This window comes from Amia ocellicauda, chromosome 5, assembly GCF_036373705.1.
Source record: "Amia ocellicauda isolate fAmiCal2 chromosome 5, fAmiCal2.hap1, whole genome shotgun sequence".
Classification (NCBI taxonomy): domain Eukaryota; kingdom Metazoa; phylum Chordata; class Actinopteri; order Amiiformes; family Amiidae; genus Amia; species Amia ocellicauda.
Genome location: NC_089854.1, coordinates 8,779,288 through 9,067,645, shown reverse-complemented (window position 1 = coordinate 9,067,645; position 288,358 = coordinate 8,779,288). Strand labels below are relative to the sequence as shown.

The following is a 288,358-nucleotide window of genomic DNA, read 5'->3' as shown; positions in this document are numbered from 1 at the left end:
TCCAGAAGTTTGATAGGGCTCTAACTGATTTAGGGTTCTGTAGTGAATGACAGTGATTTTACCTGTAATTTCTGTGTCCCACCCTCCTGAAATACACAGTGGACTACATAGTGATGCAGTTTGGGCGAGTGGCGGACGACGCGTTCACGCTGGACTATAACTACCCCATGTGTGCTGTGCAGGCCTTTGCCATCGCCCTGTCCAGTTTTGATGGCAAACTGGCTTGTGAATAACAGAGAGTCGCTGTGACTACACTGGGCAGCGTATGCAGAGACCCCTTTGTGGTAGGTGATCTGGAGTCCAAACACAACAAGCAGACTGGGACTAAACAAATGCCAGCTTTCCATCTCCTGCCTCACTGGAGACCAGTCATGTTAGTAAAGCTTTTGACAAATGGTATATAATTCTTCAGCTTAACTTTTTCCCACAACGAACAGGATAATGTTATTGATTAACATTCAGGAGCTTCCAGGAAAGAGAGAAAAGCAAAAGCAAAAGTTATTTTTAATTGCAGAAGTGATCGAGTCAGAGGGGAAATTTGATTCGAAGTGCATGTGTCTGACTAGTTCAACATTACTTAAATTGATGTTTCATAAGGTCCCATGTGGAGCACTCAAACTCACGGGTTGGGTTTGCGGTGAATGACTTTCTATTAATATTGTCTTCAATCCATGGTAAATTTGTGATCAATATCAATAGAATCTGTAACTGCCATTCATTAATTAATGGGATTATTGGTGTTCAATTTGGAGATTATTATATAGAGATTTATTTTATACTTCTGATCCAAATTGTACAGTGTGGTGTAAAGTCTTGCAATCATCTGTACAAAGAATATCTATAACCATGTGTATAATGCACTTGAGATAGACATGGTACTCAGATGGGTCCAGGGGAAAGTGAACGGCAATGGAGAAACGGTAGTCACTAGATGGTGATGTGTCCATCAGTGGTGTGTGCTATAAGGAATGCAATTGCGTACTGGTTGGCATGCTTACAGTCATGGCCCTGAAGGATTAAGAACTTCTGAAACCTTCACACCAAGAATTCTGGGGATAAGGGACGTATCACGTGTATCGCAGCCGTGTGACATGTATCCGTGGTCAAAGATGCCGACAGACAGTCACTCCCAGGGACAGTTTGCAAGGTCAAGATACATCCATCCAAGGACAGGACCCTTATTGAACAGTGGTGATGTAGTGTCATCTAGTGGAGGTTTTATATTAGCTATAGGGTTATAAATGATTGTCATTAGAGGAGATTGCAGGACTTTATTAGCACAATGTACATTAGTGAAAATCACAATGTTTGTGACATATTTGCTTCTCACACTTTGTGCTCCTTGGATTTCACAGCTAGCAGTAAGATTCGGTACAAAAAGGAAAGATCCTGTACTGTAACGTGTATATTTTAGAATATTGTTCTTTTTTCAAATACAAGCAAAATGCTCATCCTGATTACATCTGATTCAGAGCATTTGTATTTTGTACGTGTTTAAAAAAAATGTATATTTTGTATTTTGTAAAATAAAATAATGTATTCTATTTCTTATATTAGGGTAGGATAGTTTAATTCCACACAGAAAAAGATTAGTGCTGTGGAGTAAACATGGAGTCTTATGTTCTGTCCTCATTGGCTAATAACTTAAGTTGGTAGTGGTTTCATGTTCATTTTGATTAAAATGTGTGTGCATTTTTGCAAATTGTACAGCAAGTGTTGATGTGTGTTTTTGAAGTTCCAGGTGTGTGTGATTCTGTTTAGGAATATTCTTGGCATTAATGCAATGTGAAATCAAATGTCTGCATGTATTGCTCTAACTCAAAAACAATAACAATTTCAGTAAAAAAAAAAGACGTTAAGAGAGAAGTTACTTTGTGTTTTTACCGTGCTACTACACTAATCTTTTTCCATTTTTGTTTTATGCAACATCATGCTTTTCTGTATGTTCACATTTTCTATTCACCCCACTGTTTGCCAGTTGTTGTTTTTTTGTAATTTCAGAAGCATTAACTTGACCCTAGCTCTCATTCTAACTGTGCTATCTTTAAAGTGTCTAGACTTACAATTAAAGAAGCGAGCATAAGGTTGAAACAAGAACCAAACTTATCCACATTGCCTCAATGGACAAGGTTGTATAAATGTTTTGTCTTAGTAAAAATGCCTTGAATGTCTTTCAACTGAAGGTTGGTTTGGCTGAATGTATCCTTATGCATTCCACACTATATGCATGCACAGAAAGAATAAAAATCAATTTTCAAAAATGGACGTGTTCAGAAAATATTTTTTCTTTGTCTTAATGCCTTTCTTAGCTTCACTCAGCTTCCTAACCCAAAAGGTAGAAAGGCATCATCTGTACATTTGGAGTGGGTATGTGGGATTATTATTATTATTATTATTAAATAGAATACTGCTCTTATACTGGGCCGCATATCATTATATTTTACACAATAGGTACAGCTTAAAATACAGGTCTTGACACAGTGAAACACTATAAGGAAATGGAAAACCACAAATGCTCTTGAAGTTGTACTTAAGTGACAGAAGGAAATGAGGCAGGGAGGAGACAGCAAAACTGGTTCTACAGGCTTAATAATTAGCTTGAAATGGTCAATTAGTGGAGACCTATGAAACGTGTTAACTTACCTATAATAAACCTTTCAGAGCTCAGCACAAATGCAACCAGAAGATCCTATGGTTCTTGAGGAGTGTGACTGGAGACCCCGACATGTTGGGAGTTTTGACTGTCTTTGTTTTTGTCCTTTACACATCCCTCAGCGATTGCAGCCCTCTTCACATTACCTTCCACATGCTTTCAAAGAACTCCCAAGCCCCAACTTGCAAACCGATGTATACCCAGCAGGTCAAAGGTTAAAAACACCTACAGGCTGTGATTTCCCAGCATGCAAGTCGGCCATTGTGGTGGTCTCTTTCATGTCAAGACTGTCAAGATAAATGGCTTAAAAGACAATATTAAATAAATCTGCGTTACAAATAAAGACATTAAAATTATAATTTGTAATGTGTTTATTGTAATAGTGCATATATATTAAAATGATACTTACTAAAGAAGGATGTCATGTAACCAAAAGGAAAGCTATTTTTAAATAAAGATCTAAATGCATTTCTAGGCTTAAAATTAATATTTTATGATGATCCTGAACACCTCTACAAACAGACAACTGACTTTCAACAAACTTTCTCTTTCACCAGCCTTCCCTTTTACTTCCTATTCACATTCCAAACTATGATTTTCTTTGTAAACCTCTTTCTCTCTGACAATTTCAAACAGACGTCACATCTTTCTCTGTATTCCTCAGTCTCTCAGGTGACTTCCCATGTCTGTCTGTAATCAAATCTATATATAAGGTCGTCTCTGTGGCCTTTTTATTTAGATTAGCTACATTTTGTACTTTATAAAACCTTCAGATTGCATTTTTGTAAAGACCAAGTGAGGAATTCAGTAGATAAACATTTTTTTATGCCAGTTGGTAGATGAGTTCAGCATTATATTTTAATATTATAATATAGTATAAGATGAATGCTGCCTATTCAGTTATTATTTATTCTGCTGTACCAATATATTTTGTTCACCAAGGAAAATACATTGCCACTGCCAGAGTACCAGAGACTCTTAACTATATTTGTTGCTGACATAAAATATTAAAGTGGCAGAAGAACATGTTTTGTATTTCAGTTTAAAGGAAACATAAGGGTGTGTGTCTAATGAGTGGTAATCATCTTCCTTCAAGCAGAACTGGATTAGTCAGTTGTCTCCGCATGATGTTGTATAACTATTTGCAGCCTGCAGTTTGTCACCATGCTCTCACACACTTCTTTCATGCAAAGCGACACTTCTACATATTTTAGAAAATACTTTAAACACCATCTACCTATCTTAAAACGTTGCCAAACATAATTTTTGATTGTGCCAACCTGGCAGTACTTAACTTTGTAAACTGTTGATACAGGTATAATATAATTTCAAAGAGAATTACACAGATTAACAAAATTTGGAATACTACCAACTCACAAATGACATGAACATTAGGGACTTCGGAAATAGCCAGATTGCTTTATAGATAAGTACTTTGTGAATTTCCAAGCAAGTATATCATCTTCAAAGCACGAATGGCCATTGTCAATATTAACCTGATGTTGCAGTTTTACAGTAATACTGTTAGAATGAGTGTAAATGACTAAGATGTTGCTAGTGCTTCTTTTAATTTGATGACATGGACCTTTTTAAAAGGCATTGCGCCCTAATCAAAGAAATTTAAGGTCAGATATATTTAATTGCACTGGGTATAAACTGCTACTTCAACAAGTAAGCATTCCAACAAAAAAGCATTCCACTGTCTGGGACAACATGAAATAGACGGGCATATCAGAGGAATGGTAAACCTTGTTCATCAGAAAGGCACATTCTCAAGATGATTTATTTCCTTCCTACTCAGCGTTCCCATATGATGATGTAATGCTGGATTTGATTCAGCTGCCAGGAAGTCTAATTATTAAGATGCCTAATGAATGCACTGTGTCATAGAATGCACAGAGACATGCACAATATTCAGCTGAATCCATTCTCCAATTTTCATTCCCAGAACTTATTTCATTATTATTATTATTATTATTATTATTATTATTATTATTATGGAGATAAACTATTTGATCAGAGGCAGTGTAGAGAAGGAGAACCACATCATATTGTAATACGGATGTAACTAATACATTTTGCATTCTATTACTTCAGTGTAAAATGTGCAACTTTTTAAATCTCTCAGGATCCCAATGACATTATTCTCCACAAAGAAGCCTATCGGTCTGTATGGCTTTTACATGATCACTCGTGTGTAGGTATGTATGTAATATACACAGGTGTAACATGTGCATTTATTTTATTGAGTAGAACTCTGGGTATTCTTTCTACAAGTTGTGCTGTACACGTAGCAGCGCCAGTCTCCACGCCGTCCCCCGGTCTATGCGTCACGACGCAGTGCAAGACAATGGCCTGCAGACGGAGCTATTGCTGGAGCTAAAGGTATCTTCAAGGAAGCTGAAGGACATTTGCTAGCTTTCCAGAAGTATCGTTAACTCTTGGGCCCGTTTCCAAACGCTTACATCACCAAGCTGGAGTGTATGGGCACTGGAGTGGTGATGGAGTCTGAAAGGCTCAGTTTGAGCTGTTTGCGCTTCGGTGCGGAATGCGCAATGAAACTGAAATCACTCCAGCAGAAAGAGAATGTCTTTGACTTGACTTACAACATCCCCATCAACTGCAATAATAACAAGAGCAGTGCCAAATCAATGTGTAATGTGATGCATGTAAGCTGACATTGAAAAACTCCTGTAAAGTTACACTAAAGTGTAGTGTTTCATATACAACACTTTAAAATAAAACACCATGTCATATATATGCACCCGCATTTGAGTTAACATGGCTTGCTGTTTGATTATTTTAATTATCAACTAGCACATTTTATTTACCAAGATCATTGGAACTTAGGCAGTCTATATACATTAATACAGACGTTAAATATACCCTTTTAAACAGATGTTTTTTTTTTTAAAAAAAAAAAACAACATCCAGGGAAAGTTAATCAGCTACGTTAAGTTTCAATGTTTATCTTATATAAGCTTACATGGCCCATTCCTCTGAATCACAAATATGCACACTGGGTACATGTGTAATTATTATGGGTGTTTATGCAACTCTATATGCATTCTAAGTTATTGCATTGGTCTCCTATTCGGTTTATTTTATTTTATTCAGTGATGTTACCAAGGTACCATATATATATATAATACATAATATATATATAATTTGGTGATCACGTTGCCGTGCGCTTTTCACAGCACAACCAATTACAAAGACATTACAATTGGCTGGCACCACTTTTCATTGGGCAGTTAGGCAGTTATCATTGAAAACATGCAGGGTTGTATTGGAAACATGTCCCTGGCAGTTAACGGCGGTGCATCAGTGATCTGAGGTGTTTGCTGGCTATAGTGGCGGAAGCTGGGCTGTCCAACCTGCTTCACTGTGATGATCTCCTCTCCCATCCGCAAAGACACTACAGTCTAGACGTCGTACAAGAAGTGTCTTATGTAGTGAGTGAATGTGGTTTTGTGGGGGACTGTAAGTACTGTATATGACTTTTGCGGTAAGCTTTTGTATGACAGTCTCAGCCCTTGCCAGTGCAACCTTTCTTTAATAATAATGTATAATTAGTTGGTTTTATGCACTTTTGTAAGTACCCTACTAGCAGAAAGTAGCATGCAACCCATGTGCACTAAACGAAACTAAAGAGTGGAGTGGGGAATGGGGATTTATTTACCCACACCGATTTCGCTTACATTGGGAATATACATTTTGGGAACCTGCAGAATTGGGAAAAAGGGAACATTTTCACCGAGCGCAAGCGCGATTCCGGCCAGGACAAGGGTCGCGTTCTTACAGCGCAGATTCCCGCAGTTCCGCGCAGATCTGCACAATCCCCGCGATCCCATTGGCGGAGCGACGCAGACCCGCGGAAATCTGCGCTCCCCGAAACGAGCCCTGTGTGAAAGTTACGGGAGGCGGAGTCTTCATTAAAAGCCTCTGCCCCCAACTTTGTTGATGGACGCCGGCACTTCGCTCCTCCCTGGAAGTTTTTTTTTTTTTTTTTTCTTTTCTTTTCTTTTTTTTTCCTCCTCCGTTTTCCAGTGTCCTGCGTTGATTTCATACCAAACTCATACTTCACATTCCACCTTTACTGTCAAACCCGGAGAGATATTTCTTGCAAACAAAAAAAGCGCCTGAAAAATAAACAGTGATAATTCGTCAACTTTCCACTCACGCTGGAATATAAGACACGCAGAGTCCCTAAAAAAAGGTGAGTCTATTTCATGCGTTTTTCTTTGTCCTTAGTGGGCTTTTTTTGGTGAAGTTTTCATGCAGAGTTGGGTGCTCGCTTAGTAGGGAAGTTTTCAGATCTTTGTCATTTTTTGCATTTTTCCGTGGAAGGGAGGGAAGAAAAGAAATCAGATAGACGTTTTGTGCGCCTTTCTCTGTGCGTGTCTTTCCCAGGCTTAGGATCCTGCTAGTAAAATAAACTTAGCCTTGTATCTATTGCTCGCTTTTATATCTCTATATTTTTAATCTTCCTTTGTCGAAACCACCAAGAAAGCTGACCAAGATGTTGCTTTCTTTCTGGCCCAGCTTCCAGGACGTGCATCTTCAAACTTCCCACAACTTTAATATGACTTATTTTGTCTTTATTTTATCAGGCGATTTATTTCATTTCTTTTTTTCGCCGGGGGATTGGCTGAAAGGGGGGTTGAAAACATAAATCAATTAAGCAGAGGAATACTTAAGGAGTCATTTAGAGATTATTACATAGGTAAGTACACCCTTTTGGATCATGTTATATGTGAATGTTACAAAGTTATTTCAGCATCTTTGGCCCTTGCAAGGAGAAAAAACTGGTTTTCAAATACTTTGATATAATTTGGCTACAATGTGTTCAAAGATATTTTGTTCCCAAAGAAGCATCTGTAAACCCTCATTGTCCTGCTGCTTATGGACCTGATATCCACGGAAGACCCGGGTGTTTGTTTGTGTAAGATTGTTACAATAATATTATACAAAAAGTAACCACATTAAGTTAGTGTTACAAACTTAAACGGGTTTTAAGACACTGTTGAGATTGGGGTTGTTTATTTGTATGCATGCACTGGAATATAAAAAAAATACATAAAAAAAAAGTGTTTAATTTTGAATCAAGTTGCATAAATACGTTTCAGTTGAATTATTTCCAGATATGTTTATTTTTTGGGGGGGAGGGGGGGTACAGCTACTTGATACAATGCCCATGGATCCGCTTTCTGATCTTTGCTACTTCAGCATTGTAGTTTCTCTACTTTTGATATACAATTTTATGTATATTTTGGTATTTTCTACCAGACTTTCACCAGGCCTAGAAACTGTATGTCTGTGGAAAGCAGATGGAAAGATACGTACGGGGTTGGTGCGTGTGTCTGGCTTCAACATGCTCAGACTAGGAGAGATTTAAAAAAAAAAAGTCTCAAATGAAGAAATGGATAACCCCAGGGCCACCCGTTGGAGGCTAGAGAGTAGAGAGCTATATGCCATGATGTTTGCATATTGTACACAAATAGCCCAGATATAATTATCCCTGATGATTTGGTCATGTTGACAGAAGGGGGATCCGCTTTCCAACCATGTGGAAGTGCCCGGTTTGGATAGAAAGAGAGGGAGAAGATTTTATTGCGAACAATAGGCAGCACTATTGTGTTTTCAGCCTAGTTTTTCCATTAGACAAGCAATTGATAGCCACAAGTGAGCATCTTTACTCATCTTACTCTTCTAGTGCTTTTTTTGTCTTTTGTTTTCTGCTGTTTGTATTTTTATATTTGACATTTGGTTTTCTGTCGCTATACTTACCCACCTGAGGAATTTGTTCGTTTATAGAACACACTGATTGAAGAATTAAAATCTCTTCAAAGATGGTGAAGGAGGTAAAATATAATACAATTACTGTTGACTGAAGGGCTGTAGTTTCTGCAATCCATGACTTTGCAGTTTCTAGTTTAGTCATGTTCCCACCTACAGTGAAAGTAAAACGATGAAGGCTGATGCTAAAAAGCTTGATAAGGTCCACAATCAGCAAGAAAACATTTTTTTTTTTTCAAATTTGATACCTGTTAAGCTGAATTAATATGATTTTGTTGCAAGAAGTATAAAACTATGACTGTGAAACAGTGGTCTCTTTTGGAAAGATGGCAATCAATATGTTTTTATGAATGCGTGTAGTTTTTTTTTGTTTCATCTGGGCTTTCATTTATGACTGTGAAGTTATTGTGTAAATCAACGAGTCCTTGTCAGGTCATAGCCAAGAGGTTTCCTGTGAAGTATCATCAGAGATGTTGGGTCACTGCCTTGCATATATGACAAGAACACATGCCACTTTAAAGGGCATTTTACAAAAAAGGGAAATATCGATCGCCGGTGATTTGTCACTGTTTTTATTTTTATTTGGGGGATGAGGCAGAAGCCTAGAGAAGGTACAGTTTAATATGAGAAGTCAGACTATATTTGAGTTGTGTCCAACAGCCTTGTGTTGTCCAATATTGGCTCTGCATAGTGTAAACACAGTGAGTGATCCCTCCAAATGCAACAGTGTACTGTGCTAAACTGTGGCTGTAAATCACTGTGCACCCAAATACAGCCACTTCTTTCAGTGTGAAAACAAAATGTTGTGAGAGAGGTTGTGCCCAAAGTTGCCTTTGAGACACTTTGAGACCAGGTTTTTCCTTCAAGAATAACGATGAGGAAAAACAGTGATTAAAAGGAAGCTTTCTACAAATTCTACTTGTAGGTTAATAATCTGAAAAATATCTCAAAGACCTGATTTGTTTTTTTAAATGTGACTTAAATGAAGACACAGGCCTATTTTGACATCACAATACAAGCATTGGCAGTTTTTGTCGTTAATGGAGATCAGCGATGTCTGTTAGAAATGACTGCTGTCTTTTCAGTTGGGCATAATTTGAAAACAATGTTAGATTTATTTTTTATATTAACATATATAATGGTTTAAAGTGATGATAATATAGTATGTGTCAGGGTACAAGTATTAAAAGTTACTTTGTGCTTTGGGATAAGATAACTTTATTTGAATTGCCTGATTTGTGTTTTGAAATGACAAAGGAATGGCATATAGGCATACAAAAGTCAAATCAAATGCAGCTCATTAAAGATGCATTTACAAGTCCAAAAATGACAGCCAAGTGCATCAGAAACCAATTTTGGTTTTCATTGTGGAAACAGATCAAGCCATGCTTTTGGAATTGTTCTCTCTCATTACGGTATTTAATGACCTTTAGTCCAGCAGATAGAAAATAGCTCTCAAATTATGTTCATAGGATAAAGCTTTCCTGAATCCCAAGTTCCCTGTTTCTTTCCATTAAATATTGTACAAATTGATTTGGTGAATAACCCTGATACCGTGAAACTGTACATCTCATCACTAATAAACAAAAAGGCTACTATTGGACATTTTAAACCGTAATAAAATATTAAAATCATGGTTTGTCTGTTGCAAAAAGTACAGTCCAGTAAGTGTATTGTGGATTTTTTTCTTAAGTTTGCTATAATAAGGACAACAGTTAAAACTACTGCAACCACTGCAGTAAACCACATTACCTCTAAGTACAGGCAGAGTTATATTAAAACTTTTGACTGTGGCTTTCAAAAGTTGATACTGCTGTTTGTACATCTTTACTATGGTGTTACTACAGACAGTATTGTGTAGTAAATTCCCCATTGGTATAATAGTTTCTGCTAAAAGACTGTATATTTATAGTATATGTAGTCCCCTGACTGATCAGCTTCTCTTGTTGATAACAATCAGCCCAGTTATCATTGAAATAATTAATTTGCATCCTTATTTCCCTCCCAGGGTTCTTATTGTTGGTGGGGGGAAAAAAAAAAAAAAGTAACAGGATATTTATCCAGAAAATATGCACACAAGTCGGAGTTACTACTGGGAACTTGTATATATTCAAATCAGTCAATGCTCATTTTGAAATACCACATCTTTTGAGGTTAAAGCTCCCTCATTGGGCAAACTTGCCAGGCAGGGTTTGACAGGACTTTCCAGTTTGAAATAGTTTTCAACAATGACAAGAAATTGTTTGCCTCCTTGTAAATCATGGTACATTGAAAATCTTGAAGGCAGAGCTCGTGACAAAATAAAAAAAAAAAAAAATCGCACAAAAAAGAGGTCTGAAAACAGGTTTGACTGAAGAATAGAATTTGATCTTTCTCTAAACAGAACATGATTCAAGTTTACTTCCTTAACCAATGCCTCTTGAAGACAATGTTTATATGGTATACCGTCTTTAAAAGGCAGGCATTACACTTTTCCACTTATTGAAATCCAGTGTAAAAAAAAACAAACAAAAAAAACACACTGTACATTGATCAGTTTTGTTCTCCATCAAGAAGTTTTTGTGGGAAAAAGCAATAGTAAGTGTTAAGTTAAAAAAATAATGAGCAAGAGAAGACACAAGCAGCTGATACTATGGGCTGGACCAGACCAAGACTTTTATCTAGCCATGAACTGCAAATGAGAAATGTGGATCCTATTGTGTTTTGATATACAAGTTATTAGAAAGTGGCTTTTGTTGAATTAAACCCCGATTGGGTACAGGTTTGTATTATGCGTTTTGTGGACGGGTCGAAGTTTCGATTTGTTATCGGTCCGTGTAATGTTCAGGATGTGGATTGTGGATCATATTGGAATTGAATGCAAAAATTACCTTCCATATCTTTAAACAAAATAAGATCGTAGTTGTGGGAGTTATCGGCACCTGAGGGCAATACAAACTATGAATCTGTCACACTGAAGAGCGGGGGAAGGGTATGTGGTAGAGGATTAATACATTAAAGCTATGCAGGGTGGCACAAGTCACAGTTTTACTAAGGAGATAAACTACTAACTCTCACCTTGTGGATTTAAGTGTATATTAGACTAAACTGGAATTTAGTTGTAGTTCAGTAGAAAGCCTGGAGTGGCTTTTATGCTACACGTTGGGGTCTACTTCCCTGTTCGCTATGGTGTTTATTTATCTAGTTTCATAGGAAATCCCCACCTACTCCACATTAAATGACACACCTCCTTACCACCACGACTGTGAAGAGATACAGCCCAGTGAGTCCAAAGCCTGTAATTAAATAATATTTTTTTTTCTCTTCTGTGGTTGTGCACTTTAAACATGGTTTTTTTTAAGTGTCTGCCAGTTCTTCCATAAGGCAAACAACCTTAAAATCAAAGCAAATTATTCCTTGCGAATACTTTTGAGTGTATTTTTGGTGCTATCTAATCAGCGATTGAGGGACCGTGATGAAAGCCAGGCTGGCTTTTGTTGTAAGGCTTTGTTAATAACAATAAACAAAACTATAAAATACACCTTTCTGCTCATGTACTAATCTGAGTTTTTTTTGGTTGAGTTTTTTTTTTTTTCCTCTCTCATTTGTTCTTAAGTTCAAATAGTGATTGACACAAACTCAAGCACCCACCTTCATTAATCTTTCTCGGCTCTAGATTTGTGTAGCCTTTTTGTTGGTAAGTGTTAAATTGATTGAAATACAGATCTAATACATTTGAACCTCGTGTGCTTTTGATCTGAAGTCACCTATCTTTTCTATTTTAATCTCAAAAGATGCTAGAGCAGTACAAACGACTTTCTTGACAAATGATTATTAAACTCTGGTTTCTCTCATCTGCTAGAGGTGTTTTACATTTAAGCTACTAGCAGTAGCAATTTTGAATGAACAGTTGCCTGTGTGTCGCTTGCGTCTCCAGTTCTTTTAGCATCTTGCTGTAAGATAAGCAAAATTAACATGGCTGAAATATAGCCGCCTGTGGTTTTTTAAGGGCTCCATGTGAAGTTTCAAGCAAGGCTGTGCAACTGCGGCCTGTGCATTCTTCGACTTCATGCCTTTGTAGGCCCACGCTATTTGTGTGATGCACCTTTCTGCAGGAGAGTTAACAAATGGGATACCTTACAAACAAGAAAAACAAGAAATAAGTGAAATAACAGAATGGAGTGCTCAAATATTCAATGCATTTATTAGCCTAATTACTAATGCTGATTGTGTAATTTCTCACAAACTTTTTAACCCCTAGACTTCTCTGCTGTGATCTAGGCAAATATTACAAATTATCTACACAGGTCTTTGTTTTTGAGGCCTCTCCCCACCTCCACCTTGATGTGAGTTGCTGTTTGAATCTGGCAGTCAGTGGTTATTGACTTTAATTAAGAATTTTATATCTGGGAGAATCAAAAGCATAATTTGGTTTATCCACGTTTTTGGTCATATTTATGCAGTAATTATTAAATGTTCAGTGCGCTTTGCATTGAAGATTCCTCAATAATTAAATGTTCTCAGCTAATGTGGATGGGTGTTCCCGCCACAAGCACAAAGTGTTTATTGAAACACGAGAGAAAAAGCTATTAATTAAAAACTACCCAGATCCATAACTAAGGTCCTGCAACACATAAAACTGTCTCACCTTTTCACAGACTAATTGTGAAAATAATTTGACTTTAACCCTGATACCTAATAATAAAATATTATGTGGTTATATTTAGTTTTGATGAGTCATTTCACCATCTCTTTATTACACTAATGAAATTAAACCACATGACTATTTAAGCAGAAATATAATTGTTTTCAGGATTTCGTAATTAAGATTTATGTTTGATGTATATTTGAGTGTGTTTGTGTATTGGCTGGCATTCAGGACTGTTTTTTAATTGAAATAAATCTTCTTTACTGAGTCCTGTCACCTTACCTTTCTAATAATAATGTTCACAATGGTTTCAAATTCTTTGAACCCCTCTTGAACACATGATGATGGCGTGGCCACTGGTAGGAAGTCATGTGTGTGGGGTGGGGTGGGGTGGGGGAATGGCAGGGGATGTTTTAATCTCGCAAGGTTTCTAATATTAGACTTTCAATGTGCAAGCACTTTTGGCAAATCTGGAATTAATTAACATTCTGCTACACGGCCTTCAAATTAATGCAGTTCCCAGCGCGAGAAGATATGCCTGTGTACACAGTTTATCAGTCTGATTTCTGTTTGCTTTTGATTTTAGATATTAAGAAGTAAAAACGAATTGCTGAAATAAAAAGCAAATAACACAGGATATCCAACTTGTTTTCCATGTTTTCTCCTTTTTGTCCCAGCTCAGTTCTCAATGACGAAATTGAATTCTTGATGAACCTTATAACTAGTTTATCAGTTTTTTGTCACAATTAGGTTTTCTTATTGTTTTCAGCTTGGAAAGGTGATGTTTTACTAATAGTTCTTGCTCATTTTCATTGGTTGTGGTATTGTGTACTACCTTGTTATACCTCCTGTCAGGAATACTAGTATTTGGACATGTTGTCTACACCACCATACAGGCCTGGCTCCAAAGTTTCAATTTTTAAGCAGTTTCTTTGGAACATCTTTAGTTAATTTCCTCAAGTATAATGTTTCTTAAGAGTGATTTTTTTTTTTTTTTATATATATATATATTTCCACTTGCAACAAGGGCTTGGACAAAATGGGACATGCGATTTAAAGACTGTAGTGATAAAACATGGCAGTTCTTTAGAAAAAGTCTAATTACTGGCCAGATTTAAAATTGATCTGGTTTTATGGGCTTTACAAGGGACTGCTCAACAAATATAGCATGAACTAAAGTGATCTGAAATTATTATGCAGGACAGGTGGTCAAGATTTAATATTTATTTTGTTCAGACTTAATTTTAATCAAATCTTAGACCAGCTTATAAATAGTTTCTTCCTGTAATACCTGCATTGGATAAGACCAACAAATGAAAAGCCCTGTCAGGTTTTATTCTGCCCACGACATCGTGAGTGTAGTGTGTCTTGGAATGGATAGGACTTAATGTTGTTGTAGATGGTCCTTAATATGAATAATCTTACAGTGCCCAAACAAGTTGAAAACCACAGTTCTAATTTGAAGGGGAAACTTTTGAATTCACTGAAAGGATTTCTGGGGAGTTTAATGTAAAGCCCCTTTTAGACATTTGTCAACAGTACTCCTATACAGAATAATTTAGTTTTTCTTGTATTTCTTACCCACCCTCCCTGGTTATACTTTCCACTTAAGACATCCGTTCTGGTGGCTCCTCATGACCTCAAATAGCATCTGTGCTGAGTACAAGTTGGGCCCTTTGGTCCACACAGTACTGATTTCAATGTGAACTGTCTTTAGCTGACTGTGACCAGGATACCTGAAGATCTGCGGTATGGTTAACATACTGCTAGTGGTGATAGGGGTTTGGTTTAAAAAAAAAAGTGTTTCCTTAATCATGGTGAACACTGTATGCTTTTCAATCTGGACCATGTTGTAGCTGACTGGCTGGGATTCCCCACAGGGCGGTGAGCAATTTGCAAAGTGTAAAGTGGAGGAGTTAGATGGAATTGAGTTTGCCAAGGTTTCCTCGGCCTATTATACAACAGTAACTCCTGTAACTTCTCAGATGCCCGTGAGCTCTGCTGTTACAGAAGGGTTAGCAGTGCTAGTCCTCCCTGCTGTGCAATAACTGCTGTTTGCACAGTACAAAAACAGGCAGGTGGCTTGGGAAATGTCTGGTTTGGATGATGTGTACATGCAGTCTTAATCTCTTCAGACAGGGTTGATAGGTTTGAGTCAAGTTAAGGTACAAATTGGCAAAACAAAACTTTTCTCTTTTACATCCTCCTCATTAATATACAGATGAATGACTTTGGCTAATATGGCATCTTATCTTTCACTCAGAAATTCTTCTTTCTAATGCAAAACAAAGATGAGAGCAGCTGCTGAAGTGTATTTTGTTTAAGTTGCAAATTCCTACTGATGTTTATAATGAAAGCCATGTTTTTGCTTACAAGCCTGAGTTCAATATCTGATGATAAACCAACAAAATAATTACATGAAACCAACTTTGCTGATGGCTTTCTTTTTTTTTTTTGGTCTTGGCTGTTTTGTTTTTCAATTTTGTTTCTGAACATTGTTTTTCCACTTTAAACAAAAAAGATTATTTCGGCGCTTGAATCCCTACCAGATGTTAACACAGCTAAAAAATAGTATGCTTTCAGTTTCTTATGCTACGTTTACACTGGCCATTTGTAGACTCTCTCAGCCAGTTTAGGGCCGTGTTATTCGTTTAGGTTGGCTTTGAACGGTCTTAAAATGACCAGCACTAGATCTGGCCCTGCACCATCCTCAGAGCCATCCTATTGGCCGTGTAAACACAACAAAACCCTAGGATGGCTCACGCATGAAAGGAATGTCAACATGCAACACCCCCACGGCAATCTGACACACCCTTCTGATACGCAGGAAATTACGGGAATAGCAATGTGCCTGTCCAGAAATAACTATTTCAGTAATCCCCACTGCAAAAAAGAATGTATAGTTTTTTGTTTTTTTTCCACAGAGAGGTTATGCTTTGGAATTCCAAGGCACCTGTACATTTTTAATTAGCGTACTATTGTATATTATTATTATTAGTATTATTATTATTATTATTATTATTATTATTATTATTATTATAGTGCATGGTCTAATACAGTAGAAATTGTGTACTTTTTTGGAACGCACTTTATTTTGTTTAAATTAAGATATTTAATTAAGATAATCCTTACCTGCAATTGTAACGATTAGGCACGTCACCTGTGGGTGGTTGATGTGATGTCACCAAGCCCGTATTGTTATTTAGCGTGTTTGCATGTGCAGGTGGGACTGGGTTCGGTACAGGTCCACCTCAGTGTAAACATGACATAAAACTCTTAAGGAAGGACCTAATCTGGTTTACCTCTGCGTTTACCGTGTAAATGCAGCATTTGGTTAGCGATACATTTCCACATTATAGTGAAGAAAACTGTTTACTTTCCACATGAATTATGAATGTGCTTAAATTTGAATTGGGATATCTGAGTCGGAGACCACCCTGTTTGAAATTATACTTCAGGTGCAGCTGAAGTAGGGTTTGTATTGCTGAAGAGTACATATTAATATAGGAAAATGGTCATACTTTGATCACGATTAAATAAATATGTGCACAAGCTTGTACCTCTATCTGTTTATCTCCTATAGAGAGAGAGCTTGATTTTTCAGTTCTCGTATAAAATAAAATAAAATTGAATCTTGTGTCTTGGAAAATTATCACTGTTATTACTAAAATACAATTAAGACTTTATTTCCTGTGGTGGAGTTTCCCCCTTCCCCCCCCCCCCCCTATGTTTCAAATTTCAAACGAGGGCATTGAAATTAATGTTAGCCCACACTGCCCTTATATTGTGCCTGTATCTAGATGTCAAGATGGTAGACAAGTGTCCTTAGCAGCTCCTGTTGCTAGGCTGAGTGTTGTTTTCACACAAAAGAAGAAATAAAAACTGAAAGAAAGAGAGAACAAAAAAAAAACACGGAACAGGAATGGTTCAATCGGTTAACTGCAAATGAAAAGTTTTAAAATGCGTATCAGTTACTGCGGGAAGAGCTAGGTGGTTGCTTGAAAATACCAGAAAAAGTCTTGAGGCTTAAGAGCATCTCCAGAGCATATATTCTTTGGCTTCTGTGGAAATGTGTACAAGTTCATTACTGAGATCTGGGTGACTGGTACCTCACACCAGCTTTTGAAGTAGCACAACCCCCTCCCCAGATCCTCCTATACCTCAATCACTGATAGCACATTTCTGCATGGTAGGTTTCTAAATGATTCAACAATAAGAATGACAAACAATTAAATAAAAATGGCTGCTACAATAATATAACCTCCAGTGTGAGGGTCGTCCAGCTTTACAATGTGTGTGTATTAAATGTCTGAGAGCAGGCAGTAAGGGGTGAGGTGGGGTTGATAAGAGCTCATGGCTGAATTGCTGAAAGTAAATCTACTCATTTCTGCGCTGTGCTGGTTTCTGTCAAGCAGAACGCCTCCAGCACTTATCTGATCCTCTTATATTGCCTCCTGATAGGGGTCTCTTTCTCTCAAGGTAGCTTTTCAAAACGCACGTCTGTTCCACACTGCCTAAGTCTGTCCTTTTTTGTATTTTTCACAGCTTAAAGGTGGTGGAAGAGTTTGCTAATTAGTGCACGTTCTTGTGGACTAGTTATTAATGCATGCTTTTTTATATATAAATATTTTTTTCAATCTGGTGCACAGATTTTGCTTTGAATCATTTACTACTTATGAAAGAAGAATTGTCACTCACGTTGTACGTGATAGCCCTTATCCAAACCTGCTAAAAATACTGTAATATCTCCTATCAGCAATGTGTTGCCTTTGATCCAAACCCTTTCCTTTATAGTTTGTTTTAAGAAAGTTTTGTAAATGGCAGACATGTTTAAGAAAACAGGCTTTTGCTGTGTGTTTAATTAGCCACTGTAGGCATAATTAGGCCCTTTATGGAGGCCCTGGGGGGGTTGTTCTTGAACTGGGCTAAAGGCAATTGGAGGCTTGTCGTGTTTAGAACAAGATTATCCTACTTGTATGTGTTGTGCTGAACTGGTTAGTTGGAAGTGGCCGCTTTAGTGGGAGTCATTCTGTGCAAAGGATGGACATTTTACAACTCTCCTTTGGTAATTTTTCTTCCTCATCTTGATGTTTTTTATGGTTCAGTTTTAAACCTGCAATGTTGTGATATATGAATGTGTGTGTGTGTGTGTACATATTAAGATTGGGCAATATACTGGTGTCTTTGAAAATATGTGGGGGGATTCATCTTTATCTTTGTTTTGTTTAACGTCTGTTTTTCATTATTAAATGATTTCAGTTTTTAATTACACATAGAATACAGCACACTTATATTCAAAATTTCATCAACTAGGTCATGCTACGCTTTGTCCACTGAAGCACACTAACACTGTAAATAAAATACCACAAGAAAAGGGCTTAAAAATACCAATCTCCAGGAGTCATGAGCTCTTGTTGTCCCCCGGCAGGACGCACTCATTTGTCATTTGTTACCAGTGTTTTGTTACCAGTGTTTTTAAATCAAGCATGATGTTTGATTTTCCTGATTGCATTTTGTTTGTAACATTCCAACTGATGGAATATATTTTTTAAACATCTCCCACTCATATATATATAATATAAACCTATAAACAAACAGACATGCATACTTCTATTTCAATACAGTCTATATATGTGCAACGTAACACTCATCGTCCAGCGTTAATTCATCATCTGCCTGCTGGACTGTGTAACTGTCGGGGAGCATAGGTGTATGTGTGGCCCACATGCATCCGTGTGCACCGAGCATTGCCGTGTCTCTTCGCTCAGCCTCCGAGTGCAGCTGTCTGGCCGCGCGCTCTCTCTCAGCTTTGATTGTTTCCTGAGGCCTGTGCCAAAGCGGAAGTAGGAGGAAGTTATTGGAAGAGTTGGAGAGAATTTATTAGAGCCAAGTGCAGACTGAGGGAGGGGAGAAGCGCTTTGGGGGTGGGGGTGGGGGTGGGGGGTGTAACGCTCGGAGACTGATACAGGCTGGCTTAAGCAATCCTACCAGGATATTGCGGTACTGTGGAGCCAGAAAACTGTTCAAGAAAGTAAAGAATATATTTGCTTTTCTTGAGCCAAAGAGCTGATTTAAAGTCATTTTTGCCTTGTAAAAAGAGTATTACATCCCTTTACTATTAAAGCAGGTAGTAGTTATAAATCTTTGTTTAAACTGGGTTCACCAGTTGATTGTTAACACTTATACCTTGCTTTTTCAAGCATTTTTTCTTTCAGTGAATAAAAACCACAATAAAATAAACCTGTGTAAAACAAATGTATTGAGAGAATAAAATAATGTCTGGAATGTTTCACAAAAAGCTGAACTGCATGCCAACCTGTTGTGAATTGTTAACCTTTTTTTGTTTTAACAAATAAACACTAAGGACAAAATTGTAGCTATGTGTATCCTGTGGATTTGGAAATCCACAGTTTTTTACCATTTGTGCTTTCCTGTAATTGTGGAAGGTGCTGGCCAAACATTCAGACACCCTTATTTTTTCACATCACATGAAGAATAAGTAGAAAGAAAATAAAATAGTACATTTTGGCTCCAACCATAGACTTCACTGGCTAACTTCTGCGATCTACAGTGAGGTTGAAAGATATACCAAGGCCTCATGAACAAACAAAACATCTTTCCTGCTGAGGGCATTGTGTTTTTATTTTCTTCAGGTCCCTCTTTGTTTGTTAACACAGCACTGGTGCTGACACTAGTGCATGCATCCTGAAACTGCTTGGTAAAGTTCTGGGGTTGCAGTTCTTTCTTTCGGCTCAGAGAGGGAACACCCTGCCCTATGGTCACAGTGAGCATCTACTCTGGCCTGGCTTTAAAATGTCTTCCTTATCTGTAATCTGACCTGAGCTAGCAGCTGCCTCTCTGGCTAGAGGTCTGTTGTTCTTCTTTTATTGAGGGGGGTGGGTGTGGGTGAAAGGGGGAGTGGGGGTGGGCTGTACCTCGTGGGATTGATCAGACTTCTGCTGACAAGTGATAAATGCTAGGCCTCCAAAAAATCTAACTTGAAAACCAGGAAGAACTTTCAAACAGACCTGAAGATAAACAAACAACAAAAAACGTTTTACTAGGTGGATAGAGACGAGGGTTTTGATAACAGGCAAGATTTAATATATATAATATATAACTTGGTTCAGCCTCACTGTTTACACATAAATGACAGTACAGTAGTTACAATAGTTTACTCTGAGTTCTGTTTATTTCAAACTGCTTTTTATTTTTATTTTCCCTATTTTAAAATATATTTTACAACTGTTTAGTTTACACACATTTGTCCCTGTCTTGCCATTTCTCTGTATATTTTATAGATACTACTTGTTCCAAAACTTATTTTATTAATAATATCTTCCGAGCCTTACTGTAATATTTGTTTCTTAGCCATGCCCTTTTAAATAACCTAATGGCAAACATTACAATTATTTTGTAAGTCCAGTTATGAAATGGTAGTATGATATGTTGACACTTGAAATTGACCATGTGATAGAAATGCAAATACCATATTTGGAGAATTACCTGGGCACGGTTCAGCAAGGAAAATCATATTTTAAAATCTTGCAAAAATGTTGACACAAGGATCTTTTTAAAGGAAGTCCAAATGTTTAGCCATAACAATCATTGAGAGCGAAAACAAAACCAACAAGTTAGAATAAATAATGTGTGACATTGACTAGAAAAACAAACAAACACAAAATACTCACCAAGACTGTACAGATAAATCACAAAACTTGCAGCCTTTATAGACATTTGAAAACCTAAGTGCTCTAATGTGAAGACTTACAGAAAAAGAATGGGAGATTTCCTCCTTGCATTTCACAGTAAACAAAGACTTGTGGTTTTTAAGGCCTTGTGTGTTGGCTCTCGCTTACTCCCACTTCTCTGCATTTGTGCTTTGTGTTTTTTTTTTTTCTTTCTCTTCCTATCATTTTTTTTCACCCCCTTATAAACTGAAACTGTTGATCGAACGCTCAGACAATGGGCAGGTTTTAGAGTACCCCGTTTTCCCATTCAAAAGCAAGAACCCTTGAAGACCAGCTTTCAGAGAGCTGAACCGTACACCCACTCCGGTAGGCTGGACTGCACAGATTTGGCAATAGGTGTATTTAGTAGTATTCTTTTTGCAGGAGCTCTTCCGAAGTGTGTTTCTTGTGCTTCCCTTTAGTGGTGGTCTTTTCCTTTTCTATTTTGAAAGTTTTCCTGTCAGTAAGAGAGACAGAGTATGCGTTTTTTAACGGCAATAGGTTAGTGATTGTAATCACCTGTGTGATTGTTAAACATGCTGATGACAGTCTGTTTGGACTAAAACATGTTTGTGTCTATTGTTGTCTTTTTAAAATCTGAATAAGAATGAAATTGTGCAAGGATTCTCACTGCACCCCTCTATCAGAGATCTACAAGGGAAATTCTGTATTTCTCTCCTCCTCAGTAATGCATTAAATCAAATTAGTGTATATTCAATTTTAATAGAAATGGATCAGATTGGAGGGCAGGTTGAGCCCAATGGTTCCAGTTTGGACTGCATGACCTGGATTCCCAATGGGGGGGGGGGGGTAGATTGTGCTGACTTCTGATGGGAGTTGGTGGCCAGGCTTGAGTTAGCATTAACTTGCTGCACAACAGCACCCCCCTGTAGATTACCGGGCACCCTTGACCTCTGAGGTGTTATTAGTGAGAGCTGTGTCAGTCCATCCCATAATGCTTTGCACCGTGAGGAAAGATATAGGAGGCAGGGACTCTAATGTTCCAGTAGAGGAGTGTGTGTTCATGACATCTTGGATAGTCGGCTTGTATAGGAGAGGTAGTAGTGAGCCAAGTTGATTGATAAATCATGATTACAAATTGGGATGATGCAACATGGAAAACTCATGGAGGGAGGCTGATACTTGGATAATGTCACCGAAATGCTGTAAGACCTGATAACCAAATGTAACAATTGTTTTGTTACCAGACAGACCATAATGCAATGTATAATAATCTTATTAGTTAAAGCCGAGTGTTTATATAGTGTTTGTCTGCTTGTGTTGGAGAACAGTCTTTGTTCTGTCAGAAGGGTGGTGGGGGGCAGGTCAGTTTGTGGCTTAAGATGGCACTATGGGATCCGAAGGATAAGTCGTTGCCCCCAATTCCATAATTTAAACACATTTTCTTTGGAAGTTTAAGTCATCCCGTCAGCGTAACTTGAGCAAACAATGAAACGATATTTCACTATCTGCATTTAAAACAAAATGTAATTCTTAAAATAATTTCATAAGAAGAATACATTTTTCCACTGCAGATGTAGCCTACATTTAACAGTTTAGGTTAATCAAAAACATCATGGAGTGTTTTGTTCTACTTTTTAATCTGGCCAATGTCGCAATAGTGCTGAGAGGCAAAAACTATTGGAGGAGACTATCTCTTTGAAATGAACAATCTGGTTTTAATGAAGCTCTGAGAAGCGATGTTACCACAGTACCTATCTGTTCTGACGCTTAAATTTCTCTCAAGCCGAAACACTTGCGTTTTCCCAAGAAAACCCTTTTCATGCATAGTAGTTTAGTTTAGCACCCATGCAGAACCACCACATTATAGAGTAAGACTAGCCTACCTGTAGGTTCTTTACAATGGAGTCTAGGTGATCTCTATTGATCCTTAGTCTGCCGTTTACAACATTGTTTTTTCAGTGGAATGGAACTCGTTTCCTTTAACTTGACGTTAAAATAGGTTTAAATAGGTTTTTTGATTGATGCTCATTGCTTTTTTGTTGTGTTTTTCTACCTGAACACTTCTAGGCATTGACCATCCCCTCTGTTCATGGTCATGAGCATCCCAGCATTGTTCCTACCCACAAAGCCTAGAATTCTTGTCTGTCACAGGATGTTTAGCCCAAAGGAGCCCAATATTTAGTTATTTGTTTCCCGTTTTAATCTGGGTTTGAGTCGAATGTGCCTCTGAATGAAGGGTGTACTTTTCCCACAGTTGGATCAGCTTCTCATTCTAGCTGTCATCAGTAAGGTGGCTACCGAACACTTTCGTAACACTTTGATGGTTCCACTCTCTGCCTGCCTTGCTGCAATATAAATGCATTATTATCAGTGTCAATAGCCTTCAAGTTGCTAAATGACTCTCTGCGGCTTCAGACAAGAGGTTTAATTTCCTGCCGCCTAGGTCGTGCTTGGTGCACAGTCTTGTTGTATGAGCTCTGAAGGTAAAATTTGTACTGCAAGTGCAGATCTTGAGGGGAAAAAAACTTCCAAAAAACCAAACGGCTCACGGATGTTGAGGTATGTAGGATTTGCTCAGCTTTTCACCTGATATGCTGGCTAGTTGGTCGCATAGTAGAAAAGGCCTGCATCAATACAGTGAACACAACCTTTGGGAAATGTCAATATGTCAGTCAGAAATAAAAGCCTGGTTTGTCGTAGATGTGATGGTAAGGAGGAAGTGGGCTGTAAACGGCCACCCATGGTGTCTTATTTTGGTGTTAAACCAGGCCAGTACTGAGTTTAGCAAACTGGACTGTCAACAAGATTTGTTGCAGTCTGTAGACAACCCCAACCCCCCCCCCCCTTCCTTGATTTCCTTTGTTTGGCTTTTGTTTCACTCAAACAAAGGGGATTCTGGTCTGGTAATGGAAATGCACATATAGTCATATAGCCTAAACCTTTTCCAGTTTCCAAAAGGAAGAAAATAAAAGACACAAACTGCACCAGTGAATTCAATGCCAAAGCTGGCTCAGTCTGCAGAAAAAGAGCTTCCCATCTTCTGAGTCAAACAGGATGCACTAAAGTAATCTGTGCAAACAACAAGGAAATGGATAACTTATTACAGTAAATAATACTAGCTGTGATTGTTATGAAATAAAGGGAACCAAAGATAAACCTTCTCTACCTCAGAAATAATTGTTGATTTGCAGATCTGATAAGAGAGTTTTGACAACGGTCTTAAAAACTTTCCCTTAAGATTGAAGCTGAAAGTGTCAGACTTTCAGCTTGTTATACAAATAGTTTGCCACACCAGTGTTTTGCTATCTTTGCTTCTACACCATAGAATACCTCAGTATAGATATTCTTTGATATTCAGTGTCTGTGTTCCTTAACTACCTTTTCTTTAAAACTCATGCAGATAATTTAAAATGTAGGGCAAGCTATTAAATGCAGTATTTGTCATGCTGTGCCCCAAAAATACTTACACCTCTGCAGTCATAAGAGTCAACATGACTTAATGGTGGTTGATTATAGCTTTTAAAAGCAGGTAGACTGACACAAAACATTATCCACAGAAAATCAAGGAACTGTGTGGAAACAAAGGAACGTGGTCTAGGCCTTTGCTGTAAACTGGGGGTTTACTGTAGCTTGCAATCTCCCATCTGGCAAAGTGAAAACACGCCACCTCTGTGAACTCTTGACCAGGCTGGTTCGGGAAGGTTTTGTGAGTAATTTGTTAGCGTAACTACTGAAGTTACTGCCTCCTTCCAGTGTGTCATTCATGAGGAAAGCAGAATAAATGGCTAATTGCTTTTTCTTCACTGTAATCCATTTTTTTTAACCAGTCCCTGAACTGTTAATAGTGCTGAAAAATAAATACATTCAATGTATGTATTATTGTTTATTTAACTTTTTACCATTTGAGGTGTAGGTTTGTTTGCAGTATTGTGTGTAAACTAAAACCAAAGACATTATCGGTTTTCAAAACTGCTTGTTTGTGACAGTATAAGACCTTTATGATCCTTGTCTGTAATTGCAGTGTTTGACCCACTACATATTGATGTGAAAGGCCGCAATGTGGAGTATATAAACAAAGCGGCGAACACAGTGCAATTTCCAGAGTTGGATAAACATATTTCTAAAAGCAAAGCTTTCTAAACCAAACAAATTTTATGCAAACAAGCCTTTTAATTTGGGCCTTCTCATTCGAATCCCCTAGTTTGTAAATGTATATATTTGTAGCGTATCAGACTTATTTTGTATTTATTATTAAAACAGAAGTGTAAACATAAAATACAGTGGTATGCAGTGTCTGTAGTACCAAGAAGCAAGGCATATGGAGAATAGTCCTAGAGAGAGCATTCGTTAAAAATCAGTTTTTTTTTTTTTCCCTGTTGGTTTTTGGTTTATATTGTCCCAGATTGTCAGGGGGAAACTGTTCTAAAAGTAGATGCGTCTGTCCGGTCCTGTCAATTTGCCCCAGCAGGCCTTGTCTGGCTTGTAGATGCAGACTAGCTGCATTCCTCCAGGAACAATCCCAGTGTTTTCTGGGGCTGAAAGTGGACGCCTAAATTGGTCAAGCCACCCCCCTATCCCCCCTCCACATGACTTCCCTGGTCTCCTGTCCTTATTTGGGCAGAGACTTTCTGATCGAGGGGGAGGAGGTGGGGAGGAGGGCGGAGGGGTGGTGTGTTTCTCTGGGTGACATTATGGAGCTCCCAGAGGCTAGAGGCAGAACGGCGAACTCACCGCAGTTTCTTAATAAGGAGATGTCTGGAATTTAAGCCTTGTTCTCAGCACTTTTGATTTATGGACTGCAGTTGACAGAGGAGATATTTATTCTTTAAGAAATGTATATATCATACCAAGGCCCACCATAAAAACAAAGCAGAAGGCAATCTAATGTTTTGTTCCAGTAGTTACCATATTATAATAATTATTTCTTACTTTAAGTACAGTCTTAACCCAGTGTAGGTATCAGATTTTATGCTTTTTTTGTGGTTGTTGGGTACATTTCATATCACTAGTTTTTCATATCAAGCTGGGATGTTACATTTTTCTGTTAAATGTAAATGATCTGTTTGTGTAGAAGAAGGACTTTATGCAGTGGTACCAATAGGCATCCACACACCAATTCAAATAGGTGTAAAAAAAGAAAATGCAGGAAATCACTGCAGACAAATATTTTCTGCTACTTCTAATTATATAGTTCAATATTTGCTTGTACCATTGTATTGGCAAATTATTTAAATGAGTGCCCTAACACTAATAAATAGTCTAAATTTAACCCAGTATGTGTGAAGTGGTGTTGCATGTATGCTTTGAATGGCACTTTGGAGCCTAAGTGGACTGGTTTACAGTAGCAGTGGATACAGGTACATGGGGTGCCGGCTGTTTTTATCTTGGATGTTCAGTGGTTTGGTTTGGTGTTGCATGATGTTTCCATAGGCCTCAAAACCAGCAGAGTATCTCCTGTTGATAAGGCAAACCGCTTGTTGTCCTATATCTTCCTTGCTTTTCTCCAAGAACTGCCTTGTTAGGAGATCACTTAATTTAGCTGGAGGGTTCTGTGCAGGGCCCGTTTTTTCACATTTTACAAGTGTAGGCAAAAGCATTTGGGCAGTTTGCAAAATAAAATTAAGATTTTACTGTCAATTTATGCATACCATGAAATATAACATGCAACAAAATAAATGTATACTTTCACAAAGGTATTTGGGCAATCATGGTACGTCATGTAGCAAATTTATGTAAATCCATGCCTTTGTGGTTTTTCAAATTGTTATTTTAAACCCTTTGACTGCATATAATCATGGACTATGTAGGGCTGGAAGCTGTTTTGTTTTTTCTTAAAAGTTTAATTAAAACCTCCAAATCATTTTGTTATTCGTTTTTTTTTCTGCTGAAGACAGATGTCAAAATGTTAGCCACTGGTTTAGTGCGTAGTAGCCTTCCTCATGAATGTATCCTAGATTTGCCATGCTTTTGTATTTGTGGTAACTGCTGCAGTGAACATTGACTATTCGGATAACTCCCAAACCTCTATTTCTTTGTGCACAACGACCAAATCTATGAACGCAAAACAAAAAATACTTAAATACTTGAGGAGTAAATTGACCACAACAGGATGGAAATCGACAACCACAAGAATTCTCTGTGGTGTGGGCCTATTAGCTAGCTCTTTTAACTTTTATTTTTCATTATATTTAGGATTCATTTGCCATATGGACATTTCAGGGACTTAAAATGAACCATGGCATATGTTCTTTATTCTAATGATCAAGTTAATGAATCTTAAAGACTGCAATTAAAAATAACCTGAAATTCTATAGGAATATTACAAAGGTTACAAATGGAAATAGACCATTCTGTCCCTTTTGCTTGTTTGGTAACAAATGAAACTGCTTGAACAATAGGGTTGGGTAGCTTGTTACAGCCCTCCACCACCATCCTTTATTTGAAGAACTGAATACTATTTTCAGTCCTCAAAATCACAACCTCTTTATTTGCTCTGGTGTCCTCCGCTCCTCATTTCATTATTGGTCCACAAGCAGTCCTATGGGTTTGCCTTAACTGATGCATTTACATCGGTAAGGCTGATTTACATGTGGTACACACACATTTTGGCAATGTAGGCTACTCTATACAGTATCCTAAAGGTATAATGCTTTGTATAGTGTTAGTATAACATGCCTTGATTTCTATACTTTTCATTTTCTAATGTTTTGCTGGCCTTTTACCATGCATTTGTGTTTTTATTTTGAAGAGCTTTCAAATGAAGTTTTCTTGTTAGCACTTGGCAACCAAGACACAAGAGGAATGCAGCCGTTTTGCAGAACACAGAATTGAAATGCTTTGTCTCTTCTGGTTTTTGTATACATGATCTGAGATAACAGTTCTTATCTTTGGCAGGAGTTGCTAGTTGTCAGTCGCAAAGATAGATGAGACTGTTATCTCATTTCTGCCTGCGCGTTAATTGGATTAAATTGAAAAAGGCTGTTGGGTGGCTCAAGATGTGTGAGATAAGTATATTTGATTCAATTACATCAAAGGTAAACTGCTAATAACTGTCAGACACCCAATGATACATTTAATAGCTAGTCCTTTCTAATATGTACTTTCAAGATTTCACTATTTACACCATGTGCATCTGTGCTGTATTTTATTTATCAGTATTATTAATCAGGTAAGATCAGTGAATTGGCTACTTTTGAAAATGCCATTATGCTTTCCTGTCTGTTACATTAGGAAACCTTGGAAATTAAAATGTTATAAAATCAATTTAAAAGTGATAGGACTTTGCTTAAGAACAAACACGCTAAGAAAGTGAGCTAACAAAACAGCCTCTTAATACCCCTGAATCATGGTTATCGGGGTGTTCTATCACCAAAACCAAAGCAGTGATAAAGGTAATTGATGTGTTGGACAATTTGCTGCCTTTAGCACAACCAGACATTTATTTGCAGTTATCATTATCACTGGTGTCATTTGGAGTTGAAGAGCCTCTGTTTAAATATCAGATCACTGGCTGAGAACACATGATCGGGTATGTGGCAACTCTGTCGTGCAAATGTTTTTCTTGTGAACGAGTGATCTTTTCTAGAAAACCTTACAAAGAGAGTTTCTAGGATGCTAAACTTGTAGGCTTGTTTTAAAATTGCTTTAGGTCAATGTTTTTCTATCAACAGTAGACATGCTTTTAAGCTCAAACAAAACAAATTTCAAATTAAATAAAAACACAACTGGTACACATTCAGATTATATTTATTCTAGTTTGCAAATATAACTTAATGTATGATAAACCAATGCCTAGACATCATCTGTTTTTCTCCTTAATTGGGTAATGGACCCGGTAAATCTTGTACGACACTAATCTACCTTCACCAGTAATTTCCCAAAAGGCGCAGTAGGTGGCAGCAATAGGAAAAAGTGAAATAAGAATCAGAAATCCAAATAATACACACCTATAATGCATATATATAATGTATATATATATATATATATTTTAAATGCTAGAGAGCCATGGTGCAGTGTCAGTTTTTCAACTTTAACGTACAGATATGGCATTGTACATAAGCATCTTTTGTAGGCTGATGAAAAAATATCACGCGACGCTCGAGTGCTGTCCTGAACCGTTTTTCCTCGGCCTTGTTCCTCTACTCTCCCTGGTGTGCCATTTTCACTACGTTACCATAGGAACATGTGGACGCTATACTGTGTTTACACCGGCCGCTTTTAGGATGGCTCTCTGCCGACTTGGGGCAGTGTGTAAATGCTATAGTTGGACCAAAGCCAGCCTAAAATCCGACCTGAAAAGGGCCTGCTCGAGAGGCGGACCTATGATGGGCTCGGTCCATCCTAACTGCAGTGTAAACGCAGCTGGCCATAGGACGGTTCACGCCCAATGTGACTGTCTCCTGGCACCGCCCCCATGATTTGAGGGTCACTTCAGCCAGGATACTCCTTCAAGTGGAAGACAAAACAAATCTATGAAAAAACATGCATTTCTCAAATCATTACCTGTTGTATATTCTCTTTGCTGCTTTTCTTGGTTAATGAACATAAGAAACGAGAGGAGGCCATTCGACCCATCATGCTCGTTTGGTGCATGGTGTTTACAATAACCAGAAATTAGCAGTTACCCCATGCTGTATATTTTTACCGTTTGCTTGCAGGAAGCATATAATTGACGATTCTGTCAGAATTAGTTTGAAAGCACATGAACTCTCCTAAGAATGATGACATCTGACAAGGTGTTATATAGGTGTCTTGGCTAAGATAAATTAACCCTGGGATATAAAATAGTTTTCAAAAGGAAAAGTCTATTCAGCTGTGAAAATTCCTAAGGAAAATCGATCAGTTTTTTTTTCTTCCACTGGTTCTGGGAATGCATCACATTTCAGTTACAGCACTTACTACCACAAATTACCATATTGGAGTCTTCTAATTCAGTCAGTCACAACTTGGCTAATCTCTTTAATTAAGTTTTTCCTTAATATGGAAATATAAAGCTTGTAAAAGCATTTTCATAACATTTGTCTCACGAGGCAAATAAAGGCTTTGACGTCGAATGTAACGCACATAAAAAGTTAAACTTGAAAATGTAATTTTAATCAATGTGGATAGGTTGAGGAAACAAAAGTGCTCTGTTGAATGTCCCTCTATTAACTGCTTTGAGTGTCTTTCATGGACTGTTGATATAGGAATCCATACAACTTATCTGAACAGTAAAAGCAGATATTAGAATTCTTATAGAACATCTCAAAATCACTAAGTTGTTGTGCTATGCAATTGAGCTATTTCAGAATGGCACTTTCACTGTCATCTCTCCATCTGTGTTGTTCTCCCTGTCGCTCCCAGTCTCTGATGTGGTGACCTTGCATTACTCGACTCTTTCGTGAACTTGGTTTGATTTTTGGTGCATGGATTTGTGTTTGAGCACAGGTTGGTAAAAGTCTCTCTTTCTTTCCCTATCTTTGTAGTCCTCTATCCAGGGCTCAACGTTGGGCCCAGGGGGAGCCGCCACCATTGCGTCCAACGAGTGGAGTGCGAACGGCAGCCCAGAGGAGGGGCGGGAGGATGGGGGCGACGGGCTGGACAAAACCATGGATGGGGACGCTGAGGGGGTGTGGAGTCCCGACATCGAGCAGAGCTTTCAGGAGGCACTGGCCATATACCCCCCCTGTGGCAGACGCAAGATCATTCTCTCCGATGAGGGAAAGATGTATGGTGAGTGAAGCATTGAGTCCAATCGCCAAGAATCATGCGGTGGACTCCCGACTGGATCCACCAGTAATGACGTTGCCTCCATGCTAGGCTACATCATAACCAACTGTAATTGAGATTTGGTTAATGGGATGTCACTGTCGTGGGGTTTTTTGGGCTCGGGTATTTGAGCATTGAAAGAGATGTTGACTTCCATTCGTGATATCTGGTTCTAGTTCAAAGTACAGTAGGGAAGACATAAAGGAGGGGCAGGGAAGAAAGAAGGTTTTAACTGCATTTACAAATATTTTAAAGATAATATTTGCCTCTATTCATCGAGATTAAACCTGTTTATAATCTCCCTCAGTTTAGAAGGGAACATTTTCAAAGGGTAAAGATCACAAACAGGTGAGAGAGATTCACTTGAATGGAAGTTAATCAGTGATTTAAAAGAGTAGTAGATGGATACAATTTTAATGTATACACGAGGAGCATCTTCAAAAGCATCTGAACACCATATCTGGTTTTGACAGTCATGATAGTGTGGCTAGGTCCTGACGGTGGAATTTTGGATTGCATAAGGAATTGAACCATCAGTGTGTAATGTAGGGCAGGCAAAGGGTTATTTCATTAAACCAATGGGACATTCATTGGATTCTTGGATCTCCCACACAGACTTCACAAAAAAACTTCGTACCTTCACAGTATTTGGTCCAATCACCTCTGCTTTATGCTTGAGAATATATACTTTTTAAATGAAATGTTTTCTCTCATGAACCATCAACATTAGTGCTTCAGGGTATTTTTTTTATTTCTGTAGATGTGAGGAAGCCTTTGTTATGTTGTGATGTATTTTACTGCAGCAAGAACATAAAATTAAATCAGCTTTAGAACTTGGGTCATCAAACTGGGAAAGGGATAATGATTTTACGACTGTGGAACTTAAAGTAGTGGTTCCCTTGGTGCCGTCCGATAGATAATATATGAAAATGCTGTTCTGTGGTTATATTAGAAATGCCTCGCTCCCTTAAGTTGGAAACTGGGCCAAGCCAAACTGCTGCAATTGTTTTGAATTATATGTGATTCATACATGTGACACATCTCCCTTCTAATTCAGAAGAAAAACATGGTGAAATTCCCCCTGTTGCTATTAAATAAGGTAGGTACGCCATGGTATTGTAATTTGTCTGTCTCTCACTCTGAATTGAGTCAATGGCTGTATACACATTTTCAACATAGCCTTACCTATGTGTATTTATATCATAGAACAACATAATGGCATTAAATTGAATTTTATCCTGGGAGGTCTGTTAAAAGTATGACTAGTTTGGCAAAAAATTACTTCCATCTCAGACAGTACTGTGTACCTGTGAGTCAGTGTATTCTGCTAGCTAGAATAACTGCATTACTTTCTTTAACTCTTTATTTCCGCAGTATTAACAAAACACTTTTACATACATATTTTACATTTAAAGTTTTTTAAATTTGTAAAGCATCTGTAAGAAGGAAAGGGTAGGTAATAATAAACCTTAGCCATTTAAATATAATCTCTTCGGTATGATCTGGAGTCAAATGAAAACACTTGGTGTGTACTTCAAATTAAAAAAAGAAAAGGAAAAAGAGTGGGGATGTAGCCAGCTGTTGAAAGCTGTGTGCTGTTTGAGAGATCCCCATTGTTCAGAGGCATGACAGGAGCGAAACCTTTGTGTGCCTGGCAAGAGGGAGGATTTAGAGAATGCGATTTGCTTCTGTTGCGTGGAGAGAAGGAGGAGGGAGGGTGAGAGGGATTGTGGTGGTGGTGTGTGGGGGTGGGGGGGTCGTATGTATTTTGACCCTTGTCTCCTCCTGTAGAATAGGCCTGGAAAGAGTCCCACATTCCAATCATTTTTCCCCCGCTAGTGAGGGACAGGCATTCCTCAGCGGCTCAGGCCCAGCCTACGGCCCTGTGACAGGAAATATAATCCTGATGCGACAGAAAGGGAAGGTTTGTTTCAACGGCCAGGCATTTTGTCCTTTTGTGGAAGTGCACAGCGGCGAGCTCAGGGCGGTTCTCTGTGCGTCTCCTCGGCGGCTATCCCCTTTCACACTCGACGAGATAAACCAACCTCCCTCCGAGACACTGGCACCCTCCTCCTCTCTCAGACCCTCGACCCTGCCAATATCGGTGTCATGATATAATTCGGTCTCCATAGACAGCGTCACGATACACGAGCGCAGTGAAACGGAGGAAATTAAGCCGGTTCTGAATGAGGGTTGTTTAAAGACCTTACGTAAACTGTTTTGGAAGGCCTGTGTGCAAAGAACAATTGTTAATACTGCTTGTATACAATTGATGTATATGTTTAGCAGATGACAAATATTCTCAATTTCCTGATGATATAGAAGTAGCTGTTGATGCAGTATTAATATATACTTTAATATTTTATTTCGGGGCATTATATAATCTTAATCACGTAATCTTTTTCAAATAAGATTTGTTCAGTTTTTCACCTCACTTTAAAAGGTTGCAGTAATGCAGTTCTCAAGTCTTTAAAAAAGGGAATAGAGTGATGTTAATTTAGTCTGCATTGGCTACATTTTAGTGTCACTCAAGAAGATGAAAATCGTGTGGCTTTTTAAACTGTGACTAATGAAGCCATTCTTGCAGCAGCCATTCTTTCAACAGTCATGTGCAGCGGTCTGCAGTTAGTCAGACCAATTATATATATTTTGACTAATTGTTTTAGTTGATTTGACTTTCATTTACAATCTCATGACATTGTGCAGTTGAGGTTCACCTGATGAACTCTGATCAGAATGTACATTTGAGTGCCAAAGGAAAAACTATGCAACAGTTTGATTGACATAATGGAGACTGTGACAACAACAAAACAAAAACAGCCTACATTAACGCTGAGAATACGTGCCACTCTACGAAATGCCTCTTTGTGTGGGATGCATTGTAACTTGTATCGGTGCTGCAGTGGATATTCGGCTATCCAGAAAAGAAAGGCATTGAAAAATTCTTTGCTTTTATATATTAATCACAGAAACATGTTGTTAAGCATTTTCTCCTGCTTAACGGCCTTAATTGGTTTTAAAGCCAACTGAGGTTTAATGAAAAGCAGAGGTGGTAATAAAATAACCCTAATCGCATGGTTTTAAAAACATTCCACTGTGTTTAAAGGTATTTTATTCACATTAGATCATATATATAAACACATACAAACCCTCACACTGACGAAGGTAAAGACTTACATTGGTTTACATGATCTAACACTTCGGTGCATCTAAACAAAAGTCCACTGATTTATAGTAGAATGACACCTACAATTAATCTTTTCAGAAAGTCAAAACAGAAGGTAGGTGCAAATTTATAAAACGACTTGGTGTTGAAAGCACAGTGCTGAAAATGCTTAAAATGGAAAAGAAAAAAACACACTTGGAATGATCTCACTGTCAGCTGTTCGGACTTCCCAGAACCACTATCAAGGTCTAGCTTGGAAAAACTAATGGGCGGTCTGTGTGTCATGAAAACTAGACAGTACTGTAAGGAGTTGCGTTTCTTGTGGACAGTGGGAGGGTTGGTGGGGCTGAGGGGCTTTTTTAGAGTGCAAGGTCAAACTGGAAAGCTCTCACAGTCCTGAGACTCAGACAATAAGTCTCTCCGTTAGTTATTTATCTACTTTCATCGTGAGGGGGTGGAGATATCAGGAGAACATCAGTTAGCACAAACTGTCCAGTGCATTGACAGAAAGGCACATCTGGTCCTGGGGCAAAAGAGCACTGGGGGGAAAGGCTACGAGGTGATCATAGGCCTCAACAGTCTTGCCAGACCTCAGACAAGTGTTAGAGGCATTAAGAACCCCCACCATCCCCTGCCAGCAACAGTCAGCGTGACACAGTCGACTCAGAAACCAGCACCTGCCGCCACGGCGTCTTGTATTTTTCCATATAGTGACGGGAAGGAGGTGTGTGTTGGGGGGGGGGGGGTGAAACTTTAGCCTATTATTCTTTTGTCAGAGGAACACCATTCTCATTTATTAGTTAGCTTTTTGTGGTTTCTTTCTAAAGAGAATATCTATAATGTTAGGAACTTTTTTAACCCCTGTAAAGAATTCATTTTTCCATTTTCCATATTTCATGTTTTGTTTTAAAAAGAAAAATTAGGCTAGTATGTTATGAAGTTAATAAGAATATCACAAGTGCTCGTTAAAGCAAACCAGATACAAATGGGCTGGCCTTTCTTTCAGAAGAGAGATGTCAAAACACTCATTACACCTCAATGTATTTAGTTCCAGAATTGGAAGATTAATGTAGTGAAGACACCTGCCACGCGTACTCCTCCGTCTGTTTGATGCTCTTCAAATAGTTTCAGAAATGAAAGAGTGTTTAGAAATAAAAGCACACTTGTAAGCTTCTTACCATGTTCAAAAGCTTTATTTTCCCAGGGGTTGGCCACACTGTTTCCACTTCATTTGGCACTTTTTTTTTTTTTTTTGTAAAAACCGAAAACAAAGCTGCAATCAATGAGCATCAATTTAAATGCAAGGGTATTTAGTTACTCAATAATTGTTTAAAGATAGAAAGGTATAATTTAAAAAGAATTGATGCATCCGTGTTAATCGAAATCAAATCTTATGACTTTTTATAGAATGAACACAAGTCCAATGTAGAAAGCTGAGTGATCAAAGTATACTTAATTAGTTTTCTGAGAAATAAGTGATACACATGTATTTCCTCACTTACTGTAATGTTTACAGAGCCTAAATGGCACAGTGACCAGAGTAATCTAATATCAATTTAGTCTACTGTTTGTGTGGAAAAATTCTTGGAAGTACAGTGTTCAGGAGTCTGGGGAAAGTGAGGAAAATAACTGGCTTCTTTTCAAAAGCACAGAAAATACTTTTATTTTAGCAAGATGAAACATTTTTACATTTTTGGAGATCTAAAGCTGTCAAAGAGGTATTTTGTTTAAGTAGTTTTTTTGGCCTTGGATAGTCATACCCCTTCTTAAAAATGAAGGGTGATTACGAGGGGATTTGTTTCAAGTATATAAAATCCTAAATTGAATGGACAGGGATAACCCAATGGACCACTTCAAGGTCAAATGTGAAACAGATGGCAAAAGTGGAAATTCCAATTAGGTACGTTTAGGTCTGGAAATAAACAGCACATCTTTACACGGAGAGCTGTTAGTCAACTACGTATTTGAAGCTGACAACGGGTGCCTTCAAGAAACAGCTGGATGAAATCCTGAGTTCGATTTAACTACCAAAAACCAAACTTGCAAAATTGGCCAAATGGTCCCCTCTCATTTGTAACCCTCTGCTGTTCAGTGTTTTCACAGCTGGATTCAATTTTGACATGACTAACTTTCTATCTGATGTCTTTTTCTTACCATCAATTACTTTACCGTTCAAGTGGTGACACTGACGTGACGCATAACACTGGTGAGACCTTAATTTTCCCTGAAAATATGCACATAAACGTGTTCTCCTCACAGGACTTAACCAGTAAAAAGCAGTTTATGGTTCAATCTTTCAGACACAGATGTTGTGGATAATATCAGAAGACGGTCAATATAGGAAAATCAAATGTGGTTCAGGGAAGTTAATGAATGAATGGCTGAACCTGTTCTGTCAGACGCGTTTCTTCTATTGAGGTCGAGGTGAAGGTACACTAATACTCAAGTCAAGAATGAGTGGTTTATTAGCTGAACAGGCATTTCCACATGCAAGGCCAAAATGACTGTGAAGTAAGCCTTAATGTGGTGTTAGAATTAATTGTTTCAAGGTAGCTGAGAAACGGTATTTGTTAATTGAGATCTCAGGAATGAAACCGTTAAATCTGTATGCACTGGGAAACGTCTGGTTTTAATTAAATGGGACCCTGTTAACTAAGAAATATTGAGTAGCCGAGTAGGAAAAGTCGACTTAATGCCCGATTCTGTCCTTTCTATATTAGCGCGCGTTTTGCACTGGTCCTTAGTGACAGCTGGGCGGCATTATGAAGCAAAGGGGAAGGAGGGGGAAAGAAACAAAACCACTAAAAAAAAAAAAAAAAAAAACATCCCTCTTTCTTTCTGGGAGACTTGGCTGTTCCTGTTTTTCATGATCAGTCTCCTGACAAGTCTATGCCTGTCACAGCGATTACCGGTTTGTGCCTGAACAAGCCTAAGACAAGCTCTTCAGAAACACACACACACACACACACACACACACACACACACACACACACACATACATACACACACTTGCATACAAGCTCTCACACGTACTCTAACACACACACACACACACACAAACACTGTTAAGCCCTAACACACCACACTGACTGTAACCTAAAGCTGAAGTGAATGCCTCAGGACGTGTGCTTTTAATGTCTCTTGACTCACAGCATTACTTTGGTTTAGGTTAGCAATCATAATGATTTGCATTACAGCTCAGCTCCCCTATGTAATGATTAAAAAATCCAGTACATATGTGTGTTTGTTAATTTCAGGGAACTCCATAAAGTATTTTCAAAACAATTAGGGTTGTATGCTTTATGGCCTATATAGTTCAAGCATTTTTTTTTTTTTGCCATGTCAAATTAACTGGCTTTTGTTAAAAAGGAGGAAAAAACTAAAAAAATAAAAATAGCCCCCGGGGAACTCTTAAATTACTACTGTGAATGATTTATGTGTCACTTTGTAGCTCCCCTTTTTATTTCTATTTTTTGTAGAAAAAATGTGCATAAACTTTGTTTGGTTGTAAATGTTTCATGACTTTAGCCCCAAGTCTTTTTAACTTTTTGCTTTGCTTACTAGGTAGAATTCAATAAAATGAATTACATATTTAGCAGGCTTACACCTCACCTCTTGTCTGCCCTCCAACTACCAAACCGTATTGTGTATTAAATACGATTACAGAAAAAACATAGGGAAAGTTGAGGATCTTTAAATGTTTGAAATCGGACATATCTGTAATACTTTATTTTGTCAAATGGGAAAATATTTCACATCTTACAATTTCTATATACTACTAGTATTCTATAAATCTCTTAAGTTTCCACTTTGGATGATTTTTTGTTTTTCTGAAACCCCAGCACAGTTGCCATAACCGGTTTAAAGTCTCCTCTTATCTGCGTATCTTAATCCACCCCTTTATCTCTCTGAAGTTTATTGATCTTGTCTTCTAAAATGAATTACTCCCCCCTCCTTTTCTTGCACTCTTTCCAGAGCAGGTTGTGAAACACTTTTCTTTTTTGCTTTGCTAAATCAATAGTATGTTTTTCTTTGTGTGGTTTCCTTTGAGAAGTGCACCATACACTGGCAGCTTTGTTTTTGAAGTTTATCCCTAACCTTAGACACCTTACAAGGAAACTTTGAAAGAGCACCTCCCCCCAAGACACATCCAGCAAGGTGTTCTATTAAGATTTAGCTGTATAAAGGGCTGCAGTTTCTGTTTGTTTGTTTTTCCATGAAGTTCGCAAAATGAAGCATGCAGCTGTCTTTGTTTTACCCCATGACATCGTTTCTGCCTATCTTCACCATCATATGTTTATTTTGAACTCGTTAGCGTTTGTTAATAATTATTAAAAAAAAAAGTCCGTCTTTTAAGAGCTGGTTTAAAACAAGACCTAATCAACAACAAAAAAATCCTAAAACGAACATTTAGGGCTTTGTTTTTGACCTGCTTCTTATTAAACTTGTTGCATTGTCTCTTTCCTCAATCACTGATTTGCGTACTTTACAGTATCTCAGTCTGGTCAAATAATCTGAAACAGTTCAAGCACTGTTTTGAATTAGAACAGCAAGTTTTGTGAAGACGTAAACCGGATTCAGCTGCATAATAATAATGGAAAAAAGAGATAGACAGGAAACTAGTCAGCAATATCCTAAAAAGGTTTTCATCAGGTTATTCAATGTCCTGTTAAGACCTCAGCATTGAATTGTGTGTTCTGTTTTGGCTCACGAGTTAGCACTGAAGATTTGGGGAGAATTCATAAACGGGGTCCAGACCTGTGACCAAAACTTTCACATTAACAACCTTCCACTTGGCATTGTGACACCAGTTTTTTAACGTTGCCACTGATTTCAAGTGCAGTGAGTTATTTACACCATGCCTATGTGGTTTTAGTTTTTCAGGTGGCAACTGATTTTGTGGTATTTCTAAAAGGTTAATCAAGGTAGACCTAATTCTTTTGGCTCTGGAATAGATATTGATACAATTTGTCATGCACATACCTGAAATAACTTACACTGTGAATCTGATGGGGTCGGTGTTCCAGAGGTGTAATTAAGTACTATATAAAACAAGTTTACACAAGGAGCCCTATACTATATATCTTTGCTTATTGCTCACTAGATCATTTCCCAAAACAGTGAATTCTGGGAGGCATTTTCTAAATATTTAAATGTATACATCATTTAAGAGGCTTCCTTTACCGATTAGCATCTCAGGAAATGTCCTTATGATCTCTAGCACATATTAAAAATGCCCACCAGAAGGCACATTTTTGGAAAACAGTCTGATCATATGCTGTCATTTAGGGATCCTGACAAGTAAGCAAAGATATTTAATACTATAGCTACAGGTGTAAATGTATAAAACAAATATATGTGTATATAGGTATAGGTAACCCGGGAGCTGCTGTGACGCATTTAATGAGACTTTTTTTTTTTTTTTTTTTTTAATGGCTGAAGTGCTACAGGTCTCTGGTCACTGCATGGTCAGGGCCCTATAGTCCAGGTAAAAAATACCCTACAAACTTCAGTCAATTTTGGTGATGCATCTTCATTTGGTTAGTCATGGTAAGGGAAGGGATCTACCAAAAGAGGATATTTTGGAAGCTGAAGGCAGTTTCCATGACAGCGATCATGGTATCCTCATCCACCGTCTCATATTAGGAGATTTTTTATATATAATATATATACACTCACCTAAAGGATTATTAGGAACACCATACTAATACTGTGTTTGACCCCCTTTCGCCTTCAGAACTGCCTTAATTCTACGTGGCATTGATTCAACAAGGTGCTGAAAGCATTCTTTAGAAATGTTGGCCCATATTGATAGGATAGCATCTTGCAGTTGATGGAGATTTGTGGGATGCACATCCAGGGCACGAAGCTCCCGTTCCACCACATCCCAAAGATGCTCTATTGGGTTGAGATCTGGTGACTGTGGGGGCCAGTTTAGTACAGTGAACTCATTGTCATGTTCAAGAAACCAATTTGAAATGATTCGACCTTTGTGACATGGTGCATTATCCTGCTGGAAGTAGCCATCAGAGGATGGGTACATGGTGGTCATAAAGGGATGGACATGGTCAGAAACAATGCTCAGGTAGGCCGTGGCATTTAAACGATGCCCAATTGGCACTAAGGGGCCTAAAGTGTGCCAAGAAAACATCCCCCACACCATTACACCACCACCACCAGCCTGCACAGTGGTAACAAGGCATGATGGATCCATGTTCTCATTCTGTTTACGCCAAATTCTGACGCTACCATCTGAGTGTCTCAACAGAAATCGAGACTCATCAGACCAGGCAACATTTTTCCAGTCTTCAACTGTCCAATTTTGGTGAGCTTGTGCAAATTGTAGCCTCTTTTTCCTATTTGTAGTGGAGATGAGTGGTACCCGGTGGGGTCTTCTGCTGTTGTAGCCCATCCGCCTCAAGGTTATACGTGTTGTGGCTTCACAAATGCTTTGCTGCTTACCTCGGTTGTAACGAGTGGTTATTTCAGTCAAAGTTGCTCTTCTATCAGCTTGAATCAGTCGGCCCATTCTCCTCTGACCTCTAGCATCAACAAGGCATTTTCGCCCACAGGACTGCCGCATACTGGATGTTTTTCCCTTTTCACACCATTCTTTGTAAACCCTAGAAATGGTTGTGCGTGAAAATCCCAGTAACTGAGCAGATTGTGAAATACTCAGACCGGCCCGTCTGGCACCAACAACCATGCCACGCTCAAAATTGCTTAAATCACCTTTCTTTCCCATTCAGACATTCAGTTTGGAGTTCAGGAGATTGTCTTGACCAGGACCACACCCCTAAATGCATTGAAGCAACTGCCATGTGATTGGTTGGTTAGATAATTGCATTAATGAGAAATTGAACAGGTGTTCCTAATAATCCTTTAGGTGAGTGTATATATTTAAACTTGCCAGATCCTAAACTTGATATTTTACGTTATATCAGCTATTCCTATTCTTTTTAGTTTGTAGCCTCCAAGTAATATGTGCACATACTGTTAAGTCTTTAGTGACATCATGTTGCTCAATGTTGCTCAGTCTTACATAATGAAGTGTCTGCTGTAGGAGTCATAGTTCTGCCCTCTGTTCATTATTGCAAAGGGCTAATGAGAACTTTCTGATTCAGCACCAGTCACCCAGGATTACGGTGCCTGGGAATACTTTAAATCATTTACACACATAATCTGTCCAAGAAATACTGCTAATAATAATCCTCCTCATCGTAATCATTATCATCATACAGTGGTAATTCCACCCAATGCCGTTGGGAATTCTGAATTCAGTTTGTCTGATTAGTCACAATGCATTCACACATTTCTTGTATTTATATGTGTGAGTGTGTTTATATATATTTATGTGTATGTATGTATATACATTATGTGTGAGTGTGTATATAAATGTATATGTATGCGTGTGTGTTTATATATGCTGGGGGTAGAGGTGGGATGAAGAATATATATTTACATTATCAATGACACTGCTGCAGACAAATATTGAAGAGCTGTGTTGTTTTTTAAATTTACTGTGGTGTAAACTGAATGCAAATCTATGCATACTCAATTTGCATTTTTTTAATGTAGTTTGTTACCCATCTCTCTAATATTTCTCATTTGCTACATCACTACAGGGAAACCAGTAAAAATCTGTAATCTCCCCCCCTCTCTCTCACACACACACTGTGTGTCAGCTGCTTTTTAAATGTAGTGGCCCGTTCTTGGTGCCTAAGAGGCCTGTTGTGAACAGCTGTGCTTCAGCTGTCCCCTCTGATTTATTTTGTCTGCAGGGGTCTTGTCCTGTTCCTTGTCCTCATACGAAAGGGGAGAATGGGGCCTCAGTCAGGTCTGGGAGTCACTGCGCAGCGGCTGAAAACCAGGGATTTAGCTCGCTACAATCAGTTGTTAACTGCACCATTCAGTTCAAATCAGATGAACCGAAGTGCCCCTTTGTTTGTTTCAGCCACTGCCCCCCGGCAAGCCAAGATTGTGCATGTTACTGGACGTTGTGTTAAATCTGAGATGTTTGTTATATATCTACCTATAGAAGATCTGTAGATTTGCCTATGAAATGAGATCTCAATAAAATAAATCAACCACCCCTGACAATTTACTATGTAACTAAAAACACACTTTTTGTATTTTTTTGGTTCCAAACTCTTCCTGGTACATTCATGGTCATGCTAGTTTTTAATTTAGAAACCCTGAGTCCTTAGAAATTATTGCTCTGGTCTCTTTCTGTAAAGTTTGTTTTTAGATTCTTTGAAAACCTAATGCACAATATACTGATACAATTTTTCATGTTAAAACTACACAGGAGGTTGAATCTAAAACCGTATATATATAATTATATATATATATTTTTTTATTAATAAATGAAATCCATCTCTCATGGAGGGATTTATTGCACTTTTTAATGAACCCACATCAATTTTCCTGTACATATATAAGAATATACAGTACTCTGCAAAAGTTTTAGGCAGGTGTGAAAAAATGCAAAGTGAGTGAACAGAAGAAAAATCTAAATCAAATCCTTATTTGGTGTGACCACCCCAACAATTATACCAAACAGGTGCTAATGATCATCAATTCAATATGTAGGTTGAAACACAATCATTAACTGAAACAGAAACAGCTGTGCAGGAGGAATAAAACTGGGTGAGGAACAGTCAAACTCGGCAAACAAGGTGAGGTTGCTGAAGACAGTTTACTGTCAAAAGTCATACACCATGGCAAGACTGAGCACAGCAACAAGACACAAGGTAGTTATACTGCATCAGCAAGGTCTCTCCCAGGCAGAAATTTCAAGGCAGACAGGGGTTTCCAGATGTGCTGTCCAAGCTCTTTTGAAGAAGCACAAAGAAACGTGCAACGTTGAGGACCGTAGACACAGTGGTCGGCCAAGGAAACTTACTGCAGCAGATGAAAGACTTGTCATGCTTACTTCCCTTTGCGATCAGTAGATGTCCAGCAGTGCCATCAGCTCAGAATTGGCAGAAAACAGTGGGACCCTGGTACACCCATCTACTGTCTGGAGAAGTCTGGTCAGTGGCCTTCTTGGAAGACTTGCAGCCAAAAAGCCATACCTCTGATGTGGCATCAAGGCCAAGCAACTCAGCTATGCATGAAAACACAGGAACTGGGGTGCAGAAAAATGGCAGCAGGTGCTCTGGACTGATGAGTCCAAATTTGAAATATTTGGCTGTAGCAGTTTTTTTGCCGAAGGGCTGGAGAGCGGTACATGAATGAGTGTCTGCAGGCAACAGTGAAGCATGGTGGAGGTTCCTTGCAAGTTTGGGGCTGCATTTGTGCAAATGGAGTTGGGGATTTGGTCAGAATGAATGGTCTCCTCAATGCTGAGAAGTACAGGCAGATACTTATCCATCAAGCAATACCATCAGGGAGGCATCTGATTGGCCCCAAACTTATTAAGCAGCATGACAATGACCCCAAACATATAATGCAAGCCATTAAGAACTATCTTCAGCGTAAAGAAGAACAAGGAGTCCTGGAAGTGATCATCAACATCAACATCATCGATTCGGTCTGGGATTACATGGAGGGAGAAGCAGCTGAGGCTGCCTAAATCCACAGAAGGACTGTGGTTTGTTCTCAGAGATGTTTGGGCCAACCTACCTGTCGAGTTCCTTCAAAAACTGTGTGCAAGTGTACCTAGAAGAATTGATGCTGTTTTGAAGGCAAAGGATGGTCACACCAAATATGAATTTGATGTTGATTTTTCTTCTGTTCACTCACTTTGCATTCAGTTAATTGATAAATATAATCTATTAACATGTCTATTTTTGAAAACATTCTTACTTTACAGCATTTTTTCCGCACATGCCTAAAACTTTTGCACAGTACTGTATGTTTTATTGAATTGGCAGCAGTTCAAAATGTTGGTAATTTCCTCTAAGGCTGAGAGAGATTTTCATCTCTGTTTGTGGATTCCTTTGGTCAGGAGTAGCAAACGTTCTTAATAGGACTGATATCTGTCGTGTACAGCTTTATAAACCTAGCCCATTTCGTCATCCATCATTCATCATTCATCATTTATTGTTCATCATTTTGGCTCACTCTCAGCCCAAACCTCATCCTTTGGTATCTCTTCAAAAGAGATCTCTGGAAAAAATATAGAAACCACTGAGATTTTTGTTTCAATAACCCTGTGTCCATTTTCCATAACTACAAAATAAATCATGGCACAGCAAATACATTGAAGGAATATATATCAAGATTCTTTGTAACCACACTGTGTCATTCATTGTGCAATTGGATCAAACTCGGTAGCCTAATATAAGAGCTGGAAGAGCACCAGCAAATTGTTTGGCTAGCCACCATGTTTTTTTTTTTCCCCCTGTATTGGTGAACTTTGTTGGAAATGCATGTATAGGTTAATGTAGATGCCTGGGTTTTCCTAACCCATAAATACGCTATTTATTAACAATACAGTTCTTTGCTTTAATGATAACTCAGTTACATTTTGTTTGAAATTAAATAAATGCATGCATGCATACATACATGTATATGATAATGAGATATACAATACACTATATATATATATATATATATATATATATATATATATATATATAAAAAATATATATATATATTTATCTACACTCCCTACCCCAAAACCTCCAAGGGTTAAGGCATAGTGTGGAGGATGGCAGCCCTTAATGGTCACACTGCAGGCTCCTGGTAAGATACAGGAGTTTTTTTTGCTGGTGGCAAACTGGGCAAGTCCACACAACCCTGGCCGCAATTGGACAATTACATGCCTCCCCATGGGGAATCCCAATGGCATAGTCCCCATTCAAACCAATGCCATCTGGACTATAGGTCTCAGCCTTCTCTCTGAGGCTTGGACTAGTTAAGGACAAGTTCATAGGAATTCAAGTTGGCGTTCGTCATAAAAAATTGGTACGCCATCCAAACGGGTACTCGTGCGCAATTGTGAGATGAACAGGGACAGCCATTTTGTGTTCACAAGAAAGTATCTAATAAATGACTGAAGCTGTACTTGGATTGTCTGTGGGTGGAAAGTTTTGAAACCAAAAAAACAAGCAAACTAAAAAAATAGATCTTCATTACCCTTGAGGTCCTGAGGGCATCTTGTCGAGTTCCACCCAGCAGTACAATGAGTCACTGATGGAAGCGAAAGTAGTCTCAGAGCTTGGGAGATGTCGATTACTGTCTTGACAGAAATGTGGCCCAACTAGTTCCTTGATGGCAATGCTGAAATGTTTGTCCTTTTTGGAGATACAATCATCAGTGTGCTTGCCAGCAGGTGAGGATTGGGGGTGGGTGAGAATGGGAAATGAGGGGGCGGGGTTCACAAACATCTAACGAAACTAAAGGGAGGGATGCGATGAAAACCTAAGTGATACCTATAAATATGACTGAAACACACTAGGATCTTCGGTGTTGGTAATTTGTTTTCTTACTATGTTTGTGTGTAGTGAGAGTAAGTATTTGGAACATGCATCTGCAAATCATGCTCACATGTATAGACATGGTTATGCCAAATGTACTATGAAGGTTTCTTTAATAGGAGACTACTTATTAAAACACAGCAATAAAAACATATTGTTATGAGGAATATATGAGAAATGAAAACGGTTTCCCTGAGGTCCTTTTTTATTTTTTTCCTCTTGCGTTATGCAGTATTGTGTTACTTGTGCAGTTAAGCAGTCATGTGTTATTTAACAACACTTCAGCAGCAGCAACTAGCTGTGCTCTGTTTATGGCTTCATCTGAAGAGAGCGTTTTCAGAGGGGGGGAAAAACATATTTTCAGCCAACGTTATGGCACAGTGGCATTTTGCAATATTGTTCTTGGTACAAGGCCCACATGAATGACCATTTTGCATGATGCTCCGTCTTCACAATGCAGACACTGAAACACATGCAGCCTGGTTGTATAAATAAACAATGGATTGATTAAGCAGCACCATCTGGGAAGGGACAAGGGAAACTGATTCACCTGGCAAAGGAGTGTAGACTTCATCCCAAGACCATACAGGGTTTCAGGGATTTTTGGCCCTTCTCACCAGGTGAATGAGTTTCCTTCATTTGGTTCTGAAGTGTTGAATAGTCAACACAAACTCTTGCTCCTGTTTTTCAGTGTAAAGCATCGAGCATTTAAAACTCAGTCCGTGTTCTATAAATCTCCCACATTGCACCATCAGATTAGAGTAATTATATTTCTGTGCAGTGAGAGTTTAAGTTTTCAGTCTACCTCCACTTCATTTGAATTTATGTCCCCAGATCCTGGTGCTGTTGTTTTCAGTTTAACATTATCTTCAGTAATTAAACAAAATTATTCAAAGTAAGCCAAAGTAGCTGGGAACTTAGGCAGATTTTAAAATTCCAATAAATGTGGTGAGTTTATTTGTTTTATTGTCAATGTATCAAACCAATTTTCTGATACACACATTAATATTCATTTAGCACGGATTGTCTTGTGCAAAGCGAGGTAGACCTGTATATTGCCGTCTATCTAAAGATCATGTTGAAATGAGTAGAATTTAGAACTATTCACGTGATCATATGAGTCTTTGTTTTGTCCAACATTTAATGAATTGTGTGATAGACACGACATTATGAATACAAAAAAAATCTTGTTTCCAGCAACAGAAAAATGTCTGTTAGTTTTTATTTGGTACTGCTGGTTTTAGCTAGATCTTCCAGTGTGAGGAATATGCCTCTCTTTCTCTGTTGAGAAGTGGTTGATGTAGCCCTGAGATCTGAGAACCTAAAATCAATACATAAACCCCAATATGCAACTTCTTAACAGATTTCTAAACACTGACAACATAGTCTTACACAATCCATTTGATTGTCTTTTTCTTAGTTCTTAAACCCCCCCCCCGCAAATCAGTCCTAAATCTCTACCATAAAGGCAAATGTGAGATGCTTGAAAAGGATCACTTGCTGTTAATTCAGCATTAAGACATTTTCACTAAACTAACTTTAAAACGTTTACTCTGGTATACAGTGGTAAAGCAAGCACAGTACAGTAAAAAAGTGTAGTTAATCTGTAGCAAAACTATATGTAAACTGTTCAATTTCCATGCAAATGTAACCATTAAACCTTTGTAAGAAAAAAATAAGTTTTTAAAAGAAATCTGATTCACCAAACACTCCTTAACTCCCTTAAGTGCTAAGGCAGAGAATGGGGCATTTTTGGCGTCTGACCTCTCACCACGCAGCTCTGCTTGTGCTGGGCGTAAAGGCGGAGAGGGGTGGAAATTTCCACTGGCCACGCAAGTAAAGCGAGGAGAGACGGCTCAAGAGGCCAAAGGGTTAAGAGCGGCTGCTGAAAATCAGACTGAGCCTGCAGGCTGCCGGAAATTGAGCAATGCTCGGCTATGCACTTTCAAGGAGAGCTGAGAGACAGAGGCTGAGTCCCTTCATCTGCTAATCTCTTCACCAGCATGCACCTGTCCACCCGCTAATAAAAAGGGATGGTCTTCAGGAGTTAGTGGCTGTCAACTTGCACACACAGGCTCCAACTCCCCACATGCTGATTTATGTCTTTGTTCTTCAGCATGTACTCTGCTCTGACTGTCCAGTCTGATCTGGCTGTTCTGCAGTGAAATGAAACTATGTTCTGTGTAGTCAACCATTTTTCTCAACAACCCTATTTTGTGTTGAGCAGGACAACATTTGTACCTGAAGTTCCCTATCTACCTTAAACCCTCAAAGTTGTTTAATGTTATTCAAATGTCACACACATTTGATGCAGAAAAAATAATCCTTTCCTGATTTTGAAAACACTGTAGATATTTTATTATATAAGGCTATAAACCAGCTGTTTTTTGTTGAAACAATTGATAGCAGCCACTTTTCACAGGTCTGAAGCTTTTAGACACAGATTACCCATCTGCTGGGCCAACATTGGCACACTAACCATTAGCTAGAGGACTGCGAATAGGAACCCTTTTCAGGATTCCCCAGTGAGTTTGCATTTGGCTCCGTGAAGTTGATTTAGCATGGCAATAAAATCAGGGCTTCATATGTTGTCTGTTCTTAGAAACTTTGCATCATTTTTTTCCCCATAGAGTTAGGTTACTGTCACACAAACAAGTCTTGATTATATAACAAAAAGAGAATCTGCGGTGGTCCAAACTAAAACCACCATACAGTTTAACTAACACACAACCCACAGTGACCACGCAGTCCCCTGGTTAGCTGGGGAAAGGGGAAGAAAAAATATAAAACCTACTGAATGAAATCCTGTGGGAGGAACCTTTAACTTAATAATATGTTAAGATTTTTTTTTTCCCCCTCCAATCTTGGTTTTTGAGGCAGTTAATCAAATTCTTCCAAAGCAGCAAAATTCAAATCCATTGCAAACTGTTTTTCATAAAACAGATAAATAACCTCAACATGGTTTTAAACCTTTGTGAATAGTGACCTTGACTTAATTAATTGGTGCTCCATTTTGTGTGCTTTTTACTATTATTACACCCATCTCGGCCCAACTTGAACTCGGGGTAAATAATGTTTTTGCGGAAATAAAACCTAAATAGAGCTTTGTCATGAGGATGTCTGTATTATAGAGCCTTCTCAGTTAGAACCACGTGTCCTGCTGACGTTGAACCATAATGGTCATTGATTTTTATACAGTAACTAATACTGTCCTTCACAGAATTTGCTCTATAAAAGTCTCGCAATGACGTTAAGAGGCACAAATACGCTAAACTTAAATGTAGTCATTCGGTAACTTCTAATTTTTCCCTAGCGGAATGCTGGGAGAGTTTTGCCTAACATTGTAATATGAAAGCTGGATGAGTGGAAGATAGTGTAAATGAGCTACAGTGGTATATCAGTCTTTTTTTTGCCTGGGAGAAAGCTAGAGGGAGGAAGGGAGGGAGATCGTAAATGTATTCTTTTCTGTTTCAGAATGGACGGTAGCAGGTGTTTGCTTGCTGTTGGTAGGCTTGAGGGCAAGAACTGTCTCTCTTCTAGAATAAGGAGAGGGGGGGGAGGGAGAAAAACACTGTCCAAGAAAAAACGCAGAGGTTGTAGCAGCAGCAGCAAATGCCAGAATTCATTTGGCATGGACAGCAAGAGCTTTGTCTGCAGTGAGTTACAGTCCCAGCTGCTGTTCCTTCATGAAGGTGTGTGCGCGTGTGTGCGTGCGTGTGTGTACAGCGGTTGGCGGACCAATCGGACTGGTCTGCACATACGTGACGGGCTGCGTGGTATGTTTGGAATGTCGAGAGACCGAACCAGGCGTGTCCATCCAGAAGAGTGAAGTAGGACTAAACAAAAAAGCCATTCCATTAGTGACTCTGAGCTGTGAAATAGAGAGGGGTGGGAGGAGAGATGGGGACTGGGCTGGAAGTGGGGTTAGTGTTTGGAAGTCAAAATTTTGAAAATACAATTTGAAAAGCAACCTTACAGGAGATGTCCCACTTCCTTTTTAGTTTAGTTTTTGATGTTTTATGTTTGTGTAACCTACTTGCCCTCATTTTCTACCCCTGGTGCATTTGAAATGCTGACTTTTTAAAGTAACGTTTTGGAAAATAAGAGTGCCTAGAATAAAAGGAAATCTTGAAAGAAGTAGTGCTTAGATAATTTTAAGGCAATGAGAAGTTATATTACATGCCCCATCTGTGTAAATTAAGTAATCATAGTAAATCACACACATGGTTACAAAGATATTAATTCCCAAAGTGATTTCAGGACTTTAGAACTGCCCCTGTATATCAAATAATTTTCACTTCAATTTCTAAAGTCTAGTGGAGGCACTCTTAAGACGTGAGCTTGTATTTGTGTGGAGGCCTTGTGCCCTGGAAGCGGCAACGTGCCTATCTCTCAGCACCTTTCTCCGAATGGTTTCTCCAGCAGCTGCATACAAAAAGTAGCCTCAAGGAACCCTCCCCCCGACACACACACACACGAATGCAAGCTGACATCTTAAGAGAAATTGAAGTGGACTGATACACTTTGATGTTGAAAAACTAGCCAGGCTGTGAACGATGAAAAGAAAACTGACACACGCCACATTACTTAAACAGCTGAAGCAACATGTGGTGACATACACTGAGGACAAGCACCTTCCACAGTTGTACAGGAGGATAAATTACGCTCAGCTTATGCTTCAGCAGTGGCTAGTTCAGCTCATCTACCGCTTGTTTTTTTAAGAGGAGTCCGTTATCTGTTCGGGAAGATATTACTAATCCAGGCAGGGGAGATAGGACAACCCAATAAATGTTATGTTTTCCTCCCTGTCTGTACGGCACCATTAGCGGCCTACATTGTGGCCTTTAATGAACTTTATTCACCTCTCAAGAGTTCTGAATGGGTGTGATTTTATTTTATTTGAAACCTGCAAAGGTTATTGTTACGGAATCTGTGTATTGTCTAAGGGAGGGAAAAAAGCATTGTTGAAGGCAGCGGGGCAGATGTCAGTTCCACTCAGAAGATGGAAATGCAGCTGAGATTGGTTTTGAATAACTCCAAATACAGTACAATACCAGTAATCGGTGGCTGCTGCTGGAACTGCATTATTAGCACTGTGCCGCCGAGTGGGTTATTCCAGTTTAGGCAGTTTTTTTTTTTTCTCTCTCTCTCTCCGTTTTATTGCCAAAAGAATGACAGTTTCATTTAAAACTTGCAAGAAAGGGCCCCACCTTAAAAAAAAAAAAAGTGTAATTCCGGATGGATGGAATTCATCTGTGTGGAAACATTCCTGCTGTAGTAACCGGCATTCTTCACTAGTTTGGAAATGCTATGAAATCTGCCACCCCCATTCAGAAAACTGTTAAATATATGAAATATATGAAATATATGAATGCTATTATGATCCATAAAATTACTTTTAATTTTATTTTATGAATCACATTGTAAATCTTTTTGGAAACACATCAGCATGCTTCTGCATTACAAGAATGAGATAATAGGGTTTTTACGTTTGCCTGATTTTGCCTGATGTTAAACCATATTCCCTCCTTTCTTATTAAATTAATTGTTTTGAGTTTACATTCAGGGCAAATTGAGTAGGGTCATGTATGAAGTGTATAGATCACTGGCTCCCTCTAATGGTTGTTTTGTAGAACCTCATGTAAAAGCTGAACTTGGGATACCATCTCCTGTGTTTTAGTATTGTTACACTCTACACTACACACTACAAATCTTTTGGGGAAAAATATTTTATGGTTCTTTATGTATTTGGAAAAACTTGAAAATGTTTTATTTTTTATTGATGATTTAGAACAAAATGTGGGATTTATGTCACTGATTTCACAATCTTGTGCTGGACTGTAACTAGTGTAGAGAAATGTGATATGATTCTTGTTTTCCATCTAATAACATAACAACCCTATTGCTGATGTCTTAATTTATTAACTTCATGTAGCCATCTAATTGGTAGGATCTCATTTTCCTAAATTATTTTGAACCATAATTTGTTTCCATTGGTCTGCTCTCATTCTGGTTTCTGCGTTGGGACCAAAAGTGTTACCTAAGATACCTGCCATCTCCAAAATGTCTCATCTCAATTTTAACCAGCACAGATCATAAAATTCATTAGGTTTATGAAGCAAACATTACGTTATTTTGAAAGTACCTAACGGGATACTCTGATAATGTATCTTGGAAACTACAGCCTTTATCGATTAATTTCCATTCCAGTGTATGCAAAACTACAAATTTTCCATCAGTTTGTATTTGTTTTAAGAACATAAGATTTTCATTTTCAAGTTGTCAAAAAAGAAAAAAAAATATATAATGAGAAACTGTTAACAAAAACTCAGATCCATATTAAATATATACAGTTAAGTCCATAAATATTTGGACAGTGACACAATTGTCATCATTTTGGCTCGGTTTCCTTTCAAATCCATTGTGGTGGCGTACAATCAAGATGTTCTTTAAGTGGAGACTTTCATCTTTAATATGAGGGTAGCTACATCCAAATTGGGTGAACGGTGTAGGAATTACACCCATTTGTATATGTGGTCCCCCCAATTTTAGTTTGTCCAAATACTTTTGAGCCTCTAACATAATCATGAATTAAATTGTGAGTTTCACTACTTGGTTCCAAATCCTTTGCAGTCAATGACTGCCTGAAGTCTGAACCCATAGACATCACCAGATGCTGGGTTTCTTCCCTGGTGATGCTCTGCCAGGCCTGCACTGCAGCTGTCTTTAGTTCCTGCTTGTTCTTCACCCTCTTTAAAGAGCTCAAGAAGAAAAAATAATCTAGTGACTTTGAAGAAACTTTCTTAGTGCAAATATGCCAAATTATTTTTTTCTTCGCTGACAGACTGAACAGTGAACATCAAATTCTTACAGTTTTATTTTTCTCCTTTGTGCTGTTTAGGTCGCAATGAGTTGATAGCGAGATACATCAAATTACGAACAGGAAAAACCCGCACGAGAAAACAGGTAAATGCACACCTTTACAATGTATTATTTTTCTGCTCAATCTGTTTCTGACTCTGATCTTCTTTAGCATTTACAACTTGGTCCGGAATGCTTAAAAATATTATTGTTGATTAGCAAATAATATTTCAGTCAAATGAATGTAATGCACACATTGCACTTTTAAGTGTTACATTATCAAAATGGATTGGAAAAAACTAAAATCCAATTGAGAAGAGATGGTTTTAATTTCATGACAGCCCTATTTAGATGCACAGTGCCACCTAGTGTTGATCTAGAGCACTAAATTGAAATCGGACAAATTTCTTAACGGACATTAATTCAAACTAGAAAATGCATGTAGTTCTCAGTAGTTAGATTTCCTGCCTGGAAATCTACTCCAGATTTGTTTTTCCATTCTTTGCCATTCTTTTAGCTGAATGTGTATGTACGGTTTCAGATATTTTGGATGTTTGCTAATTTTTAAGTGGAAAGACACAAACTCCCAACACCCCATTATTCAGCCCGTTTCTCTTGCCAGAAGCAATCCAAATGACATTTTCTTTATCCAGTTCAAAACATACGCATGGCATAAAACCTTAATATAACAAAATGTTTTTGTTTTGCCTTAAAGATGTAAGTGAGAACTATCATAAAGAACTGCTTTCTCTGAGATCTGACATATCTGATAGTCTAATACAGTTTTAGCTAGTCACAATAATAAATGACAACATTTCTATTGAGAAGTGCACCTTGGATTTACACCAGAGAAGAATAGTGGATTTCTGCCAAGTTTCATATGAAAAGCATAACATCAGCAGGACCCCCACAAAACAAGTATTGAGACACACAGAGGGAAAAGGCTTGATCTTATTAATGTTAATTCAATTAACATTCATAGTATCAGTTTACATCTTACGATTGAAAAATCACATTTCATAGTAGCCCATTCCATTAAAATCATAATCTACACACCTGGGCAAATGCTTTCATCCTGTGGTATTTCAGCAGTATATATCTGTTATTTTAATGGTATGCTGTGACTGAATCTCTGCATCGGGAGGGTGAAAGTTAATAATTTGCATTTTGAATCTCTGCCTTCAATAAATTCTGGGCAATTTTGCTGCTGGGATAAACTCCAGGCCACAGCCTAAAACCAAGGCAATTAAGATTAGTAATAAAAAGACGTGAAGGATTTATATAAACTAGCACATACTAATTGAACAGAAATGACTCTGACCACAATGTATATATGCATTTATAAATATATTTAGAGATTTTTAATTTTTGCAACATCATCTGTGGCATACGTGTACACATGCTCATGTTACTGTTTTGTTGGTTTGTGGTCTAGTGAAGCAAAATGCCATTAACTTGGCTGAACTACTTTAGAACAACTGCTCTTTTATGCGTCTCCTACAGAAATAAAATTTAGTAGAATCCTCTTAATTGTTCTGAACTACATTACGCTTTTAAAATGACACCAGAGAATCGAACCAGCTCTCGTGATCATTTTTCCTACACAACACCCAGTCATCGGTACATCACAACCATAGCTTTGGGATTCAGTGTTTCCACAGGGCTAGTGGCCAAGGAATGGAAAACTGTACTTTAACGTGCTGTATGGATGTTTTTGTTTAAACTGTTTCACACCCCCCCTCCCAGGTCTCTAGTCACATACAGGTGTTAGCGAGGAAGAAAGTACGTGAATATCAAGCAGGTATCAAGGTAGGTGCCACCCCGCGGGACTGTGGGTAGGGTGTGGTTGGGCGTCTCTTTCCTCCTTGGTTACGGCTTTTCTTTTCTTTTCCTTTCTTTTTTGTTTGTTTGTTTGTTTCTTTCTTTCTTTTTTTTTTTTCTTTCCACTTTTGCTCTTCTTTCTGCAGGTCTCTAGCCATTTGCAGGTTCTCGCCCGGAGAAAGTCTCGCGAGATACAGTCAAAGCTGAAGGTATGCGCTTTTTTGCGGGCTGGGCTGGGCGGGGCTTCTAGACGGCTTGGCTTTGAGCTAACCAATCAGAGCTCCTGCAGAGTAAAGCGCCCAATGGGAGCTTGAAGTTCGTTAACTAATAGCGTTTTTTTGTTTTGTTTTGTTTTTTTAATTGAGAAAGTTGGAGAAGCGAGCAGCATAGAATCCGTTACTGGTTTTCGAAGGTTATAACACGGTTCTTAGCTCATGGCTCATTATCTCAAACTGCTCTTAACAGATACATGTCAATAACTGATAAATATTACAGATCTAACCCCAAGTGGAAGCTGAAGGAAATATTTGAACTTTTGTATGTCAAATTATATTACTTTTAGTGTTAATTCAATTGTAATCAAAGTGATTTTAGTAAATCAGCAGGCATAGCATTTGTTGTCTCAAAAGGTACATAAGTACCATGTGATGGTGGAGGGCAAGACCTATAGAAAGTTTAATGGGCAGTTTAAGTTGCAATAATAAAGAAAAGGAAATGGGTACAGTGCAAAGACTTGTTCTAAGAGAAGGATGGCTTATTGGGATTCATGATTTGTCATTGCTGAGGAAGTCTCCCCTGAGTAGATAAGAATAGGGATATGCGCTTCGTCCTGTACTAACTTTTCAGACTATACATTTGAGCTTTATAGCATTATTATTAACAGTTTATAGTGGACACAACTCTTTTTGGACATACATTTTTTTGGACATGTGGGCCAAGGACAAAAATTAAGTTGCTGAGGTTTTGTTAATGTTAAAAGATCAGTAAGCAAGTATTTAAACTTGACATCAACTAGACAATTCGTAAATACTGTTTCTGAAAGCTTTTGAGGATCTAATGTAGCGGTGTGTCTAGTTCTTCTGCACATCATATGAACGATTAGACTCATGACTAGTAACATCCATGCTTGCAAAAGCCAAGAAAAAAGGCAGCATATTAGAATAACATGATTTCTGGAAAGAGTATAAAATGACTCGGACTGAGGTGATTGACCCTTTAAATTGAAGAACAGCTGCAAGAGTTGTGATATGATTGTAAAGAGACAGGAAAATGGTTTCCAAAGGGACTCCCCTCCTCTCTCGCCAGGTGAATCAGTTTCCCTTTGTTGTTCATCATAGTAATGAATTTTTATTTATTTATTTATTTATTTATTTATTTATTTATTTATTGGCAGACGCCCTTATCCAGGGCAACTTACAAAACATAAGTGCAGTACAAAGTGCAAAAATACAGTTCAAGGCATTGAACATTACAAATTCAGATTTACATGATACAAAGCAATTCAAAGCATAATACATTACACAAGTGAATACAATAAATAAGGTCTTACATCCTGGGTAGTAAAAGCTAAGTGCGGACAAGATAAAAGGTCACAGTCAAGGGCTACGGGAAAGGGAGCAAAGGGGAAAACAAAATATTACGAGTACAAGTAACGCAAGAAGCATGTTAAAACGTAAAGTGCTATCCTACTGGAGAATAAAGGACTACAATTACAAGTATTGTCTCTTGTAGCTGCTCTTCAGGGTTGCGTTTGTTTTTGTCATTCCACACCTGTCACTCAAAATACCATCAAGAAAGCTGGATCATAGTTTTGTGCAGTACTATTTGAATCTCATTGATTTTATAACATAGGCAGGGCCTAGTCATATTAATCAACACTTCTTAAAGAAACTGAGCTTAGTATGTCTCAAAGTATTTTTCACAATAGTACCCCAATGGCATATTCAATTAATCTGTACGCAGCTGCTCTGTGCTCACTTACTCTTGTCTTATTGATCATTCTCAACATGTCAGCAACATGTCTCAACAACTGTAACAATAAAAGCATAAAGTACAGCCATATTATTTGCTTAGAGAAATGGAGGAAAGAAATATACTAGTTAGCAGAATAAGCCCTTCAACATTGAATCGTAGCTGCTATGTAAACTTTCTTGTACTACATTTTTGCAGTGCTGAAAGGAATTTGGGCAGTAGTGTTTTTTTTATTTTATTTTATTTTATTTGCAGTGCATATACTTATCTGTATGTGTTGAGTAATGGGGCTGCTTTGGGCTGGCATTGTTTGAGGATCCCCCTTCCGCTTTTTCCCATGAGACTAACCCGCTAGTGCTGCTGCCAGAAGGCTTTCCTGCGCAATGCTCTAACATCAACCTTTCCTCTTCCCCCCCCCAGTGTGTGTGTATGTGTGCGTGTGAGATTCTCACTCTGTCTGTTGAAATCGGTGACTGAAACGCACTGTGTCCATCTAGCCTGGACAATACACTGTTTAATTTGAATATAAATACAGTCTCTGCCATACAGTATACAAAGTCTGTCCCTACACAAATGAACTGTCCCCTCTACATGTTAACAGCCTTCAACATTTTTCAGCTGTTTAGTTCCTTTTTTCTGTTTTTCCTTCCACAGCCTGTTTACTTAGATACGAATTTAAAAAGTGAACCATTTGATCTGATCTCTCAGATCATCTCAACCTCAGTCCTAACTGAGGTTGAGTTTCCCGTGTACAAGATTGTGTTGATTTGTTGGTTTGCCTTTTGCTGTACGTGTGTGTGTTCAAAGACAAGATGTAGAGTGCCACCTCTTAAAGTCTTCCTGTATATATTGTGATCCATAACTTGGAATATATGTGATCAGAACTGGTGGCATTTTATAGTTTGTTTAAAACAGGCCTTACATACAATTTGACCAAGGGACAGAGTGCAGCTTAATTCCATTTAAGTACTCAGACTATTTACAGAAAATCCCTGATACTCAGAATGTATTATTCTAAATTCAAGTTCATGTTTGTAAGCAAAGTAAGCCAGAATTGTAGATAAAAATGAAATGCAATAGAAACTTGGGGTGAATATGATTTTTAAACAGAAGAAAATAAGAAAAGACAGGAAAAAGGAACGAATAACAGCCCTTCAAACTAACAATGTGCAATGTGCTGATGAAACAAAATGATGTAGTATTTATGCATTCATTGTTTATATATATATATATATATATATAGCTGTAAACTGTATAACCTTTATCTGGCCAACATTTGAGAATAAGGTCAATACAGTGTAAATTGCAGCAGTGCTGCAGAGTTTTGATGTTTTTGAATTTGAAAGTATGGAGGAAAAAACATGAAAAGTTTGCTCCCCTCCTTATACACAAAGGGCAGTTGAAATAAGGGTGATCATTAAATAAGTGAATGCAAAGATTGTGCTCTTCACATTTTGACTTAATTCAAACAAGCAAGGGGAAAGACTGCTAGATAGGCTTACTATCTGTATCAATACCCTCTTTGAAAGGAAAAGGACAGTGTTGTTTCAGTCACCAGTTTAACAGGCTGAAAATCTTCAGGGATCCTCAGGAGTTGGAGGATCTCCTCTAATGATGTCTTGATCTTCAGATGATTGTCCTCAGACATCAATGTTTATAACGTGTTGCTGTCTTCTGTGATCCCAGCCTGGTCCTTGTATGACGTTTGCAATCACTTTGGTTAAGTTCCCTGTTAATTTAGAGAAGTGTGTTCTTCCTCAAACACGGAAGTCAAACATGAACGTGGAGATTGTTTTTTCCTTTATTCTCTCAACCACTTGATTGCAAACATCATAAAATGGTAAGGTTCATCCTGAATAATCTGGAAATCTTTTAGTAATTTAAAGGATATACCTTATGTTTATATACATTTTATATGGCAAGCACTGACTTCTGCAATTTGAGGTATAGATATACAGTATATATAGCACAACTAATTTTTTAAAAGGAAATTGGACTTTCCTGTGATTGTGATATTGATTTATCTGAGGATGGCTATATTGCCTAATGAAGATTTGATCTATAATATGTGAATAATGAAGCAGAGGATTTCATAACAGGGTTAAAACGTACAAAGACAGATATTGTTATAGGATATCTATGGGCTCAAATTTGCGCCATAAGTAACGAATTCAAAATAAAAAAAAAAAAATTATAATTAAAGTTAAGATAAAATTGATGTTGAGATCAAAAATAAAACAATCGAAAAAACAATGTATAGAATTGTAATCAAAAGTATTTATATCAAAAACAAAAAAATAATAATTGAAAGGAAATAATGTTAAAGGAGACACTGGAGTCCCTGTCTGTGGGTGCGATGCTGCGAGCCTCGCTTTCGCCGCCAGTTTCTTTGCTTTCATTTTTTTTTTCCTCACGAGTTTTGGTGCGGTTTTGTTGTCAGGGCGGGGCTTAGAGGGAGGCGTAGGCCATGGCTCTCCATTGGTCCACTAGGTTTGAGTGACGGTTCTTAACCCAGTCAGTGAGCAGAGTGGGCTGGTTCTCGGGGCTAGCGCTTTTCCGCCATTGAGCCCAACATACAGCACTGAAACAAAACACAGGACTCACCCGCTGCGTGCACAGTAACATGTTTAATATCATGTTCATATTAATGTAACCTGCAGAGCACTTTAATTCAGCTGCTCAGATAACACAGCGCCAGACTGATGGAGATCACAGCATTTAGCAAGAGGCAAATGGAGGGGCATCGTATTCATTAAGAGCATGTGATGCCCCAGTTTATATTTAGGTAAGAAACACACACACACACACATACACACACATATATACATATACACAGTCACCTACAAAATTACTGGCGCCATTGATAAAGATGAGAATAAAGGCTGTATAAAATAAACGCATGTAATATGTAGAAAGCGATTGTCTATAACTTTCATTAAAAACATGCTTTGTTTATAATTAAATTCCGAAGCCATGTAGTTGCACCCCACACTGCATAGTGGTGACATTCAGACCAGCTCTCCTGCTCACTGATTGGGTTAGGAAGAACTGTCACTCAAACCTAGTGGACCAATGGAGAGCCATGACCTACGCCTCCCTCTAAGCCCCGCCCTCACGGCAAAGCAGCGCCAAAACTCGTAGCGAAAAAAAAACGAAAGTAAATAAACTGGCGGCGAAAGCGAGGCTCGCAGCACCGCAGCCGCAGACAGGGACTCCAGGGGCTCCTTAACTTTGTTTCCTTTAAGTTTTTTCTTTGCTTTTGATATAATCATTTTTGTGTACAGTTCTGTACATTTTGCTTTCGATTGTTTTATTTTTGATCACAACATACATTTTTTCATACAACTTTTTTTTGGTTACAATATTTATAATTTTTAATTTGTTGCTAATGGTGCTAATTTGAGCCCATAGATCTGCTTAAAAAAAATTGAGTAAAAAGCGGTTTGCAATGAACATTTTTTCTAAATAAGAATCTGATCTGTGATTTTCTGCATTACTTAAGTTACGATTAGAAAAAAAAACACATCTATAAAGTACAATTTGTTAGCTGTGGAGTAAGACTACAATACGAATCATTCAAATTCAAAATGCCCTGCAGATATGTACCAATGTCTGCACCTAGTGTTCTTTATTACATGAACTAATTGATCCATGAAGTTTGATTTACAGAAAATCAAACGAGCCCTTGCTGGTTCAAATGTATTTGTCTGTTTTGGTTGTTTTTTTTTAATTGGTGGCTTTTTGCAGGAAGTGGTACAAAGCACTGTGGTTGTACAAGTTATTGAATCTGAAATTGTATTTCTTGCCTTCCAAAAACACTAATGGTTTCTTTTTTCCTTGATTTAGGCCATGAACTTGGTAAGTGTTGATTTGTCTCGTTTGCACTCTTTCTTTACCTGCTCAGCTACTGGCAATAATGTAAGAGACCTCCCATGGAGCAAGTGACACGTATTACAGCATGACCAAATTCTTGTCTGTCTGCATCAGAGGCACTAATACTCTTGTAGCTGCTCACTGCTGAAATGTAGCTACACTGTGCATAAGCAATGTGCATTTTTTTGTTTTAAATCTATTTATTGTCCAGTCAGAGAGAGGCTTAACAATGGCAGCTTGCTAATCTGGTGTGGATTTATGTATAAAGTGTCTTGCTAAAAGTAATTTGCTTTTCATGTGGCCTCTGTATCTTTCCAAGGATTCACAGATCACTTTATGGTCCTGTGCTTCCCTTTTCCTCTGCAAGACAATCTCAATATTCTGAAGTATAAAACCACACTCTAGCCTTCGTTGCAATTCTGGCCTCTTGACTCCCAAAACTGCTATTTAGTTGCTTGTGCATTCCTTAATATTGTGCTCGTCGTGGTTGTTTAGTTGTTTTCTTCTAATAGGGTAAGTGTCATACATTTCTTCCTCGTTCTTAGTTCTTTCTCTGTAAATCAGAAAGTTTATTTGTCCGTTAGTTTTGTTTCCTTTTTTTGGAACTACGAAGGGTGATCTGTATCAAGCTTTAAATATTTCCATATGCTATGCTGTATTTCTGTCTGTGCCCAAGTGAATAAAATATCTAAGGAGTAAGTGCATTTATAAACACTCAACTTTATTGAATACCTGTAGCACAGTATGAACCTCATCTTCCAGTTGATGAGTAGGAGGCAGGTAATACAGGCACAGACATTAGCGTGTTTTAGTCCTTTTGGCATTCTGTGTACTGTTTTCAACTCGGCTCCAGCCTGCAACCTGCTGTTGAAATCACTGCTGAGTCTGTGACAAATGGATAGCAGTAAATCAGAGCAATCTATTAAACTCCTTCAAACAAAATACCATCAAGGAAAGAAAGATGATTTTGTATAGGCTTTGTTTCTTCGTTCATATGAGCATTATACACTTCTTACCAAATAACATACACAGAACAACTAAGAAAATTACACTTCTGGACATAGGTTTCTCTATAATGATCTGCAATAGTGAAGCTTTAAAAGAGATTAACTATTCACGGGTACTCAATATCTGGGGAGGTAAAGGCTGACGCTGTATTTGTGTTACCGCAGCACTTGCTCTCCAATCAGTCTTTCTTGCTTATTAATACTGTCATTGTGGTAGTGGTGTAGTAGTGACTTCATACACCAGGTCCCTGTCAGGTGGAAAAACGCACACATAACATAAACTTCAGTATTTAATAGCCATGTTTTGTGTTTTGTTCTTAACGTAGCATCATTTTCCATCTAATTCCAATGCACAGTATGAACTTGAAATTAGCTCAGTAGTAATGGAGTCAGCAGAGGATGTTCTGTTAAGTCTGAAGTCACGCTCCAGTAAAGCTAAGATTAGACTTAGAAATGTGAATATTTGTTGAAACTGGAAGTTGAGTTTAGAATCAGAAGAGGTGGTTGTCAGTGTGTGCTAAATAGTTTTTTTTTTTTTTTTAATCTGTTAAATGTAATTTTGTATTTTTTACATGAATTGGTGTGTGCCCAGATTTTTGGCCTAGCAGTATTGTACAAGTAACATGCCAAGGCATTCTTCAAATCTGATAGATTTGTGATGTATGTGAGTTTACTGAGATCTGTCGTGAGTATTTCAACGAAGTTTTTACTCACTTTCTGACACTTTCTGAAATTAGTCTTAAAACGGCTCGATAGTTTCTTGGAGAATTTGGAGTACAGGAATATGCATTTACCATATTAAAACCTGTTATTTTTGAAGTGATTTTTTGTGATATTCAATAAGAGCAATATTACAGTATTTTTACAAGCAGGAATGAGGTTTTGAAATTCAGGTGGTCAAAATTTGCTTTGCAAAGCCGAGGTGAGAATCCAGAGTTCTATGGATGTTTTTCAAATCTCCAAGCCTTCAGACTGTCCTTGTTTGCAGTAACTTGTTGAACCTTGTCTGTGAGTATCCTGCAAAATTGACCATCCACTTCTGCAATGCAAGTACAGCCTTGCCTCCAGATGATCAGTTATAGCCCTCCAAAATTAATGCTTTTGTAACCAAGTAGACTAATTCTGCATATGCTGGCTACAGTTAAGTTGATAGAAAAGCACATGATAAGAGAGCAGTATGTTGGAGTTGGCTACATGAATGAGACATTGTGCAGAAAAACTTAAAATATTTATTTATAATATATGTAATCTGTTGTAAAACAATTTAACACTACCAGGACATAGAACAGGCACTTATATGGACTATTGGTGGTATAAAGATTATGATCCTACACAAACCAAGCACATTCATCAAAAGTTATGTTGTGACAGCTGTGGCACTGGTTTTATATGAATTACAGCTGATGTTTAAATGAAAACACACATGTCCCTAACTGTTGGCCAAACAGCGGTGTCATAAAAGTCCTTAAATATTTAACAGCCACTGAATACCAACAGGCCTTTTCTAGCAAACTTTCTAACTATATAGAATCACTGTCAGTATAAAAAACATTTTGAAAAGCACCTGCTGCACTTTTTTTTTTTTTTTTTTCCTTTTCCTGGCTGTCTTTACCTATAGAGCTGCATTTTAAATGATTGTCTGAACTGCACAGTGAGTGAGACTTGGTGTTCAGGGTCTCAAATTTCATTCCTCTTCCTTTTTCAAAGTTCTTTGAAAGAGCACTCCAGGGTGAATGAACAACGACTTTGACTTTCACAGGACATATTTTGAGAATCATAAAACAATCTATATGAGCAGTTAGTTCACTTACTAAAAATATATCTCTGAAAAACATATTTACAAGAAATACTTGAAAGAGTTATTTTGAATTTTAAAATCTGTTTGTACTTTATTCAAATCCATAAATCATTCCCTTGGATTAAAGTAATGGTCTAAGGTGAATAATTGAAATGGAGTTAGTCATGTAATTTAGTTGAGACTAAAGTCTGCAAACTGAATGAATAACTAAAAAATAAATCCTAAAAATATTATCTTTCAAGCCACATGTATTAAATCCTTATGAAAGTGAAGAATTATGCAGAAAAATGTTCAAAAACCTGTACTGTTCTTTTTATCTCCCAAATGTCTTACTAAAATGCCTTCTGTCTTTGGTCCTCTTTCTCTTGGTATGTTTTGTGAAATCCTAATTCCTGCATGTTTAACAGGTTTTCATTTTGAATTTGAAGATGCTGACACATTGCACTCAGATGGCCTTTAGTTGTTACATATGTCATAGTATGAATGCCAATCTTGTTAAGAGAAATAAATACAATTAATACAATTAAAGAAAGGAATGAAATCCATCCCTATTTAATCATTTCCTGGAAATTAAAAGTGGCTGTTGATAATTTATTTATAATTGTGAAACTTGCAGCATTGAGCAGTGATATTTGGTATGACTACAAATTATGCCATGGGCAGAATATTTATTTCCTCTTAAAGACCTTTTGTAGTTCCATCAATGGATGCCATAATTTACAAAAAAGTTGGCCAACCTTACATACCCCTTGGTGTGCATTGTCATTATTAATTGGGATCTGTTCCCCATGATGCCATTTGTATATATACCAAATTTAATTGCCCTGCAGTGCACAATTTTCACGATACAGATGTTGGAGTGAGCCATCTCTCTTTAAATGCTATGGGTAGGGTTTCACTTAATTATTGTGGGTGGAGAATAAACAGAAAATTTAAAGAAACAAAATATTTTTGCAGTTGAGGAACTGAGCTTTGACTGTTCCCTCCTTACCCTGAACTCAGAATCCTCCTTAACAGTTGGAATGTGTTCATTTTGTATTTTTCTTTTGCTTTCCAACAAGAGGAATTGGCTAGTTTCTAGGGCTCACACTAGTTTGCAAGCGCTTTCCTCTCATGCTTTGCAACCCCCGTCTCTTGTGAACACCAAATTCACTCCATCCTTCCTCTGTCTGCAGGATCAGGCATCGAAAGACAAGGCCCTTCAGAACATGGCGGCGCTGTCGTCAGCACAGATAGTGTCCGCAAGCGTGATGAAGAGCCAGCTCCCCCCTCTCCCTCAGCCCCCATACCCTCCACCTGCCCGGGTAAGGATTCCTCGTGGATTCCCACATCATGTGTTTGCCATGTACTTTATTACACTGTGAATCCACAGTGCAAACAGAGCTTTAGCCTTTGTGTGGAGGACTAATACATTAATAACACTGTATCCATGAAGGAGTCACTGTTATGCAACAAACTGAGGAAATGCTTGCAACCTCAGACCCACCCAATCCCAGCAGAGGTTGACCATTTTGAACAATGCCATGTGGATTTATGGTCACAGTTGCCTATGACCCAGTCCAGATTAGACCAGCTCTGTCTGGACTATAAAACTCACTCAGCAAATCTGGAGAATCTTCACAGAAAAACATTTAAATCTGCCTACAATGTGTCTGAAGATTATGAAGGGTAAAACTTTGGCATACAGGGCTCTCTAATTGTTGCAAGTGCTGCCAAAAATTCCTTAAGAGATTAAACGTCCGTTACTCATTCTCAAAATCTCTTCATATTCACAAGGCATGGTGATCAAATGTGGTTCTCTCACTATATAATTTTTTTGTAACATTACTTGATTGTAGACTACTTTCTTATTTTGTATGTATACATTCCAATAAAATGCTCTCCTTGTCCTCTTAGTTCTGGCCTCCCCCTATACCAGGACAACCTGGACCTTCTCAGGAGTGAGTGGACCCTTTTTTTTCCATTTCTTAATGCATCTCTTAAGAAAATGTCAGTTGTAATTAATAAATATAATGAACTCGGTTAGGAGAGCTGTGTGACACTCTCTCATAAATGTACTCAAGTTTCCCGTCAGTTCAAATACAGTCTCACATATGTTTTTACCTGGGAGGTAAATTTTGTAGTGCCAGTCTTTATTGATACTGTTAATTTTGAGTATTTATTCCCACCTATATATTTTATTAGACCAATATATAGAATAATTTAGAACCCACTTAGTGTAATTTATTAAGCTGATCATTGAATCGGTAACACCAGCACAGGTGATCCTTTTGTGGTTAGAATTAATTACTGTACCTCCAGAGAAAAGTTGGACCAAGGGAAAAATGTATCTGCAATCAAGCTATATGCCGATAAACACACATGGTGTAAACAACCCATTAACTTTTGTGTTTCTTGTCTTTTTCTTAGCATCAAACCTTTTGCACAGCCTGGATACCCAATTCAAGGCTCAGTGCCGCCTCCTATCTCCAGTAAGTAGTTCACAATTTAGGCCACACAGTTCAGCCTTGAAATTGTCTTAAAAAAAAAAAAAAAAAGTAATCATAATCATTCTGAAAAAAATCTAATAGGTGCAGCATATTCTGTCAGTTTCTCACTTCTCAATTTTTTTTTTTTCATAATCACAAACATTCCATTACTTTTTTTTTTTAATGATTTTAAAAGTATTTTAATTTATTAGAAGAACTTCCCACCTTATCCTCTGGACAAAACCTATTTTTTTTAAACCATTTACCCAGTCAGGCATGTTTTGTAGGCTACCATTTATCATCAGTTTACAAACCTAAAACTTCAGGTCCATAAAGCATGTTTTCCTCCCCTCTAATCTGTTGTATAAGTTATATTTAAACCAGGAGATAAGTCATTTAGCAGACACCTTATTGCAAGGTGGTTTTTCAAACACTAATAATGATGTAAGCTCAGGTAATCTACAGTGAAACAAAAGCCTTGACAGGACAAGAAAATATAAAGCAGCTGTAACTGGTGAAAACGGAACAAAAGAGCATTAGAGTAAATATAACTGTAATGCCTCTCCTCCTTATTTCCAGCCTACGAGCCCCTGGCCCCTCCGCTCCCCCCTGCAGCCACAGCTGTCCCAGTATGGCAAGATCGCACAATCGCCTCCTCCAAACTGCGGATGTTGGAATACTCCGCCTTCATGGAGGTTCAGAGGGACCCGGAAACGGTAAAACCCCACCCCCTCTCACCAACTTACAACCAGAAAGGAACTGGCACTCCAGATGTCTCTGTCAATGCAGTGTCCACTACATTCACCTGAGTCCATTTGCAGACCTGCCAACCTGTACGCATTTTGCATAGCATGTACGCATTGTGACATCAAAGTACACTGGTACACATTGTAGCACCAAAATAGGCAAAAATATTGCTGAAGTTCTACACACTTGCTGTTATTAACCCGATTGATTAAAACATTGAGCAGGGTCAATCTAGGCAGATCGACAACATCACAGCTTCACTCTCCAGGCTGGGAGGTGAGATCCCGCCTCCTGCCCCTCACTCAATAGGCTGCACTGCACTGCACTGACGTCAGTCTCAGGACGCCCAGATGCACAGCTGCAGTGCTGGGTCCAGGCCTAACAGTCTTGGCTGGATTTATATTAGTTACATGTGAAATAAAGCATCTCAATGTTTATACATTATGAAGCACTTAATCACTTGCAGTAAATTTGTCAATTAAAAAAAATAGGAAGTTGTGGGTGTCGATGAGGACCGAGAATCGCATGTGTACGTGTATGTGAAGAGCGCCGTAGGCACAGTCACAGCGATGCAGAGTGGATTTCATGCACAGTCCTCCCCTGAAGTTATGTCCTAATTTGGTTCCGAGACCGAAGACATGACTCGATACCACGTAAGTCGAGACGCATGTTGAAGTAGAAGTGTTTACTCGAAACCATGTCAAAATGTGAGTAAACCGCAAACACTTATATTAACTGTAAACAAGTTATTAGAGAGCTGAGACATTTAATTACAAGCACCTGTTCAATCGACCAGAAATGACTATAGTTAAACAGTTTATTGTCTCCATGACTCGTTCTCAGCACAGTAACCGCTTTATCTCTCCCTCAAAACAACACTGCGCAAGATCCTAGGAGACCGAATATGCCGTAATTACACATACATGGAGCATTATAATACTGAACATAAAACATACCATGATGAATTGTGTAAAAGGAGTATTACAAGTGCTGAACATAAAAACACCAACTGCAGAATGAAGCTCTGGTTATAATAATAAACGGTAATAAAGGAGTTATTTGAAATATATGAATACTGTATTGTTTTCTGGTGGACAGGTTGAGGAATATTGTGCATATGCACACAACAATTTTAAGTGTCTTTAGCTTATGCCGCTGATGTGCTACTCAAAAAAAAATTACCAGTGTTGGCAGGTCTGCATTTGTGCAGTCGATTGTTGGAGAAAATGGTTCTGATAACACATATGAAACTGTTGTTGAACAGCCCATTCCCATGTTATGCAGTATCTATAGAGGCAACTGACGTGACTGTCTTTTCTTCTCCCCACTATAGTACAGCAAGCATCTGTTTGTCCACATTGGTCAGACTAACCCTTCATACAGCGACCCTCTGCTGGAAGCGGTAGATATCCGGCAGATATATGACAAGTTTCCGGAGAAGAAAGGTGGACTAAAGGAGCTTTATGAGAAAGGCCCACAAAACGCCTTCTTCCTTGTGAAGTTCTGGGTATGTAGGCATTGTAGCACTACTGGTTAAATGTACAAAAAAAAGTAATGTCCTTTGTGAAGTTTTCATTGTTTGTTGGCTCTTTTTCCCCTTGCTTGTGCATTTGATATTTGATGACTGATGTAAGATTTTGACAAAAGCTGTACACGATCATACTAAAACATACAAAGATGAAGTTAATTTTATAAAATACATTTTACTTTTGCTATTAAAAGAAAAAAGGACTGATATATTCTTTAAAATATTTAAATAAGTACATGGTACTAAGCAATTAAAAAATAATAATAAATAAGGTGCAAAATAGATCTCAAGTACATTCTTTTTACCAGCCTAAAATTTCTGTATCAAATGTAGGTCTACCACCCTATTCCATCTAGGTACACGAGAAATGGAGGAAACGCACTTCTGAGAAAATGATTGAGTTTCCCCAAACAATTTTCCAATTTCTGTAGAAGAAAAAAACTAATATAATGGTGCATCAATCAATAGACTTCGATAAATTGAAGTGTTTTAATAAATCTGCACTGTACTGCAAGGGTGCAGAAGGTACGGCACAGGCTGTTTTATGTGTGTGGTTGCATTTGTGGTATCAGTGCTCTGATGGTTGTGTGTGTGTGTCACCAGGCGGACCTGAACAGCAGTGTGCAGGACGGTCCCGGCTCTTTCTACGGTGTCAGCAGCCAATACAGCAGTGCCGAGAACATGACCATCACCGTCTCTACCAAGGTCTGCTCCTTTGGCAAACAAGTTGTGGAGAAGGTGGAGGTAAGAGCACCCATCCTTTGAACACAGCACCTGCCTTCCCCTCTCTGTTTCCCACAATGCTGTCTTCTCTCTGTGCCTTCTCCTTGAGAAGCAACCTAAATTAGTCTCAAACTTAGTAAAATCAATTTTAATCCATGGGAAGCACAGTCAGGTGTCCTGATTAATCCCTTTCCCCGTTCCTACCACCTCTTCTGGGAGGAATTTAGGATAATTGTTTGTCTGGCTCCTATTTGCAAAGCTTTGTTCTTTTGTTTGGATTTTACTGTGTTTGACTTGCTTCACTGTTGAACCCTTGAGGCTTGTGCGGTAAAGGCCTTTGTTCTATGGTGTTAGACAGTGCTGTGGGGAATCCGGCCTAAGTCATAGCTGAATTACAATTACAAGATCAGTCATTTTCCAAAGGCATGTTTCAGGTAACCCTGCTCCTTTGCAAATGGAAATAAAATAATTTTCCCTGTCCATATCAGATGCATGTCCACACAGACTAATGCAAATTCCAACAACGGTGAGCTTGTGGTCACGTTCTTGTTAAGTAGATTTCCGCACTTCTGCACAGATATTCTGAAATCTACCGATGCCATTGGTGGAGCAGCGCAGATCTGGACAGAACTGCGGGAAACTGCACTACACAAACTTGACCTATAAATGCCCAAGTCCATGTCTGTTTACCTTTTCTCTGGATGGATCACGAGTGTTTCCGCGAGAATTGTGGAGTTTCTAAGCTGTGTCGGAGATCACAATAACCAAGTATTTCAGATAATTCGTTAAGTGTCCCCCCCCTGGAACTTAAGTGATCATGTAATGTGCACTCCTTCACAAACCAAAATACATACATTCGGTGAAAAACGGTCATTAAGTGTTCCACCATTCTCAAAATCGGATCAGAATGTAGAAATTGTGTAGTGCGACCCTAGCATAAGATATATTTTTATGATTTTCCTTCATGATTTCATGTGCAGTAGTTATTTCAATATTTCATTACAAATACCCTTACCCAGGCTAACTACTATTTGGAAACTATACATATTTCACATTTTATTATTAACAGTCAAAAAGCCAGTGCTGCCGAATGGAACCTATGGAGTGTCAGGTTTGTAGTAACATCCTTGACCTCAGGAAGCACTTGTTTAGAAAAATACATAAGCAGTCCACCTTTTGTAACCCCCCACCCCTGCAGACGGAGTACGCACGCATGGAAGGAGGGAGGTATGTGTACCGGATCCATCGGTCCCCCATGTGTGAATACATGATCAACTTCATTCACAAACTCAAGCACCTGCCAGAGAAGTACATGATGAATAGTGTGCTGGAAAACTTCACTATTCTACAGGTAATTATAAATGCTGATGTAAGAACGATATATATTCTCTAGTTTTTATATTAAAAAGGTACAAGGGGCTCCAGAATGTAGCATAAAAGCCTCTTGGGCTTGTCCAGGTTGTGGTGCCAGGTGATCAGGATGAGGAGAGGCCAACAGTTTCTACACTCACCACTGACTCCCTGTGGCCTCTCAGGTGCCTGCAAATTCAGATCATGAGCCCTTCCAGCCGCAAAATCCTCTGATAGGCGTAATAGCTGGGCAGTGAGGATTGAGTTGCAGCGATGGGTTGAGTGTAGAAAACCTCACAATGGTTCACATTGTAGATATGGACCTGTTTTTATGTGAAAGAAATTGGTTATAGCGGACAAGTATAATTGATGAGTCTTGGTGTCTGCCTTTGCAAAAGAAAGGGTATTTGTCATCTTATAATCTTTCATTTACATCTGGGTTGCAGCTGTGAGGATGTGGGAGTGATGAATTGCAAACTGAACCAGAAAGGAAAAGCTTCATGATGCACCACACATTTGTGAACAAATATTTATTTATTTTGTGGCAGACGCCTATATCCAGAGTGAATTTCCTTGCACCAAATTGGATGGATGACAGGGCTGTTTGGACACTTTTATTGTTCTGTTTGTTTTTTAAATCCATTCATTATCAGTCCAGAGAGCATCCTTTATTGTAATGCACAATGCTACAGGACTGAGACCTGTTTCACAAAATAAAGTACATCGACAGTCACAAGACCCATGTTACATTTATATATTTAAAATATATCTTTATCTTTTTCCCCTCAGGTTGTAACAAACAGAGACACACAGGAGACATTGCTCTGCATAGCATTTGTGTTTGAGGTGTCAACAAGTGAACATGGGGCGCAATATCATGTCTACAGGCTTGTCAAGGACTAAGGGTCCTGCTGGGGAGGGTGGGAGGGGTGGGAAGGGGCGGGGGGGCTGTCCACATGCTGCCTGACAAAAGATTCGTAAAACCAAAAGAAAAAAAAACACACAAAAGTGAAACTGACAAAAAATATATATATTTTATAGCACAGTGGGTATTTTCTACTTCCATAACAAATTTTGTAAAATAGGAAATGTATGAAGTTTAAAAAAAAAAAAAAAAAAAAAACTAGAAAAAAAAACAAACAAAAAAAAAAACTATGCACTACTTTGTGTAAGGGCAAATTGTTTTTGTTTTTTTTTATATTTAAGTGTTTAAAAAAGCAAGTTGCATCGGTAATGTTCCTTAAAAATATATATTTTCAGGGATGATGTTAATCATTTTTTTCTGTTTTGAGGGAATAGGGAGGTATAAGATTTAAGGAATGTGTTAGTTTTCAAAGCCTTCTGGACAAAAGGAAATTGGACTGTACCACCTCAGTTAATTAGAAATGGTTAAAGGGGGGGGGTACAGAATTTGATGGGGGGTGTTTAGGACAGTCGAACAGGCCTCAAAGTATAAGTGAAGAGGGGACAGAAACGTTGTCGGCCTTCATCTTTAAAACAGAAGGATCAAAATGCAAATCTGTTAACTTAAGTGAATGGTACAGGAATAAGTGAATCGGTATAGCAGTACCCCTTGTCTAAAAATTCTGTGAATGCTCATTTTGGAGCACCTTTTATAACACTGATCACTACCTCTTGTCGAATTCAACATTTTAAATTACATTTAAAACACAACCATGGTTTGACGTGACCAGAAAAGTGATGTCATCGCATTCAGGATTTCTGAGATACTGTCTTTTGAGCGTGTTCTTGTTGAAGCAATGAGAAAGTTGGTCAGTTTTAACGATCTGGACTCTAGAATTAGTCGGAGGCTCACCAGCATAATAATCTTTTGTCAGTTGTTCAGTCGTTACTCCTGAGTAGCCTGAAACTATAGGGGATACATTTTATATTTTGTTTTAGTTTCTTTTTCAACCAGTTCAAAACCGAACTAATTTGGACATAATATGTCTACCTCCTGTTGTGTCATCATTTAAAAATAAATAAACCTATATAATAAACAAAAAGACATCTTGGAGAGCAACTTGAGAAGGTAGGACTGGGGGGTACTAGTCCTCACCTCTCGCCAAGAAAGTCCCAGCACTTATTGGATTAATAAAGATTGTGACACAATTTGGATTGCTTTTGTGTACTTTGTTGCTTTCAAACCTTTGGTGTTTAACTTTTTTTTTTTTTTTTTTTTTTTTTTTTTTTTTAGAAGGGGGTACTGTGTATTTGAACCCAGGGTAACGAAACAAAATATGTATTTTTTTTTTAATTATTATTATTTTTTTTAAAGCTGCCTTTACATGAGATGAATGATATTTTTGGCTTGGAAGCTGTGTGAGGATATGTTACATTGGAGTAGACTGGGGAGGGGCGGGGCGGGGGGGCTACTGTGTATCATTTCTGTATCAAATGCTCAGAACTGTAACCTAGACAGCACAGAGACAAACTATTTCTGCTTTGGGCTGGGGTTTATCACATCACAGCAATATTAATCCAGACAGCACTGTGATTATAAACAAAACCGTAATCATTTAAACTCATTTATATTTTGGATTTTATTTAAATGCCACAATTAGCTATGGTTTTTACGTTGATCTTGTTATTTGGGAACTACATCATCCTTGATTTTTTATTTTTTTGATTGTTCCAGATCTTTCTTTTGGGTTGATAGAAACCAGCTAGTTTTAGTTTCACGCTGTATGGGTTATTCTCAGAATCTGCAAAAAGACCTGTAAATGAGAATGAGTTTAAAGTCCAAAAAACAAATTTGCCTGCACATTTCAGCTAGTTATATTGCATCTGATATCCTCCTCAACCTTGACCAGATAAGTTAAGGTGCCCAGAAGTCACATAACAACTCCGTGCCACCCCCAGCTCCTTGTGTATTGTTGTTGTTATGTAGCAATAATAAAAACGACAACTCCAAACAGCCTGTTACAATTAGTGGCGAGCTCTGGTCTCTGTGCTGTAGTCAGACTTAACTGTTATTTATATGGGCATGGGGGGTGGGGGACGGAGGGGTGAGGGCTGGGAGAGGGAGTATTGCTGGGAGGTGGGTGGGGTGTTTGCAATGCAGTTGCCTTTTGGGGAAGAAGCGGTATGTGGAAGGAGAAATGTGAGATATCCCGAATGTGTTGTGATGAAAAATGCTGGAAGAAAGGACGAGCAGTTGGACATGAGATTTGTTGCTGGAGTAAGGACTACACTACTGTCAACCAAGCGGGCCTGGGAACACAATAGACAGTATCTGTGAAACACCGTTCATCAGACTTCACTACAGGCCCACGGATGCAGTGCCTTTCTTTGATGGGTTTTTTATTATTATTTGAATTTTGTTTTTTAAAGACTTTTTTTTTTTTTTAAGAGACTTTCAAAGGGAGCTCAATGTGTTACCTTTTGGAAATGGTGTGTGATGTTGATAATGATGAGGTATGTTTAATGTATTTTAAGCTTGGGAGGGTGGGTGGGAGAGGGTGTTTTATTTTGTTGTTTTTTTGTTTTTCTTGTTTTTTTTATTTGGTGCATTATGGCCTTCCCGATTGTGCATTGCATTCTTGTATATTCTGTTGTCTGTGATGTGAGGGGTTGTATTATATAATCATTGTATTATGTATAATCTACCAATAAAAAACGCATGGTGCCTCTGGAGCCATTTTTCTTCTGAAAACACAGTGAACATGTGTTGACTGCACCTTTTTTCTTTCTCTTCTCTATTTTTGCCGTCAGCTCCCCCTTTTGAGCAGCCGTTGAAAACATTACAGCGTCCACCTAACTTTTTAATGCATCATCCCTGTTGTTTATTAAATACAACATTTTGATTATTTGTAGTAATGATTTTAAGGTTTCAAAGTGCTTCCATGGAAATAATGCACATCCGGATGTTCTGCAATTAGTCAACGTAAATAAGGCTTTGCGATGGGTGAGTATAAGTACTGAAGTAGTCCAGTTGAATGATGGTATGTTTAACCGTACAATCGTATAACTATTTAATTTACATTTGGAATAAATTAAAATCCCTATTTTTCAAAAACAGTACAGTAGTTGAGTTTATTATTTTTATTTAGATCACCTAAATATAGAAAAGTAGGCCCATTTCCATTATCATTATTTATATTCACTTCTAACCAATCTATTTAAATAAAATAAACATGCATGTTTTAAGTTAGACCTGCAGTTTTCACTGACCATGTTATTTGGGGATTCAATTTGTGTTTATTGTTCATTGCACTGTACTTATCAATGATATCTTGATATACTTTATATTTAAATGTCAGTAAGATGTGTAGTGGACACACACTTGCACTGAAAAATAGATACCATGTTGGCATTTACCACTTGGTAAAATATTTAAAAAATGTTCAGTTTTAATCAATAATACGTTTTTATTCCTTTTTTAGATTATTGTGCATAAGTTTCCTATTTCTGACATTTTACATATTTGTTTTAGTGCTTAAAAGTTAACTTTATATTCACCATCAATATAAAAGCTGCTGTGACTGGTGAATAGTCTGTGGGGTTTGACAATTATTTGACTACATTTCCCGAAGACAGTTCCGCATACTGAGGTTTGGTTTCGTGTAGCGCAGATTTCCCCGGTTCCCCGGATCTGCGCCGCCTCGCCAATGGGTTTGCGGGAATTCTGCAGATCTGCGCAGAACTGAGGACATCTGCGCTGCAAGAACGAGACCTGATTTCGCTCCGTTCGTCTTTCGTCATTGCTGATGAAACTGCAAGTCCCGCCATGCAATGCGCCTCCCTTTTCCTGCCTAGCGTTTCTCTATGGGCAGCTGTAGCTGTCAGATGCATTAGAAAACTGCAATAAACAAAGTGCAAGAGCCATGAAATAGACCGGCCACTGGCGAGGACAGACACGGAACCAGCCGGAGTCGAGGGGACCGGAAGTGCGGCTTTGTCTGACAATCCTACGGTAACGTTACAATATATATGAGAAGTTGATCCGGCTGCGTCTTTAATGTGCAAGACGGTTTATTGTGAACATCCCGTCACTGATCCCTAGGGCGATGTTATCAATCTGCATGTCTATGCGGACTTCTGGTACTTTCACAGATGTAGCTGTTGTCGTTCTTTGGTTGTAAAAGTTACAACGATTGGTACTGAGAGTGTGTGTAGCGCTACGCATTCAAACTAGCATGTGCACATACATGTCGATACAATATCTCTCTTACTGTTTTATTGCACTTTTTCATGTATCCTGCGTGGCCACCCATAGCTGACGTCACGTCGCCGTCCTCTAAGTTTAGTCCACTAAGCTGATAATGATGCTTGAACAAGCCAATGGCTCTCCCACTGAAATAAAAACCCTTAGGGAACCAAACCTGGACTTGCAACCAAGTTATGCATTTTATACATGTCTTAACTGAAACACAATTTTTGCAGGTGCATCAAAGTTTGCATCCAAGGTTAAGGGTTACAGATATTTTCCCTAGTGTGTTACTGCAGTTATGAAGGTTTACTCACTGTTAATAACGGCTGTCCATTGGAGGAAGATGTTTATATTAATATTACATCTGTAAAATTGGGAATATTCTTGTTTTACATGTACAGAAGAATCTTGATTCAGTAGCTTGAGAATCTAAATTGACCCAGATCAAGTAAGATCTAGAGTCAGACTGTATTGCAACAACACTGTTCTCCTGTATGAGTTTCATCTACCCCCAACTCTCCCCTCTCTTCCTTTTGACCTTGAAATTAATCTTTCTCACGATTCTTAAGAGTTTTAGAGGTCATGTGCTTCTTCTTTTGTTACCCCCCTTCCCCCCTTTCAGTAAGTCAGAGTATGTCGAGCCTTCGCTGGCTCTAACGCAGAAAGTGGGATGGGAGAGCTTTTGAAACCACAAACTTTTATTAGCGGAAAGTGGCTTACTGACATATAAATAACACTGCAAGGAGCGTCATAGAAGAAGCCTTTTGCAGGCTGTTTTAAGAGCATCCTGCATCCCCATTCTGCCTCATCATTTGTCTGTAATCTGCAACTAAGGGGAAACACACCCACAGTTCAGGCTGGCCGGGATATGACAACAATCTGCATTTTATTGAGAACGGGTAAGGTCTTACTGACTTTCTTTGCATTCAGTTGCACTTTTTTGCAGCACAGTCTTGAATTACAGCAGCTTGCTGTGCCATCCTTTGGTAGACCGCTCTACTGACAGTGAAAGGATACTCATGAAACTGATACCTTTTCTAAAGACTGCAGTGTGACCTTACCTTCTACAAGAGGTGCTGCGTAGTCAAAGCTTTGTCTCATTTATCCTTTTAGGGGACTTTTTTTCAACTATCCCAGAAATAAACCTTACTTATGTTTTTTTTCTTTTTATGTTTTCTATACATAAGTTGTATTAACTCTTTTCTTTTCATCTCGGTTTGGCATTTTGTGTTCATTCATATTATTATTTTCAGTGTCTTTTGCAAACATACTTATCGGTGTCCCGGTAGTTCTTGAGTAAGCAGTTTTTAGGAATGAGGGGATTAAAATCGGCCCTCACTCTATTGTTTTTTATTGGTAGGCAGTGTGCACTTTGAGCAGTGTCAGCAGGCTGGGCGGAGAGGGGAGCAATTCCTCGCTGATACTGCTGACCACATCCTCGCAGGCTCCTGCTCAGAGACGCTCAGGTTTTAGAGGTTCGGCTCCTGTCCTATTGCCATGCTGACCAGCCCGGTCAGACTGCGCGTGTTCTCCCTCAACTGCTGGTAAGTCAAGAGCTGCTGTATGTTCAGCTATAAGATCTCCAGGAGTCGTAGCATGTGTAAGACTTTGCTGTAGGGGTAGGTGTGTGTCAAACCGACCCTAATTTACTCAATTTCTCTAAATCAGTGATTCTCATCATAGGTAGTGTGGGTCAAAACTGTTTCAAGCAGTGGCCTCTCAGCTGCCCTGATATAATCCATAGACTGTGCATTTTGTATATTTATATATGTCTTTTTACCACACATTTCACTCTTTTCTGTTGTTGGAAATTAATACATGTAAATTAAAGTGCATTGTTTTTAATGTTTGGGGATTAGGAGGCTATATGCGGCCTGTGAAATATTTTACTGAGGAATACTAATTCCTCAAAGATAAAGATAAAGACTCCCCAGCATGTTCCATAAAGTAAACAGCATATTTTAAGCCATAATAGTGTTTTCTAAAATTTTAAAATTCTAAACGGCTACTTAATTATTTTTCGGGGCATTTTTGGACTTCTTTAGTAAAATGTTGCATTCAATTTCAAGTTTTGAAGTTTTCAAATTAGGGTTACAGTTTTGTCTTGGCTAAAATTCGTGTTAGACTTCACAGTTATACTTGGATGTAAGTTAGGGTTAGGGGTATATTTCTACTGAGTTAACTGAATTGGGTGTAGATTTATATGAGCCCAGCTTCAGGTGTTGGTTAGGGATGGGGTTCAGGCTGCTGTCTGGCCTTAAATGGGTCAGGTAACCTCTAATGTAACACAGTCGGTTATAGTAAAGAACCTCTAAATTCTGAACTGGAAAGGAGTTTTCAAAATATTAATGAGGTGTTAGGATATTTAATTTATTTTTAAGGTTGGAAACATTTACTTTTTTGAAATTTGTGACTGAGTTTAATTACATTTATTTTATAATTGTATTTGTGGTAGCATTTTTTATATCAATACATTCTTCTTGGCATCAGTTTACTTCCCTGGTCATGTATTATTAAGCCTGGCCTTACCTACTGCAGTATTAGGTTCAGTTGAAGGCGAGCACTCCACTTCCAGAGCAGTATATCTGAAAGTGTCTTTTGTTTGGTATGGTTTTGTTACTGCCTTAGTGCATAGAAGCAAAAGTATCAGGTCAATCCAGAGTTCAGTAATACAGCATTTTAAAGAAAGGACTTCAAATCTGTTTGCCAATTGAGAAATAATAAAATAAAAGATTATAATTGGTTTGGTGCAATCTCTTTTTTTCTTCTGGGTAAGCATTTGTGTAATACCTGCACTCTCAGGGGATTAATGTCTGGAAACCTTTTCCGTTAATTAACCTGCCTATCAAAAATGGAAAGGAAAGGAAACCTTGTAAAAAAATACCTTTTTTTGTATGGCTTCACAGGGCAACTATTCAGGTTTGTATTACATAGCACTTAGATTAATTTGAAGTTTACAAGTGGCAAGGTCTTAATGTGTGAATTCTACCTGTGTCTTTCATATTATTTCATAGAGCAGTATCACTGTAAGACACAACTTTGCGCTGATTACAGAATCAATTTTGGGAGTTGTACTGTAGTGCATGTGTAGATCAAGGCCGGGAACCTTAAGGGAGGAGAATGTGCTCCGTTGTGGTTTTGCCTTCCGCACACAAGTCACATTGTGTCTGGGATTTCTCCCCCAGTCAGCACTATTAGGGTGGTTTGATTTCAGCATTATAGGAAATGTGTGCGTGAGAGTGACTCATCTCCCAGATTTCTCAGTTAGCAAAACTGTGTTTGGGCCGAAAAAAAGGAACTTCCCAGATTATTATTTGTTCTCGTTAATTAATTTGGAATTGCCAATACATTTTTATTTCAAGCTTCTCTGTGTGGACTGGCTAATTGATGAGCTGACTTTAGTACTAGTACTGTATCTCTGGTACTACCACAGGAGAGTTGAAGTGTGTTGTGAGGATGTTGATTTCTTTATACACTGCAGCTCCACAGCGCAGGGGTCCCGTAAGCCACACGTGTCATGTGCCAGTTGCATGAAACTTGAGGTCATGGTAATCATAGTTATTGCTCAAATAATAAAAATAGCAGCAGTTCCCTTAAGCTGATCCCTTATCGCAAGGAGGACTTGAGGAACATTTCACTTAACTTGCCATTGAACTATAGGACACACTTTGAACACACTTCTGAAAATTAAAGAAACTGCATGACTTTTAATCTTTTCAGTGTTTTATCATTCATTTCTGGCAGGGGGCGGAGTTTGCATTAACCATTATTTGATAAAAGTGTGTGTTTTTTTTGCTCATTTTTTCTTTCCTGTCCTAAGTTGTTGTTTCTGAAGAGTATTCTCACATAAGCTTGGATATTCAAACCCTTTCCAAAAATAACAGGAACAGTGTTGTCGGATTGCCAACAGCCAAGCCTTTCTATTCCCAATACGCTAGATGTCTACTTGTTCTCCAAACACTTAAAAATCCGTCGGATGGAATTATTTTGTGAGTTCATATGAAGTTCAGATCCAGCTTAATGAGGAGGTCTTCTGTCTTTGTCTGTGTCCCAGGGGTATCCGATACCTCAGCCAGCACTGCAGGGAGCGCTATGAGATGATCGGCGAGTTACTGCAGAGAGAGGGGTATGACGTTGCAATGCTGCAGGAGGTAGGTATAGACGGGGGGGTGGGGGGCTCCCTGAGTTGTTTGCATGTTTTGAATTTGTCAAAATAGCCGTGTCTGATCTCTAAAATTTCACACCATCCACCCCCCCGATCGAGCTGTCAGCGCTGGCTAATGCCCCACGGCTACACTCAGTAAACTGGATTACTCGTGCAGCTTTTTGTTAGCCTTGGTACAATTACAATGTTCTTTCTTCTGTCCCTCCCTATCTATAAGATTTCTGTTTTTTCAGTTCATTCACAGAAATCTGATGACGACTCATGCATGCACTCAAGGTCATTACTGTGAAAGGTGCTGTCTTCTGTATCACCTGATGGCAGTTTGAAGAGTGTCATTTTTATGCAAAATAAATATTCATAAATGTGTGATATGTCATCAGATCCCTGTGTTTTAATTAAAAAAAATTATGTAGATCACCACTTCTGATTACAGCTTGAAAGGCAGGTAGGGAGAGCAGAAAGAAATATGGAAAGCCTAATCATTTGTCATGTGCATGCTGCAGTATATTACTAAGTGCATACTTTTGATAGAACAAAGAAGCTCAAAACAACAGAAGTCTGTAGAGAGAAAGTCACAGTTGTTTTTGAGAGAGAACCAAACTCTATATTCATTAATATAATGTCTTGTTACAGCTCAAAGCCGTTGGCTGTTCAAATATTTAACTGCCTGGCTAGCAATATCTTTGCATGGTTTATTGTCCTTTTATGACAGTATCCTTAGGATAAGACCTTTAGTCATACTTTGAGGTCTGTTTACTCTGTATGTATTGGGTAAATATTTAACACATCCATGTTTGTGGAGAATGGTTATCCTTTATTTTGTCTTTCTTCTTGATGTGTTTTGACAGAATATGTGGCAATGCTGTAAAAACATCTCGGCTAGTGGAAAAGTGGGTAATTAACAGCCATATGCCCACTATAGTAACAGTAGTGTGTTGTATTGCTACTTTTACTTAAACATAAGTTGTGCTGAGGTTATTGCTGATATAAATCATCTAACTGGAATCATTTAGGACATTCACTATCAGACTTTTCAGAAGAGCCAAATATCCTGTGTGTTTTATAGGAAATGAAAAATTCCTGCACTTAGAAATGGAAGGTATTCAGCCAATGTTATTAAATTAATTAAGTCAAATTGTACAGTTAAATCAAGTTTAATTAAATCCTCAAGTGGAATGAAATTCAGGAGTGAAAATCACTGATTTGGAAGGTGCATCTGACAGATGGTTTAAAATGGTTCATTATAACGAAATGTGGGGATTAAAAATGACCAGTTTAAATTCTGGTTGATTTGAAATCTGTGATGTCCGTACGGCCTGCTGAGGAAGTGTGATTATCACAACTTTGCCAAGTGAAAGTAAAGCCATGGGCAGTGAGCTATAGTTTGTGTTTTTCAGGCAGGCGTAGCATTGTTTTGCTTGTGTGTTCTCAGGTGTGGAGCGAGAAGGATTATACATTCCTGAAGAAAAGACTGACGTCCAGCCATCCCCATTCTCATTACTTCAAGAGGTAAATGGAAACTTCCCCTTACTATGCACAGTGCCATTGTTTGCTCTCGTTTTCACTGTTTGTTCTCCTTCCCCCATCTATTGTAGTCTTCAAAATGATTTCCATATGTAGAAGGCACACATGTAATACTGCTTCTCAGTCTCTTCAATCACAAACCTCTTTAACCCTGCATGTCATACTGTTGTATTTATGTCCTCAGTCTTTCATATATAATGAATGAATGAATGAATGAAGAGGCTATAAAAAAAGCATGATACTAGTACAGTAACTCCTTCCTACTGAATTAGCAGAGAATTAATAACTTATTTTACATTTTAAGGATTGGGTTGGAATAGAATGGTATTATAATGCTATGTAAGTACTGACCCAGTAATTTCAGACTCCATCCACTAGATGGCAAAAGGTACACGTGTTTGTGAATTAGTCTTTAATTTGTATTTTGTTTTTCTTTTTGCAGTAAGACATGTTTTTTAGTTTTGTGCAGGCAAAACAGCTATTGTGCCTATTGCACATAAGTGTGCATACTATTTCCCCTATGGCCTTCATAGCTTTTGGCTGATTGTTGCTTGCTGTGTTTGTAATTTATCATGTAGAACAAAAATCTAAACAAATCCCAGCGAACCTACTTTAATGAATCCCAACTAGTTTTAAAATTAGGCAGATGTTATTGACGATTTTAAACTTCATAGAAATGCTATACATTTTATCCCTAGTCTAGAGGAAGGACGCAGATTCCATGTTACTAAACTGATGTTTAACTTCATTACAGTAGAGCAATTTTAAATACCCAGTCAAATACCCATGCTGTTGTTTTTTTACAGTTCCAAAGAATGATTTTGCCACTGCCAAAGTTACATCGAGGAAACATCATCAGTAGTGTGGTTTAATAAAACCCAAACACACACTGCAATAAGTTGCATGAAGAAAAAAATAAAAACACTTATATACAAAATATAACCACTATAGCAAATGACGTGCTGGATTACTATATGTTTGATAGTGACACAGAGAGCTAAACATTTAAACAGGTGCTTATGATGTGATCGTCCACATCGGTCAGTGTGAAACAGTGCTGTACTGATTAAAACAGTTTATAGGCGAGGGGGCGAATAATCTGCCAAGGGATGGTATTGAATTGAATTTAATACACAAGTATATGACTATGAAAATGATAGTCTCCTCTCATTCTTTTATGTTCTTTTACTTAGGAACTTCTTCAGTCAGACTAGGGGCACACTCTTCAGTAGAGTACAGTATGCCCAGATTGCCGCAAAGTGTTGGCGAGGAAAAATCTAAACAATTCGGGTTTAAGTCATCTTAAGATGTGGATTCAGACTTGTTGTTTTTTGAGCTTTTGGCATGTTAGTAATGAGATCTGTTCCATACAATGTGTTGAGTTCATTAGGCTGCCGAGGGACTGCGGTGACTGGTCAGGGTTCGGGATGCTTGTCATAGCAGGGTGTACCTTAGTTATTTTGAGGGGCTGGAAGTAACCAGAGCCTGCCTAAGGGGGGAGAGCCACCGCGTACACAAGGAAGGAAGTCTTTTACGATTTAAACACTTTACATTAAGGGTATTGACTTTGAATAGCACTGAAGTGATAGTGTGTGGCCAAACTGGCATTTGTTGTTCTGTAAAAGAGGACAATAAGGAACCATTTCTAGAGCGACAAGACAAGTACATATTTTTAACCTTCTGCTTTCTCTCTCTTTTCTGCAAAACAGTCTTAATGAAGTCTTAAGACTGTTCTGCAACAGCATAAAATGCAGTCAATTCTTAGTGTGCTTCTGTACAATTGCAACATCAGGTCTTTTGACAATGCATCAAGAACCTGCCCGGGAACTTAACAGTTAAAGTCAATACAGTGGTCTGCACAGCATGTGGAGACTTAATTGCAACTATCGATGGTCACAAGTTGAGTCTGAAACAGGAGCTTTGCATTTGATGGGGCAGCAGGGCGCAAATGGCTCAGCTAGCTGGATAATGATGCCTATGGGCATGTTTCAACTAGACCACGTATTAAAGCTTCCTACTTATTAAACTTAATCTCCCCTTTGGAAATGAAATAAGTTTGCTTTGCAGGCTTTAATGAGTGTAGTAAAATAGAGTCCCCTTCTGTCTCAGATGTTAAGCAACAGCAAGTGCAATATCTGAAGGACTGAAGCTGTGAAGTTGAATGTGTATAGTGTGCAAATCTTGTGAATTGTGTAACACCAAATGTTCTCACAGAAGGCTTAACACATTGTCCTTTCAACCCAACTCTACTGAAACAGAAAAAGGCTTTCTGACAATATAAAATAATAAGCATAATAAAAATATTTTTTTTAACTGACTGGAGTATTTTTTCTTGTCTCCTACTTAGCTTTTAAGAGGATGTTATTGACTCGTTTACTCAAGACTGTGCTGTTGTGTATGTCAAGTCAATGGCAGCTCCTGTCTTGGGTTTGGATGCAAGTGTAATGTCCCAGTTCATTGTTATGCTAAAACACGGGGAAAGAAAAGGCACTGAAAGATAGGGGTGTTCTAGGCAGACTGGTATAAATAGCCAAGATGCCCATCCCCCAGTCTACCAGCTGGCTCCTAGAGACATCAATGAAACAGGGCTGTCACTTTTTGAGCTGTGAGAGGCATGGGCTTAGAATAAATAGGGACTACTTCACAGTGCATTGTGTATTTTTTTTTTTTTTGTATGGGTCAAGTTGATTTAAGAAAACTGTAAAACCAGGCAAGAAAAGCAGCAGAAATAATATTTATTTTCCATGTGTTTGTTCTGTTTTCAGTGGAGTAATAGGAAGCGGACTGGCTGTGTTCTCCAGGCATAAAATCCATGATGCGTTCCTCTACCGATATTCCTTAAATGGTTATCCCTACATGGTGAGATGATGTGCTCTTTTTTTAAAGTTACATTAACCAAGAAGCTATCCATGTGCCTGCCAGGTGCTGTTAGTCTGTTGATCATCATATATTTTTATCAGTGCCTGCCTGTTTGTTTATGGGTTATATTTTTAAACAGGCTCTGTTTGTTTATGGGTTATATTTTTAAACAGGCTCTGTTTGTTGTTCCTTAGGCCCACCACGGGGATTGGTTTGGAGGGAAGGCAGTGGGAATGGTCGTGTTAAACATCTGCGGGATGGTGGCTCATGTCTATGTTACACACGTGAGTCATGTGGTCACCTGTGTGGCAACAATCGGTTCCCTCAGGCCTGAAAGGCTTCCGGATTGATTTATTCTTTATTATTCACTACGGTATGTGCACATCTGAATATATAACCGCAAGGTCTCCTGCTTTTCACTCTACCCAAGCTCTAAATTATTTAATTGAACTGATGATTGAAATAACTGCTCTAAAATTGCCTCTGGTTCCCTTTAGCCTGTGTCTGTACAATCTGCACACCTGGGGCTCTCATAAAATTTCATTAAAGGACAGGACAGGCTCAAAAGCTTTGCCTACTAAATTGCTTGACAACCATCAACTAAAGCATAGAGCAAAGCAAACAGATTAAGAAAAGGGTTTAATGAAAAGTGTGATAAGCCTGAGTCACTAAAACATGACTTGGAACAAAATTAGACCCTGTGGTCCTCTAATATCAGGGTTTAGAAGCCTTGATGTATAAAAGGAAGCCGCTGTCAGTCTCACATCTCTGATGTTTCTTCTCTTTAGCTGCATGCAGAGTACAGCAGGGATAAGGATACATACCTACCTCACAGAGTTGTCCAGTCCTGGGAGCTGCTGAACTTCATTCGGTAGGGGAGATGTAATTTGTGGTGCCCTCTTGTACCCATAGCAAGACATACTAGTGTATTAAATGCTGGTAGGAGAATAAGTGGTAGTTAACAGGTTGAAATGTTTTTAAAAATGATTAATCATATTCAAAATGATTTATTAAAAAAATAAACATCCAGGACACCACTAGAGTTGATTCGGATATCAGTAAATGACTAAATCTAATTAGATCACAGATATGCTGCAAGCACAGATATTGAAACTGCCCTACTCCCTCTCCCTTTAGTCACACCGCTGGCTGTGCAGATCTGGTGATTTTAGGGGGGGATCTGAACATGCACCCACAGGACCTGGGCAATCGGCTGCTGCGTGGCTACACTGGCCTCCGGGACGCCTACACTGAAGCCGAGAAGTTTGATGTAAACTGTGATTCCTTTTTTGATTTGATCGCATACTAACAGCACATTATATTGGAAAATATGTGGAATAAAGCAGTGCTGTAAGTAAAAGAATAGTATAGTATATAAAATAGTATTGTATTTTTAATTGATCAGACATGGATGTGTATATGCTACCGTCGGCCTTTATGGAGAAGTTATTCTTCACTTGAATGCTTTGAAATTTGCTTTGATGAATGCTATTTCAGTGCTTGTATATTTTCTGATTTGTAGCAGCTGCTCTTCTATGCAACACTTTCGACATTCTTGGTTGCTCGAGAAGTTGTAGAAATGCATATAGTTATTTCCTGTTCAGGAAACAAGATCTGTCACTGATGTAACTGACGCAAAATGTGACAAACAGCTGCCATGAAAAAATGTCTTTGTTTTCCTCATCTGATGAGAAAAAGCTTGTCTGTGGTTCGTTTCCTATCAGGGCTGTGAAGAAGGCATCACGCTTATTGCCCAGAATCCGTTCATCAATAAGAAAGAGCTGGTGCCTTTTGAGAAAGGTGTCCGAATCGACTACATTCTCTTCAAGGTCAGTGACTAGGAAACTGACAGATATAAAAATCCAAACTCTATGGTGTAGCTTTCTCTCCGCTCGTATATATCTATCTAGATCTACATAAAGGCCAGCTAGATCTCAAGGAGTAGCCTTGAAACTTAGATAGTACATACCTCATACCCAAACACAGCATTGTCCTTGTTCATGTTGCATGAAGAAGGGTTGTCTTTAAACAAGCTGTCAATGTGTTTGGGATCTCCTTCTAAAGCAGCAGGCTTATGTATGGTTCTAAATTACATTACATTACATTATTTGTCATTTAGCAGACGCTCTTTATCCAGGGCGACTTACATTTGTACCCATTTGTACAGCTGGGCATTTTCCTGGAGCAATCTCAGTGAAGTACCTTGCAGTACCTAACCACTACTCCACAGTGCTGTAAATTACTAGGTTATGTATTTGAACTTTGTGTAATGTTGGGAAGATAGTATAGGAAGAGGATCCACAGCAGAAAAAGAAAAAGCTGTGACAATGTTGCTTGGCCAGAAACCAGCGGGGTCCATTTCAATGCAGTTCCAGGTCAGTTTGTGTGTTTGTGTTGTCCCCCCTCCCAGGGCTCTGGCAAAGTGAGTGTGAAGTGCGAGTCTCTCAGCACTACGAAGGGCTCAGTCCCTGGAAAGTCCTTCCCTTATTCGGACCACGAAGCTCTGAACGCTGTGCTGCTGTTGCAGAGAGAGGAAGAGGAGGCTTCTGGACAGGCGGACTGCTGCACTGGAGGTACACTATATTTTAATTTTCACAGGAGCGCTGTGCTAATAATTTCAGTTAGCTTTAGGGAAACGATAGGTTATTATCATAACCCCGGTTCCCTGAAAAAGAAAGACAGCCATTACCTAATGGGAAGAGCCTTCTGACCTGCCAATCATTGACCAAAGCTGCCCAATAGGGACTCTGCAGGCAGGAGAGACACCAGTGTCTGTGAAAAGTCTCCTCCTGACTGCAGCTCCCTGCCATTTCTTCATCAGAAGGTTGTCCGGTCGAGTGACCCCTGAAGAGTAATGGCTGTCTTTCTTTTTCAGGGAACTGGGGTTATGATAACCTATCGTTCCCTTTCAAATCGAAAGACAGCCATTACCTAATGGGAAGACTATACCAGAGTTGTCGCGAGTCCTGACACCTGACTAAAACTAAACCCACAATGACAAGGATAGCAGAGCCTCACAGCGCCTGAGGGCTAGCAGTTTGAAGTACCTGGGAGCCCAAGCTTGGGCGCAACCGATCCGCCACGTTGAGGCAGTAGAACCTTGTGAAGGACTGTTGACCGGACCAGGTCACAACATTGCACAGTTCAAGTGCAGCACCGTGAAAGAGCCCATGACGTGGCTTGTCCCATTGTTTAGTGCGCTGAAATATGTTCAGGCATGGGAACATTAGCAGTCTCGTAGGTGAGCCGGATCACGTGCGCCAGTCATTGTTTTGAAACCGCCCTCTGCTGTCCTCATCTGATGTATGTGGAGGGGGATGGAAAGACTCCAGGACAATAGGTTGGTTTATATGAAATGCCAACACGACCTTGGGCAGGAAGGCCAGGTTTGTCCTGTCGTTGCTTCCGAAGAAGATCAGACAGGCTTTATCCACAGACAAGGCATGAATTTCACTAATTCTCCTTGCCGACGTTATTACTACAAGGAAGGCTACCTTGAACGAGAGGAAACAGAGCTCTGTTGTGGAGATGGGCTCAAAGGGAGCACCGCTCAGTCCTTTCAGCACTAATTCCAAGTCCCAGGCTGGAATTGTGTCCCTTATCGGTGGTCTCGCACCTTTCAGAGACTGGATCGCCAGGAAATGGGTTCCTGGTGAGATATTGTCAATTTTATCATGGCAAGCCGGGATGGCAGCCAGATAAACTTTAAGCATGGATGCAGATTCAAGCAGCTGTTGCAGGAAGCACAGGATTGTAGATATGGGGCACGACACCGGATCCACACATCTCTCTAGACACCAGTTCTAGAAAACTGACCAATAAGTATATTGGGCCCTGGTGGAGGGGCCCCTGGCTGATTGCAGCGTTTCCACAACATTAACAGGCAGCCCCAGAGACGTCAGGCGGTGTCGCGAACCATCATTGTCTCGGCCACCAGGGGGCGATCAGGAGAACTTGAGCTCCTTCCTGGCGAATCCTCTCCAGTGTCAGTGGAAGAAGTGGGAGTTGGGGGAAGGCATACAGCAGTTCCTTTGACCCGAGCTCGTCCCAGCCTCTTCCAGATCTGCTCCACCACCTGAGGATTCAGTCTCCACTCTGAGCTGTCCGGACCCAGAGAAGTCTGCACGCCACACAATGTAATCTGGGGCAGTGTAGGCCTCCCTGGTGGATGATGTAGGCCACCACTGACGTGTTGTCCGAACCAGGATGTGTCTGTCTGCCAGACCATGGCGAAAATGGTGCAGCACCAGTCGCACCGCTTGCAGCTCCTGTACGTTGATGTGTGCGGCTGACCAGAGGCCGCTCCACACTCCTTGGACTCCTATCCCGTTCCATATAGCACCCCAGCCTGTTCCGGAGGTGGGTGCAGAGTGGAATTGGAGGGAGTATCCGTGGTCGTTCGCACCCAGGAGTCCGGCTGTGTCCCTTCAGGGCTTCGCAGGGGGCTGTTGGGCGTCTGTCTATTATTATTATTTTTATTTCTTGGCAGATGCCCTTATCCAGGGCGACTTACAACATAAGTGCAAAAATACAGAGAAGTACAAGGCATCAATCATTACAAATTCAACTTAGCTAAAACATAGCAATTCAAAATAATACATTTTACAAATTCCAATTACAATTTACACAAGTACAGTAAGAGACTTCCTACATCCTGGACGGTGAAAGCTAAGTGCTGTCAAGATGTAGGGTTACAGACTAGGGCTACGGGAAAGGGAGCAAGGAGGAAAACAGTCAAGAACGCGAGGAGCATAATAAGCTGAAGTGCTATCTAGCAGGGATAGAGGACTAATATTACAAGTGCTATCGGAAGAGGTGCGTCTTGAGTAAGTGCCGGAATGAGGTCAAGGACTCTGCTGTTTTGACTTCGGTGGGCAGGTTGTTCCACCATTTAGGGGCCAGGGATGAGAAGGAGCGGGCTCTGGAGGAAGGAGAGTGGAGAGGAGGTAGAGTTAGCCTTCTGGCACTGGAGGAGCGCAGTGGTCTGGAGGGGATGTATGGAGAGACGAGTGACTGAAGGTAGCTTGGTGCAGTGTGGTCAAGACAGCGGTAGGTGAGGGTCAAATGCGTGCCGCTATCGGGAGCCAGTGGAGGGAGCGGAGCAGTGGAGTAGCGTGTGCGAATCGTGGCAGAGAGAATACCAGACGAGCTGCAGAGTTCTGGATGAGCTGGAGTGGGCGGGTAGTGGATGCAGACAGGCCGGCCAGGAGGGAGTTGCAGTAGTCCAGGCGGGAGAGGACCAGTGACTGGACGAGCAGCTGAGTCGAGTAGTCGGTGAGGAAGGGACGGATCCGGCGTATGTTGCTCAGGAAGAATCTGCAGGTGCGTGTCAGCGTGGTGATGTGCTGGGAGAAGGAGAGCGCAGGATCGAGGGTGACTCCTAGATTTTTAGCGGAAGAAGAAGGAGAGAGTGTGGTGGATTCCAAGGGGATCGAGATGGGGAGGTCAGCAGAAGGTGAGGAAGAGTGGGGGAAAAAGAGGAGATCAGATTTGGAGAGGTTGAGCTTGAGGTGGTGTGAGTGCATCCAGGCGGAAATGTCAGACAAGCAGGAAGAGATGCGTGAGGGGATGAGAGGGTCAGAAGACGGAAAAGACAGGAAGATCTGGGCATCTTCAGCGTAGAAGTGGTAGGAGAAGCCATGGGAAGCGATGAGGGGGCCCAGGGAGCGAGTGTAGAGAGAAAACAGGAGCGGGCCCCTGACGGAGCCTTGGGGAACACCTGTGAGGAGAGGTTGGGGGGTGGATGAGGGGCCTCGCCATGTCACTTGGTAGGACCGGTTGCTGAGGTAGGAGGAGAACCAGGTGAGAGCAGTCCCAGAGATCCCAAGGTCAGCGAGGCAGGAGAGGAGGATGGAGTGATCGACGGTGTCAGATGCTGCAGAGAGGTCAAGGAGGACGAGGACTGAGGATTGGGAGGCTGCCCGAGCGCGGCTGAGGGAGTCAGTGACAGCCAGGAGAGCCGTTTCAGTGGAGTGAGCTGTGCGGAAGCCGGATTATAGAGGATCAAGGAGTGAGTATTGGGACAGAAAGTCCGAGAGCTGACGGTGGACTGCCCGCTCGAGAGTCTTGGAGAGTAAGGGAAGTAGGGAGACAGGGCGGTAGTTCTGAGGAGAGGTGGCATCAAGGGTTGGTTTCTTGAGCAGTGGGATGACAGCAGCTTGTTTAAATGCAGAGGGGAAACAGCCATAGACTGGCGTCCCGTCAGGTAACCCATGTACAGGATTAAGATGGCCAGTGCATTATTGGCCTGGACTGCAGAATACACTTTTTTCAGCATGGCGTCCGTTGTTCTGCACTGTTTATTAGGGCAAAGCGGTTCTTTGCCTAATATGGCATTCACCTGAACCAGCCTGGACACCAAGTCCCCGAGTTCCCTTTTCCACCCCCAATGTTGCGTACATGGCATCCGCCTGCCTAGAAGTCACAGAAGCAGATGCCGGCTTGTTCCACGTGGATTGCACAATGTTCACGTCATCATCAAGGAGGGGAAGGATCTCTGCAGTCTTCTCCCTCACAAACCGTTTTTGCGGAACCTCTTCCTGGGGGCACCAGGGAATGTCCACTGCCAAAGCCGCACGTCTCATCAGGGCTTTAAACTCCATTCTCTGCCCTTGTAACGACACGGAACTCGCCACCTCGGTCTCCTCTGTGATAGATGGAGGATTCGATATGCCCGAGCGTGACGCCACATGGGACAGCGCTTCTTCCAGTGGCGGTGGTAGCGGTGGTGGCAGCTGAGGGAGATGGTGAACATCCTCTTCTGCCGGAAGTCACGCAACCACAGAGTTCAGCATCTGTTGCTGGGTGTCCAGTCTGTGCAACAGCTCCCCCACTCCCCCAGTCGCGTTGCTGTCCGCTTCCGCTTCTGCTGCGGCGGCTGGCTGATGGTGAGTTCCTGGTGTGTGGTCTTCGTAAATGCCACGCAGTGTACACAGCCCCCTTCTCCCGTCAGTGCATTCTGGGCATGCTCCTCACCCAGAGAGCTCACGCATTTGTCGTGTCCATTGTCCGAGGGCAGCTTGCCCTGGCACCCGGAGCAACGGTGGAAAGCCCCCTTTGGCTTCATCCCGGTTAGAAGATCCATCCAGACCCTCTAAGTAGATTGACAGCTGTTGTGGCAGATGGACTTCGCTCCTCAGCGCTGATACTGTCCCCCTCGATGTTTAAGTCGAGGTTGTCGATGGAGCACGAAGGTCGACGGATGTGGTCACGGGGAGGCTGCTCCAGTGGAATATTCTCCGTCTCTGTCCTATCCTACACCACTCGAATCTGTAAGAAAGAATAATGGTACAGGAGGTAAAACCGTTTTCCTCCTGCCAGCAGGGCCCCTATTGGGCAGGTTTGGTACATGCTTTCAATGATTGGCAGGTCAGAAAGCTCTTCACATTAGCTAATGGCTGTCTTTCAATTTGAACGGGAACCTATACCTTCAAATTCTTTTGAAAGCTGAGGTTGATCAGGCTTGCTGAAGTGGCCCAAGGTGAGTTCACATTGTGACCGTTTTATAACTTAAGTGTTTCGGAAGATAACCAAAAATAATCATATTGTTTTGAAATAAAAGTTAGAACTTTTTGTGTGTTTTCATATTCTAATTGATACAGTTCTTTAATGATAAGCTGGCACTGTTTTTTATTGATCATGTGTATACAAAACCTGCAGAATGTTTTTCTAATAGAAGCAGGTGAAGATAATCTTGCTGTTATGTTTGTGGGTACTCTGTCTAACCCATGCAATAATGACCTAATAATACCCTGCATTGTTCTTTATCCAAATTGCCAGATCCTTTCAAAATGGCTTTTAATTAGAAGTGATCAAACCAGTTGTACCCAGGGTGTTTTTTATTATATTCATTTTTTAAAGAACCCCAAGGATATGGGAATGCATTAAAAGAAGGACATATCAGAAACATAAGAAAATCGAGAGGAGCCCATTTGCCCCATTGTGCTCCTTTGATGTCCATTAATAACTAAGTGATCCAAGGATCCTATCCAGTCTATTTTGGAATGTTCCCTAATTGTCGGGGTCCCCAAACTGGGGAGTTTGTTCCACATTGTAACAACTCTCTGTGTGAAGAAGTGTCTCTCCTGTTTTCAGTCTTGAATGTATTTAAGCCCAATTTCCATTTGTGTCCCTGGGTCCATGTGTCCCCACAGATTTGGAAAAGCTCCTCTGGTTGATGTGGTCAATGGCCATCATGAAAAGGTTCAGTTCCCTCAGTCTCTCAGTAGGACATTCCCTTCAGACCTGGAATAAGTCTGGTTGCTCTCCTCTGAACTGCCTCTAGAGCAGCGATATCTTTCTTGAAGTGGGGAGACCAGAACTGTACACAGTCTGAACATTACTGCCCTTGTTCTAAATTCTACACTTTTGACAATATACCCTAGCATTTTGTTTGCCTTTTTATTGCTTCCCCACATTGTTTGGATGAGGAAAGTGATGAGTCCACATAGACTCCTAGGTCTTTGTGAATTAGAAATCTATACATCTCACTCCTAAACCAGTAAGTCTCTCTCTCTCTCTCTCTCTCTCTGTGCCCCCTTCCCGAACCAGAAGTGCTACCTGCCCTGGTGGACATGGTCACTGAGGCGAGGACAGAGGTGAAGGTGGGGCTGCACTGCGTCGAGAGGATGCGCTACAGTGCGGCCCGCATGGGGGTGATGGGCCTGGCCTTGCTGCTGCTGGAGCTGGCCATAGCGCTGGTGCCCTGGCTGGCCCTGAGCGTGGAGCAGCCTTTCCCCAGGGCCTCCTTCTACCTGCTGGGGCTGCTGTGCTTCGCCACCCTGCTGCTCACCCTGGTACTCTACATCTTCTACACCACCCAGGTCAAGGCTCTGCAGGGGGCTGAGGACCAGATGAGGCTGGCAGTAGGCGGCCTGCAGGAGAGACTGGAAGGCCGCCCGCTGTGCCAGCCAGGAGCCCCCAATAAACCATCTGACAGCCCTGTCTCCTGAACCCATAGCTGGGAGAAGACTGGTTCCATTTCATTGATTGTCCTCAATTGCCGTCCGGCTCACAAAGCAATCCATCTGGTTCCATGTACAGAACTGAAAGCAAAACATCTCGGAGCTCCGCACAGTGAATCAGCTGCTGTGAGGAGGAGGATGGGACTACAGCAACAGTAATCTCCATTCTGACTTCCACACTCCATTCTCTGAGTTGTCTGAATACATTTCTGTATGTATGTATGTATGTATGTGTATATATATATATATGTGTGTGTGTGTGTATGTGTGTGTATAAATTTGATCTCACTCCACTATTGGTTCGGTGATTTTGAGAAGAAGAAATTAAAGCACAGATGATAAAACTTGTCTTGAAACCTGCCTTCGGGAAGGCTTTGTCACACATGGTTGACCATTCCCTTCAGTTTAGTGTTTTAGAAACAAAAGAAGGACCAGCAACGGTTTGAGACGGTTAGCTGAAAGGATTGAACCTGGCAGCAGGAGCTCAAGGTAAATGATGTGGTTTGGATTGAGATGAAGCAAGCAAGAACATCTTTTCTGTCTATTTTTAAACATTTTTATTTAATTAATTTGTTTTAAGCCAGCAATGTATGCTTAGAATAATTGTTCTTAAGAGTAGTTCACTTACTGTAAAGCACTTACTGTAGCCCAATCTATTTTGGTTCATCCTGTTTCTTAATAAGTTACAGTGTTCTTGTATTTAGAGAACAGAGATGGAAGTTTCCTCTTAAAATTGGATATGTAATGCAGGCATCTGTAATGACACTGCATCCTTCAGATGTTAACTCAACATGGAAGAGCTAGAGAATTTGAAATTAAGTCAGTCAAGAAATATATATTTTAAAGAACATATTGTGTGGACTTGACACGTATTTGGATAGAGGAATGAGGTTGAAAATGTATCCAAAGCCTCATCATCAACCAAATATCTCTCTCTCACTCTAGCTATATACATATACATACACAGAGACACATATATATAGTAATCTGCAAAAGCTTTGTAAAAACAAAGCTTGAAGTAGATCCACAGTTATAATGATCTAACTTGATCTAATGGAAGACCTCAAAAGAAGAGTGAAAATGGATGATACATTTTGATGAAACAGCATGCTGTTGAAAGGAAATCCAACCCTTTGCCTCAGGAGAAAGATCTGGTGAAGATGTTACAATGGTAATGGCCAGACACATTACAAGAAGTACAGACCAAAGATGGATTAAGGAAGGTGTAGAATGGAGCCCAAGAGATTAAAAAAAAAAAACAAGGAGACCACATAGAAGATGGGAAGATGAAATAGATTTGCTGGTGTGACCTGGAAAAGATAAGCTATGAATGGAAACATCTGTCATCCAGCAGTGGATCAACAAATGATGATGGTGAGATCTATATATCTATCATCTTATCAATGTATGTCCATGTAGTTACTCTCATCACAACTATATATATAACTTATACACACACAAACATAGATGGACACAGATCTATTTACACTGCAATCCAGACTAAACTGCAACTTTTTTCCCCCCACGTTTTGCAAGCCCTCTGATCCTGATTGAATCTGATAGTACTGGTTGAGGAAATGGGCCATTTATTAAGTACTGTATATGTCTTAGTATTTTTATGCGATTCAATGAGTTGTATTAAATATTGACAAGACATACCACATTTAAACATTTGGTTGTTTATATTGCTATAGACACTGGTATATATGTGTAAAAGATGATTTGGCTATGTTTTCTAACTCCTGCTGTGTGTGCTTAAAAGAGAAAAATATACATTCCTCTTTTCCATACTTCAAATTGTTCTAAAAAAATGTACCCATACGATTGTATGTTCTATACTAAATAGTTAACAGGCTTAACACATGTAATTTTCTCTCACTGAAATATCAGGTGTTTACGCTATGTATGTACAACACTATGATATATGTATCCATTATGTTTTGTGTTATTTAGAAATGATAGATTCCTTGAAACTTTTAACATGTATGAAAACCTGTATCTAATCTTTCAAATTATGTTTTTTCCTAAATAAAATGAGTAGAACAGCAATGTAGTTATAACAACAAATTTTATGAATAAATGAAATACTATACAATAAGGTGGATTTTACTTTTGTACTTTAGCCCTGCTCAATTAGAGCAGTCTTTTGAATTTCAGCCTTTGCTAAACCTAGGCAGTTGGCACAGGTCTACAATTCTGTACAAAAATGTTTTGATTAAAGTTGTTTGTGCTGTGTTTCTGTGCTGTGGATATGCCATATCTTCAAACAACTATAAGTCAAGCCCTTTGTGGCTCACCATGCAGAGTGCTAGTCTCAAAGGTGGACCATCCTGAGTTCAAATCCCAGTGGAGCCCCTGTCTTCTGAAAATTGCTTGTGTGTTGTTTTAATGCCACAGGGGGCATTGTGAGATTGAAATACCGGATATTTGATGACTTTGCAATGAGAGTCCTCTGTGGTTAACTGTACAGTGTGCTGGTCTTATAGCCAGCAGGACCTAGGTTCAAATCCACACTGAGGAGCTTGCGGTAAGTATATTAAGGTAGGTGTGTATTGGGGGAGTATAGGAAGAGGAGTGGGGAAGGTCAGTGTAGGATAGGGGGTTCTATTGGAAGAGGAGGTGGGTAGGCAAACATTAGATAGGAGTAGTGGGCCAGGAGATAGATAGGGAAGGAGTGGGCTTGATTGAGGAGTGGACCAGTCTAGGGTAGCATGAGAGTGGTGTAGTGTGAGTTGCCAGTTGAAGGAAGAGAGTAGTGGGCAAGTATAGCAAGAAGATATATTGAGTGGGCTGGTCCTGAAGGAGATAGGGAGTAGTCTGGAGAGGTGCCAGTTTAGTGAACCAGCTGCACTAGTGGGAGGAATATAGTTTATCTCCCACTCTGCTACCTAGGCTGGATCAGCCAACGCCTTACCCCACATCTCAAGTGGCCCATACCGCTTCTCCTTATTTCACCCTGTACCAACCCACTATTCCTAGTGCTACTGCCCCACCCTGCATTTTATATTTTATCATCACTGCAGCATTGGACCACTCACCACTCCTCATCAACTAGCCCACTCCTTATCCTCTCTCACCTTGTATAGACCCACTACTGGCCTTCCCCACCACATCATTCTCTCTATACATATGTACTTACCTCAGTCACAAGAAAGCTCCACACCATGGATTTGAACTGGGGTCCTGCTGGCTACAAGACCAGCACTCTGTGCCATGAGCCACAGAGGACACCTCTGTTAAGTGATCAAATATCCAATATATGAACCTCACACCTCCTGACCCTAAAACAACAGATCAACAGATTTCAGAAAGACGATACTGCACCAGATTTTGAACCCAAATAATGCTAGGTTTCAGGCCAGAAGTTCATGCAGTAAGCCATAAAGCATTACATGGTTGGTTGGTTGGTTGCTTGAATATCTTGTATTTGAACCTCACACTGCATCTCCTTACCTTAAAACAAAGTACTAGTTCATGATCAATAGATTTTCAGAAGATAGGTGTTCCACCAGGATTTGAATCCATGACCTGGTAGCTTCTAGACCAAAATGCCGTGCAGTGAGCCACAAAGGACTAGCAGTTTATATGCTCAGAGATCTGGTATATCACCCTTACTTTGCCCCTTCTGACATTAAAACATATCAGAATCAATACACAAGTACAGAAATTCAGAAGATGGGTGCTGCACCAGGATTTAAATACTTGTGAATAGATCAATGGATGGAATAATTTAAGATTTGAACAGAAAAGTATTTTTTTTTTAATGCTACCTAGAAGGGACTCCATTGCTTTTTTTAGTCATTTATTGGCACAGATGTATTCTGTTTTTTTTCCTTGACGCTGTATGTGGCAACTTTAACAGTCATATTTCAGACAAGGATGGCTGTATGAATGACATTGATGGTATCTTACCAATATTTTTTTTAGCTAATAAACATGGGAAATCTCTCATTGAATTCCTTAAAGACTCACAGTGTATTTTAAATGGCAGGGTCAATCCTGCAGATGATAACTTTACATCTATATCAAGCTAAGGAAAAGCAGTGGTTAATCATATTATAATACCTCATGCTTGTTTGACTGCAGGTGAGGAATTCAAGGTGATTTCTGTTCAGGACCTTCTGGAGTATAACCCAGGCAAAAACATGTTTCTTTTTTGTTTTTTTCAACTGATACATGTTGTACTGCCCTAACAGAACTTATTAGGAATATTGAAGCTTGTCAAAAAACTCAAGATGATATTGATGGTTTATTGTGTGATGTTTTGTAAAAAGAAATGGATAAGTGTCTTCCTGTTGTGAAAATAAACAAAGAGAGATAAAACAGGCAGGCATAAACCATATTGGAATAAAGAGTTAAGTAAACTATGATCTGATTGAAGAGAAACTGTTTTCGAAATCTAAAGATCAGAGAGAAGAGGTCTAAGAGAAGAGTTTAAGAGATGGCAGCATGTATTTGATAAAAAGCTGGGGATTTGTAAGAGATTTAGTACTTAGTACTTACCCAGTAGAACTGACAGAATTACTTGTAGATGAACAGAACGGGTTTAGAAGAAAGAACTTGTATTGGTAATATTTATACAGTGTCTTCTGTCATTAGAGCATACAAGAATACAAGAAGGTAAATCTGCATTTGCATATTGTGTGGATTTTCAAAAGGCTTTTGATTGGGTAAATAGAGATTTACTTGCTTTAAAACTAACTAAAGCTGGGGTGGATGGTAAATGTTATGAAGCAATCAAAGCACTTTAACAAAATGTATTCTGGTTCGTTACCTACTCCTTTTGTGGTTAAACATGGGCATGTGCTCTCTCCAACTGTAAATGATTTAGCACAACAAATTAAATATGCAAATTTAGGTGTTAAAATAGGTTATTATTTTGGGTATTTTATTGTATGCGGATGATATAGTGCTTCTTGCTGAAACAATGTGATCTACAAAAGATTTTTAAATGTATGTTTATCTCTTAACATAAGTTGTTATATTTAAAATAGTGTCTTGTAAGCCCATGAGTGCTGGGCGTCTGGTAGATACATGACAATAAAATAAAATAAAAAACTCAAAATTGTAAGCAATACACACACCAAATATGAAACAGACAACATAATTAAAGACACCTGGCATTCTATCTGGAATGCATAATTGGTGAGGTAAATTAATACACCCCAGGGATATTTAGATGCATGAGTTTAAACCTCCTTTGAACAATAACAATATCCAGACCAACATACCTGTAAACTGATCCGCTTCACATTCACAGGGAGGGAAACGTTACGCGTGTCATATCCACAGTTGCTTTGGTTTGAATCGAATCTGAGCTTGCGGTTCTACTCTAATAAAATATTGCTTAATAATTATGATTGTTAAGTGTAAAAGCTTTGTGGTGATGTGTGTTTATTTTATATAGTTAATGCTGTTGTATTTACAATCTAAAGCTTTATACACTGGAAATTAACTTAAACTACTTAAGTTGACCTGTTTTTACAACTTATAATGGGGCTTTGTTAGTCGCATCTGAGACGTGTCTTTTCCTCCTATCAGTTGGCTAATCAGCAGGATGTTGACTATGCTATGGACCACACAGGGAGAACCTGGTGTTCTTACTAAGAAGTTGGCTTGACCTCCCCATAATATAAATTGAGAGATCTCAGGACCGGCTCTTGGACTCCCTCCCGTTTCCACTAAGTTGAGTTTTATGAGGGAGGTTAAATTTTACAGGTTGCGTACACAGTAGCTATAACCTATATTAATTACAAAGTCTATTTAGCTGTACTACTGTTTTAACACTTTGGTCACTGATGGAAGTTGCACGAGTGGGGGATGGGGGATCCATGATTGTAATCCACATTTTTGCATCTTTATGTACACCAATCAGCCATACCATTATGACCACAGACAGGTGAAGTGAATAACACTGATAAACTCGTTATCATGGTACCTGTCAGTGGGTGGGATATATTAGGCAGCAAGTGAACATTTTGTCCTTCAAGTTGATGTGTTAGAAGCAGGAAAAATGGGCAAGCGTAAGGATCTGAGCGACTTTGACAAGGGCCAAATTGTGATGGCTAGATGACTGGGTCAGAGCATCTCCAAAACTGCAGCTCTTGTGGGGTGTTCCCGGTCTGCAGTGGTCAGTACCTATCAAAAGTGGTCCAAGGAAAGAAAAGTGGTGAACCGGCGACAGGGTGATGGGCGGCCAAGGCTCATTGATGCACTTGGGGAGTGAAGGCTAGCCCGTGTGCTCTGATCCAACAGACGAGCTACTGTAGCTCAAATTGCTGAAAAAGTGAATGCTGGTTCTGATAGAAAGGTGTCAGAACACACAGTGCATCGCAGTTTGTTGCGTATGGGGCTGCGTAGCCGCAGACCAGTCAGGGTGCCCATGCTGACCCCTGTCCACTGCCGAAAGCGCCTACAATGGGCACGTGAGCATCAGAACTGGACCACGGAGCAATGGAAGAAGGTGGCCTGTTCTGATGAATCACGAGTTCAAGGTGTTGTTTTGGCCTCCAAATTCGCCAGATCTCAATCCAATCGAGCATCTGTGGGATGTGCTGGACAAAAATGTCCGATCCATGGAGGCCCCACCTCGCAACTTACAGGACTTAAAGGATCTGCTGCTACCATAGCTTACCATGGTAAGTCTTACCACAGCACACCTTCAGAGGTCTAGTGGAGTCCATGCCTCGACGGGTCAGGGCTGTTTTGGCGGCAAAAGGGGGACCTACACAATATTAGGCAGGTGGTTATAATGTTATGGCTGATCAGTGTATCATTTATGTGTCTGCTATGACGAAATGTATTACATATATCCCTGATTAAAGTGAACAAATTGTGTATATCTAACCAGCCAACAATGTTTTTTGACTTAAGTCAAGTTGTATGTAAAAAGGCTTTTCTTCGACCTTTTGTTCAATCAAATAACTGCTTCACACTGAAGAAATACCACATTTTTTAAATATAACAACCTAAAACCAGGGTGAAAACAAAAATAGACACTTTAATAAAGATTGACATTTCTTCACTATAATCACTACAATACCATTTCCATTTGAATCACTCATTTATTGGGTACAGCTCCTTTCAGAACTGCAAAGCAGAACACAGCTAGGAGTAATATGTAGTGATATGTATAGTGTTACAGTTCAATTCCATTGTGTATGATATTTTACAGAGTGCTTTTTCAAGGTGAACACCCTAAAATTTTGCAGTGAAGTGACATTGCAAAAACATCAGTAAGGTTTATTAATAAATACAACAGGTGAAGGGTAATTGTATTCCATCCAAGTCCTTTAGTTTCCCTTATTTTTGATTTGTTTTCACCACAGCAGCTTTCAAACACTTTCACAAACTTTCTAAAGGAAAGAATCAGAAACAGAGTAAGGATAAGAAAGATATTGATGCACAAAACAGAAATATATTAAGTTTGATCAGTTGTATCTAGTTAGAGGACCCCTACTCAGTTAAAATATTCTGTAGAGATTCTGAAATCAGAAAAGGAAATAACACATTGTAAAATGATCTAATCTATCCATCTTTCGCTCTATATATAAATATATACACTGCAGTAAAACCTTTACAAGCTCCATGTCTTCATCAGTTCAGTCAACTGTACATCATTATGGTTTTCACAAGGTCTACAGTTTTAAAACCACTGATACACATCACAATTTGAAGAATTTATAGATAGGGCAAACTTGTTATTTGATCCATCTGCTAATCAATTTGCTAGGACTTTACTTATGAAGTTTCTACTTGCTTTAAAAAAAGAATTGTTTCTCACCTGTTTTTCCTGGTTATTGTTCCTGCTGGTCCTAATTAGATGCTGCAAGAAAAAATGATAGATAGATGACATAAAGGAACAGGTGACCTGAATGTATAATACAATAACTTAAAATGAAAAACACAGTTTCTCAGATTAGCACATAGTATTATTACAGTTTATGTGTTCCAATTATAAACAAAACATGATTTAGAATTTAGCCACCACATTCTTCTTCTATTCTGACTTTACTATCATTTAAGAAAAAAATCATTCTTAAGAGAAAAAACATAATTGAGTTTACAGCAATTTTCAAAGGCAGACTTTCTCATATTTTGTCAACCAAATAAATCAAAAGCAGTTCCTTCATTTGAGGCAGAAATACTGATGAAAAATACCTCAACATGTATGATTTTGATACAATGATAAATACATACATTAAATAAATAAATGCTATCAATGTGTGCATTGGACACTGCTTGCATCCTCTCCTACTAGATTGCTTGAAATTACACCTCACATTGCCAGTGTGTTAACAAAATCAGATCTGAATTTGCATTTGTAGTTTTCCTGTTCTAGGTGCCACAATTTTACAGGGATCTTTGACCACACTGTCAAATGTCACTGGAACGTTTTATTATATCTACTCTGCGAGCCTAGAAATAAACCACTGAGTCTTTGACGGAGCGATAGAGGGGCTCAAAATGCGGAGTCAGGGAAATGTGATGCCGTTGCCCAGCGAGCTCACATGGAGCAGAGTTACAAGTGTAACTTATATAGCCCTAGAGCCAGTGGCCTGTCAATGGGAGAGGCCACATTCCTACTGATTAGTGCACTACCCTATAAGGTAGCCCCTGCTTGTCTAAACTCAAATAGACTTTCTAGTATATCTGTGCAAAAGCCTCAAATGCAGACACAAAAGACTTCTTGCTGTTTCGAATGGTTTATGTGGTTGCTTTACATTTCACAAATGCAAGTAAAACTGCATAAGGAGTAGGATACACGTTTTACATTTGACATGGCCTATACAATTCAAACGGAGCTGTTAATTTTTTAAAAGAGAAAAAAAAAAGATGAAAATGGCCACTGACTAATGTATAGATGTTTAAATATAGCTTGAGACACAAATCATAGAAACCTTGTCACTTTGTAACAGGGATATTCACACTAACTGTGCTATTTGACCTCCTTCTCCCTAGAAACCAGATGACAAAATATAAATCTAAAGTTGTTTCTAAATCATTAGAAGACTGAAAATGAGCAACTTTGAAACCCAAAACACCACACACATCTGCACCATTTTTCAAATGTTTAAAACATGTTACAGCACATGGAAACTCAGCGCAACACTAGATGATAATTACACATTTTGCACTTTTTCCTAATTAATTTGAATGTTCTTCAATGTGAAATTTAAATATTCAACAGTACAGTTGGCAGTCAATTATGCTTCCCTGCTGTTTAATATGTTCACTTTATATGGGTTAGTATTTGATTAAGTCTTATGATTATAAATATGAGCATAATAGCATAAAGTTTTTAGTTTGATTGATAATGGAAATCTACAGATGGGATTATAAATCTCATTAGTACATATAATTGTATTATATATGTATACATTCACACAGGCGCGCTAATGTATTTATTATACATATAGTGGAAAAACAGATATAAATAGCAGTCAGGATAAAGAGAAAGTTTTTCATGATTAAATTAGTCACATATACTACCCTGTCTTAAGTGGTGCTTATTATTTGGAATTACAATTAGCCCTCAAATTCAATTTCACCATAATCTCCAACAACTTAACACACCCTAACAAGGCTCCTCCGGCTAGGAATGAGAAAGACGAAACCCAAGATTATTCAATGTTTCACAGCGAGCTGGTTAGAGTGAAGAACTCTCTTGCAGATTCTAGAAAAGCTATGTTTACTGATCAAAGGTTTGTGAATGTGAATCATTATTAAAGTTATGGTTACTTTAAAAACATTTTACTTAAAATTGACGTTATCGTAACATATCACCCTAACCATCGAAAGATAAACAAATGCTTCAGCTGCCGTGTGTTCAGGAAGAGGGCGGGTAGACGCTCCATTGACCATGAATCCTATTTACACCATTTTGGAGCACTTATCAGACTCCCGTTTTGCTTTGGAGAGAGCCGATTTAACACTGACCTTTACATGGACAGATGGGGGTCTATTTGGCTGCTGGGGGCTGGATAGCTAGTAGAGGAAAGTGGGTTTAGTGCATAGATTATAACCAAATGAATAAATATGTTACAATCTAAACACATTACATAGGGAAGGGCAATGTAAGAACAAGCATTATAATTGGACATCAAAATGTAAAAGGAAATGAGTGTCAGTTGAAACAGTTAGATTTTGTGCAAAGAGACATACATATACTTAGTCAGTAGTTAGTTCAATGCAATTAAATTATATGACAGTATTGTAATATGGGGGGACAGCTAATTGATCCAGTGAAAATCGATTATTTTGATGTTCAATAATCAAAATTCAACTTTTAATAGTCTGCTAAATCTAAGATCAAAAGGGAATAGATCTAGAAAACATTCAGAAAGCCACAATCATCTGCTAAGTTTTCAAAAACAGTTTGACTACTGAGTCATCTGAATATACTTCACTTACTCACGAAAACCAGAGCTGGGGAAACTGTTCCTGTTGAGTACATTAGCCCAGCATCCCAGCTCAGCACTGGCCAGATCACATTACATTTCTACCGTGTCATCTCGAATTCCAGGCTCTAAACATGGTGTATATTGATGACTACAGGTTGTAATGTACTTTAATGCTTATACTAATATTTCAACTGCATTACCAGATTGTTAATTACTCTGTCCCTGTGAGAGTTATTATTTTTATGGCCAGTGGATTATGACAGCTAACTACATGTGTTAAGCAGCCTTTTTATTTTGTTGCATGCAAAATCTACATGCAAATTGGACATTTTCAATGGAACTTTCTTATTCAAGAGTTAGTGATATGAAAGAGAATTATACTGTCTGCTTAATTCAGAATATAATTATTAAAGATCAATTGAATCCTACCCTGTTCAGTCTGCACTATGGCATATATTTAAACAGCTTTAAAGTCATGTTAAATGTACTACCCCTTTTTTGAAAGATGGAAAACAGACTCCCAATAATACAAAACATAAAAATAAGCATTTAATTTACTTACGGTTACTTCAGTTAAGTTTTATGTGCCAGTTCCCCATTTTATTTGTGTTTTTTCCTCATTAGCAAAAAATGCTCAACTGTTTTATGAACATGCCCCCCAGAATGCAAAAGGAAACTGCACCTAAAACAATAAGTATCGTTTGATGCAATTCTAATGTCAGAGGAAAAATACCCAGATGCCAATACTCATCCTCTTTACATAACCCAACAAGTGCACTGACTTCAAAACGAATGCATGCCAAAATGTCATTTATTGCATATACACATATTTAGCTCCACCTCAACCATATCATGCAACTCATGTGGAAAGATACCATCATGGAAAGTGCAAAAATGTCAACACCCTCTCAATCAGATACACTTTTAGGTGCACAAGTCTATTCATGGAGATTGGAGAAGCCCTTTGCAACAGGCCTCCCAATTGCCAGCGGCAGACTTACCTTTCACGTCAAGCTTGCAATTAACGATGGCCTCCCCAAGAGCGTTAGTAGCTCTGCAGGTGTAGACACCCCCGTCGAAAGAGCTGGGCTTTCGGATCTCTAGGGTGCACAGGCCCTGGCTGGACAGCTGCCTGAACTTGGGGTCTTCACCAATCACCATTTGGTTCTTCATCCATTCGATCTTGGGCTAAGAGAAGGACATGGAAACCAAAATAAAAAGGTCTGAGATGATGTCTAAAGCAGCACTCAGAAAGGGCAGATTTTGCCATGGGTACTGGGATATCAACTCATTGTTGGTATTTTAACTTCTGCATGCTTTAATTTATCCTTCTACGTTTGGGAGACTCAAGAAATTGTTGAGATTCTATAGGAAGAGTCAATGAAACTGTCACAAGTTCAAAACCTACATCTGTTTGGCCAGTAACATAATCCATTAAATTACGCAATACATTTTAGAAAAAGTGAGATTATTCATACATTTTAAATTATTGGTAATTCATGTTTGTTCCTGTTTATCTTTCAGAACCATGTCTGAGTTTGTTGGTTTTCAGCTGAGAGATCCTTAGCTTATGGTCACCAGTGCCAGTCACTGTCATTCAACAGTCATGTCAGTTTGGTTTCCATTCTGGAATTCCACAGACTTCCAAACCATGACACCCTACCCCTGTTGAAATTTCCTGTTCCATTTATTCCTTCCAATAAGGATCTTCTTGATTGCAGTTGGCATTGCACATCTCATAACTGTACTAAACAAGTTCAGCTTTTTATTTGACACTTTTATGATGTACATGTGTACCGTGCTGAGACACTTGGGGCTTCAAACAAAAGACATCGAGATACATAGTAATGCAGCATCAGAGAAAGGTTTGGGGTTTATCAATAATCTGAAAACTGAAACACAAAGCCACCCTCACCTATTTGGAATTAGAATATAGATGTACATATATGGTGAACAAACTGCAAAGGTTTTATTGAGGAGATGTGAAAACATTTCAGTTCTCAGTGGGTAAATGGAGACAGCAATAATTACTCATTAAAAAAAGCCCCTGTTGGCATGCAAAATGGGTGGCAAAAATAGAACATTGTTGAAAGACTCTTTGCTCCAAAAGATAGCATCAGAAAACCATTCATTCCTCGTGGCTCTTTCAGTTATCTGTCCCCAAGTAATCTCACTGCTCTATTGCCCCATCCTAATTCTGTTTCAATTGCTCTTCTGTTTCACAAGCCTCTTGACACCTTGGGCTGATAGCCACAGTCAAAGCACACTGGAGCTAGGGGGAGTCAATCTGGCAAGGAGCCAAAATATCCTCTCAAGGCTGGAAAGAAAATCTTTGGCATTGCTGTGTAAATACATGGCGAGACTTCACAGCATGAGCTTCCATGCAATTAGCAGGCTGGGACCAAAATAAATGGTCCTTGGGCACAATCAGATATCCGATACTATGTAGTGGCACGTGCAGAGAACCACTGCTTTCTCCAGACCTTCTGCATGTTGTATATTGTTTCTGCAGTAACAGATTCAGTCTCACATTGTTGGTACAGTTGAAGTACTGCAATTTATGACATCCAAATGCATTTAGCCAGTTAACTAGTTCAGAAAGTTTTTGATACAAATTAGGTGCCATAAGTTTATGTATTTGTGGTTTACTTTTAATTCTTGTTCAGTAATAAACATAATGGGTCAGGGAAAACAACAACAGCAAGGCAGTTTATGGCTGTTAGCTTTCATGATGTTGAAACCATTACAACGCAGTTGAGAGTACAATTAATGATGATGATAACAATTACTTTAGTTGTAATCTGAAAAATGCAGATGACACGTCTTTTATTTAATATTTGTGTCATATATGGCCTGTTTTCTGTGATATTTTTTATATGCAACCAAATATAGAAACATTGGGATTCATTAACATCTAATCTATGCACATGCCTTTGGCAAGATTGATAAATAGGAGAATAATGTATCCTGATTGATTTTTTTTTTCTATCTTGATTTAATAATTTAAATGATTGTTGTTGATGTTATGGTACTGTTTGCATAAATAAAATATTAACATAAATCAGATGAATAAGTATCTCAAAGTAATTACTTAAATCCCAAATTAATCTGTGGCTTCACTCAATTAACTATTGTCAACTATTGTCAAGACAAGAACATTATTATTTTCAAAAGGAATCTACATCACCGTTTTCTTTACCTTTGGGTTTCCACGCACGGCACACAGCAACTTGGTGGTGTAGCCAATAGTGGTCGATCTGTCGTTCAGAGGTTGTGTGAACTTGGGGGCTTCAGAGAAATCACGATCTTTGAACTCGGGGGGTTTATAGTTAATGCCTGCAGAACAGACGGTAAAAGAGACTGTGAGTGGCAAAGGGAACAGATAGTAGTCCTTTTTATAAAAAAAATATCTTTATAATCTCTTAATTATATTAAATACAGGTTTTTACTTTTTATTTGAGTACAGTGTCACAATAGGCAATACTTCACATCAGATCAAATTCAATATAATTCAATGGTTATAGAATTAAATTAATTGATTGGTGCACTGGAAAAATCAATTAACATTCAATTAAATATAATTTCCATTAAGTGGTTTCAAAAGCATTCTGCTGTTGCTTTCAGGTTCACACACATAATGTATCTTACCAAGCTACAAAACTAGTTCATGGCTGTTTACTAACAGAAGACATTACACATATTTTAACCCAGAGACGACTTGATCACTTGCATGTGCAAGAATAAAATACTTCAATTCCTTTACTTTACAAAATCCTGTTATTTTTGTTTTTTACCAGCCAAGTAAACTAATTTATGCACTCCCTAATACTATAACTCCAACTCAGATAAGAATAAGAATAAGAGTAGCAACAAAACATTTGTCCCTTGCACTTGTAGTATAAACAGGCAGCGTGCTAACACATGGTTCACAAACATCACCCATGGGGGTATATAATCCTTGGTGGTTTGGCTTGGTGGAATGTCAGAATGTCCATACCTAGCCCTTTTGTGGATTAGTCCTGCAAAGCAATGCTATAGATAGAGCGGGACCCAGCTTTCTCTCACCTGTTTTCTCTATTTTAGCCAGCCCCTTTGTTACAGCTGCGGTCTCACTCAGACCGCACCTGTTTTCTGAGAAGACTCGAAATGAGTAAGAGTTCCCCATGATGAGGTCAGAGACGGTGCAGTTTAACCTGTGGTAGTGCTCGGCCACAGAGAACCACTCCTGGAAAAAAAACATTTCCAAGGTTTATTAAAACAACATGTCAGTAGAAATCATAATCAACCATGTAAAAGCACCCTTTAAAGAAATATAAGCTCTCAGTACCTGAAAATATCTTTAATCTTCATATAATCTCTTCTTATTGTAAACTAAATGACTATGAATATGCATAAACAATGTTTTTTTTTTTTTTTAGAATGCACCTTATTTACAGTATTTAACTTGATCTGTATCATGAGAAATACACTGACCACATGATCGGTCACCATGGAGATATTTATTGCAATAATTAAGTTTTTATGAGTCACACCACAGTATATATATGAACATGCACACAACAGTATCAGCCACTGCTGGATTTTATTTGATCACAGGTGACAGGTGGTGCTCTGAAGTGTGAAAGTGCGCAGCCATTCATTTTAATACTCGATGCATATACCTTAATCCAATGCCTTCGAGTCCTTTAACTCCTCGATCACCTGCCAGGACACTAGATAGCTTTCCCAAGTAACCTCACTGTGACACTTTGGCACAGACAATCTATGATATCTGTAATAATTTGTTAATCCAATTGCATCCACCTCCTTAAATTTCATTTCATCTTGTTGTCATTCCTTGTGTTGCACAAAGCAGCTCAACACACTACATATTTCACATTTAAGTTATTCAATTATTAAGGTTTTAAAAATGTATGCAATGAGCTGGGTTGATCACAATATAACTACACTTCCCAGACACCTAACGGACTGTTTATATTAGTGAACTGACAAACTAAAATGTCAAATGGCCACATTATATCACTGCTTAAAAGGGAAGAAAATTATTGACTTTAATTATTTGCCAGCCATTTTGACATTATAATTCACAGCCCTGGGGAAAGAATCTAACCTACTCCCTGTGTAACCGGGACAGAATTCCTCACTGCTTTGCCTCTTGTGAAGACAGGCAAATACCTTTAGATGCAGAATGAACTCTGATGAATCACAAAGCTGCTGCATGCAATAAAATAACCAAAGGGATTTCAGTTTTTGACCTATTGCTTATCTGCTCTGTTGCATCCATATCACAAATGAAATAACAGAAATAATGAAATAAGACTTTCTTTAAACAGCAGTGTCCTACATCCCAGTTTTCATACTAGTACTAAATATACTGAAGAAGAAACGCAATATTCTCACCTAAAATAAAGTACCTTAGCTCATATAAGAACCTGATGCTCGGTAAAACCTAATATTGATCAAATTACGGCATAATGGGAGGCTTAATTACTTTCATGTTAGTAGGTTTAAAAGGAGAAAGTATTGTATATGATTTTATATGAAATATGATTGCTCACCCCTGTTTTTTTGTCAGCTTTCTGCACGGTGTAGCCAGTGATTTCTGAGTTCCCGTCATTTTTGGGTGGAGTCCATTCCAGGGCAGCATTGAAGCCCCACACGTCCACCAGTTTGATGCTCTGGGGAGGCCCTGGCAGCTCTGTACACACAATGACAAACACAGTCAGACTGTCACCAGCTTCTGGAGTCACAGCTCCCTGGTCCTGAATCCATGTAAGAGAAAACTTCAGTTTCCTGGATACGCACCGACGACCTTGATGTCAATGGCGGCTTTGTCTTCCAGACTCTCGATCTTCACCGTCACCTCATATTTGCCAGAGTCTTCCCTCTCACACTTGCGGATGAACAGGATGGTGTCCTTGTCACTGTTCCTCACGCTCACCTTCTTAGGATCCATGGGCTGGCCATTCTTCGTCCAGCTCACCTGTGGTTTGGGTTTACCCTGCGAAACAGCAACACATCGTGAAACTTACGTCACTTTAGCTGCTGAAGGCACCCCAGCGAGAGTATTTCTAAACAGGAGGCGGGAGAGCGCTGTGGAAACTTACGTGGAAAGGGATGACAAGGTTGATCTGTTCACCGACTTTCTTGACAAAGGTGGTTCTCAGATGGCGGGGCAGGCGTATCTTGGGACGATCTAGGTTCGGGAATGAAAAGGAAAAAAGAAGAACAACGTACATGGCATTAGATGTTGACATTTGAAGGCAAAGTTCTCTTGATTTCAGAAAGACCTGCAGAGTCAGACTGAAACCAGGTCTGGTTAATTATTACAGATGAATAGGTTTTCTCATTCTTCATCCACTGACCATTTCAGACTCCCTATCCAACCTGCAGGACTAAGGCTCCAGAGTAAGAGAAGCAATGGAGATTAGCTCTTCTTTTTCACCTGAGATTGCTTTCTGCCACGCACATCATTAATTCAGCCGACAGATTGGAAGTGACTTACGAACTAGGGAGTGCAATATCACTTACAACAAGACATTGTTTTTACATTTCATTAAAAGACAGAGTACAAGGAGGTCAAGTGACTTGTTCAGTGCGGTACAAAGGAAGCAAGCATCATAGCAACCACTGAATGAATGACACCACTTCTCAGAACAGCTTCCAATCCGTCTTTGAATTGAAGAAGCTCACATTCGTATGCACATTGCACATTAAAATATTGCTAGATTGCTAATTAGCTTCCATTGTAAATTACCTGGTGTGATTAGAATCTTTATTCATCTGTAAATGTTTTCTCAAATTTGAAATACCAATTTAGTCAGAATCAGACCTACAGCATACCCACTGCATGACTAAATCATAATTCTCTTAGAAATGGCCATTTAGAAAGTGAAATATACAACATACTGGAATATTCTTGGATGCTTCAAAATTAATGTTATGACAACATTGTTCTTAAAAGGTTTTCCTTTTAAAGCCAATAACCTTTCCCTCAGGAACTACTTCTGTGTCATCAACACATGCCCTTCAGAATGAGGCCTTCAAAACTACAGCGTCAACCTCAGCCAGAACATAAAAAATGTGTTTTATGTGGACCCTTCAAATGAAAGCCTTGAGAGGTCGCTTATGTAAGGAATGGCTTTAAATAGCACAGTCCTCCACTGTATACTTCCACATGCTGAACTGCTAAAATTAAACTCAGCAGACATAGTCTATACATTTTAAAGGAATCCTACTGACCACTAAGGACTATGCATTTAAAAAGGGCTCCTTCTGCAGCACTCAAGTGAACTGTCCTACAACAGACTTACTAATATAATACTAATCACTAATATAATACAAAGTGGTGATTTTAATTACAATACAAAGGTTCTCTAGTTGAGTCAAACTTTTTACAATGTTTTAGTACCTGTAGGGAGGGGATTCATACATTTGTTTGACAGGTAATATACTTGTAGAAGGGGTCTTACTTAAACTGTATACAGTGGGGGAAAAAAGTATTTGATCCCCTGCTGATTTTGTATGTTTGCCCACTGACAAAGAAATGATCAGTCTATAATTTTAATGGTAGGTGTGTTTTAGCAGTGAGAGACAGAATAACAACAAAAAAATCCAGAAAAACGCATTTAAAAAAAGTTATACATTGATTTGCATGTTAATGAGGGAAATAAGTATTTGATCCCCTATCAATCAGCAAGATTTCTGGCTCCCAGGTGTCTTTTATACAGGTAACGAGCTGAGATTAGGAGCACTCTCTTAAAGGGAGTGCTCCTAATCTCAGCCCGTTACCTGTATAAAAGACACCTGTCCACAGAAGCAATCAATCAATCAGATTCCAAACTCTCCACCATGGCCAAGACCAAAGAGCTGTCCAAGGATGTCAGGGACAAGAATGTAGACCTACACAAGGCTGGAATGGGCTACAAGACCGTTGGTACGATTATTCGCAGATGGAAGAAACACAAAATAACTGTCAGTCTCCCTCGGTCTGGGGCTCCATGCAAGATCTCACCTCATGGAGTTTCAATGATAATGAGAACGGTGAGGAATCAGCCCAGAACTACACGGGAGGATCTTGTTAATGATCTCAAGGCAGCTGGGACCATAGTCACCAAGAAAACAATTGGTAACACACTATGCCGTGAAGGACTGAAATCCTGCAGCGCCCGCAAGGTCCCCCTGCTCAAGAAAGCACATGTACAGGCCCGTCTGAAGTTTGCCAATGAACATCTGAATGATTCAGAGGAGAACTGGGTGAAAGTGTTGTGGTCAGATGAGACCAAAATCGAGCTCTTTGGCATCAACTCAACTCGCCATGTTTGGAGGAGGAGGAATGACCCCAAGAACACCATCCCCACCGTCAAACATGGAGGTGGAAACATTATGCTTTGGGTTTTTTTTTCTGCTAAGGGGACAGGACAACTGCACCGCATCAAAGGGACGATGGACGGGGCCATGTACCATCAAATCTTGGGTGAGAACCTCCTTCCCTCAGCCAGGGCACTGAAAATGGGTCGTGGATGGGTATTCCAGCATGACAATGACCCAAAACACACAGCCAAGGCAACAAAGGAGTGGCTCAAGAAGAAGCACATTAAGGTCCTGGAGTGGCCTAACCAGTCTCCAGACCTTAATCCCATAGAAAATCTGTGGAGGGAGCTGAAGGTTCGAGTTGCAAAACCAAAAATTGGAAAACCAAAAATTGTACACCAATATATGTGTTTACCATAGAGTACCCTAGTATAACAAAATACAAAATACAAAGCATGGGGCAACATATTCTCACATTATGCAAGCAAGGTGAAATATGTGGCAAATGTATAGTAGAGACATAAACGACAATTGCAAAGCTGCCAATTGTTACAATGCTCCTTGGTCCAACCGGTTTTCAAATTGTCCTGATTTGCCATTACCTGTGAGCGAACTCTGGACTTGTAAGTGTGTGTGTGTCAGATGCAGAGACCCTGGTATGTATAAAGATAAACAGCAAATCCTTGGCTGGCTCACAGGGGCTTATGTGATACACGAGATAGAGTGTCCTCCATTTGCTCCAGGCCGAGCCCCCCGGAATGTCAGCCCCCTGCTAACACTTGTCACGATCACTCTTATGGGAATAGCGAAACCCAACCCACCCAAGTGTGCATTCCAGCACTGGATTCAGTGAAGCGCAGAGCCTTTATTTCTTAATCCTTGTTAATAGCTGCACTTCCCAGTTATTTTCCAGACATTCGTGTGAGACCTGGATGCTTATTTCGGGGAAACAATTCATCACATGTCTTTATCTTCAGCCTAACCCGAGCAACAAGGTTCATTACAGTTACTACAACAACGAGGAGGACACGAGGTCTCACCGTGACAATCCACCTGCTTCCATCAACTTGTAATGAACTGTCTATGTTTTCTTTTTCCTATTTCAGCACATAAGAAAGTTTACAAATGAGAGGAGGCCTTTCGACCCATTGTGCTCGTTTGGTGTCCATTAATATCTAAGTGATCCAAGGATCCTATCCAGTCTATTTTCTCTGTGTGAAGAATTGTCTCCTGTTTTCCGTTTTGAATGCCTTGAAGCCCGATTTCCATTTGTGTCCCTGGGTGTGCGTGTCCCTGCTGATCTGGAAAAGCTCCTCTGGTTTGATGTGGTCGATGATTTTGAAGACTTGAATCAAGTCCCCACATATTCTCCTCTGTTCCAGGGTGAAAAGGTTCAGGTCCCTCAGTCTCTCAGTAGGACATTCCCTTCAGAACTGGAATAAGTCTGGTTGCTCTCCTCTGAACTGTCTCTAGAACTGTCTTCTTGAAGTGTGGAGCCCAGAACTGTCCACAGTATCCAGATGAGCTCTAACTAGTGCATTGTACAGTCTGAACATTACTGCCCTTGTTCTCAATTCTACACTTTTGACAATATACCCTAACATCCTGTGTGCCTTTTTTATTGCTTCCCCACATTGTTTGGATGGAGAAAGTGAGGAGTCCACATAGACTCCTAGGTGAGTCTTTCTCATGCGTTACTTCATCTAGTTCTATTCCTCCCATAGTGTAATTATAGTGGACATTTTTGTTACCTGCATGTAATACCTTGCACTTCTCCACATTGAATTTCATCTGCCAGGTGTCGGCCCACAACTGAATATTATCCAAGTCCCTCTGAATAGCCTGTGCTGCCGAAATTGTATCTGCTTAGCCACCTATTTTTGTATCAAACAAAGCTGCCTATTTTTATATCAGGGATACTGTCACTTCAAGCAGAGCCTAAGCTATGTCTCTATTGATGCATAACTCTACCTATAAAATTGCCATTCCTATTCAGCTAATCCATACCTTTAATCCTGGCATAAATGTAACAGAAATTGAAGCTACTTCTGTACATTATCTAAGGGTTCCCATGTATGTTTCATAAAAGCACTGAAAAAAAGCACTCTTCTAAAGGGCGTACACAGCAATGATAGTTGGCAGTCAAGTAACCCAGCCTCATCTGGCTTATACGTCCGATGTTTTTAACCAAAGGATATCTAGAACAGCTAGAATACAATTTATATTGATAATGCTCCAAGTCCTACATCTTAGCTGACATATTGTAGTGTTCCCAACATACAGAAAACAAGATGCACAACAGCAATTTGGATTCAGGCATTTACTTAATCTCAAGTAACTGAAAGTTCAAGAAATGTGCCACATGTATCCTCATTAAATCTCAAATCACAGTGTGCATATTTATTGGTTAAATGCAGACTGGATAAATCATATGCATTAAACTTGGAGATCTCTCTGGACTGTGATGTGAGAAATACAAAAATGAAAGGTGTGTAACATTCATAGACTGCCAGAAGAGCTCCATAACTATATTCCCAAGCAGACCACTATGGTGCCATTTGTAGGCCAAAGGTAGACAGTGCCCCGTCTGATTACCAAAAAAAAAACTATTTCAAACATCCAACTATATTACACTCACTATAAGGATTCAGTCAATGAAAAAAAAGGTAGCAGGTCAGAGATGTATCGTTTTAACTGAATTCCTGTTGATGGTTTATTGGGGAAAGGTTATAACTATACAATTCCGAAGTTACTAAGTTCTTCTGGAATAGGTTGGTGTGGAGTCTAGTTTATCAAGACTGCTTCCAAAACATGCCATTTGAAAACCAAATCTAGCATCATTGCATGTATTGGTTCAAGGTCATTCAAGGGCAACCCATTAAATTGAAACGTGTCCAACAAGCACTTCTGTTTGAAATCTTTGAGGAGTCTAACACAATTATGAAAGTAAACAATTCCTACTTAGACTCAATTAGCAGCTGGAATATCGCCTCCACAACAACGCATTATAAAAAACAATGACTTAAAATAAGTTATATAAGAATTAATCACCACAACTGCAATAAAAAATGTCAGATGATAAAAGAATACGTGTTTGGAGATTCTGGTTTTCTATGAGATGACAGGCAGCTTGTTAATGGAGTAGGAAGCCATAATTCAAGACCTGTATTTAGTTTGGATCCTCTTAACTTCATGCTGTGGAAAGATTAATAGCAGGGCAACACAAGCAGGTTTATTTTTGTTGATGGGCAGGAAAACAAACAAACAAAACACTGTCTATTTAGTTCAGACAGTTCAATATAAATCTGAGCAGACAAAAAACAAAACAATGGGGATTTTATAGTGTGTTGCAAATTCTTGACATGAACAGCACTGTACGTTTACAAGAAAAATACAGAAACAAGCAAATTAGTGAGGAAGCAGTACTTCCCCCTGTCAATGTAATTTCCTTATTTTCACTCTTAAAAAGTTTTTTTTAGAAGCCATTAGGAAGAGGTTAGTATAAAAAGCAATATTGCAAGAGAATGAAGTGTCCTGGACAATGCCACAAATATAGCACTAAACAATTCTGAGCTAAACTAACAATTATAGTCTGTAGTTCAAAAACCTGAACCACTGTGGAGTTCAAAGGCTAAGATGCCGACCGCACAGCAACACTTACCAATGATCTCCCGAACCACAATTGGCTGCTCGAGAGTAGCAGGGGCACTGACACCACCTGGGTTGACAGCCTTGACACGGATGTGCAGTTTATCGCCGGTGGTCAGACCCTTGATGATGTAGCGGTTGGAAACAGTCAGCTCTTGGTTGGCCACCACCCAGTCTTGAGCTACAGAATTATATCAAAAGTCATGACGTGACACAGGCAACTCTTGGACATTGAAACTGGCAGTGAACATTGTGGGTGTTAAATGCAGTGGGTGGTATAGAGAGAGACAGACAGAGAGAGTGGTATACAGGGTCAAAACAATCATAAGTCAGCAGTTGGAAATGCTAGATCCCAGTACATTATACGGCACACTTTTCCTTCATAAATACTCTGCTGTTCTGGATGGAAGGTGAAGAATTTGTCATGGGTAGCTTGAAAATGAGTGTTCCTTTACTAAAGTTCAATGACACACTGCTTTTATGCTCATTTTAAAACTATTTTGTTCTCCTTATGTTATACTGTTATATACATAGCAAATTATATATATATATATATATATATATATATATATATATATATATATATATACACACATGTTGATGATAAGACAAGTACATGGGTAAATTACTATAAGTATAGTTTAAGGAAGAAAATGAGTCTGCTAATAAAGATAAGCCTTTGTTTAGAAATTAGTGATCACGTTTAGTGTTTGATGACCAAAATGACAAACAACCCCACAGTTTGAGCAATGTATATTTTTGGCCATATTGTGCCGTTTCAGTCCTATCTGCTCCTGCTGTTACCAATCATCTGAGTCCTCAGATACAGTGACAGCCTTGCTAAAACAGGTCTCCTAATAGGGTCACAAGTCTGGTAGGAATCCATCCACACTTGGTGACACTCTGGGGACAGGTGCAACCCTGTGGCTGGCTTCATTTTAAAATCAGTATTTTTTTAAAATAAAATGCATAAAAGCATGCACAGCACACAAAACAATTACAAAGTTTCTGATAACAATATTAAGATTACATTAATAATATTTTTTGATATGTGTTTGTATATAGACCTATATACATTTTAAATATTATTTTGTAATTGGTACTGCTAATTATGGAAGTGCATTTTTGAAGAAATGGTAGGTATTGCAATTATACATGGTACAATCATAATATATTTCACGGTCATTTATAATTAATATACTTAGAAGTATATTTTACAATCAACTTCTGCTTTATAGAATATGAAGATATCCACAGTGATGAATGAGGGTTATTGAATGTAAAAACAAATAAGTAAATACATCAAAATAAATAATAATCTTGAACTCATCTACAGTAAGTGAATTATATTACTTTTTGCTCCCTATAATGTAATTCCACGATCTGACAGATTGCCACAGAGAAGTGACTGTAGGTCCCACACTACCCGTTTTCCTAAGACTCTGACTGTAATCACAAATCTGCTGACTTGCATCTCTCTGTTTTTACCGGTTTGTTTGAGTCCTGCAGCTGGACACGACTTTGACATGGCGCGACTGGGCGATGGGTGATTGCAAAGTGAACACCTTGATTTCTGTTATGCTTTGAGACATTTCCAACAGCCAAAGGTAAATAACGGACTTACTTCCATCTTTGCAATACTCCACTGTATATCCATCCACTCCGGAGGGACCGACTTTCTCGGGTGGTCTCCAGTTGATGGTCACTGAGGAATCGTTGACATCCTCCACGGACACATTGAGAGGCTCGCTGGTGGGCTCTAGAGATCCAGCACAACAGACACAGATAAGCGGGGCTAGACTGCTCTAGACTTACCCAACTGGGTCACGTCTCGTTTGGTAAAGAACAGCACTGCTAAGGCTTTGCACAGGTAGGTCCAGGTCACACAGCCGAGAGGAATATGCGCCTGTGCTATGGACTCGTCCCTCGGCAGGAAGGCGCTGGTTTTACCTGCTTTGGGTTGCTCTGGCTCTGGAGGAGGAGGTGGTGGGGCGGCGGGCTCCTCGGCAGGTTTCTCCTCCGCTGGGGGAGCCGGTGCTGGGGCGGCCTCGGCGGGGGTCTCCGCAGGTGGGGCGGGCTCGGCTGGGGCGGGAGCCGGGGCAGGGGCAGGGGCAGGGGCAGGGGCAGGCTCCGGAGCGGGAGCGGGAGCTGGAGCGGGCTCGGCCGGCTTCTCCGCCGCCTTGGGGGGCGCCTTTTTGGCAGGGGCTTTCTTGATAGGGGCTGGTTTGGATGGCATGGTGCTTTCAAACCCCGAGGGACAGCCAGTCCTGTGGATGAAGGCTTCCTCTGGAGCCGGTCATCTTTATATAGACGGTGACTTTAAAGTAAACGATATTGCTTAAGCCCACCCCCTTGGGGACTTTATATATAGCAGCAGTACACCATCTCTCTCCCCCTTTCCCTGGTTCAGACTTGTGCAGGAAGGTGCAGACAATCTGAGTTTGTGATGTTTCTGCATCCATAATCTTGTGATTGCTGAAACTGGAGGAGAGAATGAATGTGTACCATTATACACGTGTACAGCACGGTTACACACCATAGGCATGCTCAAACTGGGCCCAGTCTGAAATGCTGCATAGACTAGGTCTGCACTATTCCCATTGCAAGAACAGAACAAGTTACATTTTGCTAGACAAATGCATGAAACAGGAATTATTAATATTGCTTTGCTGAGTTACAGGTTTTCTCCTTTATGTTTCCCCTTGAATTGTCATCAGCACGCCCTCTGCTGCTTCAGCTAGAGAAACGCATCCCATTGCATGCACTGTTGCATTGGATGGCAGAATACAGCAGGACCTGCATTGACCCTGGCTTGTGTTTGTTTGTTTTTGAAATGTATTCACTATTTTAAACTTTTAATAAGCATTAACATTGTCCTGCAGAATATTTGGAACTATAGCAGATCTGCCCTAATTTGGATTACTAGTTTTTATTTATTGTACTACAAAGTATGGATACCCTTTCCTTTTCAAGGCAATTCATTATGAAGATACAAAAAAGTTCAAACTAAACTAAAATGACAACAACAATAAAAACTTTCTTGAAACTCAGATAAGATTACATTATTTATTTCAAGGAAAAAAGATACACATCTGTTACAAGACAACATTCAAATGATACACACAATTCTGTAATACTGGATTGATTGGAGGCTGTAGGTTAGCAAAGGCCCCCCGGGTTCTTCAGGGACAGAATGCCGTAGAATTTGGTGACAAACTGCTAAAGACCAAGAAAACCTGTTAAAGCAAATTGCAGTACTCATCTATTTAACTGATAACTGAAGTGGAGGGAAAAATAAAACCCTTTTGGTCCAACAGAACAGTTTTGTCTTTGGTGTACATAGTCCTGTCACATATGTTGTTTTTTACAGCTTTGCCATTTCACAGACCCATTTCTTCTTGCTGTTACAGGAGGCATCAAGCCAGCTTTTAAACATGTTATTCAATGACAGAACCTCGGCACAGTCCTCTCCACTGGGGTTTTCTTTTTTCCAGTCGTCGGGCTCATTGCCATACCAGTATCTAAAGGTAGGGAAATAACACCAGTCCATTGAAGTGTCATCAAACCGCAGTGACATCGAATTTGAATTGGGTTAAATGAGGGGTCTTTTCTGACTGCGAGTGCTAATCAAATTCTTACACCTCTATTGTGGTTCATCTTCATAGTTTTCTCTAGGCTAAATCAGTGCTCCAAACACTGTGAATTAAATCAAAGATCATTGATAAATAAGTAGTTTAATTATCAATATTTACAAATCAGCAATTAATTTTGTTTCTAATTAAGTATGCTAATACATTCGTATATATGTTAATATGTCCATTGGGTAGGCTTTTTTAAGTTAAAGCAGTATAGCAACTGACAAAATGACAGTAGTCCAATTGAAGACTTACACTTTGTTGGACAGAGGTGTGTCGTCTACCCAGAGCCAGCGACCCTCTGTCTGCCCATCTGTGAGTCCAATCCAGATTCTTGTCTCTTTGTTGCCGTTTTGTTTGGAACTCTCAGAATGTATAAACCTCTGTGGGGAAAAAAAAAACAGCGCTCTTAAAACGAATGTGTTGGACTATTATTGATGCATCATATTTAGCATTTTGCTCCGTCTGTTTCTCCTACATATTTAATGTGTTTTTCCTAACATGTCTGTGCTTGTTTTAAAATGAACATGAAATGTTCAATAATGGGCTGAATTACTTAATTTAAAGCTCAATAATATGAACAAAATGGTGAATAAAAGTCTTAATGCTTATTAAAATTTAATTTAAAAATACATATGAGTGTCTTGTAAATGAAATACAGAAACGCTCTTTGTGCTGTACTTTACCTGCTCATCATCACTCTCAATTTTCACCAGATGGGCTCCCTTTGAGACACAGTCCTTTCGGCTCTCGTCCCAGTTAAGTGTTCCAGTAGAGAAGAAATAACACTTCCCTTGGAACGGAACCCAGTTTGTAGGACATGGGCATCGGTCTGTAGAAGACATTGTTTGTTTAATGTTATGTAAGTCTACCTAGAATTAGTGGAGCCAGCAAAACTCTTATTTCTTTCTAAATGAAACTATGAAATAAAAAACATAAGTACAGTTTAGCAGAAGTTAAAAAAATTAACTAATTACTTTACACAAACATAAAATCTAAAAAGACATGGCATTTGCTTTGAAGTGAATGTCTTTATTGTATGCGTCAGCCCAACCCATAAACAATAGTTCTTAAACCAAATGAATCGCAGACTAACAGTGTTCCTAATGAAAGCCGTGATCACGTGAGACTACAACTGTGAGTGCGATGAGAGGTGCGGAGGTAATGGAACTCACCGGACAACGATTTAAATTTTCCTTGCATGGCTGAGAAATTGCTCTGTAGTTCATTGTAACTGCTTCTGATGGCACCTAATTGAGTTGAAGTCTCGTTGTATTTACTCTCACTTTCAGAATATGACTCACTGAGCTTGCTGTGCTGAGACAGCAGCCCGGAGTGAGCCAGAGACAGCCGGCTATAGTTCGCATGCAGGTCAGAGTAAGACTGGGAGAGTATGTCATTTTGATCCTGAAGAGTGAAAAAAGTCAGACTGAGGTTATCGTATCGACGCTGGAGTTGAGCCTGGGATTCAGAAAGGTTGCCGCAGCTGGTTTGTAATTCGGTGTGCGACTCCGAGAGACGGGTGCAGTTCTCCTGCAGATCCAAGTGCTCCTGGTAATGGCCACTGCAGTTTGTTTGCAGTTCGGAATAGGACTGTGCCAAGTCACCGAACTGGGTGTGCAGCTTCGAATGCTTGTCTGCAAGAACGGTGCAGTTATTATGCAGCTCGGAATGACCCCGCGACAGGTCATCATATTCAGTCTGTAGCTGAGAGCAAGACCGAGACAACACAGCATACTGTGCTCGATGTTGGCTCTCAGTTTGGGACAGGTTGCTGTAATGTTCTCTTAAGGAGGAATAAGTAAGCGTCAGATTGTGGAAGCGAATTGCCAGTTGCGAAAGCTCAGTGTAGTTGGATTGCAAATTCGAGTGTGCCACAGACAGATTAAGGAGCCGATTTTGAACTTCATTGAGGTTGCTGAGGTTTTTCAAGAGTGCCTCATGCCTCTGAGAGAGATTGCTCCATCGCATGTGTAGTTCATAATTGGATGCGATGAGCCCGCTGTAGTTACTCAGCAAGGCGGATTTAAATGCGGAAAGGTTGCTGCTATGATGAAGTAGCAGGCCAGGAGGTTCACGCTGGTGATCTGAAAGGAAGAAGAGGCAGACTGATTCAGTGTGTAAGAAATCTGAAGTGGAAGGAATCCACAGGATCATGGAGAATCAATAAGATGTTTATTGTATAATGGTAATAAAATAATATAGAGAAACTGGTGATGGAGATACAGAGGATCCACGGACTCAGTAAAGATTGTGATCCCCAAGCAAAAATAGGTGCTTTCATTTATAGGTTTTGGACAAACAAAAGTCCTATATATGGGAATAATTAGGAAGAATCAATGAATATGCATTAAACTGATTAGTATGCAAAACTAACAGATTATATTGGCTACTGAATCAACAATATAGCTAATGAGTAGATATGTCAAACCATTTGGTACATTTCCACCTCACCATTTCTGTAATCTTGTGGAAAGGAAGGTTCGTTATCAATATAGTCTTGTTTACCCCTGAAAGTGTCAAGGGAAGGGAAATCAAATTTTTTGAGAACTGAGTGTCTCCATCCACTACAGACTTCTCCAGACACAGAAAGAAAGGCAGATACACCAGGCCTTTTATGAGCCAAAAGATTTAATTTGGAGAAGTTCAATATAGTTGCTGATCAAGAGTAGAAATTCTTGCATATTATTGCAATTTATTTAATTTTGTTAGACGTTTAGATCAATTTTAAATTGGAGAGGCAATGTTTATATCAAAATGAATGAATACAAAAAAGGTTATAAATACATAAATAAGCTAATTTATATTTAGAAGATTTTTTGGGGGGGTACAGGTTTTATAGTTTTTCAAAACTATAAAACATTTTAGTGCTTTTTAGTGAAAGGATTTCTGGCATGCTCTTGAATCATATGAAACAGACTGATCAGATTACCACTTCAGTACATGAATACACATAAGGGTCAGTACTCACAGAATATAGCAAGAATGATGGTGGACAAAATAAAAAGGACGCACAGCACTGCAAGAAAGAGAGATGCACGACGGTAGAAAGCGTCAGGTAATTTTGAAAGGTATGGCACTTTCTTCGGGGTGTAATCTAAAAAAGTAAAAAAACATATTTTAAGCTGTAAGTAAGTTTATATATGTACCCTGTAGCAAGCCAACAATGACATTTTGTGGGATAAATGCAGAAAAATACAACTGAATGGGGATGAAAATAATTTAATACTGGATACAATTTTAATACTCAATGCCAATTAATTACTTGGGGGCGGGAGTCTACACATACACATAAATAGACTTATAGTAATATAGTATATTGCAGTTTTATAATTTTATATGAATGTAAAATAATAACGAAAAATGTGTAAGAACAGCCAAATCACCATAAAATAAAATGATCATATTTAAAAAATATAGAATTTTAGGAATACACGTTATATTTCTGTCCAAAATAAAAGAGAGAAGCAGGTAGCATGGATACAGCTGAGACTCACCAGAGTTTTTTTCACTTTGAGACTTTTCCTTATCTTCAGAGGTCTGGTCAGGATGCAGAGCCAGGAGTTCCATTTTATTATTCATCGTGGACCACAAGAAATTAATAGAAGTGCTAAAAACCAGAAATTTTTTAAACCTTTAATACAGGGCAGAGCTAAGGGGAAGGGCATAATTCTGTGGAAGGAAGTCGGTTTTTCATTATTCAGAAGAGTGTGTGTTGGTCTCTTAACTTCTGCTGTTGCTTAAGATTCCTGAAATGAGTCACAGTCAGGAAACTTGATACGACTCCATCATTATACAATGGAGGAAACAAGTTCAGTGTATTTAGCTTCAGGGATTTAATAGTAAACATTTCTGATAGTCTTGTGATAAAAAACAATTGTGCAATGTTGAAAGGCACAGATCAGGGGAAGGGTATAAAAAATATCATAGGCCTTGAAAATCCTTTGGAGGACAGTCAAGATGACTATTATGATGATTATTAAGAAGTGGAAGGTGTGTGGCACCACCAAGACCCTGCGTCCCTCCAAACTGGATGATGAATCAAGAAGGAGACTGATCATAGAGACTAACAAGACTACCTGGTCAAAGTGCACGACAAGAATATTCAAAGGACTCCACAAATCTGGCCTGTATGGTACCCCAAAAAAAGCCCACCATCACATTTGAAAAAAGATTTGTGGCCTGATGAAGCTAAAATTGAACTTTTTGGCCTAAATGCAAAGTATTATGTATAGCTCATCATCCAAACAACACCATCCCTCCTGTGGTGGCAGCATCATGTTATGGGGATGTTTCTCATCAGCAGGGATGGGGGAACTTGTCAGGATAGAAGGGAAAATGAACAGAGCAAACTATAGAAAAGTCTGCTGCTGCTGCCCACTGCTGCCCTCTGCAAGAAAGCTGAAACTGGGAAGGATGTTCACCTTTCAGCATGACAATGACCCGATGTACACAGCCAAAACTACACTGGAGTGGATAAGGAAGAAAAAGGTAAATGCCCTTGAGTGGCCCTGTTAGTTTATTCCTCATTTAAATGTGTTCAACTCTGAGGAACTGACACAGCAAAATATGAAAAAAGCTCAAGAGGGTCTAGGCTTTCCATAGGCACTGTATGTCAGACTGCATTGACTGTGATGGGATCAATAAGCATGTCTACCACAGTACAGCCATTTTGTTTTAAAGTTACATTGCTTATGCTTAGGTGAGCTGATCTGACTGATGGCAGAGAATTAGGGTTTGCCGTTTCTTGATTTAAGAAATGAAAGACATTAGTTTTGTTTTGTTTTGCCCTGCTAAGCAGAAATATAGGATGCCAAGATTTGCAAGAGATATCAAATTAAATGTCACACGCATAGGCATAGGTTTAGGGGGGTGTGGGGGTGTGTGTTGAGAGACATTAAATAAATTAATGTTGAATTTCCCCCCAATAATTGGAGCCCAGCATAATTGGCTAGTTGTCCCCCCAGGGCAAAACATGCACAGCCACCCACACTCCAATTCCCCCCCCCCCAAATCTGATTCCAAATTTACACCACTCATCACATAAAATATGGTTTTCACTTCCTTTTTTCAGAAATTGAAAAGTTCCTTTTTTTGATAATAGAACTAATGTAATTTCCAATTGGGTTGTTTTTCCCCTGTTTTTCCTCTTAACACAATAAATCTTATAATTCTACAGATGCCAAGAGTGTCCTACACCTTATGTCACTGTGTGTATAAATAGTTTACACCACTTCTAATCAGGCATGAATGCTAATAATAATGACTGACATTTGATACATTTTGCTTAAAAAATAAAAATCAACATTACAATTTGAAAAAATTGATTATGTAATCCCTTCGATTTATAAACGAGCATTTGTGTTATTTGCAATTAAATTGTAATGTTTGATCTTATGTGCGCCAATATAATTTGTTTATTACCTCAATTCCACATGAGCCCAAACTAACAACTTTTTCCAGTTTAGGTACTATAGCAAATTCATTAATTTGTCAAAAATATTTTAAAGTGGGTGAAGAAGATAGTTACAATGTCCCAATTAAGCTTTTAAACTTTAAAGTTTTTTGATTTCTTATCTAAACTTAAATCTTTCAGTCTCGTTTCCCTGGTTTCATTTCCCCCAAATGTGACTTCCTCTGTCAATATCCTAATTTTAAATAGCAAACTATTTTCTGAATGAGCAGCTGCAATACAAATACAGATGCAACATCCATTTCATAAATATAAGCCAATATTGTATACTGAACATATTATGTACTTTAATTTTCTTGATTGTACCTTTTGTTTTTGGAGATTCACATGATTGTAAAATTCTTTGGACTTTACAGTGTATTACCAACACTAACAAATATCCACTTACTTACTTATCCTCTTCGCTCCAAGAAGAGCATAAGGTCAAAACAAGAGCCTTCCATGATTTTCTGTTTTTCACCTTTACTTCGGCTTCACCCCATGTCAAATCCATCTGCTTCAACTGTTCCGTGTCAGGTATTACATGGGCGGCCTCTAGGTCTTTTGCCTTGTGGTGTCCAACGAAGTGCGGTCCTCAGGACATGGGCCAACCATCCGAGTCTCCTCCTCTTCATCTCTGTTGTAATGCAGCAGGTGTTTGTGCGTTTAAACCGGATCAGAGTTAGATATCTTGTTGGGCCAAAATATCCGACAGATTAGTCTCAGACATCCATTATGGAAGGCAGTGTGTGATTTCATGTCGCACTGAGTCACTCACCAGCAACAGCACCGATTTATCATTTTAACTGGTGTAGGGTCTGATCTTTGGATTGATCCGATACTTCCAGATGTTCCCGAAAGCCTTTTGAAGGCTATTCTGGCCTTGTTCAGTGTGATCTTGATAGCTCTAGTGGTGGAGTTTTCCTGAACTTCCTCTAGGTCTACTCCCTCAATATGTATAGAGTTGGTTTGTGGGGTATTAACAAATAAATATCAACACATTGTTAGTATTCGAGCCTGAGCCTAAGGTAACAAATCGGTACCCTTTTCATGAGGGATACTGACTTGAGGTTCCTAGTCAGGGCCTAGAGCAACAGTTTGGCTGATAGAATTGGTAATTTAACTTTAGTATGCACACTTTAATTCCATTTTAAATGTTTTTGCCAATAGGCATCTGCCCTGTTTGATACAGAGAACCTAACCATAAATCGGTCTTTTCCAGGCTTGCCTACTGTAATACCGATCTCAAACAAGCGGCAATATGTCCAAAACTCAGCTGCCCCAGTCTTGAATCTAAAGTTTAAACATCTAATACAACTACATAGCACGATGCTCCAATGATAAAGGTGTCTAACATTTTACTTTTGCGGTGTCCTACTTCAAGGATCAATTTGAATGGGCTTTAATGTTTCCAATATATGTTTGTGTTTTGAAAACCTTTGGCATTCAGTTTTAAAGCTAAAAAAGAAAAGATAACATTACTATATGCTGTATGGCATGACTTTATTGAACAAACGAACAATGTTAGACAGATGGATTTTTTCCTCGTATTTTTAAAAACATGCCTTAACGTGCCCTTTTCTGCACAGGGACCCTCAGCACTGAAGTAATAAAAAAATGGTTAGTTTTATTTTCTTTCCCCTCCCCCCAAAAATCCTACAGTCAAATTTCTTCTTATTTTCCTTAAATGATTGTTGTCGCGGAATGCGTTACCTATTTACACTGTTTACAATTATAACGTTCTGTACAAAATAGAAAGAAAGTTTTACAAAGGATTGCTTAGGAAAAACAAAAAACAAATGGTTTCTTTAAAAAAAAAAAAAAAAAAGTGCACGTGTGTGTGTGTATGTGTAATATATATATATATATATATATATATACATATACACACACACACGAAAAGAAAAATCCCAACAACTTAGGTCTTATGAAACGCTTCGCAAACACACCAATGTGACATGCATTTACAACATATAGAATTCCATCAAAGTTGCACGTCAGTTACATAAGATACCATCATAACACCTTTTTTAAATTAAGAAATAATTTTTTAAGATTAAGACTTAAGTGTGACTATTCAGCAACCTGTATTGGCCTCAGAATAAAACTGTAATGCAAAATCTTGGAGCTCAAAGGCAGAAATTGAGCATTGATTTTTGTTTTGTTTTTAGAACTCTGAAAAGGTGTAATTTTCCCCTCCTTGTTCAAGTTACGGCATCTCGCAAAACACTACGGTATTGTAGAATCACACTCATTGATAATGGAAGTCTTCACTAAGCAACAAGTTTCCACAATTAGTAACCATAAAACCAAATGATTTGTATCTTATCTTAGTAGGCCTATCTATTATTTTTCAACTGTATTAGGAACAATTAGGATAATGGAAAATGATCAAAGTTAGATTACAAAATGCCCCAGTGGGAAAATTTTAACTAATTTATTTAAATGAGTGACAGGAATAGTTTAATAGAATTTAACTATATCTTAAATATAGTTAATCTTTCTACTGCTGGAGACCAAAATGACCACATCATAATTGAAATACTAAATTATAGTAGTTCTGAATCCATGTCTTTTTCATTAACCCACACAAAGCCAGCTTGGGGAAGATTCAGAACTGGAATAATTTTAAAGGTAGCCATTTTGTTTCTAGATTTTCTTTGTAAAGCACCTTAACAGGAGCAGAGAACAGAACACACCAGGAGAACTGCATTGGGTCAATCTGAACAGTTCTCCAAAACCTAAAATCGGCACACAGACAGAACACTAGCAATGGCACCATCACACATTCATGGCAGTCACTTATACTTTACTTCTTGAGAAGGACCTGTTGTCTTTGGCTTGTCAAGCAAAATCATTCAAAAGCCATTTTGGGGACAACATCTAGAGGAAATAAAATCAGCTGAGCCATGCCATCCCCTGCCCCCCCATAAACATCCTGAATAGAAAAATCTGAAGCACCTCCCAAGTAGAGTAATATAAGGCCACGGGTTCTAGATTTTGGTCTGATAGTCCAATTTTGACATATGAGCACTGAGTGCACAACAAGGCCTTACACACCCAACCAACCACCCAATTGGATCATTCCTTCTCAGGATATCAAAATGAAACTGTAATGTGTCACCTTGAATACTGGAATATAAGTATTTTTGCTTAATTACCTGGGAACTATTATTGGATCCAGACTGTAGCTTTTGTCACCCATTCTCTTTGGCAAAGCCAGTATAAGTTGCTGTATAGTCCCCCCTACACAGGATAACTGCTTTATCACAGCACATGAACCCACACAGAGAACAGATACAACGATCAGAGGATGTTTACACAGGATGGGGTAAAAAAACTAACAAATCAAACAAGAAACAAAAAGAAAAAGACAGGATTGCAATGTTTTTGAATAACGGCTTGCTCGGGGTTGACACTATTGGTTTCCAGTTTTGTTTCCACTTCAAAAGAATCAAATGACTTTGGCAGGTCACATTTTTGTTTACTGGAAGAATTAAGTCTGTCAGGATAAAGTTTTTGATGTAGCCAGTTTTCTCTATAACACTATGTTGTAAGACTTGAAATTGTAGCTTTGCAAATTCAGTAGCTTAAGTGTTTAAACAAAATCAAGTTTGAATTATAAATAAGGTAACTACTGAGCATGCCGACAAAACATTGATATCCTTTCTTACAAAATGAGAATACAATTGAAAAAAAGTTACATTTTTTATACAGCTTAATAAAAAGCAATGCACAAAAATCCCAAGTAATAGAAAAGTCTACTTTGTAAAAAGCATTATTATTATTTTTATTATATTATTATTATTCCCGTGTTGTGGTTGAAAATGAATTTACCTTTAACTGTGCAAAACCCCAAACCTACATATGGGGCAACCAGTTCAACCTAAATCACTTTCAAAAAAGCAAATGCTTCGATTCAACATGTAACAGAAAGAAAAGAGCATGGGTAAGATAACATATTTGATTCTGCTAAAATGTAGATTATGATCGGCCCGATTCTAATAAATACATCTTTGTTTTAAGGCTTGATTTGAGGTTTTGCTTTTTTATTCCTGTTGACAGTGAAGAATGCTCTAGCATTCACATATAGTCAGTTCCTTGTACCTGAATGCGTTGACTTGTAGTCATATGACAAAATAATAATGTTTTATGTTGTTCCATGGGAAAAAACCAACCAAACAAAAAAAACAAACTCACAAGTCCCACCCCCCCAACAAGAAATGTATTTAAAATACATAGACAGCATTTACCTTGTTACATATCGATTCCCATCCCTCCCACTGTACAAAGATTAGCATGCAGTTTCAGTTTACAAATTGCAAAATGATTTCACTATTTCTTTCCTGTATCCATAATGGGAAACTTACTGGTCCACAACTGCTAGAGCCTAAAGCTTTGAAATGGTTGCTTTATTGTTCCATTAAGTGCATTTGTGCTCCACAAGACGTAGTGCTGAGATATGTCATTAAGATTTCACTGCTGAGTTGAGTTGGGGTGGATCCTCACTTTGCGTTCTGAGAAGCCACAACCCGACTGAATTGTACGACTCTTCCACGATGCTGGTTGATTCTTTTCAGGTTTCTTGTTGTTGTTTTTTAAATTCAAATTCCATGCATGAATTTGATAACCTGAAGCGCCATTTGCATTTCAGTGTGTTCAGTCACCAGCATGACATGGAAATACATACAGTAGACAAGGTTGTAGCTTTTCAGAGGCAAAATGCAAGGATGGCTAGGGCATAGTTTGATAGCACCAATATCATAGCAATTTTCTATGGCTGACAATTCTATGCGTGAAAAAATAGAAAAGCTCAGATCTATAGCAGGTTTTCAATTTACATTCCTTTACATTCTCAGCTACTCAATCAACTAGCATTACAGTCACTATGCTAGAATACAATTCAAGTATTTGGTTAAGCACACAAAGATATTTGCACATTATAGCTAAATTAGTTACCATCAACGCCAAACAGTGTTTATATAAAGGTAATGCAAAGTATCCACATTCACTAGGGTGGTCAATAGCCAGTTCTGCAATTGTTTTATTTTGTTGTATATTTACAAGATCTGTACTTAGTACCACACACATGGAAACCAGACAATTCTGTAGCATTTAAAGTACCTTAAAAAAATCCTCAGATCTATAAAATCATTAGTAAAATTAAGGATAAACAGAACAAGACTTTGATGGGTAAATGAACAAAATGATAAATATTTCTGCCTGGTTAGACCAATAACTTGTCTTAATTAACACTGAAGACCATTGCAAATGTTTGTTTCATGACTGAGCAAATATAGTCAAAACACGAACTTTTCTTTCTTGCTGTATCACTGACATTTGATAGTGTACCCAGATTGGTACCCAAACCATTTTGAATGATAACTTGAGGACAAAAAAATAAAAGAACTGCAGTATTGTTTCTGACCATTTACCATCATTCAAGTGAATACTTAGACTATAGTACTGTAAGTATTAGCACTTCAGGATGTTCTATAAGATAACCAATATAGCTAAGGGAGTCCACGATCTTCTACAGAACCAGAATTGAACTGCACATTTCAATCCTACATGCAGTCTTTAGACTTATATAATTTGCTTTTTAATCTCATGGAAGATATCCTTACTGATACAGCCCTCCAAAAAAAAAAAAAATCTAAACTAAAATAAAGTGCATTTAGGCTACAATCAAGTAAGATTGTTTTGTAATTTGAATTTGTAAGCTATTTTGAATGCTGATATTGAATCTGTTTTCTCCCCTACCTCAGTGTAACTACACCATAGGGTTATGTTTAACCATTTGTGTTGGAATTACTTCACCTGTCTATGTAGATGGTCAACTTTAGGTGAATGTCTACCAAGTGAACTTATTTTTTAAAGAATACCTCTTACAGGCTATTTAGCTGATATTATGATCAGAGTGTGGCTCGAGTAATTTCTGAACCTTCATACACAAAGGCACACATCTTCAATAAATATTTTGTATAAGAACAAATGCTTTAAAGCATAAGTATAGAGAAAGATATGTTTTTCCTATCAATTGCCATAAGCTCAAAACTAACATATAAGACTGCATAATGTGAGAAATACATTTACTCTGGCTCAGTTTACACGGCACGGTTTCCAGCTCTATAAACTTCAAACTGTAGACTGGATGGGAAATGTGTATAAGATTGTTAACATACTTTGTTATTACATGTTATTACTTGAAATTGTTAACAACAATGAGTTCTACTGGAGATAGTGTGGACTCCCGGTCTGCTATGCTATAGTTTTGTAATAATGTATGTGTGCGTATGTATATGTATGTGTGTGTGTGTACATTATATATACACACACACACACACACACACACATGTATATACATACACACATAAAAATAGATTATGTATACACACAGTACAGTATATGTTTCAATAAATACTAAAGAAAGCAACTTAATTTATTTAGTTTATTCTTAAGAATAACTATAGTAGGTTGATATATTAAGGCGTTTTTTGTTTTGTTTTGTTTTTAAGCACCATTTTATTTATTTAATTGAAAATTGCATATGTGTTTGAGGCCTAGTCATCACAGCTTATCTTAATAAACCCTGATTCAAGGGAGAAGGAAATTCCAAGATCCAAGAACAATAGTTATATAACAAGCCTTGTTAGCAAACCTAGCAACAGAGCAAAACTACAGGCCTATTGTTAAGATAATTAAGAATCAGTTTCTGCTTGTCCCTTATGCTCAGATAGATGTTATGAGTGACATTTAAGATGTGTATTCAGTTACAGAATGATGTGGTTGATATATCAGTTAGACTATGATTTAGATACAATTAAACTGGGAAAGTAAAGCTGTCTTTTAGGAAATCATTACATGACTTATTCTTGGATAGAGGAATTCTGAAGCACAATTCTGATGTTATCTACAGCACAAAGTGAATAAAAGTAGACCAGCAGTTCTCATGTAACAGACCAAACAATGACAAGTGTACATTTTTGATCGGTTAAGGCCGTACCCTGCACAATGCAGTAACACACTAAGTATGTGCTTTTGCCCTTTCTCAGTGTGCTTTTATTTCTGCCCACAAGCTGTGAGGACCAATGAGGTGTGAGAATACTGTCAGTTTCCCCAATCAGCACCTGTTTCCTTGAGTTATGGGAAGGGGCAGAAGTGGAACAGTAATGGCTCCCAATGAAATTTTCTTTTTTTTTTGAGAGTAAGTAAATATAACCTTTAATAAAAGGTTAAGATAAATTTTCTTTAAGAAAAAAAACAATTAAAAAAGGTAACTGATTTCTGTTTTTAACCTGTTGCAATGATTGCCATGCAGTTGTTGATTAAATAAAACAAAATAAAAAGTACGGTACAAATAGTTATTTTCTCTTTTTATCATTAAAAGTGAAATCGTACTGTTTTTTTTTTTTTTTTTTTTTTTTAAGTACTATATTTAGCTCTAATAGATACAGAACAGACTGTGTCTGCTAGTTCCTTTTTGTAACTCAGCCAAAACAAGATGGAATCCAATTCCCAAACACCTGCAGGCCCGCCGATTAATGGAAAACATGGTAGAAAGCTTCTTAACAGCACTAGCCATCCGAGAGTATTCAGTCTTTAGTTTCCATGTAATTTTCAAAGTGTGGATTGGAGGTTGGGATCTGCCACTGTCTCGCGGTCAGGAGATTCAATATAATTTGCTGCCTCCTGGAGCTTCAACAGCATGGCCATCTGGAATGGAAAGAATGAAGAATGAGCATCACATCACAGAGAGGTATTCCGTTTCATTAGTTTTATATCCCCATACAATGTCAAACCTGTTTAGAAGTGAGCGATAGTGTTCCTGGAAAAATTATATTATCCATTTACGACCAGAGGAGGCTTCCCTGGTACCTACTCACCAGTGGGTCAGAGTCAAGGGTGCTAGGCGTGGTCTCCTTGGCTACCCGCTCCTCACAGGTCTGCCCTGTGCCGACTGGACCCACACTGGGAGGGGGCAAGTGGAAAAGCTTTGCCTGGTCCTGCTGGGCGGACGGCCAGGGCAGGGTGCCCCGCACCCACTCCACTGGGTCCTCCCACACTGCCTTCTGACCGTGTACCTGAAATTAAAACACAGAGGGCCGACCACTTTACACTTTAAACCGTCTAGTCATGGGAGTGAATGGAAAGCATCAAGTATAACAATTATTTGACATGCATGATAATCCTGAGTCCAACTGGCAACCCAAAAACTGCAAGAATAAACATTCAAATATTTGTCCTATTTAGAAGCAGATATTAGCAAGCAATTAAATGGCACAGAGGCTGCCTTGCAGTGTACCTTAATTCCGTCTTTGGCCCCCTCTTGCAGGTAGGGGATGATGGAGTGGTTCCACAGGTCAATGAACCAGGAGCGGAACTCCTCCACGGTGACCGGGCAGGACAGGAAGAAACAGGGTCCTGAGGGAAACAAGGCAAATTAAAAATATGCCTCTTAAAAACAATTATAATAATTAAAAAAAAAAAGTTTCTCAACTAGCCATATTTTCTGGAACATTATCTCCAATGCGTGACATCCACTTTCCCACCTAATTCTACACTTCGGGGCATTCCTGACACTTTAGTGGATGGTTCTGGATAATTCAGACTATTGGGATTATTCATGGGGATGCCTATAAATGCTGAGAAACTGGAAAAAGGGAAATGTCTTGTTTGTGGGAAAATCACCAGTCCCAGTGTCTTACTAGGTAGGTATCTTAAGATGACAGCATAATTACCTGAATCAAGCATTTTGAATTGTGATGTTAAAAGCATGTTAAAAGTATGTTCCTCGGGATTGGGGGTCTGCTCCGCTCTACCAAAGTACATACCAATGAGGAAGTCGGACGTGCTGTGCTTCTCTAGGAAGGTGTGGAGGTGGTACCAGAGCTTGGGCACCCAATCCAGCACTTGCAAGAGCTCCTCGCTGCCCGCGCTGCCCTCGTTCTCCGCTTCAATCAGCTTCCTGTGCAGATAGCGCACCAAGAAGCCATTCGCTGGCTCTACGTTGTTGGAGAAGGTCACCATCCTGTAGAAGGGCAAGAATGAAGAATGACTGGTGGTCCAACTCAAACCCACATTCCTTCCACAAGCGCCACAAAATAAATCTTCAGGGTATATATCTGGATATATTAAATAAGAAAGGAACCTTGAACAATTTCAACACTTTGCTGCTGGGATTCTCAGACTCAAGTTACCACAGAGCATTTGAAAATGAAACATTAATTACCTAAAGCTAAGGTGCAGGCCATGGTTTGGAGTCATCTTTACAGGCTGGTTGGTTGTTCCAATGATGTAAGGGCTACAATGAGGAAGAAATATTGGAGAAACTCTCCATTAAAATGGCTTCTGTGTCCCTTGGAAATGTAAGGATTTTCAATTGATGTTATTTTTTCTACGTTCATGTCTGTCATTGATAAACTCATTTAAGTTTATTTTTATGAAATGGACAGTAAGACCACATTTACTTAATTCTCTATCCCACTAAATTTAAGGGTTATTTTTTTTGTTTCATTAACACTCTGAAGAGATTTCTAGCTGTATTATCACTTACTAAAACTTAATATCAGAATTGCTAATCAATTTTTTAATCAAAGTTGACCCTGCAGTCCTTTAAAAAAAAAAAAAAAAAAAAAAAGTTTTTGCCGTTATTGTCACTCACCATTTATGATATTTGCAGGTCAAGGCGCCATTGACCAACTCACTGATTGACCCCGAGTCACTGAGGTCATCCAGGATAATAACCAATGGGACATCTCCGCTGGTCTCCCGATCAATCTGATTGGCCAGATTGGAAAGGTACAGCTGCAGGTCCTGTAAATTGGGAAGGCAGGGATCCAGGTACATTAAGTACATTTATGTAGGACTGTTATTGTTACGTTACAGTGAATGTGGTCTTTGATCATTATTATTATTAGTGTAAAAGGTTTTAACAGCTCTATACAAAAAAATGTATCAAGATATAAACTAAATCACAGTCTGGAGGCCAGGATTAAAATCAAAACATCAAGCCACCCTCAAATGCAAATTATAAACCCAATAGGTTTGACTGTTTGATGTTGGTCAGAGGTATTTTCTTTCACCAATATGGTGGATTGCAAATTGTGATTGGCAGGTGACCCCAATTTTTGATTTAATACAAATCTAAATGGCAAAGAGGGCCAAAGCTCATCTCCAATCATCTAGTGTTGCGTGACAGTCTGCAACTGGATGGGAAAAAAAAAAGGTAACTGCCAGCGATCATAACTCTCTGACCTTGCATGACTGCTGATGCATATTGTACGTGACGGCGATGCCCTCCGTGACCTCGCGCCCAGACCGGTCCACCAGGTACTCTGCCAGCCGGGTGGTGAGGTAGGTCTTGCCCGTCCCGCTGGGTCCCGACAGGATGAGGCGGCGGTGCTTCAGGAGCAGGCTGATGTAATGCTGCATCATGGGCTTGGGGATGAGGGTCTCAAACACCAGACTGTCCACGCACTTCTCCTTCAGACCTACAGATGGGGACAGAGAGACCAGGACCGAGCCGAGATAAGATGAATATTGAGACATCATTCAAAAACAGAATTCACACATTTTATATATAAATAAGATTAATTATGTTCCAATGGCAATGCAGACATGTTGTTCTAGGCACCAGTCTTTATTTTTTTCATCCTTTATCAGGATAGGTAATGTTTTGGATGCATAATGCCCTACAGTGAACACATTGCAGAACACAAAAACATGTAATTGTCTTCAAGACATAATTCAAATCAAAAATACTAAACTGAAATTTTACATTTCAAAAAGTATGTCCACATACGACCTTATCAGGCCTACCGAACATTTGTTACCTCATACAAAGGTTTACAAATATACATGTATGTAACAAATCCACTCCTTAAAAATACAAAGGCTGAATTAAGGACAGATAATGGTGAGCATCTATGTATATCGAACTGCCTTCAAAACAATGACACAGACCTTAAGTAAAAAGACTGTTGGCCACATTCAATAAACTTAACATTCTGCAGAGATGCTTAAAAAGTCACATTTGAGCAATGACAAATTTGGGACCTCCTGCTGTCACTGTCTGACATTTTCAGGACACCAATATCTTCTATTCACTCTGACAGTCTGGCATATTCTTTCAAAGAACCACATCTCCATTCAGGTCACGAATGACGCTAGAAGGTTTGACATTACGAAACTGCTACTTCTGAAAACTGAAAAAGACCAAAAAGAAAAATGATTTTGCTCTCAAAGTGTCCTTTCAATACACTGTGTGTCAGGACGCAGCGAATTCCCTTCTCTAATCTGCTGTCATACTGCCGGGAAGGTAAGTAGGCTATCCTCCAAGGGAGCAAGGCTGAAGTGATAAAAATAGAAGGGAATCATGAGGCCTTAAAGTCACCTTAAAGGAAGGAGAGACAGCGGTGAAACTGGAGCTGCTGTTAGAAAATGTTTCTGATAAGGATATGGCCTAATTATAAGTACAGAAACTTTGGGGAAATAACTAAAGAGGTTAGAAGAACCAGATCCAGGTAGTGTAATTAGATGTACTGAACGGCAGTGCTTGAAACGGTTTAAACCCAAGACAAAGCCTTTGTCTGAATCCTTATCATTACAAAGAAATGAACAACAATGAAGTAATGCAGCTTCATTATTGATTTAAACATCTTCAGATGAAGTGGATAATGTAGGATGACCATATACAGTACTGTATTATGGCCAGCCCTATATTATTCAGTAGTGACTGAAAGAAACATCCAAAGAGATAGCTAGTGTGTCTATATCGACAGTTTAGATTTGCTAAGGATAATTATTGACTATGCCCCTTATTATAAAAAGGAATGTTACATATCTGTGTCTTGCATGCATTGAGCATCCGTGTCAGATTTGACCTTTAAGCGACTGACCTTTCAAAGTCACTGCAATGCTGTTGGATCCTTTGCCCATGCACTTCGTTGGCATTAATTCAGGTGCCTCTACTCCCAGGACTCGTTTGCCACTGTTGATGTTGTAGCTATAGATGGAATCGGTGGACAGACCGAGACTGGAGGCTGGGTCCACCTTTGTGATGTAGTCCTAATGGAAGAGAAAAAAATATTAACATGAACCCTATTCAAAACCTGTGCTCTGTATTGTAAAGTTAAACAAGAAAAATGTAAAGCATAATTAAAACATAACTCCTGATAATATATAGGGTTTTGATCAAACTGGGTACTTGATCACTGAGTGGGGATTGTTTTAAAAGTTACTTTGTTACTAAAAGCTTTGATGTTCAGAAGTCAGAAATGTCAACAAGAAATGGAAAGTCACCTTGAACAGCTGGCTGACAGCAGTATCCAGCATTGCCCAGTCAGTTTTTCCATTGAGTTTTGCCGAACCGATGAAGAAATCCTGCTGTTTTATGTCCTGAACAGAAATAGAGAGCAGAGAAGGGAGGGCTGTCAGTATGTTACAGTAGTTGTGATGTAATTACACATCAATCTTTTACTCCAGTGTAGAAGTAAAAGAGCGCACTGTGTTAATTTACAGTGAATCAGCTGTTGAACAAACCTCATAAAGAAAGTAACAACACACATCTATGCATTAAACAGGACCAGTCACAATAAAGTGTTTTGGTTTATGCGAAGGCCTCGTTTTAGCCATGAAAGGGTTTGAAATGTATTACATCACAGACAAGGTACATCTAGTGCCCCACATACTGGAAATTCAGCTCTCATCTCATCTGTTTTCTGAAGTGAAATCTGGCTTCCTGAGGAGTGAGGATTCAGAGCATGTGCAGCTTTTCCAAGACCGAATGAAAGAGGGATTCTCACATCTTTGAAGACCCGCTGGTCTGCCACGCGGACCAGAACACGAAGGCGGTGATCGTCCTTCTGAGAGGAGATGCTCATCACATCCATAGGAGACAGATCTGAGAAGACAAGGAGAGATATAGAGTTGAATTATAATTATTCTCCTATCTTACAGCAGAGGATCTTAACCTAACCCCAATAGCTAAGTTTATTAAAATCCATAATTTCTTTTTAAAATGACACTATATGGCCTGTGCTCTCACATACCCTTTATTTTAATGCTAATGAGTACATATAAGTGTTTACACCCCAGAATTGTTCCTTGCCTGGGTCATTGCACTCATTGAGGCTCAAGCTGAAGGACGAGGTGAGGGACATGGCCATGGATTGCCGTGGTGACTGGGTCAGCAGCGAGGTCAAGCCCTGAGGTTGGGAGATGGAGGAAGTCGGAGGGATGGTGCTGAGGGCGGGGCCTGTCCCTGTCTTGAGTTGGTCATTTTCAGCCTTCAGGTTCTCCACAGTCATCTGGGGAAGAGATTCATCAGAAAGATGGGCAACCATGACCATTGACCCGTTCCATTGAAATAGAGTCTTCTGAACTCTGTGCATTGCTGTATTAAAAGAGCTGCTGAGTCCACAAGACCAACTCAGAAATAAATGGAACAGCACATGGCACCGTCAACATACCTGCATGTTGTTCATAGCCTCTCGGAGCTGCTCCAGCTGGTGGGCGGAGCTCAGAGCCTCCAGTCGGATGTCTGTCAGCTTCATTTCCTTTTCCCACAATTCCGAGCGCAGCTCAGACACCACCTTCTCCTCATTCTCCGGCTCCTCGATGCCCTCAAAGATTCTGTCAACAAACGATACAATTTCCTTCATAAACACCTCCACAAAAATGTAATGCTTCAAGTAGAACATGAAAGTAATCTTTTTAGGGGAAAAATTACTGATAATTCAAGTAAAACTCACAGTTGTTTTGTACAGGAGAAGATTTTTTTTTTAAATACATGCCAATTTAAATGCGAACATGTGTTTATTGTCTTAATACATAGCAGCAGCAGAGACTATGCAGACTGTGATATGTCACCACAATGAGATTTGGAAACCTAGGCTTTGACAACTTTCACCTGCACAGACAAACATCAGGCAAAAGAAAACGGAGATCCGGAAAGTACACTACAGACATCTGCATATATTAAACATTCCAGCTCAAATCATCACAAAAATGAATCCTGAAACAACAAGAACTTACACTGAGGAGGAGGTGGACGTGGATGACTTGATGGACAAGGTGGGGTTGTCGCCCCCATCATGGGACAGTTTTGGGGAGGAGGGGGCGGACGAGTCCGGTGTGGCGATCTCCTCGATGTCAGAATACGAGGTGGCGGACTTGGGGCCCTTCTTGATGCTGAACGCCTTGTTGAAGGAGCTCCTCAGCTAGAAAGGAGAGAAAGGGAGAGAGGACTGCTATTGAGACCCAAATGTCAAAGGAAGTGAAAATCCCAGCTGTTTCTACCCTAGAGTGATAAGCCTTTTTTTATTAACTCTTATGTTTCTCATACCTGTATTATTATCACCCCCAATATATGAACTCTGCATTATATCAGTATATCAATAGATAAACATATAGGTTTATCATATACAATCCAAGTATAGTGTATCCAAGTTTCTATTAATAAACAGAGGATAAGGGTATATTAGATGTAACCCTGGGTATATTAAATGTAAAATAATGTACCAAACACTAGCCTGTTTTATAAAACAATTTAAAGCTTTGCATGTATTCTATTAGTTAAATGCAATGGGAAAATGCAGTGAAAGCTTATTGTATTCCTGACCTGTCCTTACCAAATGCTGAGATATAGATTAAAAGAAGAAAGCCAATGGCTAATGCGAGAGAAATGTTTTAATTCAGCAAACAAGGAAAAATCAATCGGCACATAGGGGGAAGAAACATGGCTCATCAGAAATCTTGATTTGCTTAAGTTTTAATCACAAAAGGCTGTAGCCGAAAATCAATTGCAATATTTGGCCCTTGTGCAACTCATTTGACTTTGTAAGTAGAAAGCACGAAAGGCTGAGCAATCAGGAATGAGAAAAACAAAAGCCGCCCCTTTGTCATTCTCCTGGACGTTAAAGCAATAGAGTCAGATTTATTGGTTGAAGAAGGTCAAAGCACCAAGTTTTTTTTGTCTTAGTTTGAGTCTTAATCCATGTGATAGACTCCAGCAGCTCTTACTCAATTATGAAATCTACCAAAAACTGTGTTAGTACTCAGGACTAGGTTAGTATAGTGTAGGGAATGGCCAGGCACTGTGCAAGATTAAGTTTAAGGACACAGAGAAGTCAGGACTATCTTATGTCAGATCAATGGGGTTTTAGAAAGTGGGAAAACACTCAAATGGTTGTATTGATGACATGGGAAAGTGAAACCGGATGCGTGTTAACCTTTATCCTTCATCCAAGGAAGAATCTTGCAAAGTTTTTCTTCACTTTTAAAACTAGTGTTATTTTGGATGAGGGATAATATTCCATAGAGAGAACGGGGGGGATATGGAACGCAAACGCCAAATGTGTCCATTGTCATTACTGTATTACTGAAAATTTTAATATGCCATTAAAAAAAAAAAAAATCCACCAGGGGGGTTCTCCCCTCCCACTTCTGAAGTATCAGAAATATGAGGATGCAACCAGTCCTGAAACTATGACTTTGTACACTAACCATACACAGCCATAAGCCAAGAGTACTCCCTAAACAGTCTAAACTGTAGTAAAACCAATCGCAATGTGGGAGTCATCTCATGAATAGATTTTTTTTAACACCCCTAACTGAAGACCAATCTATGGATGATCTGGAAAATGGATTAGATTGTCTTTTTTCTTCTTACAACATAAAATGTCAGAACAACAGCTTTTGGGACAATAAAAATGAAGCAGAATGAGGTGATTCCAAATGTCTCAAAGTATGACTCTTTGGGCACAGGCTAAAGGGAAAGGGCAGGGGCCTGCACACCACAGTACTCACCTCAAACACCTGTTACAAATATCAGGGAGGCATGAGGAAGAGATCATAGAGCCATACTGAAGATCAAATTTGGAATGGCCACATACAGAGAACATACAAACACAGACAAGGTGTTGGGTGTTCCTGGACATCGACACCAAACAGACATCATGAAGTAGATGGATTTTGTAGCTTTGGAAGTGAACACCTGCTGATCTGAACTGAATATCTCTCAAATTACTGCCTTGGCTATCATCCACAGCAGATACATTGGAAAATCACGGTCTTAATTTCCACTGGTATTTCCAAGTTAACACTGTCAAGCATTCCTCTCTGACCATGGAGTGTTTGACTGAAAACCCCACATACTTGCATTGGACAGAACCTTCAGATTTCTACATTGTATAATACATGGGGTATATTTCTCCATTTCTATTGAGGTATCTTTTGCTTTTGTGTGTTTTAAAACAATGAAAACAGAGCTAAATATAGAATGAAACCACTGGCGAAATGGTGGATACATTCTTGAGCATCTTCTAGAAGCGTGATCACTATTCATGATCCACTGATGTCTGGAAATGTACTGTCTGACCATTCACAATGGATGTCCAAAGAACAATTTTGCATAACTCATAAGAGAGCTCAGTATGCATTGTATTTGTCACACAATGAATCCCGATACAGTGTAAGTTGTGTGATGTTTGTCCATACTAACCCAGCTCTTCTTCTTCTTCTTTTTGGCATCGGCATCCTTACAGCTGCCAATGCTGGAGTGGCTGGTGATGCTGTTTAGACTTGAGATGCTTTCTGATGAGTTCTGGCGCTTTATCCGCAGCTCTGGGAGAGGAAATAATGGTAGGGGTACTCAAACAAACAATCTTCATGGACACAATCTGAAGCCCAAACAGTAGGCCTGACTGGCAAAAGTAATAACTTGCCTTGCTCTTTTTTGCTAGGTAAAATAATGACACCAGAGCAGCGTAGGATCACACAAGGTCTTGGCTAATTTCTCCTGCTATTCAGTGCAGACCTTCACCACCTGCATCGATAGCAAATCACTCAGAAATAATACCAGCGTGGGAGAAATCTCTCATGCAACCACCCTTAACTTGACTACGAATTTGACAGTTATTGTTCTGCTATGTTGTACTTCTGGGAAAATGAACCACATTGTTCAGCTCTGGACCAATATACTTCAATACACGCTCCCTCAACTGAAGAATCAGCGACAGTACCTTTGGGCGTGACGTCAGGGTTGTTCAGAGCTCCGTGAATCACCGCCTGGGCTTCTGTGTTCTTGGTCTTGAGCAGCTCGATCGTCTCGCGCAAGTCCAGCAGCTCTGTGTCCTGCTTTGCAATTAAGTCAACCAGAGAAAGGTTTCAGACAAGATGTATAACCAAGCTGCAGCTGAAAGCAGATATTGACACACAGTTGATCATTTACCATGCAAGGTATTTGGATTAAAGGATCTTTTAAAAGGCTTAGGAATGGCTTTGAACATAACTCACACTGATAATTCCCTCGAAGACACTTTTGCATGCCTTATAAATCTAATGGTTCACATATCAAATTAGCAGACTGTAAATATTATATAATACTGCAACGGGGTTCATGATACAGGAATTCATTCACCCCTTGCATTTTGTTACAACTCATTCTTTGCAGTTATCATCATTGACTGACTAAGCCAGTTCATTCATGGAAATCGCACAGTCCCGGGAGCTACGCATTAACTCTGTACCACAGATTTCATCGCGAGTTACACTTCTCTTAATGGATGATTTTTCATGGGTTACTGCATGGTAGGTTTCAACCAGACGAGTGCACTTCTCGGACCGTCTAGACAGACAATAGCGGGGACCCCCGGGCCAGTTAACTCATGGAGGGTTAAAGTCAAGCATTGCAAATATCCGTACCATTCTGCCCTGAGGAAACTGCAATAGCCCTTTTCTTGTATATGGCAGCTTGTCACAATTCTTTAAGTGGCTACTGGGAAAAATAATCCCATCCAGCACATTCCATCCACCACCTCCAAAGCCAGACTTTGACCTATATTTTATTTCCCTCTGACTGACCCTGTGTGGCCTTCACCCACAGTCTACAACCCAGGCTTGAGGCCTTGGTTAATTCCGCTCCTCCAATTTTTAAGGGCTGAAATGTGGGTCAGCTTTGGGGCATTAAGAGGAGTCTGTAGGGCCTTGCAGACGTGGGGGGTGGGAATAAAGAAGCAGTGTGGGGCAGAAGTTACAGGAATACATTATTCTTTGTTGCGTCTCAACAAAGACCCAAAGTCCTACCCAGGCCAGCTCTTGTGAACTCAGTGGTATATGGTACAGCAAACTATTATTCCTCCCATCTCTCCCATGTTACAAGGCGGTTTAGCTAAACAATTAGGGTATTATCAGAAATAATAAAGAGATTCTTTAGCTCTTGAATAGATATTCAACTAAATTCCATGTTTGTTCATACCGATACAATACAAGAAAAACTGAAATCCATTGACAAAAAAAATGAATATCTTGTTCTGTTCCCCTTCCTAATGATCTCTGAATCAATTATGATTGTAACTGCTCTTGATCGTTTTTCATCTTTGTCAAAGTTTGTCCAGGGTTACAAGTCATTGTTTTAGTGGAAAGGCGCATATTTTGGGAGATTTACAGTTGAATACATTTCCCACTATGTTATAGTGCAAGAAGTTTGGAATGTTTCGATGGAAACAGAAGAGCAACAATTTTTGCTGACAGAGTTAATTTAGCTCTGAATATTACATGTTCTATAATAATACACCTGGTGTTGAGTGCAGAACACAGCTGAAAATGATCTGATGAAGAAAATGACAGTTTAATAACATCATAGTTCTCCACTGTTAGAATGTACAAAACATCATCAAGTTGAAAACCACGACATTTCTCACCTTCTGCTCAGCACTGACAGACAGACTCTGTAGCCGTGAAGTCATGAGCGCCAGGCTCTGTTCAAACGCTGCCACCAGGTTAGCCTGCGGAACAAGGGCAGTTGGTCACAGGGAAATAGACACTGCAGGGGAGCATGTTACAAACACAGGCCTAGGCCTAGTGCCTTTCTAACAGGTGTCAAAAGAGGGTGAAAGTGTTGGAAGGGGTGGGGAGGGTGTGAGGGTGAACGGACTCCAATGAGGAAGGGTGTTATTGTTTGATGTCGAGAATGTCTATGGTTAAATGCCATAGCTCAGAACTGAACAATTCAAAAGGCAGCTTTCATCAGCGTTAGGGTTATCTGTTGCTAATATTACATCGAGAATAGATGCTCCTTTCAAGAGTCTGGTCATTTGTATGGCACCATTAACAGCATTCCCTTAATCTGTATCAGGGATTGGTACATTTATAATTGGTTATTATTTATAACCACACACATGATGGTATAAATCATATTAAAACATATTCTGAATTAGAAAATTAGAATTATGATTAGTCCTGTCCCCTAACAGTTACAACAGTGGGTTATTTGCAGTGAAGTTAAGGATGTAATATTTACATTTCTGACTGGTAAAAAACAAAGACAAAAAACGGAAACAAACCAACTAAACAAACAAACAAACAAACAAACAAAATCACTATAAAAGTATTTTGACCATTTTCCAAGAAACGTTAAATATCCAGCTATTTCAGCTATATTCAGCTATCTCAGAAGACTTGAAATACCATGTTTCTCATTTTCTTATTCATATGCCCAAGCTCATTTTTGGATGATTTTTAAATACACACACAAACACAGCTCAATCAAAGTAATGAGGTATAGTTAGTGTTTGAAAGTTCTATTTCACATTGTTCATTTAGTGGCAGATAAAAAGAGAGTAGGAAATGGATCTACACAGGGAATCCAGGTATAAGTGCAGTGTACTGCCAGCTGATGTCATTAATGACAATACCTACTATGCCTGCATTGAATCCTGGGGTATTTGTGTTATTTAACCACATTATCCATGGGTATTGTATGTTCAATTATAATTATTACATCTTTATGATAGATTTTTTTATTGACGGAGTTCTGAAGATCACTGGCTGTTAAGTGAGGCAGATCGGAGGGGTCCCAGATAAGGGTATCATTTATTAATCATCCAAAACTGAGCTTCAGGATGTACAAAAATGTATATCAGGACAACCAATCAAAAAGAGGCCATAAGATCTTTTAGATTCTGGAATTTGAGCATCTGACTCCCTTGTTGCCAGGGGGGCAGGTTTAACTGTAATCATAATAAAAATAAGTTAAATGCAACCCTATTCTGGAATTGATATCCTGTCCACTACAGGGTAGTACACATGCGACAACAATGGGTAATCTGGAATCACAATTCAAACAAACCTGGCCTGACTGCTATACCCAACATCCAAAGACACCGGCAGGGAGGCAGCGGCAATCCGGCAGTATTTAGAATCAACAATGGGGGAGAAAGGGACAATGGTATTAGGGTCAAGTGTAGCTCACACCTGAACATTGCTAGATCCCTTGTGTAGATCACTTTAGGACCCCTGCACCATAAAAACAGAGACCGAGGCAGGTGTTGAAATGTTGAAATGTCTAACCTTACCATTTGAAGAGTTAAAGATAACACCAAAATACTGACAATGGAGTTCTGGGGTTGCCTCTACAATCCTGGAGTGTTGTTTAATTCCATTCTATATGGACTAAGTCAAATTCTAATAAAAATCTCTAAATAAATGTAGTTTCCATTACTGAGATTAACTGCTGGGACTATTCAGTGATTGGTGATATTAAACTCTCTTCAAAACGCACTTTCTGCATGGGTGTTCAATCTCTATCATTCTCAAAGAAGATGAATTATGTCGCAATGACTTGGTATCCATACATGCCCACACAAACAACACTTAATACAAAGTTTGAAATTCAAAAATGGAGTCTGCAGTTCTCTAAAAGGTGATAGGAACACAAACTTTTATGTTTTAGTGTATCATTCTTAAATGTGGTGAAATGAATATACGACTACATACTGAGAAGCCAAAAATCCTCTTTCATTACACAAGAGACAAAATCATACCCAGCTGAAACACTAAATTAGGGGGGTTGGGTGAGACACTGAGAATTACATTTAATGTTGAAAATTAAAACAAAAAACGATGAGACAAAGAGGTGAACTACAGCAAAGGAACAAGGTCTTTAATAGGAATTAGTGGAGCTCGAAAGACTTACAACACAGTGCCTGTATGGTTAAGTGAATTAAACGTTGATTCATCAGATGCATTACGATGTTAGCTGTACGAACTAGGTGCCATGAATGTCCCCCAAGTGAATTAATACAGTTGATAGTATTTTTGCTCTGAATCTGACTGACTACATCCTCAGAGACGTCTTCAAATACTCTTTTGCAGTATGCAGTGTTTAGATCACAGGCTTTTACCTTGCTAGCGTAACATTACATGGCTGCGTCTGGCATTACACAGGAAGCGTTAATGGAGTATGTGAGAAGAGGCAGTAGTTAACAGACTCTGCTCAGACCGTCTCGTGTGATGCTCCTCCACACCGCAGGGGAGTTATCAATCACGGAGAACACTGCCGAGCTTCACCAGCCTTCAAGGAGGCAAGGTGAGTGCCTCCCCCACTGACGTCATGAATGGCCTGGAAAATCGAGTCGTTAGCAAGAATTTATCTCATCTGGGAGTCTTGCAATGTAGGTCAACACACTCTGGGCAGAGCCTACTCGAACCTGCCACATTATGCAAATGGACTGACACAGTTTCGAAGATGGTTATTTACTGGGTTTCCGGTTGTTTTATACCATGGTACAAAAGTTTCATTTTCGGAGGAGGGGGGCTAGGTCTCAGACTCCCACTGAGCTTGAACTTGTGCATATGTAGGTCTCTTTGTTCAATGGATAAATGGGAATTTATGTTATATATGCACAGCGATGAAGCTCAAAACCAGGCTTATCATTGCAGGAGTGCATATTGTCATTGTCTACCACTGTCTACTGTTTGACAAAATAATGAAACCTAATAAGTACTATATACACCAATCAGCCATAACATTATGACCACCTGCCTAATATTGTGTAGGTCCCCTTTTGCTGCCAAAACAGCCCTGACCCGTCGAGGCATGGACTCCACTAGACCTCTGAAGGTGTGCTGTGGTATCTGGCACCAAGACGTTAGCAGCAGATCCTTTAAGTCCTGTAAGTTGCAAGGTGGGGCCTCCATGGATCGGACTTGTTTGTCCAGCACATCCCACAGATGCTTGATTGGATTGAGATCTGGGGAATTTGAAGGCCAAGTCAACACCTTGAACTCGTGATTCATCAGACCAGGCCACCTTCTTCCATTGCTCCGTGGTCCAGTTCTGATGCTCACGTGCCCATTGTAGGCGCTTTCGGCAGTGGACAGGGGTCAGCATGGGCACCCTGACTGGTCTGTGGCTACGCAGCTGCATACGCAACAAACTGCGATGCACTGTGTGTTCTGACACCTTTCTATCAGAACCAGCATTAACTTTTTCAGCAATTTGAGCTACAGTAGCTTGTCTGTTGGATCAGACCACACGGGCCAGCCTTCGCTCCCCACGTGCATCAATGAGCCTTGGCCGCCCATGACCCTGTCGCCGGTTCACCACTTTTCCTTCCTTGGAGCACTTTTGATAGGTACTGACCACTGCAGACCGGGAACACCCCACAAGAGCTGCAGTTTTGGAGATGCTCTGACCCAGTCGTCTAGCCATCACAATTTGGCCCTTGTCAAAGTCGCTCAGATCCTTACGCTTGCCCATTTTTCTTGCTTCTAACACATCAACTTTGAGGACAAAATGTTCACTTGCTGCCTTATATATCCCACCCACTGACAGGTACCATGATAATGAGATTATCAGTGTTATTCACTTCACCTGTCAGTGGTCATAATGTTATGGCTGATCAGTGTATACTGTATACTGATTAATTACTTGAATAATAGTCATTGCTTTTTTTTATGTTACCAATTGTGCTGCTTTATGATGGAAATTATGTATACTAGTATGGACATTACTATTAATTATGTACTACTGCTACCACGACATCAAGCTTCAACAAATGGTCATTATTTTATATAGGTACATATTCATAGTGTAGTGTATTAAGAAAAAAAAAAGTGTATCTAAACGGGCACAAATAGTTTCATATGTATTATTAAAAAATTAAAACAAACAAGTACAATATATATCTATATATCTATATCTGCCGAGACAGAAATTTGCACAACTTAGAGTAAAGTGCTGTCTAGGATGATTATATTCTTGAAAGGAAATAGTTAAATATCTACTGGATGCATGCTAGAGTGAGGTCTTGTACCACCTCATTACTCATTACTTACTTAATGTGTGTTGTGATTCCTAATTACACCTCACTGTTGACTCCCCTCTCCTGTCTGATATAATCCTACAGTCTGCTCAACTTTCAGTCCCAAAGGCAGGCAATAGTCGTGCAACAGAACGTGCCACACCATGAAGACTATTTGAGAACTGCAAGTCAAGTGTCACTTTTATGAAGCAGAACCACTGCTTTGAAAGCCCTCCGTTCATAATGCAGATACTCACAGTACAGTTAAAAGCTACAAAGTGTACAAAGAATCACTGATCCCACAAACAAATGGTCTTCATTTGGGCTTTAATTAGCACTCTAGCATTACACTGACGATCCTGGAGAACCGATTTAACTTCTGCCAATTGACACATCTAAATACCATCTCAAGAAAATCTCAAGTAGCACTTGAATCCAGTCAGTACAGGCATGGGAAACTATTTTCTATCATCGACACCAAGTTGATAAACAAAAATATATAAATAAAATTAAAATACTGATCTTGGCATTCAAACAGAGACAATCCAAAATATTGTCCATGTTTGTTTATTATATATATATATACACACACATATATATATATATACACACACACACACACACATATATATCATATATACACACATATATCAGGGAAAGTTACACAGTATATAGTGTCCCTGATACAGATTAAAACTTTTTAAGCTGTACAGTTCTGAGCAATGTCCAGTGATATGAACTGACTGAAAGCAGATTAAGGTAACACTTTTGGAGGCTTTAAACCACTCAACTCAGAAAAGTCTTTCACAAAGCAAGATGATTAAAGGCTAGAATTAGCATATTCTAAAGTGCCCTTACATTCGTGAAGTCCTCCAAGACAAGAACTTGCTTTAATTGTGGTGCATCTATTCACACAGTGTCCTTTTAATGAGCAGTAGGATAGTTGCTTATGCCTCTTATATATTATTTTGTTTTTGAATAATTCAATAACAGTGACATGTAATGTGTGTGCCTGTATGCACATTTTTTAACAATAACACATTTGGGAGTATATTCCTTAGTATCAATTATTTTAATACTTTGTGGAAAACCAAGTGATAATTCTGATTATAAAATTAAAAAGTTTATATAAATCAGAGATGTACTGAGAAGCTTAAATTCAACAAAATGTCCATTGTTCATCATGTTCAGAACTGACTTTCTGTTTCCAGATTATACATTATATTACATTTCAATTTGACTTCCTGTCAAAGGAAGCTGATGGAGTCTTGGGTAGTTTGTGTTAGGTGTTATTTACACAAGGATAGGAAACAAATGGGTACATAAATACTGGGGCAGAGGGAGAGGGAGAAAGGTGGAAATGATTTTGGAATGAAAGACAACTCGGGGTCATACAACAAACAATGGAGTATACAGACTGTTGACAAAGGGACCACATGAAAAATCTGACCGCAAATTAATGCATTCTCTCAAAGGTTGTCAATTCCATCTCAAACTTTCTAAATCAGCATTGTCTGATACCCAGCCTCCCCCAATGGATACTCTTTGTAGTATGCAATATAAGATCTATTCAAAAAGGGTAAATGTTTGTCTATTATAATTCAGTATTAAATACAAACCTCAGCTGATCAAAACAATAGCAGAGAAAAGATAACTAAAGGGTGAACCATTTAAGTCATTGACAGAGACAGACAGTGATGAATCAATGGTTTCTAGTAGTCCTGTTTATCTACCCATCTTCTGACAGCATAGGAGTTGTCAGTTGGCAACCCTTTTAATGTTTTTTATCAAATGGAAGTCCATGAAAGGCATTTGGCATAATTTGATGGGCAATTTTGCGAAATGATATGTCACATCTAATAGAGAATATTTGTTTTCAAAATTTTAATTAGCAAAACAACCATCTTCTCTTCCTAACTTCCCAATTTGGAAGTCAAAACCATCCACTTTTCCTAGTGCAGATTCACAGAACAGACCCATGCAGGCCCTTATGACCGAGCCAAGAATTGATTGGAGTGGAGGTTCTGGGATCTTATACAAGTGTATTCATTTGTTTTTATTATTATAATAAAATTAACCGTGACTTTGGCCCACTTGTTATAAATATCAAAGCATAAAAGTATTCCTTACTTTCGAAATCAAGGCGGCATTTATTTTAATGACTAGGGCGTTGAGTCTTCAGATGAATTTATTTTGGCTTACATTTAAATATCATGCATTTCCTTTTTTCAATTAATCAAATGAGCACATTGATTGTAAAGCAGCTGCATTTGTTTATGTTATTTTATTAATATGATAATGTAATCTGCTGTTGAATATAATTAAATCTAACTGCTCTGTGTAGTCAACATTTTGACAATTCCCAAATTAATCTCCCAGTACATTATTAATAAGTATCTAATACTTGTTTATAGATACACTGTTTGAACACAATGCTATTGTTCCATGAAGGCATCAATGTAAGGTGGATAGTCTTCTTTGATGTTATTTGCACTTATGGAAAAAAATTAACTATGTTGATTAAAGCTTTCAAGTCTGGATGTTAGTGAGTGAGTTAGTGAACTTCAAAAAGCACACAGTCCTAACAATGACAAAACAAAAGACCAGAAACCAAATGGCACTTGTACTGCAGTGGGCATTGCATGCTGGGACATCACTTTATGGGCGGTATACTCACATTGGCAGACAGCTGGGTGGTCAAATTTGCCACTTTCTCCTGAGAGGACTCCAGCTCCCTCCGCAGCTTACGGATTTGCTTGGGAGAAAAAAACACAATGATTATGAAAGGTTCAAAGAAAAATACTGGTCGCTGTATTTCCAGTAAGCTATTTAAGGTGACACTGTACTTCAAGGCAAAAGAAAAGGTTAACTGAATTAAATAAAGAATGGAATTTGAAATGTACAAGTTAGTTTTAGTATCTTGACTTGACAGCAGAACTGACTTTCTAGATTACACAGCCTTAAGGGACTTTGTATCTACCACTTTATCGGAGACAAATAAGATGCTTATTGGTAACATTTAACATTATACACCAAAGTGCAAGAAAATATAAACAAGTCCTCTAGGTGTTCAAATTTCAATATGATATCTGGAACATTGAGCAGTGAAACCCAAACGTCCAGACAATGACATTCCTAAAGACTGGATTTGGAGAAAAGGCACAGAAAAAGATTCAGTTTAAAATGGAATGGATAGAAGGACATCAAATGTGAAATAACAGGACAAAAGCAAACTTTGCAAGACAATTTTCTGTACATCCAAAAACCTATTATTGGCACATTTCAAAAGGAGTGTTTTTGTATTTCTTATTTTGTCCCGCACTGTATTTACATTGCAATAAAATGTATGAATCATGTATGTGTGCTCATAACTACTGCATTGAATATATTGTCAGTGCATTGGTGTTTCCTTTCCCTTTTTAGTTTTTTTGCTTGTTCTTTCAAGTAGAGGGACACCTTAAACGCCAAGAAATATTTTTTTTCCCTAAAAGGGGTGAGTGGAAAAAGACAGATAAGAAAGACAAAACAGGAAAGATGGAGAGGAAGAGTGACTTACCTCTCCCTGCATCCTTTCTTCAGCCTGAGAAAGCAGGAAGGAGAAAGAGAAATAAAGAATAAGAATCTAGAGCAAGATCTAGCACTTAATCTAAGAAGCAACTCGGGACTGCAGATTAAAACAGCCAGGGCCACAGTCATCCCAGAAACAAAGGGTGTAGTAAAGTTCAAATGATACCACAGGCAATATCTTATAGAAGAGAAAAAATAATTACTGAAAAATAATAAAAAGTTGGGAAATTCACACAGTTTCAAGAACTTTAGAAATGCATGTGGTTTTAAAAAAACAATCCCAACATATGGAAGTGCTTTATAAAGAAAGTTGAAGCAGACGTTGAGAGCCTAAGAAAGGTTAAAAGAAGCAGCAACAACTATTCAAGACATCAGAATTGACTCAGAATTACATCTCAGAATTGTATCCAGCTGTTACATGAAATCAGGTCCAGCTAGATTAGTATAAAATCAAAATCAAATAGTTTAGCTTACTTTCAAAATAAATACTGGTAAATTAATACAAAGGAACATTCCTCTATCAATACATTTTTGATGTTCACCATTTTAACACATTCAATCTGTATTGATTTTTTTTTCTTTTAAATTCCTGTCAGCATATCTTTGAAGAGCATCTCAGGGAAATGAGAGCTTACACACAAAGTACCAAGTACAGACTGTGTGGCTATGATCAGCCTCTTCATCAGTACTGTAAAGATTTGCACAGCATCGCATTATTCATTCATTGTAGCAGATCTAGCAGTAAGGCTGTCCGTCTAGATTATTGTGACGTGGGAGAGGTAATTTCCTGCCTGACCCTGTATATAAAACTCACCGAGGAGTAGTTGGACGAAGCGCTGGATGCCAGTGAGAGGACAGAGCCGTGGACTGTGGAGACAGGACAACAGATTTGAAACTATTCATTTGCAATTCATGCCCTAATTGACCTTATACAATGACTTAATTGTAATATTCACTTGTCAGAAGTAATAATACAAATAATAACATTAACATGTAATGCCTCAAGACGTTTGCATTCCCAAGACATTATTTAACAGCTGAATTCCATCAAGCGAGTAGAAGGGTGTCACGTTAAAGGTCTTCGTCTCTCACCATCATCCACGGGGTCTCGGAAGGACCCGGAACGGATCATGCCCTTGGGTCTGTCCGCCAGCGACAGGGTGCTGCCCATCTGCGAGCCCCCGTACAGCTCGAAGGCGGCATCGTGGGTGGGGATGCTATTGGAGCGGGTCATCCGGGGGGCGCTGGAGGGACTGGGGTTCACTGCCAACACAAGACGGGACAGCGGGGTGAGTGATGATACAGGGGTCAAGAGGGTGATATGATCTCGGTTGGTATAAGTGCCAAATTTCATTTCTCCAATGTGCACAATTTTCAAAATATTTTCCTGTGTAGGCCAATTAACTTGGCGAGCAGCCTGCCAATTAACGTTGACCCTCATCTGATATGCTGGTTTAAAATGCAGGGATTGCTGGGGCATCAAACATCTGAAAATCTAAACAGTGAGGAAAGTATACAGTACCACCTCCGAACCAAGTAAAGCACTGAGAGACGGATACCATTGCTGACGTAGCTACTGTAGGCCTCGGTAATTATTGCAATGCTTATGCTGGACTCACCGACATTGGTGAAGGGGGCTTTGCCATTGGAGGACAGAGACACAGAGGAAGGGGACGGTAGTTGAGGGGGGCATTCGGCCTCTGTCAGACTCACGATGGTGTGCGAGTGGCGCCGTTCTTTGCTGTCCTCCTCTGGTTGGCAGGAGCTATAGCGGCTGAATGGAGGGGGGGGAGTCAGTTTAAAAACGAATACAATACAAAAAAAAAAAAAATGGTATCCTTAAAATGAGGGAACAGCAAGACTGACAATAACCATTTCAAAAGATGAAGCTTGTTTCAAAGGCTTCAGATACATGAAAAAAAGCTCTTCAGCAGTAAATAAGAAAAGTTACCTTAATCCCTTCTTAGGCAGAGTGTTCCGATCCCTTTGAGAACTAAAAATAGAAAGAGGGACAGGAAGTCTGATTAGGTATCAAAAAAGAGTGCAGAATATCCTGCTGCTATGGCTCGCTCAAAAAGAGGGTTAAAAGCAATTATTACATTTGGATTTCATCCACATACATTTTAAAACTCAGCAGCTGAACACTTTACACATAAATGTATAATGAGTTTCTTGTGCCCATGAGCCATTCTAATCATTTGATTGTATAATTAGGTCTTGCAGTTGCTTTTAAGCTATCCGAGGCCTTGAAGTTAGTGCAGTGGTAAAGATGAGTGGATTTTAGGTATACACTGCTGAATTTCGATTTCAATAACAATTCATTAAATCGCTGTACTTTTACATATACCTCGTCAAACAGCACAAAACATGGAGCAAACCTGTTTATTCTAAAAATGATAGGCATTCTTCTAAAGGGAGAAATCCAAAGGAAAATAACTTGAGAATCATGAGAAATTAGGTTAACCTATAATTAGACAACCAGATTAGTAGATGGTTGTGGACACAAAGTGGTTATAATTTCTGCTGTATGCAGATACCCTTGAAATACCCTTGGCCGAGAAATTCAGAATGGGCTGACCCAATGTTGGTTAATAAATCAGACTGGCTACTAAAAGACAGAAGAGAGGAGGGAGAATTGTTGGACCCGTTTTTTTTATAGATGTTAACAGCTATGGATCTCTTTAATACTCTCATCTCATCCAATTGTACGTGTGTGTGTGTGTGTGTGTGTGTGTGTGTGTGTGTGTGGCTTCTGCTTCTTTTCTGGAGACCTCTCTCTCTCTCTCTCTCTCTCTCTCTCTCTCTCTCTCTCTCTCTCTCTCTCTCTGGTCATAGTCATTTTGCTTCACAAATACAGGTGAGTATATCATACATATGCAGTACTGTGCAAAAGTTTTAGGCAGGTGTGAAAAAATGCTGTAAAGCAAGACTGCTTTCAAAAATACATGTTAAAAGATTATATTTATCAATTAACTAAATACAAAGTGAGTGAACAGAAGAAAAATCGACATCAAATCAATATTTGGTGTGACCACCCTTTGCCTTCAAAACAGCATCAATTCTCCTAGGTACACTTGCACACAGGTTTTGAAGGAACTCGGCAGGTAGGTTGAACCAACCACAGTTCTTCTGTGGATTTAGGCAGCCTCAGTTGCTTCTCTCTCTTCATGTAATCCCAGACAGACTCGATGATGTTGAGATCAGGGCTCTGTTGGGGCCATACCATCACTTCCAGGACTCCTTGTTCTTCTTTACGTTGAAGATTGTTCTTAACAACTCCACACATACAGCAAAGTCATTGTCATGCTGCAGAATAAATTTGGGGCCAATCAGATGCCTCCCTGATGGTATTGCATGATGGATAAGTATCTGCCTGTACTTCTCAGCATTGAGGAGACCATTCATTCTGACCAAATCCCCAACTCCATTTGTAGAAATGCAGCCCCAAACTTGCAAGGAACCTCCACCATGCTTCACTGCTGCCTGCAGACACTCATTCGTGTACCACTCTCCAGCCCTTCGGTGAACAAACTGCCTTCTGCTACAGCCAAATATTTCAGATATTGACTCATCAGTCCAGAGCACATTCTGGTATTTTTCTGCACCCCAGTTCCTGTGTTTTCATGCATAGTTGAGCCGCTTGGCCTTGTTTCCACATTGGAGGTATGGCTTTTTGGGCGCAAGTTTTTTTATGAAGGACACTTCTGACCAGACTTCTCCAGACAGTAGATGGGTATACCAGGGTCCCACTGTTTTCTGTCAATTCTGAGCTGATGGCACTGCTGGATATCTTCCGATTGCGAAGGGAAGAAAGCATGATGTGTCTTTCATCTGCTGCAGTAAGTTTCCTTGGCCGACCACTGCGTCCTTAACGTTGCCCGTTTCTTTGTGCTTCTTCAAAAGAGCTTGGACAGCACATCTGGAAACCCCTGTCTACCTTGAAATGTATGCCTGGGAGAGACCTTGCTGATGCAGTAGAACTACCTTGTGTCTTGTTGCTGTGTTCAGTCTTGCCATGGTCTATGACTTTTGACAGTAAACTGTCTTCAGCAACCTCACCTTGTTAGCTGAGTTTGGCTGTTCCTCACCCAGTTTTATTCCTCCTACACAGCTGTTTCTGTTTCAGTGAATGACTGTGTTTCAACCTACATATTGAATTGATGATCATTAGCACCTGTTTGGTATAATTGTTTAATCATACACCTGACTATATGCTTACAAAATCCCTAACTTTGTGCAAGTGTACCTAGAAGAATTGATGCTGTTTTGAAGGCAATGGGTGGTCACAATAAATATGGATTTGATGTAGATTTTTCTTCTGTTCACTCACTTTGCATTTAGTTAATTGATAAATATAATCTATTAACATGTCTATTTTTGAAAGCATTCTTACTTTACAGCATTTATTCAAACCTGCCTAAAATGTTTGCACAGTACTGTATATATATGTATACACACACACACTGTATAGTTTTTTCCCCCTGTAATTCTCCCACTAGAGGGCAGCAGACGTCCAAGACCTCAAGAGATGCTGGTGTGGTTTCCCACAATTTAAAATTGGCCTCCTGGGGGCAGAGCCACAAAGCACTTAAAAGAGTCAGCCTGCTAAATCAAATTTAAGAGTATTATAGAAAAATAAAAAACTGAGACATACATTTCTTCCAGCCACTTGAATTTCTCAAAATACCTAATTCTTGAAATATTATGTAAAAGTACTAGAAACAAGCCAGCAAAGTTCTGTATTAATGGTGTGCCTGCAGCCATGTTCGAAGTGGTTTGTGCAAGTGAACCTTGATCTTCAAGACTAAATAGCAGGAAACTGGGTGATTTTTTGTTTATATGACCAAGGACTGGACACGATACAAGTGTTTGGTGTAGCAGGATGAAGGATAGCACTGAAATGACTGAAAGACAAACAAACAAGTGCCCCGATTTCACTTGGCCACAGTCTGTTGTGGAAGGCCATGCAGCAAGGGGAGAGCGGTGGCAGAGCTCAACGGGAGCCCGGGGTGGAAGAGAGAGTTGTCTGGAGGTTCAACGTGCAGCGCTGCGAGCCCCTGAGGTGGTGCAGCGCTTCCAAAGCTAATTTAATTTGAAGGTCTGTAATTGAAACTCCACCAGGAGCTTCCCCAGCCAACATAACCTCTCAAAGGAAGCATAAAGCTCCCACTGTGGTCACAGGCTTCATCGACTGGGCCAGACTGAACAAAATTTGCAGGACATGTACTTCCTGATTTTAGGAGGGTCTTAGTAGTGAGCCAGAGTGATCAGATAATGATTGAAGTGGAAGGGGAAGAGAAGAAAACCTAGGCTGACTCCAATTAAAGATGTAACCAAAGCATATTCTTACTTGTCTGTGAGGGAGGCTCGGGTGGCGGCACTCCAGCCCCCGGTGCTGCGCTCCTCTTCCTTGTCCCTGGGCTCAGCGCTGGGGTAGCCCACGCTGGGGGACACACTCATGTGCAGGGGCAGGGACTCCATGCTGCGGTGCAGGCCAGAGAGCTTGGGGTAGAGCAGGGGGGACGAGCTGAGGCTCAGGGGCTGGTTGGAGAAGCAGCTGGTAGAGTCGATGTTGAGGACAGGGGCAGGGCTGGGGGTGAGGCAGGGGCTCCCGGATCCAGGCAACTCGGGCATCTTGGAGTATGGGGCCACCGTGGGGGGGTGGTCCTGGACACTCATCCCTGAGTCCAGGCTGTTGGAGTTCACCTTATCCAGGTGGGCTAGGCAGGGGGGCTTACCCAGAGACTTGGAGCTCAGCACCCTGTGAGAGGCAAGAAATATGTCTATAGGTGTGTTGCATTAAAACACTCCCCCCCAAAAACAAAGCTGAATTGTATCACATTCCCAAAACATATCCACTCCCCCTGGAGTTGGAAAACAGTAATCTTGATGAAATGTGTATTTACACCAAGAAATGCCCTCCTTTTTCCACAGGAGACTCTTCTCAATGTGAAACTGATAAACTGGACTGGGCGAGAACAGCACAGGGGGCTGACAACTCTGACTTGACTGAGCTGCTTGCTGAGACTTCTCCCATTACTCTAGGGAGCCCACTGCAGGTAGAACAAAGTGCTGCACTGCAATTTCACAAATCAGGATCTAGTGCTTGTGAGTGTCAGTTAACCGAGTTTGAGCAGAGTCCTCTGGGATTCAGGTCCAGGGGGTCATTAGCACTTGTCCTGCTCTTCGGTGCCTAGTCAGCACACTCCCTAATCCCAGAGGAAAGCGCTCATCAGATCGTTAAGAGCGTTCATTCATTCGAAGCACAGGACCACATACTGATCAGGGAACCGCCTAGTGCTTCAAACGGCTTTCCCTGACATCTAATTAAAGCCCCCCTCCCCTTTTCATTAGCTGAAGTTGACACAAAAAAAGCTTTGGGAAACCAAGAAAAGTTGAGCAGTTACCAGAAGGTCAGTATTTTGAGGCCTCTTTATTAATGGCATAACTGCCAAAGCTTGCTGCTCTGCAGTAGAAAACCTATATCACTCTGCAGACCATATATATCATTTTGTTTTTCTTTCAGGAAAGACACATACAGAAAGACTAGTCATACGTAAGATTTATGCTTTCCTCTTGGGAAGTACTGGAACTCGAAACCCACCAATAAAGCCAGGCTCTTGGGAGCAATAGATTTCAGCAGGGGCTATTTCGTTATGTGCGTCTCCACAAAGCTTTGAATGAAATCCAGCATTACCTTTGTAGAGCTGTTTTATTGATATAGCCCAAGGTGTACTCAGTATTTTATTAGAGGTTCAGAATACTCCAGAATTTTTATTGACAAAAGTCTTTGGACCAATAAAATGTGGACCTTCATATTGTTCCAGCCTCTGCAAGAGTGGGAAGCAAAATTTGTTATATCTGTGAAAAATCCATCCACGGAAAAGAAGGCAGCAGTGGACCATATGAACTTGGCAATGACAAAGTTATGTCTCTAGCATTCCCCAGCCTTTGCAGATAGGGAATAGTATTTCAGATTGATGCACAAAGAAAAATAATGCAAAATGGCTGCTACTCTGTACTGAATATCTTCCTATAAGCCTGTTAATGTCAACTGTAAAACGTAGAATTCCCTTAACCATAATTTCAAACCCCTGTTGTAATCTGAAAGCCAGATCCAATAAAAAAAAGTTAACCATTGTTATATCCATCTACAAACTTTCCATATCTGCTGATAGTTCTTTAAATCTCAAAGCACACAATATTCATTCTGAAGCCTAATTAAAATCGTACAAAAGACATGAATGAATGAAACGCAACTGAAGAAATGGTTTTAAAGCAATAATGAGTGAATAGAAATGATTTGAACAATTGTATTGCATGTTTTGAAGTGAAGTTAATGTTACAGCATCTTTGGCATTTTTAGGGGATCCTGGGGCCTGCTCTCAAGACCTTTTTTTCTTCCCAATAGGACTAAAGATGTATAGGACTATAGGGACCTGTTTCTGGGTCCTATGAATGGTACATACCTGTGTGTGGTCGGAGAGGACAGCTCGGAATATTTGCCCCCACTGGACTGCCGGAGGCTCTGTATTTTGGAGCTGGGTTCCTGGGGGGTCTGGGAGGTGGGGGCTGCTGATTTCAAAGACCCGCACTCCGAGTCAGAAGCCACAGCCTTGGCCTTGGCCTTCTCCTTCTCGCGGTCGGTCTGGTTGACCGGCCCCATGCTCATCCGGCCACTTGACTTGCCGGAGCCCGGCTCTTTCAAACGTGAGCCGCTGCTGGCTGGCTTCAAACTCAGCAAGCTGGCATCGATGGTGCTGCTGATGGGGCGCGAACCGTGTCTGCCTGTCAGTGTCATGGCACTGGACTTGGCTGGACGCGGTAAACTGCGGTACTGGATGTTGCTGCGGGCGTTGGGGGAGAGGAACCCTTCAGCACAGTTGGAAACATCCAAGCTGTTCTTCCTTCCTCCTCCTCCTCCTCCGCCTCCTCCCCCCCCTCCTCCTCCACCGCCACCCACTGGCTTCACGGGGATGCCCGAGGTCTTGGGAGTCTTTCCAACCGTGGCCGAGCCGCTGGAGATGGTGGCCCCTCCTGCCGTCATCACCGTAGCCGTGCCGGTGGCCAGGGGTGGCTTTTTGTAGCCGAATGAGCTCCCTGCTGAGGGCCGGGCAATTCCCGAGGGAGGCTTCCTGGATTCTCCGCGGTCCTTCCCGGCATCTGAGCAGGACCTCTGAAGGCTGGATGCTTTAACCGCCATCTTGGCCTTGTCCACCAATTTATGTTCGCTCTTAGGTGCTGGAAGACAAACAAAAATATGTTAATTATGGTCAAGGAAAAAAATAAACACCCCCAATAAGAGCTTAGGCTGTGATCGTATAGCTTTTCCTGCCTGAAGACTAGTTACATCTTCTGAAAAAGGAAAGACCAATCTAATGTGACCCAAAAATAAAAAAGGTACATTTACCTGCCTTATGGGACTCTTAAATCAGCGTCCTGAAAGTCTCATGGGACACTTTTAAAACCTCAATGTGTCCCTTTCCAAACAGGAAAAACAAACTATACCATGGTGATAGTTTTATGGATATCTCCCATTGTCCTCAGAAGTATTCAAGTAGAGCTCGTTAGATCGGATTCTTGACAGGAAATAATAGCCCACAAGTTTAAATACAACAGCAAGGACAGGTAACAATGTATTTTGATGTATTTGTTTTAAAACAGTATACCCGATTCAAAAACGCAAAAAATCATACACAAGCCTTAATTACACCTACATTAATTTTGACCCGCATTCATACAAGCTCTGGGTAAGCAGCTCAAGTGGTTCGATGTCTAAAATAATGATCTCAGTCTAGTATTTCGCCGAGTGAGGCACGCTGCTTTTCGGTGAGTGAGTAAGCATTAGGCCTTAACTGTGGTCAAGCTAAATAGACACAGATGTGTTTGCCTGCACTGGATTAGTGACGGGATCTTATAAACAACAGATTTAATGCGGAATCATTAAATATAGCACACATTATTGCTTGCTGTAAAATACAACTCATTCTATTATGTTGTGGTGATGAAGGCAGCCATTCAGGAAACCGAGTTGTGGGGCATTGATCCATTTTAAACAGAGCTGCATTTACCTGTGACTATTTAGAAAAACAGTGTACTGATAAAAAACCTCCATTCATTTTGGTTCACTTATGAGGAAACCAACATTGTCAGAGTCTCTTGCGTTACATTAAACATGGTAAATGTGGGCGTTTGATATCTAGATCTAGGAAGACAATACCCTTTTCAAACCCTGGAGATCAGAAAGCCTGATTTGGGACAAAAAGCGACGCATTTATTGTGAAGACCATGAAAAAGATTTAGGACTATTATTTGACTCTAGATTGTCAGCAGTTAAATTCATATCAACTTTGTCAACCTAAAGACAATTAAAGGCCAAACAAACAAAAAAGCTACTATGCATGAAAAAACAAAAAAACCTGCCATGATTGACTTTGTCCAGTGCCACATCTGCCACTGTCCCAAGATAAATGCCAGGCAGTGTGCCAGAGAAACAGCATGCTGATTGTCAGGGCTTTTGTAACAAAGCCCTCTGCAGTGGTGAGATTGTGATGGCAAAGGGACCAGGACTGGAGGCTTTATTTGCTTTTAAATGCCATGACCAAGGGATCGTGTGTGTGCAACATAACATGAAGCACAAAACCAAGCAGACACAAACAGAGGGGATCTGGAATCTTTGCATTGCTCTGAGCCTGATGAAAGTTTTCATGAAGAAGGCTGACATGTATTACATGGGAGTGTTGGTTGTGTGGGAAAGCTGAACAATCCTGCTTAGTTTGGGGAGTGCTCTTCTCAATCAGTCAGTCGTAGCCTTATTGTGAAAAGGCTCCTGACATCATGTGTTTAAGTCAAAACACTTTTTTTCACTTAAGTGTTCTTGAATTCTCACAGAAATGCGGAAATGAAAAAAACAAAAACAAAAACCAGTACGGTTAATAAAAACAAAACTCAAAACCAAACAAAGAGATGAGAACAGGAGGAACCGGTTAATCTCCCGTCTGAGGAGATTAATGTAATCCTCTCCGTGCATCGCCTATACATTCCTTGGCGATTATACATCATGGGCAAAGCAATTGCAAGTTTTTAATGTGAATAGGAAGATGAATATAAAACAAAGGCCCAATATTTAACATTGGCAATGCAAGAAATGTCCCACTTCAACTACACAACTATTGATATTCAAAATATTGTATTTGATTATATGTATTTACAGTTATATACAGTGAGGGAAAAAAGTATTTGATCCCCTGCTGATTTTGTACGTTTGCCCACTGACAGAGAAATGATCAGTCTATAATTTTAATGGTAGGTGTATTTTAACAGTGAGAGACAGAATAACAACAAAAAAATCCAGAAAAACGCATTTCAAGAAAGTTATAAATTGATATGCATGTTAATGAGGGAAATAAGTATTTGATCCCCTATCAATCAGCAAGATTCCTGGCTCCCAGGTGTCTTTTATACAGGTAACGAGCTGAGATTAGGAGCACTCTCTTAAAGGGAGTGCTCCTAATCTCAGCTCGTTACCTGTATAAAAGACACCTGTCCACAGAAGCAATCAATCAATCAGATTCCAAACTCTCCACCATGGCCAAGACCAAAGAGCTGTCCAAGGATGTCAGGGACAAGATTGTAGACCTACACAAGGCTGGAATGGGCTACAAGACCACCAAGCAGCTTAGTGAGAAGGTGACAACTGTTGGTGCGATTATTCGCAAATGGAAGAAACAAAAAATAACTGTCAGTCTCCCTCGGTCTGGGGCTCCATGCAAGATCTCACCTCGTGGAGTTTCAATGATCACGAGAACGGTGAGGAATCAGCCCAGAACTACACGGGAGGATCTTGTTAATGATCTCAAGGCAGCTGGGACCATAGTCACCAAGAAAACAATTGGTAACACACTATGCCGTGAAGGACTGAAATCCTGCAGCGCCCGCAAGGTCCCCCTGCTCAAGAAAGCACATGTACAGGCCCGTCTGAAGTTTGCCAATAAACATCTGAATGATTCAGAGGAGAACTGGGTGAAAGTGTTGTGGTCAGACGAGACCAAAATCGAGCTCTTTGGCATCAACTAAACTCGCCGTGTTTGGAGGAGGAGGAATGACCCCAAGAACACCATCCCCACCGTCAAATATGGAGGTGGAAACATTATGCTTTGGGGGTGTTTTTCTGCTAAGGGGACAGGACAACTACACCGCATCAAAGGGATGATGGAAGGGGCCATGTACCGTCAAATCTTGGGTGAGAACCTCCTTCCCTCAGCCAGGGCATTGAAAATGGGTCGTGGATGGGTATTCCAGCATGACAATGACCCAAAACACACAGCCAAGGCAACAAAGCAGGGGATCAAATACTTTTTTCCCCTCACTGTACATGTTAAAATGTGTGTGTGTCTTTGACAAGAGCAGTACAAATTCAAAACTAAATATCACCTAAATTCACACCTAGACAGTTGAACAAATAAATAATAAACACACAGCCTTCTTCATTTTGCGAAGTCTGCTAAACTCATCCACATTTGGCTATAGCAGACTTGTAACCTGCTTGTCAAATGTGACTTGGCTTTTCCCACTAAGCGTTTGCAATCAGTGATGTGGTGATTGCTAGTACAGTAAAACGGCTGACAAAGAGGTTTCCTCATCCAGCAGAAGGGTTTTGGACTGATACTTAGGGAAAGCAAAATGAACACTTGCTTATCCCCAGGGACTGAGTGTTTCATTTGAATTTCTGAGGCATCCCAAAAGCATTGACTCGAGGCCCACAAAAATGCGATTTCTCCAGCTTTCTTGCAGATATTATAACATTTCCAAAATTAAATGCTTTAGCTATAGCCACCATGGAGGGGTATGTGTTTTTACAATACATTTTTTTTTTTGTCGGATATGTATGCAAGACCATTAAAATGCTACATGGATTACATGTTTTGTGTATTTTTTAGGATGACTAACACAGATCATTCGTGCTTGACTATTTAAGAGGCTGAAGAATATTTAAGGATCATCTATTTCAAAGTTGGAAGCCAACTTTTTCTATGATGGTCCATCAAAGTGTGCAAAGATCTAAGATCTTCCTAAAGAGTGCACAATTCATGAATTGATCCCTATAGAGTCACTGCTCGTTTTCTGCTGTATTGTGCATGAGATGCTTGCAGTGTCCGCAAGATCACATTTAATTAATTATTAATACTTTAATTACTTTCATAAGGTAGCAGGTTTTACAGAAGGCTAGCTTTCCCATCTTATTGTATTGGTCTTTGAACTTCATGAGTCACCCCACATTCAGAATGTCTTTCTAATCTCCCGACTTGATTTCAGATCACTCCGCTATCAGTTTAACAGGACAGAGTAGTCTCCCTCTTCTAGAAACAAGCTTAACCTTACATGGACCAATTCGTTTCCATTTACAAAGAGCTGGAGTTTCAGCACAGATTGAGTTAAAGGCACAACTGCAGATTGTCCACACTTTGCTTCCTGTTGTTTCCCAGCATATATATATATAGTGTGGTGCTTGTAAGATTTCAACTCAGAATGTAGCAGATGGATAAAAATGCCACTTAAACATTTACTCCATAATGAAAGTGAAGGCAAAATCTTTGTGTAATTAATTAAAAGCAATTACACATAATTGAATGCACCGAATTATACCGTTTATCATTTTATACTAGATTTCTCTTTCCCTCATCATACCTAGCTATTAGAAAACAATCTGCAAATCCTAGTAAAGCTGTGATCAGCCACCAGATTATAGTGTAGGTAATCATTCTGATGGACTCCCTTGTATTAAGAATGGGGTAGCAAGTCAGGCATTGCACATTGTGAGGATAGTTGCATGTTTCCACACTTCTACAGAATATGGGTGTGTGTCTTTGACAATAGCTGTATAAATTCTAAACATCAAAAAATACAGGGCCCTCAGCAAAATCAGAGAAATTGTATGTGTGGCACAGCTATTGGAAACTGCACGCCAATCTAAAAGTTCGGAAGACGGTGATTAAACAGTCTTTCCAGAGCGACGCACTTTAAATACCACGAGAAGGTAAGTTGCCGGTGTCAAAAAACCCATTAAAATGCCATTTGCTTGGGCACGCAGCTCTTTAATGGTGCCTTCAGATTGCATATGACATTTAAATGGCATTTTCCAGCCAACGTGCTGACCAAAAAGGTTAACAAAATAACTCTGCAGCACACAGACACACTAGGAACACAAGCTATAAATAAATGTCCAAGGGCTGTTAAAAAAAGCATCAGTTTACTTTTACTTTTTATTTTTTCAAAAGCACTTTACAAGAGCTCACCTGTAACGAAGCCTTTAAAGGCCTGTAGCCCTAATGGTGGTTGGCCACTAAAACTGGGGTCACTGGCCCCACTCCAGGCTACAACATTCGCCAGCTGTGTCTATGGTGGAATCGGCAAAAAAGGTCTCTGTTCCCTATAGACCGCACGCCATAAAGAAATCTGAAGACTAAGGAAGTGGAAATTCTCAGATTCTTATATAATATTATGGTAAAACCTATATTTGGAACCATCACATCTTTGTTGTGTTCTGAAGCGATGTTTCCAAAAGAAAATGAAATATGTACTTCAGTACATATGTGGCCCTTATTTCTACTGAACTGCTTAAGGGACTTATAACAGTAAGTCAGACTGAAAGACAGCTGGTCATTTCAAATTGAAGAGCACAGAAGGAGAAAGCCATCTGTCCATTCCACTTTAAAAAATAAAACGGACAACTTAAATTATGAGAAGACTATGAGATAAGACTAAGGTATGACTGCAGTATTTCTCTACTGCAGGGTCAGCCATTCTTGGCAGCTTTTTAGACAGATGCTGCAGAATGCTTACTGTGCAGCAATTACATACATCTGAATTAGTTCTCATACATGGGGAAAGATGCGATTCGTTTCCACATTCAACACAAGGTCACAATGTCGATGTTGTCACCGATGTTAAATCGCAGATTATGACTATAATTAATTAATTCACTACACGTGATTTAATTTGTGCCTCTCTGAATAAGAAGGTAATGCTGACATAAATTATCACCTGGTCTAGTTCTGGAGATTAGTTCCACTTATTTCGGGGATAGTTTCTATGTTGGAACTAATGTGATCTAAATGTAGAACGATTTTATGGCCAATTCAAACGGATAAACCAAAACAATCCCATGCTTTAGTTATGATTGCCTAGGAATTACTGCACTATCTATTAGAAAAAACAAAATAATGCAACATCTTTGAATAACAATTTAAATTAGTAGTTGCACATGATAACTATACAATAAATGCATTATAAATGAGAGTTACTTTTGAAGTGCTTAAGTTTGAGAACAATTTAGATCTGGTTATCAAAACATGCAATTAATTATTAGCAGAGGTCAGTAGGATAATGGCATTCCTAAAACACTCTGGTTTTGTATCCCAGGACACTGTTCATGTTGTTATCAGGAAAACTTAAATCAGATTTATAAAAAGGATATACACACATTTTATTTTACAGCACCTAAAATAAAAAATAATAAACTCCTCCTTAAATCACTAGTTCTGCATTAGTTTTCTAATAATAATACAGGTCTTCGTGACATAAAAAAGCTTAAAAAAAAAAAAAAGCTATAAAAAATTCAATAGTAATCAAGAATATACAGCACTGATTCATAAAATAAAAATTAACAAAAAAGGATCATACTCAATTGGAAAAAATGCAAACTTTAATCACTTCAAATGTATAGACCATGTAAAAAGACAACAAACACCTGGCTTCTTCTGTTGACTTTTAGGTGGTTGTCTATGCACTTGAAGTTAGCATTTTTTCTTACATGGCAGATGTCTTCCCTCACAGAAGGATTTTATGAAAATCAAACATTTGCCAATGGGAAATAAAAACGCTGCTTTTCATGTGAGGTCGTCAGGAAATGCAGCTGGACTTGGGTGGAGATGGTATATTACCATGGCACCATTATCAAAGTGCACATTTATTGTCCAAAGCCATTTCATAGCGATCCAAACGCCATACATAAATACTTTACCAATGAAACCACCTTCTGATTGAATTAAAATGGAACTCCGGCTTAGAGCAAAATTACATTCTCAGGCCTATGAAAAATGTATTGTATGAATTGTTTATATTATCGTATCGTTTTTTAAAGCCCCTAGAGTCTGCATTATTCTCAATATTCTTAAAGGCACGCATCTAGGGGACTCGAGGGGACTTAAAAATAGTCTGTGATGAGATGATCAGGCACCTGCAGGAGCTTGTTACAATAAGAGCAATTAGCCTCTGACAATGGCTGCATTTTCAGTACATGAACTTAGCCTTTTTTATTGGGGAAGGTTCTGGAATCCTATTTTGTTTCCACCACCCCGCACACCACCCACAAAGCGGTACTGTACCTGCAGTAACTTAGATTCAAAGAGACTCTTTTATTTCAATTTGGTTTTGACATGCCAACCTTACCTAGTGGAAAACCTTGTCCAAACAAAGCCAGGCATGATTCGAAGCGAGAGACAGTACATGCATATAGTGTTCAGATGTTTTGGCTTCTTACCTGCAACTTTGAGCATGCTCTGTGAGGTGTGCGTGATGGGAGAGGTGACGCCCACGGGTGGGTTCTTTCCCTTCTTGAACGAGCTGGGTTGGCCCAGGCTCTGTGGCTTCTTCAGCTCCCCCTTGGCTGGTTCCTCGGCACTGGCCTCGGGACGCACTTTCCTCCACTTGCTAGAGGTCTCGGTCTTCAGACTGCCGGTGTCGTAGCCGCCAGTGCCGTCAGGCTTGCGGTGGGCCTTGCCGTCCTCACTGTACCACGACAGCCCGCTCTCCACCAGAGAGCGCTTCTCTGCATCTGTGCGCAGCTGTGGGAGAGAGAAACAAGGTGACTAAAGAAGGCTGGATCTTTATTGCTGCCCATAGCAAACTTATCAATGTCACAATCATGCAGGTTTTGTAGGTCTCTTAAATTAATCTCCTGCTTCACACCTGGACAACCGTACTGGCTCAATGAAGAAATAGGGAACAAAAGTAAAAAAATAAAAAATAAAAAGGTGGACATTGTTTCTCTGCAGTTTCTCATTTCTTCGGCCTCAGCAGCGTTCAGGACTTTCAGACTGTGGGATAGAATCAGTATTTCCATCATGGTTTTTGAGACATAGGCATTACAGGTCAAATACATAAATCAGAGGGTTTGTATTCCTCCTTTTTTTGTCAGGTATAACTACTGTAGAGAAAATGTCTAAGTAATAAATTGTATGACTGCAAACATCTGTTATACTCTTTCACTCTGCTCCTTTAAGATGTCGAGACTACAATTTAGGTTCAGTTCTTAGTCTAATTATTTTACAGGCATCAGTTTTTCCAAAGTGAGGGAAAAAATCCTTTAAAATAACATTTTAATACCATTGGTCACTTCAATACAATTTAATTGCAGTTTGTAAAATAAAAAGGACAATTATTTTCACACAAAAGCACAAGATGTTTGTCATTTTCCATGTTTCCTAAATATGTGCAATACATTAATACAAATGTACTTTTCCAAGGTATACTTCATAACAAATTAAAGTGAATGTACTTCAGTTAAGTCTGTACTGATGAGATAAAATATATATATATACATTAAACGATAAAGCCATGAAACAATAAAACAATAAATGCATGAACTAAAATTCAGTTGGTTTCAGGGGAGTTTGCAAAGTCCTGATGTCTTGTTTGCATAATTGAAAGTTTCTGGCCACTAGAAACTCAAACTATCATAACTATTAAAACTCAGCTGTCTTGGATAATATTAAAAGAAAAATAGACATGGGAAGAATATGAGATTGAAATATCTTTCACATTTTTCTTTTTCCGTCAGGAAGTAAGTTAAACAATATGTTGAGGGAAATGTAAAAAAATTAAAGGTGGGGGGGTTGAGACTGAGGCCTGCTTTCAGTTCAGTGGAGCAAGAGCAATGTGCTTCCCCTCAGGGTATGACAGGCCTATCCTATGTAAACCGATTCATGAACTTGTTTTATCTTTTCAGATTCCCCGTTTGTTTTCAAATAGCAGACTGCAGCCTTAATCTGGTAAATGCCTGGTTTATTAAAAATCAACAACCCCCACAAAAGGCAATGTGTAATTTGGGGAATGTCCAGTCAACTTCCTCATTGTGCTGAACCTAACTGCTTTGTGATTGAGATGAAACTAAGAGATGTTATTCTATAGGACTAGTTACAATCGTTTCAATGATAAATGCAATAATAATGTAGATACTGGCAGCTATTGCAGGTAGCTAATTTAATGCAGAATAAATGAATACACTTATTGTAGTTATGACTACAGCCAGTGAAAACACTACTCTTAGTAGTCCTGCTCAATGCCTTGTGCTCTGCTCCACAGATGGCAACTCTTGGATGTCCCCCATCGCAGGACTATGCCAAATCCCATTGCTTAGCTTCAAACCTCCCCAAATTGAAGGTTTCCATGGCAGCACAAATCTGCATGCTCTGCTGGTTAACTACAGACAACTCCCAGTATAAATAATAGAGGTCTGAATAATGGATAAACGTCGACCAAGCTCTAAAAATGATTGTGTGGGCAGTGCAAGCTACCATGGGGAAAAAAATATATACAAGGTAATAATAATAACCTTGTCTTTAAATGATAAATGTTAGGCAAAGAAGGTAAAAGCTTTTTAAATCTAATTCCATTAATTTCCCTCTTATTACTAGACAGCGCTTGATTTTAACTTCTTACACTGCATTTATCCTTTCGAAGATTCACTTATATGGAAAATAAAAGGTAAATAAACCAAATTTTGGAACTATAAGAAGGAAATTGGTTTTCTTTTTAATGTTATTGCCAGTATCTCATCACTCAGTGAACCAGGATTACTTCAGCAACATGTGCCTTCTTACATGATGAGTGAAGCAGGGTGAGTCAAATGTTCAGAGGGGAAATGTATTCACTTCTTGTTTAAGGAGGAGTAATAAAATGTAGCAGCCCAGGGGCAGATGGGTCAGGACAAGCTTCTTGTTTGGCGTCGGTCGGGTTCAGTCTCGGGCTGCGAATGACTCAGACCCTTGAAAAAGCAAGACTTACACAGCTTTCCCAGCACGAGAACAATGACCTTGACAGCTCAGGAGAAAGATCTGGAATCAGTCACAACAAGAGAAAAGTAACCTTTGCTCATCTCGCACTGTAACACTGTCTGGACCGTGATAATCGATGACTTTTCAAAATGTCAACCGCCTAGCTAGCTGCCTTCTTCTCACCCAACCCAAACATCAGACTCCCCTCAGGTTGAAGAGTAGGACGTGTGAGATACAGTAGGAAGGCCAAGAAATATTTTAGAAGGAAAAAGTAAGCTATTTGGAGTCTTACTTTGCTTTTGTAATTCTTTCAGATGTTTGCAGCAGTTTTAATTCCTATGATTTGGGAATTGCGAATGTTTAGAGTATGTTTGACCTCAAAAAACTGAGGATATATGCTTCACTGCAATGGGCAAGAACCAATATAAATAATACAAGATGGAGAAAATGTTTCAAACGATAGATTAAACAATTTTTTTCTGGCAAAAGTCATGGTAGGATTTTATTTCACCATCAAAAAAAAAAAAAAGAGATTACTCTAGGATTTAGTATAAATGGGTATAAATGCAAAGCACTTGCTGCAAGGTTAAGAGCCTGACAGGACAGGACTTACCACAATGGCAGAGTTTCTACGAGAGCCAATAGGCGTGGTGGGTAAAGAGTTGAGGGATGAGCTGGCGTTGAACTCCTCTGAGCTGAGGTTGTCAGATGCATCGCTGAGTCCGCTACTGATGGAGCTGCTCTCATCCCAGCTGAAATCAGACACAGAGAGAGGAGAATTAGACCAGCAAAGAACTCAAACCATCACAAATAACACGCCTTCAGAAAAGAGCGAAATAGGAAAGAAGAGGAGTAAAAAAAACAGACTTCAAACACACCTGTTCGCAGAACCACAAAAAACAAACAAAAAATAAAAACAGCAACCGCCTTAAAATGAATCCTGGCTGTTCTAGAAATCAAGACAATCTTTTTTGTCATGTCATGTGGTTTTGATGTGAAACTGGAGCAAAAACATCAATGTGAAGTGGTTATGCAAATGCAGTTACATAAACCGCCAGTTTGTTGGGTGCTTCATTTTTATGAATAACACATGAACCAGAGTTATTTTTATCTCAGCTGCTCAAAATTCTCCTTAGATTTCAATGCTGCATGTATCCCCCCTTCTTAAAATCACACTGTCCCTGCAGGTCCAATAAACCCGAATGGCACTGCAAGCTTTAATTGAGGAGATCCATCAAACGGGAGGCTGTAACCTCGAAATAGAAAACGAGCAATTAAGTGACTAATTTTTTTGTCAGCTTATCAGTTAAAGAGAGGGAAAATAATGTATTGCCAAGCGTATCAGATTTAGAAATAGGAAACACTTCATCATTAGAGCTATTGCATTCAATGTACAATGTGATTCTGAGATAGACCCTTGAAAGATCACATTATAAAACAAAATGGACAATTAATTTATACAATTTCTGTGTACATTAGCATGGGTAACAGGAGGCAATATAAAAGGATGAGTGAATGGAAACACATCTTCCTTGCATTACATATTATAGCTGCAGTGTGATCAAGACATTCAAAGCATATTGTATTCATGCAATGTTTTTCAAAAGCCCAAATGAGCCTTATGGGTCATCTTGTCCCAGACCACTTAAAAAAAAAAAATCCTGATACATCCTATGACATACTGCCATCACAGATGGGTCTGCAATGTCCTCAGGCAGAATGAACAAGTAATGGCCTTTGCCTATAGTGTGGGTCTTGATTTTTATTGGTTAATGATAGGTCTACATATAAGCTCCTCTTGCAGACCACATTCATAACTGTGAAAAGCCATCAGCGGGGAAGGAAAAGACTGTATAATGGGACTTTGTAGATGGCTTTTGATCTGTATAAATGATTCGCCAAAGCAGATCAGAGCCAGAAGGGCCCAATGTCAGTGAATAAAGTATTTTGAGGTTATGCTTTGCCATGCCTCCCATGCAAGCTCACCCCTTTCTGTCTCAACACCATCTGCACTTGCAACTAAATATGATCAGACTCCTTCTCTCACTGCCTGTCGTATTATCTCCACTGTTTTGGTGCAGTAGGCAAACATGATTTCAATTTCATCCTCTTCTCTGCAAACATGACTCTGAAAGCTGCCGTTTTTTGTTTTTTTTCCTTAGAGTAGACTTGTGAATATTGAGACTAACATCTAGATCATCTACTTGTTGACAAGAGCACCCTGCCTCTGTTATAAGAGGACTGTAGGTAAATTTACTGCTAGCACACTAAACAGATTTCCTGGCTGCCTCTTTATGTGACTTAAAGGACTCTTTAAAAAAAACAAGAATGAAGTAGAGGGGCAGGAACTATAGCAATGACTGTATTATTAGTTAACAGTTTGTCATACTGAAAATTATTATCTCCACAGTAGCAATACAATGTCATCAAGTCTGTTGATTTAGGAGCTGTGGCCTATGTTTCTCTTTACCTTTTTATGAGCAGAAACCACTAGATAAATCTAAAATATACTGAACTCTGACATTTACATGTCTTTATTCACTGGTGTTTTATGGATCTCTGCTCCCCCCACCTGGGTTTTTCAGAGGCACCCTGAAAGCAAATATGCCACACAGAGGGATTAAAAAACAGTGGAAAAACGAACAGGGAGGATGCCTTTCACAGCCTTTTTTAAGTGCTTCATGCTCTTTAAAAAAAAAAAAAAAAAAAAAAAAAAAAAAAAAAAGTTTACACCATGGTCTGCTCCTATTAAAAAAAAGTGGCATCTCTCTCAGGAAAGCACCAAAGAAAATCCTACCATTTCGGCCTGGAAGTCCACCCCTGGCAACTATGTAGTCCAGGCCCTTTCTGTAATTCCACAGTTTCCAAATTACTATCCCTTTAGCTGGGCTTGTCTGCAAACCACTTCTAAAAGGATTTTCGCAAATGTAATTTTTGCACAATGTAGCGTTAAATCATGCATGAAAAGAGATTGCCAAGAGATTGTCAGTTGTTTTGGAAAGACTTTTTCCTGCCCCCCTCTGGTTTTGGGAGGTACAGGGAAATCACAGTGACAGCTGCGGTCGATGCAGGGGGGTGTATTTAAGGCGGGGGGGCAGTGGGTTACAGCTATGCCGAGGGCAGACTGGGCCCAAATGACCTGTGCATGCGCCAGTGCGCGTCTTCTCCGAGACAGATGCTACAGTCTCGCGGTCAAGGGGGAGATGAGGGGAGGCTTTTTTGGATGGGAGGCTGTATAGGTCAAACTGTAGCCTGAGAATGAAAGATTAGGCAGGGGAGGAAGTGAGCAGGATAAGTCTTATTCATTTACTGTACCTTATTTTCATTAAGCTTTTTGGGAACGCCCTTTTAGAAACATTAGTTACAGCTAAGTCAGACACTTGCTCTTTGAAACGGGAAAATATGATACCAAGAAAAGTTTTGAAGCTAGGCCGATAAGTCTTTGCAATACTTGTTTTTTTCTCTTCATAAAACAAATCTACGAGTTTCAGTCCAATTACAAAAAAGTGCATCGCAACACCCTTCTTCAATCCTGTTGTTTAAAGAAAAAAAATGTTGATAATTTGCTCTCGCTTTTCAATATTCTAATACACAGCAGAGATTGTCAAATGTACCACAGAGACACTGCATATTCACAGAATTTAGCTGATCTCATACCCCTTTTAATTAACAAGTATATTTTTGCCTTACTGTGTAGATCACATTCTACTTATGTCATATCAAGTCATATTTTGGCAAATAAAACAAAAATACAACAGTTGTCATTCATTTTTTTGATTGATTGATCTAAAAAATTGTTTTAATGTTCACAACAAAATTATTAAGGTTCAGGAACAGCCAGTACAACCACTACACAACCACACTTACAAAGGACCTTCAGAAAGAACAGCTGATCAGACATCAAAAGAGATGAGACGTTTTCATTTTCTTGTTGTTGTTGAACTTCTGAACTCCACATCTCTTAAAGTATTATATAAAAGGCAGTTCACTACCTCAAAGGACTAGGCTTCTTTTAAAGAAGTGGGAAGGCTGGGAGATATCTCCCCCCCACACCCTCCACTGTAGTTAGGGGTCACCTTGAGAATATCTGCTAGATGTTCCTGCAGAAATCTGCGCTGAGAGATCCTTCTCCCCTAAACGATTCAACAATTCAGCCTCCTTCTTTTGATGTGGTGCAAGCTGTGAGGACCGGAGGCAGAGAGCCAAAGCGCATCTTGCTCAGGCAGCGGACATAAAAGCTCATGGTAGATTTAATGCCCAGGAAGAGCCCCCTTTAATACAGATGGGAAATGCAACTGGGACTTGAGACGCCCCAAAATCAGGGCTAAGTCTTGGGGTGTGTGTGCGAGTGTGCGCGATATTCTTCAGTGTTAAAATCGAAATTTCGTTATATAACAAATTCTAAGTGTATCACTAGACTGTGGCTTCAGCCTTCCAAGGGACTTTTTTGCAGGTGGATAGATTTCTTGATTTATAGATCTGCATATGTAAATAGTTATAATTCAGCAACAATAATAATTACTTTAATAGAGGATTTGAAAGCAAACCAGATGTAGTATTCTTTAGATTCAAACTCCATGTATGATGTTCATTAGATTACAGGGTGTGTACCTAAGCCTTCTCTAATGATGCGTTACAATAGTGCAAAGTATGGGGAGTATACCCTCAATTTGGAAATTAGGGGTCTAATCGCTGACTAATCCTAAAAGCCACAACCTTTCAAGCCTTCTGCTCGCAGGACCCCCACTTGGAGTCCTGAGATGGCCAAGGATTAACACAATAAATGACGTTTGCATTTCAAGTTTAAGACCATTGAGAGCCATGGGATACAATACAATTACTGAGGTCACTACTCTGAATCAACACCCAAAGAGATCATTATTAATATTATTAGTTCTAAGAATGAATAGAAGAAGCTGTAATACTAAAAAGCACATCTGCATCTGATACCTAGACATAGACCTAAAAGTGATTAACGCGCTCTGTGGCTCTCTCTCAGTCTTGTCTCGTAATCTTCCATTATCGTTCTCTAATTTAAAGTAGACTGCTTGGAAGTTGGTGAGGTTCCTAGCCCAAGACTGGAATGTCACATTCTTATCTGCTCCTTGCTGGCATAAGCTTGCCAAAGAGACGTTTGATGCTGTGTTGCATTATGCATGTAAAGCACTTGTCAGAACTTCTGCAAGACTCGGCTTGTGTGTGATCCAGATAAGCAATGCAGCCGTCATTCAGACTGATTGACAGTTCTGGTTCCTGCTAGGATAACTATCAGGGATTTATTTACCACCTCGCTCACCCTTCATCAGAACCCCAAGGCTGAGACTGACTCATCCTCGGCACCTTTCCTCTTTGCTCAACAACACGGCTGTTTGAACACTTTCAGTTAAGACAGGAAGTCCACATCCACAATACAATGCAGTCAGGGTGGTCATAAATCAATTATACGTGTTAGCACAAACTTTTCCTTTGGTTAATTATACATTGTTATCTCCCAGAAAGTTTATAAAGCCATCAAATAACAAAAAGGGATAATGAAGGATGTTTTACATTGTATTTGTTTTTATGTTCTTTTGAAGGTGCTTTAGATGTTTACAGCCATTTCAGATGTACAACTCATAGCACTTCAGAGAAAGGTCAGTCCTCTCTTACTGATACTGATAGAGCATCAGGTCCCACTTTCAATTTAACCCAAAGGCATGTTAAGAGCAACATCATCAGAATGAAGGTTTTTACATTCCAGACTAATCAAATGATGCACATAGACTAAGCAGTGTAAAATCAGGTATATGTATCTTTGGCACTTTGACATTCTCTCACTAATTTCTGTGCTGTGATTAAACCAAATGCAGTAACAGAGCATTACCAGTGAACCTGTATGGAATTGCACATCTTATATAAGGCCTGAATCATCAATCCAACCCAAATCAGTAATCATCTTCAGTGACTTGACATTAGAATGAAGATTTCAAGATCAAAAATCATATTAACCAAACTGACTGAAAAGCGGATCATTCTGTAAATTGTGTCATGTAAACTTTCTTCTGATAGTGTACTATAAAATGCTTCTACCTGCCTATGTACAAGCAACCACCCCCCCCTGAAAAAAAATATACAGGGATTGTCAGGATTTACCTTGGAAGCAGAAAAGTCCCCCCACCCCCCAAAAAAAATTATAAAAAAAATCTGAAGTTAGTTTGCAAATATGACTTGAACACTGATTGACAGATTTTCAGACTACAACACAAACCACAAGGTTCTGTGAATCAGGAAATCTCATTAAATGTTTGATTTGATCATGCCTAATTTCAAATGTCTTCAGTGCATTGATTGATGTGTTGAAGGCCTGTGTTTTCCTGCTCCTATATTATAACATTAAGCTTATCAAAAACTAATCCCCACCCGCACCCACTGGAATAAAGCAACTTGGTCATTTGAAAACTCAGCATATACAATTTGAAAAAGCTATTAAATCCTATTACCATCTACTTATGACAGTACATGCCCTGGGCAGCTCATTAAATGCCTAATTAGACTCAGTGAAGAAAAAATAACCTTACTGTCTAGATTCACACCTGGCTATTGTCTGGACAGATTTAAAACAAAGGCGCGAGTCTAAATTTGAGAATGGAGATTAAGGTCAATACCCATGTGCTGCCAGATGCAGTGAACTAATTCAATCAAGCTTGTGAATGTCCATCATCTAACCTTATCACAGGAGAAACAAAATACTTGAGTCCTACTTCCTCAGAACTCAATGCCAGAACCATGACACTTATGTGTGAATGGGGGGATTGGTCAAAGTAGATTAGACAATGAGAGAGGAAGACGTTGGAGGATCTGAATAGTTTGTATAAATCTGATACCCCAAGGGACTCTTAGTCACAGAGCAGGGGTGTAGCAAATGTAATTCAAGAGGTTTGAAGGATACACCCATTCTCTGTCTGGTAGATCCTGTTCGCTACTTTGCCAACGTCTCTGTAAAGATCATTCTAAGCATGCATTACTTAGTGCTGTATGGAAAATTTAGAAAAATATGTGGAAATAATTAAGCTTTACCAGCATGGGATGCGAATTCACAATGAAGTCTGAATGATCTCACTGGTGTACAGGGAAGGTCTAGCAAGAGAAGGGGTTATAATAACAGGTTCCTCAAGACCAAACCCAATGTCTTATCCAATCTGATTTCAGGGCAAATGAATCCATAAGTATGAGAGCTTCAGCTTCAAAACATCTGATGCCCGTCACAGCTGTACAATTTGTCCTAAAATAAGTTTCACCAACTTATTATTTAATGCCTTACTTTTGAAGGTCATCCGAGTTACCAATTTTGAAACTGAGATCATCCTAATAAACAAATCCAGGAATAAAGAATAATAATAGGCTCTCTTATAGCTGTAGGTCTAAATAACATGCTGTAGATCAACTAAAATAGTCTTTCAAAATCTTTTCATCTGCTAGGTACAATGAAGGACACAGAGGAATAGTTTAAGAATCACATAAGAGGAATTTCAGAAGGGTTTAAGTGCTTGCCATTAGCACATTAATGTCATTATGTTTCTTTTCATTATTCAGGCAATTGGTGGTAATCATCACATTTGTGTAACCACAGATATAAGGTGGAAAGTATTACAAAGTTGAGTCACTGTTCGTTCATTTTACATTGCCCTGAGGATGTTAAAGTGGCCTTGTTAGAATTTAACAGACAACAGGGAAAAAACAGACGCAGACAATTCATTCTTTAAAGGGGTAAAAATTGAAGATGTAAATCGAACCGAGAAACCGTCCACCTTTAAAATGTAATTATGGCAGCATAGCTGAAATTCCAACCACACTAATATTTAATTCAGATGCATTTCTAGTAACAATAATACCCTGTTAATTAATCATAATTAGAATGATATTAACGGGAATGGGAAACCCATACAGTATCACACGTGATTGGAATCATTACTGTCATCCATCAAAACGATCCCACTAATGAACCAAATATGTTTATCATACAATGTTTTCTAAAATAAATATAGGCATGTCAATTAAACTTAGTTTTACGAAGGTCTTGGTCTAATTAATCTTTCAATTTGGTAGCTGGCTGAAAATTTAAATGCAATTATTCCATGATTAATGATGAATGACAATTTACATATGTTAAATGTAATTGACAGTAGAGCCTCGACCAGATCAAAACTTTGTACTTGATAGCAGGCATTAATTAGGAATCCAGTGTCAAAGAAAGCTCTGCCATCAGGTACTGGAATTGAAATTTGTGATCGGCGGGAACACAACAGTTTCGATTTCTGTGAATTGGAGGCCTGCCACAAAACGTTAGCATGTTTACATTTTTCTTTTACTACGGGAATTTTTCATAAAGAACTCATGTCCCTGAAGGCCTGGGACATATGTTACATGTCTGTCACTGTGTGCCAGCTGATTTTAACTGGGGTACAAATTAAGGTAGCAAAGCCACAGTTCTGCTTTTTCTTTTCACAATAAATAAACAGAACCAAAAACCTCTTCTGCTAATTGCCCCACTCCCTTTCACTCCGTAACACAGAAAGAGGTGCACCCTGCTAAGCTACAGTGCTTCTGCATGTCCTCCCATCTCTCTATAACAAAGGATCTCCTCCGACTATCTCACTAACGCGAGATGTCACACTGCGTCTTTTCAGCACCACCGCTGTTCTGTAATTACAGTAACCAGGCCCTGCCAACAGTATAGTTGCTGTAAGAAAAGCCTGACAATTCAAGAATCCATTTAAAGATTAAGTGTACTCTGCAAACTAAACATTAGCCTTAATTATGTGGATACAGGCAAGCAAATAATAGAGCTATTATATTTTGAAGCACACACTAGTCCAAAACCCTTGTGATTTTAAGAATGGTGTCTGGTGCCAAAAACTGAACTTTTCTCATGGCATCTCTCCCATCATTTGCATACAGAAACAAAATTGCGTCAAAAGATAAGATGTATGTTACAAGGTCATGGAAGACTAATGGTACCCAAGAATCTGTTCTCTTGTCATGGTAAAACCTTTGTTTCTGCTTTGGAAATACATTTTCAGCTTACATGGTTCCATCTCACAATAATCTGATTGAAATCATAATAAAAAACATAAAAACTAAAATTATATTTTGTTTCACAATTCTGTTTCTCATATGGAAAGAATAATCAAAAGCAGCCAAACGGCTCCAGCTGCACAAATAAGTATTTGCATAAATGATTCGATATTAAATAAGATTACAGAATAAAATGTAAGAGAAAACTCTGGCTGAAACTTGTTGATCATTCACAGCATAAAACAAAACATCCAAGTTAAAATAATATCACGTTACTGTAGTTATAATTTAACTTAATACATTTTTGTGATTCTAACAAACAAAAACGCTCATGTAACTTTTGATTTACAAATTGCTGAAGTAGAACTCTCTAATGCAAAAGACATTAAAAGATATTTCTTAATTTCGGTCTTTTAAATGTCAGTATGATTAAAAACATCACTAGGAAATAGGTGGTTGCTATATTGAGGTTTGACTTCTCACCCTCACTATTATCCTTCATTTCATAGTCCATGAATTTTTCTTCTTTTTAACCAATTTGGAAAATAATTTTGGCATTTAGACCTGGCTTAGTCACAGGAGACAGATGGTACAGCCACGTGACAGAATAGTACAGTACTTTTGATGTTCAACTAGAGTTTTATCAAAGACAGCAGCAAAACAGAGATTTGGGATATTTTACTAGTGAAGAGGAAATACGATTTCGCAGACTTGGTTCCCTTTCAGCATTCCTTGTTTGGTCACACTACATTACAGACAGTCTAGTTTTCCAAAACCTCAGCTTGTGCGAGGGGAGCCAATGATACAGACACTTAGTCATTTTGCGTCAGAGAGGCAGCCAGTCAGTCACATCATGAAGGCAGAATACAGGGCAGGATGATATAGATGTATTTCAAGGTGAAATATGGGCAGCTCAACTGCAATGTCTAAAAAATAACGGAAAATCAGAATCATCCGGGGCATTACTCTTTTGGACAGCCTGGATTAGAGTATCTTTTAGGAAATGGACTAACTAGGTTCCCTGTGGTGTTATCAAATAAGGGTTTGCTTCAGATGTCAGAGGTGCAAAACTGCATTGGTGGTCTGTAAGTTCTTAAATATATGAATACTTATTTTTTTTACAGAAACAATGCAATAGACATAAAGTAGGCATCAAAATGTTTGTCTTGCTAATATTCTGCTGTAAACTATAATGAACAGCTGTAGAGAATATATTACATTGTTTCTCCAAATCTTACACTAATTATTTCACCAATATAAAAGTAGGGCAATGTTGTAAATTTTACGGCGACAGTTTAAGAGAAACATCTCAGTCGGCCAAATTCTGGTTTTATACAAATGTGGCCTCAAAAACCACTTAATTTACACTTTTAATTTTCTTTGAAAGAGACATGTTTGGCACAACATTAGTCTATCAGTGGGAAGCACTTTTGATTGTTTTCTTTATAATAAAAAAAAGAAAGAAAATGTAACGGTCTGGCCCCTAGGAAAATCTTGTTTCAGTTCATCTGGGATTAATCTGTGTGTGAAACAAGAAATGGGTCACGAAGCTAGTGGGAGTCCCATTATTTTAAAGAATTGCTGGAGACGAGCGAGTCGGAATTCAAGAGTTATAACCGAGAAGAAAGACAACAGAAGGAAACGAGCAAGAGACAGAAGCGATGGGACGTCTGTGTGTGTATGTGTGTGTGTGTGGCGCAGAGGTGGGTGTGTAATTAGAGAGTTGGGGGGAGACATATGGAGCAAAACCTCTCCTGGGAGCCTCCCCCTTAGACCAGCACTGTAACAGTGGGCCAAGCGCTGCGAGAACCGCCCCGCCACATGCTCGTAACAGAACCCAGCGCTTCCGTCCTCTTCTCTACCAGAAACCTCATAAAACAGGTTAAAGGGCTACGTGTGGCACCACTCCTCCTGGCCTTGAAAGTCATTAACCCGTGCCTGGCCCAGTGGCTGAATGACAACACGTGGCAGGGCAAAGCACAGTCCTGTACAGAGGCACTTACGCAAAACAGAAAAAACCCACAGACTGGGTCACCGAATAGACATTTTGAGATATCTGGAATGCCACTCAAGGGAAGAGAACAAATCGAAATCTTAAAAGAAGAATCTCTTCAAAATACCTGTGTACAATCTGAAATACCAGTCTATATGCACATAATCTGATACGCCTGAAATCATGGCAAGTATTTAATCTAACAGTTGTCAATATGTTACTGGGTCTTCAGTGTCACAAACCATCTATAATGAATGTGAAAGCCATGTGTATGAGATCCCGCAATCTAAAAGTACCTGCATTAGAGAAGTACAGGAAACATAGGATGACAACATGTTATGTAGGTCATACAGATTATAAAAGGAGCTGGTTTTTGTGGAACGGAGGAAACTTATTTTGACCATGTGATTCTCAGACCTCAGAATGACTGATCTCAACAAGCTGATGAAGACAGAAGGCCCAAACAAAACAAGTCGGTGCTGAAATACATGACAGTGTTGCATGACACAGTAAACCATTTCTGCAAAAGCATTTTTTAAATACATGTAGTGCTAAACAAGCACTACAAGGTGGTCTGTGCTCGTTAACATTCAGGACCTACATCCTTAATAACAGTTTACAGGAAATGATACTTAAGTTTATAAACTGATCAGGAGCCAAGCCGACCATGAAATTGCAGCAGTGCCAACACTGAATTGACTTTGCGCGCATAAGAGATGTATGCTCAATGTAAACTGTCGGAAACACAGCTGGTTGAGAAAAATCATTCATCTATAGACCAGGAAGGGTCCAACAAGAGCGCTTTATTTTATTCAGAATTTACTGTACAAACCTGTAAAGCGTAACAGATTAAACACAACTGAAGAACACGCAGCTTGTACAGTAAGATCGGCATCACATAGATTTCACTGCCATCTGTGCAATCAATCTATTAACTCTCCCTTTTTTGTTTTGTAAAGACTTAAATTATTAATTTAATTCACACACAAAAAAACAACAACTTGGAAAGCATGGGATACTGCCGAGGGTAATTTACTCTACTGCTCTATCAATAAAGTTATAAAAGTAATCAATTCTGTAGTTTTTTTTTTTTTTTTTTTAAAGAGTATAATATATAACATTAAATTACTTTAATGTTTGGCCAACAAAGGGTTAACTCCATCTACCACATACACAATTTAGCCTACATTAGTGCAAATCAGCTTTGGGGTTAAAAAGCTCAGATTATCACAAAACCTCAACTGATTTAGATCTGGCACTCATTTCATTTGAGTTAATTAACTAGTCTGATTACTTACTGATGGCTCACCAAACTAAATCCATGTGTCTCGTCCAACTTTAAAATAAAATGGTAAAGGAGCCGAGATCCACTTACAGTTTGCAAGGGCCTTTCAGAATCAGAAACAGCTGTCATGCACAATGAATGATTTTATCTCCAATGCATACCTCAGTTTTGGACATTGCACAGTCTACCTGGGATTAGTTACATTTTCAATGGACTCAGGCTTGTTTTGTTTTTAGTTCTGACTTGGGAGGAAATTCTAGGCGTTTTGCTTTTTTCTCCCGAGGCATTTTGATTAGATTTACAGTACATAGCACAGGTCCATGCAGCTAAAACTCAAATTGAATTCAGTCCAGGCTTAAAAACAAACGAAAAGACCATATGCTGGGATTCCAAGGTATATTTATCAAGTAACTGTGGTACCAATTAAAGTAATTGACTGTAATTCATTCAAATTCAAAGAAACATGGAAGAAAGGTTTATGAATATAGTGTAACTTCATAATATTAAAAATAATTTCACAGGAGTCCAATCTTACTCCAAATACTGTACAACATGTTTAAAATAATACATTTCACAACTTTATTAATTTCTTAATTTATTATTGTCAGTAATGTGTAAATCATACCAAGAAAAATTACCCAGAACAAAACGACATGACTCATTTCCTTCTCCCCCCCACAAATCTGCTACATATCCACACCCTTCTGGGGCTGCCAAATCCCTTAATTTGTTGCTTTTCCCTAGTTTAAGGAGAGGAGTCCCTCAAATGCTGGAACCATCCAAAACTAAACAACTGACTTGTACGTAATGTATAGCACTACCGGAGGGACGGCAAGCAAATGGTTCTGTGGTTGGCGTGTATATGCCTCGACTTGTGTACAATTCATTTTTAATTTATAGTTGGGGGTACTGCAGTCAGCTACTGAAACACAAGACGGCAAAGTTAGCATCGGTGGAGAGCACAGATGGGGTGCAATATGTGGTGCTAGACGGCTCCACAAGTTAATCTTTAGAGAACAGATTGGCCGTATATTATGGATTTTAGGAATCTACGGATTTTAGAATATAAGCCCTTGGACAGGAGGAATTGTACTGGCACAGGTCTCAGAATTAGCCCAATTGTACATTGAGAGACAAAAAGCGACAGTATCAATTTAAGATCCGTTATGATTGACTACAGTCCAGGACAGGCATTGAAGTTTGGCAGGAAGAAGGCTGGCCATCCATTTCAGGGATTTCATGTTTGAAAGTTAACCATGTTGAAAAGGGTGAATGAGGCAACAATTCACAAGACAAGTTATGTTTCCTAATCTTTGTATTGTTCGTTTTTAAATAATTCATTAAATTGAGTCGTGTCTAAGAACAGCCACAGCGCTTTGTTTTTGATGACATCACAGCTGGAACAAACTCAAACTGTATATACTCTCCAGTTTGGACTAATGGTTCTACAATTACTGGTAATCCCATCTGTCTGATAGATTACAGTCCACCAAGGAAAGAAAAGGGAAAATATGAAAACAGACCAATCTTCTGAGGGGAATTACAGGCCATTCAACCTCAGTCAGCTGTGATCAATTGTGACTGACGGGGAGCACAAGCTACCTGTGGAGGTCAGGAGCAGCTCACGCCTTGCACTAATCAGAGTGACACTTGTGCTAATGGCATGCGTCACCTCAGAAACTATGATGCTGCTCATAATTCCAGTGCTGCCGGTCTTTAACAGTCTTTAAACTGATGTTGATTTCAGTTGTATTAAGTGGATTAAGGTTGTCATGTTTCAAATGGGTTTACAAATCACACAATTACTGCAATTCCTCTGAATTAAAGGACATTTACATTGGAAATATCATCACTAATAATTAATAATTGGTAGTTTCAAGAAGCTACATCATCGCCAGCTTATTCACCATTCCCTTTGTCAGTGATGCTGCAGGTCTGTTTTGTGGATGGTTGTCCAGCAAAGTGCCATTCATTGATCTGGACTTTCTCTTACTAGCAAGATGAGGTTTGCCAGGTGCCATAGACAAACTATTGAGCTCTCTCGGATGGCCAGCCTTAGACTCATGGGAATATCTCAGGGGCACATTAATCAGCACCCATTACTCACACTGCTCCGAGCAATTTTGTCAACAGGGAAGTCAAAACTGGACAGAACTTTTAAGACTGAAAGAAAGTCTATGGTTTTCACTGCGATGTTATATGAGCTGCATCTTTTCTCTAACTGTTTAACAAGATTCATTAAACTGTGGGCTATAAGACAGATTATATTGTCATTGCTAAGAAATACATGTTAATTATATTTTGGTGCCAAGTCACTGGTAATTCTAGCATTATGAAGAAGTTCTTGTGGTTGATAAAGAGATTACTATTCATATCCTTTATAAGACAGACTACTGGTTTTCTAAAATTCTAGGCTTTAAAACTATGCAAGTCACCAAGATTATAACATGCTATTTATACAGAGATGAAAAAAAACACAAATGCATCTATATTCGATGTAGAGATTCTGTTTGATCTATTTTCAGGAGTTCATTCTCATAAATCCCTCAAACTCCTCAACCAAACTTCAGCTTTAAAAATATGTTCATTAGTTAACTATGTCTAGGCCTATATGACACTTTGCCTTTTTATGAAGCGAACTTCCTCGTACAGGTTTTCATTGAACCACCAGTTACTTATTGAAGGATTAACTTTTAATTTTGTATGTCCTGCAAGAAACCCAATATGACACATGAAGCGTAACCAATTAGTGTAATCCGAGATAATAATAGTGTAAGAGGCTGCAAAACGGGTGTGCAAACAGTCTGGTGAACTTATTATGGGTGTCGTATTTTATTTTTTTAGATGACTTAAGCACATTGAAGTGAGAAAAACATTGACCCAATCAAAAACTGATTACGTTTCCACCAGTGTACAAACATATGGTGTTTGTGGTAGTATGCCCTTAGGCTATCGGTTAAAGCAGTTTTTTTCTCCCATCGACTTCTCATCCTAAGCATTGAAATGCATTCGAGAACTAAAAAGGCTATCATATGTAACCAGACTTGTCACTGGACAATACTGCTAGTTATTTATTTTTCCTCTCACTAACCCTAAACATGCCATCACAAACATGGGATACAGTGAAAAGGAAATTATGTGTTATGAAGATTCACAAAATGATTTCTGACAAGAGAAACATGATTGTTTACTCTGTTAATTTTAATCTGTTAATCTCAATCTTATTGGTAACAGTTATTGCAAACCCCCTTGATGGGATATGCAAAAGCAAAAAAGGCTCTTGTGTAAAGTGTGGCATTAGGTAACTAGTTTCCCTCTCTTGATCTTATTCTAATGTATTGTGTGCATTATTTTGTGTTGTGAATGACTATTAATGTTGACACTACAGAAGATCAGATCACAGACACTTTTGTTAATTATTTAGGTATTGTTTCTCTTTAACTCTGAACACTAGAATATGTATCCTTAGTTACAGGTTACTTTTAGAATATAGTTTAGGTAAATCCTGTGCTGTGTGATGGATTATATAAAATAAATAACACAAATCCCCTGCATTTGAACTAGCTTGCTAGCTAGTGTACATTGCCTAGTAATTTAAATTATTCACCTCTGTCTATTTGTCTTCACGGTCACAAACCAACAACAACCTCTGACAATAACATTGTGTGTCGTGTGTCTGATGGGATCATCAGCTTTTAGTGATTAATCAATTGTTTTCCCCCAACCTAAAGCTTTTGTTTTTCAAGAAATAAAACATTAGATCCCTGACTGTACTTCAGATAGCAGTAGCAGATTGTTTCTCCTTGTGATTTGTAGAGCGTGAATAGAGGAGAAAATTGCATCAGAACTATGGGAATCTCATATTAGAGAGGGATGGAAACTGTCTTTTGTATATGAACTGGTGCCAGCCAGGTAAAATCCAAATCCTAAATCAGTTGAGGCTTAAAGTCAAGAACCCAAATGTACAGCACACCTGAGAAAGCAGCAGAATGGTCCAGTTTGTCCATAGTACCTCCATGCTTGTGGTATGTACATCAGCTTTCTACATAATACACGAGGTCAAGTGACAGATACAGACCAGTCTGTGCTCGGGAGTGTCACTGCAGCTGTATCATTGCCATGCTAAGGTCACTCATTTGAAATGTGCCAAGACCCAGTACAACGAGTTCAAACGCAACATGTTCCAACAAGAAACACAATCCTATCGAAGGACCTGATACAGAAGGGAGCCTAGGTTGTGAGGAGAGTTCATAAAAGTGGGGCACAGAGTCGCAGGGACATCGCTCGACCACAGTCTGTTGAACCACTCAGCACATTACCATGAATAGCTTACCCTTCTGTTTTCAACGCATACCTCTGAACGGTGTTGTGTGATGGAAGAATGGGGAGATAATCTACCATCTATCTGGAGTATAGCTAACACTCAGTTCCTGTTGTCTATGGACTGATGCCAAGCTTGGCAGTTGATTTATGTGGCCGCCTTTTTATTTTGAAATTCTGACATTGGGAAAATGTTTTGGTTTGAAACGAAGAGTAAAAAAAAAAAAAAAAATGAAAAAGAGAAGGAAATCTTTAAATACACGCTCCTCCTCAGCTCACTTTAAACTGAAAGCAGCTGTGCTCTAAGCTGGGTCTGGCCTCTTTTCCTACCTCTACCCCAGCCACTACTCATGTCTGTCTCTTATTACAGCTGTGTCAAACAGCTGGATGCCTCACTCAACAATACAGACTGAAAAGTCTTATAAAGGATTTTTCATTATTTATAGAGAGAAGGCTAGAAGGCTCCAACTTGACTAACCATTCACTGGAAGAGCACTGTTGTGAAAATCAGAAGCAGAGCCATAACATGATATCATCTGTGAAACTGATTAAGTAAACTGGACAATATGCAATCCAATGTAACATACTGTACCTGTGCTTATATTTAGGTACTGCCTCCATTGAGAACTTTGACTGAAAAAGGGATCAACCAACCCAGCTGGATTAAAATAAATCAGTACACGTAACAGAGAAGGCCTTATTAGATATTGAACACCTTGGGCTATCCTTCAAGTGCTTCATTAGAGATTTAATAGAAAAAATGACGGTGTGAATCCTCTGTATGAAACTGAAGACCTACTCAAGTATACACATTATTTATGTCAACAGAAAAGTAAACCCAAAGTAGCTCAACAGTTTAGGATCACATTCTTGTAACTGTTCTAACAAAGACAACATTAATATCAGTTTGCCATTCAGGCAATATTAAATCAATTTTCAGTTGTTTTGACAGCATATTAAATAGTTCTACCACTGCACTGAGCAATACCCTTAAAAGCAAATGAAAGAATACATTGGAGTTTCTGGCAACAAGGTCGATGGTTATGCAGGTAAATACAACTAAACTTATCTTAGCACTATGCACCTATACATCATTCAGCCAAAGTGGCATTCAACACACTACATCTCAGAATCAGTGAAGACTCACACGGTCTGTCATCCTTACTGTCCTGTGAAAAATCAGGTCCTGATAATGCTGTTTTAAAGCAGCACATGGATCAGCAGGGATGGAAAAATCATCCCTGCTCCGGCCCTGTAAAGACATTCACACACCCACCTGCTAACTCACAACTGACATCCAGCAGCACTTCCTAGCTATTTATAGTGCATATAGTCCAAGGATATAACAAGCACGTGACAATATGCAGCACAGAATACTAATAAACTTTATCATACTAAACAGGCTGATCTGTTGACTTAAAACCTTGGTTATTTCAGTTATAAAGAGGGCTTACTGTATGCCAGACTAAATCATTTTAGGCTACAGCAGACTATATGCTCTCCTCTATCCTACTTGTAAAGAATGTGGATGGAGATTTCAGAGTACAATGATTCATTTAAACAATACATTTCATAAGCAATGCTATTATGGTAGTCAATAAAGGAGACCACAAAACACAGGGGCTTTCCTTGTGCTTTTTTTCTAGCCGGCTATATGCCAACTACATCCTATAGTAAAATAAATAAATAAAATTAACTGCACTGGGGGCAACAGGAATCTGAAAAGTAGGCTCTTGGAAAAAGAAAACTAATAAAACACTTGCACTTGTGATACCACAGAAGTTTAAAGTGAAGTGAGAAACCAATATTTGCGTTACAGTGCTATGTAAAGAAGAAAGCTCTTATGCCATTGAAACCAAAAAAAGGAATAATATTTTGATGTATTAGATTTTTATGGCAAGTGGAATGTTGTTACAGTCTTTGAAGTTCGTTGCCTAACTGGTAGCCAACTTTTCAAGGCAAAACCAAGGTTTAATGAACAGCAGGACATGTCACCTAATAAAAATATAGACTTCCTCAGTCAATAGAAAGACTTCTCTGTGGGTAATAAAGAGTATTTAATTAGCAGCTGGTGTTCTACTTTAACTTTGAAGTGACCTTGACAAAAGGGGACTTCTCTTCAACCCTCTCTGAAATTCTAAACGGGTAAAGAAAAAGCAGTGGAGAAATAAAATTTGGTACCAATAACAACTTCCCCGGCCTTTTCTGCGAAACCTCGCCGATGTCCGTCACTCCACTTAATCCTAACAGGATTAAAGCCTTGAAAGACCACATATAGCAATGTCCCACCGCAATCACAAATATCACAAGATTAGGCCTTCACTCTTTCAATTTCTTTACGTGTTCTCAAATCTCCATCCAAAGAAAATCAAAATCCAATGAGATGAAAGGAATAACATGCCTCTTGCACTGCCAGATCGGAATGTCTTCAACCTTGGACATGCTTCTGTATGAGTGTTAAAACTCCTTTTAAAGTGGATGAAAGTTTCTAATCTAAAAAAAAAAAAAAAAAAAAAAAAAGTGTTCTCTCTCAAACAAAACATGAAAGCATTTCCATTGCAGTACACTGTGTCGGTCTTCCCAACTGATGGTCAATAGCAACTGCGTTGGTTCATTTGTCATCCCAGTTTCCAAAGTTACTAGATTATACACCACACAAAAACATAAAAATGTAAGAGGCTTGTCATTGCTCTATTGCACACACACAAGAAGACCTCAACTGCTTTTCAACACTCAATGTTCTTCACAGGAAACTATAAACATTCAATGTAAAAATGAAGTAAACCCAGTTAAATGGAATACAAGTTTAATGTGTGTTTGGAGGGGGGGGGCTTTAACAATGAGGTGGTGGGAAAAGTCTTTGTCTGTCCAACACATACGCCAGGTTTCAACATGTACAGGTGTCAGTTTAGTTTACGATCATGGAGAAATTGCTCATAGTCGATTCAGAGCTTAAATACATTTCTAAACGCGTATTTTATTGATTAGACATTAAAATTCACTACAGATTCATTTAGTTTAATTATTCTATACATATGTATCAAGCACATCATTTCTGAGTTGGTGGAGCACTGATTGACCCTGGAGTCAACTTTAAAGTTTCAAGTTCATTGAACTTAGTTAAGATAAAGGCTGTGTAAACTTTCAACTGCCAGTTCATGGATTTTTATAGGGGGATTATTTCAAATCCCTAAGAGAGGGGGTAACAAGTGTTTAAGTGTTATTTGTCCTTGGATCACTCAGATAGTCAAGTGGGAGAAGGGTTACACCTCTCAGACCATTAAATCACAAGCAGGCCACCCTCACCTCTATCACCCCCTCCCACCACCATAGCCTCCCACACTTGTTTCATATGTGTTTAATGGTCTGATTGCTTCTCTCTCCGCTAATGGGTTTACATAAAGGGTCGATCCTGGGTCAGCCATCCCAAAAAAACAACACACACTCTCAAGGTCAAAATCAATCAAACTCTTAAAGTGGGGGCCCCTGTCTTTCATTCCGATGCCCTTGACAAGTCATCCACAAATCGTTACTGAACTAGTGGGAAATAACCACACAAAAAAGGATTACAGAAAATAATGACCTTTGTTTTGTCAACCTACTTTTTGGGATAGATGCATATTTGGGGTTAAACACTTTATTCAACCCCTGCTGGGCATTTCATTGTGCGCTCCTGTAGCGCTGCAGAAGGGCTAGTGCAGCTCACGAGTTAGTTCGGCTCTCTGCTGAGAATGGGGAGAATGCCGGAAAGGATTTTATTTAGGTAGCTTTTATTATCATTTAATTTGAAAGCTGCATCTCCACCCACTTATATAAGTTCCCCTTGTGGTATAACACCTCTTTCTGTGCCCTTCTGTCTACAACTAGTCTGCTCTATTTGGATCAGGACTACTTTTTATATTTAGGCTTATATTCTGTTGACTACAAGTTTTGATTTCTATAAACCACACATAACAGTATAGATCAAACAATAACAGAACAAACCAAGAGCATTATCTGAACACCTACGTAGGGAAGAGGTGGCCAGGTCCTTAGAAGGGAACCCATGTCTAAGCTCTCCAAATGATGCATGCTACCAAACCTTGTCCTCTGTCTTTCAACATTATGATCCTGTTGAAAGTGACTGTGCAGTAGCTGTAAAACACTTTGGATCTACTGCAAGACTAATCATATAGATGTGACTATTTAGAGTAGGTTTGTTCAGCCCTGGTCCTGGTGCCTTCGTTTGCGGTTTTTGTTCCAACAGCTCTCCGTTACTTAAATAAACCCCCAACTGAACCTACACTTACTTTAATTACTCTTGTTACTGAACAGTAGGAGATTTAGAGTTATCTGTATGTGTGTAAGTGACATGAATCCACCATCTTTTTTTACAAGAGCTATAAACAGCTCCAAATCTGCCTAATTACACAAACTAGTGCTTACAACTCCATGCAATAACAGGAGTACTATGTTAGTATACATAAAGATAACCGTCTTACAACACCTAAGTAATATATATTTGACAAAGCATAAGAGATCCCAAACTTTCCATTCATATTTTGCAGGCATCGTTCATACTTCAGAATGCAATATATTCTGAAAGTTCCTCATTCATTTCACACACAAGCTAAAATCTGAGCTAATTCCTAGCTCATAAAAGCTCCCATCACCAGTGCAAGCTTATACAGTCTGTGGCTTCATTGGCTGACTCTACCACAGTTTTAAATCGATTCTTGAGGATCCTGAGCAGTCAAGTGCCGGTAGCACTGTTACACTTGACATTACACTAACAACAATGGAGCTCCTTCCTTCCAGTGCCAAACCATTGTGTATTGTTCACTGCCTTGACCCTTTAGTTAAGCTCATCAGCACCAACTGTAACCATCCTCTTTAATATTGTGGCATCACACACTAAGTATATTGTAAAATCTTGAAACCTTAAACAGATTACACGCCAACCCTAATCAGAAAACAGAATCAACCAAAATAAAACATGTTTTTCTATATGTGTTTTGTAATAACATGTTAAACAGTGGAAAACAAACCAACAATGAACAAAACATCCTAATGTACATTTCCCCTCCCCCCCCCCCCATGCTTTAACGATAAAGGACAGTAATTTGGAAAAACAAGCACAAAGTGGGGGGGGGGGAAATGCTTTAAATTCAAATGGCAAAGACAAACAAATCTTTTTTTTTCCCCTACATATCCATCCCGTTAGAAAATGACACAAATCATACTGATGCAGCATTACAGGCGTGTGTGAACATTGTTCCTTTTTATGATGATTTGAATCTGGATCACGTTCACACCGCTGCCTCCTTCTGCAAGGTACCCACACACCAATACAGACTCCCTGCTGTACCGGAGCTTTGTTCATATCTGACAGCCGTGTCCTTCAAATGGTGCCTGGTCAGATTTTTTTTTTTTTTTTTCAGGCGGCACACGGATAAAATAGGTATACAATGCATTGCAATGGCATCCCCGTCCCAGCTGGCAGCGGCGAGGTTACGGTGCGCCTCTAACCGCTCCCCTCTTACCTTGAATGGAAGTGCATTGTCCTTCCTGCCCGCCGCGCCGGCAGCTGCAGCATTTTCCCATTGAGCACACGGCCACTCATCCCCGCGACGCTTTATCAATACAAAGCATACTAACAGCAATAACACAGCTGTACGCAAGCCCTGCGTAAAGAAGCGCTACTGCACGGACGCCGAGGCAATATCCATTCAATTCAAAGAGAGGGAGAAAAAAAAGAGGAGAGCCGCAGCCCCTTTCCCACATGGCGAGAGGAGGCAGAGTTAGGCAACACCCCCCAAATTCACCCGCCTCCCCTTCCTCCTCCTGATCGCTACCAGCTGTGCGGCTCCAGCCTCCCTGCGCTGCCGCATCCAGCCCGCAAAATACAACCGCGGAGTCATCATGTTTTCAACAGGAGTAACAGAAAGAAATCGGTTTCTTCACCCCCCCCACAACAAAGGAAATACTTGTATTTTTCTTTCACTATTGAGAAATCCAAATGCGCAAAAACGTGCAATATTCTCCATTTATTATTATTATTATTATTATTATTATTATTATTATTATTATTATTATTATTGTTGTTGTTGTTGTTTACTAATGCTTTTGTTTTTCAAATGCAAAGGGCACACACTTGAACTGAAAACTGCTGAAGTGATCTTTTTCCTTTAGTGCTTTGAAATATGCAGTAAAAAAAGATAAGCTCTCTCCCCCCCCCCTCAAATATATGGATGTATTTTAGGGTCTACTGAACCTTCTGCCATTCAATCATCTGGGTTGCTATTTGGAGACGTGTTTTACATTGCAGAATGTACATACTGCAATCAAATATTGGATAACAAGAAAAGAAATATCAACATAAAAACGGGTGTTCTTTTTACAATGTGAAAATGGGACAAAGAGTGGTGCGTGAAATGGATAAGGCAAACAAAGGCATTGAGCACTGAACCTCTGCAGTGGAGAAAATTCTCAGAGATATATGCAATACCAACACAGAGCAATATGTAGATGACAGTATGCATGAGGTCTTTAGGGGATGTGAAGATAGTGTGAATTGAATTATGTGTTGTCGTGTGAGTTCTGTGCATCAACCAACCAGAAAACCTGCTTTCCTTTTTGGCACTTTTTGGTCGAATAATGCCAACATAGACCAGTGCTAGAAGATATTGAAGAGGAAGGGTCTGCTGTGAAGGTTGACTTCAGCACGGAGCCATATGTAAAGAGGCCCAGTGAGGGTAAGTAAACAGTGTTATTGCTGCGGCTCACACTGAGACAAAGACAGCCTTAATGAGATAGGCTTGTTTTAATCGATGGCTTCTCGTCCCTCTCTCGTCTCGCCCGCACGTCGCTCGGCTCCCGCTGAGAGCAGTAGAGCTGCAGTAAGTTCGGGGCGCCCTCATGCCTGTCCTCACTACAGGCTGCTGCTTCTTGGTAGCATTGAAGCGTACATCTGGGATGACCTTAAGATACCACAGCCTTCCCTCATGGACAGGGTACAGATGATGGATTCATTAACCACTTCACAACCATGTCAATCAAAGCCCCACAACATCTCCGGCCTGTGGTAACCTACTTGTTACATAGTGGCCCGGTCACTAACTGCACGGGCGCCACACTTCTTTACACTCATTCTGATAAAAGTCTGTATGCTTTCTGATTCGTGTTTTTAGCTAAGAAAAATCCATAAGTAACAAAACAGGTTTTGCCATCTGTGCACAGTGATATAAACTGGATATATTAGTCTAGAATATTTTTTTTCCATGCCCTTCTGCTTGTGGGTTAACATTGTAGGTCAACCTTGTCTTGTCAAAATGTTTTCCAACAAACGCAACCTTTTTACACATTCACACGACCCTAGTGTTTGATGTAACAAGATAATTGAGACCTGCCACAGTGGTAATCTCTGGGGGTGCTATGTCAAAGATACAGTGATTGACAGGAAGGTTGAGATTGGGGGATATTGTGTGTGTTTTGCGACTCCATCTTTCCTGTTTAAAGGAATGGACCTCTGCTCACTTCAGAAGGCCCCTCAGCCCATCCTGCGTAACTCTGGTACAAGATGGTTCCTGAGATGGGTAAGCCTTTGTTTTTCCACTAATTGATTCAATGTGTCTGCAGCCAGTAATTTACCCCCACTCACCAATCTGAGCAGATCCTTCTATCAGGAGTGCAGGAGAGCTAACTTTTTCCTACAGGCAAGACGCCCCCCACCCCCCTTCACTGCAGACAAAGTATCCCATTGTGAAGACAGAAAAACAGAACAGGTCCACGTACCCACAGACACTCGCTTGTAGCCAAACGGTGCCCGCCTTCTATTATTTCAAGCAGCGACTCCCAAAAAATATTAAGTAAAGGTCAGGAGAGACGAGAAATCCGGTGAAATGTTTCAGCACACATTGTTAAGAGCCAACCAAAACAGCTGAATTACTGACCTTACGTTTATGAAGTGTGTGCTTGGCTTCAATCTAATGGAGGGACCCCAAAGCACTTTAAGACACAGCCTCAGTCACACTGTAAATTCAAATACAGCTTGGTACCTATAAATTACACACTCCTAAGCTTTGCTCTGAATATAGATTTAAGAGTTTCTGCATTTAAACCTCATTTCCTGCTCCCTTCCCATCATCAGCAACCATTGTTACAGTTGGAACTTTCATATGCAAAATACCTTTCCTCTTTTGAAACGCCACACATAACAAAAGGGACATTGTAACTATTATCATGCACATAACCAGCAGGAGGTTGGTTAGAAATTAACGGCAGTTTCACATCCCAATCCTGAGCTGCATACACAACAATACACAACTCTCACACACCCAAAACAAAACAGTAACTGATTTAAATGAACCCTTCAACTCACTTTACATATTGAAATAAACCAATACAGCTCTTCTTGGATTGGGTGAAAATAAAAAGTCACGATTCGTAAATCAATTAGTTGCAGTCTTGTGTCTTCCAGTTGAATTACTACATGATTGATTGGTAGACATAGGTTAAGTATTGATAGGTATTTATTTAAATCTGGGCAAAGAATGGTCAATTCCTGGTACATTCTGGTTCAAACTGAAGAAACAAAAGTAAACAATGAGAGGCAAACAAACCGATAGACAGCAGCTGATTCCACTGAGTGAAACTTCAGTGTAACTTGGCCTACTGTAACAAGCTCTGGGAATGGATGCGGATGGCCTCAGAAATTAAGAAAGAAAGAAACTTGGCTCTCAAATTGTGTGACACTAGTATGGTTTGTCTGTATACAGTGGCTCTGGTGCTGCAAATTCATGCATATTTGAGGAAGGATTTGTCACAAAGACAATCAATGGGGTGCAATGAGACATAGTGGAACAGCTCCTAAGCCTTCAGGACATGTTTTCTTCCTACTGAGATGGTGTCCTTTGAAAATTAGGCCTCTCGAAGCCACTCTCCAAAATAAACAGGAAATGAGACTTTTTAAACACAACAAACCGCTGCTTTTGGAAAACAAAGGTAGGTCACAGCAAAGCATCCTTAACATGTTGAAACGTGCCTCCTTTATTGGACTTGCTGTGACTTTACTTTGGATAGCCAGTGGAGTTTTCCACAGTTTAAAAAAACAAAACTAAAATAGTCTGGGAAAGTCGTGCTTTTACAGTCCTGCTGTTCCCCCTTGTTAGAAAAGCAATGCTAATTTGGCCAAGGTGCGGTTCTGACTGACACTGGAGCCTGGGCAGGAATTCCTACATTTCTCCAAACGATCTGGCTGCACGAGTCCGAGAGGGGGCCTGGCTCTTTTTTTAGAAGCCGGGACTCTGGTGCTTTTCAAGTGAAATGTGAGCTGATGTTAATCGGAGTCTTTTCTTCTTCCTCCCGTGTTTAAGCAATCCTGCAGCGCAGGCCAAGACAAACAGGTGAAAGTGAGAGGTGTGTATTGCAGCTGGCTTTCACAGCCCCGAGAAGGTCCCACTGCGGATCTTTTGAGGTTTTTAAACAGATTTTAAATGGGGGGAAGAAAAAGGAGAACAAAAGTGTTTCTCATGCCAGGGTTCTCACACTTCACCCCTGAATGTTGGATTTATTTCTCCTATTTTGTTGAAGATGTTCTAACAAAGTTTTTCCAGCACTTTTTGAAAATAACTTTGGTTTTTATTCCTCCTGACCTTTTAACAGGAGTTAGATTGAGTATGCCCTTAATTAGTCGAAATTAATATAGCCAAGTCTAAAGCTGGTAATGATTTAAAAATACTTTTAAAAAGCTGGCCAAGACCAAGAAAACTGCTATATTCCATCAAAAAGCAAGATTTAAAGAGCGAATAATGAAAATTCAGAAACTGTCGCACTATACATCATCATGTGTTGCTTCAGCTGTTTGAGAAGTGCAACAAGAAGAGATGTAGGAAGATATATAGTTGCGAATCTGTCTTTATGCTGTTCAAAGAAAGTGTGTTATTTAATGTATGCAAACACTATGCTTATATAGCTAGATTAGAAACTGCCATGTGATCTTTCTAATTGACTTTCCATAACTTTATGGCTTTTGGAAAATGCCGGAGTTGTACAAATCCTGTGCAGTGATTAGAGAATTAAAAGCAACACCCAAGCTAGTGCAGTGTGCCCCCACTTTGACCTTTAAATTTGATGGAGTCAAAGGAATCCCTAGAGATTAACATGGGATGTTGTTATGTGGATTGAAAATAAATCATGGGGCTCTTTAAAGCTTCCACTCCAAAGGGCCCTTCATGTGCTGTGGAAAAATAAGTCCTTACTTCTTCTGGACTAGAACTCTTACTGAAATGTTAAAGTCTTTATTTCCATTTTGTCTTGACTGGAAAATCTCCTATGCCTACCCCTCCCTTTAGCACATACCCAGGACTTAACTGTTGTGTCTGCACTTGTCAGATAATTTGACTAGGATGTATGCTGATTGTATTTTGTACTGATTGTATTACTCCACTTTGTAATGCTTTGAAATGTTTCTTGTGTAAAAGTCAACCTGGGTAAGGGTGTCTGCCAATAAACAAACAAACAAACAAACAAACAGATAAATAAATAGTGCAGACTTTAAAGAAGATATTATAGATTTTGACACAGCAAAACTTTTAAAGTGGTATTATATTTTATATTACAAAATAGATATTATTACTGTTTTGTGATTATAGAAACTCTTTGAGTGAGAAGACATAATTGCAAAAAATTTAGCTACAAAAAAAGTTTAATTCAAGGACTGACATATAGTCCACGCAATAGAAACCCCATTTTATAAAGACTGTGTTCATGAGCTTGTAACTGTGACATCAATCTCTTGGAAAAATCTTCTTTCAGACAATTTAAAGGAAAGACAACTATCCTTTTGTCTTTAAGCTAGCCAGCCAGTTTAACAGGATGGCTAGGTTTATCTTGTGTAATTGTAATACAGTGAATGGCATTCCCAAGCTGGAGTGAGTCTGGGCTCTTTCTTCAGAGCTAATTTACATTGTTTACGGTCGTTAGAAGAACCAATAAACATACACAAATGTCATGTTACATTCTTCCTTTGAGAAAGTCATCTCTCAGACGAGCCACTTGATGTGTAGAGATGTGATTATCCAGTGTTTCCCAAAAAACAAAAACAAAGGCAAAAGCATTTCTACAATATGATGGGTGTGGAGAGGGTGGTTGTGGTTTAAAATGTTTTATTTATATTATTTTAACAATAATATGCCCTGTTCACAAAACAGTGTTTCTGAAGTGGTTTGGTAATCTTCAATATTCACAAACTGCCTATTAAGAAGAAAATCCGTCTCCATTGTGAATAAAGATTTTCAATCACTCCTTAAACTGGCTTCCCTCTGTAAGCAGTTATACCCTGTAGCTCAGCACTGAATCCCAGAAAGCAGAAGGGTGATATTAGTAGCCTATACTGGGCCACTGATGGTCGATCACATCAGAAACCAGACTGTATCCTTTAATAATTGCCTGTGGTATGAAAATTAGGGGGGGGAAATAGAAAATGAGAATACCAGCAGAGTGACAAAATAGTTACAGTGTGTCAAAAGCGTAGGCCCAAAAAGTAAAGACTCTGCCAAACTGTGGCTTTGAGAATGTTAATAACAGGCTAGAATAGAATATTACAGTGGCAATACTTTCTTTAACTTCCATTGGGGTTTTATATTATATAGTCGTCTCCTGAGGGTTTTAAGTGGGCACTGTCTTCAGTGCCAAATGCCAAAAAAATGATGAACATGCCACGCAGAGTGGAGAATTTGCCGTAAATCTGAAGCACGCAAAACTTTTTTTATATACAAATGAAAATACAAGTATGAGTGAAGATGGAATGACCATGACTGTAAACCTGTCACACAGTGTGGAAAAAAAGGCTTTCAACATAAAGGAATTGTCGTATAAATGAAAAGGGAGGCGTGGGGGGTTACTTCGGAGACTGCAAAGAATGCACTCTTCGACAAGTGTGCATTTAGAGCATTCTTGCCTAATGACAGCGTATAGACACCACCCTTCTCACTGAACTGCTTCTCACAGGTCATGACAAGGCAGGGACAGTACGAGATGACAGCCCGACAACTCCAGGTGTCAGCCTGTGGCTTTTGTAAACAGACAGACATCACCTTATTGGAACCGGTTTGCTCCTAGCATTGTTGTCGCTTTGTTAGACCCAAAGGGAAACACACCTACAGTGCTACAAAGATAGTGGGATCGTTTCCTGTAGGTTCCTGTATTAACCTGCGGAGGGTGTGTTTTTATTTTGAATATAAATTGACATATTTTGTATCCATGGGATGGGTGCTATGTTACAAAAAGTGACATACAATAAGATGGCATTAATACATTCTGCTGTGTTTTAAAATAGTAACCTGGATGCAACAAGTTACTAAATGTCTTCATAATGATAATACATTAAAATAATCACAAAGAATGGAAACAAGGAAACAGTTATATTTCTGTAATGTTATTGTTGGGGTTATTTTTAGTTATTTGTTTCACCTTTGCCGATTTCTGTTCTTTCTAGCTTCGGTAGTCAAGGAGAATTCAGGTAACAACAGATTTAACCTGCCTTTCTCAGATGAATTCTCATGCTGGTGTTATGTGCACAAATGCCAGCGCGTCTTGAAATAGAGAGAGAAAAAGATGAGACAAGGAAGCATAAGCATACCTTTCTGACAATGAGATTTAAATATTTAAGCCCTCTCTTGCATCTAATGAGAATCAACGAGGCAGCGCAGCAGAAATCGAGACTGAAATATTAATAAGTGCCTGACGTATCCACTGAGCTGTGGTTTAAACAGTCTGGGGCTGAATGTCTGAAAAATGTCTGTAGTCCATTAAGCTTCAGATTAGATACCATGGCTTTGTTTACTCTGTTTTATCCTACGGTGCTACCTCTCCAAAGCTGAAAAAACAATATGTAGTTCATATAAATATATTTGGTGGTGTACATTTTTAGAAAAACCTTCCTAGCGTTTGGAAGATAATACATTTGACTGTTACTATGACCATAAAAGTCAATAAATCCATCAGGCACAGAGAAGAGAAAACAAATGTAATACTGTCTGCCAACGGAGAAGGACCTCTGCCAAGGCATAGGTTTCTGTTGTATCCTTGTCCTTTGTGCATTGATAAACAATATACAGTATTTATGCTGGCAATCAGCCTGCTTTGCCTTGTGCTGCAGCAGTTGGTCTGGCAAACTTAGCTTATCGTCAGTGCGGAGATGGGGTGTGTTCAACTCGGAAAAAAGTGTGTCAGTGATGCCTTCATTACCAGGGGAAATTCTCACAATGGAAACCATGGCAGAATGTCAACTGAGGAATCTGGCACTGGTATTGCTCAATATTCCCCTGTGGTGACATGCCACGGAGTGTAATATGTCTAATTTAAACTATGAGGATATATATTTTCTGCATGTTTCTTTTTATATCAATAACTACATAAGAGTCAAGGGCCTCCAGAGTGGCTAAGTCGTTACAAGCTGATGTTCGGCATACAGGTTGAGATAATCCTGATTCTGGTATCTCTTATCAGACCGTGACCATGATATCCCAAGGGCTGGTGTACAATTGGTCAAGCGGTGCTAAGAGAATGTGTGCTTGATTCAGCCGGGGTTGATTCAGTCCTCAGCTTGCGATGGAACAGCAACTTCCTTGTCCAACCTATGGACCCACAGTATGATCAATACGTCCTGTCTGTGTGGCTGTAGATCTGCTGTTTGACCGGCAGTGTGAAGAGAAGCATGTGACTTGACCTTTCACCATCTCCCATGTTCGTGGAAGGTCACAGTAATTAATCAGTTGCAAGAAAAAGTAAAACCAAATGGGAAAGTCCAAATTAAGGAGGAAAACAAGATTTTATCTGATCAAAGTTGGTTTTGTTTTAAATGAATGGGTAGTGAGGAGGCTATGGGAGTCCCATGGATTTTACATTTGTATTCAGAAAACAACAATATAACAAGAATCCTGTTACTTAAAATGTATTTCTCCAAAACTGAGGAAGAAGCAACACCTTTGTTAGGAAATGGTCTTAGCATTTACATTTTCTTCCAAAACCTTCTGAAAAGAACATCCTACAGGATTTTTTTTAAAACATACCACTATCCTATTGTATATCAACAGATACAAAATAAAACATCCTTTACTGTGCAACTTTATAGGAAAAAGGACTGATTAAATAAAGAAAAGCGGTAAAGAACTGAAGATTCTTCATCTTACGTCTATTTTCTTTATGGTAGTGATTTTTTTTTCATGTCCAATAATGGCAATTGTTCAAAGGAGCAAAAACTGTAGAAGCTGAGGTTTTGTTATAATTTCATGGATAATTGTAACCAACTTTGCCACACTCTTATGAGTTCCTGAATTGCTTTATTTGAGTGCCTTGGTTATTTAAATTTCATGCAGGTCTTTCCTGTCACAAATTAAATGGGAAATTAAGTGGAATGTGACGAGACAAGAGGGAAAAGGCCTGTTTGGATTTACCCTTTCAAGACATCTTGCTGGTTCAGTGCACAACCATAAAACATCTTCCCCTTCCACTTGATAGCTGCATTGTAGTAATTAAATAGCAATTGATATTAGGATGTTCTGAAGAATTTATGTTTAATCTTTTACAGGAGTAAAGATGCAGCAAAGGCCAGGTGATGAACAATGGGTTCTATCTGTTTATCATGAATCTGTTAATCTACATATCTTCACAGTCAGAGATGAATTCAGCAAGCATTTTCCCCAAACAGTAACACATAACCTTGCATAATCATCAGGACTACTCAGTTTCTGCCTGCTTTAATGCGGTTTACTTTGGTGTCCATTAAAGCACTGTTTTTCAGAAGCACGCACAACACTAGTGCTCTTGGGAACCTTATCCCCACTTTACCAACTAAGACAACCAAAGGTGCTAACGTTCCTCAGATGTTCTGAAGAAATAAGTCCAGCTGGGCACGTGCCAAGTCACTGATTGTAGTAATGCTCTCGTTTCAATGGCCATCAAAGATTGTTCAGTCACTCATGTCCCATTCCACAAAAGTGAAGTAAAAACTGCTCTGTGAGCTTTATTAGAAATTTGAGAAATTGTAAAGATATTTCTGGCAAACTTGGATTGTTCTTTTTTTTAATGACTGATCTCCTCAAGAGAGACTGCCTTAAATTCTTCATTATTTTCCACAAAGACTCTCAGTCCAACTTTTCTTCACCACCCATTTCACAGGGAAAAAAAGGGAATTTTCCTTTTCAAGGCTGGCAAGGGAGCATTCACTCACAAGCAAACTGACAACATCCTCACTCCTTCATTGACATACTAATCTATCATAAACAGATCCATTCACGTTTGAATTACCCCTACTGGCCCACTGGAAAAACATCTAAAGGTGTAACTTCCAAGCAGTTTGTAGTGTAATAATAATTGAACAAACAGCTCTGAACTGCTACCCGGCCCAGAAGGCAAATATTCACACTGGACTGAGAAAGCCTAAACTGACCATTCTCATTCTTGTTGCAGACTTTTATTTTATTTTTTAGTTTCAACAACAGCATGATGAAATCCCTTACACAGAGCCACCAGACGAGAAGGACGCTTGACAAAACACAGAGAGTTGGCAGAGATTATTTATTTATACAAACATGATGAAGACATCGCTGCTATGGCCCAGGGCGGGCTGTGTTTTTATACTTGCAGGGTCCTAGGCATTTGTGAGCTTTGGGGTATGTGTGCGTTAATGATTAAAACATGCCGGAGTGTGTTAGTAATGCCTCCTAGTGAGACTCCTCTGTAAAGCTCTCCCAGCTTGCAGTCAACATTTCAGAGATGTGGTCACACACACACACACACACACACACACACACACACAACTCACCCAGCTGACACACACATTAGGAAATCACCACCCACCCCAGATCTCACTACAATGTAGGGGAGCAATTGTCCCTAAAAATGATTGACAGTATAATTTACCTTGAATATTGCTAATGGCGTTGCTGTCACAACTGTTACCTGATATTATGTAACTGTGTACCCTGTGTACTGCCTACAAGCACAAATCTATTGTGTATTGTTTTTTTCAGGTTTAGGGTTAGGCCACTGGGTCTTCAGATTTTCAAACCCTTCCAGTCTTTACTTGCTTCATTGAAATAACTGACATTATCAGTTTAGAAATTCTTCAGTCATTCACAATTTCAAGCTACAGGCAGAGAGAGAGAGACAGACAGGCAGGCAAACAGACAGATAGATAGATAGATAGATAGATAAATAGATAGAAGCAAAGACTTCACGAGGCAGCAAGAATAATGTAGTTATTTGTCCAGCAGGTGGCGTGAAGAGCTAAGAACCAATGGCATCCCTGTTAAAGGTGATCAGACACACCCTGAATGGGTGTCAGAGACTCACTGATAAATAGAGTTCAATTAAAGAAACTACAACATAAACAATTATCATTAACAGTCACAAATTCAGTGTTGAATGTGAGGCAGTGATTGCGTAAAGGGTGTTGTGGTAAGGACAATTTAGCCCAGAATAGTATTAGTTTAAAGACATTAAAAGTACACAATAGAAAAAAAACAGGAAGGAAGCAGTAAGGATAATGGGAAGAATGGTAGAGTAAAGGAAGATGTAAAGTTATAAAGCTAATATTTGTATTATTTCTACTTCAAATATTTTAATATATCCGCCCTCTTGAACTGCATCGTTATGTATATATATATATATATATATATATATATATATATATAAACTAAAATAAATAAATAAATAAATATGTATATATTTACACCATAAAGGAAATATAACTCTGTAAAGGAAATGTAAAGCCAGGGATTTAGGAATGGAGTGTTTAATTTCGATGGACAATTTCCTTTTTCTTACTCTTTTGCAATAACGAACACTGGTATATTGGAGTTATATCAATACACGAGGGCTTACAGTAAAGGATGATTATTTAAACTGTACCAGAAAATGGAATTTGGTAACTAAAGAAAAACTAAAAAACATACATATGCTATAGAGGGTTAAGTCATACTTGCTTTCTCATCTGGTTCTTCTTTCAGTTCTTTCCCCCCAAACTCATCCATTAGGTCTATCCTGACACACTTTTCTCTGGGGGTTGGGGGAGGGTGACTGTAACACGAGGTTATGAACTCCAGACAGTTTCCATGTGTTCAAAGTTTACTCAACTTGTCTGGAAGATCAGAATATCTGGGCCTGTAGAGTATTTTTATTTCTCTGAAAAGAAAGCACACACTTCACAGACTAATATCACACAGAACAAGGCGGCCATGTGGATGATTGTGTGTGCGTGTCTTAAAATTCAAGGATACAAACACAGAATGACATTATTCTGAGTGGTAATTTACTGTTCTTAAAAATTGGTAGAGAGTGAAAGACAGATTGACAGAGAGGTAACCTTTCTTAGTTCAAGTTAAGAGGGAACAATGCTTTCTTCAGAAATCTGCCTTATTTAAAGAGCCTCCTTTAAATAACCTCCCTTTACCTAAAGGTAAAGCACTAAAAATGTTCAAATAACCAGAGATGAGTGACAGGTGTTGATGCATGTTGTATTAGGATATTATTTTGTCCAAAACCATTTTATTGGCAGTGGGAAACAGGGTTCACATAGATGATTTCTTTTAGTTTGTCTTGGGCAGAATTTGAGAAGAAAAAACAAAAACAAAAATTATGATCGATTGGTGCACAAAACAAGGACTATTTCATGGCATATGATATAATTGTCAGATGAATGTGCATCACAGATGGCTATTACAATTATGAAGACCTTTGGCATAGCTCGAAACTGTGGGCCCAAAATAAAACGGCTTCTTTGGCAATGCAGTGAAGAACAGCGTTGAACAGAGCGGCTCGACAAGCATACGACCTTTATTAATTTCTTCCAGTGCTTTGCATTCTGCACCAGCGGCAAGAAGCTTGTGTTTAAGGTTGACATAACAGGTTCCTCAGAAAAGCAAATTATTCATCTTCAGGGCACGATTTTGATCTGAGGTTTTTGAAACAAGAAAAGCATAATATGCTTTTGAGATACAGCCTGCTAACTATAAAGCATATGACATCTCCAACATTCTTCCAACTTAATAATATTATTGAACATAAAGGACAGGGTTCGATAAATGTTACAGCAAAGGACATTACGCATGCAAATATTGTAATATTTGAGGAGCACTGCCTGAATTGATATCATTCAGCATATAGAGGATTTACAGTACTTTAAACCCACAGATTATTTGGCCTGGTTTGGAAACCTTCCAGGATTTTTGCATTTTCTTTGCCTTTTTTCCCTTTGAAAGGCCAGACTGTCTTTGATCTGAGACATCTAGAGGCATTTTTTTTTTTGCCTTGATGAATTTGATACAAACCCATTTGTGCTGGCTCCAAGGCCGCATTGTAATGCTATTGAAAGCTATCAGTGAGGATCTCGCAAGCTGTAGCCTTGCTCCTCTGCAGTAAATAGACCGTCTCTCACCACTGAGCCGGAAAATTAGTCCATGTAGTCAATCAGCCAAAATGCTTTTCTCCAGTGAATGTGTTTCAGGCCACTAGGCTGGTACAGAGGTGTGTTAGGCAGGAACAGAAAGACTTATACAATTTGAGGCCTAGCAGTTATTGGAATAGCTGTACTGAAATAATCTCGCTACGTACATCAGTTGTGATGCAAATCAGAAGGAAGGGCTACAGTTCCAAGATGTCAGAATATATTAATCAATGTATATCACCAATCAATCCCCTGGCTACAAGGCAATGAATATCTCATAGTGTTTTATTTAATTCTGGGTTTTGTTCTTCCTTGGGGGCAGCTAAGCACACCTCGAATTGTGAACTACGACACTCACTAGACTGAAGAAATGCTATTAATGGATTACTGTTACTTCCAGTTTCCACTATGTTCCATGTCAAACTAACACATAATTGCCAAAGACGAAATGGTTTAATAAATAGTGCTTCTTCAGTTGCTGTTTCTGTATAAATGGATAATTCTGGGATAAACAACACACTGACACATCAAAGCACAAAGACAGGAAATGCTGTTAGTGGGGCATATATAACTGCTATACCATTATGGTCAACAATGGGTGACAAAGAACACTTCCCTCTTTGTACAGCTTGTGAGAGGAAATAACTGAGGACAGTTTTCAGTAGCTGGAAGAGCTCAATTGCATGAGTAATATACCTTAGCGCTAAAAAGCTAGGGATAATGTGACAAACAGCATTGCATAATTTCACGGAGCAGATTAGTTAAAAGGACAAAACAGCAAACTAAGATCACTCATTCTAAAGACAGTGAGTCATGTTTGATAAACACAACAGGGTAATATCATACCAGTCATATGAAGACTCCCCCCCACAACCCTTTCAATGTTTATCATTGTGACTCACCGGCCTCCTGCATAACTCTGTGGGGAGTCCCTGCATATTGTGGACAGATGTTTGCAGCTGTCTGGTGACCTACAGCTGAGGCCATGACAGACAGGGACCCCCCCCACAAAGGGAAACTCTCCCATCCTACCGGGACACAGCCCCTGAAACCAGTGACCTCGACAAGATCCTTAGGAAATTACGTCTCCATTACATACTTCCTCCTGCAAAACCTCTGTAATGCCGAAGAGCAGTAAACAGTGCAGTCAAGCGATGAAAACTGGATTTAGATGTAAATGACTCAAAGACATGGAAACTGTTGTGAAGGTAGGGGGGGTGAATCCAAGTTGAGCAAAAATATAGTGGTTCAATTGGAAAAGGTTGAAATGGGAGAGGTAATAATAAAGGAAAAAATGATTTTATTTATATACCAACTTTAGGACCTACATTAGCATACATTTTTCAAGTTTCTGAAACAGTTATAGGTTAGGTGTGCTTGTCATTCCTTTGACACAAGTAAAGAGCATGTAGTTCTCCAACTGGTGTTTAATGTATATGTCAGACCACAAAATGTTAAATCCAGAGAATCCTTTTGTATGTTTTGGCCACAATTTCAACAGGAATCTCAGCCTCCCGCAGTCCCTAACCTGTTCCAAGAGGCCTGCAAATAACATCCTGTTAGCGAGCAAAGGTGATCTGGATACTGTGAAACAACTTGGCTCAGAAAGATCTTAAAGGTTAAAGAAAGTAATCTTATAATTGACTCTGACTGATACCGGAAACAAATGCTTCTCTGATTCAGCGTGATATGCATTATACATGACTATTCAAATAAATTATGAGCCAAAGGGCAAATGTGAAATCTGTTCTCTATGCCTGAGAGAAAAAACTTGAGGGGGAATAAAATTGCAAAGGCTCCAATACCAATTTCAGAATATATTCCCTTAGGGCGTTCTGAGACAATGGTTAAAACCAAAGATAGAGTGCAAATCGGTGGTACAAATTCACACCATTGCAAATATATTGGAGTGGACAAAGTTATGAAACTAGTGGTGTGGTGTTTCTGTATTTTTCTGATGGTCAGAGTTGTACTTAGAGAGCTGAGAATTGGATCTCATAAAAGGTAAAGGGAGAAACATATGCTTATGCAGACCCATGCGAATTGATGAGCCCCTCTGTATTAGCCAGTATTTGCCTCTTTCTATACATACAAAAAAAAAAAACTGCACATGCACATAAGTAGTTCCAACACATGGGGTTTATTAGGAGGGGGGAAAAATAACATATTGAGCACTTACATGTCGACTTCCTTGCCTCCGGGCAGCCTTTAGCTAATGGGAGTGTTTAATGGGTTAATGTTCCCAAAAGAGGGCTACTAATTAAGACTGAGGCCGCTGGTTATATTATACCCCCTCAATGGAGACCCTCAAGTACACAGACTTTTGAAAACAGTGAGGTCGTCTGAGATATAAACCAAGTAAACCTGAGGACAATTCCTCCTAGGTAATGTTTGTTATGAGCTGTTGAATTGTACATTCAGGCACTGGAAAGTGGAAGAGTGCCATCGTCAGATAAATAACTGCTGCTTTATTAATAAGCAAATGATGCCAAGGTCACAGTAAGAGCTCTATTACTTGACTGCAGGTATAAAAGCCACAGTGGAAGCCGATATGGAGTCAATTAATAAAAAGTCAATTCAATTCTTAGCATCATAGCCCTAGCAAAATGAGAGTGTGCCTAAAAGTCAGTGCAACACACTCTGTTATTTAATGATAAGGCTGACAGCAAATTCGGCCCACAGAGAAAATATTCTCGTGTCGGTGGCACGTTTAAACTTTGAGGCTCACAACAGTGGTGGTATTCATTTAGACAGACAGTTAATGTGTCTTTGTGATAAACTGCCGGCAACTCCCTGTGATGTGGTCGAATGTTAGGTGAACTGCGAGCACACGTTCCAGAAAATATAGGCGAGATAAAGGGCGCATGTGTCCAGGAGAAACGACAGAACACCGATCATTTTTTTCTTTCGGCACGTGTGAGAAACAACATGCTTTGGTCTCTCCCAACTCAGATAAGCCTCTGAAAGAAGCTGAAATATACCTTCTTCTAAACAGAAAGGCTGAGCAAAAAAACCATTTCCTTGTGGGAAACATGTGCCAGACATCGCTGGTTCAATTCTGGGGTGTGTCATTGCTGACTCCTGACCAGGACTCCCCAAAGGGTGTCAGACAACCAGTAAAGTGTTTCAGGGTCAGTTGGGTTGAAGTCAAGAAGACTATCCTCTACTTGTGGACGTGTGGCGCAACAGTGACCTCTGCGGCTTGCTTGTGAGCCTGCGGCATTATCAGGGCTGCATTAGCCCATCCCTACAACGTTTTCCGCAGCGTGAAGAGGAGTGGATGGACTAACAACACATGTTTCAGAAAGCCTTGTGTCTGTGTCTCGTCCTTCCTCTCAGCAGTGAGCTAAGTGGGCCACCAGCTGATGACTCTAAATTGGGAGGGTATAAATGAAAAAATAAGGTTTTACACCAAATTTAAGAACCAAAAATCTAATTTAAAATGATTTTTATTGATTCTCATACTAGCTTGACCTTCTCCTATGACTGTCTTCTTCCATACAGTGTGTAATATATTAGTAATAATTCACACACAATACACAACCTGTTCTCCAAAGTGAAGGCATATTATTATTTTACTGTATTCTCCAGAACAGATCCCCCTCTCCATCTCACCTACATACAGTATAAGAATGCGCAGTCGGCTCTTGGTCCGTCCCTGCGTGTCTCTTGGGCTTTGGTCTGAAATAGATTGATTTCCTAGCACGCCGAAGCTTTGTTGCAGTTGCCATAGCAATGGCTTGGCTGTAACCAGCTGAGCATATTAAGCGCTCTCTTTCTGGTGTTGTATTTTTGTTTAGTTCTTCCCTCTCTCTTCTCCATTGTAGAGGTGAGGATTAAAACAGCTTTACAGACTTAGTACATTAAGATGTGACCAAATCCTGATGTTCCATTTACCTTTTTTTTTCCATTCACTGTTAATTTTGTTGGCAATTATTCTAAAATAATATATCCCTTTAACACCTAATTAATCTATGGTCTAGAGTGTACCAATAGTGCTGTTATCATTCCATTTTGTCATTAGTTCATATTTCAAACACACAGATGGTTTATATTCTGTTGGGGTAAGTATATGTCATAATATTAACATCACTCAGTGCCTGCATCGACACATACACGAAACACATCTTAAATCACTTGCGTTGTCATTTTGCTGCTAACAGTTTAACTTAGACGCACAGAATTTTAATGTTGAACAATAATCAAATTGGTTTGCTACCCTGCACATATAAAGCACAACATATTACATCTCCTTTATCAAGCTAAAACAGATCCAGTTATGTGTGAGGGTGAAACAAATAAATACTTGAGATCCGTGCCTCAACTATGGTGGTAACTAATGACAGCATTGCTGCATTGTCCGGTCTAATATACTGCTTGCATCCATTTTAATGGTCATAAATGCACATATTACACGTACCCAGCAGGTCAGGCTCACAGTATATACAAAAGGATAGATCCACACACTGCGGCCCACCGCACAGCCCCCTTTCAGCTCTCCGCCCATTTGTAAACAACAGACCGCCTTGGCTGAAAAGCACCGCACGGTCCCAACATCACACAGAGGATGTTGTTGCCATAGCGACGAGCACGGGGTCTGTGGAATGCAGCAGCATCCTCCTCCTTGCTCCAGTGAGCAGTGCCACAGACGCGTGCGGATGCAGCACCTGATAGGAACTCAATAATCACGCTGCCTGCACTGGCCTGCACCCAGCCCCAACAAAGACAAGCATTATGAGGTATCAGAATACAAACAGGACTGGCGAATGTAGCAGTTTAATTTAGTTTCAACCTTATTTTACAGAGTAGACTGTTCCGTTTCAATGCAATAGCATCCCACAGTCCTTTTCCACGATCATACTCTCCCCTTTTAAAATGCCATTCCTTCAGCAAGAATATGAACAATTACACAACGACGGAAAAAATACAGAAAGATCAGCGCAGGGATTACTTGAAGCCTGTCTAATTCTTCCAAAGTAAGAGTTGAGTAGTCCACTTGGAACACGAAAGTACTGTAAAGCCTGATGATAAACTGCAAGGGAAGCAAACTATACAAAATGCACGGGTGCAAAGGTTCATTGACAAGTTCGTCCAAAAGGGATCTTGATAAGGCAAAACATCAAACGTCCATATTTTGGATCAGCACTACATGGTGATAGACATGATCTCTACTTCAAGAAGAAAAGGTCCCCCCTGCCGATTAGATTATCCTTCCAATGTTGAAGTGAATGGAAAAGCTTACTCTGCACCACAGAAAGAGTTGCTGTCCAAACCCATAATCATAACTCACTGTTCAATTGTTCTGCAAAGAGGCACAGCCATTATGGGAAAATACAATGTTGATGCAATAAAGATAAATCAATATTTCATTGATCCATGTTGGTTACTGGGTGTGGAGACATACTCATGTCTGACATTTGAAAAAACAATGATTTTCAACTGATTGCAATAACGCCAATTGCTGTATTTCAGACTAACACACATCCAGTAACATTAGCCATTATAAATACCATTCAAGAGCCCCTGAAGCACATTATGTGGTTAGGATATCTGACCACAATGCTTTTTCTAATTAATTTTAACGAGCACCCCTGTTTAAAAGTCACTTGCAGCCATGCTAGCCATATAGGCAAACAGACTAGTGCAGCATTGTTATCCATGCTGGGATGTCTTTTGCTTAATTAACACATGAGCCCCACCTGTGTGGAAGTCCTTGCATTCAATATACTTGGTGTCCCTCATTTACCCAGGTGTTTCCATTATCTCTCCACTACCTGTATATATATATTTATAAATGATATTGCACAATTTCAATGTCATATGGAGAGAACATACATTTCATCGCAGCCTTCCACAATCTCTACTATGAACAAGATAAATGAGTTGCATGACCCTCTGACGTTCACATCCATTCTGCACACTCTCCATTGTCTCTCCGAATCACAGTATGTTGTCTTTTCCAGCCCTTTCACTACTTCGAATACAAACTCAAAAATGGCACCATCTTTTAATAGCTCCATTGTAAGTCAATGAAAACTGAAATGCATGCTGCGCATCAAATAGTCTTTTATCAGTGATTCGGCTGACAGTGCATTGACAAAGAAAACTAATCTAGATTCATACCTGCTTAGATCTGAAAAACTAGGCAGGATTAAGCTGGAACTCAAATGAGGAAAGAGAAACAATACTGCCCCGGGTGAAAGAGGCCATTGGGTTTCTTGACCTTCCTTCGTGGTTAAAGCCTTGTTCTTTGAATAACACATTAAAAAGTGTTCCTGCTAGTACTGTCTCTCCCAATGAGAAAAAGACAGGGCTTAATATCATTTCCCTTTGGCTTCCTGCAGACAGTGACTGGACTGACCTTTGCCTTAATACTTGCAAGACCCTCAAAAATGTAAGAAAGCCTAATAAATCTAACATTGATGAGCACTAATCCGGCCAGGCCTGCTGTGTGATAAGAATTGCAGTCAGTCTACATGGGGAGATCTCCCTACCGTCTTGTACAACCTTGTTGTTGGGACTAGTAGGCAGGGGATCAATAATCTTTTTCCCTCATAAAAATCACCCATTGAAAACCCTATTCACTGCTTTTCTATTATGTATAGATTTCCTGGGGAGTACGTAAATTTCCTTCTAATGTCTAAGAGATGATTGCTGCATTCTGAGGGAATCGGAGTACCTATAAGCAGTTTTCAATAGATTTATTTATTTAACAGTAAGCCTTTCTGTAGGTTTAGCATATAAATTAAGCCAAAATGACTATATTATACAGAAGTTCTAAAACTGTAGATTACAGAAAATCAGACAAACTTGATACATATTTAGATCTATTTTTATTCACAACAAATCTTATTTCACTGTTATAGCTTGTGACCTTATGAGGAAGATTTCAAGTGGAAACATTTGTTTTGAATTACCTTGTAATAGTGGCTTTTAAAATTGATAATTATTTTATATCTTTTTAACTCACATTAGATTTGCCGACTAAATTCCTAAGCATTCCCTCACCCCAGAGGGAACTTACTGCACAGACAAATCCATGTTTCAGGAGATGAAACATGAAAGATATTAATGAAAATTATACCTTGGCTAGTGTGCACCCCTTTCATGTTTTTAAAATGAATCTCTATACAAAATAAAAACAAAACACTAATGAATGCATAGGACTACTGAGCAAAGATTGGCAATAATAAGAAATAACAATACTCATGTATTAAGTTATATTGTTTCAAGTAAAAACAGCTACCCTACTATAGAGACAGGATTTGATTCTGCTGATTGATATATAAAAAGAGCTGATTCCAGATCATTAAGTTAACCAAGTTCACAGTATCTGCTTAGTGATTCTTTTTTGTGCTTCAGCTCATTATCAAGCTAAAGATATAGTAAACAGTGTCATTTTTCAAGGGCTGGAAAACTGATTGTATTCCAAAAGGGCAATGTTCCCTTCCAAAATCAATGACAGGGATGGAGAACGTGCAAATTACCCTTAATGACAGTTTGATACATACATTTAAAAGGAAAGGAAAATCATAAGCTGTAGTAAAAGAAATGAATGCTTGTGAAAAAAAAGGATCTTCTAAATTTATTCCAGAAGCACGAAAGATGGCAATTTGTCAAAATGTCAGAAGTAGATAATGCCTTTCCCCAATATTAACTATAACAGAGAGAGAGTCTACAGGTCACAACTACTCCACAATTTCCTCTTTTCTTTATTTGAAAGATAATTATTATTTTACAATAAAACACCTCTCATCTACTAAAGATTGACCAGGTATTGCAGCCAAGGGCAGTACAAACAAACACCGTATATATTTTCCTGAATATCTTTTACAGTTGGACCCTTCCGTGTTTTAGCCCCTCAGTTAAGAAGCGTTTCCATGGCAACATAAGAGGAACTTGGAGACACCAATCCATGATGCGTTTCCAATGTAGAGTACATGCTAATAACCCAGACTAGGTGAAAGGTGTGCAGTTTATATGGGTTTCTATTTAACACAGGGGGCTCCATGTATTATATTTGCCTGGCATAAAGCTTTCAAATTAATCACTTAATTTGTTAATCCAAGCAGAAATTAATGAAGCATCGCCCTTACGAAAATGTCATGTAAAAGCAGGCTACCAGTTGTATTGGGGTATAACATAAGGCAGTATTATGATTTAAGCTAACTGTGTCTCACATGTACTAAATAAATATAAAGCGTAATCTTATTTTGCAAGCATTTTTTCCTGGTAATTGACAAGGTTTGCTAACTTAAAAACATATTTTTTGTTCTGTGTATAATTTCACCTACAGTAGAGGAACTTAGTGTTGTTGAAATGTTATTTGCTAAAGTATCTTCAGAACAAATATCTGGAAAATCATAAAACAGTCTCTTAATATTTGGCCAGTACTAAATAATATCCATAAGCAAATGTGTATGATAAATGATAACGATTAATAATTAAGATAGGCATATAATAAGACATTGTTGTAGAGTGAACAAACAGTATTATCTCATTTCTAATTGCATTTGCTCAGATGTGAAGGTAAATTAGAAACAAGTAGGTGGTTTTACTAGAAAGACATTTTTGGAGGAATAACTGACAAGAACTTTCAATAGCAAAATACTGTTCTCTTTTTTTAAATTCCAGTTCAGAAGCTGCTTGTCATCCCTCACCGCTGTTTCGCTTTTCCTCTAATTAATAAAAACAGGTGGTTCATGGCAGGTGTCTCCGTGCTCCTGCTGTGGTCTCAGTCACCTTGACCTACTACAGGAAAGGAGGCCATCATTACAAGACACACTGTCAGAAAAGGCATATTAAAAACTTGCATTGCACAAGGGTTTGAGACAGCTTACCTAGCCACTAAAAAGTAAACCAAAGATATAAAAGCAAAATGTCTTTCACAAAACCTACTAGAACTCCAATATGACACAATCAGTCAAGGGTAATTTCACATACTTAGGTTTAAATTATTATTCACCATTGTTGCAAGACTGGGCTGTTTTCAGTACAGCAGAAAATTTGTATTTCTGTGTTAGTTTTTAATTTAAAACTAATAAATGGTTCACTAGAGATATGGATCTGATGGTTTTCATTCTAATCCCCCCTCAATTAAACAATTGTTGTCTTATTTAAAGTCTGTAAAGTCTGCTCTAAGACAACCGTAAAACATGATGATTTGGGAATTCTATTGCTCTGAATGGTCAAATGTCACCTTCGATGTAACAAAAAATGTCTTCTCTTCAACACCATTCACTGAGCATGAGACTGCTCTGAGCAGAGATGGATGATTTGGGAAATGTCTGTACATATTCCTTCACAGAAGCTTTTGGCATAATGTGATATTTACTTTAAACCCCAAATCTGGGCAAAATGTTGAATGTGGTTTAATGTCGATCAGGCCTTGTACCTTCTCAAACGACATAGTAAGTTTGTAGTAGAATCTGCCCAGAAGGATTTTCAAGGACAATGCCGATACCTTGCCACACAAACACACTCTGATAATGACGCACAACTCCATCACTGATATTATTCTCCAGTGTGCGCTGGCATTTACGCTTCTGCCTCCAATCGATTGATCTCTTTCTGGGGGAAGGCAGTGATGGCATCAAAGTGAAGAACTTCTGTCTGAAAACTTTCCAGACATTCAGTAAATTATGGCTGTCTCATTTTGCAATCTGAAAGATGATCTTGTTGTTATTTTTACGGTTGTTGTTATTATTCTCCCATTCTTGGGGAGTTCGGGAAGCAGATGGACTATTGTCCTATCATAGAACAAGTACAGCATAAGTGTAGCTCCCAATGCTTTAATAGTTACGCCACAAGGGAAAGACATTTTTCTTTATGAGTGTAAAGAAATTCTACAGTTTTTCAGGCTTCTATGTCAACCTGGCCGATTCAGAGATGTTTTTAGGATTTCCCCGGAGAACTTCATTGGGTCATCAAACATCGTTTACTTCTTTTGAAAAATAGATTGGATTTTTCCAGAAACAACTTTGCAGCCTGATAGAGGGAGCAACTGGAAATGAGCTATTCCATCACTTACAATGATGGGAAAATCAAATCAAATGACGCAAAGTGTCTCACACATTGACAGCTGATTAAAAGCCATTGTGCAAGCGAGATGTTTACCAAAAGATTTGGGGTTTCAACACATATGGATCTGGGTTCTGGCCAATCGTTTGGGTCAGTCCCTCGTAATCCCTAACTGGTTCCCTGTGTGTGCTAATTGAAGCGGCATAAATAGCAACAACATTCAATCATCGCTGTTCCGCAAGTGCAGCCGGACTCTCTGTGTAGCAGCTCACTTTGTCACTATGAAACTGGAGCGTGCAGCTTATTAACTGTGGACTCGCAGCTCTGGCAACTTATCTAAATCCTTGCGACATGCGGAGCAGTGATAAAGGAGTTCTGGCACCTCTGGAGAACTGCCCTGGATTTCTTATTTCTGGAAAACTAGACAAATTCAAGTTGGAGGAAGGGAGTGTTGGGGGGGTTGGTAGAGACAGGGAGCTGCTGCAAGTCTTAATGAATTGGCAGAACTCTGACCCAGTATAGCTGAAGCAGCAGAGGGAAGGATCACCATACTAAAAAGAGGAAAAGTAGCCCAAACTCCCAAAGGTCACAGGGGTTCACCTGAGGTGCCGAACTGCATTAAGACCAAATCCCAATTGCTAATAAACATGCAGTCACCAGGTACTTCAAAAGTTTCAATACTTCTATACATCTGAAATACAGCAATTACAGAGGTTTGTGTCTCAGATGACAGAAGAACACATTTTTTCTCTCCTTAACTGACAAACTGAATATTCAGATATTTTAAAAAGTAGACAAAAGGAAGCTACTGGGCAAATCCCTAACTGATAACTCTGAATCTGACAACACATACCCACAAGCTTGGTCACTGAACAACAACAGCACCGAAGAACACAGATGTCTAAATACTATGAACCAAACAGCTTCCTTTGTTTTTCCACAGTCAAATCTCCCCAGAGCCCTTTTTTTACAATGTAGATAATGTATCTCAGACATAATGCCTATTTGCATGATGACAAGCTGTCTGGAGGTAGTGACACCTTGAATGTGACAGGAGAGTATTTCACTGTCTTCACAGCTAAACTAGAGCTGACCTATTAGGTTTTCGAACAGAGAAAAACAAGAGCCAAGCAATTGACAAGGCTCTGGGGGCCAAGACTAGGTAAACACACCTTGCTTCCTCAGACAATACACAGACAGAGGGTTGGGCAGCAGGACACTCCAAAAATTAACATCTCCCAGTGTCTGAGTGACGAATGGGATTTATGTGTCTTTTTCTCCGTGGTTTATTAGTTGTATTCGACCCAAAGGAACCCCCCTTGCTTGGCAACTGTTTTGAACACTCTGCTTGCTGCTAGACAAACTTTGATGCCAAATGAATACCGCAGTCCCCACATCTGTGTTGTACAGCTGCCTTTCACAAAGCAAAAGCGTCAGGAAAGCACATCATATTCACCAGCAGATACAACAATGCAGTCTTAGGCAACCCAGATTTCACAGTGCTTTAATTTATAACTCGGCTTTCCTGTCCAGCCTCCGTGTAAGCAGACTGTGAACTAGATAAATCCATCTTGTTGCAACATTGGAACAACTATATTTCAAGTCAAACCCACGTTAAAGCATGTGGTCATTACAAATATAGACAATTAAATATTTATATTGCAGCCCTTTCAATCTACTTTATTCCATGGCAGAATTGTGTCACAGCCACCTTGTAACCTACCTGATGGATTAATTATTAATTCATGATGCAATTAAAACTGTTTGTACTAAATCCCTGCACAGAAAATCAGTGGAAGGGCCAGTAATTGCCTACCCTAGGTATTTAATGTGTAAGCTAAGCTATAGGACTGAATACCTGGGAGTGTGAGGCAGTACTGAACCACGTGATCACAATCTTTGTTAAGTTGCACTGCATAGTGCACTGCTTTAAAATAAGGTTTTTTAAAATTGTATTAAAAATATGCTCTATCAATAAAAGCAAAGACAGAAGCAAAGCGATGATGGGACTAAGCTATCAAATTGAACATACATTTTAACTTATGGAACACAATACTGTGTAGAATTGTAAAATGTAACTCTCCCTTCTAGAGAAATGCGATGTAATTGGTGTGTTGTTCTCATTTCGATCTTACTTCACAGAAACCAAATTCGATTGTCTGATTCATGCTTCCAATGGTTTAAAAGCTTTGGCTGCACTTCTGAAAACACAGATGAAAGAGTATCCAACTAGTTCATAAACCCCTTAAGTGCAAACAAATGGGCTGGCTATCCAAATAAGCATTTTCCTCTGTGTGGCAATTACATAGCCCAATGTGCGTTTTAAGCATTAGCAGGTGCAGTGCAACTTCATACAAGGAAGACCTCAGAAGCCAAGTCTATAGCGGTAAGAGATGAGTGTGCGTTTATTCTGACATCATCCATGTGAATCAAGACATCATTGAAATGCCAATGACTGAGCGTTTTTCTTCTCATCATCACCGGTCCATGCTTTGACATGAACTTTTCTTAAGTTTCTGCTCCAGCACACAGCACAGCAGGATAAAAACATTACCTTTGTAAAAAGTGGTTTAGCCCAACTCAACACACAGCAAGAATCTGTATATATGTATATATACATATATATATATATATATATATATAATAAAGATATGGCAGTGATATCCACTATCACCCAGTATGGTGGTTCTCTGGATTTTCATAAGTGTAAAAACAAAACAAAAACAGGTTACCAAGAAGAAGTATAAAATATTATACCTAATCCTGATTCAGTTTATTTCCTCCTAGGAGATGTGATACCCAACTTGCCTTACCTTTTCCTAAGCTAAGACGTTGTGACAGACAGTAATGCTCTCGAACGCTTGAGGCAATGAAGCATGGCCCTAGCCAGTCGTCTGCGAAAGCGCTGCCCCCCACTCCCCACTAATGCGGTTATGCAATCGACTGTGCATGTGAGCACTTTTCAGATCCTTGCGCCGTTTCCACCCACGACTACCAGTGCCTTGCCCATGCTCTTGCCCACGCTCAACCAGGCGATGAGCTCCAGCCTGGTTTTCTTAAAACACAAACAAACACAGACCCTGAGGGATACGCTCTCCTTTCTCACTAGATAAAAATAATACATGAAAACATTTTTGGTACAGCGATTTACCCACACTAGAAACCAAATTTCACAATATATATGTTTATTTCTCATATGACTGACAAGAGGAACCCAATGGTAAAGAAAGGAAAGCCTATTGGCCAAAAGGGACTTGAAAATCAAGGTTACATCAAGAAACCTTTCTACCTGGTGTGTCTGTAGTATCACTATATAATATAATTACTTCTATTATATAGTTTTATTACAGATACACCAGATACTCCAAAACATTTTCATAATGCCACAACGGACAGTTGGAAATACTGAGAACATTTTCTGATGTCAGACCCTTACATAGACCACTCTGTATTGCACTAATGTTGTAAGTCACCCTGGATAAGGGCGTCTGCCAAGAAATAAAAATAATAATAATATTTACAGATTTTCTCAAAAACCATATTGCGAAAACCAGTCTTACATTTATAATCAAGGCAAATAAACTGGCACCCTTTCAAAGCACAGCCACAGCACAAAAACTAATCTAGGTGCACATACCTCTAATACCCACATGTTAAATTTAGTAAGGACACTTATCATAGATGCGGAGGATCTACTTCTATTCAGTCATGTAATCACCTGCCTTGTGATATCAAAGGAAAACAGACTCACTAGGACTAGGATCACTAGGACCCTTGGAACTTGGAATATCAAGGGAAGATTTTTTAACGCAAAGCCATTGTATCTCAGAAAGCATCTCTTACCCATTCGCCAGGTCATCGTCCTCGTCCTCATGCAAGCTCTTGCTGAGAAGGTCACTGTCGCTCATGTAGCCGGATTTGAGGTCAGAGTCATCGGCATCCAGGCCCTCGATCAGCTCAATGCGGGAGATATGGCTGAGTCGGCTGGGGCTCCTCATGGGCATGGTGTGGGAGGCATACTGGGCGCCCTGGCCGTGATAGCCCCCCGCCGAGGAAGGGGCGTCCCCTGCCTGCAGGCGCGGACTGGACTGGCCATACCGCCAGGACAGTGGCGACGAGCGGTTGGACATGCTGGACACGCTGCGCGGGTTGGTCTCGTCGCTGTCATAGCACACGCTGTTCTCCAAGCAGCTGGGGAGGAAAAGATAAGAAGACTTTGGTCAATGAGAGACTCTGGTTGTGGATCTGTGCATTAGGGGAGAGGGAAAGTACAGTGTTGCAGGTGCCATGTTTTGGTGGAGAAGTGAAACCAGAGAGAGTGGGCATCAGGAGCTAAATTCTAATGCATATATATTGATTCCTGTAAACATGACCCATTTCCAGCTAAATTTAGGCTGACGTTTAGTTTTAGCTTCATCCTCACCCTTGGGGAAAACAAAAATCAGCGGGACTTCCTAATTACGTTAAGGCTGAATAAAATAAAATGTATAAGATCTTTAGTTACAAAAGATAGAAGCAATACTCCTCGGTTTAAGAAGTGGACCTCAATGGTCTGGTAATTAAATGAATCAGAGCTGTGTGGAATCAGGAACATCTGGTTCTGTAAAGCAGTCTGTGCTGGTGAACCAACTGTTGGTGCTCTTCCTCCTAGGACCATAACACCCAAAGCAGCGGACAGAAATTATGACTTGCTTATTTGTAGGGCTTACCAAGATAAGCTCATACAAAAGTCTGAGCTGTGGACAGGACAGATTACAATATTTACTTTCCAAACAACTTTTGGTTGCTGCTAATGTGGCCAAATAAAATAGTTAATCAAATCTGCCCTGCCTTGCTGCATACCAACCCATTCCGTACTCAGTTTCCTGACTACAAGGTGGTTACCAGGGTCGGTTTTTAGTATGTTTTGCCAGCACAAATGGCTGTAGTTTTCCCCCCTTGGTGGCGACAGTAAATCAGTGTGAAAGCATCGTAGACGCATTCAAAACAAAGCACAATCTTATAATATGAAAGAGCGGCCAAAAAAACTTCAAAAGCCTTTCATACCAAACTATTATTAGCTTAAAAGAAGGCCATCAAAATAAAAACAGGTTTAATTTTAGTTTCTGTAACCAGCCAGAACTACATCACTGTGTTCTATTTCACTGATGTTGCTTTGGTTTTACTTGCTTGTGACATTTTCAGCACTTGTTTCATACACTGGATTAAAATTCACAATTCAGAGTTAGCTTTGTGTAACCCTCTGTGTTTTGTTTTCCTCTCACAAGCAAGAAGAAGAAAATCAGAGGGTAAATCCGTTCTGCTATGACCATACAAAATCCAATGTGTCTAGGACATCACTATACACTATACACCCCTATCTTCTGTCTTGTTTTCCAAGTGACTTGAAAGCAATTCCCAAGTTTTAACTAATCAGTTTATAATTGAACAGCACTTGCCTAAACTGTTTAGTGCCATAACCCTTAAGTCATTGATACGGCGCTCACATTAGTTATATAAGCATATTCATGGGGGAAATACATATAAACCATCAGATACATGGATAAACAAGTTGAGCAGCCACCCAACATCCCTTCCTTTTCAAAGGAACGCACTAATTAGGCCACTCGTTCATTAGGCTGCTTTTTCTTCAAGCATGCAGCTCTGGCAGTTTTCCCGCACCCTGAGATTCATGCAGAATGACTTTGATTTGCATACTTTTTGGTCGCAAGTCAGCTCAAGGACAGCAGTTCAACTTTATAATGAGCAACCCAGCTCAGCTAGGAAAGGATGCTCTGTGTTGTCCTGGAGCTGCGCTAGCCGAGGCTTTGCTCGCGTGCTTCGTTCCATATAAAATCATTAGCATTTTCTCCTGTGCCCACTGAGGCTGTAGGAAAGCAATTTCTTGTGAAGAAGCTATTGTGGAAGCATAGGTAAGGAAAATTACATTCTTGCCAAGCTGTAGATGGCTGGAGGCTAAAGCTATGATAATGCTGAGAACATAACCAGATATAAATACTGGGCGATATACTAGATGCTCACACGTACAGATAATTCACAGTGGATCTTTGCTCCAGTTCCCTTTGAAAGCAAACATTTACACAAAAACTCTGCTCCCAGGCTAAGATTAAGGTTGAGTTTAAGTCAATAAAATGTACCTCACAAAACAGAGCTAGTACAACAATAAGAAACATCTGGAAACATCTGGGTATTTTTCAAATACCTAAAGTATTGAGGGGACCAAAAAATATATGAGAGTTTCTTCACAACGCAAAGGCAAATTGTGTGTGTTATCGAACCCCATAACATATTTGGGGGTTCAAAAGCACCCCCAAGACAGGGCTGCAGAGAAGCAAGAAAATGACTGTTTTCACTGTTAAACTATAGACAGTTAAAATAATATTTTAACAACAAAAACAGGCATCATTCCAACTAGGTCTGTATCTGACATGGCCTAAATTGGAGTGGGCTATTGCAAGTAAACACACCCACGGCATTTTGTTGTTTGTCAGTTAAATATCTTCACTAAAAATAAGTTAGGAAAAAACAAAAAACCTTAAAGGATATTAATGGTATAATAAACCTTTATATAATCAGTAAAAAAGCAGGTTAAAAGGACAAAAACTGAAAAAATGGGAAATATTAATTAAAATCAGTTGGTTTATACATTCAGACTATATATGTTTAATACACTGTCCTGGCATTTACAATGAAACTTTCTGCATTAGTCCTTCACACAGGTGTTTTAAGACAATGCTGAATATGTATAATATATGCAAGGAAGATATCAATACAGATCAATTGGTGTTATGTTATCAAATGTCTCTCTTTCATTGGTTCTTTCATATGAATGTGAAAACATTCAGTGGTAGCTTTAAATGTGAACCAAGATGAGATTGTAATGTAATCATAAAAATGTAAGTAATACAACAACCAATAAAATAAATCTGCTGCTAACTTTAAGGTCAGGATATTACATAACCAGATGCATAAAGTGAAATTAATAATGCAAACTCTGCACATTGCATATCCCTTGTGAACATATGGAGATGATAAAAGTTATTTTTATCCCAAAGACAGGGGGCTGTGATCGACAGGGGAATACTATGAAGCACTATGAATATATACCTCCAGCCCAAATTCACTGTGACGTGTATTTAGCAAAATAAATTTTTAAACTACTTCAGATCTTTAAACACTAGTTTAGGTATAATATATACAGTGAGGGAAAAAAGTATTTGATCCCCTGCTGATTTTGTACGTTTGCTCACTGACAAAGAAATGATCAGTCTATAATTTTAATGGTAGGTGTATTTTAACAGTGAGAGACAGAATAACAGCAAAAGAATCCAGAAAAACGCATTTCAACAAAGTTATAAATTGATATGCATGTTAATGAGGGAAATAAGTATTTGATCCCCTATCAATCAGCAAGATTTCTGGCTCCCAGGTGTCTTTTATACAGGTAACGAGCTGAGTCGAAGGGGTCAAATACTTATTTCCCTCATTAACATGCAAATCAATGTATAACTTTTTTGAAATGCGTTTTTCTGGATTCTTTTGCTGTTATTCTGTCTCTCACTGTTAAAATACACCTACCATTAAAATTATAGACTGATCATTTCTTTGTCAGTGGGCAAACATACAAAATCAGCAGGGGATCAAATACTTTTTTCCCCCACTGTATGTATGTATGTATATGTGTGTGTATATATATATATATATATATATATATGTTTATTTAAATAGATTTAATAATAATTATTAATATTTTGCTTTGGAATACATATAAAAACATCTTATTTTGCTTATGAATAGTCATGGTTAAGCTTCATATCAACATAATATATATACACCAATCAGCCATAACATTATGACCACTGACAGGTGAAGTGAATAACACTAATAATCTTGTTATCATGGCACCTGTCAGTGGGTGGGATATATTAGGCAGCAAGTGAACATTTTGTCCTCAATGTCGATGTGTTAGAAGCAGGAAAAATAGCAGGAAAAATGGGCAAGCGTAAGGATCTGAGCGACTTTGACAAGGGCCAAATTGTGATGGTTAGATGACTAGGTCAGAGCATCTCTAAAACTGCAGCTCTTGTGGGGTGTTCCCGGTCTGCAGAGGTCAGTACCTATCAAAAGTGGTCCAAGGAAGGAAAAGCAGTGAACCGGCGACAGGGTCATGGGTGGCCAAGGCTCATTGATGCACGTGGGGAGCGAAGGCTGGCCCGTGTGGTCCGATCCAACAGATGAGCTACTGTAGCTCAAATTGCTGAAAAAGTTCATGCTGCTTCTGATAGAAAGGAGTCAGAACACACAGGGCTTCGCAGTTTGTTGCGTATGGGGCTGCGTAGCCACAGACCAGTCAGGGTGCCCATGCTGACCCCTGTCCACTGCCGAAAGTGCCTACAATGGGCACGTGAGCATCAGAACTGGACCACGGAGCAATGGAAGAAGGTGGCCTGGTCTGATGAATCACGAGTTCAAGGTGTTGACTTGGCCTCCAAATTCCCCAGATCTCAATCCAATCGAGCATCTGTGGGATGTGCTGGACAAACAAGTCCGATCCATGGAGGCCCCACCTCGCAACTTACAGGACTTAAAGGATCTGCTGCTAACGTCTTACCACAGCACACCTTCAGAGGTCTAGTGGAGTCCATGCCTCGACGGGTCAGGGCTGTTTTGGTGGCAAAAGGGGACCTACACAATATTAGGCAGGTGGTCATAATGTTATGGCTGATTGGTGTATTTTGTTATTTATATTAATTTATTTCTTCATCTTTTTTCTGAAGTTTAAGAAGGGATGTATATTGTCTTAGCATCTGCAGTCACTGCTTTTTTGTGTGGATCGGACATTTTGAAAACACTATTTTAAGCATCCACTTGATTTAATGAGTTCAATAAACTATTTAAAATATAGCAATCTATGCTCTCCTAGATGCTCTTATTAGGCAAGATGTGCTTATTTGTGACGATCTAGCACAAACATTTGAAATAATGCAAAACAATTAACACAAACAGTAACGTGTACAACTTTAAAGCAATGTAATTACTAATTTATTCATGATTTAGGAATGAGCATAGTAATAACTGAGCAAGCCTTGCATGTTGACTTTAATAAAACATAGCCAGTCATACATTCTTTTTCAATATGTGCCTAACAGATGATGCTTAAAATAAAGCAACACCAACATTTTTCTTAAATGAGAATACTCAAAGTCTGTGATTGCATTTTTACAGCACATTTGGTGTTTTTTTTTTTAAGACAATAACACAATAAAAAATAAACATAATTTATAGAGAATACCAGCTGGCTTTTATGTTATAGTCCCACTATGGTTCATTTTGTAGAACAACATGTGCCAGACTGGTCCTTAATGACTTGGTTAACGACCAGCTACATGGTTCTGTTCTCCTGGCTTCACTTCAGGCACAGTGACTATTGCATCCGGCCATTAGCTGTCTGCGGAGGTCATGCTCCAATATATACATTGTTGTGGACCCTGGAGTGAGCTGAACACAAAGAGGCCTCCATGCAGACTCTCTGTCAGCTGAGATGAGAGAGCACGGAGTTCAATGCAAACTGGCAGGTGTAAGATTGTTGCTTATCGGCCTACAGGATATATGAATGTTTCATTTCCTTCTGCTGTCATGTTTGCCCATAAAAAAGGAGCTCTGAAAATAGCTCAAAGTGAGCTGGCTTCCAGGACGTGAACAAGGTCGCACATCCAAGACAGCGCTGAACTGGCTCCAAGCTCACTGCAGGAAATTGGCTCTGGAGTCCAATAACCTTGGACGGTGTTTTTGTTTCTCCTCCATCCCTGTGATCGAGACATCTGCATACAGTAATATCCTCCTGGGTTTATCACCAACAGGTGGAAATGTGTGGCGTGCTGTTCCTTTCCCATACCTAAGATTTTACTACTTTAGCAGACTTGGCTCATGTAAAAGGAAAACATTTTAGTCTTCACTTATTCACTAAGTTCACCTCACCTCTCCCTCTCACCTCTTCCTTCTAGTTCTCTACCGCCCTCCCGGTCCACTCGCCTCCTTCCTGGATGAACTCGACTTTCTTCTCTCCTCCCTCCCCTCACTGTCCTCACCTACCATCCTCCTGGGAGACTTCAAAATCCACTTCTCCAACCCCTCCCACTCTGACGGATTTCTTCCAATCCTCCACTCTTTTAACTTTTCTCTCTCCCCGTCTCACAGGGCAGGCCGCCAGCTAGACCTCATCTTCTCTAGAGGCTGCTCCCCTTCAATGCTCTCTGTGACACCCCTGAACATCTCTGACCTCCACTCCATCTCCTTCTCCCTTTCTCTCCCCTCCCTCCCCACCACACCCACTCCCTCTGTCACCTTCCGCCATAATCTCTGCTCCGTCTCCCCCTCCACCCTTGCCTCCACTGCTCTCTTACCTTCCATTGACTGTTTTCCCATCTGTCTGTTAACTGTGCTACCTCCTCTTTGTTCTCCTCTCTCACCTCCTCCCTTGATTCTCTCTGTCCTCTCACATCTCACCCTATCTGTCCCTCCCCTCCTCAGCCTTGGATCTCTTCCATTCTCTGCTCAACCCAATCCAGACTGCGTGCCCCTGAACAGAAGTGGAAAAGGTCCAAACTCCCAGCTGCCTGCAAACTATACTGCTCTCTACTGTCCACATTCTCCTCCTCACTCACCTCAGCCAAGAAGTCTTACTTCCAATCACTCTCACTTCCTCTCCCCCCTCGCCCCCTCGCCTCCTCCAAGTGACTGCTCTTGATCTACTCCCCTTCATCTCCTCCCTCCTCAACTCCTCCCTCCTCTCTGGCTGTTTCCCCTCTGCTTTTAAACAAGCTGCTGTCATCCCACTCCTCAAGAAACCTACCCTTGACCCTACCTCTCTTTACCCCCCTATCTCCATCTCAATCCCCTTGGAAACTATGACACTCTCTCCCTCTTCTTCTCCCTCCCTACCGACTACTCGACTCAGCTGCTCATCCAGTCCCTGGTCCTCTCCCGCCTGGACTACTGCAACTCCCTCCTGGCCGGCCTGCCTGCAACTACTACCCACCCGCTCCAGAACTCTGCGGCTCATCTGGTGTCTCTCTGCCCCGATTCGCACACGCTACTCCACTGCTCCGCTGCCTCCACTGGCTCCTGATACCGGCACGCATTCAGTTCAAGACATTGACCCTCACCTACTGCTGTCTCAACCACACTGGACCAAGCTACCTTCAGACCCTCGTCTCTCCATACATCCCCTCCAGACCACTGCGCTCCTTCAGTGCCAAAGGACTAACTCTGCCTCCTCTCCACTCCCCTTCCTCCAGAGCCGCTCCTTTAAATCTCTGGCCCCTAAATGGTCGAACGACCTTCCCACTGAAGTCAAAACACAGTCCCTGACCTCCTTCCGGAGATTACTCAAGACACATCTTTTAATTTAATCTCCTGTAAGATTGCAATTTACAATGACCATACTTCTTGCTTTGCATTACTAGCACTTTTATTTACATAGTTTATTTTGATTTCCCCTATTCTCCCTTTCCCTTGGCCCTTGACTGTGACTTAACATCTTGTCTGCACCCAGCTTTTACAATCTAGGATGTAAGACCTTATATATTGTTTACTGTATATCTCGTATACACTTGTGTAAATTTGAATTTGTAAAATGTTTTATGCCTTGAACTGCACTGCATTTTGTATGTAGGACGTCTGTAGGACGTCTGCTAAGAAATAAATAAATAAATAAATAAAAAGCTAAAGGTAATGCTGTTCTGTTTTATAAATGACAGGTGGCACATGTCACAGGTGTTGTGTTTGGCTTCTGCAAGCTATAAAACCTCATCAAACATCAAAATATGTACAAATAACTGTACAAACTACATTTTAGAAAGATACATCTAGATTTTGAAGGCAACGACAAGTTACCATAAAACATTACAAGATCAAACCTTAAGATATACACAAGAACAATGTTCCACTTCTCACAGGTAAACACTTAAAACACATAACACTCACAGGAACACTGTCACATGGTAACTGCTTTTGAAGATGTCCTCTCAAAGATGCTTTAAACAATGCAGCATGTGTCAAACTAAGTGGAATGGAGTTTCAAAATCCAGGTGTACAGTGCTCTCTTGTCTCTGCAGGATGACAGAGGCACCACTATGTTGGCTCTGCACAGTGGTCTATTATTGTAGCCAACAAATAGTTGTGCTGGCATTTAAGCAATTAAACCCCAATTGCTAGATTATCTCACTCTCACAAGAACATGAGAGACCAGAAAGTGCTCTTTTGTGCTCACACTGCACTTTACTGTTTGAAGGGAAGAATGTTTGAGGTAAATGCTTACACTTTGCCTAAACTCCCAACTTTGTGTTGCTACCTCTATCCCCTTCAATTAAACTAATCAGCATACTCCAGTATTTGTAAAACTGAGTTAGAATGACTTTTTATATTACAAAAATCACACATGGAGACTCTGCAAATTTGAATATTTTAAATGTACAATACATTAACAACTTCCACATTAGATCACAACTGAAGTATATAATGTTTTTGACCATCTAGTACTATCTGCTTCTATAATAAACATTTATTATGTGAATTAATCATTGGGCTGGTACCTTAGAGAGCATTAACTCACGCTACTCTGCCTAAAGTAGGCTACATTTTCAAATGGAGGTATTACCTGTTTTATTCAATATAATAATGTCTATACGAAACAACTCTGCCACTTGACAGTGTTTATGTATGCAGTATGCAAATTAGCAAACTGACTGAAATCACTTTGTAGCACAGATATTAATTCAAACTACATCAAAGTGGTTTGATTAGCATCCATGTAACCACTACACTGACAGCCCATTAAGACTAGACAAGCGACAAAAATAGACAAGAAACAAAAATTAACGGACTACTTTTCTGGAACCTGGATCAATAACTTTATCTTCAGTTTGATAAAGGACTGCTTTTTAGCAAATTTGGTATTAGGTAGGAATGACTGATGTCCAGATTATTTTAGATTTATTGTTCATACCAGACCCAGCATATTCAGATCTGTATTTGAAAATACTGAATTTGTTTTTTACATTTTATGGTCAGGACGATGAAATGTAGAAATAAAATTAATTGATTGATTGATTGATTAAATTAAAACTTTAAGAATGCAATTATTTATGCAGCTTTAAATGATATAACGAGGCAGTGGAATTGTTCAGGATGTACTACCTGCATGTAAGGTAGTCATAGAAACCTCTATCATTATTGCATTATGGAAAACATATAGTCTGGAGAGACTGTGACTTGGCATTATTATGTGATTTTTCCAAACACTATACAAAAATAGTCAAATCCAATCTTAGCCAATCTATTGTCAATGTTAACCTTCTAATCCTACCTGTCAGTGACAGATCCAATGTAAAGTACTGTGGCTGCTGTACAGTTGACTGACCACGGAGACAATTGGAAATGCAATGCTAGTAGCTCAATGCAAGAGCAGCAAATAAGTACTCCTGAAAGTCTAGCAAGGCTGTGCATGTAGGGTGTAGAGACTGGGGGGGGGGGGGGGGGGCAACAGGATACTCAGGAGATGAATGCTGAGAAGGGCTTTTCTCAGTTAATTACATTTACCTCAGTTTAGTCTCCGCTCCATTGTCTGTGTTGATGCTTGTGGCTGCATTCAATCAAAGCATTTAACCAGTGCTGTAAATGAATGCTAATACAGACACAGCATTGTAACAGTGTGTGGGTTATTAAGCAAATACCAATACAGGTAAAGTGTCCCAAAGCCTTCCTTTATTTCAGAGAGCTTCGAACATCTTTTGAGATTAAATGTTAGAACATTTTCTACTATATATTATCACCAAGTTCTAATTTACTATTTCAAAATATTTTTTTTAGTAGTCCCAAAAAGCCTCTGCCCAATATGTCAACAATAGTCCAGAGTGCTGGTTCCATCTGGACTATGTAAGTTGACTGAGACTGTGCTGCCAGGGTTGGAGTGTGTTTGAATCAGCCAGCGAATCTCCAGCTTTTTCATACAACAGAGACCCCCGTGGAGAAATTACGCTATAGCTCGGTGGTTTGCGCTGTGGACCCCCATCTGAAAATAAGCGTTTCACCCAAGTTAGGCATAGGATCTGTAGCACTGGGCTGAGATGATTAATAGTTGCCAATTTCAAATTTGGGAGAGTATAAAAGAAAAAAAAGGATTGCTGATTAAAAAACCAAAGAAAAAAAAAAACATACGCCACACTAAAAGCCAGAAATTGGTATGAAGTTAGTGCATAATATATACCAGATCTCATCTTTATGACTCAGCTAATGATCAGCAAGGGTATTCAAGTATTTCAGCTTCTCTTTAGTCACTGCAAGCGACAGAGTCAGCCATTAACAGCCTGTTAAAAAACAGCGCCGTGATGTATGCATTACTGCCCTGTTTACATGAGAAAATGCTCCAGTGCTGAAGGAGTGTGTTAATACAATATGACTTCAATGTGAACTCTGCCACTGTCGGCACTGATGACTGAGCTTGCAATTTTTATCGACTTGGAAATGTTGGATCCTGCAGCAGTCTTTACACCACATTTCACAGCAACGTCAGTGTGACTTTGCGCAGCCATACAATACATAGCATATATATATATATATATATATTCACATTTTATTCTTCTTACTTTTCTTCAGTACATTGGGGAAATATGTTCACTGGTATGTGTGTCTGCATATATGCTGTCCAAGCAAATGTAATTTTATATATGTGCTCCATACAAAGTACAAAGTTATCATATACACTAAAAGCACTGAAGTAGATGCTTCAACAGAAAATATTAGATTAAAAAGAAGTCTTACAGCTACATTGTAAATGGTTGACGAAGCAAGGTCATATGTGCATTTAATAAATACCAATTATCTAAAGTGATTCTTGTATTGGGCTCATACTTTAGCTTTATTGGAAGCACAGTGGAATGTTAGCACTGATGGATTATACGATTTGTCTCATACAGCTATCACTACATGTACAGGAACCCAAACTGCCAAAATAGTTAATTTATTTTGTAAAGTTACATCTCTGTATAAAAAAAGAGGGGCTAGTTTTGTTTATTGCATGATAAATGCCTGGCTTTGTGAACAGACAAGGATTGCTTGAGAAAGATAATCTCAAAGAGTTTAAAAAACACCAGAGGGAATGTTCTAATGTGTCATTTAGTTTATAAGATTGGGACATGGATTTCCTGTAACAATGCGTCCAAAAACAAAATGCTGCTCAGACTTTCTCATGGTGACTCATGAAGTTGGAACATGGGCTATTTCTATTAGTTTGCCAAAGTTTACAAAGAAAGTGGGAAATTATCTGGAAGATAGAAACTCAACTCACCTGTGACTTAACTGTGACCCCCGCAGACTGGACATGGTGTCTTCCAGGTTCTGCCTCAGATCCAGAACATTCTGTACAGTTCGCTTCCTCTGGGACTCTGGGTCTGTAAAAAGACCAACCAAAGGGTGAGGGGATGGCAGTGCACTCATTTTTCAGCACTGGCAGAGAAAAAACATTTTTGAATGGTGTACAGAAGGAGATTTTTATTTTTATTTTATATGACTGCCTTTGTAAACACACCAACTGAAAAATACTTCAAGGGTCAAGACCACATCTTCCACACAATTCAAGCACAATCCTAAACAGTTGCCACAATGCAGAATATTTCAATGGTTCATATGAATGGGATTGCCAGGACTATTTAACACTAGTTAATGGATTTCAGGGTCAATAGGGGTCTTTAAAAAGCAAGACGACAATACATCACTGGTATTTTAACCCATTGCCAGAAAAATACTGACTAGAAGAGCAAATTATATGAAACAATGAAAGAACTGTCTTCCAGAATAAATGTATCTTCTTTTTTAATGAATAACAATATTATCTATCATGAGAATACACTTATATGTGCTGACAGACATTCTCTGAATATATCAAATATACTCCACAATCCGGATTCCATGAGATGAGGGCAATTTGATTAATTAGGTAGAGAAATTAATATAATCTTGATTGATGTTATTTATTCTCCTGGACTACATGACTTAACTATCCCCTAGGAGAAGAAATACAAGTTGTATATATACTCTGAAGCTTTAGGTTTCAAGAACTTCAACGGGAGTCACCAAGAATGCAGAACTGATATTAAATCGACAGCAAAGGATTCATGCTGTCTCTCAAATGCTCCTTCCCTTCTTGACTCCACTTTGAAAGCTAATTAAATTCAGACTATTATACTCCAACAGCTACACTGATTTGACCCCCTGTGGCAGTGACTTCATCAGGTTGTATCCAGCTGCCATTGTTACCTTGAATATCCCTGTTGGTCCTTCATGATACACTGCATGGATATTTTTATCAATAAATATAGTATGAACCAATTTGTTTACAAATAGCTTTTTACAATATTAACTCTCGTACCTTATTAATAAAACAGTCTATAATTACAGGTCTGGTTACCCTCAGTCTCAAGACCAACTATAACCACAATATAAATGTAGCACGAGTGGAAGATTGCAAAATTGCCAAATGCACACACAATATCCAAGATCACATTGCGGGACCTAAAAGAAACTAATGCGATGTGCACACAAGTGGCCATTAGCTGACAAATGGAGCTCTACAGCTTGAGGTGTCTTTCCATGGCAACCCTTTTTTCCTGAGCTCTCAGACAACATTTACATCCTTCACTCCTAGAATATTAATGGCACTGCTTGTTGTGTCCTCTACTAGCGACAATCCTGCTGCAAATTACAATTTGTAAGCTGGGCCGGACATTAGAGCTGCCACAGTGACCAGTAATTGCTCAGAAAGGGGGAGTAGTGGTTTCTGCTTGTTTACCACCAGCAGTCACTGATTTATTTTCGTATTGCTTTTTCAATTAGACAATCACAGCTTTACATTTCAACACATTACAATGTTTCACACTAAAACATCCACCTCATTGTATTAATGATTTGCCCCTCACCACCATTAAGATCACATTTCAGATCATATTACCATGACTCTGATGACCTGTATGGCTAAGTGGACAAATATTCCCCACTGTGTCAATTGGAAGATTTTTTCAATCTCATTTATTTTTCTCTGCAGTAAAAGGAATTCATGTGTACGTGCCTAGAATAAAAATCTACAACATCTCAAGCTGCAAAACAGGTTTGACATCTCCTTTTATCAGAAAAGGAAATTAAGACAATATATAAAAGTATGCAACTGGTTTGCTATTGAGATGACATACAATGACAACCATTAATCGCACTGTCAGTTGTTGGGGCTTTGCTTCTTCACAACGTTCTCAAACCATTATTGTCCCTAATGAAGTGCAATTACACTAACCTTTCATCAATTTGATTTATTCTTTCAATTCAGAATCTCCCTTTATTATCTTCTCTGTACTGTTACACAATGCTGCATTGAACAACCAACCATTCACTGGCCTAAGATCACCCCACAGATGTGTGGGAGAGATGATGACACACAAATGTGTCTACTGGAAGTAACTAAGACATCTGCTTTTGAATGCAAGCAGCAGAGATCCATACTAGAGGAAGAGTACAGCTCTTACTGATAATGTTAAGATCCACCAGTTATATCTATTGTCATTCTCTTCAAGAACATATATGTAGACTATACCCTGTTGGGCAGCTCAAAGACTTGCATATGAAAACTCTTCAGGAGATTTGTTAAAAGGCATCGCTAGAGCAAATAAATGGTTTTATGATTTCAAAGATCTAAAAAAGAACATCAATTTAAATTCAGACAGGAATGATAACATCACCAGTAAAATTAATTATGTTTGGTGCTCACCTACTTGTCAGATTTCCTATTCAAAACACAGTTGTATTCTCTGCTTTTAATTTGAACAATGACGAAGAAGAATGCTGCTCTGTAATTGCAATTTGCTGACAGTATATTTAAAGACTTACTTTTTCTGATCTGCAAAAAGTCCTATAAATCGTTGCTGGAAAAAATGTGAAGTAGGGCACGATCCCAATTTATTGGTAGCTGAGGTATGAAAAGTTTGTCAGTGTCTTTCAATCTGACCTGTCACTGCTTAAGTTAATCATTTTATAATCCCAAGACTGAGAATTGCTAGAGGTAGACATTAACTCGATCCAGTACTGTCAGCAAATTGGAATGAACTTCACGAACCCACCTGAATGTCAGTGAACATTGAAAAAAAATGAATTTCACATAGAACTGCTCTTCGATTTGATATTTAATCAGGTTAAATGCCCACCATGGTAGTACAGAATTAGTAGGGGTTGAACCGTGACTAGAAGCTGAAAAATGTTTTTCTTTTGCCCAGCTCATGATACCTGATTTTAGCAAAACTTTAAACTTAAAAATAAATATATAATGATTCATTCATTAATGTCATTCATTTGATCTTGGGCTTCGATCTACTTTATTAGTAGCTGATCCATCCCAGAAGTTCATTCAGTTTCTCGAAGGACCCCAGAGATTTTTCCAGAGCTCACTATGGAAGTGTCTATTTCCTTAATTGGAGTAGAATATAGGGTTGACCGTGTGCAGCATCTACTTCAGGATTTAAAAAACGTAATTAAATTATCTTGTAATCTCCTCTGTTAAAAACTAATGAGAAGGTAATGGACTGTTGCTTATTGAGGAACAACCTTCTTGGAGTAAAATGTAAAATACACTTCAAATTAAGGTTTAGTATTGGGAAGTTCTTTAACATTTCTGAATTTAAAACCTGGTAATCCAAGAGTAAACTTCACAGAACCTGTACAATTTTATAAATATGTTCAGCCTACTATAATCCGTAAAACACATTAGGAGTGCAGTGGGTTTCAATGGCAGTTTCAAATGCAAGGTCTTCATGTCTTATTGACCAAGACACAAATCTGTCAAGCTCTGAGCTGACTGAATCATGGCAGAGAGGACTTCCGTTATGTGAAATAGCATCACACACCAGAGCCACCCACTGCCTGCTATGTTAGTATCTCTCATTCCACTAGCTTCACAGTCAGTGTTCATTAGGTGTCAAGAGCTGAATTTTCCAATTTCTCATTGATTGTTGTTTTATGACATGGAGAGAAGGTACTTGTCACTCAAACATCGGTAGCACCTGCAGTCTGCATCTATTTTCAGCATCAGAAGTGATTTCATACAGGAACTGTGGTAATGTTGCTTTTCACAGATGAGCAGAATAATAAGGGAGATGGGTCGTGATGACATCTTCTTGCTTGTAGGTCTTCTGTGTGTTTTAATAGTCTTTTTCCTCCAAAGTGAAAGCTAGTCTCAACTTTCTGAAAGTAACAGGAATGGTTTTCAAGCCAATGAAAGGAAATAAATGACTCACTCACTGTACTAATATGCTTCATAAGCAAATTATATTCTGCCCAAAAGAGCTACAAACATACTAAGCAGGAACACGGGAACTGTAAAGAGAGATTTTTGTTTTGGCACGTAAAGCATTGTAGCTATTCTTAATGTGGAGATGAAAAGAGCAGACCAAATTTGGAATCATTTGCAGCCCTTAAAATTTGTCAGTGTGGTGGAAGTGCCACAGCTTGAATGCCATAGTGTCCAGCAGACGCAGATATATAGGGCTGTGCCTAGTTCATATACAGTTTTACCAAGAAGATAACAGGGACTTGAACTTTCTCCCCTTTGAATCTGGTGCCATCAGAACCGATTTGTCACAGGGAGAGTGCATGAGGTAAAGTTTACATCTTCTTCCTTACCCAAGCATTGTGGGTTTTCTGAAAGTGTGAAGTGTGTTCCTGAAGTGATAAGCTCAAGCTGGCAGCTGAACAGAAAGAGCCCACCACCCCGATGCGCAGCCCCCGCTGTGAGAGAGCGCGCAGAATGGACGCTGACAGGCAGAACAACTGTGAGTGTAACAGGCCTGTCCTCTCAGCCTCAGGTCTCTTCTCCCCCGCCTGCCAGGGAAGTGAGTTGCTCTGCTGGGGAGGGGGGTCACAACCTTTTGTGATATCATACTCTCCACCAGCTGGAGCCTTCCACAAAGAGATAAAGAAACCAAACTCTTCTGCTTGCTTCATTCTTTTTTTTAATGTGTTGTTTGATTTTGGAAAACATTATGGACCCAAAAATTCAGTGTCACACCACAGACTGGCAGTCACATGGGACTGGTTAAACTGCATTTTTGAGAATAAGGGTGAAGATGGTAAGACACAATAGGGATAATCAAAAGTACCATACAAATACTGTGCACTTGATTCTGTGTTGTTGCACGCTGTATGATTTGCACACTATGCTTAGAGATATACTGCAGTTAGGCACAAATGAAAAGCTCATGAGTGCTCAAGCTGCAACAACAATATTCCTGCCCAGGTATAAATGTGTCAACTCTGGTATTTTGAAACCTTCATCCAAAAACTACATAACATATTTTTGTAAATCATCTAGTAAACTACTAATTGAATTAAGTGCTTTTGCATATTGCACTAGAAAATCCTACTGACATTGAATAGTCTGCCAGTTGTGAGCTGCCTAGTAAAACTTGCTTTTGGTGTCTTTTTCTCCTTTGTGGGATCTAAATGCTATCCACATTTACAGGTCCTGCCCTGGATTCCCATTTTTGATATCAGTGCTACACTAGAGGGCAGAAGCGTCTCTACCTACTTTTGGAATCATTTCAGCAGTACAGACAGTTGCCCAATAGCAACTCTAGAATCTTTCCTAATTTCTCACATGTGGACTAAGCATATATATTTCACTAATCATACCTATATATATATATATGTTATTTCTGTGTTACACAGCTACATCTCAAGAAGATATAGTTGTATATACACATATAAACCTGCCTACAAAAATAATTAATAATTATTTTGTTTGAATCAGTATATATATAATTGTAAAGATTATAACATGTTATAATATATTATAACAATGTAATAACAAAAATGGGTGTTACAAACTGGAGTTACAACAGAGTCTCATCTAGAACCATCATCTTTTATTTGACGTCAGCAAACCTTAAATAATTGGATACAATCTTTTTCGATTTTCATTCCATACAACATTGTAAGGCCCTTAATGTAAACTGCTGCCATGGAGAATTAAGTTTAAGAGCAATAGCTTATAATGAAAATAAATGTTACAAGCCAGGGTAGCTCCACAGACCTCTGTTTAGCACCACTTAGTCTTATTGTCTAGCAACTGCATTATTGTAGCTGATTTACTATAAGGATGTGGGGATCTTGTAGCACAAGTACTGTATAAACTGCACATATTTTCACACGTATGACTATTACAGCTCACACTTATAGCTCTAAACCAAGGTAATCAAACTCCAATCTGGCAAATCAATAATAGATACTCCTGGCTTCTGCCCTTCAGTTTCTAAAATTTGCAGATCAATTCTACAATTAATTTAAGGCCTCTATTCAATGACTAGATGGTTGATTTCCAAATGGAGACTTGTCCTGGAAAGCCTCAATCCACTTATTTAAATAGTCACTGTAGTCTAAACCACCTAAATGTTTCTAAAATCTGGGAACACATTTTTGTTAATGATCAAATAACCTACTTTTTTCATGAAAATTAGGGAATTAAGGAATTAGTTCCAAATTATCTCTAAAAGATTTACCAAAATACCTAATTTAACCTAAAAGGTGAATCAAGATTAAAGTGCTTAGAAATTCATTATTTAAAGGTGATCAATAATAGCTGTTGGATCGTGACTCTCCTGGACCAGGGTTGGATACATCTGGTTTAGAGACGTGTATGAAGTCAGTATGGACTGAGTCCTAAGCCTATGGACTTCATACTTACTGTGTCTATCTGTTTTAGGTTGTTTCAGTGACGTTTCTGAATCTACCAGATATCATACTCTCAATCATAACTCACTGCTTTGACTATTGCACTTATCTAACCCAGAATCAAAATCACACCTAGAGAGGGGGAAGAGGAAAGCCAAGCCACAGAACTTTTTTAGCAAAGGGATTCCCAATTTACCACATATAAAATGCTATCACTAGTACAGCACTCCTTGGCACTACTCACTGATCACAATTACCTTAGTATTATGCAGCATTGTAGCTTTTTACAGTTCCTTATTGATTGTGAGTCACCTTGGATAAAGACAATAAATGATGTTGATGATAATAACAATAACAACAACAAGTATAATTAATTGGCATTCACCAAGATTTACAGATAAAACCTGATCTTTATCTCAACAAACTCATTTGGGACATAATTTATGACTGAGTCTGTTCTCTATGCGAGTTTCCCACAGCGAATCGTCCCAGTATGGCCAGGTGGGATGTAAACCTTACAACCCCAGTCCGCAAGCCGCTTTCTTACACCACTGATCTCCAAGGGCTACGGAGCCCAGCTGCAATAAAGACGCCGAATTAGAGATGCAAATTTCCTTGTCAGCCGCAACTGATCCCCTGTAGAGGCTTGATAAATTAACATTAACCAGATAATCACTGGGTCCAAACTGAGTCAGGCCGGGCAAGAATCAAGGGGAGGAAGTATGGAAGCAGGGGGAATTAAAGATATCACACAAATAATTTGTTATACTCATTAGCCTGCACCGGAGCATTCCTATTTGTTTAGAGCCCGGTGCAGGGTTTAGGCACTGTCTTGCATTTTAATGGCATTGCTCCTCACCACAGCAGGACAGACATTGAGAAGACATGTTCCAGCCTTCTACTGCACACTGGTGTTAATTCTGTCAAGGCGGCGCGTCTAAAGACACAAAGAGCAGGCCTTCACAGCTCAATAGTGAATAGCAAGGGTGAGATAAAAGACCCAGTGGAGGCTTGAAGTTTCAAGCACAGTTCACCAAAGAGAAAGGGGCTCTCTTATACATGACAGGAAGAACAAACCATACAGAGATCCTAATGGCTTGTGTGTTTAACCTCAGACCCTGCAAATAAGCTTGAGATTATTTTTTATATTGAAGAACATGACTTGAATTATATATATACCTTTCCCAATCTTTGAAATAAAGACCTGTATAAAACAAATATATTATTAATATTATTATTATTATTATTATTATTATTATTATTAGTTAAAACCTGCAGTCTGAGGTCCAAGGTGGCAAAATTTTAACGTTTTCTTGTGTCAGACAGATAATGAGACTTTTTAAAATGAGGTAAGGTGTGGATGTCAAATGAAAAGACTCAACTATTACAATTTATTTATAGCAATACACATATTTGTTTATTTTTTCAAAAAATCTGCAATGAGCTGAGCAATGCATTGATTGTAATTCTACCTATATTAATCAGGTATTATTGTGTTTGTAGGTAATTCTGTTCTGTGATGTAGTCATTAAATGGGTTCACAAACAAATTAAAAGGCTCCGTATCATATATTGTTGACAATATACATTACTGAAACAACAGCCAAAATAAACAAATTAACTATATCAGATATGCCTCTTACAACAACACCACATCACTGAAAGAGGGGAAATTACTAACAAACCCATAATTAGCGATGCCGTCATATTTTAATCAGAATGGAAATTTATGAGATTTCAAAAGCACATTGACACTTGCCGACAAACCTCCAAATTGTAATAACGCAGGATTTGCGGTTTCCACATTTGCTTTGAGGAAAGCAAAACCACGGAACATTTCACTAACCTAATTATAGGACGGCAACATCCATGATTTCTTTATTTTATATTTATTTTGGCGGGTGCGGGTGCGTGTGCGGGAGGGTTGTGGATGTCATACTGACAGCTTCTCCAGAGAACTGATGGATTACTGCACACGATATGTTTGCATTAGGATCACAGAGCACAATCACTACATCAGTGTTGGGGAGACATCTATGTAAGAGGAAACAGGTAACGTGACAGTACTAACAAAACATCACATAATTCAACATCAGTTGTCGGATTTCAAGGAAATCTTATACAGAGGGATAAAAACACATCTTAATGTTGTATATTGTTAATGTAAAACTATTTGCTGGAATAAACAATTCTTCTTCTTCTGTTCACTATAAGTATTAATTGCTTACCTTCATAAACTATATTACCAAAAAGCATCGGACAAGACTCTCTTTGCATTGAACCGTATTATCTGCTATGCATAAATGCCACTATCACTGCCAGTATCAGTACGTGATATGTTGGAAAACAGTGACAACATTACTTCTGCTAACATGACTATATATATATATATATATATAGAGAGAGAGAGAGAGAGAGAGAGAGAGTAGAGGATCTCTGAAGGTTTCCTGAAGTCCCCTACCTTGACTCATCCACATCAAACCAGCATCCATATGCCTTATATATCCCCACAAGCTTTAAAAGGTCAGATTAAATTGACTGCATGGGGCTGCAGCCCTTTCCATGTTTTTATTCCATGCTTCCATAAGGGCCAGTTTATCCAGAGCTGTCATTATCTTGCATAAACACAGATGCACACACAGAGTTGGTCTGTTTGCCCGATGCCAGGCCAAGCATAGAAAAGTGCTCATGAAATCAGGCAAGGCAGGGTTTTGCTGAAATGCTACAGGCACTGAATTCCACCAGGCTTTTCAAAAAACACATGAAAATAGGACAAGCATGTTCACATTGGAAAATCATTTATCCCATAAGGAAATTTCTTGGAGTACAAAGAGCCGGTGTATAGAAACTATTTCCATGGGGAGCATTTTAAATCATGGATCCACTTTTATTTGTTTGAGGAGGCTTCCATGTCTCTTGAGTCTCTGTGCCTTTTGTCTTTGCTCTGGAAAGTACTGGAGGGAGATTCAGAATTACATTTACATTTAACGCTCCCTGAATTGACATACGTCTGCGCCAAACACATTATCATCTTCTCTACAGCGATGAAGCTGCATGTGTAGACATTTCAATAAAGGCTAAATACTGTTTTGTGTTAGTTTACAAAACATATAAATAAATACGTGGTGAAACTATTTGCAAAAATACTATCCAACCATTTCATTATTGTTTTCCACTAGTTTTTCTAAGTCTTTACCGAGCCTGAACAGGGGGTTTAGTCTAGCTAGATGACCTTGTCCTAAGCGATTACAGAAGGTACTAATCCAATATTTCAGGTATCTGAGGAACCACCACTCAAGACACTGGCAGATCTGAACAGTCAGATCATTTGCATAATGTTTTTTTCTTCTGGTTTCTAGGAAACACTTGGTGACCTTCATAGGTTGAACAAACAGGATTTTCCCCACATCTGGATTGTGTATGCAAGACACACTATGTGCTATAGGTATCGACATTTTGTGGTGAACAAGAGGAAATGAAAAAGGCCAACATTATTCGAACAGTAAATATGCCCAGATGATATAAGTTATTTTTCAAGATTTTGCAGTGTTAGTATAATTTTTTCATTTATCTGATGCCTTAACCCAAGAACACAAGTACATTGTTTCAAAGCTCTGTTCTTTTCAATAAAGAAAACAAACAGATTTCCACTGCTTTTTCAGAGAAAATATTTTGCAATTATAATATTTTTTGTATCATATTTTATAGTTCTGTTAAAATATAAACTTTTAAATACAAGCAGGTACATTTCAGCTCATAACAGTCCACTTCATGAGTCAGGCATCAGGCCAGTCCATATCATTTCAGATTTTGTTACAGTTTTATTAGTAAGCTCTAATCCTAAATTGAACACTAACAAGAAGAAAATGGTGCATTTGGGCACAATACAGTGCATCCGGAAAGTATTCACAGTGCTTCACTTTTTCCACATTTTGTTATGTTACAGCCTTATTCCAAAATGGATTAAATTCATTATTTTCCTCAAAATTCTACAAACAATACCCCATAATGACAATGTGAAAGACGTTTGTTTGAAATCTTTGCACATTTATTAATAATAAAAAACAAAAAAAAGCACATGTACATAAGTATTCACAGCCTTTGCCATGACACTCAAAATTTAGCTCAGGTGCATCCTGTTTCCACTGATCATCCTTGAGTTGTTTTTACAACTTGAGTGGAGTCCACCTGTGGTAAATTCAGTTGAATGACTTGGAAAGGCACACCTGTCTATATAAGGTCCCACAGTTAACAGTGCATGTCAGAGCACAAACCAAGCCATGAAGTCCAAGGAATTGTCTGTAGACCTCCGAGACAGGATTGTATCGAGGCACAGATCTGGGGAAGGGTACAGAAACATTTCTGCAGCATTGAAGGTCCCAATGAGCACAGTGGCCTCCATCATCCGTATATGGAAGAAGTTTGGAACCACCAGGACTCTTCCCAGAGCTGGCCACCCGGCCAAACTGAGCGATCGGGGGAGAAGGGCCTTAGTCAGGGAGGTGACCAAGAACCCGATGGTCACTCTGACAGAGCTCCAGCGTGTCTCTATGGAGAGAGGAGAACCTTCCAGAAGAACAACCATCTCTGCAGCACTCCACCAATCAGGCCTGTATGGTAGAGCGGCCAGACGGAAGCCACTCCTCAGTAAAAGGCACATGACAGCCCGCCTGGAGTTTGCCAAAAGGCACCTGAAGGACTCTCAGACCATGAGAAACAAAATTCTCTGGTCTGATGAAACAAAGATTGAACTCATGTCTGGAGGAAACCAGGCACCTCTCATCACCTGGCCAATACCATCCCTACAGTGAAGCATGGTGGTGGCAGCATCATGCTGTGGGGATATTTTTCAGTGACAGGAACTGGGAGACTAGTTAGGATCGAGGGAAAGATGAATGCAGCAATGTACAGAGACATCCTTGATGAAAACCTGCTCCAGAGCGCTCTGGACCTCAGACTGGGGCGAAGGTTCATCTTGCAACAGGACAACGACCCTAAGCACACTGCCAAGATAACAAAGGAGTGGCTACTGGACAACTCTGTGAATGTCCTTGAGTGGCCCAGCCAGAGTCCAGACTTGAACCCGATTGAACATCTCTGGACAGATCTGAAAATGGCTGTGCACCGACGCTCCCCATCCAACCTGATGGAGCTTGAGAGGTCCTGCAAAGAAGAATGTGAGAAACTGCCCAAAAATAGGTGTGCCAAGCTTGTAGCATCATACTCAAAAAGACTTGAGGCTGTACTTGGTGCCAAAGGTGCTTCAACAAAGTATTGAGCAAAGGCTGTGAATACTTGTGTACATGTGCTTTTTTTGTTTTTAATTTTTAATACATTTGCAAAGATTTCAAACAAACTTCTTTCACATTGTCATTATGCTGTATTTTTTGAAGAAATTTTGAGGAAAATAATGAATTTAATCAATTTTGGAATAAGGCTGTAACATCACAAAATGCGGAAAAAGTGAAACAGTGATGCATCTCTCTCAAGAAAAAAGGAAAAACTTTGTGTCCATATCTATGTAGATACAGTGTAGCATTCGGTAATGCAGCCAGAACAATAATTAATCTGTAAAAAATCTGACACTCCCATTGAAAAACATAAATCTTACCAAGAAACATAAATGCAGGCAAATACATGTTTGCAGACAATGATGTAATAAAATCTGGGATTAATGAAATTACACTGTAACAAAGAGGTATAGTGTAGAGGTTTTATATATCATGCCTTGATGACTGACTTGTTAATACGTACTTATTTTCCTTCTTTTCTGGTATGGGAAGGTGTATTCAAACATAGGGGGATGGAGGTGAGGGGGAGGAATCTGTATTTCTTATAACTTAATCAGATTGTTATTCTCCACCAACCCCCAACAGCCAAAACAGAGCTCAAATGATGACTTTATCCCGGTTCGAAAATGTCTGACACACCTAGCTTTCAAAGTATTTAGAACGAAGATTAAGAAAATCTGGTCAAATACCCCCACATCTTGCATAAAAAAAGTATTAATTACATAGGAAAAAGACAGTTTTCAAGGCATTGGGCAGGGCTTTTGCCTGAAGCTGTATTACATTTTTGAACAATCAAATTTACACTGAGAGCTGCAGTAACCTTTTTTTCAATTCAGGTGTTTGTTATCACAGACAGCACCTTTATAATACTGATTGGGATAAAAAGAAAGGGAAGAGTAGGGAATTGTTAACAAAAGCCAAAAAAGTGGGCCAGCAAAAGTGTCAGACAAAGTGGCTCAATGATTTTACTAAAGGGGACAGACAGAAATACGGGTCAAATCTCTATCCTCAATCACCTCCAGCTCAATCCTCAATAGATGGCATGTCTTCTGAGGTATAAAACCTCTTTGCTTCACTAGCTAATTTTCTTCACAATGGGAAGTAAGGAGTGATGGACTTTGATATCCCTGCAAGCAGTGGGAATGAAGCCCAGACAACTGGAGGCTTTTATTGCTCCGTATAGCTATGAAAGCCGGTAATGCTACAGCTGCAGCGATTTCTGGACTGGCTCCAAGGCCAGCAAAGCCCATTGCCTGTAATGGCCATTTTATAAGCATAATGCCAGCAGTCAAATGTAAGCCAGAAAACACTATAAAATTCCAGCCCCCTGCAAAGCTGTTATTATAGTCCATCTTTGAGCTCTAACCTAGAAGGAGCTCTGGCCTTCGTGGGCTAGTCTGAAGCAAGAGTGACAGCAACAACAGCATTGCCCCTGTTATGGTACATTAGTAAGGTAAGTGTTCAGTGCCTCTTCGGCATGTTCAGCATTCAATATATCTAGATGACTCTATCCCAAATCTTTTTTAAATTGAAAAAAATATGTCATGGATTAATCTTCATATACAAAACGTAGCAGCTACAATAAATGTACAAAAAGCTGCAAAAGCAACTATTTAAATATCTTTTTTAATTTAATTTATATTTAAACAAGTGCATGCAATGTTTTTGGCATATCTTTTCCACATTGTTGCATATGGAATAAACAAAAAGGTGCCACACAGTGATTTCTGTCTCTCTTGAAGCTTTTCAGAGATTCCGTCTCTGGTCAGTGTTGAAGATTTTCCGTGAGAACAAAAAATGAACTCACTGGAAAAGCACTGTAAGGCAGAAAGTAGGTCGGAAAGGTTGGATCTCACATGAGGAAGCTGTCATTCGGCAGACATGGGCTCGAGAACAGTTTATGGAAAGTGACTCGGGCAGAACATGCGTGTGCAGCCACGGTACTGTGTGGCATCTTATTTTACATCATTTGATACAGGACAGCTTTTCAAAAATCTATAAAGTTTCTCCGTTGCCTACAGCCAACAGCTTTCACTTACATTCTACAACACGTACTCTGAGTTACAAGTCTGTGGAAGGTCTATAGGTATTCTTTACATTCACTGATTGATGTCTTCACCTGTTTCTGCCAAATCAATTGTCAGGGGGTGAAGACTTGGGGATAAACCATATGTAAGGGGCTTATATTTTTTATTTTTCTGCCAACATTTTTTAATAATAAAGTCAGTGTTTGAATTTACAAAACGTTTGAAGGTTATTTGGCAGGAGTCAAAGTTTTTTTTTTTCTTGTATAATCATCCCATCTTTAGGCACTAAAATGTATTCAAGTTCCCTATAAAGACTGCCTCTCAATTAACTCTTGGACTTCCTCTGTGTTATACATCTGGTCTGGTGCATCTGGTCATGCTAAGTACCTTTGATGCAAAAGTGTTGGTTTCTTAGCCAGGGGAACATACAGTGAAGTGGTTGCATTGGTGGGTCCCATCTCCGTGTTTGAATCTCAGTCTCAGTTTTAATTTGATGGGAGAAAATCTGGGCCATCACTAATTGAAAACAGCAGACAGAGCCGTAGTCTCAGTTGTAATGATGGTCTGGTCTGAGTTAAACTGAACTGTGTGAGTTCTAGACTACAGGGAGAACGGGACTGAAAACACATGATTGATTGAGAAGATTTTTTTTTTAACATAGAAAACCAACAACAACAACACAACAAAAAATGAATAGACAAGTCGTCAACTGAAACAAAGCAACATGGAGTAACATTTCCAACAAACCTTCAATAATTTGTCTTTATCAGAAGAAAACGACCAAATGTCTAATGTTATTGAGAGATATTCTCTGTCTGTTGTACTGTAAGTCTCACCTCTAATCTGACATTAAAATCCACTGACCCTTTTCTACCTTTCTGAGGAACCCTCAACATCAACTAGCATCCACAGTTCTTGGAGGGGGAGTATAATAAAATACATATATATAGCATGACAAGTAGTACGACAGACACTCACAGCATAAAAAGAGAAAGAATGTGCTTTATAGCAAAGTGCAAATCCAAATATCAAAATTAAACGGGGAATGAGTTTATTTTTTATTTTTTTATTTAATGAGAAATTAAACCATTAAAACCATTAAAATCTGAATGAAGTTGCACATATATACACATTTATAAAGTGGATTATCATCTAGTGGATGAACCACTCAAAGAAAATGATAGACAGCAACTTCATTCAGATTTTAATTGGAACTTGCGAATGAATCACCAATAGCATAACTTTAACTAGGTGAGCATTACAGTCACATTAAAAGTAGATATATGTTTATATTACAATTATGAATATATGATTACAAGTGTATAAATATACACCCCCCCCCAGCACGTAATCTGAGTTAATCTTCCCATCTTTTATGTTGTCTTCTTTTATGTATTTTTTCATCTGCAGCTGAATTGTCTCAAAGCAGAAACCACCACACACACATGCTGACAGCCAAAAACACAGACACTGGCAATCATATACACACAGACCAATGGTGTAGTAGTAGAATGATAGGTGAGTGTACTATATGGGCTAAAGATGAAGCTGCAACACTTTTGTCCATGAAGACACGTTTGTATTGTCACAATAAGTCACAATAAGTGGATTTATATCCACAAAACTGCCTGACCTGACCTTACATCCAATAAAGAAATAAGTAAAGAAAGCAAAGGTGGGCAGAGAAAAAGACAAACAACAAAACTGACTTGAATCCAGACACCCATTAAAGTTTGGATTCTCCTAATGGACTACTCACATCTTCAACACATGTATTTATCATATTGATTTTTCCCTACTGCTGGAGGAGAGAGTTTAACAGCTGGACACACATCAGCTGTATCACTAGCCAAAGGCAATTTACAGCGACATCCTGTCCTGCAGTCTAGGGGGGAAGAAATTATGTTTTTAGTAAATATATTTATTTCTATGTGAATGAAGATTATTTTCAAAAAGTTGCCAAAGAGAAAATAACAAGCAACAAAAGGTAGACAAAAAGGTCTGACCAAAGAGAAGGGAGTGAACAAACCAGTTATTTTATAAAGGGAGAAGATGTGTATTCTTCCAAGAAGCGACTGAATTTGTTAATAGTTAAGGGTGTTCTTAATGATCTATCATTGTTACTTTAAAAATATAACATGGTGAGATGCATCTGGTAGTGCACATCTGATTACAGAGTTCCTAGGGAAGTGTGTATTCCTCTGAACACATCCTGTCCTCACACAAGCACACAACGACTCCCTGATGACCAGGGATTTGTGTATCTGCCCGCTTGAATTTCTGTAAAGAAGAGATTTGTTCATTTCTTTTATGGCCTTATCAGTTGAAACCACACTGTGACTTAAAACTTAACGACTTCTGGATGTTTCTGCTCAACACAACAAAGGCCACAGGAAATAAACACCAGAAGACTTCTCTTGCCCAGCATTATATGTTGCATGTTATAATTTTAAGGGACTGGCTTATACAGACCACAATTCTGCCTGGTCAAGGCCTGTTTAAGGATACTATACAGCATAGTTGTCAGATAATCCCTACTCACAATTCTCAAAACCCCAGATAAATGTACCTGTTTAAATATCTGACATTTCTTTATTTCTTTTTGGTGATTGTTAATCAAAATTGATTAAATGCATTCAGATGGACTGAAATCTCAACATGGGGCTCGTACATAGTCTGCAAGGCCTCCACACTGAAAGGTGCTGACGTCTGGACTCTTCTACATATCCAAAAAACTTGTGTATATGTTTGTGTGTGTTTGTTGGAGAATGGGTGAGTGGGGGGTTCATCCAGAAGACGCTGCAGAATGTCACTACTGATAAATATTGGTCAGGGGCATCTGCCTTGTCAGTCGCAAGTGGATAAAGTGAAGCGCTCTTCTTTTTTTATCCTCCTCTGATGTGCCATTATTCGGCATTACAATCACAGTGTGTCAGCAAGCCGACTCACATCCTATTACTCTGTATCTGAAATGCAGCTGCAGTTTCCAGCGCAGGCCGCCACAGTGCCTTTAAGCTGCTAAAGCCAGGCAGAGGGGTGGAGGGGTGGGGCAGGCTGCACTGCACTGCGAATCTAACCCCCCGCCCTTCTTCCATCAACGTTACTCAGTTTGGGAGTGTAAATGGTATCCAGATTTATTCGGTGGTGTCACTTGAGAATCTCTTTTTTTTAACTACACTGTGTATTTTTTCTGTGCCACAGATAAAGTCTTCACATTTGAAATGCAGTGTAAATAAATCTATCTTTTAAAATGTGTTTTTCACCAATCGTTATCAACCTTACTGAGTGTAAATGTAACAATTATTAATGGATACACCATATAATATGCATTGGGACAGAAATATGACAAATGATAGCTGTTTATAATGTATTTAACAGAGCAGAGACCCGCACTGAGGTTTGAAACTTGCTGCAATCCTTTTCTAAATAGCATTGAGGAATACTGTGGTGTTATTAATAATAATAATAATAATATCTTGCATATACAGTATCTAGTACCTCTCATCTCAAAGCCTCCCATTTACAAACATTGCACAATTCTGAGTGATACATGGAAGTCATTTTGCACCAGTAGCTCACCACATTGCATATAAGGTGGAGAAGCAGGAAGTTATTTAGCCAATTAAACTACAGGGTTAGTTTTAAATAGACTGACTGAGAGAGCCTCATTTGAAACTTAGCACCGCGACTATTTTGAAAAGTGTCAAGCTATCTCTAATGGCAACAGGAAGTCAGGACCTTCAGACAAAAAAACTGAACCATAATTGTTTTGTTACACGTTACATGTCCCTTTTGTTTCTATAGAGTCTCCTTCTTACTTTAGATACTAAAACTCCAGAGAAAGTTAATAAAGCCATCCAGAATATGCTGGGTTAACTCCAATCTATGTAACTGCCCTTCAAAAGTATTACACACATCTCAATATCTCAGATAACTCTGAAAGGCAGAACCAGTAGGACAAAGTTGGGCCACAGCCATAGAATAGAATTTGTATGCTTATGTAGCACAGCAAATTCTGTGGGCTGTTCATTCACTCGGTCTTATGATCTGAGAAGACTACCACGAGCTTTGATTTACAGGGGAGTTTCATTATGCAGCCTTCTCCACTGAATAAAGTTGTATATCCACATAAAGCTGTCTATTATACTGAGAAGTGGATCATGAACGGAGGGGTATTCATCCATAATGATGGCTCATGTACTGTGTTGATTCCAGTGAAACCCAGGCCACGCGAGGACGGAGCAAAAGGAATTGCCTATATTTCAGGAAAACAATTGCCTCCAATGAAGTAGTCTTGTTTTACAATAAAGAAACAATCTCCAATATGCCAAGTTAATTAAATAAGGTACTGCCCAGCCTAACTAATGGAAGCCTTTATCAGCTGACCTGAAATATTTGTGTCAGAGGTCAGCAGTTGAAGTCACTTTGCTACTTTCAGTTTATTTTGTTATTTGGCTAATTATCCAGACTGCTTCCCAATTCCCCAGAGCTTTCGCCTGGATTACAGACATGTTTTCCTGAATTTGATGTTAAATCAGGCCATTGATTTTCTTGTCTTTTTCCAGGTCCGCTCCAATTTTTAAGGCCCTGAAAGTTTGTGCTCAAACAATTGACTAATTCGCACAGAGCATAAATGGTACTTGCACCAGTTTGTTTTTCTTTGCATTCTTGAATTGGCAAAGTTTGAGTAAAGCCACCACTTAGGGGTATCCAATGATGCCAGCAGAATTGTGTAGTACATTATGACAAGCAAGGGACACATATCAATTCCAATACATCATTTTTTAATGGAGTTAATATACCAGGAACCACACATTGTGGTTTTTTAAAACCCATTTCACAACAACTTCACACATCCCTATATTTTTGTATGTCATTTATTTCATTGCTAGCTGCATTTGGAAGTAGAGGGTACACAATGCAACCACAAAACAAGTAAATACAGTATATCTGATATCATACTCAAAGCAATCTGATATAGTTAAAAAACAATAGTGTCTGTTAGGAATTTAGACAACATTACTTGATTTACATAAAATCAACTATATTCGGACACTAATAACTTATTTTATTCAAGAATACTACTACAATTCAAAGACCCCCCACCCCCTTTTCCCGACCACCCTTTTTTAAACAGCATGCCCAGAATTAGATTGAAGCTCAGATTACATTAGCATTTCATGCACAAGCCCAATGTCATTAGTTAAGGTCTTAATTGCATTACATAGTCACTCAGAGATGAATGATGCACAGAAAATAAAACAATAATGTGGATCCATACATGCAAATGTCAATCATGAGAGTCTGTCATCTGGACAGATCCTAATGGAAGCTTCCTGTTGCATCCTGTCTCAATGATTATTATTTTTTCTTCAGAAAATGGTTAGCATTCTAGACAAATTTAAAACCAAGGTAAATCCAGGCGGATCTGAAATTTACAACCACCAGATTACAAAAAAATGTTATGGTTACAAAAGCATTATTGTGATTATTATTTTTTTTTACATTAATGTGAATAAAACAAATGTGAAGAACAAAACCTGTAATAAATGCAGTGCATGGGCACAATTATATATTCAGAAATTGTATTGAATCAATAATATTCAAATAAATTACCTTATCTCTACAAAGAGAAACATTTCTATCAAAACTGCTAATCGAAATATTTCTCACAATAAAAAAAAAATGGAGCACAAAAATGCCTATTACTGCACATTTCCTGTTGCTCTTCCAATAACTCACAGTAACTCACTAAGCCCAGCCATACATTCACACACACAGGTCCTCAGCAGAGAATACTCATGGATTTTTATGGTAAGTACACACATACCCAGTAATTATTATTTATTGATGCTCCGATTACGTACTTGCTTATATAAGAAGCCAGTCTGTCTGTGTACAAGCTGACAAGGCATAAAAATGCATTCAGTAAGTAAAAATGCAATTATAAGGAGAAGGGGAGGAGGCATTCAAGAAACATACGGCCGCACTTATGTTGTAGCCTGGTCCTAAGCATGTTTCCTACATTAATGCAGTCCTTTAAGAAGCTGTTGTTCCTTTACTGTGTGTTTCGAAATGTGGTCCTCTTTCTGAGTATCTCATGGGGTTTCAATCAAAAGTAAAATAAAACAATTCATTAAAATAATAAAATTCTTGTTGAGGTGAATAATGCATTTTGGTTCATGCCTTGGTAAATTGAGTGTAGACCAGAATAATAATGACTTTCATAGTAAAACAGAAAAGGTCAGTACTGAAACCCAGAAAAGGTCAATCAGTACTGGTTCAAATCCATAGAATGCATTTGAAGATAACAGAGATAATCCATAAGTATTTGATGACTTCTCTACCAGACCTCAGGAAAAATAAAGCAGTTGAATAGAGAGATCATCCAGTGCACTATTAAGAGCTTGTTTCAACTTTGTGAATCAACCTTGGTAGGTTTGGTTAGCACCATATGAGTTACAACTCCTGACTAAATAATGAATGTAGTGCTCCAATCATTTTACATACTGATTTAACTCAAATTGTATTTATATTTATTATGATTAGTCTTACTCAGAATAATTTATGTTGAAGAGGGAAACAATATGTCTATTGTGGTGTATTTTACAGGATTTAAAACCAAATCTGATTAAGTATTTGGTTTAGGGCTAGTGTTTACAGATTTTCTCTCAGGTTTCTGTCTTTTCCTGTTCCTTTCAGAAACATGTCATTCTTAATGCATGGATAGATTAATGAATGAAGTAAACAAAGCTACAGCGACATGCATCACACTGAACACAAACGGGTCAGCCACAATCTCCCCAATAACTATAGTGATAATGGTTTCTAGCGTCTACTACAAATTATCTATGAAGGCTTTTATTGGTTCAGTTTTGACATATGGTTTAATCATAGGGTAACACCTACTTATTAAGACTTAGCCATGATATATTAAAATGAGCAAAGGCTTGACTAATAGATAATGCAAACCAAACACAGAGCACACATGCACAAATACAGCAGAACCTGGTGTCTTAGACTTCCTCATTATGTCAGATAATACACGGAAATTTCCATTATGTTTTTAGGGGTCTCATTTTATAGTGGCCCTGTTATTCAAGATCAAACAATGGAATTCAAAACAGGGGGGAATGAAGCTCACAAGCTAGAAACATTACACGGCCACACAGCTGCGGGACAGGCAAATCAAGGCCGGTATTATGGCCCAGAAGGAGTTAACGCACAGTAATCCTGCAGCGCCGTCTCGTCTCTTGTCAGTGTGATTGCATCTTCAGCTCCCACACAAGGCTGCAGAGAGCCAGCCAGGCAAAGTGAAGAGAATGAACAGTGTCAGGGTCTATTTAAGCCAACGGGGATACCTGCAGCAGAGTGACATGCCTGGCAGTGACAGTACTAACCCAGCTTTCCCGAGCTATCTGTGAAGTCTAGGCGCTGTGGACGTTTCTACAAATGCAGGCCGCACAATCCCATTATCTGCCAGCTTCCATCTATCCATCCATCCATCTACAGTACATGTCTTTAATTAAAGCGCACTGTTCTACGACTAAGAGCAAGAGGAGTAATAAAGTCACAATTTCTCCCATTGTTATGTCTATTGTCTCTCTGCTTACAGTTTCTTTCTGCAAGTATATTACCAAAAAAGGACAAGGTCAGGATCAGGACAACAAACCAATAACAAAACACAGCTTTTCACAATGTATTCTGCAGAATGCCGACCCACCCTTGGTCTTATTGGCTAATGCAATCCGTTTGAGAGATGGCCAGAGGAATACTGTGACATTTTTCCAACAGCATAGTTTCTAGTGCAGCCAGAGAAGTTGACTGGTGCATTACATCTCCCAGAGCTGCTCTATGGGATTAAGGACCAAAACCTAACATAATGAAAAGTTGTGAATGCCATTTTCTTTAAACCTATGTATTATACATCCTAAGTTTGTGACATTGAGTTAAAGCTATTATGGTGGATGTGTGAGCCTTTACCATTAAAATACATCCATGCTGGCAGCACAGTGTTCCCAAAAGTATCAGAATATGAAACACCTAAAATCCACCAAATAACCAAATCTATATAGGACATGACCTCTGCTGCAATGCATTACCAGCAGAGGGGAGGCTTGAACCAAAACTTTCACTATCACTATTGTATATAATGGCCTCCAGCATCCAGCACATCCCAGATAGCTTTGAAATGCAAACTAACTGTCCCATTACTTTGGGCAGTTTAGGTGTACAATACAATATCCTACTTAAAATTCCTTTTCATTTAAGAAAAAAATCCTTTTCATTTAAGAATATCTATACCTCCTACTTAAGAAAGCATTACTAAAAAAAACAGTAGTGACTTACTTTTAACTAATTTCCTTTGCTGTCCTTGAGTTAGATAACCACTTTGCATAGACAGTTGCAGCATGACATGTGGCGGCTGATGTATCTAATCTGTAAATATGTATTAGCATGCCTAGTGGTGTGTTCTGCAAGATCAATATTTGACCTTGATGTGATTGGTGATTTGCTTGGATATTCTTGGGGAAACCAAATATATAAGTAGGCAAGCAGACAATCACATCAGAGTATAAAATCAGCCACGTCCTTTCAGAGAGACTGGGGTGGAGAGATAACATAGTTAACAAATCCATTCTGGGAAGAATACAAAAAAACAGCAAAAAACACTGTTAACCCTTTAACCTGGGAACGTTTCTGAAGCCCATCCCTCAGAGTCAAGCAGCAGCATTAAATTATCTTCAGTGAGAAAGCTTCCTGCATCCACCCCGGGCATCAATAACACAGATTAAATGCATTTGCTACAGTGGTTCGGAAAGCAATCGGTGTGTCCAATAATTTAGAAAAAAAAAAAATCCTCTTTAAAAAATTTAATGAAAAAATGAAGGAGACATCCCTGCACACATTTGAAATTGACCCTTTCTATGGTCAGAAGGTTGACCAGAATTGAAATTGAGATTAGCCAATCTTAGGATCATTATTCCCACACCCTGCTACCTTAAATAAACACTTTATCATGGAGCGGTGCAGAAACAAGGTCAAATATGACTTCCTTCAGCAGTGTAAGGAATATTAATGCTACCTCTGCTCCACAAAAGGTGGCCAGATTGTGAGAGGAAGCAATATTAAAAAATGTCCTATTTTGATTTGCTGGAAATCAAAGCCATTTTATTAATGGACTGGAAGAAGCACTGCTTGTTGGTTTGTATGATCTGCTTACATTAAAGTATAAATCAGTATCTATCAGAACCGTTTCATTTTTTCCAACAGGGGTGCTTCACACCATACTGCATGTAGAATGGCCACTGAGAGCTTAGTGTAACAGCAGAAGGAGGTCTTATGTCACATTTCTCCTAACGCTTCCTCTAAACAAACACAGTCAAATAACCAATAATTGGCCATTCTTAAACATCTCCCTGTAAAAGTTATAAAAAGGGAGGGCACCATCTGTCAACAGACACTGATGAATAGGTCGAAGGAAGCTAAATATGTCACTCTGCTATTGAAATGAACTCAATGTGTTGTGGTTGATTTATGGACTATTTTGGCATGCGGGAGCCATCCACAGCCATCTACAAATTATTTCACAAACAAAACAAAATAACAAAATAACTGAATAGTCTGCATACTGCAGCAAAGCCTATTTCAATCATTCATTATGGAGGGAACATCACCAAATTATTGAAAATATGTACTGTTTACTATAGTCTGTGCACAGATCAACATGATACAATTCTGTAGTCTCCTTGAATGACAAGCTTTGCAATTGACAGTAGATAAGTTAGTGTGATACAACTGCATTAAGGAAGCGTACACATTCATAGAGCAGGGCTTTCCAAATGACGCTGGCTTTTCTCAATCAATCCAAAGCTAAACCTGGTAAGCCCATTGAGAAAGAACTCTGATCTGCAACAACAAGCCGGACCCTGATCCTATCTGTGATAACAGGCGGCATTTATACACATTTTGGTTGCAGTACGGAAAAACCAGGTCATCCAAGACCTCTATCTCCATGCAAGCCGGATAGATTCGGCTTCGGCCAGGGCTGGTCCATTATAGGTGAGAAAAAGCCAGGGGAGCAGAAGGGAGATCACAGAAGTACTCACCCAACATTTGACTGAACAGCAACTGCTCTAGATCTCCCAGTACTGTCACAACCAGTTCAGGGTCCACTTTCAGGTAGGGTTTATTCTCCTCATCGGTTTGTCCCTTGCCACCAGGAGCCACGGGGGTGCCTGCCTGCTTCTTATTGTTAGCCTTGGCCTTGCTGGAGAGAATTTCATCGTCTGATTTGCTGTCTTCTGCAGCCTCTGGGGCTTTGCTGATAGGTTTCACCTCAGCATAGGGACCTCTGGGTATACGGCTGGGTTTGCCCAGGTTGGAGGGCGCTGCCAGTGGGCTGAAAGGCTTTGGCGGACCTCCCAGAGATCCAGGTGTCAGCTTCCCCTGGAAGAGGGAGTGCTCCGATTTGGAGAGGTTGCGGGACAGCGCCCCCCCGCTTCCCCCTTCCTTGGATTTGCCCCCTTTGATGTAGGCTGAGCTGGGCTTTGCCATGTCATCGCACCACTTGGGTTCATACAGATGCATCTTCTTTTCGGTGTCGGTGAGGACGGACAGGTTGGTGAGGGACTTCTGCTTGCGGAGGTTGGAAGATACCGGCAGGCGCCCTTCTGAGCTGCCCGCCCGAAAGACCCTGAGCTCTGCCCGTGGGGCTCCCGGGGGGACACCAGCCTTGCTCCGCTTGGATGCCATACCTGTCCCTTTGCCCTCTGGTTGAACGTATGCCTTGGTGCTCTCCTCAAGCTCAGTCTTGATATCTGATTCTCTGCCTTTCACACTAGCCCCAAGCATCCCTCCTGCATGGAACCATTTAAAAGCATCAGTGAGGGGAGAAGGAGCGATAAGGATGATAACAAATCCACCAGCACTAGCTTTCTGCCCCTTGTCAGGGAGTAAACCAACCCCTCCAAAAAAGAGAAGGATTAAAAACACCAAATAAAGTCCACTCAGGATGTAGTAATCCGTTTATTTGCTCAGTTTGTAAATCCAGTCTTTCCTCCTCTCTCTCTCTCCCTCTCGCTCTCTCCCAGTTCTGGCTGCTGCTGCTGCAGCTGCTACAGTGATGCCCAGTCTCTCTGTCTCTCTGTCTCTCTCTCTCTCTCCCTCCCCTCTCCCTTTTTCTCCTCCCTTCAGCAGAACACCCTCCTGCTGCTGAAACGTTCAGCAGCCGAATGACAGCAGAGATAGACGCAGAGGTGATCCCTCCCCCTTTCTCTCCCTTCCTTTCCTTTTTCCTCTTTCCCTCGACCCTCTCTCTCTCCTGCCTTTAAAGATGCTTCACTGTGTCTCAGCAGAAAGTGTGAAACCTTAGGGGCTAGTGATAAATTACCAAGCTTTTGAAAAAATTGAACACTTCCTATGTACTGCCCTTATGTTTCTCCCTCTCTCTTTCCTATTCTCTTCCTCTTCTTATATCCCTTTGTCTCCCCCTCCCACCGTCTCCACCCCCACTCCACTGAATGCAAATGCACTAAACTTCCAATAAGCCTATACTGTGGCCAGCTCACATGCAAAGATAAATACTCAAAACTATCCTTAAACAATTAAAATAAATGAATTAATCTCATAATTAAAAACAGTGAAACAGAAGAAACTATAACATAAAAAAGAACAATGCCATAACATGACAACCCAAAACTGACTATAATAATGCATAAAATAAGTTTAGATTTATATTATAGAGATCCTGCTTACTGTTTACTCTGTTGACAAATTTGATCATTATAAAAACCTCTCTGTTTTGGTAAAACTATGTGAAATGGTTTCATTATTCTGATTATATTTTAGACATTTTACACTGTAAAAAAGAAAATGTCTAAAAAACACACACAGCTGTATGAAATGTAATAAAATATACTGCCCATGTTGCATAGCATGTGATCTGTGGTGCAGTCTATTACCAGAGGAGTAAGCTTACTTTTTGCCTCTTCTACATTTCAAAATATTTTAGTTATATTTAGATATTTTACACAGACAGCCTCACATGCTCACAAACACAAATCCCAGGGATTAGAAAAATCTTCGATCAACAACTAAACACATTTCACTCTATGATTGCATCAATCAGTTCCTATTAATTCCTCCTTCTGTCCCTTTTATGGCATCGGCCTGCACTTCAGCCTAATTCTTTGCAACATTTCTTAATTGATGTGACAAATGAAATGATGATTTTAGATCAGTGACTTTACTTTCGAGTACATTTAACACAGTTGTATATTGCAGGGTAATGAGAGCAAGAATCCCTTACAACGATGAATGTGGTAAATGCTGTGCCCTTGCATCCTGCTGCTACCATGCAAACGTTTTAAAAAAGGAATGTCATATTAATCTGGCAGCTGGAGTAATAGCCCCTCCCCTCCTAAACGATTTTGGTTCAGCTGCATCCACATTAAAAAGTACAATAATCTGGGGGAGTCCCTATCCGCTAGACTGAATCAGTAAATCATACTAGTTATGATCTCATTTAACCTACAGCTGTTGATCCAAACATGATATCCTTTATTCGTCTGAACCCACTACTTTATATCTCCAGCTTGATCAAGAAAAAAATAAGAGGAATTGTAAGAATATGTGTCTTTCTTTTAAAGAGTTTCACAGCGTTCATTGATGGAGGTCGAGCTCTTTCGCAATTTGCATTCCGAGAAGTGATTTCGAAATAGTAAAGAAATAAATATTGCATGCATCGAATTCATAATAATGCCAAACAGATTATTATTATTTATTTTGTTACAAGTTTATAACTTTTTGAGGTCAAAATACATTAATTTTGACTACAGTGAAATAAATAAGTCACAGTTCTAGGGGGGGAAATATTAGTAATTTATTACTTTCATTGTACTTTATGCTTCACGTATTACATTGAAAGAAAAAACAGATGTCTAAACAATATCCCATGAACTTAAAAATTACAACAAAACAGGAAAGAATCAGGAAAAGCAATTTCCACTTCAGATATGACAATACACCCGATGTGCATTAAAATAAGTATTGTTCTTTTAAACAGACAAATGCCTGAGTCACTGAAAATTCTACACAAAATTCCAAAAAAACAAATTGTACAATAAGGTGTCTGTGTGTATATTTTGAAGACAAATGGAGACAGGCATGAGGAATATGCCTTCATGACAGAGCAAAAAACTGAGGTGCTATAATTGCCTCTGTATCCCCTTTGCCAAGACCAATTTAATCAATACTATTACTTCTTGTAAGTGCTGGAGCAACTCATATTCCAAGGTGCATATATTATATACCCATTTGTAAAATAACATTACCATGTCTGATTGAATATAAATACTCTGTAATGGACAAATACGTACTTTTGTCAGTGGCAAATCAAGAATCATGCACTCCAAAATGAAACCTTGTATAGTTTGTTTATTGCAAAACAATTAATGCTTTAAATGCCATTTGTTGCCTTTTGCCAAAAATTATCCCTGTATTTTCAGCATAGCCTGCACAGTAGTTAAATGTCTTATTATTATTGTTATTATTATCAGTGCAGGCAGTGAGCATCTCCATTCATTTCAGACAAAAGTTAAACAAGGCAAGAATTCATCTCTGGAGCTGTGGGGAAAGAAATAGCTTTGGTATTCTGTCGTTATAGGGAAATTCTCACAGACAAATAACAAATGACCCTTCATTACCGGGGGAAACTGATTATATATATATATATATATATATATATATATATATATATATATATATATATATATATATATATATATATATACGTATGTATGTATTTATAGTACACACATATTAATCTTAAAGCAATTGCAACACCAATCCAAACTTCTTCTTCTTTATCATCTTCACAGGTTTATGTTTTCCTATAATAGCAGTTTGGCTTAAATTCCATAACATAATCCTTAATGTCTGTTTCCCATCTAACAGTCTGCACTCCGATTATTGCAGACGTAAGTATACATGTATTGTCTTTCAATCCTGCCTTCATTATTTGCTGAAGTAGTTAAGATTCTGGCACCATCTTGAGAATCACGCTTGTTTGTTTTCTCTGTCAGAGATAAAGCAGTTATGACCAGTATTTTGAAAAACGTTATTATTTGCCATTCAGCAAGGATATTTGCATACATTAATAAGATAGTTGCACACTTTCAACCACAGGTGTGCAGCAAAAGGAACCAGATCATGATTACAATACAAATACATATATTCTGTGAACTTCAAACAGTTGAACACATTCAAAACAGGCAGACTAAAAAAGTAATCTAACAAAGCCTTTTGACAAGCCTATTTGCATATTAAATATTCAGAAATGCATTATCTAACCAGTTTCAGGTGGCTTTAATACAAAAAAGTAAGAATTGCATGCTAATGTATTCATAGTGGGTTAAAACATATCTGTATATCAATGTGCACTAAAGTATACATTCTGTGCCACTAATGTTGTGATCTATGATTTGCTCCACGAATAAATGTAATACTTTTATATAGAAATGAATTACACACACAGTTGTATTTACATTTCTATGTTTTCAACTGGTAATCATTAACCATTTATTTCCAACAATTATATGATTATATTTTATAATGTACCTGTAATAACAGATATGTACTGTTTGGGTTTGGTAAATATGCTTTAAGGAAAGTTTTAAACCAGTGCCAGTTCGCACGATTTGTGTTTATGTAAGTCTGAGACTTAATGGCGTATTCTTCTACTTCTATATTTTAGTTAGAGAAAGATGCTGTACAAAACTGCAAGAGACACTGAAAAACAGCCTGGAGAAAGAAGCCTATAGTTATTCTGATAATTTCGACTTCATTCTGAGTATATTGTGGAGCCTTATGGATGCAGACAGCTGTAGTCTGACAGAGCATTCATTCATTTCCCACCGTCTCTATTTTCAAACATTCAGTGATTTCAGCCATTGATGAGAAGATTGAGGGCTTAAGGAGTCTAGAAATGTGTTGAGCCAGTGTCTCTTATTATAAAGACATTCATTTTCCAGTGACTTCATGAATCACAAAGGCATTTTTGTTTCCTAAACAACCTTGTCACTGGATTGCTTACTGTAAACAGTTGCTTGTTTATTCACAAGATTGGAGTCTATGTGTTGAAGACTGAACATTCATTAACATAACGAAGTTCAGACTGAGGTACGGAGACTATCGGCTACACAGAGTCCACAGTGATAAGGTTTCACAAGTTGTGACACTGACGAGTCTGTCAAGTGAAACAGGCCTCGGCTTATTTCGACAAGCGTTGGATAGCCTTCGCGTTTCCCACTTTGACTTCTACACTCTTAAAGAGGTGTTTTTGCATAATGGCAAAATTAAAAAGGATGCATTTGCAAAATTACAGCTAGAAAGATATCCATCAAAAATCTTATTTCTGTTCACATTTCATTATTTAATGTAAAATGAAAGGCTTCTTGTTTTACATTCAACATTTCTTAACTGTTGTTGGCAGTCCTTAGTTAGAATACTTGCCCTTGTGTATTTTCTTTCTTTCTGTAAAATAAATCAGCCTTCTTTTCTTCGTATTTGACTTCATGCATTGATGTCATATGCACTAAGGGCCAAAATAAAGTTAAACAAGAATAAGTCACAGGGCCAAATATGAACTTAGTACAATTATAAATCACTTGTAAACACATTCTACATCTAGCCAGAACACTTCGAGATCTCTTCTGCACTAAATAAAAAGCTGCACAAGGAAACCGGTCTTTCTTAGCCGTGGCACACCCAGCCCTGCCTCCCACAGTCCCTCAAGCATAAAAGCAAGGGGGAGAAAAGTGGGACAAGGCACAGAAAAATAGAAGGAAACTGCTTTTATATTTTCAGGATATCCTGGTATAAATCAAATACATGTCAACATCCCCCTTTTTCTTAGCTATTAATATGTTATCCCCTGAGAGGGAATGACTGTAGGCACACAGACACAGCAAGGAGGAATTCCTGTTGATACCTAGACTTTGGGAATTGTTTGCCACATGCAGCATTTCTTCAGTTGGCCTTTTCATTTTATTCAAGTAGAAGTATCTGTCAAGTTGACGGAAATATTGAATAATCATTCTATTCAGCATATCCCCCCACCCACCACCAAATCACCAGAGGCAACAAAATGGTACCAGACATCATTCAATTTAGGTTGACTAAAATAAGACAGTGACTAAAGCCTTTAAGCTTTCAGAGGACTATGGTTATGACTTCATTAGACCCCCAGACTGAGTGTGTAATATTCCACAACATTTTCATCTAACCTACTATGACTAAACTTAAGCACATGCATACTACATTAACACGGGCCATGTGTCAGGGAACACGGGACGCTACAATGCCTGCGCCATTTGTTTCTAATAAATATCTAAAAGGTACCTCGGAAAACGTGTTTGACATGCTCCACAAAAAAGTGGAAATGTGGGCACACACTTCAAATGTGTTTCTTTTTTTAAAGTGTAACTACTTTATTTGGTAATGATGGAAAAGTCATTAGCTGAACGACTATTTTGACTCCCTCAAAGGCTTTTAGTGTCCATGGTACTAAAAAAACAGGAAAACCCAAGCTTATGTGAAAACACTACACTGAGAACAAAATGAAAATTATTTCTATCTCGGAAACATGTCAAAAGTTGAGGACAGGTAATGAGTCACTTGTTCAACAATGAACATTTCCCTTTACTTCATGCTTATCAGATTTATCTTAAGAATTTCACCCAACAATGATAATTACTAGTAATTTTCCCATAAATATACAAAATACCCATAACATTTGATTTTTCAACAATGATTTGCCAATATGTTGACTAACAAATTCCTGACCTAGTTTGAAGCATATTCAAACCAAAACACTGGCAATTATATTTGGAAATTACCTCAATTACCTCTGAGCCTGAAATTATTGTTTATTTATTTTTATGGATGGTGTCCAGCATTCAGCACTCAAATTCAAATAGTTCACTGCTTAGATTTTGCATCTTCAGAAGGGCAGGGCAAAAAGTTGATGGCCCCTAAGACAAAGGAAGGTGAATTGTAAGGTGTTGCTGGAGAAATAGATTCTTTAAAATGGAACTGTAAAACCTCACACCCCACTAGGCACGTCTACTAGAGCCCAAGATGCTCAGTCCACAGCTCAGAAGTATAAAAAAATGTGTCAATCTGTAAATGTAAGGCACAACCTTCCCAGGGACTGTGTACAAACTTCAGGGCTTTCCACATGCAGCTCTGAAGTGGTTTTGCTTTTTTTCCCACACTGGGACAGTAAAATCTCAGCACACAATCTAACTTCAGCTCACAATGCATTGAGTAAAACAAAAGAGATAATAGCTAGTACTGTTGATTTTTTAAATTTGATATACAAGGCTGAATCTTCTCAGTCTGGGGCTGATGATTAACCTGGAGCACACAGCTTGCAGTTAATCAAGCGTGGCTTTGTTTTCTTTTCAAGACGGCCCCTTAGCCACCCGAGCATCTCTCTTAATATTCCTTGCACACGTCTCACAGGAGTATCCCACAATCCTCTACTGCAGTAGCATGTTGCATGGAAACGGCACAGCTTGCCTGCCAGGGCTGATGAGTTAAAATTAAACACTATAGTCAAGATTCTCTCTCTCTCTCTGCAGTGCAAAATGAAATAATCAATGGTAAATGCAGACAAAAAAAGATCTTACAATTAATGTGGGTTAAAAATTCAGCACTATGTAGAGTAGAAAATTAAAAATAGGTTAATTCAATCCATGCAGCATAATGGAAGGTAGGCTCAATAAGTGTGAAGGGGATTAAACCATTTCAGAGGGTAGTGCTGGCGACTTCAGAGTATGCATCTGTATGGCTGTGCTTGCTAGTGAGGAGTAGCTGTAATTGTCTATCTTGTGCTGTATCAGGGCACTCATCTATTAACTTTACCCTCCTCCTGTCAAACTCTTGGATGCATTGCTATTTGGTATGGCTGAACAGTTTGTGACAAAAGAGCTTGGTCTCTACTCTCCCCTCCCAGCGTGCACTTACACACTTCACTGCGTTGATCTTTGGGGGTTAGGGTTTTATGGCTCTGTAGAAGCCAATTAAGCAATTTAACATGACTCCTCGAAAGGGGAGTTAAACAATGGCCTTTTCTCATCCTCCATTTTTAATAGTACGAGGGTGGAAGAGAGCCAAATTCTGCTTCAGGCTAAAAACAGTTCAACAGCTCCTGTCTCGTAGCTCCAACATGTCAAAACTGAGACATCAGTTAGAACTGAAATCAGGGCTGGGATGACAGTATTTTATTACTAGTACCATGCCACGGTGTCTGCCTCAGGGTTTTACATATACAAATAAAGGACTCAAACTTGTACATATACATAAACATATATACAGACAGATACATGTCGGCATATGTTCTGTATATATCTCAGGTATGTTTTGATGTTGGTATGATATAGTTCTTGTAAATCGAGATAACTCGTGACAAATACAGTGCTGTTATTGAACAGTAGGTGATTTAAGTTGGTTCTATTAGCATAAAGCATAGAAATATTTCTTAATTAGGCCTAGGTTTGCAAAATATCTTCCAGTATTACACAGAGCCAGAAAAAATATAAACTTTTACCGAATCGCTAAGCAACCTACATAAATATAATTGATAGTGGTTATATTTATCAGGAGACAAACAGAATCAAAATCATGCTTTGTACTGCCTCATTGCTGCAAGGCCCAATTTTGTTGATTTAACATAGCATCCAACACACCTTCATTTAAATATGTATTCTAAAGCAAATATATTTGGACTGGTAAGCTTGGCATGGTGTATGGATTCCCATCAACTCCCCTATACTCACTTACATGCCTGGCCGTGCAGCAACAGGGAGATCACAAGTAGATTGACAATACTTAGAGAGAGTTGATATACAGTACATACACATCTAACTCAATATACAAATAGAAACTATGACATTGTTTGGTACAGTCTTGAAGGGCCTTTGGGGGGAGTGTTTACGGGTGGGTTTAAACATGAAAGATATCTTCTGAAAACTGTGTTTATGCCTTGGCATGATACTATATGATGTTTTCGATTGTTTAGTCCTTCCGGAGACATTCTCCCCACCACATCGGCAATTTCTCTGCGATTGCAGCAACATTAACAAATCAGGGACAGAAAAAAGGACCGTCTCTCAGACGCAAATGGTAGTTTTGTTATGGGCAAATAAAAACGTGTCCTATTTGCTCTCTTTTTTCCCACACATCTGGATTGAATATCCAAACCCCTTTCGCTAAAGGCCAGTGGGGGAACGAACAGCTGTCTACAGAGAATTTTCCCGGGATAATCCCTTCGAATATCGGCAGGGTAAATAATGTCTGGGCATGCTGAGATAGAAGGTGACCAGCTGCTGTGAAAAAAAACATGGAATTGAAAATATAAAGATGCAGAGGAACAATTTCATGCCCTTTTTGGCATGTGGGTGGGCTTTTGAGACTGGGCTCTGGGAAGGGATTCACCCAGATCTGCAGATCTGATTGCAAAAGTCATAAACGACAAGCACTTTACCAAGTTGACCAGAGGCCAAAGGATATAGGAGATTCGGGACACTGTAAACCATTAACAGTTGTGCGTATTTATCATCTTCTCTCCCTTTTTCCTTTTTTTTTTTGAAGTCCACTTTTCACTACCATATGCTGAATATTAGTCTAATCCTGACAGTTATAATCTTCTCAAAACCTGTAAACAAGGGCAGATGCTTTAACCTCTACAGCACCCTGTTTGCACTTTAATTCCAAGTTTAATTCCAAAATAGATTACCCTGTATTTATGTACCTATCTGCAAGTATTGACATGGGTTCAGAATACAGTGGAAATTAAAGTGTATTAACCACTGGGCAGAATCATAAATAGTGAATGCTCTGAACTTCCCCCTCACTGCTTCGTCAAGGTGTCCCCAGCGTCCTTGCCCTCAAGAATCAAATCATATCAAGCTTATTCTCCTCCAGTATATTGAAAGCAAACCCTTATGTGTCACATTCTGGAGTGGGGTGAATTTTTATACTGATTTCTGTCTGCCCTGTGCCATAGATGATGATGAATGGAATTTGCTAAGAGGTGATTTTCATTTGACCAAATGCTGCCAAGGTTGGATGGGCTTGAAAAAAAATGTTGGTCTGTATACCAAATTAATGCAGAGCACTAAAATAAACAAATGATCGATTGATAAAATGTTATATTGAACTCTTTCCATTCTTTAAAACCATGGGCTTACAGGAAAAAAAATAATAATAATCTAAACATGTCCTGGAGTAACTATGTATTTCTTTTTGTCAGCATTTTGCCAAAAGTGACTATGTATGTATGTAGTCTCTTTTAAGTCTAACAGCACACAACAAACATCTTCCCTTGATTTTGTCAAGACCATCTGAGAGGCAGGGCTTTGGTCTTATGCCGGCCCCGACTGATCAAGGGCCTTAGCGGGGAAAACAGGAGCGAGTTTGGCCTGTAGCGTTGTGGAGAACCATTCAAGACAGGGCTTTAATTACTGACAGGTCAATGGGCACAGTCGCCAGACCATTGCTGGGCAGTTAACAGCAGCTGTCAAGTCCCATTGCTGCTGGCCCATTATAGACCTCAGAGTCAATCTAGCTGACAGGGATGGGAATTTGTAAAGGGAGAGGGGGTGTGATTTAGTCTCAGGGAAAATTGAAGTGTGCCCTCCTGACAACTTCTAGTTATTCCAAAAACATTGACAGTAAACCGAGAGGACACACTTTTGATATTCTATTGTCTTAGAGCAACATTTTTGAATTTTACTCGGTCCTGGCTTCTCTTGTGACAGCTTCTATGCTATTTCAGTACAGACATCATTTTGTGGTTAAAGCATGACAATGCGAGCCACAGATTCCCATAACAATGTGACTGCTGCAACCAATTACACATTAGTTTCACAATGTGTAACAAAGACCTTTATTCACACAGCCTTTTCTAAAACGTTCAATTATTTTTACAAATGTTTATCAATTAAAACCTCCGTGTCTCCTTTCACTAACTAAAAACAGCATTATTGCACAGAGTACTAAACAAAACATTGAAAAGGTAATTGATACCCTTAAAATCAAACTATTTGAAATGTAGTTCCCAATCATACTATTGGTAACTTATTTGTGTTAAAACACAGAAAATGCATAAGTAAGTTATTGTTTCAAATGCATTAATGGGCATAAGATATTACAGGATATTACCCGATGTGTCACATTGTTGAATCCCCCTGCACCCCAACTCTGACAGAAGGCGAAAGCCGATCAGTGTGTCAGCTTGCAGAATTCAATAACACACATCTGTCTTCTCCCCCTTGCAGGCGATTGGATGACAGGGAACAAATGCTTGACTCTCAATTATTCTTGGAGAATGTATTCTTTGTTTAAATGAGGTGTTCATTTGTTGGTGCCTTTTGTGGACTCAGTTTAGAGACCATTGTTCCTGGCTCATTAGATTCAGTGGCTAGGTGGTCCCTTGGTAAAGACAAGAGGGTTTGGTACCAGGTGCTTGTCTGCTCTGCACCTGACTCTGTGTGTATGTCCTGGAGGTCTTTCCTGATATTTTATGGTACAGACTGCAGACTGCAGGGAAATGTATGAAAATATATTTTGGAAGACACAGAGGGTGGCTGTGGGGAGGGGCCGGGGGGATTGTGGGGTGTAGATTTGGCCCTGATTAATAGTACAGAGGAGGTGAAAAGCACTGGCTGTTAAATTACCCCAATCCCTAAGAGGGTTTTATAATCTATGATCACAGTGATAGCCCAGAGGAAAGTCTGACATAAAATCCCATTTAAAACTGCCATTGTCTGTCTATCTAACTGTCTATCTTTTCTCCACAAAATACATTGTCTGCCTAATTATCTATAGTATAAAAACGGAAATGTGCTAAAATGATAATTCTATACACATTTCAAACAGCATCCTTTCTATTGTATCCCACTATAGTGTAGACATTCATTAATCTAAGCATCCTAAAATACTTATGTTTACCTGGTTCAGTATTATCCTGAAAAGTGATTAAAGGAAAGGAACTACTTCCCTCATTTCAATCCAGTAACTGATCTGGATGAAGGCACTCTATGGTCAGATCAGAAGCAGTTATTGTAGTACTCCATGGTAAAAGCACGGCTAAGCTTGGCAAAGCACACTGATATGCTGGTAAAGCACAGAGAGATAGAGATATCATGCCTTTGTCTAGACACTGCTGCATGGTTAAACCCAAAAGTTATACTGGGATATTAGAGCATTTTCATCCAGCCCAGAGAGAACCACTATGACTTGTTGGATTGAACTGTGCGTGGGACGATTCAGTAATTCTAATAGTACCAGAATGTTTTTTATCCTAATTTTTGAGGGGCAACAGTGGCCCAGGGAAAATGGGGGTTCTCCAGGCTCCAGGATTGTAGCAGAGTCCCTTGGGTAGTCTGCTTCCTGCCTCCCAGTATACTAATTTCTCCACTTTTGTTCCTGTCCCCCCTTGTCTGGAAAATATAGCTATAGCTAAAGCCCAGCATGCAGACCTCTTACAGAAAACAATTTTCTTGTTTGTTTCATTTTTTCATGTTCTGGACTCCCACTGACACCATTTACAATATTGTGAGGCCAAAGCTGTGGGCTTGCTTTCTTGCTTGCTTTCTACTGAACATGATCTTTTAAAAAATATATATATTTTTTTCTCTGAATAGTCCATACAGTGGAGGGGGGGTGGAGGCTTGTATCACCCTACACTACATCCTTCCTACCACTTCCCAACTTTCAGTGCTAAAAATAATGGATTTCCCATGTAAATATCAATAGTACAGCATTTCAAACACCTGCTCTGCTCACTTCCTACCTTCAGGGCCAAAGATGAAATTAATATCATAACAACCATCACTTAACCGTAAAATGTTCAGTCAGCTCCCATATGTCTCACCCTGTAAGGAAAAGTCAAATTTTACAATGACTAATATCTTTATTCACTTCCAATTACGTATGTAAAGACAGGAAGCCTTATTTGCAAGTTACTAACAAATACAATTATAATGCAGTAGTGAGTTTAATGTGTAACCCGTCAGTCCCCAACACTGTCCAGTGCTACAGACTAATATTTCTAGTAGAATAATTAACTCTACTTGTATTGCCTTCAGGGTTCTGGTCTATTAAAATTAAAAGCAGTTTGAAAAAGCACAGTGCTGCTTGGACACTATCCACAAATTTGGATTGTAATCTTTTTTTAATTTATTTTTCACACGTGGGGTCCCTGGCACAATTGAGAACCAAATCCAAATCCAGATCATGAAGATTTGTGAGGATGATTGCCTGTGAGAAATGTATAAAAAATACAAATACTAAAAGAGGAAACCCTGAGATACCTTCACATGTTATAATCCCCAACAGATAAAGAGTTGTTGTAAAGGCCGGAATCTGCTGGAAACATAGTCATTGTTATTCTGGGCTGGTGGGATTCGTTACTCCAGTGCAAATTATTTATCACAATATGTGACCACCCACTACACCAAAGGTTTATTATATTGCATCATATTCTTCATAGGATTTGGTACTGGATATAAGCTGTTCCTATAACTGGACACATTGCTTAATGGAATTAGTCTTACAATACACTGTTTGAGTTTGAAATGCAATATTTAACACAACAAATGCAAATCTCAACAGTATTCAATATTTAAATATACTCGTATTTAAATATTCAGAAATATAAATATAGTTAAATCTCACTGCAGTGCTTACTTAATATATTCTATTGCTGTACCTAGTTATCCTGGATAAGACGTACAGTGTGGATTGTATTATGATACATTCCTGTGGAGAAAAAAAATATCCTGTCGTATGGCTGGTATGTATGCATGCTTAATACATGCTGTAATGCAATACACAGCTCCGAACCCCTTGACCCCTCGAAAAGTCAGATGTTTACAAGTACATGCTACAGTAGCCTATATTATAGAGATTTCTGCTGCTAAAAGTCCTGTCATTTGACCTCTGCTCTATAAAATGTCACTAGTCTAGTTATTTCAATGGCCCATGCTTCATAGTTTTAAACCCACATCCAAAAACCATTTAAACACAGTATCACTCAAAATGTTTAAAAATGTGCATCAGAATTGGAACTCATCCAAGACTCAAGACCACTAAGTACAGTGACAACATACTGAAGAGGATAGGTGTCTTTAAATAGATGAACATAATGGAAGTGTACAATACATAACTGTACACACTACAGATTTCATGCACATAACGGAACACTATATTTTAAACATCATGCTTACCACATCAATAACAACCAGCATTTAAGTTCTTGTAAGGTATTTACTTGTCCCATTTCCCAAACATGCCTTTGTGAATGATTATGCGCTTGTGTGGGTGGTGAAATGTTACCAAAAATACAAAAGCAAGAACAAACAAATAAATGAACAAACAAATCAATGGGATAAAAAAAAGAATCAGTAAAACAAACACTGCTATGAGTCTAGACAATCTTATCAGAAGAAAAGCAGAGATCAGATTACGATGTTGTTCTTGTGCAAGTGTACACGGTTTTAGGTCACTATTATACATATTTGCACTAGTTTTGTTTCCGGACAGCCTAATTCCCTTTAATAGCATTTTCATAGCCAATGAAGAAGAGATTTATTGAAATACTTATTTAGAACCAAGGCATAAACCATCATCAAAGTTGTTTTTTTTTTTTTTATCTTTAAGTTAAGAAAATCCCTACCAAGCATTAGAATAAAATACATACATTTTTTCAAAGGATATGTAAAGGTTACTTGGTTGGCAGTGTGTTTTACTCACCTAGATCCTGGCAGCAAACCTCCATAGAGTCTGAGGAACAGTCACTGAAGTCCTCAAGTGAAGAAATATCATTTTCCTCGTCAATCTGGAGTCTGCAAGGAGCAGGCAAACATCATTATCTACTCAATACACAAGATAAACCACGAATGGTGCTAAAGTGCTAATATAAAAAAATAGTGTGACTCCAGAAGCAGCAATTAAGTGGATTAATATAAATGTACAAACATCTAGATAATTATTGTATTTACTAATTGCACTATTACCATGACTATCAGTTTACAAGGAATATTTAATTTTGTTAATTGATAGGTTTCAATTTAAACTTCCCCCCAGAGTTTTTAGACAGATTCACAACAAGTGGTTGTCTTTGTCTTTAAGGATTTTTTAATAATTATAAGCTTTTAAAAATAATTTACTGTCTGATAAACAAGAGTAAGAGAGAGAAAAAAGATGCAACTTTTCCCTGTGATCACATCAGTGCACTCTTCCAAAACCAATCCTCTGATTCATTCAGTGAGCTTAGTTCATTCAGTCATTAGGACTGATTAACAACACTGCAAACTGGCAGGACACCAGGTGTTCAGCACAAATAAAGTTTTATATGTACACTCTGCTTTTAAAGAGCAGGAGGCAAGCAATTTTAAAAAACATTTTACAATTAGGGAATCATGACTGATTAAATGTTCCCCAGTTACAGAGAAAGAAAAACAAAAACAGTGAGTTGGATCCAGAAATGCAGGGAAAAGTGGGGACTAACAAGAGAAAGAATTAGGGAGACACAATAACAGGGGCTAAAAGAAGGAGACCAGGTGGGGTAATGGAAATAAAGGAATCACTAGATGAAAGGGGGAGCAAATACATTAGAATTAAAATGAACGATCAGAAAGATATGCTGAGATACTGAGAACATTAAAAATAAGTCTCCCGAGTAACCCTGATATGGTATTACTTATTCTACAGCTTACAGACAGATTTATATAAAACACATGGGTTCGACAGACCATTAGGGACACTGTTATGTGTAATCCTGTGAACTCTTAATACTTTAAAACGAGACGGATTACACTGCATATGAGCAATGATGCTCGGTCATTAATTGAACCATCAACTTTTCATTTGTGACTCAATTCTTGCTAGTGTCTGCCTGGGTGATCAATGTGTTAACTTGGACATTACTGACTCTCACAGATTGTGTATGGTGTTGGGCTGGACTAGGAAATAAAAAAGTAGTAGTAGTTTCAGCACTGACCTGTACCTAAAAGGTGCCACTGCAGCCATATTGACGTGTGATGGTGGTCTTCCTTTTGGCAGCTTTATTGGAACATCTCCCCGAGGAGCTAAAGAGGGACACGGAGGCAAAGGAGGCTCGGGTTTGGTAGGAGAAGAATCTTCAGGGGTGGGCATTTCCTCGTCTGATAAACTGCCCGACCCATGAGTATCACTGAAATGCAGACGGCCTTTCTCCGTCCTTAAGCTGCTCATTCTACTTGGAGGCAAACCAGCCCGTAAGTTGTCATTGCTGAACTTGGAGGGCATCTTATCCTTGGCGAGGCTTGGGGGGACAGAGCTGTCCTCCCTGATATTGCCCTTGCTCTCCTGCCGTTCCATGTTGGCATTTTGCTTGAGCTTAGAGTTCCCCTCTTGGCAGTTCTTGTTTCCATTTCTCCTCATATCCCTGAAGACCTCCAGGGGCAAGGAGCTCTTGTTGACATCTAGTGTGTCTTTGGACCTAGGGCCCTCCTCCTTCCTTGGGACGCGAGGGCTGCTGAAGGCCGATCTGGTTCCGTTTCTCCTCTCAGGAGCACAGGAAGCCTTTGAGGGATTGTAGGTCGGGGAGGTTTTCTGAAGCAGAAGTTGGTTCTTTTCCCAGGATCTGAGGGTTGATCCTCTCAACAAATCCTTGGAAGACATCGCAGTCTTGGCACTGATGGGCATCTGTGTGGCTGGCCTGTTTGCCCCGGTCCCCTGGTTCTTCTCCACTGGCTTGGAAGAGTTCATCATGCTCCGAGGCAGGGGGATGCCCGAGCCAGGCTGTGGCCGTGAGGCGGACTTTACATTGACACCTCCACTCATTGTTGCCAGCTTTAGGTTCGAGACAGTTGATTCTGAATGAAGAAATAATAAAGAAAACAAACTTAGGTCAAAGTTCTTGCCAATAGATTTATACTATAATTTTCAAGCACAGAATTTACATTAAAAATGGAACCTGCAAATCGTCTCGCCGCCTCTCACCCTTCAGACTAACAAAGTAAAGAAAATAAAAGTAGAATTTGTTTCTAATTTATTTCAGTACATTTGCTATGGTTAAATGATGGGGAAGTATGTAAATTAAATATATAAACATACATATGTACCCACATAGAGTAAATATACACTTGCACTTAAATAAAATAAACATTTTCCTTGCACTCAAAGTATTATATCAATACTTTACTGTCTGGGAAAAGCTCAACTGGGAAAAGATTTTCCTCTCTAAAACACAGACTGTATTAATTTACTTTGGTTTCTCTTTCGCATTTGACATAGGTCAATGAAATAGTGACTCTGCGTACACGTTTTTGTAATCACTCCTTCATCCCTTGTCAAAGTGAAACTGTGTCTATGGGGAAAAGCAGGGCAAGGATTAAATGCTACCTAAATTGGCTTTATCTGGCAACAATAATGTTGGTCACTGCTGATAGCAGCTTAGCATCCTTCCATGACACAAAGCCTGACTCTTGTGGGATCTCAGGAAGCAAGAAGCAGTAGCAGATTCACTATTACATCCAGACATACATAAAATTAAATATACAGCTCTGGAAAAAATTACGAGACCACTTAACATTGATTTCTGAACTTGGAGTGGTCTCAATTTTTTCCAGAGCTGTATATATACAGTGAGGGAAAAAAGTATTTGATCCCCTGCTGATTTTGTACGTTTGCCCAATGACAAAGAAATGATCAGTCTATCATTTTAATGGTAGGTATATTTTAACAGTGAGAGACAGAATAACAGCAAAAAAATCCAGAAAAACGCATTTCAAAAAAGTTATACATTGATTTGCATGTTAATGAGGGAAATAAGTATTTGATCCCCTATCAATCAGCAAGATTTCTGGCTCCCAGGTGTCTTTTATACAGGTAACGAGTTGAGATTAGGAGCACTCTCTTAAAGGGAGTGCTCCTAATCTCAGCTCGTTACCTGTATAAAAGACACCTGTCCACAGAAGCAATCAATCAATCAGATTCCAAACTCTCCACCATGGCCAAGACCAAAGAGCTGTCCAAGGATGTCAGGGACAAGATTGTAGACCTACACAAGACTGGAATGGGCTACAAGACCATCGCTAAGCAGCTTGGTGAGAAGGTGACAACAGTTGGTGTGATTATTCGCAAATGGAAGAAACACAAAATAACTGTCACTCTCCCTCGGTCTGGGTTTCCATGCAAGATCTCACCTCGTGGAGTTTCAATGATCATGAGAACGGTGAGGAATCAGCCCAGACCTACATGGGAGGATCTTGTTAATGATCTCAAGGCAGCTGGGACCATAGTCACCAAGAAAACAATTGGTAACACACTACGCCATGAAGGACTGAAATCCTGCAGTGCCTGCAAGGCCCCCCTGTTCAAGAAAGCACATGTACAGGCCTGTCTGAAGTTTGCCAACATCTGAATGATTCAGAGGAGAACTAGATGAAAGTGTTGTGGTCAGATGAGACCAAAATCGAGCTCTTTGGCATCAACTCAACTCGCCATGTTTGGAGGAGGAGGAATGACCCCAAGAACACCATCCCCACCGTCAAACATGGAGGTGGAAACATTATGCTTTGGGGGTGTTTTTCTGCTAAGGGGACAGGACAACTGCACCGCATCAAAGGGACGATGGACGGGGCCATGTACTGTCAAATCTTGGGTGAGAACCTCCTTCCCTCAGTCAGGGCATTGAAAATGGGTCGTGGATGGGTATTCCAGCATGACAATGACCCAAAACACACAGCCAAGGCAACAAAGGAGTGGCTCAAGAAGAAGCACATTAAGGTCCTGGAGTGGCCTAGCCAGTCTCCAGACCTTAATCCCATATAAAATCTGTGGAGGGAGCTGAAGGTTCGAGTTGCCAAACGTCAGCCTTGAAACCTTAATGACTTGGAAAGGATCTGCAAAGAGGAGTGGGACAAAATCCCTCCTGAGATGTGTGCAAACCTGGTGGCCAACTACAAGAAACGTCTGACCTCTGTGATTGCCAACAAGGGTTTTGCCACCAAGTACTAAGTCGAAGGGGTCAAATACTTTTTTCCCTCATTAACATGCAAATCAATGTATAACTTTTTTGAAATGCATTTTTCTGGATTTTTTTGTTGTTATTCTGTCTCTCACTGTTACAATACACCTACCATTAAAATTATAGACTGATCATTTCTTTGTCAGTGGGCAAACATACAAAATCAGCAGGGGATCAAATACTTTTCCCCCCCACTGTACATATCTAATTTCAAAAGAAGCTCATTTGTATACAGTGAGGGAAAAAAGTATTTCATCCCCTGCTGATTTTGTACGTTTGCCCACTGACAAAGAAATGATCAGTCTATAATTGTAATGGTAGGTGTATTTTAACAGTGAGAGACAGAATAACAACAAAAAAATCCAGAAAAACGCATTTCAAAAAAGTTATACATTGATTTGCATGTTAATGAGGGAAATAAGTATTTGACCCCTTCGACTTAGTAGGTCAGACGTTTCTTGTAGTTGGCCACCAGGTTTGCACACATCTCAGGAGGGATTTTGTCCCACTCCTCTTTGCAGATCCTCTCCAAGTCATTAAGGTTTCGAGGCCGACGTTTGGCAACTCAAACCTTCAGCTCCCTCCACAGATTTTCTATGGGATTAAGGTCGGGAGACTGGCTAGGCCACTCCAGGACCTTAATGTGCTTCTTCTTGAGCCACTCCTTTGTTGCCTTGGCTGTGTGTTTTGGGTCATTGTCATGCTGGAATACCCATCCACGACCCATTTTCAATGCCCTGGCTGAGGGAAGGAGGTTCTCACCCAAGATCTGACGGTACATGGCCCCGTCCATCGTCCCTTTGATGCGGTGCAGTTGTCCTGTCCCCTTAGCAGAAAAACACCCCCAAAGCATAATGTTTCCACCTCCATGTTTGACGTGGGGATGGTGTTCTTGGGGTCATTCCTCCTCCTCCAAACACGACGAGTTGAGTTGATGCCAAAGAGCTCGATTTTGGTCTCATCTGACCACAACACTTTCACCCAGTTCTCCTCTGAATCATTCAGATGTTCATTGGCAAACTTCAGATGGGCCTGTACATGTGCTTTCTTGAGCAGGGGGGCCTTGCGGGCGCTGCAGGATTTCAGTCCTTCACGGCGTAGTGTGTTACCAATTGTTTTCTTGGTGACTATGGTCCCAGCTGCCTTGAGATCATTAACAAGATCCTCCCATGTAGTTCTGGGCTGATTCCTCACCGTTCTCATGATCATTGAAACTCCACGAGGTGAGATCTTGCATGGAGCCCCAGACCGAGGGAGACTGACAGTTATTTTGTGTTTCTTCCATTTGCGAATAATCGCACCAACTGTTGTCACCTTCTCACTAAGCTGCTTGGCAATGGTCTTGTAGCCCATTCCAGCCTTGTGTAGGTCTACAATCTTGTCCCTGACATCCTTGGACAGCTCTTTGGTCTTGGCCATGGTGGAGAGTTTGGAATCTGATTGATTGATTGCTTCTGTGGACAGGTGTCTTTTATACAGGTAACGAGCTGAGATTAGGAGCACTCCCTTTAAGAGAGTGCTCCTAATCTCAGCTCGTTACCTGTATAAAAGACACCTGGGAGCCAGAAATCTTGCTGATTGATAGGGGATCAAATACTTATTTCCCTCATTAACATGCAAATCAATTTATAACTTTTTTGAAATGCGTTTTTCTGGATTTTTTTGTTGTTATTCTGTCTCTCACTGTTAAAATACACCTACCATTAAAATTATAGACTGATCACTTCTTTGTCTACAAAATCAGCAGGGGAGATCAAATACTTTTTTCCCTCACTGTAAAAGAGGTAGATTTCCCCATATATTTCTAGCACAGCTTTTCATCCACACTGCAAAAATGGATGTTTGATCTCTTCATGTTTTCTATACTAACACTTGTGGAGACTCTGAAGAACACATTCTGAGTGAAAAGTACTGTCAGATGCAATCTTATAATTCAACGTCAAATATTCATAAATTAAAATAGTTGTCTTTATCTCGTCAATATTAGCCAACCATAAAAAGTAAGATGCCATGGAACATTAACTGAATCTAAAACGGCATATGAAATCAACAATTCAAACTACACACACTACACAATGTAACAATGTCAAAATTAATTATGTTCAATCTTTTTCATATGGTACCAGAAAACCAACTGAAACAATTATTAGCTTTGTTGGTTTAAGAGTTCATTAAAATAGTATAGTATTTATCAACATTTAAGAGAAAATAAAAATAAAATAAAACAATTATAATAATAACATCAAAAAATGATTGAAATATAATTTGATCCTGTGGCCCAGATAAGATGAAGGATTTATCCCAGGTTCTTTCAAATTACATTAACTGAGATGAGAATTTGAATATTATGGGACAAGACCCCAAGTGTGGCAAACCAGGCATTACTTGGGGCTTAGGGGGATGGAGGCTGATCTCCGGCCATCTTTAACAGGGGCAGATAAATTGGATTTTACGCTTCGCATTAGTTTGGGGTTAATCTGTGTCGTTCTCGTACTGATCTTGTGTTAGCCGGCACGTGTTGCCCTGCAATGCAAATGTCAAACAGAGATTTGGTGAAGATTAATTTGGGTATTATTGTCCCTTAGCAAAAGCAGGCCAGAGACTTTTGGTAAAACCACTGAAGGGCAGGGTGTGGGGTTAACAGAGTTGAGGATTTTAACAGCAGATCAACTACATGATGGTAATGGATTAAAACACTGACAAACTGGTACTGGATAAATATGTGAAGCAATCATGATGTAAATTCCTACATTAGTGTTTAGTGACAATTCAGGAAACAGTTGAGCTCATACAATTTAAATTAAAAACTAAATTAATATGCATCTCTAATTTTGTTGCAAGGATTATCACCGTGGTAACAGCACATCTACATATCTGTAGTAATTACAGAAACAGAATTACTTTTTTTCTTTTTTTCACTTTCACCAACACAACTATTTGCTTACAGTGAAGTTAAACAGTTTACATTCAGTTGAAAATACATAAATGGGGGAAAAGATAATTATTTGTAGGATAAAGGGAAATTGGCCACAATAGTGTAACAATGTGAACCTGAATAACCGATGGGTGATTTTGTATTTTACAATGATCTATTATAATTGCCTTGTAACAACTGTTGTCTGTGGCAAAACAAAGCAAGAACTACAAATGTTTGGGGAATAACAAAGATGGTCTGCTAAAATATAGAATATGGAAGAGTATATATACATAGGGGCTCTGCCTTAAACTCTGTTTAAAGACTGGATTTTCTGGCAACATTCGTTATGATCAAAATCCATTAAAAAACAGCACATTAACCCCTTATTGTAGTAGTTCTGTAGTTACAGTGAAAACAGGAGTGAGTTCACACTGCCAGCCTATTTGATATCAGTTAAAGAATCTAGTTGAAATGCACAGCTGAAGGAAGACTGAAGTGTTAAATGGAAATATTAAGTCAAGTATGGATGATTGTGGTACCCCATGGAACCCCCTGAATTCTATACGTTTATATAACAAAAATATAATAAGAAGAAATAAAAATAAAAAATCTTAAATGTTTGGTAGAGTTTAGAACCATGATTGTTAAAATTGCATGTTTGCTTCTCTGACATTCCTTTAAATATTTTTTAGCCCACTCATATTTTGCACGAGGAAAGTAAATTGCAGTAAAGGCAAGTATGCACGTAATAGGATAATTATATTTTTTCCTGAAATTAAATGTTATGGCTGAATATTCAATAAATATTTAGCGTGATTTGGAAAACAGCACTTAAGTAAAACTAAAAGCTCACAGAGGACATTCACAAGACGCATACCGCTTCCAAGACTTACCAAAGCTAATCATCTCGCTGCATTCGGTCTCATGAAGGAGTCTTGTTCAATGCTTTCTGAAGTCACTGGGTTGAATAAATGTACAGTTTTGCCAGCTTTGAAAGGTCATTTCTCATCATCGTGAGACCTAACAGACCCAGCTACATAACTGGCTTACAGTTCAGTCTAAAAGGGAGCTAAATCGGATTGCTTTGAAAAGTGTTTGGGGATTTTTGTCCTCAAACAATTCAGTTTTCACAGTATTCTGCAAGGGTTCTGACACATCTGTAAGGTACTTTAGTGAGATCAAATACATACAAAATAAAAAACTATTCTCTAGTCTGGAAGATATAAAATCTCAAACTCTCTTTTTGAGATTGTAGGAGAAACCAAGAGACATAATATGTATTGTTAAAATGCTAAATGATATTTAATTTAAACTTGTATCACATTTTGTGGGTATTCTGCATGAATCTCAAATGCATTTTCTGTTATTTCCCACAAGAACTATTGAACAGAGAAAATACTCCAAAAATACTTTTTCACTGTGGTTTAGAAGGTTTGGAGCCTAATTAACAAGTCAACACCTATGCTACTTTCTGCATATTTTAGCTACCATCATGCTTATTTGCAAAAGTTAAAGAACAAAAATGAAACCACAAACAAGCATAAAGCAGTCTACAATATAATGTCTTGGCTGTGTAAATATATAAAACTTGGACCCTAAATCACACTGATGCTCTCTGGCGTTTCCCTCTATATTGGCCTCAGATTGCTGGGACCAACCTTCTAATAGCTGGTTTCCAGGGCAATACGAGTGAGCATCACAACATCCCTTTTGGCCCTCTGATAAAAGACTCTTTTGGTACGACAGTGAAAGTCCTTTTACTGAGGTTCTGTGTAATTATATTATATTCAGAAACATATCAAACGTACCAAGGATTTGGATGAACAAGTGATATTGTTCTGTTACATATGATGATTGGATTCACTTTTCTAGTTTGAGTTTGTTTCTTCATTGTGCATTCTTTTCTCAAAGTATCAGCAATGTATTGAGGGATCAAAAGACAGTTCTGCCCAGTGCAACAAAGTATTAGTCCTTTAAAGCGATGCCAGCTCTACACCTCATTCCTCAGTCCCTACATCAGCCCATGTCAGCCTTTATTTGAAAGTCTTTCACACTGCTACCCCCCGCCCCCACCACCACTTGCCCAATACAGACAAACCTGGAGCTTTGTGTACAAACACAACCAGGACTTACAAGAAACAAGTGCCTTTTCAGAGAGGCCAAATTGGAACTGATTTGCACCACGCAGAAAGCAGAAAGCCCTATTTTTCTTGAGTTGAAACACACACCGCCAGCCAAGGGGCCATTGAAAGATTACCACAGACTCGCTCTTGGAACACTGCTGACGCGAGGCCAGGACAATGTCACCGAGCTTCCTTAGAGACCACGGCGTACAGCGCGTCCCAATGAATGTCTTAACATCTGCTGTCTGGCTTTGCAAGCCCAAGAAAAAACAACAAAACAATAACCCACTTTGGAGTGGTTTATTTGTATTCTGCAGCGGCGTGCTCACCCGTTTTGTGTCATGTCTGCCAGGTTGTGATGGGATACTCGGGTTGAATGCCAACATAGAGAAGGGAGCACAACATTTCCAGGATTTTTTTATTTCCTTCTATAACACAATAACAGATATCCCAGCTGGCCTGATTTTCATTAGTTATTTAATTGAAATCTATTTTTCTGTGTGGCTTTTTAAAATTGGATTCAATTTAACCCCCCTTTCCCCCCTAACTGGAATAGTTCATTAATGTTCAATCCTGACTTACCATTGCAACCACTGTCCATAAATTAAATAGCTGAAAACAATATATGCATCACGTAAACATAGTAATTACCTAGTCATCTTCTTTTTTTTTTAATTTCACACTCCAGGCCTGGACTTAATCAACCAATTCATAGTTAATGCATTGATTTGGCACTCTTTATGTTATAAGAAGGTTCAATCTATTTGTAATAGAGGCTTACAATCCAGGGCTTGTTTATGGATGTAACAGCTGAAATCAAAGCTAAATGATTTCAAAGGTGTACTAGGAACCTTTTTCCCATTGTTACATTACAGAACATACAATGAGAAGATGAGTCAGGAATGGAGTCATAGCAGGACCTTGGTCCAGAGGATAACTACTGCTGTGACCACTACCGCCCACTTCAACTTGTTTACTACAGTTCTGAAACATTGAACAGTCTATTTCTTATTTCACATGAAGAAGAAAAATATTTACATAAAGTTTGTATATATCTTGACTACAGCATATAAATTATGACAGCGCTTGCAACTACACACTCACTAAATAATGTTGAAGTGAGCGAGTTGATTAACCCTTTGAACTAGAGCAGAAAAACGCTCACTTTAAAAGCTGGCAAAGAAGGATGTAAATAAAATAAATGTGACCTATACATTTATTATACACTCTGTCATCTATTTAAGTGAAGAAAAATGGAGCAGGAATCCTTTTAAGTTGAATTTGACATAAATAATAATATGAATGTCCGACTATACTACATGATACCTAGATATACCTAAACACGTGTTACTGAGTCTAGCCAGATTCAACTTGAAATTGTTATTATTTTTTTTAATCCATGGGCATGGTTCAGTGAAACACATGTGCTGTATAAAATAAATAAATTAAATTAAAACTTCAAAATATCCTATGTCAATCATATTATACACTTTAATAGCATAGTTTTTAAATATCTTCATCAGATTTAAAAATATGTGTATCTCCTTTTATCCAATGTATTTTCAACATCCTTTGAGATATTTCTACCCTAATCACAAAATGCTCTAGCTTATGAGGATTAATTCTTGCCTAAATTGTCCTAATGCAGCACGCAGAACTATAACACGTTTTGCATACAATTTTTCCTTAACGTGTTTCAACTGTGTGTTTGTCAGTTCTAACTTGTATTGAGTTTTCATGTTTCCAACAAGTTAAACATTCATTTCAATTAAATCCTATAGCAGGACCTGCAATTTGGAGCAATTACACTAACACTATGCAATGTGACATTACCCTGCTTATTCCTTTTAAATACTGTTTTAAACACAATTCCTTTAGTTTGGCTGGCCCTCAATAACGTCCATGTGTTTTTAATCCCTAGGCTTCCTTCTGTTCACATTAAGTGGTAGTTAAATAAATGCAGAATGCAAATATTATTGGCATTTCATCGCATATAGCCTACTTGTCAACACTCATTTAAACATATTCTTAATCCCTGGGTTATGTACAGTGTTAAGGTTATTTTTGAAGCAATACAACCTTAAAAATACTACCTTTTATGTTCATGTTTGTGTGTGAATATGTCAAAAAAACACTCCTTTTGATTGTAAGATAGATGTTCATCTTTTGGTCTAATTAGTCTAACTCATATAGAAATAATACAGATCTAATTGCTGAAAAAACAATCAAAACAATACCAGAAAACCTTTAAACAATTTAAAGTATTGTTTATATTCGCCCTAGCTCCTAAATACATAGTCACAGGTCATTTCTTGGAAAAATGAATAAATAAATAAACTGTTTATTTGAATCAGGGTAAAGCCATGGCTGGAAAGAGATAACAGTAAACTGGTTAAACACAACAGCAAAAAGGGAAGAAACCAGAAAAAAGGACTACATTATAAATGTACCTATGAAATCCCACAAAAATGTATTAAAGAATACACAAAACTGTACAAAGAATCTTGCTACAGAATTACAATTGCAAGATAAAAAGATTAACAACATAGAACACAACACTGCAACACAGAGACTGATAAACCATGTCAGTATGTAAGGTTCTGAACCATAAAACAGTGTAATATCTTACTTTGCATTCACTGGGAGCTTAAGTGAAGTAAACAGCAGTAAAAAATAAAATAAAAAATCTTAAGAGCTGCAGAATAATTGTATCAGGGACTGACAACTTCACAGAGGCTGTTCAGTTTCTCCTTGAAAGCCATGATGACTTAGCAAAAGAAGCATGTCGGTTGAGAAAAAAAGAAACACAGAAACGCAATGTAAGCACAGCAGAAAGAAACAGTTGTACATGACGGGCAGTTGTTATTGCACATAACGAGACAAAAGCTTGCAGTGAAACCTTAGCTTGTGTGGGGTGGAAAGCACGAGGTGGAGACAGGTTTGGAGGAGAGGAAGCATGGGAAGGGGTGGGGAAAGGGGAGGGTGGGCTGAACATTATCTCAAAGATAATGTTTTTGGCCAAGAATTTGCAGCTTGCGAATAGGAAGAGGTTGATAAAGATAACAAAAGGTAGTTATTCTCACCATGAATGCCGTGCCTCCCTCTCCCTGTCGGTCTTTAAATACAGCAGAACCGGGGAGTTGCTAGCGGAGCAGCACACTGCGTGTCTGTGTGCTAGCAGTGCCAGCTGCTATGTATGGCAGTGGGATAATACCAATAATGCAATTTAATACAATTTCTAAGAGCCACGTGCTGCTTATGAGAGTGTGCAGGGCACAAAAGAGGGGTCAGGCAGGATAAGTTATTGAGCGAGTGAGTCAGCCGGTTGGGGGATTGTGCAGATCACAAGGTTTAGCGTTAGACCAGAAAAAAAAAATGAAAAATGACTCCTGAATCCCGCTGCAGTGATGTGAAACTGCATCATCTTACTGTTCAGTCAGTCACAATTCTCCCCTGCAGTGACTGCATTCTAAGTGGGAGTCCATTTTCAGGACAGTATACAAGCACTGGATTTTAGTACATTTTTACACACCTGCTAAAGCATTTCAACTTTGATTTTCTTTTAAGAATGTACTACAAAAAAAAAAAAAAAAAAAAAAAAACAGGCCCTTTGGGGCACAAAATCACAACACTCACACGACTGAGCTAGTTCATCAACACATATCATCATAAAAAAGGAAGAAATTAATCAGACAAGTGACTACCAGGTACAGCTACACCCACCTTGGACTTTTCAACATGAAATCAGAATGCATTTAATCAGGAATTTTTGCCACTGATTAACACAGAAAATGTCCATAATGTCAAAGTGAAATATATAATCTTCAAATTGCTCTAAATTAATTACAAATACCAAAGACAAAATAATTGAATGCATAAGTAATCACCCCCTTTGCTATGACACACCTGATTGAGCAGTGGTGAAACCAATTGTCTTTAGAAGTCATCATGAGTTGAATGGAGTCCAGCTCTGTGCAATTAAGGTGTCTCACATGATTTCAGGTTAAATACACCTGAGAGGTCCCACAGTTGGTTAGTACAATTCCTAACAAAAACGACATCATGAAGACGAAGGAACATTCAAAGCAAATCCGGAATAAGGTTCTTCAAAAGCACTAATCAGGGGTAGGATATGTGAACATGTCCAAGGCACTGAATATCTCCCGGAGCACAGTAAATTATTAAGAAATTGAGAGAATATGGCACAACTGAGAATCTGCCTAGATCAGGCCATCCTCAAAAACTGAGTATCCGTGCGAGAAGGGCACTAGTCATGGAGGCCACCAAGAGGCCTATGGCAACTCTAAAGGAGTTACAGTCTTCCACGGCTGAGCTGGGAGACACTGCATACTGCAACAATAGCCCGGGTGCTTCACAAAAGTGGCCTTCATGGGAGAGTAGCAAAACATACGCCATTTAAAAAAAAAAACCACATCGAATCTCAGCTAGAGTTTGCCAGAAGGCATGTGGGAGACTCTGAGACTACGTGGAGGAAGATTATATGTTAAAATGAGACCAAAATAGAGCTTTTTGGCCTCAACGCTAAGCGTTACATTTGGCGCAAGCCTAACACTGCACATCATCCTGAGAACACCATCCCTACTGTGAAGCATGGTGGTGGGGTGGCAGCATCATGCGATGGGTGATGATGCTTCTCTGTGACAGGGCCTGGAAACCTTGTAATGATGGATGCAGCAAAGTACAAAGAAATCCTGGATGAAAAACTGCTGAAGTCTGCAAAAGACCTGGGACTTGGGAGAAGATTAATCTTCCAGCAGGACAATGACCCCAAACATACAGCCAAAGTCAGACTGTAGTGTGGCTTAAAAACAAAAAGGTCAATGTCCTGGAGTAGCCCAGTCAAAGCCTGGACCTCAATCTAATTCAGAATATGTGGAAAGAGTTAAAAAATGCTGTTCACCAAAGGTCCCTGTCCAACTTGATGGAGCTGGAGCAATTCTGCAAAGAAGAATGGGTAAAAATTGCTGTGTCCAGATGTGCAAAGCTGGTAGAGACTTAGGCTATCCACATAGACTCATGGCTGTAATTGCTGCCAAATATTGGCTGAAGGGAGTCACAAGTCCAGAGCCCTAACCACTACTCCACAGTGCTGCCAGAACACCTTACTTGACATGGAAAGATATGGAAAGTAACAGTTGAATCGGTACAATCTTAAACACGTATGGTTGTATCGAAGATGTTTTTGTTTCCTAGTTTCCTATCATTAACCTTTACCACATATATGATCTTATGTCATCCAGGAGGATGCAGCATGACACAAAGAAATAATCTGCACTTTGGCTTGGATGTGTCTGCTTTTTGGCTGAAAATCAGAATCTACGCATAAACCTCTGTTAAGGCAACAGCTGGTAATGCCTGCATGTTTATATGTGAGATGAAAGGCATGTATGCTTGCCTTAGAGCCTCGAGATGAACCTGTCTTGAAATGCATCTATCTGTTGTTAATTTAATGGGCTTGTCAAAAGTCACACAGCTTTAAAATACAATCCGTAACACTTTGCAGGCATATCATGAAAGAGCAAAAGAACATGAAGTGGCTTAAAAGATCCGAGCTTTCAAAACACAAGCATTCACTATAGGTTCCAGATTGCAAACATAGTTATTTGTAGCAACAGATGATGCATTTCAGCACAATTTCCAAACTATTTTTTTGGGGGGAAGGGCAACGAACAGACACAAATGGTCTGTTCTTTCTTGTTTTTAACGAACAAGTATACGTAAGTGTTTTCTGCGTGAATGATATGTATCAGTAGGTCAGTCTCCCATGGAAGCAGCTGAAATCTTGTCAGCTCTGCAGCGTCTGCGATTATGGGGGTGGTTGTTTCAGATTAGTGATTTTGGCTGAGGTGCTTGAGAATAAAGGAAAGGAGATGACTTTCCCAGAACAAGCACTGCTTAATCAAATTGTCGGACCATTCATTAAAACAAGCCCAACAGGCCTCTCAATCCGCCACACATTCTAACACAATTACAGGCACAACTCCGCAGACAAGTATGTCTGTTGTCTCCAGCAGTTTCACCAGGAAAAAAGCATTACAGAGGGAAAAAAAGCACAGATGGGTCAAAAAAGGAAAGGAAAGTTTATTTATGTATGTGTCTGAGGCCTTTATGATTTATATAATCTTAGTTTCATATTGTAGAATTCAAGAAAGAAAAAAGATTTTGTATCCAGCAACACAAAATGTATAACATTACATACAGAAACAAAATATAAGATGCAGCAAAATAGCACATTAAATGTAGCATTATTGTATGTTTGAATAGTCAGCATGTATGATTTAACAGTACGTGGACTGTGCAGAAAAGGACTTGAATACAAATTAATTAAGAATGTATTTTGTTCTCTTCAGAGAGCCCTATATACAGTGCTCAATTGTAAACTATTCCTTGAAGGTATTTTGTCAATTACATTTAGTTATAATGACCAAAAAGTATTTACATTCCTAGGCAATTTACAGACAAATAAACAAAAATACAGTTGCATGACTATTTTAATCAAGGCCTCTTTTCCTGAAGAAGAATTCCAAGTCATTACAAAAAATAATTCAAACTCAACCCCACAACTGCTCATTCTGTCCTAGGTCCACGTGAAATCAAAACTTTGACACGCCTTCTCATCACAAGTTATAAACCCAGCACGTGAGCGGGGTTTTCAATGGCTATGAGAAAGAAGCCTCTGCTAAACAAATAGCCGGCATTAAGCACTGGGTTTATACTTTGCGGTTGGAGAGTGGCTCAAAGTTTTGACTTAATCAAAGCCTTAGTCACGTTGCGTTCATCGCATCTAAAGAAGTTTATCTTAAGAAATTATTTCTGGGTTAAGTTGAAATTTGTTGCTTAATCAGTATTTTTGAAAATACTTGCAACAGATGTAGGATTAAAAGCGAATCTTTCTTATACTCAAATAAAAAGATAAAAAATGTTTACGTCAAAGAGATGCCACATGGTGGCTTTTTAAGGTAGGTTAGGCTTTCATTAGTCACTTTAGACCTAATCCCAGTGCAGCATCACATCACTGTCAATAGTGGCCTACTTCATAAGTGGATTAAAAGTCCCCTAGTACCTGTAAAGTGCTTTGGGATCTTTAATAATATTAAAATATGAATCATAGTAATAGTAAAGTTATAGCAGTGTGAGCTGTTGCTTTTATAGGACTAAAAATATATTGGTTAAGGTTTAAATTACTAAAATAATAAATATGATACAATTTACTTTACAGAGCAATATCTACATATATTATGTGATCATAAATCTATTTTGATGTGACGTTTTTGTTAAAAGAAGTAACTTAATTAAAACCCAGTCATGGCCACGGTTATTGCAATGGATGCAGATGTCACGCATACATAATGCATACATTGTTTTGTTTGTTAACAGGCATTTTAAGTAGTAGCACACTTTTTTAATACCACTTGCTGTATCTAAGATGTCTAGAAACACAATAAAATCAAATATCATACAGGGAGAACAATGAGACCTAGTCACCTAGCAAAACAAAAATAACTGGTCATTTATCCCAGCAGGTCAAACTACAGAGGGTTCACCTGTTTAACAGTGCGAAGCCTTTCCTTGTATAATGTCATTAAACTGGGGCTTTTAGCATTAGATCACTGGAACAGAAGGATACATATCCGATAAACCGCACTACAATATGTTAATGCCCCTAATCTGAAGGGAAGCAGGCCTTGTTTCCATGGTAATGGCAGCCCAGGTTTGATGCATGGATAGCAGTACAGAAAACACATAACTACATTTAATATGTCACGCCAATGTTTATTTCCCCCAAATTCATTACCAAAGACATTGTGCAAGGTTGTCTGAACTACGATTCACAAATAGTTTTTTTTTTGTACCTTTCATTTTAACGTGCGCAGAAGCCTCTCAAGATGCATTTTCATATTTCAAAACACATGGTCCTCTTTGTTTCAAAAGAGACACATAGTTCAAAATAGTTTAATTAGGAATATCCTGCTACAAAGCCACTTCAACAACTTGATTTTTTTTTTCTGAGTTGGTACTGCGATACCAACTGTAGATCTCTTGAGGGACAAAAACAAGAAAACTTGTGTGGTGTTGCATAACATATGAACTTACTGCATCAACAGATCACTAAATACCAAGACAGCTGTTCAGAATGTATAGAATTGATATTTAAGACTGCTGCAATCTTTTTGCTCAGTGTTCAGATGAATACTGTGGCCTTTCTCTCTCAGCGCCAATTTCTATTGCTGTATGCTGTTCTGTTTCATCCCAGATGTGTTCTATGGGATTGAGGCTATTAAACGTGTTGGACTTTCCTCCTTGAATCACTGCATTACTCTCCCAGCTTTGTGGCATGACATCATCATGTTGGTAGGTGTACAAGACCACACCATGAAACCCCATCAATAGTACCATGAGGTGAGGATCTCAGCCAAGGCAAGTATACACCAGGGGTGACTAAGTGCAGGCCTCAAGGGCCACAGGGTCTTATGGTTGTCATCCCAGCTAACTCCAGAATGACCTAATCTAACCACCCCCATTTTATTGGGCCTATTTAAACACATTTCCCAGGTCATAAACAGGGAATTATTTAAACCTGCTAGAATGGGCGTCAAGGTCTGAAGTTGGCCACTATTGAGGTACCTGATTTCTTTATGAGTCCTAATAGAAAACGCAGAAAAGATTTCCTTTAACACTGAAATATAACGAACTGGGCATCTTGTTCCATTCTGCATTAGATCTAACTCCTACAGAAACAGGCATGGAAAAGAGAACAAGTTATTATTTAGAGCATGCATTCAAACTGAAATAAAAAGACTTCATCTGTCCTGGCAGCCAAGCACACACAGCTCCCAACCCTGCAGGAAGCAGAGCTGAAACATGAAAGCAGCTGCTGTGATGTCACAGAAATGTGTAGGACCCCGCAGTCAATTTCGTTATCTAACTGACATAGTTTTCTTCATAACTGACATCTTTCAGGATTTCGTAAGCGGCTCACTATTAAAAATGAAACACAAGGAACTCGGTTATCTTTATTTCCTGCAAAAAAAAAATGTGGGCATTGAAAGTAGGTCATCATTTTTGAGCTGAATAGCTGACTTAAGCCTTGTCTAGGTGTATAAGCTGTTTGAGGCTGACATGGGAATTGTACTGTGTGGGGGGGGAAGGGAAACCAGCTGATTTTGACCCACATTCTCTTGGAATGTACATAAAGTATCTCCGTTCATGGCTCTCTATGGAGTCACCTGAAGTTTCATTGTCATTTAAGCTTTATAACCTCTATACTTCAGTTACTTTCTCAACTGAAAATATAATATTTTTGTATGTGATGACTCACAAATGTCCAAGTCACTAGAAATCCCACCCTCTTCTTATTAAGTGACTGACACCCAACACCCAATGGACACCCAACGTCAATGGAGTGGCCACCGCATTTTGCAATGAGGAGCGTGAAAGCAAAACCCCATCAACAGGATATAGAGACGACAGAACACAGAGCATCCTTGGCTTCAATATGCTGGAGTTTCCTTAGACCTTAACTCCACAGCATGGGTTATAATTGAAGAGCAGAGAGACACCGTATTCTTCACACTGTGCAATGTCACAATTTATTTTGATATTGAGTTAACAGGATTATAAAGCCTTTATTTATAAACAGTCAGATTTTTTTCAGGAAAGCCGTTTTTAATGCAGTAGATACAATAATAGATTCTTGGTGTATAAGGTGTTGAATACAAACCTTGGTGTTCTAACTTTAGAAAGGAAAAACTTTGGTTTACTAGATATTCTCTAGAGATATACAGTACAGACATGTTAATAGATTATATTTATCAATTAACAAAATGCAAAGTGAATGAACAGAAGAAAAATCTACATCAAATCAATATTTGATGTGACCACCCTTTGCCTTCAAAACAGCATCAGTTCTTCTAGGTTCACTGAAGTTTTTGAAGGATCTCGGCAGGTAGGTTGGCCCAAACATCTTGGAGAACTAACCACAGTTCTTCTGTGGATTTAGGCAGCCTCAGTTGCTTCTCTCTCTTCATGCAATCGCAGACAGACTCGATGATGTTGAGATCAGTGCTCTGTGGCGGTCATACCATCACTTCCAGGACTCCTTGTTCTTCTTTACGCTGAAGATAGTTCTTAATGACTGTATGTTTGGGGTCATTGTAATGCTGCAGAATAAATTTGGGGCCAATCAGATGCCTCCCTGAAAGTATTACATGATGGTTAAGTATCTGCCTGTACTTCTCAGCATTGAGGAGACCAAATCCCCAACTTCATTTGCAGAAATGAAGCCCCAAACTTGCAAGGAACCTCCACCTCATTCGTGTACCGCTCTCCAGCCCTTCAGCAAACAAACTGCCTTCTGCTACAGCCAAATATTTCACATTTTGACTAATCAGTCCATAGCACCTGCTGCCATTTTTCTGCACCCCAGTTCCTGTGTTTTCATGCATAGTTGAGTCGCTTGGCCTTGTTGCCATGTTGGAGACTTCTCCGGACAGTAGATGGGTGTACAGGGTCCCACTGTTTTGTGCCAATTCTGAGCTCATGGCACTGCTGGACATCTTCTGATTGTGAAGGGAAGTAAGCATGATGCGTCTTTCATCTCCTGCAGTATGTTTCCTTGGCCGAGCACTGTGTCTACGGTCCTCAACGTTGCCCGTTTTTTTGTGCTTCTTCAAAAGAGCTTGGACAGCACATCTGGAAACCCCTGCCTGCCTTGAAATGTCTGCCTGGGAGAGACCTTGCTGATGCAGTAGAACTACCTTGTGTCTTGTTGCTGTGCTCAGTCTTGCCATGGTGTATGACTTTTGACAGTAAACTGTCTTCAGCAACCTCACCTTGTTAGCTGAGTTTGGCTGTTCCTCACCCAGTTTTATTCCTCCTACACAGCTGTTTCTGTTTCAGTTAATGATTGTGTTTCAGCCTACATATTGAATTGATAATTGTTTAATCATACACCTGACTATATGCCTACAAAATCCCTGACTGTGTGCAAGTGTACCTAGAAGAATTGATGCTGTTTCGAAGGCAAAGGGTGGTCACACCAAATATGGATTTGATGTAGATTTTTCTTCTGTTCACTCACTTTGCATTTAGTTAATTGATAAATATAATCTATTAACATGTCTATTTTTGAAAGCATTCTTACTTTACAGCATTTTTTTCACACCTGCCTAAAACTTTTGCACAGTACTGTACAGATAAAATACAACACCACGATAGGTAAAATAATTAATCATAATTCTGGAACTGAAACCATATTTCAGTATCTTAGTATCTTAAAAGCTAAGCAAGGTATTTTTTTCAGATTCATAAAAGTTGGGGGTTAAACTGTGGTGTCCTGGCTAAAATTAAGAATCTATATGGCCTTCCAGCAGAGTAATTCCTTACTTCTCCACATTACCTTCTATGTAGTGAACTACTGGTACTGGAGAAGAATAGCTTCAAAGTGCCACCCCAGAGTCACCCCTATGCATTTCCACATTTAAGTAAATTAGAAATCTACATGTCTAACAGGAAAAATTACACCTACTAAAATATTTGACACACCATAATGGCTTCTTCTCTACTTGCAGCATGCTCTATGAAATAATTAATACCATGCATTAATGTTGTCGTTAAGGTGAATAATGGCAAAATATATTATTTATAGAATCACAGGATTCTCTTTTGACAGGGGAAAAATTGCTGGGCCATTACAGTTTAAGGCTCTGAGTATTAAATCCATTATGATTTGGCCGCAGTGTTTAATTAGCTTTCATTTGAGAAAGTATTACTGGATTTCAAAGATGGCTTTCTTCCTATACATCAAATTAGGTAGACCTATCTATCCCTGTGCAGTTGGCCTAGACCTGGAAAAAGGGTTAAATCCGTTCAATTTAGTGAATAATTAGTTCAATTAACTGATTAAGAGATCTGGTGGAATAAAAAACAAAAGAGCAAGTGAATATCAGGGACT

At 39.1% G+C, this 288,358-nt stretch overlaps 7 protein-coding genes across 24 annotated transcripts in view; 3 read left to right on the top strand and 4 right to left on the bottom strand.

Moving 5' to 3' along the window:
- tulp1a (TUB like protein 1a) overlaps window positions 1-2,261 on the top strand; it is a 20,782-nt gene extending 18,521 nt beyond the window's left edge. For all 5 annotated transcript variants that reach the window (XM_066703605.1, XM_066703601.1, XM_066703602.1 and 2 more), the window contains one exon: window positions 100-2,261. In XM_066703605.1, the coding sequence (XP_066559702.1) occupies window positions 100-233 (134 nt within the window). In that variant the 3' untranslated portion in view covers window positions 234-2,261. The remainder of the gene's footprint in view (window positions 1-99) is intronic.
- Window positions 2,262-6,583: 4,322 nt separating this feature from the next.
- On the top strand, window positions 6,584-71,371 carry tead3a (TEA domain family member 3 a). 7 transcript variants are annotated; one of them, XM_066703593.1, is made up of 14 exons: window positions 6,584-6,872; window positions 30,238-30,484; window positions 52,014-52,078; window positions 53,720-53,782; window positions 53,941-54,003; window positions 59,612-59,623; window positions 63,619-63,747; window positions 64,340-64,383; window positions 64,853-64,914; window positions 65,491-65,627; window positions 66,992-67,165; window positions 67,790-67,930; window positions 69,108-69,260; window positions 70,049-71,371. In XM_066703593.1, the coding sequence occupies exons 2-14, from the start codon at window positions 30,361-30,363 to the stop codon at window positions 70,160-70,162; spliced, it is 1,281 nt and encodes a 426-aa protein (XP_066559690.1). In that variant the 5' UTR covers window positions 6,584-6,872; window positions 30,238-30,360; the 3' UTR covers window positions 70,163-71,371. The 7 variants fall into 7 exon arrangements, with proteins under 7 accessions (XP_066559690.1, XP_066559695.1, XP_066559692.1 ...); XM_066703594.1 differs by lacking the exon at window positions 6,584-6,872 and adding an exon at window positions 7,078-7,379; XM_066703598.1 differs by lacking the exon at window positions 53,720-53,782.
- A 2,616-nt stretch (window positions 71,372-73,987) lies between these two features.
- smpd2a (sphingomyelin phosphodiesterase 2a) lies at window positions 73,988-93,194 on the top strand. 3 transcript variants are annotated; one of them, XM_066703591.1, is made up of 11 exons: window positions 73,988-74,174; window positions 75,776-75,955; window positions 78,466-78,562; window positions 80,009-80,085; window positions 82,866-82,959; window positions 83,154-83,243; window positions 83,748-83,830; window positions 84,097-84,229; window positions 84,684-84,788; window positions 85,370-85,532; window positions 91,510-93,194. In XM_066703591.1, exons 2-11 carry the CDS (start codon window positions 75,909-75,911, stop codon window positions 91,908-91,910), a joined length of 1,290 nt encoding a protein of 429 aa, XP_066559688.1. In that variant the 5' UTR covers window positions 73,988-74,174; window positions 75,776-75,908; the 3' UTR covers window positions 91,911-93,194. The 3 variants fall into 3 exon arrangements, with proteins under 3 accessions (XP_066559688.1, XP_066559687.1, XP_066559689.1); XM_066703590.1 differs by having other exon boundaries at window positions 75,772-75,955; XM_066703592.1 differs by lacking the exon at window positions 73,988-74,174 and adding an exon at window positions 74,214-75,310 and having other exon boundaries at window positions 75,772-75,955.
- A 5,772-nt stretch (window positions 93,195-98,966) lies between these two features.
- On the bottom strand, window positions 98,967-116,559 carry mybpha (myosin binding protein Ha). The gene is made up of 12 exons (XM_066703589.1): window positions 116,237-116,559; window positions 115,911-116,045; window positions 114,300-114,467; window positions 108,433-108,521; window positions 108,131-108,326; window positions 107,884-108,023; window positions 106,391-106,550; window positions 105,525-105,661; window positions 103,327-103,513; window positions 101,862-101,909; window positions 99,706-99,747; window positions 98,967-99,277 (listed from the first exon to the last, which is right to left on the bottom strand). The coding sequence occupies exons 1-10, from the start codon at window positions 116,520-116,522 to the stop codon at window positions 101,884-101,886; spliced, it is 1,524 nt and encodes a 507-aa protein (XP_066559686.1). The 5' UTR covers window positions 116,523-116,559; the 3' UTR covers window positions 98,967-99,277; window positions 99,706-99,747; window positions 101,862-101,883.
- Window positions 116,560-117,338: 779 nt separating this feature from the next.
- Window positions 117,339-121,549, bottom strand: LOC136749364 (CD209 antigen). The gene is made up of 6 exons (XM_066703588.1): window positions 121,419-121,549; window positions 120,893-121,018; window positions 119,097-120,008; window positions 118,608-118,753; window positions 118,177-118,304; window positions 117,339-117,807 (listed from the first exon to the last, which is right to left on the bottom strand). Exons 1-6 carry the CDS (start codon window positions 121,501-121,503, stop codon window positions 117,651-117,653), a joined length of 1,554 nt encoding a protein of 517 aa, XP_066559685.1. The 5' UTR covers window positions 121,504-121,549; the 3' UTR covers window positions 117,339-117,650.
- A 3,308-nt stretch (window positions 121,550-124,857) lies between these two features.
- LOC136749363 (neuron navigator 1) lies at window positions 124,858-269,186 on the bottom strand. Of its 6 annotated transcripts, none has more exons than XM_066703581.1 (30): window positions 268,333-269,186; window positions 267,084-267,175; window positions 228,529-228,631; window positions 217,026-217,373; window positions 168,697-168,835; window positions 165,569-165,872; window positions 157,497-158,268; window positions 155,378-155,788; window positions 151,979-152,020; window positions 151,647-151,801; window positions 151,120-151,290; window positions 150,842-150,894; window positions 150,017-150,040; window positions 149,138-149,215; window positions 142,078-142,161; window positions 140,398-140,512; window positions 139,878-139,999; window positions 137,411-137,595; window positions 136,846-137,008; window positions 136,485-136,683; window positions 136,180-136,277; window positions 135,677-135,772; window positions 135,274-135,442; window positions 133,631-133,866; window positions 133,038-133,189; window positions 132,606-132,677; window positions 132,208-132,404; window positions 131,679-131,797; window positions 131,260-131,457; window positions 124,858-131,089 (listed from the first exon to the last, which is right to left on the bottom strand). In XM_066703581.1, exons 1-30 carry the CDS (start codon window positions 269,154-269,156, stop codon window positions 130,994-130,996), a joined length of 5,817 nt encoding a protein of 1,938 aa, XP_066559678.1. In that variant the 5' UTR covers window positions 269,157-269,186; the 3' UTR covers window positions 124,858-130,993. The 6 variants fall into 6 exon arrangements, with proteins under 6 accessions (XP_066559678.1, XP_066559680.1, XP_066559681.1 ...); XM_066703583.1 differs by having other exon boundaries at window positions 140,398-140,509; XM_066703584.1 differs by lacking the exon at window positions 150,017-150,040.
- Window positions 252,318-253,498, bottom strand: LOC136750441 (neuron navigator 1). Its single transcript, XM_066705541.1, has one exon. It carries the CDS (start codon window positions 253,113-253,115, stop codon window positions 252,318-252,320), a length of 798 nt encoding a protein of 265 aa, XP_066561638.1. The 5' UTR covers window positions 253,116-253,498.
- Window positions 269,187-288,358: the final 19,172 nt, after the last annotated feature.

Excerpts from the sequence above, each read along its gene's own strand:
- smpd2a (XM_066703591.1), top strand. The coding sequence starts at position 75,909 with ATGCTGACCAGCCCGGTCAGACTGCGCGTGTTCTCCCTCAACTGCTG. Across the intron at positions 80,086-82,865 it reads CATTCTCATTACTTCAAGAG|TGGAGTAATAGGAAGCGGAC; the intron begins GTAAATGGAAAC and ends TTCTGTTTTCAG. Across the intron at positions 84,230-84,683 it reads CTGAAGCCGAGAAGTTTGAT|GGCTGTGAAGAAGGCATCAC; the intron begins GTAAACTGTGAT and ends GTTTCCTATCAG.
- mybpha (XM_066703589.1), bottom strand. The coding sequence starts at position 116,522 with ATGCCATCCAAACCAGCCCCTATCAAGAAAGCCCCTGCCAAAAAGGCG. Across the intron at positions 116,046-116,236 it reads GCCAGAGCAACCCAAAGCAG|AGCCCACCAGCGAGCCTCTC; the intron begins GTAAAACCAGCG and ends CTGGATCTCTAG. Across the intron at positions 103,514-105,524 it reads CCGTGCGTGGAAACCCAAAG|CCCAAGATCGAATGGATGAA; the intron begins GTAAAGAAAACG and ends TCCTTCTCTTAG.
- LOC136749364 (XM_066703588.1), bottom strand. The coding sequence starts at position 121,503 with ATGAATAATAAAATGGAACTCCTGGCTCTGCATCCTGACCAGACCTCT. Across the intron at positions 121,019-121,418 it reads TCAAAGTGAAAAAAACTCTG|ATTACACCCCGAAGAAAGTG; the intron begins GTGAGTCTCAGC and ends TTACTTTTTTAG. Across the intron at positions 120,009-120,892 it reads CATCATTCTTGCTATATTCT|ATCACCAGCGTGAACCTCCT; the intron begins GTGAGTACTGAC and ends TCTTCCTTTCAG.
- tead3a (XM_066703593.1), top strand. The coding sequence starts at position 30,361 with ATGGATGGGGACGCTGAGGGGGTGTGGAGTCCCGACATCGAGCAGAGC. Across the intron at positions 52,079-53,719 it reads AAACCCGCACGAGAAAACAG|GTCTCTAGTCACATACAGGT; the intron begins GTAAATGCACAC and ends CCCCCCTCCCAG. Across the intron at positions 69,261-70,048 it reads AAAACTTCACTATTCTACAG|GTTGTAACAAACAGAGACAC; the intron begins GTAATTATAAAT and ends TTTTCCCCTCAG.
- LOC136750441 (XM_066705541.1), bottom strand. The coding sequence starts at position 253,115 with ATGCTTGGGGCTAGTGTGAAAGGCAGAGAATCAGATATCAAGACTGAG.
- LOC136749363 (XM_066703581.1), bottom strand. The coding sequence starts at position 269,156 with ATGAGTGGAGGTGTCAATGTAAAGTCCGCCTCACGGCCACAGCCTGGC. Across the intron at positions 132,678-133,037 it reads ACCTGCAAATATCATAAATG|CCCTTACATCATTGGAACAA; the intron begins GTGAGTGACAAT and ends TCCTCATTGTAG. Across the intron at positions 132,405-132,605 it reads GGCCTGCACCTTAGCTTTAG|GATGGTGACCTTCTCCAACA; the intron begins GTAATTAATGTT and ends GCCCTTCTACAG.